The sequence below is a fragment of the Cololabis saira genome, chromosome 3 (genome assembly GCF_033807715.1).
Source record: "Cololabis saira isolate AMF1-May2022 chromosome 3, fColSai1.1, whole genome shotgun sequence".
Classification (NCBI taxonomy): domain Eukaryota; kingdom Metazoa; phylum Chordata; class Actinopteri; order Beloniformes; family Belonidae; genus Cololabis; species Cololabis saira.
The window spans coordinates 6,448,787-6,672,763 of record NC_084589.1 but is presented as its reverse complement, the minus strand read 5'-3'; the positions used below and the strand labels follow the sequence as shown (position 1 = coordinate 6,672,763).

Genomic DNA, 223,977 nt, shown 5'->3' with positions numbered 1-223,977 from the left:
AACACGTTGGTGGATCCGTGAGGTCTGCCCGGGTGCTGTACATTATATATATATATATATATACAGTATATATATATATATATATATATATATATATATATATATATATATATATATATATATATATATATATATATATATATATACAGTATATATATATATATATATATATATAATGTACAGCACTCGGGCAGACCTCACGGATCCACCAACGTGTTCGACTTATCCAGTCCTACCCCTGAATCTTACATACATTCTTACATATAACAAGAGTTTCAATAAGCTTACTTATTAAACACCCATACCTACTTTATTAACTGTTCTATACAGTGATATAATACTCAGTATGTATATATAAATATAGTCAAAATCAAAACAAATCAAGGCAAAAAAAAGAAAACAAAACAAACGCCCAGCATTTAGTTGTTACTACTATGTATGTATGTAATAATAGAAGTAATTATAATGTACATGTAGTATGTAGTATTACATTATTAGGCCTACTTTACTATAATACTACAATATAATAGAGAACAATAGACAGCAATGGTATAACAATATACTTGAATAACTATATAAGAGTAGATATGCTATATATACACTGGTTCATATATTTACCTCCAATTATATCCATAAAAATTACTATAAATCTACATATTGACATATCTACATATAACTATAAATCAATATATATTGATTTCACATCCATGACACTGAGGTGGGTGAATGTTTTTGTACCGCGTCAGGAGAGTTCTCAAGTTCTACCCGTGGTCAGACTCTGACCTCTGGAGAAGCAGGATTCTGTTTGAAGCTACGAAAAGTTCAAAACTACAAACATTTTCATGAATGCTGAAACATCGCTCTGCCAACAGTTTGCGCACAATTCTGTGAATTCAGCTCATGTTTCATGAATGAGGCCCAACGGATATAACGGGAGGTAACAATTATGGAGCATGAGTGACTTCTACGTGAGGACATAAGGAGTCAGAGCGGTGTTTGAGATCCAGACCTAAAGTCAGACATGGTTTATTTTGGTCTGATGTTTCGGCACAGAAGGACGCTGGTCTCTATGAATAGCTGTTAGAGAAGTCACCATATCAGAAGTTTCCTCTCATCAACTATCTGTCAAAGTAAAACTGTTTAGTTGTTACCTTGAATGACGGTAAATCTGCTTCTCTTTCTGCTGCTCCTTCTGTAGATCATTACCTTCTATAAAAGGATGTGATCAAATCAATTCAACGTGCTACATAGTAAAAAACAAAAACAAGTCCTATACTACATGATGCAAACAAGCAACCGACAGTAAATACAGTGACAAGGTCGCTCCTTTACTTTACAGGCTATTAATCTCCTCTTAGGCCTATTTCCATTTAACCGTTTCAAAGTGTGAATCAAGATGATTAATACTGCAGAGTGGTTAGTATCAGAGCTACGTTTGTGCTGTCAATGAAGGAATGAAATTTTGGTCCCAGTTACCTTCAGCATCAAAAGTTCGCTAACATTCAGGCTTCATTTCTCTGCAGAGGGGCAGTTGTTTCCAGGTGTAGTCTGCGTTGTTTTACCTCTGGAAAATGGACCAATATGTTGATCATTGTGGTCCCCCAGTATCGAGTGTAAGTGCTGATCAGTTCAGTGAGCCTTGTAAGAGTGCTGTTAAAGCCAAATGACCACAATTCTGATGTTTACATTAAACATCAATTCCCATTTGCATAGATGTTCCATAACTCTTCCCAGAGAAAGGACCAGATAATATATACCCTCATATTTCAGATTTGAGGGATACCTGAAGACGTCTGGAGGGTAATGCGGTCCCCCTGCACCATAGCTTTAAATGGTCACTGAAGTGTTCTCCACTTGTCCTTCTGCAGGCCTTTCCTACCTTTCCAATAAAAGAACGAGCGAAGTGATGGTCTCTGAGTCAGTCTTCTGGCTGTGGTTAGCTGGACTTCTGGAGTCTGTTGGGGGTCAGGCCCGATGTGAGTCCGCATTCCTTTCTGGCTCCAGAGTTGGTTCGTCCTTGTTGATCCGGGTGGATTTGGTTTCAAATTGGGATTGGAGGAGAGCTGCGGCCTGGTGAGAGCGAGTCAGGAGGTGTTTACTGTCTGGTGAAGGAGTAGTGTCCGTGCTGCTCCCCCTCTCCTTGTTGCCCCTCCCGTCCTTGCTGCTCCCCCACCGTACTGCTCCCCCTGTCCTTGCTGCTCCCCCCATCCTTGCTGCTCCCCCCGTCCTTGCTGCTCCCCCTGTCCTTGCTGCTCCCCCTGTCCTTGCTGCTCCCCCCGTCCTTGCTGCTCCCCCTGTCCTTGCTGCTCCCCCACCGTACTGCTCCCCCTGTCCTTGCTGCTCCCCCCGTCCTTGCTGCTCCCCCTGTCCTTGCTGCTCCCCCCGTCCTTGCTGCTCCCCGTGTCCTTGCTGCTCCCCCACCGTGCTGCTCCCCCCATCCTTGCTGCTCCCCCTGTCCTTGCCGCTCCCCCAGTGCTTGCTGTTCCCCCACCGTGCTGCTCCCCCTGTCCTTGCTGCTCCCCCCTGTCCTTGCTGCTCGCCCTGTCCTTGCTGCTCCCCCTGTCCTTGCTGCTCCCCCTGTCCTTGCTGCTCCCCCTGTCCTTGTTGTTCCCCCACTGTGCTGCTCACCCACCGTGCTGCTCCCCCTGTCCTTGCTGTTCCCCCACCGTGCTGCTCCCCCTGTCCTTGCTGTTCCCCCACCGTGCTGCTCCCCCTGTCTTTGCTGCTCCCCCTGTCCTTGCTGCTCCCCCTGTCCTTGCTGTTCCCGCACCGTGCTGCTCCCCCGCCGTGCTGCTCCCCCTGTCCTTGTTTCCCCGTGTCCTTGCTGCTCCCCCTGACCTTGCTGCTCCCCCTGTCCTTGCCGCCCCCCTTGTCCTTGCTGCTCCCCCTGTCCTTGCTGCTCCCCCACCGTGCTGCTCCGCCACCGTGCTGCTCCCCCTGTCCTTGCTGCTCCCCCTGTTCTTGCTGCTTCCCCTGTCCTTGCTGCTCCCCCACCGTGCTGCTCCCCCTGTCATTGCTGCTCCTCCTGTCCTTGCTGCTACCGCTGTCCTTGCTTCTCCCCTGTCCTTGCTGCTTCCCCTGTCCTTGCTGCTCCCCTGTCCTTGCTGTTCCCCCACCGTGCTGCTCCCCCACCGTGCTCCTCCTGTCTTTGCTGCTCCCCCTATCCTTGCTGCTCCCCCCATCCTTGCTGCTCCCCCTGTCCGTGCTGCTCCCCCCATCCTTGCTGCTCCCCCGTCCTTGCTGCTCCCCCTTTCCTTGCTGCTCCCCCGTCCTTGCTGCTCCCCCTGTCCTTGCTGCTCCCCCTTGTCCTTGCTGCCCCCCCTGTCCTTGCTGCTCCCCCACCGTGCTGATCCCCCACCGTGCTGCTCCCCCTGTCCTTGCTGCTCCCCCTGTCCCTGCTGCTCCCCCTGTCCTTGCTGTTCCCCCACTGTGCTGCTCCCCCACCGTGCTGCTCCCCCTGTCCTTGCTGTTCCCCCACTGTGCTGCTCCCCCTGTCTTTGCTGCTCCTCCCTGTCCTTGCTTCCCCTTGACCTTGCTGCTCCCCTTGTCCTTGCTGCTCCCCCTGTCCTTGCTGCTCCCCCTGTCCTTGCTGCTCCCCCTGTCCTTGTTTCCCCCTGTCCTTGCTGCTCCCCTTGTCCTTGTTTCCCCCTTTCCTTGCTGCTCCCCTTGTCCTTGCTGCTCCCCCTATCCTTGCTGCTCTCCCACCATGCTGCTCCCCCTGTCCTTGCTGCTCCCCTGACCTTGCTGCTCCCCCTGTCCTTGCTGCTCCCCTATCCTTGCTGCTCCCCTATCCTTGCTGCTCCCCCTGTCCTTGCTGACCCCCTTGTCCTTGCTGTTCCCCCACTGTGCTGCTCACCCACCGTGCTGCTCCCCCTGTCCTTGCTGTTCCCCCACCGTGCTGCTCCCCCTGTCTTTGCTGCTCCCCCTGTCCTTGCTTCCCCTTGTCCTTGCTGCTCCCCTTGTCCTTGCTACTCCCCCTGTCCTTGCTGCTCCCCCTGTCCTTGCTGTTCCCGCATCGTGCTGCTCCCCCACCGTGCTGCTCCCCCTGTCCTTGTTTCACCCTGTCTTTGCTGCTCCCCCTGACCTTGCTGCTCCCCCACCGTGCTGCTCCGCCACCGTGCCGCCCCCCTTGTCTTTGCTGCTCCCCCTGTCCTTGCTGCTCCCCCTGTCCTTGTTTCCCCGTGTCCTTGCTGCTCCCCCTGACCTTGCTGCTCCCCCTGTCCTTGCCGCCCCCCTTGTCCTTGCTGCTCCCCCTGTCCTTGCTGCTCCCCCACCGTGCTGCTCCGCCACCGTGCTGCTCCCCCTGTCCTTGCTGCTCCCCCTGTTCTTGCTGCTTCCCCTGTCCTTGCTGCTCCCCCACCGTGCTGCTCCCCCTGTCATTGCTGCTCCTCCTGTCCTTGCTGCTACCGCTGTCCTTGCTTCTCCCCTGTCCTTGCTGCTTCCCCTGTCCTTGCTGCTCCCCTGTCCTTGCTGTTCCCCCACCGTGCTGCTCCCCCACCGTGCTCCTCCTGTCTTTGCTGCTCCCCCTATCCTTGCTGCTCCCCCCATCCTTGCTGCTCCCCCTGTCCGTGCTGCTCCCCCCGTCCTTGCTGCTCCCCCGTCCTTGCTGCTCCCCCTTTCCTTGCTGCTCCCCCGTCCTTGCTGCTCCCCCTGTCCTTGCTGCTCCCCCTTGTCCTTGCTGCCCCCCCTGTCCTTGCTGCTCCCCCACCGTGCTGATCCCCCACCGTGCTGCTCCCCCTGTCCTTGCTGCTCCCCCTGTCCCTGCTGCTCCCCCTGTCCTTGCTGTTCCCCCACTGTGCTGCTCCCCCACCGTGCTGCTCCCCCTGTCCTTGCTGTTCCCCCACTGTGCTGCTCCCCCTGTCTTTGCTGCTCCTCCCTGTCCTTGCTTCCCCTTGACCTTGCTGCTCCCCTTGTCCTTGCTGCTCCCCCTGTCCTTGCTGCTCCCCCTGTCCTTGCTGCTCCCCCTGTCCTTGTTTCCCCCTGTCCTTGCTGCTCCCCTTGTCCTTGTTTCCCCCTTTCCTTGCTGCTCCCCTTGTCCTTGCTGCTCCCCCTATCCTTGCTGCTCTCCCACCATGCTGCTCCCCCTGTCCTTGCTGCTCCCCTGACCTTGCTGCTCCCCCTGTCCTTGCTGCTCCCCTATCCTTGCTGCTCCCCTATCCTTGCTGCTCCCCCTGTCCTTGCTGACCCCCTTGTCCTTGCTGTTCCCCCACTGTGCTGCTCACCCACCGTGCTGCTCCCCCTGTCCTTGCTGTTCCCCCACCGTGCTGCTCCCCCTGTCTTTGCTGCTCCCCCTGTCCTTGCTTCCCCTTGTCCTTGCTGCTCCCCTTGTCCTTGCTACTCCCCCTGTCCTTGCTGCTCCCCCTGTCCTTGCTGTTCCCGCATCGTGCTGCTCCCCCACCGTGCTGCTCCCCCTGTCCTTGTTTCACCCTGTCTTTGCTGCTCCCCCTGACCTTGCTGCTCCCCCACCGTGCTGCTCCGCCACCGTGCCGCCCCCCTTGTCTTTGCTGCTCCCCCTGTCCTTGCTGCTCCCCCTGTCCTTGGTGCTCCCCCTGTCCTTGCTGCTCCCCCACCGTGCTGCTCCGCCACCGTGCTGCTCCCCTTGTCCTTGCTGCTCCTCCTGTCCTTGCTGCTACCGCTGTCCTTGCTGCTCCCCTGTCCTTGCTGCTCCCCCTGTCCTTGCTGCTCCCCTGTTCTTGCTGTTCCCCCACCGTGCTGCTCCCCCACCGTGCTGCTCCCCCACTGTGCTCCTCCTCCTGTCTTTGCTGCTCCTCCCTGTCCTTGCTTCCCCTTGTCCTTGCTGCTCCCCCCATCCTTGCTGCTCCCCCTGTCCTTGTTGCTCCCCCTGTCCTTGCTTTCCCCTGTCCTTGCTGCTCCCCCACCGTGCTGCTCCCCCTGTCCTTGCTGCTTCCCCCTGTCCTTGCTGCTCCCCCTGTCCTTGCTGTTCCCCCACGTGCTGTTCCCCCACCATGCTCCTCCTCCTGTCTTTGCTGCTCCTCCCTGTCCTTGCTTCCCCTTGTCCTTGCTGCTCCCCCCATCCATGCTGCTCCCCCTGTCCTTGTTGCTCCCCCTGTCCTTACTTTCCCCTGTCCTTGCTGCTCCCCCACCATGCTGCTCCCCCAGTCCTTGCTGCTCTCCCCGTCCTTGCTGCTCCCCCCTGTCCTTGTTTCCCCTTCTCCTTGCTGCTCCCCCTGTCCTTGCTGCTCCCCCTATCCTTGCTGCTCCCCCACCTCGCTGCTCCCCCTGTCCTTGCTGCTCCCCCTGTCCTTGCTGCCCCCCTTGTCCTTGCTGCTCCCCCACCGTGCTGCTCCCCCTGTCCTTGCTGCTCCCCCTGTCCTTGCTGCTCCCCCTGTCCTTGCTGCTCCCCTGTCCTTGCTGCTCCCCCTGTCCTTGCTGCTCCCCCTGTCCTTGCTGCTCCCCCCCTGTCCTTGCTGCTCCCCTACCGTGCTGCTCCCCCTGTCCTTGCTGCTCCCCCTGTCCTTGCTGCTCCCCTGTCCTTGCTGCTCCCCCTGTCCTTGCTGCTCCCCCTGTCCTTGCTGTTCCCCCACCGTGCTGCTCCCCCACCGTGCTGCTCCCCCTGTCCTTGCTGTTCCTCCTGTCCTTGCTGCTCCCCCACCGTGCTGCTCCCCCACCGAGCTGCTCCCCCTCTCCTTGCTGTTCCCCCACCAATCTGCTCCCCCTGTTCTTGCTACTCCCCCTGTCCTTGCTGCTCCCCCCTGTCCTTTCTGCTCCCCCCTGTCCTTGCTGCTCCCCTTGTCCTTGCTGCTCCCCCTGTCCTTGCTGCTCCCCCACTGTGCTGCTCCCCCTGTCTTTGCTGCTCCTCCCTGTCCTTGTTCCCCCCTGTCCTTGCTGCTCCCCCTGACCTTGCTGCTCCCCCTGTCCTTGCCGCCCCCCTTGTCCTTGCTGCTCCCCCTGTCCTTGCTGCTCCCCCACCGTGCTGCTCCCCCACCGTGCTGCTCCCCCTGTCCGTGCTGCTCCCCCTGTCCTTGCTGCTCCCCCACCGTGCTGCTCCCCCACCGTGCTGCTCCCCCTGTCCGTGCTGCTCCCGCTGTCCTTGCTGCTCCCCCTGTCCTTGCTGCTCCCCCTGTCCTTGCTGCTACCCCTGTCCTTGCTGCTCCCCCCTGTCCCTGCTGCTCCCCCTGTCCTTGCTGCTCCCCCTGTCCTTGCTGCTCTCCCCTGTCCTTGCTGCTCCCCTGTCCTTGCTGCTCCCCTGTCCTTGCAGCTCCCCTGTCCTTGCTGTTCCCCCACCGTGCTGCTCCCCCACCGTGCTGCTCCCCCTGTCCGTGCTGCTCCTGCTGTCCTTGCTGCTCCCCCTGTCCTTGCTGCTCCCCCTGTCCTTGCTGCTACCCCTGTCCTTGCTGCTCCCCCCTGTCCTTGCTGCTCCCCCACCGTGCTGCTCCCCCTGTCCTTGCTGCTCCCCCCTGTCCTTGCTGCTCCCCTGTCCTTGCTGCTCCCCTGTCCTTGCTGCTCCCCCTGTCCTTGCTGCTCCCCCACCCTGCTGCTCCCTCCCATCTACCTACCCATCAATTTATCTTTTCGGCCATCCCTCTACCTACATACCTATGTACTCATCGATCTACCTATACATCTGCCCGACTACCTGCCTGCCCAGCCATCCGTCTGTCTCTTCATGCATTCACCTGCCTGCCACGCATCCGTCCGTCCACTCCCAACCATTTGCTGATGTCTTACCCTTTTACATCTTCAACTCTGGAATGTCCCATGTTCCTTCTTCTTGATGTGTTCAGGATTGTCACGTCAGTCCCCACTGCTCTCTTTTGGAGTTCCTCCACCATCCCCCCCACCACCGGTTGTTTAGCCATCACAAGTTCATCAGTCTGGATCCAAATGTCCCACAGGATCTTTGCTACTTTATCCTCCACCACTCGTGGAGGCATCTCCCACCTTGACTTTGGACCTTCTAGACTCAGTGCAACCTTCTTGGCTGGAAAAAACACTGTTACTGGTACGGCTAGTGTTTTTGTTTTCACTTGGACATGAAGATTCACTTGAATGTTTGTTGATTTTTGAGTTTTGAGAAATCTGCACTATGTTGAGAATACATATACAATTTGATGAGAAAAAAAGTGGCAATATTAATGTATAATGTTAGAAAAAATATGAGGCAAGCTCCTTTTTTAAATTGTGCTTCAGTTTAGGATTCAAATATAAGAAAAGCCTGGTGCATCAGCATGACTGTCAATTGACTTAAAAGAAAACATTTTTACTGTGCTGAATGCTGAATGGTTCATTCACACAAATTTACAACAGTAGGCCCATAAATGTAAGACTTACTTCTCATATAACTCCAACTTAATACTCAAATTGATGTGTATTTCTCCCCTCGAAGTTGCTGTTATTTTGTTAACCTGTAACAAGTATTATATGGCTATAATGGCACCTAAGGTGTTTTTATGACTTTATTAACTCTTGACTCTAACTCTATTAACTCTAAGCAACACATTATAAGTTAATAAGCCACTTATAAAGCTATTTCATCCTTAATATCTAATGATTACAACCAGGAGCTGATCAATTATTACCAAATGATGGTAGGAAGAGAGCTGGAATGAATGTGATTGGCTGTAATATCCTTCTAAAAGTCAGTTCATGCAGACACAGTGAAACCTGTACAAACTGCCATTCTTCCTGTCCACATCTGGAACTTGACATTTCACTGTATCAACACCTTTCTTTTCTCTTTTGTGTATGTTTGCAGGCCAGAGTTTCAGGAGCTGCGTGCTGACCTGCAGCCCCCCTCTGATCAGCCCACTGCTGCTTCCACCTGTCTGTGTAGATGTCTGCTATATGCTTGCTGATATCCTGGCCTGCCCCCCCTCTGACCACCTCAGTGTCTGCTGTACATCTGTTTATAAAGTCATCCCTGTAGTCGCACCAGTTAGCCATTGTGTCTGTGTCTCTCCTTTCTCTGTTATTTACTTTCTCTTTTCCTGCTCGGCCCAGCTGGTCTTCAGCAGGACCTTATTATCCAGGTCCTGGTCCAGGTTTCTCCCCCCTTATGATCCAGGTCCTGGTCCAGGTTTCTACCCCCTTATGATCCAGATCCTGGTCCAGGTTTCTACCCCCTTATGATCCAATGCCTGGTCCAGGTTTCTTCATCCCTTATGATCCAGGTCCTGGTCCAGGTTTCTACCCCTTATGATCCAGGTCCTGCCTTTTTTTTTTTTTTTTAGAAATACTGATTTTGCCCTCCGCCTGTATGTGTTCTTTTTACATAAAATAAAAAGCATTATTTTTTTGGCATTCTACGCTCTGCAAGGTTTTTTTACACCTCATCACCCAGGTCCAGTTTTGCCTTGTCCCCTTGTACGTGGGGAGGCCGCTCTGGTTCCTCACAGTAAGCGATGCTGAGAGATTCAAATGATTATAAAGTATTTGCACTTGCTGACTATTTGGAGAAAGCGTGGGGTAGGCGAAGAAAAGTTAACATATGTAAAAATATCCATTCTGATTTTTGATTTATTTATTTTGTTTTTCCGGTGTACATTGTGCAGCTCCCAATTAAGTTTGTGTGATTTCATTCATTCATTCATTCATTCATTCATTCATTCATTCATTCATTCATTCATTCATTCATTCATTCATTCATACATACAGCAGAACCTTTTACAGACTGGTCGAGAGCAAATGCATGTTTTAGAAAACTAAGGCCCAGCGACACTTTTTCTGTAGTTGACCTGAAACAGTTAGTTTGTACTGTTTGAATCGCATCTTCATCTTGAAATGAGAATATTGAAACCAACTCTGTTTCACCATAATTTCTTTACATTTGTAAATATTAAAAGACAGATGTGCTGTCACATCAGCTGTTCTGAAGCTGTTCCCAGGAAATCGGTCCCACAATGTTCCTCTGAAATCAGACAACAGTGTCTGAATGTAGATAAAGCGTGTGTGGACAGCAGCGGACCCCTGCAAGAACCAAGCAGGACCCAAACGAACCCAGTAGGACCCAGACCTTCCATTGAGGTTTCACACAGGGACGGATGTGTGCAGAGCTCTGCCTCCCTTGGCGCTTTTATACTAGAACCTACTCAGCGCGACTCGACTCGCCTCGCCCTCGTTTCTTTTCAACACCCAGATCAGAAGTAGGAGGTTGGAGTGAAGCTGCTGTGACATATTTGATTGTATGATCTAAATGAAGACGACAACACTAAAGATGTAGAACCTGGAGGAGATGATAGATGTGCTGCTGGATCTGTGTGGCTTGTGTTTGATACCAAGTTAAAAAATGCACTGCAAAAACTCAAAATCTTAACAAGAATATTTGTCTTATTTCTTAGTCAAAAACAATCTCATTACACTTAAAACAAGACTCATCACTGGAAAAAACAACAATTTTCAGATGTTTCAAGTAGATTTTCACTTGAAATAAGTAGGAAAATCTGCCAGTGGAACAAGATTTTTTTGCTTGTAATAAGAAGATAAATCTTGTCCCACTGGCAGATTTTCCTACTTATTTCAACTGAAAATTTACTTGAAACAGGTGAAAATTGTCAAATAACAAGTTATTTTTCTGGTAATGAGTCTTGTTTTAAGTGTAATGAGATTTTTTGACTAAAAATGAGACATTTTAACTAGAAATAAGACAAATATTCCTGGTATGATTTTGAGTTTTTGCAGTGTGAGAGTGAGAGAAGCTTCAAGCGGCGACGCTTTTTAATTTTTAGTTTGTCTCGGTGCTACTGAAAAGTCAGCTGGAGCCGTGAGCAGCTATGAAGAGACAGAGATCCTGGTAGATCTGGTCGTTCCTTATCTCCGTCTAGATCTTTTTAATTCTCTCCTCAGCACCAGGTTTATGAACATCTGACCCTCAGAGTTGGATCATGAAACAGACTTTTGCTGCCGTTGCTGGTGGAATAAAATGAACAAGAATCCGTCAGAGTCTCTTTCTCTGATTTCCTCCTCCTGACTCAGACGTCTGACTCCAACCCCCCGACCAATTGGTGGCCTGTAGTGTGATGATGTCAGATACAGCCGACTCAGCAGCTTACAACCTGGGCAGAATAGTACCCTAGTGGGAAAGCGCAAAACTGGGGTGAGTCGAGTCGGGCTGAGTAGGTTCTAGTGGAATAGCGTCACCTGTCACAGACACGGGTGCAGAGCTCTGCCCGTGCGTCAGTAAAGGCTCAGGTTGTGTGCACGCTGAGGCCGGCGGGGCAGCGAGGACCAGCTGGAGGTGGAGGTGGGTGCCCAGCCCCCCCCGGGGCCCGGCTGCTCTCCACACACACACGTTCAGTCCAGCTTCTCCTTCTGCACCAGTCTGGGAGCGTCCACGAAGTCCCGTCCGTTGAAAAGGATGAGTCCTCCAGTCACGGCGCTGGCGCTGCCCCAGAACAGAACGTACGGCAGAGTCTCCGTCCACGTGTCGCCTGCCAACACACCCACACATTTCACACTTTTCACCTTAAAACATTTTCACACATTTTAGTCACAACATTTTTCAGCAAATTAATATTTTTCATTAACTCCATCAAACTAATGTGTTTTTAATTTTTTTTTTATTTTTTTTGGGGGGGGGGGGGGTATTCAAATGATGCCTAAAGTCTTAATATTGGAGATGCTCCACTTGATCAATGGCTGGGATAACATTATTTTCCGGGACCGAACAGGCTCTCAGAAATCAGATTTTGTGTCCGTCGATTAAACAATTGCGTGTTTTTTGTTGGGAGGCTTTTCTCTGCAGAGAGTCAGGTTGGTAATGGGCGATAAACAATACTCGAGTTGTGAAAAACAATCAGGGAGGATGGTGGATTTGATCATATGGGGACAGATCATTTGTGCTGATTACAAATAATATAATATATTACAAATAATAGCAGTGACCAAAACACCTGCAGAAATACTGCAGGAATGACATAGCAGCAGTTAAATGCAGCCTTCTGTAAGCTTTAAATATCCACTGGGCTTACATCAAATACATCAAAACACAACAATAAAAAACACTTTTCTGAACTTATCAATATGACTCTGTCCTTCACAGGATAAGTAACATGGATCACTGCAAAAACTCTAAATCTTAACAACAATATTTGTCTTATTTCTAGTTAAAATGTCTCATTTTATTAAAAAAATCTCATTACACTTAAAACAAGAATCATCACTGGAAAAAAACAACTTTTTTGCCTATGGTGACGTTACATTAGGCGCAGATTCTGAACGGCTCGTAGAAGTCACATGACACTGGAAGTGCCCGGGCGGGGTGCACAGACCCTGCAGAATTCAGTTGCTTTTCATCTTCTCTGAGTTGGCAGGGTGAGGGGAGACCACTTTATATATGTTAAAACAAGAAAAAACGTGTTTTTCATAATAGGTCCCCTTTAAGATTAGGATTCCCAGAATATTCAAATTTTTTGAGATAGGATATTTGAGTTTTCTTAAGCTGTAAGCCATGATCAGCAATATTAAAATAATAAAAGGCTTGCAATATTTCAGTTGATTTGTAATGAATCCAGAATGTATGACATTTTTGCATTACAGAAAATAAAGGACTTTATCACAATATTCTAATTTTCTGAGACAGTCCTGTATGTATCTGTGCTTTTAAACCAGTCTTAAATGTCTGTTAAATGTAGTAGTTCTTACCAGCCATGAGCAGGCAAATGATGCACATGGAGAAAGCTACAACCATGACGATAGGCAACTGGGAAGGAGGAGAACAGAATCATGATGATTGCCTTGGAAAACAAATGCAGCTGTTTGTGTCTTTGACATTTTCTCACGGTGAAAAACTTCCAGTCCTTGGGGTCCTGCAGCGGGGTGCTCAAGTCAGCTTCGTCCACAGCGTAGTTCCCCAAGAACAGATCGATGGAGTCCTGCGTGGAGACGGAGCAACTGAGCGGTTCCAGCGTTCTACCACAATGCTGTCTGCAGTTCAGTAATCATGGCTGATGCAGGATAAGGACCAGTACACACTCACCTGTCGAAAGCCATCGGAGAAGTTGTTCTTGTAATATCGGATCATGGAGTTCCAGCCGTCCATAAGCAGTCCCACGTACGTTCTCTTTCCTGTCCTGAAAACAGCAGCAGTTGCACTCAAGACTCAGGACATGCAGCCCTGCAGAGAAGCTGGGGAGTTTTCTAAAACACAACTGAACATCTGTGAAGTTTGTGTTCACCTTAATTTTAAAAAATCCAGCTACAAATGAAATGATTGTCACTCAGCAGCCACTCGTCCATCCTTCTTCTACAATCTCTTCATCCTGTCCAGGGTCACAGAGGGTGGAGATGACCCCAGCTCACTTCTCCAGTTGGGTTAGAACTAGGGATGCCCCGATACCGATACTGGTATCGGGGCCGATACTGCTCTCATATACTCGTACTCGCAAAAACTCTCCGATACCACGCACCAATACTTCATTGTTGTTGTAGTTACTGGTTAGTGACTCTAGGGGGAGATGTGGAGCTGCAGTCAGCGTGGTGATGAGAAGAGAGTGATACATGAGTGAGAAGAGAGTGATACATGAGTGAGACTGGCAGCGCCGTTTCAGGAAAGATAGAGACAATTAATCCAGCGGGACGTCAGCAGTGTGGACATGTTTCAGAATAAGGGACGACGACAGAAGCAAGGCAGACTGAAGCTACTGCTGCTAAGGTGTCAGGAGGAGGGAAGGAGAATACGTCGTTTAATACCAGAAACTTGATAAAACCTCTCAAGACGCATCATAAAGCTGAGGATACGGAGTTTGCTAATGCTACTGCAAGAACACAACAGCAACATTAGCTCAGGTTCTGCAAAAGAGACAGACAATCAGGCAAGAGACAACGTTAAAAAACGGAGGCTCTAACCCGTTATAAAGCGCTGGATGAGCAGCCACTGAAGTTGGAGAAGACGGAGGATTTCACCGTCGTCTCGACGCACTCGAGCCGTGATATGATGTTTCATTGATATGTTATATGTTAGATATTTTCTTAAATGTGAAAACAGTGCCAGTGTGGGGACTTTTTATTTACACAGAAAGATTATTTTTTGTTTAAAATAGTTATTCTACTCATTTTATTTATTTTTATTGAATTTATCTGTTGCAAATAAAACCTGTCTTCCAATTCATTGCATTTTTCATTGCATTTTTCGCCTAGTTATTTTTGTGGTAGAAGTATCGTATCGGTACTCGGTATCGGCAAGTACACAAATTAAAATATAGTATCGGTATATATAGTATGGTATCGGGGCATCCCTAGTTAGAACCACAGATTAGTAGAACATTCATGACTCTTGACTGGTCATGGGTCCTGTGGCCGCGTCCACACATCCCATCCTGCTTGTGATCCGCTACTTAAAGGGAAAGTTCTGTTTTTTACAACCTGGACCTTATTTCTGGCATTTTTTATGGTCGTATACTCACCCAGAAAAGTTTGGTGTCATTTGGAGTTCTTCGGAAGATATTAGGAGTTTTGTGCGAGCCGCTTCTCCATATAACGGTAGTGAACGGGGCACAGCGGGACACAGACGATGCAGCGTCTAAATAACACATGATTGCCGCGAAACTCTTCATTTCTTTTATGAATCACTAGATCAGCTTCCAGGACCTGTTGTCTACATCCGGGGCTGTGTGTGTAACAAATAAATCAGTTTGTAAACAAGACCTCTGACCTGCATGACGTCATCTCTGTGCGCGCATCCCGGACAGGTACAGCTAGACTTTGCTAACGTATACTCTGGCTCAAAACGGTAAGGACGTCCATCATATTCAAAGTCGTCGTCCACAACCTCAGAATTTGACAAATATTCAGACATGTTTCAAATAACTAACAGTAAACCAACATTAGCGAACTCCAGCTGTACACAGAGCTGCGTCTACGATGCGCGCACAGAGATGACGTCATGAGTTCAGAGGTCTTGTTTACAAACTGATTTATTTGTTACACACACAGCCCCGGATGTAGACAACAGGTCCTGGAAGCAGATCTAGTGATTCATAAAAGAAATGAACGAGTTTCGCGGCAATAATGTGTTATTTAGACGCTGCATCGTCTGTGTCCCGCTGTGCCCCGTTCACTACCATTATATGGATAAGCGGCTCGCAAAAAACCCCCTAATAAAAATAATAAATAATAAAAAATAAATAAAAATCTTCCAAAGGACTCCAAATGACACCAAACTTTTCTGGGTGAGTATACGACCATAAAAAATGCCAGAAATAAGGTCCAGGTTGTAAAAAACGGAACTTTCCCTTTAAGTCGTGTAAGAGTAACGAATGGCGGGAGCATGCAACATTTTCCTTTTCAGAGTGTAACAGGTCCACCAGGATGCTGTGAGACACGGCACCACCACAACAATGTGGTGTATTTAAGACGGGCTAATTGGGAACCTTAAAACTATACAGTACTACAAGTACTGCATGTACTTTGCCTTGTTTAAAAGGAAAGCCAAAATAGAAAGCCAGGGGCGGCCCTTTAGAAAGGTACAGGAGCTAATACAAGCTAATACAAATGAACCAAATATAATACACCTACACCTTTAGGAGGCCGACTACGGATGAGTGAGAGGCCGGAGGTACCGGGGCTCACCGGACACGGACCATCTCCTCAGCTTTAAACGCTCGGCAGAGCGAGCAACGGAGAGTTAGACAGAAAATCCACAACGAGAAGATACCGCTGGATGATTCCTGTGTCCCGGGACGGATCATCACTTGGGTTCTTTCTTCTTTTCATTAAGAATATACAGGACTGTCTCAGAAAATTTGAATATTGTGATAAAGTTCTTTATTTTCTGTAATGCAATTAAAAAAACAAAAATGTCATACATTCTGGATTCATTACAAATCAACTGAAATATTGCAAGCCTTTTATTATTTTAATATTGCTGATTATGGTTTACAGTTTAAGATTAAGATTCCCAGAATATTCTAATTTTTTGAGATAGGATATTTGAGTTTTCTTAAGCTGTAAGCCATGATCAGCAATATTAAAATAATAAAAAGCTTGCAATATTTCAGTTGATTTGTAATGAATCCAGAATGTATGACATTTTTGCATTACAGAAAATAAAGAACTTTATCACAATATTCTAATTTTCTGAGACAGTCCTGTATTACTACTGGGCTGGAACTGATCTGGTGAGATCAATCCTTTTTTTCCTTCCTTTTTCCAATGTAAAGAATTGCCATGAACAGTTTTGACTGGACTATTTAAGTTGATAAATAAGGGATATTTATTTATATACAGTGTATCTTTTATGCTGGTTTGGGGTTAAGTCGGGGAAGATGTCATTCAGTGCGAGACAATATAAACGATAAAACAATCAGCAGGAGGTTGATGAGAGCTTTATTTATTAACAGACACCAAACTATACCGGGTAACGCCTGAATTATGGTTGCCGTGACGCCATCATTCATGAACCCTTCGGACTTCTCCGTCACTCCATTTCAACGCGGTGCAGTACCCCCCCCAGAGCACTAGTTGATACTTTGTTTAGCTTCCGGTTTTTCCGGTCACAGTGAATCAAAGAGATAAGGACAATGTGCAAAAAAACAACAACAACAACAACAAAAAATCACACACACACACAAAGAAAAGAGCACTGAAAGTTCACGACTGCTTCACGAACCGGAACTGGAAATGCGTTGCTACCAAGCAATCCAATCACAGCCCTCTCGGTCTGCGTTGCGTCGTAGTTACATGTTTTGGGAGGTGCAAGTCAGGCTACGGCGTAGCTACGGAGAGACTCCCGCGTAGCCGTGTACCCTACGGTACACGTCTCATCATCATCATCTCAGCAGGAGGGCTGGGGACTCGTCACAGTAGTAGAGCACATTAATGAAAAATCGTTCACTTTGTGGTACAAGCGCCAAATTTGGTACACAAGTGCTTTTGGACCTACTATCTCATAAAAGTACGTTGCCCACTTGAACAAACAAAGGGGCCACCATTTTTCAAGATGGCCGCCATTCCAAGTGGTTTGAAACAGCGTTTGAACTATATTTTGATTGAATAGTCCTATTCTGATGGTTTATACATTGAAATATGTGTTTTTGCACATGAGAAATACAACTCTGCATTTAGAAAATCAAAATTATTGAGTATTATGATGATACAATGCAAATTAAATGAAAAAAACACTCACAAACAAAGACATTAGTTTCACTTAAAGCTTTTGGACCTGTAAGCTACTTGTAGGGGAGGCCACGTAGAGGCTGTCTTTGTCTTTTTTTTGTATAGGCTATTTTTTATTTTTTTTTTTATTTTTAGATAACAGTATAAAAACACAGAAAAGGTGTCAAAGCATAGGCTGCATGTTTTACGATCCAGAACTTGAATCAACATAACTTAAAAAATAATAATACAAATATCCAACTCAAACATTCAACTTAAACTTGGTTGTTCTATTTTCTTAGCCCTCACATGCACAGGCATACAACTGTGTGCACTTCAGGCCGAAGCGATAGCATTTGCATCGTCCTTGGCATTCAGTCTTGCAGCCACATTTTGTCAACTGCTCACAAGTCTGAGCAATGTGTGGAAGGGTTGTCCAGAGAACTTGCCAGATCTGACCATCTTTTTGCCAGCCCCAGTTGGCAGGACTTTCAGTTTGCATTTTGCACACTGTTGCTTGGCCCCATATGCAGGCAGCTTGGAAAGCAGACCGTTTCACATGCTGAACGAGGGATGCGCTTGTTGGTGGAATGGCATCATAAGACCTTTGCTTCCGAGCAAACAAGTCCAGTCTTGCCTCATCAACCTTGCATGTAGTACTTTGCTTGTCATACATGGTGATGACAAACTTCTCAAGGATGTTGAGGTCTGCATCTTCTATGATAGGTGGGTATTGGCTGAGCTTTTTGAAGACAGGACTAACTTCAGGGCAAACCTCCCATGCTTGCCATGCACTATTCTTGCTTTTACCATGGAAAGCTGACACAACATCGCAGCCAGTGAAGGCATGGAAGAACAGCATGCCACTGGATTTCTCTGGGCCAAGATTCACCACCATATCATGAATTGGCAACCACCTAATGGACTGACCCTGGCCAAATTCTATCCAGATCTTTTCCAAGCCTGCATCCTGAAGAGTCGCAAAAACATTGACTGCAACCACAAGAATATCTGTGTTGCATGCCTTAATCAACACAGACTTTATCTGTTGCTTGGCTGCATGAAGAGCATGTGTGAAGATTCTGGAGTCAGCTTCTTCGTGGTTGCAAGGACTTAAACCTTCAAGGCTGATGGGTTTGTTTGAAAGAGCCTGCTCTCCTTTGGTCACAACCACGACATTGTCAGGACACAAGGTCACTATCTTCTCTGCTAGGAACCCAAAGAGTTCAGTCTTGTTTTCATTGTCTCGCAAGAAGCTTTTCCAGTTGGGCGGTAGTTTGGTTTTGTCGGTGACTCTACGTCGACCTCCCTTACCTCTGTTTGAGGTTTCAGCCTTCAGGCTTGAAGTCCAGTAGACATCAAAAATGATGTCTGTTCGCTCATACTTTGATGAGTATGCCTGGATCTTTGGAACTACATCTTGGACAGCATATTCCTCAAAGGTCTTTGAGGTCTTTGGAGACAATGAATACACAAGAGAGAAACCATCAATGATAATAGCACCACATTCTGGTTGTTTGTCAGGAGGAGAAATGGTAGCTTCCAAAATGTTTGCAAGCTGAGACTTCTGGCCGTAGTAGAGTTTCCCTGTGTCGCTCAGTGCTGCAGGGAAAGACTGATTCTCATGCTTAAAGAACTCAAGCAGGTCACACTCTCGTGATTGGCAGGATATAAAGAGCTGTGAGAACAGGCGACAGTCATCTTTGAGTACCTGCTTCTTCATGTCACTGCAAGCTGAAGCTGCTTCTTGGCGAAAGAAGTCAACTTTGTTCTTTTTAATCGGCCTATAGAAGGAAGTCTCATCACCCAGACCACTGAAAAAGTCTCTGAAGGCAACTTGACCTTTCTCAAAGCATTTGGGACACTAAAGTATACTACAACTACAGTGAGTACACCACTACAACAGTTAGTAAACTACAACTACAGTTAGTACACTACAAGCTGACACTGAACCCCATGCTGAGTCTCACAGCAGTTATGTCACCAGTGTGCCCTGGTTGTGCTTTGACATCACTCTTATAAAAAAATACTAATCAATAAATGTTGACCACAGAATTTTAATGAATTATCATTTATATTGCTAAATTAGTACTTTTATTTCAGTAAAGAACGCTTGTGTTGCTGTATGTGTGTGTGTGTGTGTGCGTGTGTGTGTGTGTGTGTGGTGAGTGACAGTCAAAAGTTTGGACACATTTTCACAAATGATTCACACAAAAAACACATCCCTCAGAATTCTGCAGATTTTCACTTACGATCATTGCAGAAAACTGAAGAAAAAACGCGAAAACGCTACTTTTTAGTCATTTAATAGCCATTATCTTGAAAATTGGTGGCCATATTGGAATTCAATTGACACATTGAGTTATTCCAGTCATAATACATTCATTTTGATGCTTGGATCATTAACATTCTTTTGTTAATTCAAGTTCTACCTCGAAAACCTTTTTTTGGCGTTTGACGAGGCGGCCATCTTGAAAACTGGCGGCCCTCTTCGATTTTCAGCTGGGCAACGTACTTTTATTAGAAGGTATGTCCTGGACATCATTTGTACCAAATTTGGTGCTTGTACCATGAAGTGAACGATTCGGCTCAAAAATGGACTTAAGCAGCCCCACTACAGTGGGTCAAATCAGAGTCGTGGACAGACGGACGGACGGATGGATGGATTAAGGGATTGGTGGTTGACTGGTTCTGGTTAATGTGTGAAGACTGGCCAGCTCTGTTTTACGTGTGAAGACTGGCCAGCTCTGTTTTACATGTGAAGACTGAGCGGTTCTGTTTTACGTGTGAAGACTCAGCGGTTCTGTTTTACGTGTGAAGACTGAGCGGTTCTGTTTTACGTGTGAAGACTGAGCGGTTCTGTTTTAGGTGTGAAGACTGAGCGGTTCTGTTTTAGGTGTGAAGACTGAGCGGTTCTGTTTTACGTGTGAAGACTGAGCGGTTCTGTTTTAGGTGTGAAGACTGAGCGGTTCTGTTTTAGGTGTGAAGACTGAGCGGTTCTGTTTTATGTGTGAAGACTGAGCGGTTCTGTTTTACGTGTAAAGACTGAGCGGTTCTGTTTTACGTGTGAAGACTGAGCGGTTCTGTTTTACGTGTGAAGACTGAGCGGTTCTGTTTTAGGTGTGAAGACTGAGCGGTTCTGTTTTAGGTGTGAAGACTGAGCGGTTCTGTTTTACGTGTGAAGACTGAGCGGTTCTGTTTTACGTGTGAAGACTGAGCGGTTCTGTTTTACGTGTGAAGACTGAGCGGTTCTGTTTTACGTGTGAAGACTGAGCGGTTCTGTTTTACGTGTGAAGACTGAGCGGTTCTGGCGTACTGACCTGGTGAAGTCGGTCTTTAAGGCGCCAGTTCCAGCGTACTGTTTGGCACAAGCATCTGCGTTGTTGGCCCAGGCTGCATGAAAAAGAAGAAACGCAGGAACACATTCATTCAGAGAGAAGAAATCGTTTCTTTCATATTTTACTAGTTAAAACTGTTTTCACATCCTACTTATAAATGATCAGATCAATAAGAGAAGCTGTGGCGCCGAGGATGGCTGCCTTGTCGCTAGCTCCCTCTCAACTTTGCTGCTCTTTATCGTATTTCACATTTTACTCTGTTTTATGCATGTTTATGCTGTTAAGCAATAGGGTGATTGTGATTATTGTATGTATGTATGTATGTATGTATGTATGTATGTATGTATGTATGTATGTATGTATGTATGTATGTATGTATGTATGTATGTATGTATGTATGTATGTATGTATGTATGTATGTATGTATGCAGTGTTTTGCTTATTCACAAACTGGGCATGGATGGTGTTGGTGTGTCTGCTTCACCACTGTCTGACCTACCACTCTTGTACATCTTCTCAAAGTCCATCTGATCTTCAACCTTCTGGCCCAGGCTGAGGACTCCCATTCTCTGCAAACACACACAAAACACATGTATGAGAAGCAAACTTTAGTCCAAGACTTTCACAAATATCATTTTGGCTTTCATAAGGAGCGTAAGGGATTTCTGGATGATGTCACGTCTTGTTGATATTTGAACAAAACCTGAAAAAACTAAAGCGATGGCTCCTCCCGCTCCCTGAAAAAATACCCCCCATTACAAGTATGAATCCTCCCCAGTCAGCGACTGAATGGAGCAGTGTTTTTAATGTGGTTTGTTTCCAGTTTGTGCAGCCAGAACTGGGAAAGAGGACTGTTTTTTTTTTTTTTTTTTACAATGTTCTGTAATTTGGATTTAATAGGTTAATGTGACTTTGTCTTCATCTGAGTCACAATACAAGACAAAAATGTCTGAAATCTCCATAAATCTGTACCTCTTCACATCCTTCACGCACAAGCTGCTCTTAAAACTCAGGTGTGATCGTCAGAACGTGTGCACATTTCTGAATGTCAATCATAACTAATCAGCAGATGTCCACCTAGAGGAGCATCCTGAACCAGATCTACCTGTCCACATGGAGCACAGTAGGAAACGAGATGGAGACGAGCTTCCAGACATGCCCTTCCACCTCATCTTCACTGGAGAGAACAAGAACAAATATTTTACTGTGGGTTTGACGGGTCTGTGACAGGCACCAGCAAGGTCCAGGTCTGTGACAGGCACCAACAAGGTCCAGGTCTGTGACAGGCACCAGCAAGGTCCGGGTCTGTGACAGGCACCAGCAAGGTCCAGGTCTGATACAGGCACCAGCAAGGTCCAGGTCTGATACAGGCACCAGCAAGGTCCGGGTCTGATACAGGCACCAGCAAGGTCCGGGTCTGTGACAGGCACCAGCAAGGTCCGGGTCTGTGACAGGCACCAGCAAGGTCCGGGTCTGTGACAGGCACCAGCAAGGTCCAGGTCTGTGACAGGCACCAGGAAGGTCCGGGTCTGATAAAGGCACCAGGAAGGTCACGGTCTGATACAGGCACCAGGAAGGTCCAGGTCTGATACAGGCACCAGCAAGGTCCAGGTCTGTGACAGGCACCAGCAAGGTCCAGGTCTGTGACAGGCACCAGCAAGGTCTGGGTCTGTGACAGGCAACAGCAAGGTCCGGGTCTGTGACAGGCAACAGCAAGGTCCAGGTCTGTGACAGGCACCAGCAAGGTCCAGGTCGGTCTTTGACAGGCACCAGGAAGGTCCAGGTCTGATACAGGCACCAGCAAGGTCCAGGTCTGTGACAGGCACCAGCAAGGTCCAGGTCTGATACAGGCACCAGCAAGGTCCAGGTCGGTCTTTGACAGGCACCAGGAAGGTCCAGGTCGGTCTTTGACAGGCACCAGGAAGGTCCGGGTCATTGACAGGCACCAGGAAGGTCCAGGTCTGTGACAGGCACCAACAAGGTCCAGGTCTGTGACAGGCACCAGCAAGGTCCAGGTCTGTGACAGGCACCAGCAAGGTCCGGGTCTGTGACAGGCACCAGGAAGGTCCGGGTCTGTGACAGGCACCAGCAAGGTCCAGGTCTGTGACAGGCACCAACAAGGTCCAGGTCTGTGACAGGCACCAGCAAGGTCCGGGTCTGTGACAGGCACCAACAAGGTCCAGGTCTGTGACAGGCACCAGCAAGGTCCGGGTCTGTGACAGGCACCAGCAAGGTCCAGGTCGGTCTTTGACAGGCACCAACAAGGTCCAGGTCTGATACAGGCACCAGCAAAGTCCAGGTCGGTCTTTGACAGGCACCAACAAGGTCCAGGTCTGATACAGGCACCAGGAAGGTCCGGGTCTGTGACAGGCACCAGCAAGGTCCAGGTCGGTCTTTGACAGGCACCAACAAGGTCCAGGTCTGATACAGGCACCAGCAAAGTCCAGGTCGGTCTTTGACAGGCACCAACAAGGTCCGGGTCTGTGACAGGCAACAACAAGGTCCAGGTCTGATACAGGCACCAGGAAGGTCCGGGTCTGTGACAGGCACCAACAAGGTCCAGGTCTGTGACAGGCACCAGGAAGGTCCAGGTCTGTGACAGGCACCAGGAAGGTCCGGGTCTGTGACAGGCACCAGCACGGTCCAGGTCGGTCTTTGACAGGCACCAGGAAGGTCCGGGTCTGTGACAGGCACCAGCAAGGTCCGGATCTGTGACAGGCACCAACAAGGTCCAGGTCTGTGACAGGCACCAGCACGGTCCAGGTCGGTCTTTGACAGGCACCAGGAAGGTCAGAGTCTGTGACAGGCACCAGCAAGGTCCGGATCTGTGACAGGCACCAGGAAGGTCCGGGTCTGTGACAGGCACCAGGAAGGTCCGGGTCTGTGACAGGCACCAGGAAGGTCCGGGTCTGTGACAGGCACCAGCAAGGTCCAGGTCTGTGACAGGCACCAGCAAGGTCCGGGTCTGATACAGGCACCAGCAAGGTCCGGGTCTGTGACAGGCACCAGCAAGGTCCAGGTCTGATACAGGCACCAGGAAGGTCCGGGTCTGATACAGGCACCAGCAAGGTCCGGGTCTGTGACAGGCACCAGCAAGGTCCAGGTCTGATACAGGCACCAGGAAGTTTCGGGTCTGTGACAGGCACCAGCAAGGTCCAGGTCTGATACAGGCACCAGGAAGGTCCGGGTCTGATACAGGCACCAGGAAGGTCCGGGTCTGTGACAGGCACCAGCAAGGTCCGGGTCTGTGACAGGCACCAGGAAGGTCCGGGTCTGTGACAGGCACCAGGAAGGTCCGGGTCTGTGACAGGCACCAGCAAGGTCCAGGTCTGTGACAGGCACCAGCAAGGTCCGGGTCTGATACAGGCAACAGCAAGGTCCGGGTCTGTGACAGGCACCAGCAAGGTCCAGGTCTGATACAGGCACCAGGAAGGTCCGGGTCTGATACAGGCACCAGCAAGGTCCGGGTCTGTGACAGGCACCAGCAAGGTCCGGGTCTGATACAGGCACCAGGAAGGTCCGGGTCTGTGACAGGCACCAGCAAGGTCCAGGTCTGATACAGGCACCAGGAAGGTCCGGGTCTGATACAGGCACCAGGAAGGTCCGGGTCTGTGACAGGCACCAGCAAGGTCCGGATCTGATACAGGCACCAGGAAGGTCCAGGTCTGATACAGGCACCAGCAAGGTCCGGATCTGTGACAGGCACCAGGAAGGTCCGGGTCTGTGACAGACACCAGGAAGGTCCAGGTCTGGAATCATTGAGAACTCCATTGCTGGAACCAGCGAGAGGTCCAGGTCTGGAACTTTGTCGACCACGTCAACATCTTAAAAATTCTATATGAGTTTGTGAATCTGTTGCAGAACAGTCTCAGTTCCATCCAAAAATCAAGCCGATCCAGAACACCAAAGTCTCCAGCCAAACCTCTGAGCAGCCTGTGGTTTGTACCCCACCATGGTACCACTGATTCTGGTATGTTTGTCTTTAAAATCAGTGCTGCTTGAGCAACCGACTGATCCACAACAGCAGGAGAGGACTTAATGTTCATGAACATGAACTCATGGGCAGCAGTTACCTGTGGTCGTCTCAGGTGTGAGTTACCTGCAGCTGTGACTGGAGAGAGCGGCGGGACAGCAGATTCTGGACAACATTAGTTCGGTCCAAACAGTCCATGCAGTTGGACCGAAAAGTCCCCTCTTGGCTCAACAGCACCTTCCCATCAACATCCACCAGGAAATACCTGCATCGGTACACAATGTCATTCAATTTCAATTCAATTTGAGACAAGTCCCACTGTAAACGTTACAGCTACCAGTACTTGAATCGCTGTATTGAGTCAGCTTTAGTTTTAATTTTGAATTGAGAGTCTGCTTAAGTGCCTATTTGAGACTCAGCCTTATTTTATTTCTGAATTTTATTTATTTAACTGTATTTGTATTGAATTTTTAAATAATGCACCTGGCCTAATTGGTTTGCTGATGTGCTTGAGCTTTTTCTTTTGAATTTCATTTATGAAACACTTCACAAATAAAAATGTGGGTTTCAAATCTTCTCTTCTTAGGGCCTGATTTACTAAAGGTTTGCGTGTGTAAAAACGTGTGCAAACTTGACATCACCCGCAAACCAAAGTGCCAGCTGATCTACTAACAGCGTGCAAAGAGGACTGCGCCTCTCAAATGAGCAAAATAGCACACGCTGTTCATTTAGTACTTTTGCCCTGATGAATAATCAATATGGGGCGTACCCGCCAGAAATCGCTAAATACTGGGAGGGGAAAATGCAAATAGGTTGATTTACCACACGCAATGAGATTTACCAAGCCCGAAAGTAATTGCGGGGATTGTGATTGCGTCTGTATTTAATACGTTCGAAAGGAAGGTGCTAATCTGCCCAGCATTACGCACCGATGGCTGCTGTTATTGTGGTGTTGTGCCGTATTCAGCACCCCTGCCGTGAAAAGCACCCCCTCATACACACTCACACAAACACATACTTAGGAGTTTATATTATATATATTTACAAATATTATGGAAGACAACACAGTAAGCAGGCTATTAATTAATGACATCAATAACCATTTACCCGATTTTTGTTATCTGTGACTGTGATTGTGGGAAAGTATGACTATTGTGGAATCCATGAGCGCATTTAAACATGAATCATTAACACAAAACTGGACGCTAAACAGAACGTGACACGGAATGAGAATATAATTTTTGTCATTGTGTGTACGTTGTCATTTGTAGTAAATTAAACATGAGCATTTAGTCCTTTTTGACATTTACTCGTGAATAAGAGATCTGTGGGTAATATATGTCGACGAGGGGGTGCTTTTCACGGCAGGGTTGCTGAATACGGCACAACAATTTTCCTCTTCCACTAATATCTCTATAACTCCAACTCGTCAAATTTCATTTTGCGCTTGCAACTATCCTGCTTTCCATCCAGACTCTCCATGGCGCAAACCGTAAGACACGCAACACCTCATTTAAATACTGCGGTTTGCACCTGTTATCAATTGCGCAAGCATTCTTAGTAGATCACCCGCAAAACACACAACAACAGCACGTGCAAACTTTTTCAGTGCACACGCAATTTAGTACTCTTTATTTAGGACCTTAGTAAATCAGGCCCTTAGTGTATTCAATTGATTAGTCATGCACTGCAATTTTACAATGTCCTAGAATTAGAATTTTTTATTTGGGGACCTTTAGCAGATATGAGATTAAAATGTGATTAATTTGATTAATTAATTTGATTAATTTTATAATATAGATTGTTTTTTTTAATTGCCTGACAGCACTAATGTTAAGTCACCCACTATGATGAATTTACACACACTAACATCTGTTGAGGAACACACTGGTGTCCAGAGCCGGATTAACGCAAAGGCAAACTAGGCATGTGCCTAGGGCCCGATTGACAGAGGGGGGACCAGACAGAGGGACAAATTTTTTTTTTTTTTTTTTTTTTTTTTTGTCTGCAGACATATTAATGGTTGATACCATGCCGGTAAAAACCTATGGCATATATATATGTGCATTATTACTATATTTAGTATACATACATAAATATACGCATACATACGCACAGGGTTGCCGCAAGGGATGTGCGAACCGTGCGACCGCACAGCCCGGCCCCAAGGGGCCTCGCGCCCCAAGGGGCCTCGCGCCGCTATGGGCCGTTTTTTTTTTTTTTTTTTTTCCTTTTTTCCCTTATAAATATCAACAGTCACGTTCCATTACAGACCTAAATGTGTACTAGTCTGTGCATATCAATAAATATATGTGCAATGATGCGCGTGTCTGTTGTTCAATACAACTGATCAGACCAAGCGCGGACACAAGCTGCTCTGATCCAGACGGTGGAGTTGGAACAAACTGTCACACAATGTCGAGAGAACGAGACAGATTCAGGAAATTTCCATCAGTTGATGAAAAAAGAAAAAAACTAAAGAAAATGGAAGAGTTTAATGCCTCTCTGAAAGGCACGTTTGATAAATTTGTTACAAAATTCACTAATCAACCGGGTCTCAAGCAGCCGTGGGGCCCCGCGTCGAGGCAAGCCCAGATGATGATGAGGCAGGGGAAGGTATCCAGTATTTTGCTAATTGGAGAGTTAAAATTGCGCATATAGACACCCGATCAGACCCGAAAAACCCCAAAAATTCACGGCCCCCCCCCGGCCATTTCGCACAGGGCCTCGCAAATCTCCCAGACGGCTCTGCATACGCATACACATACATACATACATACATACATACATACATACATACATACTACAGCACACTTTGTCTTACTGCAAATTTTATTGGTCTTTGTAGATTTGACTTCTTATTTAACTATTCAATTTAATCAACACATTTAATTAAGATTTTCTGCAAAATGCAATAGCTTAAAACATTTATCTTATTTTACTCTGTTTACATAGCAATGCTGACACCTATTGGTGATTTACTGGTACTAATACCTTAACAATGATACTCGCAATCGATAAGATAAGGATAATTTAATAGCATTTAATAGAGCGGTGTAATAACGTATAAATAATAAAAATCAAAAAATAGTCTGATAGACTGTTTAATATACAACACATGACTTATTTTGGAATACAAAGAACCAACTTGACTATGACTATGCTATGTAAAATGTGAATTAACTTTTATTAGTAACTTTGGTAAGTTTAAAATTTCAATTCATAAATAACATCGATGGAGGGGGGCCCAAAAATCACAGTCTGCCTAGTGTAGTCCATTTATTTAATCCGGCTCTGCTGGTGTCTGCTGACCACATAAAAGAAGGAAGTTCCACCAACCCAAATTCCTCCTGCATGTCAGCAACCATGTCCAGTAGGATCTGAAGGCGGTGCCACCTCATCCGACTGCACTCCTTATGGAAGTCAAAGGCAATGTACCTGCAGAGAAGCAATGAGTCAACGGGTTCAACCCCCTGGAGCATCATCACACAACCAGACCAGATCTAAAGTTTCAGGCATAACTGCTGTTGATCTTACCTGATCAAGCTGTTCGCCGAGCACGTGACCATGTTGTCAAAGGCCAGTTCCAGTGGTTTTTCTGAGCCTTTCTGGTTGATCTAGAGATTTTCAAAATCAATGTTAACTATTTCTTAAAGGAGCTTGAGGCAGGATTTATGAAAAAAATTCATATACGTTTTAAGTTTTCTAGTAATAATGTCAGATGAAGCGTTCCAAACCAAAAAGAATGAGCCCTCTAGTGTATCTCTCCGTTGCCTTGAACAGGCTGTGTGCTGCAAAATGTGCTGCAATTCGGGGGCCGAATTTCCCGCGCTGTCCTGCGGATGTGACGTCACATGACGCTGCATGCACATTGTCCCCGTTCTCCTGTGCCGGCTTCGCTGTTGGCTGCAGTATCCCCGACGGCCATCGTGGCGCTAATGAGTCTCATTTCTTATTCTTGCCTCTTGCTCCTTTAAAGCCTTCATTTGAATTGTCCAATTATATTTTACATCCTAAAGACTGAGGCGTTTTCCTTAAAATGTCTGAAATTCCTAAACAGTAAATGCAAAACCTCTGCATTTAACGATAAACATAGACACTTTGATTACATCCTCTACACCCTTTTTTTCTTCTTACCAAGTTCAAAACAACTTGTCTTCCATAGAGAATAACCTGTGAGTCAAAATGCCGCTGAAATCCATTGAGCTGAAGAGAAAACAAAGAACAGATTAAAACAGGCATGAGAGCTAGAGTCCAAACAGGCATAAGGCCTTGATGATGTGACAAATAAAACAAACTGTTGATGTGACAAGAGTAAAACAAACTAACGTGGTTGAGTGTTTTACTGATCTGAGGTCTGGGTTTGTACTTTAGATTGGGCCTCTGGGACCAGAAGATGGGGATGGAACCTCTAGTCTGTGAAGAAGAAACAAACACACCACACTTATTCTTCCGTTATGGAACTTAACTGTTAACTGGGTCAAAACTTTAAATCAAGTAAGAAGTTTGCAGTATGCAAAGTTTAACAGACAAACAAGAGCACCAACATTGACTGCAGGATAACCAAGATAATGCAGGACCGTACATATACAGTAAAATACTGTCAGCAGCCACTTTATTAGGTACACCAGTCCCAGTGCTCGTTAACGCAAATTTCTAATCCACCAATCACATGGCAGCAATAGACATGGTCAAGAGACGATCTGCTGCAGTTCAAACCAGCATCAGAACGGGGAAGAAAGGTGATTCAAGTGACTTTACACGTGGCATGGTTGGTGCCAGACGGGCTGGTCGGAGTATTTCAGAAACTGCTGATCTACTGGGATTTTCACCCACAACCATCTCTAAGGTTTACAGAGAATGGTCCAAAAAAGATAAAATATCCAATGAGCGGCAGTTCTGTGGGTGCAGATGCCTTGTTGATGCCAGAGGAGAATGGCCGGACTGGTTGGAGCTGATAGAAAGGCAACAGTAACTCAAATAACCACTCGTTACAACCGAGGTTTGCAGAAGAGCATCTCTGAACCACAACACGTCTAACCTTGAGGTGGATGGGCTACAGCAGCACAAGGCCACACCGGGTCTGAATAGAGCCAAAAACAGGCACCAAACATTTTATTTTATCATTTGTTGTTTTGTTTTTTTTAAATCAAACCTGCACATTATGACTGCACTTCATTCATCCCAACAGGGTGAACTAACTTTTGTTCATCATTTATAATCACTAAAGTATAAAAAAAACCCTGATTGAAGAGCTTCTCCTGTTTTTTTTACATAATATTTTAAGAAGTAATCATTAAAATCCACTCTACAGTGCTGTAAACAAAAAAAATGAGACTCAAATAAAGCAGTGTTTCACTACTTTTGTAGGGTCAGAGCTGTAAGCGACAGCGTCTGTCATTATTTAAATTCTAAATGTGAAAATGACCATCGTTTCACAGATTTGAATCCTGTTTGACTCACCTGAACAAAAGAAGCTTTGGCACCATTGTATTGAACGATCTGCTCTGTCTCTACAAAGTTTGCGGCATGTCCCTCCACATCGATGCCTACAAAAACATATTGATAATATTTCAGACAGAAGAAAGAATCCTGCTAAACACATTTATCGCTCTACTGATCACTAGATCTAATCACATTTTACTATCTGACAACCTAACCAATGATTATCATCTCTAATGCTGCTGTGTCGCTGATCTGAGTTAATGTTTTCAGCCGGTACTGATGTTGGAAATAAGCAGAAGAGTTCCTCTAGATCAGGGGTTGGCAACCCAAAATGTTGAAAGAGCAGTATTGGACCAAAAACACAAAAAACTAATATGTCTGGAGCCGCAAAAAATGAGAAGTCTTGTACAAGCCTTAGAATGAAGGCAACACATGCTGCATGTTTCTTTATTAGTTATAACTGGGGGAAGATTTTTTTTTCATTATGCACTTCGACAAAAAAGTCGAAATGTCGAGAAAAAAGTCGAAATGTCGAGAAAAAAGTCGAAATGACGAGAAAAAAATCGAAATGTCGAGATTAATGTTGAAGTACAATTCTGAGAAACAAGTCGAAATGTCGATAAAAAAGTCGAAATTTCGAGAAAAATATCCAAATTTCGAGAAAAAAGTCGAAATGTCGAGAAAAAAGTCAAAATTTCGTGAACAAAGTCAAAATGTTGAGAAAAAAATTCAAATTGTCGAGAAAAAAGTCGAAATGTTGAGATTAATGTTGAAGTACAATCTCGCGAAAAAAGTAAAAATATCAAGAAATAAGTCAAAATTTTTAGGAAAATGTCAAGATTAAAAAGGAAAGGAAAAAGGAAGAAAAAAAGAAAAAAAGGAAAAAAAGAGGAAAAAAGGAAAAAAGGAAGAAAAAAAAGAAAAAATGGAAAAAAAAAAAAAGGTCAAACATTTCTGAAAAAGCTCCAGGAGCCACTAGGAACCCCTGCTCTAGAGGAAACGAGGTGAGCGGATACCTCGGACATAGTAGCGGACGCCGGCTCTGAAGCAGCTCCTCCTGGAGATGATGCTCCACTCAAACAGCTTTCCGTTGATGCAGCTGGTGTTTATGCTGATGACTGTCAGCTGTGTTAAGAGACCAACGCTAAGATAGAAACAGAGCAACGACTGACTCCAAGCAGACAACCAAGCGGAAGGATACAGCCGTGGATGACGGGATACACAAACTTGTGTAACTGGAAAATAAGAGCAGAGTAGAAGATAGAAAGTTAAAGAGCTCTTCTGAAATAAACATGTCAGTCAGGCCTTGGGAGTTTATTTTTACAAACAAGTCAATAGTTTAGTTCAGCCTCGTCACTTCTGTCACCTCTACATTCTCACCTCTCTACTCGTTATGAATGAAGACAATCGATGAAGTGACTATCATTCAATGGTGGTAATCAGTTTATCAATGACAATGGTGATTAGATAATCACCACCGTTTATGAACTGATCACCATCGTTCAGTAACTTGTCATCATTGATGAAATGATCACTACCATCACCGACTTATCACCATCATTGATGAAGTGATCATCAGAGGTGTGCAGAACTCTAGAGAAGTAGACGTTTCTTCGGTTTTCCGGTCTGAAACATTCAAGTGTGTGATAAAACAATGCCAAGAGGGAAAGACAAAAGAAAACATTTACTCCAGGATCAGACCTGTAATACTCAGAGGAAAAAAAAAGATCTCCATCTCAGAGCCTACAGGCCTCAATGATCCGGTCAAATGTTGAAGTTCAGGACAACACAATTAGAAGAAACAAAGAAAATGGAAGTAAAACTGAAGTACAAGAATAAAGGTTTTGGAATGAGCTGGTCAGAGTCCAGACCTGAGACCTTCCGTGAACTGTGTAGAAGTTACTGTCAACGAACACCAATGAACTGAAGTAACGTTGGAAAGAAGAATGGACCACAATTTGTTACCACAATTTGTTATGGTAGTTCCTGTTTTATTTTGAAGCCCATGTCTTTGTGTTTGAGTTCTGGCAGAGACGTTTTATTGTAAACTCTACCCCCCACTACGGTTGTGTTTCCTGTATCTGTGTCACGTGGGTTCCCCCACTGCCCCGCCCCTTTAGGAGACTAACAGCAGGTCCTGAGTCTATTGAGTCCTATGGGAAAAGTGAACGTGAGCACAGATTATTACCAATTCCTTCGCCCCATAGTAACCTAAGTAAATACGGGAGAGACTGGCCACTCCAGGACCTTGAAATGCTTCTTACGGAGCCACTCCTTAGTTGCCCTGGCTGTGTGTTTCGGGTCGTTGTCATGCTGGAAGACCCAGCCACGACCCATCTTCAATGCTCTTACTGAGGGAAGGAGGTTGTTGGCCAAGTTCTCGCGATACATGGCCCCATCCATCCTCCCCTCAATACGGTGCAGTCGTCCTGTCCCCTTTGCAGAAAAGCATCCCAAAAGAATGATGTTTCCACCTCCATGCTTCACGGTTGGGATGGTGTTCTTGGGGTTGTACTCATCCTTCTTCTTCCTCCAAACACGGCGAATGGAGTTTAGACCAAAAAGCTCTATTTAAGTCTCATCAGACCACATGGCCTTCTCCCATTCCTCCTCTGGATCATCCAGATGGTCATTGGCAAACTTCAGACGGGCCTTGACATGCACTGGCTTGAGCAGGGGGACCTTGCGTGCGCTGCAGGATTTTAATCCATGACGGCGTAGTGTGTTACTAATCGTTTTCTTTGAGACTGTGGTCCCAGCTCTCTTCAGGTCACTGACCAGGTCCTGCCGTGTAGTTCTGGGCTGATCCCTCACCTTCCTCATGATCATTGATGCCCCACCAGGTGAGATTTTGCATGGAGCCCCAGACCGAGGGAGATTGACCGTCATCTTGAACTTCTTCCATTTTCTAATAATTGCGCCAACAGTTGTTGCCTTCTCACCAAGCTGCTTGCCTATTGTCCTGTAGCCCATCCCAGCCTTGTGCAGGTCTACAATTGTATCCCTGATGTCCTTACACTTCACACTGGTCTTGGCCATTGTGGAGAGGTTGGAGTTTGTTTGAGTGTTTGGACAGGTGTCTTTTATACAGGTAACGAGTTCAAACAGGTGCAGTTAATACAGGTAATGAGTGGAGAACAGGAGGGCTTCTTAAAGAAGAACTAACAGGTCTGTGAGAGCCGGAAGTCTTACTGGTTGACAGGTGATCAAATACTTATGTCATGCAATAAAATGCAAATTAATTACTTAAAAATCATACAATGTGATTTTCTGGATTTTTTTTTTAGATTCCATCACTCACAGTTGAAGAGTAGCTATGATAAAAATTACAGACTTCTACATGCTTTGCAAGTGGGAAAACAAAATCGGCAGTGTATCAAATACTTGTTCTCCCCACTGTATATATATATATATATATATATATATATATATATATATATATATATATATATATGTATATGTATATATATTCATACATGTCTATGGTGCTGATTCAGAGATTCAGAGTCGTCGGTCACTGCAGAACTGCCAACGTCGTTTTCCCATCGGATAAACTGAAATTTAAAATAAAAATAAAACTTGCTTTTTTGCTTAATAATACTGTTATTGTTATTATTGAAGTCTTTTTGGAAGGGAAAAAAAGAATATTAGACTGATCCAATGATCTTGTACTGGGTTGATATCAGACAAAATAAGGCGCAAATATTAAAGTTGTACTGTATCTAGTGTTGTATGTTCCAAAACGATGTGGGGAAAGGGGCGACCACGCCGGCTTAGGAGACAGGAAATGGATGCCATTTCATACCATTGGCAGAAACAGTAATGCAGGATCTTCTGTATAGAGGATCTTTGGTTCTGGATTTAACGTTCCTGTTTCCCATCGGTCCTGATAGTCTGCACCTGTGTTTCGTTAACCCTTGTGTATATCTGCTCTTGTTTTTCCCTTGCTCCCTGCTGGTCCGTACGTTTCCTCCCTCCATGTTTCCATGTCAGGTTTTGTAGTTTTGATTCATGTTCTGGGTTTTTGCCGTTCTGCTAAGCAGCGCTTTTTGTTAAGTTAAATAAATCACTGTTTTTGGGAACTCCTGCTCTCCTACATCTGGGTCCGACCAACCAACATTTCCCAACATGTTCTTCCACAACAATGAGACACTAATGAAGTTAAACAGGAAACATCTACTGAGAGTTCATGCTGAAGGAAGCTTGAAAATTGTGGCTGGAGAGGTGAAGGAAACCATAGGGACAAAAATATGTACAGAAAAAAGTTCAAACTAATACAATATTTAACTTACCTCTGGCTGGGACATAAATTCCCTCAACAGGTGACCATTCCAGACAAAACGCTGATCTGCCTGCAAAAATGACAGTTACGACAAATAACTACAAAAACAATCATCGCTAAAAGGACATTTACAGACTAACAACTATTTTAAGCTTCTGTGTCCAAAGGGTAAAAAATATCCACATAGCGTGGATTAGATCAGTGTTTCCTCGAGCCCCCCCGCCCCCTGTCCTGCATGTTTTAGATGTTTCCCTGCACCAACACACCTGATTCTAATTAATGGTCCTCATTAGCTTGTCACCAAGGTCTGCACAACTCTGGTGATGACACAGGTACTTGTATCACGTTGTACTGCAGCAAGGAAACATGCAGGATGGGGGGGCTCGAGGACCAGGGTTGGGAAACACTGGATTAGATGTAGAACTAGTGAAAATACATGGGTTAGATGTAGAATGAGTGAACATAGAAAAGGTAGATGTAGTACTATTGAACATACATAGATAGATGTAGAACTAGTGAACATACTTGTATCAGTTGTGGTACTACAGTACATGGGTTAGATGTAGCACTAGTGAACATAGATGGGTTAGATGTAGCACTAATGAACATACAGTACATGGGTTAGATGTAGTACAATGAAATGTTTGAAAATACTTTTTTAACACCAAATTCAATTTTTATACAGAAAACAATTACAGTACATCTGAAACAAATGATTATAACAAGATATTCGAGAGAAAAAGCATGTTATTTTGCCTCATTCAAATCATCATCTTGAAGTTTGCATCATAACTTCTCCTCAGCTGCCGGTTAACCTGCCGATCCTCCACCCACTTTTCTCCAGATTGTCGCTATGTTTCTCCATTTTCTGTTATCTCTCCTCTTATTTTCTTCTCTTTTCTTTTTTACTGCTATTTATTGTTTTTCTTCTTCGTGACAGGGGTTTCTTTGGCCCGGGGAGTTAAGTTCAGCATTTAAAGATATCTGGCGCCATCTAACGTTGTGAATGGGTGTAAAGTCTAGACCCCGAATGGAGGACCCCCACTGTTTCAGTCTTATTTCAATGCAAAAAACACTCTCTTATATTCGGGCCAATACGGTACATGGGTTAGATGTAACACTAGTAAACATCCATGGGTTAGATGTAGTAATAATAATTATAATAACATCCATACATTTATAATGCACTTAATATTTAGTAATCTCAAAGTGCTACACAGCAGAAAAATAAAACATGAACATTTTTTAAAAATATATCTAAAAACAGAGCATATAAAAGATATATTTAGCTACAAGGTTTCTTAAATAGGTGAGTTTTCAGGTCATGTTTAAAAGCCTCTGCAGTCTGTGGGGCCCTCAGATCGTGGGAAGGGCGTTCCACAGCCTCGAAACTGCAGAGGAAAAAAGGCCCGATCGCCTATAGTGCGGAACTTGGTTCTGGGGACTTGGAGGGTGTTTTTGGATGCAGAAGGGAGGTTGAACGAGGAGGTCTGGAGGGTGAGTAGTTCCTTTAGGTATTGGGGGGAATGTCCGTGAACGCACTGATGAGTGAGGAGGGAGAGCTTATACTCAATTCGGACTGGGATAGGGAGCCAGTGTAGTGATTTCAGAGCGGGGGGGGGTGTGGTCGTATTTGCGGACTCTTAAAGGAGCATGAGGCAGGATTAAGGCAGGATTTATGAAAAAAAATTTGTATACGTTTTAAGTTTTCTAGTAATAATGTCAGATGAAGCGTTCCAAATCAAAAAGAATGAGCCCTCTAGTGTATCTCTCCGTTGCCTTGAACAGGCTGTGTGCTGCAAAATGTGCTGCAATTGTGGGGCCGAATTTCCCGCGCTGTCCTGTGGATGTGACGTCACATGACGCTGCATGCGCGTTCTCCCCGTTCTCCCGCGCCGGCTTCACTTTTGGGTGCAGTACCCCCGACAGCCGTCGTGGCGAAGGTGGCGCTAGAGAGTCTCATTTCTTAAAAGGAGCCTCATGCTCCTTTAAGCCTGAGTTATGGTTCTGCGTCAAATCGACGCTGTGCACACGCCGTCACCGTGACGCCGTCGTGAACCCTTCGGACTTCTCCGTCACTCCATTTCTCCGCGGTGCAGTACCCCCCGCGACCGCTAATTTGCGATCTTTTCCTGAATGGTTTATCTGACTTTTTCCAGTCACAGTGGACAACTATTGTGCAAAAAACCAAAACAAAAAAAATCACACATACACGAAGAAAAAGAGCGCAGAAAGTTCACGACTGCTTCAAACCGGAAACCGGAAATGCGTTGCTTCCAAGCAAACCAATCACAGCCCTCTCCGCCTGCGTTTGGTCTGCGTCGCCTCGATGCGTAGTTACAATTTTCGGGAGGTGACGTCAGCGACGGCGTCAGTTGCGGCTTGTGGTCTGCGTCGACGCTTACCACACGCCGTAGGCACGGCGTCGTTTTGACGCAGAACCATAACTCAAGCTTTAACAGGATCCTGCCAGCCAGTGGTGGCTGGTGCCAAAAAATTTTGGGGGGGCGCAATTTACCTTGGCATACAATGGGGTGTAACAGTACACAGAAGTAACAGTTAGGAACAAGCTTGGTTCAATGGGCAAAAAAGAAAGGTAGAAAATAATATTGTGGTCCTTTCATTTGAAAATTTTAAACATCCAACAATGGCTTATTGGCCATACGTTTTAGTGAAGCAGTTCAGTTTCACTTCACCCGAGTGTCCAAGACATGTGGCCGAAGGTCAGATGAAACGACAACAAAGTCGATCATTGACCTCCGGCCTAGGGTGTCCCGGTGCCACGTGCACTGATGGACACCCTTATGTTTGAACATGGTGTTCGTTATGGACAAACTGTGACTAGCACAGAAGTTCAACAACAAAACACCGTTTGGGTTCAGATCGGGGAGGCCGTTCCTCCCAATCACGCCTCTCCAGGTATCACTGTCATTGCCCACGTTGAAGTCCCCCAGTAGAACAATGGAGTCCCCAGTTGGAGCACTATCCAGTACTCCTCCCAGGGACTCCAAGAAGGCCGGGTACTCTGCACTGCTGTTCGGCCTGTAGACACAAACAACAGTGAGAGACCTTTCCCCGACCCGAAGGCGCAGGGAAGCGACCCTCTCGTTCACCGGGGTGAACTCCAACACATGGAGACTGAGCTTGGGGGCTATAACCAAGCCCACACCAGCCCGCCGCCTCTCACCCTGGGCAACTCCAGAGTAGTGGAGGGTCCAGCCCCCTTCAAGGAGCTGGGTTCCAGAGCCCAAGCTATGTGTGGAGGTGAGCCCAACTATCTCTAGCCGGTTTCTCTCAACCTCACGCACAAGCTCCGGCTCCTTCCCCCCCAGCGAGGTGACATTCCATGTCCCCACTGTGAGGGTTTTAGTCCAGGGATTGGGTTGTCGGGGCACCCCGCCACGACTGCTACCCAGCCCACATTGCACCGGCCTGCCATGGTCCTTCCTGGGGGTGGTGGGCCTACAGGAAGGCGGGCCCACGTCGCCGTTTCGGGCTGAGCCCGGCCGGGTCCCACGGGCAAAGACCCGGCCACCAGGTGGTCGCCAGCGAGCCCCAACCCCAGGCCTGGCTCCAGGGCGGGGCCCCTAATCTCGACATTTCCACTTTTTTCTCAACATTTCGACTTTTTTCTCGAGATTGTACTTCAACATTAATCTTGACATTTTGACTTTTTTCTCAACATTTCCACCTTTTTCTCGAAATTTTGACTTTTTTCTCGACATTTCCACTTTTTTCTCAACATTTTGACTTTTTTCTCGAGATTGTACTTCAACACTAATCTTGACATTTCGACTTTTTTCTCGACATTTCGACTTTTTTCTCGACATTTCAACTTTTTTCTCGAGATTGTACTTCAACATTAAAGGAGCCGTCTGTAAGAAATGTCCAAAACTGGTACTGCAGTCACTTTCAAAATATTGTTGAGCGGCGCGTACCCTCTCCCTCCTCCCCCCGACCAGAGGTTGCCAGGTAGGCTGCAGAATGCAGCAGGAACGTAGGCTGCCATGGCTGCCATAATTAGAGCCGAGCTGGCAACCCGGATGCCGAAACAATACTGACTTGGTGATTGGGAGATAGGTGGAGGGTGGAGCTTCAGAAACAATACTGACTTGGTGATTGGGAGATAGGTGGAGGGTGGAGCTTCAGAAACAATACTGACTTGGTGATTGGGAGATAGGTGGAGGGTGGAGCTTCAGAAACAATACTGACTTGGTGATTGGGAGATAGGTGGAGGGTGGAGCTTCAGAAACAATACTGACTTGGTGATTGGGAGATAGGTGGAGGGTGGAGCTTCAGGCCAAAACAAAACATGACAACATAAACATCAGTTGAGGGCTGCAACTCCTCTTTTTAAACTGGAATATCCTGGCTTGAGTGCTGTTGTCAGTGACATAAGTATTTGAAATGAACATGATTTTTAAATGTCTGTTGACATATCGGGGTCATTTTATGATTCGTTTTATTATTGCTCTTACATACAGCTCCTTTAATCTTGACATTTCCACTTTTTTCTCAACATTTCCACTTTTTTCTCGAGATTTTACTTCAACATTAATCTTGACATTTCGACTTTTTTCTCGACATTTCGACTTTTTTATCGAGATTGTTCTTCAACATTAATCTTGACATTTCGACTTTTTTCTCGACATTTCACCTTTCGCCATTTGCCTTCATTCTAAGGCTTATACAAGACTTCATTTTTTGCGGCTCCAGACATATTTGTTTTTTGTGTTTTTGGTCCAATAAGGCTCTTTCAACATTTTGGGTTGCCGACCCCTGATCTATACCTAAGCATTCTCAGAGTTTCTGGATCTCACCCTCTCCAAGAGGCTCATGTCCTGGAACTCGGGGCTGGTGTTGGCCAGGCGCTGCAGGGTGTGGCTCAGGTCGTAGTCCGTCGAAAAGTAGAAGGCATCCGTATGAAGAACGTTGTTGATCATGGAAAGGAAGGTCTTGTTGTCTTGCATCTGAAACAAACACATCCCATAACATGAGAACATTTACTGAAGAAAGTTGGAGGTGTGGGAGCAGCAGTGGAGGTAAAACAAATGCCAATCATATGACTGCCTGCTTATGGCCAATATGGAACCATGAATCATAGCCGTTTCTCAATTATAGGGAAAGAGACTCCAGACCACTACGGTCTGGATCCAGACCTGTACTCCCACGTCAGGGGATTTTATATAAAGCCCTCCCTCCTCCACTATAGTTACAGTTAAGGTAAAAACCCTGTTTTCACTTTACACACACACAGTTACACAGACATACACACCTGCTCACTCACCTACATACTCACTCCACAGTTTTGGGGGACAGATAATCTCAGTAGCCTAGTCTGGATTCAGTCTCAGGGACCTGAAATGGTTGCTGTTTGTGTCTCTGCCTGTTCTTGTGTCTGTTTGTTTGTTTGTTTGTTTGTTTGTTTTCACTCTTGCAGATTTCAAAGGCTTGTGTGCCTGTTGTGTGTTTCCCTGTGTTTCTCTCATTTCAGACTACCAGCGGATTCCATTTTTTATTTTTCTTCTTCATTCTACCGCTATTTATTATTTTTCTTCTTCGTGACAGGGGTTGGCTTTGGCCTGAAGAGTTAAGTTCAGTATTGGCTTTAAAGATATCTGGCGCCGTCTAGCGTTGTGAATGGGTGTAATGACGACCCCCACTTTTTCAGTCTTATTTCAATGAAAAAAACACAGTCTTATAAAACACTGTCTCAGGCCAATACTGTGTGTGTGTGTGTGTGCGTGCGTGCGTGCGTGCGTGCGTGCGTGCGTGCGTGCGTGCGTGCGTGCGTGCGTGCGTGCGTGCGTGCGTGCGTGCGTGCGTGCGTGCGTGCGTGCGTGCGTGCGTGCGTGCGTGCGTGCGTCCGTCCGTCCGTCCGTGTGTGTATATATATCTATGTGGCTGTGTGTATGTATGTGTGTGGCTATGTGTATGTATGTTAAACACGCATTTATCATCCAGCGATATTAGCGGGATCCAATCCAAAAGCGCCTACAGACGTCCTGTTCCACTTATTCATGTCCAGGACCACTTTTGCATAATTTACTTCTTCAAACAACGGCACCATTCCTACATTGGCACTGTTTGGTTTGCAAAAGTCTACATCTGCTTTAGTAAACTGTTGGGAGTGGAGTGGCCACACATAACCGGCCAGCAATACAAGCAGTTCCTCCACTGACTACTAGGGTCTGGATCCAGACCGCGGCAAGTCTGGTACGTAGAACTCAGAACAGCTCCTGTCAGACTCCAAACAAAAAAGAGACACAATGTATAGAGGGAATGCACATGACGTTACAGATGCGACTTCATAGCGGGTTACGCCCACTGAGTGTCAGAAAGACTGAGTGTCAGAAAGACTGAGTGGCAGAAAGACTGAGTGGCAGAAAGAATGAGTGACAGAAAGACTGAGTGACAGAAAGACTGAGTGACAGAAAGACTGAGTGGCAGAAAGACTGAGTGGCAGAGTAAACTTTCAGTTTGAGCAACTGGAAAACATCTGAAATGGGAAAGAGCTGTTGTGCAATCGACTGTAATCATAGATTTAGCAAGAAATCGGAGTTATCGTTTTACAGACTGCTGAAAAATAAGCTTAAAGGTATTGTGACATGAAAAACAAATTTTTCTTGATTTTTTGTGTTTTGTTGGGTGTCTTGACATCAATTACACCCAAAAAACAACGAACTTTTAACATTCAGTGTATTGTGTGCTTTCTGGGATTTTCCGCATAACTATGCAAAAACGGCGCATCTGGTTTGGTGGCGGGCCGTTACGTCACGACCCGCTAAATCACCGCCCCCCTCCACCCAGCTCCCTGCCTCCTCTCCAGCGCACCATAAAGGCTGATTTATGGTTCTGCGTTACACCGACGCAGAGCCTACGGCGTAGGGTTACGCGGCGACGCGCACCGTACGCTGAACCCTACGGCGTAGGCTCTGCGTCGATTTAACGCGGAACCATAAATCAGGCTTAACACGGAGCTGTTTAGAGCCTCTTCTGTTCTAATCACCGGGAGGAGAACTGCTAAGAAGACCCGCGGCCACTGACTGGACTTAAGATAAGGGGACACTGCTGCTTGCATGCCTTTATTTTTGTGATTGTTTGCGGTGGACTACTTCGCCGTGTTGCTTTTCCGTGCATGCCTCGCCTGTCACTCGGCTGTAGTCACCCTGTCTGGGCTGTGTGTGTGGGTGTTTGTGGTTCGGTGTGCGCGCGTGTGTGTGGAGACGGCAGAAGCGTGTAGCAGTTGGGAGGAGGAGGTTTGGAGGAGGAGCGGGGCAATGATTGACAGGAAAGGGGGAGAAGGACGCGTTTTTCACGGCGCAAAAAAACACCGTCATAAAAAGCCAGGAATGGATTACTGGAGTGAAATTTTTCTTGTTACACCCTTTTAGACACATTTGAGGGATGTTGGCCAAGACTTTTAATAGTGTTAAAAGCATCGCAAAAGCACCGAAACGTGGATTTGTGGTTCCCATTTTGTATCAGGTAATGTTGGATTTTTGGGTAGCTAACGTTAAACGGTCAAATCATAAAGTTCAGTGTCCTCATCAATTTAATTTCACCAACAAATCCTGCCTTGAAGTCGGACCAAGCATCAAGACTTTTGTAAGCCTTCAAGCTTTGCTTCGTGTATTTCCCCGGTGTAGAAATTAAGTACATATAAATATCAGGAAACTGGATTCGTGGCCAAATATTAATGTCCATGGACCACTGGTTCTTGGTAACTGTACCAAATATTAATGTTCATGGACCACTGGTTCTTGGTAACTGTACCAAATATTAATGTCCATGGACCACTGGTTCTTGGTAACTGTACCAAATATTAATATCCATGGACCACTGGTTCTTGGTAACTGTACCAAATATTAATGTCCATGGACCACTGGTTCTTGGTAACTGTACCAAATATTAATGTCCATGGACCACTGGTTCTTGGTAACTGTACCAAATATTAATGTCCATGGACCACTGGTTCTTGGTAACTGTACCAAATATTAATGTCCATGCCACTCAGTGAGAGTGGCATGGTGGGGGAGTGGGGAAGTGGGGAAGTGACGTCAATGCAGACCCTCTATTCCATCACTGGTATAAAAGTTTTAAATTGCTTGAAAAACCAAAAACCAATACCAAAAAAGACTATGGACAAATGCATAAAAATATTTAGCTAGTATTGTGTGTTAAATCTGAAATATTAAATGAAACTTGAGGAGACTGTTTAAGCCTTAAATAAGGACCAACCTGGTTGTCATTGAGGTGCAGGACTGTTTTCTTATAAGAGATGACTTTGAAGTCCAGAGCCTTCCAGACAGCGTGACCCAGCAGATCTCCCACCTTGGTCTTCCTGGTGATGACTACCAGGTACATGCCTGAGACAAAGGGCTGGACATGAGTCTACAGCAGACAACAACTCACATTTATAGCATATGTGTGGCGTTAAGAGGCTGAAATGACCTGCTACCAAATGAAGAGTTCCCATAAGTCCACATATCGGTGTGGCCTCGGCAAAAACAGGGACGTCCCTCTTCGCTGAAGAGCAGAACAGGAACACAATCGTGGTTAATGATACAAACATTTAATCTGGATTAGTGTCATGCTCAATCTGTTTTACATCTTTAACACATGTACTTTTCTGACTAACTGATGACATTTTTAATAGATGAAGTTATGTCTCTAAGCTGTTTTCCTTTACACGTTACAGATTTTACAGACATTTGACTCCTGAATTCGCCGGCTCTCAGTGACGTTCATGGTTTACTCACTGACTCGCTGGTCCTTCTAACTGTGATGTCATGAACTTTAACCTTTAAGATGTTTTTTTGTTCTTCATCAAGAGTGATCTTGAATCAAAAAACTAATTCTGAATTCACTCTTGATACTCAAACTCAGAGAAATCTTCTGCACAAGATCTTCAGAGATTAACTTTAGAGTTGAAACTTTGCATCTTTGTCTTCTTTCTGAGCTGCTGTGAATGAGTAATCAAGCCACTTTCAAAAAACTGCTTTGCACTCATTTGTCTAGATACATGTGAACATCCTGTGTGTTTCTGTGGCTGTATCTTCATTTCTTTTTAAAGGTATAGTCTGTAATCGTATTCAAAAACAGAACCAATCAGATGCCTTAATTTTAAGTCCCGCCCACGCCCCCCTCCGTCCCATGCGCGCACTCATCTCTCTGCTTCCAGCCCCCGTGTCCACTTCCCACGGGTCCTCGTCGGCTCAGAGTGTCCCAGTATAACCCCCCCCAACCGCGGCCTGACATCGGAGGGCCCCCGCCGCTCCCGGCTTCACCGCCGGCTCGCGGTCGGGTGGTCACATCGAATGTAACGGCTCGCCCTGCTAAAAAAGCTAAAAAAAGAAAGCCAAAGTGCGATTCTGCGGCGCAGGTTGTCCGCTACTGGGGGTCTTCCACGGAGGCGTCTCCATCCCGGCGAGGGCGGAGAGCGTCGGTGCGGGTAGCGGTGCGGGTAGCGGTGCGCTGCGGTGCCGTGCAGGTTCTGGAGGCACGGCTACGCCCTACGGCGTAGCCTACGGCGTAGGGTGCGGCGTAGGGTGCGGCGTAGGGTGCGGCGTAGGGTGCGGCGTAGGGTGTGTAGCGTAGGGTGCGGCGTAGGGTACGGCGTAGGGTACGGCGTAGGGTACGGCGTAGGGTACGGCGTAGGGTACGGCGTACGGTACGGCGTACGGTACGGCGTAGGGTACGGTGTAGCCTATGGCGTAGGGTGCGGCGTAGGGTGCGGCGTAAGGTGCGGCGTAGGGTGCGGCGTAGGGTGCGGCGTAGGGTGCGGCGTAGGGTGCGGCGTACGGTACGGCGTACGGTACGGCGTACGGTACGGCGTACGGTACGGCGTACGGTACGGCGTACGGTACGGCGTACGGTACGGCGTACGGTACGGCGTAGGGTACGGCGTAGGGTACGGCGTAGGGTACGGCGTACGGTACGGCGTAGGGTGCGGCGTAAGGTACGGCGTAGGGTACGGCGTAGGGTACGGCGTAGGGTACGGCGTAGCCTACGCCGTAGGGTACGCGGCGACGCGCACCATTCTGCGTTGGTGTAACGCGGAACCATAAATCAGCTTCAGTGTGCGCTCTGTGTGCTGTTCTGAACTTTTCTGTTGTGCTCATTTTGCTGGGACGTCGGGTCCCTCCGCCGAGACACAACTTTTGCGGTATTCGTTCATTGTTGTGTCTAAAAATGATGCGCAGTGCCCACCCAATCAGAAACGGTACAGATATTCTGTGATATTTTTTTATATTTATAAAAAAATAAAATTATAAAAAAATAAAGGATCCCCATAACTTTGATTGGGTGGGCAGGACGCACGTTCGGGTGGGCACAGCCCACCCCTGCCCCCCCCTAAAACCGGCCTCGCTTACAGGTGAATGAGACATGGGGTAGTTTTGTTGAAAATGTGCTGTCCAAAATGTCCTGGAAAACTCGACTCCTGCAAATGCGCGTTCCCCAAAGTTTGTGGGAGCTTTGGACGGAGCGCTGACGGGAGGGGGAGGAGGGGGCGGGGCTTAGAGGAGGTGCCACTTTCAAATCTTGCTAGCTCTTCAACATCACGGACTATACCTTTAATGTTCATTCGATGAGTCTATTCCAAACTAATTTCAAATACTGCGTGATAGTGTAGAGACTGAAATATGCAGATGATGTGCCATTTTCTCTGTGAATCAGAGCTCACCGGCCAGAAACATCTCAGTAGACACCCTGTCAATCACCAGCACGTCCTCAGATCCATCATCACAGGCCTCAACGTACAACTTTTCAGGAGTGGTACTCCTGGAACAATAGAGACGGGTTCATCACGGCACCAGCAGGAAGTAAACACTAACAACAAACCACAGAAACAAGGAAAATTGGACCCAAATTGGACCCACCGGCTCTAACCGGGTTAGAAGCTGGGTACAGTCAGGTTGGAACTGGGTTAGAACCTGGGGTAAATCAGGCTAGAACCAGGTTAAAAAGCTCGGGTTGACCGAGCTGGGTTAAGCAGCAGCTCATATACTGAGACTACAGTCTTCCTGCAGGTTGCAGGTTTGAATCCCGGCCTGCACCTTTGCTGCATGTCATCCCCATTCTCTCTCTCTACCCACTTCTGGTCTGCAACTTCAATAAAGGGCCACTAGAGCCACAAAAAAATCTTTAAACAAAAAAAAAAACGGGTTCAGTCAGGTTAGAACCGGGCCAGAACCGGGTTAGAACCGGGTTAGAACCGTGTTAGAACCAGGTTAGAATCTGGGTTCAATGAGGCCAGAACCGGGTTAGAACTGGGTTAGAACCAGGCCAGAACCGGGTTAGAACTAGGCCAGAACCGGGTTAGAAGAACCGGGTTAGAACCAGGATACTGGAGCTGAGCAGCTGCTTCAGGTCCAGCTCTGCTGTCGGTCCTCCACACCACGGACCCAGCGCGTTAGTGTGTCAGTGTTGCCATGGTTTCACGTAGACAGGCGTAACTCCATGACCTTATGAGCAGTAACTAGTGAACGGCTGGTGGATCAGAACCACGGAGCTGCAGAAGTTTCCACAAGTTTCCTGTCAGCCGAGACAAACTGGAGCTGCACACAGACCCCGGCGGGCCGACACTTCACCAACACGTCTGGGACATGTTGTCCCTCGGTGTTGTGCAGGACTTACAGGGTGAATGTGGGCCATGAACCCCCCATGCTGTCAGTCCTGTCAGCTGTTCTCTCTGCTCCAGCCGTCTGCTCCCCCAACAGGCGGCGCATGCGCAGACGCGGCCGCGGCGGCTGTCGCCCCCTGCCGTCCACTCTGCGCCAACGACAGGTTTTCTGCCAATTTCTGCTCCTCTGTTCCCTGGGGGGAAGGAAGTGGTTTAGGGAGTAAAACACAGTCAAATTGAAGCTCTACAAAGGTAGAAAACCATTAAGGAGCATTTTTTGGCAAAGCAGCAGAAATGGGCAGAACACCGGGAACTGGCTCTACATGCACTGCAAACACTCAAAATCTTAACAAGAATATTTCTCTTATTTCTCGTTAAAATGTCTCATTTTTAGTCAAAATAAATCTCATTACACTTAAAGCAAGGTTCATCACTGGAAAAAACAACAATATTTACCTGTTTCAAGTAGATTTTCACTTAAAATAAGTAGAAAAATCTGCCAGTGGAACAAGATTTTTTTGCTTGTAAACTTAAACTTAAACTTTATTTATTTGTATAGCACCAAATCATACAATATAAAATGCAACACATGGTGCTTTACATGCAGAATAAAATAACAATAAAAAACACAATTTAAAACATTCCATACGACCCCACCCCCCACCCCCCACGCGTACACACACACTCACTCACACTCATATACATGTGCACACACTCACACGCCCACACCCACACACACACACACAATAAGTGGACTGGTGACATGGCTTAGCACTAACGATCCAGGTGAGGAAAACACTACCTATGGGTGGCCATCCACACTGAGAAGCTCCACCGACCACGACCACCAGGAGCATCGCCACAGAGACCCCCCCAACCCGGACAGACCAGGGCAGACCCCACACAGAGGGTGGAGCCCCCCCCCCAGCCACCCAGGCCTGAGGGATCCCCATGACGACACCCCCATGGGCGGAGCAGGCACACCTCCCAGTGTGGATGACCCCCCTGAGGAAACACTGGAGCTAAAAACTAAAAGATTAAAAGAAAGTAAGAAATGCCTAAAAGTGTAAAATTTTAGAGAAATCTATACAAAACTTAAGATGAATAATAAATAACATAAAGTAAAAAGTCACTAAAATGGATTAAAGTTTTAGAGATAATAAAAGAGCTAAAGAAGTAGACACAATACATAGCTAAAAAGACTAGGTAAATGAGATCAGATAAAAGCCAAACTAAAAAGGTGTGTCTTGAGCCTCCTTTTAAAAATAATGTAATGAGAAGATTATTTTGTATTTTTGTCTGTTTGAATGGTTGTGTTAAAAAAATTAATCTGACGTTACTTGAGTAGTTTTTTCACTCAGTACTTTTTAACTTTTACTCAAGTAATTATTTGGATGACTACTTTTTACTTGTACTTGAGTCATATTATTCTGAAGTAACAGTACTTTTACTTGAGTACAATTTTTGGCTCCTCTACCAGCTCTGATTAGTGTCATGCTCAATCTGTTTTACATCCTTAACACATATACTTTTCTGACTAACTGATGACATTTTTAATAGATGAAGTTATGTTTCTAAACTGTTTTCCTTTACACGTTACAGATTTTACAGACATTTGACTCCTGAATTCGCCGGCTCTCAGTGACGTTCATGGTTTACTTGAGTAAAATTTTTGGCTACTCTACCCACCTCTGACTATACCATACTATACTATACTATACTATACTATACTATACTATACTATACTATACTATACCATACTATACTATACTATACTATACTATACTATACTATACTATACTATACTATACCATACTATACTATACTATACTATACTTAGTACTCAAGTTGTAAATAAAATCAGGGGGACGGTGGATTTTATCATATGGGAACAGATAATTTGTGCTGATTACAAATAATATAATATATTACAAATAATAGCAGTGACCAAAACACCTGCAGAAATACTGCAGGAATGACATAGCAGCAGTTAAATGCAGCCTTCTGTAAGCTTTAAATATCCACTGGGCTTATATCAAATACATCAAAACACAACAATAAAAAACACTTTTCTGAACTTATCAATATGACCTTGTCCTTCACAGGATAAGTAACATGGATCACTGCAAAAACTCTAAATCTTAACAAGAATATTTGTCTTATTTCTAGTTAAAATGTCTCATTTTAGTAAAAAAAATCTCATTACACTTAAAACAATTTTCACCTGTTTCAAGTAGATTTTCACTTAAAATAAGTAGAAAAATCTGCTAGTGGAACTAGATTTTTTTGCTTGTAATAAGAAGATAAATCTTGTCCCACTGGTAGGTTTTTCTACTTATTTCAAGTGAAAATTTACCTGAAAAAGGTGAAAATTGTCACATTTTTCTGGTGTTATTTTTCTGGTGATGACTCTAAATGTTGAAATAGCAGTAAAACCACATTCATTGATGAAATGACATAAGGGATGGAAAGGGGGGATGACAGTTTTACAGGGGGGATGATTTGGACCGTTTTTATTTCAGGGGGGGATGCCACCCCCCCTCATCCCCCCTCAACTCGAGTACTGACTATACTATACTATACTATACTATACTATACTATACTATACTATACTATACTATACTATACAATACTACCAGACAGCTCCTCTTCCACAAAAGATGTGCTCTTCCTGTTAGAGTTCTCATAAATTACGACTTTATTCACGCAACATTATGACTTTATTCTCGTAATTTTACGACTTTATTCTCATATTATTATGACTTTATTCTCGTAATTTCCATTCTCGTAATTTCCATTTTTTATTTTTTTTTTGTCTTAGTTTGGCCCTAATACTCTGAAAGAATCTGAAAGACAGGAGCAGGAGCAGTTCCCCCCCGGACCAGCAGGCGGCGCTGCTGCTGCTGCTGCGGCAACGCAACTAGAGTACTCTCTCTAGTACTCTAAACGCAACTTCCCGTTCCCAGCAGCAGCAGCAGAAGAAGAAGAAGAAGAAGAAGACCGCGGCGACGCACTGATACAAGATCGGCGAACAAGTAAGTTTATTTCCCCGAGTTTGTGCTTGGTGGTGCGTGTTAAAGCTGCTTGTGTCGGTGCTCCGGTGCATGAACATGAGAGGTTCAGGTGTAGAATCCAGCTGGAGCTGCAGCTGCAGCTGGAACCGAGAAACACAGAGAGAAACACACGCTGAGAGAGACACAGCCGAGCTGGTTCCTGAGGTTTATGTACGATTACTGGTGCTGCTCCAGCACTAATACACTAATATCACTATCACTGATGTACTAATATCACTCTCCAGCACTGATATACTAATACACTAATAATAATAACTAATAACTCACTAATACAGCAACAGATGGTTAAAAAACCAAATAAACAAACTAAATAACAACACATGGAACTGTATCGGCGACAAACGTGATGGCACTAAACACCAGAACCAGAACCAGTCAGGACTAGAACACTGCAAAAACTCCAAATCTTAACAAGAATATTTGTCTTATTTCTAGTTAAAATGTCTCATTTTTAGTCAAATAATCTCATTACACTTAAAACAAGAGTCATTACCAGAAAAATAACTTATTTGACAATTTTCACCTGTTTCAAGTAGATTTTCACTTGAAATAAGTAGAAAAAGTAAGTAGAGTAAAGATTTATCTTGTCATTACAAGCAAAAAAAAATTGTTTCATTGGCAGATTTTTTTCTACTTTAAGTGAAAATTTACTTGAAACACGTGAAAATTGTCAAATCTCAAGTTGTTTTTCTGGTGATGACTCTTGTTTTAAGTGTAATTAGAGTTTTTGACTAAAAATGAGACATTTTAACTAGAAATAAGACAAATATTCTTGTTAAGATTTTGAGTTTTTGCAGTGATCCAGTCAGAACCAGAACCACTCAGAACTAGAACCACATAGGACTTAAATCGTAGATGGTAAATCGGATACTACAATGGTCATAGATGGTAAATCAGTTTGTGGTAGATACTACAATGTCTTTCTCCAAATGTTGTCGGCTCTGATGCAGAGTTTCCCCTGGTCCTCATGTTTAGAGGGAATGAGCATGACGTCACAGATATAACTTCACAGCGGGTTACACCACTGAGTGTCAGAAAGACTGAGGGCCAATCCCAATGTTCTCAATACCACTAGCCCTCACCCACTACCACTAGGTCCTTGTAATCTTCCCTAGGGATTGAGACACCACTTGCTACGTCCAGAGCCGACTGGGAGATTTGCGAGGCCCTGTGCGAAATGGCCGGGGGGGCCCCTCGCGCGCTCGCTACGCTCACGCGCGCGAAATTTTTGGGTTTTTCGGGTCGGATCGGGTGTCTATATGCGCAATTTTAACTCTCCAATTATCAAAATACTGGATACCTTCCCCTGCCTCATCATCATCTCTTGCCTCGACGCGGGGCCCCACGGCTGCTTGAGACCCGGTCGGATCGGTGATTTTTGTAACAAATTTATCAAACAAGCCTTTCAGAGAGGCATTAAACTCTTCCATTATCTTTATTTTTTTTTCTTTTTTCCTCCCCTGATGGAAATTTCCTGAATCTGTCTCGTTCTCTCGACATTGTGTGACAGTTTGTTCCAACTCCACCGTCTGGATCAGAGCAGCTTGTGTCTGCGCTTGGTCTGATCAGTTGTGTTGAACAACAGACACGCGCATCATTGCACATATATTTATTGATATGCACAGACTAATACACATTTAGGTCTGTAATGGAACGTGACTGTTGATATTTATAAGGGAAAAAAGGAAAGAAAAAAAAAAAAAAAATTGAATTTTTTTTTTCGTTTTTTTTTCTAACGGCCCATAGCGCGAGGCCCCTTGGGGCGCGAGGCCCCGTGCGGTCGCACGGTTCGCACACCCCTTGCGGCGGCCCTGGCTACGTCACTGCGTGGTTTACGTTCAGGTACGTAAGCGACTGCGTAGTTACGTTTGCACATACGTCACACATATCAGGAAGCTCAGAGATAAAAGCTGTTTTAATTTCAGCTGTAGCGCTGTTAATATGCCATTTTATTACGTTTTAATATTTTTTCAGGCGTAAAAGTAACCGTTAAGATCCCCAACCTGGGCTCAGTTTATCCAAATAACGCCTGTTAAGAAATTTGCTCTGATGTTTTCGGAGATGAGAAGAGCCGCCGGCTCGGGAGCTGATTTATGGTTCCGCGTTAAATCGACGCAGAGTCTACGGCGTAGGCTACGGCGTACGGCGCGCGTCGCCGCGTAACCTACACCGTAGGCTCTGCGTTGGTGTAATGCGGAACCATAAATCAGCCTTTTTTCTGGCGACATCTGAAGATAAAACGCAACAACGGGCAAGCGAGTGATTATATACATTCACTGAGTGAATATTATGAAAGTAAAATATATATTTCTCGCTTGAAATGTAATCAAAACGCATTTTTGTGCAGAAACTAACTCAAAATATTGATATTATTCACTAAAAATGAGAAATGTCCGCCATGTTTTTTTGTTTGATTCAGTCTGTAAGTGATGACGTAAAGCATTCTGGGAATTTTCTCTAGCCCTCGGTCGGCGAGTCAGTATCTGAAATCCCTTGCTCTGTAGGGCTAGATTCATACACACTAGCCCTCGTTATGTCCACTAGCCCTACATGCAAAGAGGAATTGGGACACCACTACCCTCACGGGAACGCGCACAATTTAGGGGTAGGACTGAAAAGTAGGACTAGGGGGGATTGGGACTGGGCCTAACTCCCCCTGATAGACATGGCGGTCACCCTAACAGCCTTTCACAGACCTTGATGACCTGCTGATGGCGACCGTTATTAAAATCTGGTGCGTTGAGGCAGGGAAACATCTCAAACCTGCGGGACAGTCGTGTTGGAGGACCAGGGCAGGGGAAACGCTGCTCCAGCGTCTTCATGTTGTTTATTACCGTCTGGTCACAGCTATTACGCTTTGGTTCAGACTCCATGGGCTTCAGCTCTGCTGCTCTGAAAACTGTTGAGCTGTTTTGTGGTTTTGATGACTGTTTTTCTTGCAGCATGGCGGTGAAGTCAGGAGACGAGCGTCTCAAGGAGATGGAGGCTGAGATGGCTCTGTAAGTACAACCCATATCAGTGATGACAAGCTCATTTTTACCTCACACTATGGGGCTGGGTGGTTCAGGGAGCATGAGGCCTCATGTTCACACACAGAGGGTTTGTTTCTGTTCTGAAATGTTTGTTTCTTTAGTTTTGAGCAGGAGGTTCTTGGCGGCCCAATAACGGTATCGGGAAGTCCTCCCATCATGGACCCGGCCCCCGTAGCTCTGGCAGTCCCGATCCGAGCAATCATCGGAACCAACACCTACAGACAGGTAGGTAGATCGCAGACTAGGGCTGAACGATTTTTGAAAATAATCGAATCGCGATTTTTTTCCTCAATATTGCGATTGCGATTCAATATGCGATTATTTTTTTCAAGGTCCTGTTCTCATATATTTTTCAACTACACAAGCAATAAATCAGTCTGTTTTATAATAAACAATGCTAGATTTATTTAAAGCACAGATTACAACAATAAAGAAAACAAATCTGTGCCTTTACCTCTTTAACACGTCTACACATGGGTCATTCTCTCTGAACCCAATCGCACGACACCAAACCGGGTTAAACTTTAGCCAAAACGAGGCGTAGTTTAATAGAAAAACAGAGAAAAACTCCCACAGGGAACAAAAAACCTTCCTCACAGGCAGTACTCGAGTTATAAAAAAAAAAAAAATCAGGGGGGATGGTAGATTTTATCATATGGGGACAGATAATTTGTGCTGATTCCAAATAATATAATATATTACAAATAATAGCAGTGACCAAAACACCTGCAGAAATACTGCAGGAATGACATAGCAGCAGTTAAATGCAGCCTTCTGTAAGCTTTAAATATCCACTGGACTTACATCAAATACATCAAAACACAACAAAAAAACACTTTTCTGAACTTATCAATATGACTCTGTCCTTCACAGGATAAGTAACATGGATCACTGCAAAAACTCACAATCTTAACAAGAATATTTGTCTTATTTCTAGTTAAAATGTCTCATTTTAGTAAAAAAATCTCATTACACTTAAAACAAGACTCATCACTGGAAAAAACAACAATTTTCACCTGTTTCAAGTAGATTTTCACTTGAAATAAGTAGAAAAACCTGCCAGTGGAACAAGATTTTTTTGCTTGTAATGAGAAGATAAATCTTGTCCCACTGGCAGATTTTTCTACTTATTTCAAGTGAAAATCTACATGAAACAGGTGAAAATTGTCAAATAAGTTATTTTTCTGGTGTTATTTTTCTGGTGATGACTCTAAATGTTGAAATAGCAGTAAAATAGCAGTTTTACAGGGGGGATGATTTGGACCGTTTTTATTTCAGGGGGGGATGATTTGGACCGTTTTTATTTCATCCCCTAATACGGTTCCGCGTTACACCAACGCAGGCCCTACGCCGTAGGGTACGCGGTACGCGCATCGTACGGCGCGCGTCGCCGCGTAACCTACGGCGTAAGCCCTGTGTCGATTTAACGCGGAACCATAAATCAGGCTTCACAGCGCGACTGTCCGCCCGGCTCGTGCTCGGCGCCGCGCGCAGCTCCTCGCCACGCCGCGCTCATATATTTAATACATTTATAAAGCCCATATATTTATAAAGCCCTGCCTGGCCGAGCCCAAACACTGACGCCATGGTAGATAGGTTACACGCGGACACGCGGCACTGTTGACTTTTTTTCCCTGCCGGCAACGTGACCAGATCACGTGACTGGTCAAATCGCAGCCTTTGCGGTTAGAAAATCTCGTTTTATCACATCGCGATATTATCGCAAATGCAATTAATCGTTCAGCCCTAGCGCAGACGTGCAGAACATGCATTTTCCAGCTTTGGTTCTCCGTGTTCTCAGTTTCCTTCCTTTCCCTCCGTGTGCTCAGGTCCAGCAGACGTTGGACGCTCGAGCAGCCAGTTTTGGTCCTCCTCCAGCATTCATGGGTCCAGGTAACAAACTCCCTCCTGTGCTGTTTACGTCTCCTTAAACACTGCTCCTCGCAAGTCAAAGTGTAGTATGATCATAATGTCGAAAGATTAGGGCTGGGGATCCATTCAAATGTCAAGAATCGATTCAATTTCGATTATCACGTTTTGATTTGTTCCGATTCGATTACGATATTGGTTTAGGTTTGTGTTATTAAAACAGTTTTTTGAGCTGTTGCATGAATTATATTAATGTAGTTCTGCAACATATTACTACTAGTATCATATTGAGATTCAACAGCAAGTATTGCAGCTAATGATGCTGTAAGGACCAATCAGCTCCCAGAATGCTGATAGAACTGCTTTCAGAAACATCGTGGGGCAGAATTACCAAACAGAGATGGATGAAATCAGTTTTATTTTTTCCCATTTATGAGAATTTGGTTTTTAGCATTTTATGCAAATGTAACCCCAAGATAGTATATAAAGCAAAGAAATATAGACAATTTATGAAATTATACGGTAACTGAAAACTCAAATGTTTTCATACCTTTAAACAAAAAAAAAAGGCACTAGTTATGCCCGTGTTCAATAAAACATTCCTTTTTTGGGCACAAACAAAAAAAAAACTAACGTTGTAATGTAATGATGGAAAAATCAAAAAAATCGATCTTTAGACATACAAATCGATTTTTAGGAATTAATATGAGAATCGATTTAGAATCGCAAAATCCTCTTCAAGGCAAGGTAAGTTTATTTGTACAGCACAATTCAACACAAGGTAATTCAAAGTGCTTTACATCAACATTAAAAGCAGCAAGAAACAATTAAACAGTAAATAACAAATAAAATGTATTAAAATGATAAGAAAAGAGGTAAAATAATAGAAAGCACAAGTTGTTAAAAAGTAAGGGCAGTACATTCTTGCAATGGCAAGAATTACATTTCTATACGGTCAAATTTAAATTTAGAATCAGAAAATCGATCTTTTCAACACAGGCCTAGGAAAGATGATGGTATCTTTCCATTAAATACATTAAAATGCAGGTTCCAGATGTTTCCACAGACGTTCAACAGGATGTAGATCAGGACGCTTCAGAACCGTCCACTGTTTGGTTCTGAGTCGTTCTGGGCTGGTTTTCCTTGTGAGAAATGAAGTTTGTTTTTTTAAATAAAGGATTATTTGTATAAATATTAGTTTGTATTTACTTACTAAATTAAAATATCCAAGACTTGAATCCATCCATCCATCCATCCATCCATCCATCCATCCATCCATCCATCCATCCATCCATCCATCCATCCATCCATCCATCCATCCAGTTTTTAGAATGCACCTCAAAGTGTTAGTGTTTTTTCTTGAGTCATGAGGCCGTGACAGACCAGGCTCTGTGTTCCTGTTCCGTTCTTCACCAGTTTTCTTCCTTGTGTTCCCAGTTCCACCAGTCCGTCCTCCTCCGCCCCCCGTCATGAGACCAGCCTTCGTCCCCCACATCCTGCAGAGACCTGGTAGGATCACTGCTGCTTTACTGGGCTGTTACTAAACACCTTCTCAGGGGAACATTACACTTCTGTGTGGTTCTGAATCCCACTCTGATGTCCAGTATGTACACAGGAAGATTGAGTCATAGTTTTAACTGCCCATCCTCAAACACACGGTCAGAACCATGAGAGGTTATTTTGTAGGGGTGTAACGTTTCACTAATCTCACGATCCGGTACGATTCACCATATTGAGGTCACAATAACGATACGATATTATAGCAGTATTTTTTTAACAACCTTGAATGAGGAACATATGACTGGAAAAAAAATGGTCTTTTATTTGAAAGACACAAAATACAAAACAATACTGTGCGTTTGTCCTATTGTTCCAGTTTGTAATGCTTTATAACTGTTTAAGTTTTAAAGAGAAAGCCAGGCCAACCATTTTACACAAACTGAACTTAAAGTAAATAGTTCATGGAGAAAAAAGTCAAAATGTCGAGAAAAAAGTCGAAAGGAAAAAGGAAGAAAAAAAATGAAAAAAAAAACAGGAAAAAAGAAGTGTCGAAATGTCGAGAAAAAAGTCAAAAAAGAAAAGGGGAAAAAAAAGAGGAAAGATATAAAAAAATAAGAAAAAAGAAGAAAGTGTCAAAATGACGAGAAAAAAGTGGATAGGAAAAAGGAAGAAAAAAATTGGGAAAAAAAGAGAAAAGAAGAAGAAAAGGGAAAAAAAGGTTAAACATTTTTGAAAAAGCTCCAGAAAGCCACTAGGGCGGCGCTAAAGGGTTGCCGACCCCTGGGCTAGATCAAATTGTGAAAGGGTGGTTTGCCCTATTGTTCCAGTTTGTAATGCTTTATAACTGTTTAAGTTTTAAAGAGAAAGCCAGGCCAAACATTTTCCACAAACTGAACTAAAAGTAAATGTCAGGTTTGCATTATGCATCTTCAAGTACAAATATTTTGCCACAAACTGAATAGTCAAAATGACTTGACTTTTTTCTTTTCCAGAAATTTAAATTAAATAAATAAATAAAAGAAAATAAATAAACTATGAAAAGTCCCAAACTCCAAATGCAACATGACTGTTATTTATCTTCTGCCAGAGTTAAGAGCTTCACCTGCTCCAGCCTGAGGCCGTAAGGTGAACCCTGTTATCGTTTCATCCTCACACCTTTGGGGACGACACAATCTTTACATCAGAAAAAACATTGATTCATGCACGCCTTATAAGTAAAAGTTCGGAGCTCAAAACCCCCAAGATTCCCGTGATTGGGACCACAGAACGCTACTAGTTTTGTCCGATTTTGGTCCGCGGGTCGAGATCGTCACGTGATCCCGCTGCACTAATAGGATGTTACTAGTAAACACAATATATTCATATTAATAACCCAATATCAGCTACAGTTTGTCACCTCCACGACACGTATTGTGACGTTTTTGTATGGCAAAAGTTCGTGGCACGATATATTGTTACACCCCGATTATTTTGTCCTGATAGATAAAACCTGAGAAACCAAGGTATTTTTTTCAGCAGTCCTGGTGCAGGACAGAAGCTGGTCCTGATGAGGCAGAATGTGGTGTTCAGGGTTTGAGTGATTTCCACAGGTTAAACATGTGTGTTTTCAGCTGGTCAGCGGATGCACATGATGCGTGGTCCTCCGATGGCTCCTCCAATGCCGCGGCCTCCCCCTCCTCCCCCCATGATGGTGCCTCCCCCCATGCAGGCTCAGATCCCTCAGGGTCCATCCCAGCCCCACCCACACATGGCTGCTCCTCAGGTCAGGCTCAAACTACCCAGGAAACTACTCACATTCTGAAATGTTGCTTTACTGAAGGGACAGACAGCAGTAATCGTTGCTTCTGTTGCTTCTGTTCTGCTATTGATGGATATATGAATCAACTTCTGACCCACCTTGCATCTGCTTCTGTATTTTTGTGCTCAGGTTGGTGATATGGTTTCCATGGTGTCGGGCCCAGCCCCGAGACCTGGACCCCAGCCCTCGTTCAAACCAACACCATCAATCATCCAGGCAGCTCCAACGGTTTACTCTGCTCCTCCTGCCACCATTGGACACAAAAAGGCAGACATTCGTGCTCAGAGACAAGCCAGAATGGTATTTACATTTTTAGCAGTGACGTGTATTTACGGTGGCCACATTCTGCTAATGTCCAGGTACATTTTAAAAGTTAGAAGGGTTTCTTGTGATTGCTTCAATTTTTCTGAGTGGTGGGGGGTACTGGCACATGAACAGCTATTTGCTTTATTTAGGAACTTTGTTTTATAGGATGGGTCAGTACATGAACATCCATTCAGCCATTTTCTTTACACACCTATTTAGGAACAAAGGGGTCTGCCTGGAACAAGTGGAAGGCAGGAGTAAACCTGGACTGGTCACCAGTAGTGATGCACCGATTGTTCGGTAACCGAAATTGTTCGGCCGAAAATGGCAAAAAAACACTTTCGGTGTTCGGTGGAATAAGTGGGAAAAAAAACGAACAATTAATAACGGCGTTGTAATATAAATAGACTGGCCGCTCCGTAACTGTTGCGCACCACATAAATCGTTGGCCAACCAAAAACTAACCACATAACACTCCCGTAATGGTTGCGCACCACATAAAGTGTTGGCCAACAAAAAACTAACCACATAAGAATTTTACCTAACATTCACCAGCAGGTGGAACCAAAACAACATAAATCAATCTATTACAGGTGTGTTTAGATGACGAAATCAAACAGTGAGGAGCGTGGAGTGAAGTGGTGCAAACATGTCACAGTGTGGAAGTATTTTAGAGTGACAAAGAATAATACAAGAATGGCTGTTTGCCATGAATGTTCTGCTCATATCTAGAGGAGAAACATCTGCAAAGTCTTTCAGCACTACAAGTTTAATTTATCATTTGAAATGATAAAAAACCCTGAGCGCTTTAATGCATTTGTATTGTTTTAAGGCCTAAGTTACAATGTTCAGTCAGGTAAGCCTAACGTAAGCTCAAACATGGCCAAAAAATGTATTTTGCTAATTTATTTATTTTAAGTTATTGTTCTTTGCTGGTATAATGTCTGCTGGAATATTTAAGAAATGCTGGGAAATTAAAAAATGTTCAGTTTTTTATGTTCAACAAATGTTTTCTACCTTGTAATTTTGTAAAAGATATTTTTCTTTTAAAAACATGCCTAAATCAAATTTATTTGATTTATGCAATGGTGAAAAAATTGGCAAAATAAATGAAAAACTGCGAAGAACCGTGTTCGGTATTGTTCGGTATTCGGCCAAGTGTTTATTATTATTTTCGGTTTCGGTTTCGGCCACAAATTTTCATTTCGGTGCATCACTAGTCACCAGTCCATCACAGGACCACATATAGAATAACCACACAAACTCTATGGACACTGGCCACGGTTACATGATGTTTTTTAATTCGGAATTCATTATTCCGAATTAAATAACTATTGGGGTCATTGCATACTGGGAGAGTCCTTGAGTGTGACTCTGTTTGAGCCTCTTTCTTGCGATGTGTGTTCCAGGAAGAGCTGGCAGCGCGGGTTGCAGAGCAGCAGGCTGCGGTAGCAGCAGCCGGGCTGCTGGACAAGAAGGAGAGTGAGGACAGCAACGCCGTGATTGGTCCAAGCATGCCGGAGCCTGAGCTCCACCATGCTGAGGTAATGTCGTGTACAAACTCTGGCAGAAGAGTTCAGACAATGGACAAGAAGGTGGATTGCTGGATATACCAAAATATAAAAATTAGGGATGCCCCGATACAATGTTTTCCACACCGAGCACGAGTATTTTAATTTGTGTACTTACCGATACTTACCCGTGTCTGTGTGTCTAGCCTGTGGAAAGTGTAACAGAAGAAAAAAAGAAGGCCAAATCGGACAAGGTGAAGAAGTGCATCCGCACAGCAGCAGGGACCACCTGGGAGGATGCCAGTCTACTGGACTGGGAATCCGGTAAGAACCAGTACAGAACCACAGTTAAACCAGACTGAGTGCAGAATCAGCACTCCCATGTTAGCATCACTTCATTGGTTCCTGTTTACGCGTTGATTTTTTTATTTTATTTATTTTTTATTTTTTTTAATTCTTGTTAATCCTCCCTTAAAACAGACTTTTTCACTTTGGCTTTTTACCTCATTTTTAGATATTGGTTTTAGTTTTATTTTTGTTCTAGGCTTTTATGTTTGTAATATTTTTCTCTGAATCCATGTAGTAAGTAAAATGTATTTATATTGCACCTTTCACAGACAACAGAATGTCACAAGGTGCTTCACAAAGAATAAAACATCAATAATAACACGAATAAAACTACAATAAAAGTAGAAATACGATAAAAATGATGTGAGCCTTTCTACTAGAACAGGTTTTGGACTTGCTGAAGACGAGACAGTTCTTTCTTGTTTAAGCAAGAAAACAAACTGTTGCAGTCGTCCAAACGAGATGACACAAGAGCAGGAATAATTAGCTCAAGATCATTTTTTGAAACAGCTGTTGTTAGTTTGGAGATATTCCTTAATTGGTAAAAACAGTTCCTCATCAGCTGCTTGGAGTGGTGTTGTAATGACAAGTCTTTGTCAAAGACAACACCAAGATTTCTTAGGCTTGATTAAAAGACACTCAAATCACCTAAAAACTGGCTGATAGCAGGTTTCTGTTCAGCACTTTGGTCAATGATTTTGTTAAAGGTGCTTTAAAGGTGCACTGGTGACTCCAGCACTTCAGGAGCTCCACAGCCCGTCACCAGTCAGTCTGGACTGAAGAAGCATGAAGTGTTTATTTCCCCTCAGATAAACCAGTGAGAGCCCGCGGTCGTGCTGGTCTCGGTTGTCACAATCCTGCTCTCTCTGTTGGTTTCAGATGATTTCCGTATCTTCTGTGGAGACCTGGGTAACGAGGTGAACGACGACATCCTGGCCCGAGCCTTCAGCAGATACCCGTCCTTCCTCAAGGCTAAGGTGGGTTTGTGTCTGTCAACGCTGCTTCCTGTAGCCCAGGGGTGTCCAAGGTCGGTCCTCGAGGGCCGGTGTCCTGCAGGTTTTACATGTCTCCTTGCTTCAACACACCTGATTCTAATTAACAGTCGTCACTAGCTTGCCATCAAAGTCTGGACAACTGTGTTGGTGACACAGTTACTTTTATCACGGTGTGCTGAAGCAGGGAAACATCTGAAACATGCAGGACACCGGCCCTCGAGGACTCGCTGCTGTAGCCTGTCTGATACCGTAGCTGGTAACTCCAACCGCCACCGTAACCCTCCAACTTATCTCTTTGATTCACTGTGACCGGAAGAGTCGGATAAACCGTTCAGGAAAAGATCGCACCCCCTAGCGCTCTCGGGGGGTACTGCACCACGGGGGAATGGAGTGACGGAGAAGTCTGAAGGTTCACGACGGCGTCACAGTGACGGCGAAGGCTCTGCGTTGGTTTAACGCAGAACCATAATCCAGCCTTTAGTGTGATACTGAGTGTCATCTACAGTGTAGTCTAGTAGTTTTTGTACCATAACATACCTTTGATAATGTAGGAATCATCACTCACACATAAAAAGATAATTTTATTTATTTTATGTTATTTTTTTAACTCTTGGGGGGGCCCAAGCAGCCGCTTAGTTCTCTCATGCCTTGGGCGGCTCTGCCTGTCAGGGATGAGGGTTTATATCAGTAAAGATGAGGCCGGTGCACCCGAGTGCTGCTGAACTAACGGGGTCTGTGTCCTCAGGTGGTCCGGGACAAACGGACAGGGAAGACCAAAGGCTACGGCTTCGTCAGCTTCAAAGACCCCAGCGACTACGTGAGAGCCATGAGGGAGATGAACGGTCCGTCTGGTCCCCGCCGCTCTCACTTCGGCTCCTCTGACCCCTGTCTGTCCGCTAACGTCCGTGTGTCTGTGTGTGTGCAGGGAAGTACGTGGGCAGCCGTCCCATCAAGCTGAGGAAGAGCATGTGGAGGGACCGCAACATGGACGTGGTCCGCAAGAAGCAGAAGGAGAAGAAGAAGCTCGGCCTCAGATAGAGAGAGAGAGAGTGTGTGTGTGTGTCTGTCTGTCTGTCTGTCTGTCTGTGTGTGCGTGTGTTTATTAACCAGAACTTTAGATCATTTAACACATGAACAGGTGTTTTTTCTTCTTTAAATAAAACCAAGTGTTAATAGTTTTCATGTCTTTTTTTTTTTGTGATCAAATGTTTTTATTCATCTTTCATGATTTTCTTATTATAAACTGTGGCATCCACAATGATGTCACCCAAACATTAACACATATTTTCACCCCCTTCCAAACCCACCCGTCAGACCTAAGCATTCCATGAAAATAATTAATAATTAATACGGTGATAAGGAAAACAGAAAAAAAGATAATGCAACAACAAAAGAAGGACAAATTAAAACAAAGGCAAAACATAATAATATCAGAAACTGGACAAGGATAGCTGCAACAAGGTAGTCTATATCAATTTTAAATATATCTTTCAAGTCTGGCGTTAATTTGATCTGCTGCCATAAACCAAATAAAATATTTAGTTGTTTTGCATTATGGATTGGGGCTGTAGATTTTCAATTCAATTTTATTTGTATAGCGTCTAATACAACAAAAGTTGTCTCTAGACGCTTTCCAGAGACCCAGAACATGAACCCCCGAGCAATTATATATATATATATATATATATACATACATACATACATAATCACTCCTTTTTAGTTGTCAATAAAGAGGAGAAAATATGCATATTCTTTCTCTTGTCTGTTCTAAAATGTACCCTGTGTGTATTTGGAGTCAGGGGGTCACAGGGACATTATTATCACAGGTTCAGTAACAGTTTCACTACGAGGCTGCTTTTACCAATTTTGTTTGAATCATTCTTGACTTAAAACCTCAGATAATGTTAAACCAAAACAATGAAAAACACTTGAGATGCTCAGAAAAAATAGGAACCATTTTCAGTTTCTTGTGGGCCTGTGAGGACGCTCTCACGGAGAGACGCTGCAGGCTGTTTCCATGTTTAAGAAGAAAACTAAACCTCAACTTATTCATTCTGTCAATGCAAAACAAAAACTTTAATTTATGGCTAGCTTTTTGATGAGACACCTCACCCTCTATCAGATGATGGCACAATGTACTGACATGAAATGTAATACAAATGACAACTGAGACATCAGCTGAACTGTTACTGAATATAAGATATGTTATCTAGATATGTTTGTTTTTTCATGTGCACAGTTTCCTTGTATTTATATTTTCCCAGTAAAAACAATATTTTCTACCACGGAGTATTAGGGCCAAACCAAGACAAGTCATAATAATATGAAAATATGAAAATAAAGTCATAATATTACCAGAATAAAGTCGTAATAATAAATATATTATAAATGTATAAATAATACTTCACAAGATGCTCAATATTCCTCATTTTAACACAGGGAGAAGAAGCTCTTCCTGTTAGAGTTCTCATAAATTATATTCTCATAATATTACGACTTTATTCTCATAAATTACGACTTTATTCTCTAAATTTCACGACTTTATTCTCGTAATATTACGACTTTATTCTATTACGACTTTATTTTCATAAATTACGACTTTATTCTCGTAATATTACGACTTTATTCTATTACGACTTTATTTTCATAAATTACGACTTTATTCTCGTAATATTACGACTTTATTCTATTATGACTTTATTCTCATAAATTACGACTTTATTCTCTTAATTTCACGACTTTATTCTCGTAATATTCTCGTAATATTACGACTTTATTATGACTTTATTCTCATAAATTACGACTTTATTCTCTTAATTTCACGACTTTATTCTCGTAATATTACGACTTTATTCTATTACGACTTTATTTTCATAAATTACGACTTTATTCTCGTAATATTACGACTTTATTCTATTACGACTTTATTCTCATAAATTACGACTTTATTCTCGTAATATTACGACTTTATTCTTATAATATTGTAGCAAACTGAATTGCACAAATCTACTCAAGTAAAAGTAAAAAGTATAGTGATTCAAAACTACTCCTAAAAGTACAACATTTCCCAAAACTTACTCAAGTAAATGTAACGGAGTAAATGTAACTCGTTACTACCACCTCTGATGGTACATTGTCAGTTAGTCAATCTCATGAACTGCATCCCATGATGAGAGCTGCAGAGAAACGTCCATGTGCAGCCTGTGTAACTATTTCTACTCTCTTCTTTTGAGATTATTACAGATTAGTAAATCAGTGTGTAGTCGTCCCCGTGCCTTCTATTGTCCAGTAATGTTTTTCAGGTCTGTCAGTACTGTGTGTTGCAGAGATGAACCAGAACACCATGACGACAGCAAGAAGGTGGAGAACACCTATCAGTTGGGTGAGATCATGTTGAGTTTGATGCTCAACTCAGCACCACAGATCTGGATCCAAACCTTTCTGTTTTAGTCCGGGGGCCAGAGCCCAAAACTTCACTGGTCAGCACCATCAAGGTGACCAAACTTACTTATGATTTTTGAAAAGATCCATGTCTGTAGATGATATTTTGGTCTGATAACCTTCCTGAGTGGCAGCTGGATCAGAGTTACCCACCTCCTTCAGAAAATTACATTTCAGATGCTGCTGCATATCCTGGTTTAGACTCATGTACAGGAAATCTGTCAATGTGTCACTATATTGTCTTTGGTATCATTTTAAAGGGGACATTTTAAGCATTCACTCAAGCTAAGAATTGAATCTTTCTGACCAACATAGAGGTCACTGCAGCTCTTTAAACTAGAAACAACACACATTTTTACACAATTTTCGCCTAAATGATATACTACCTTTTATCCCTGTGTCACAGAGGAACAACAGAGACACAAAATACAAAAACTGGAATACTCAGAGGACCATAAGGATTCAGGAAATGTATAATATACCCAATTTAGAATCATCAATGAACCTGAAGGAGCTGGTAACTTCATGAGCTGATAACTCTGATCCAGCTGCCACTCAGGAAGATTATCATACCAGAATATCATCTACAGACATGGATCTTTTCAAAAATCATAAGTAAGTTTGGTCACCTTGAGTGGTACTGATATCTGGTCTGGAACATGGACTATTTGTTTACCCGGTGCTGGATTGATTTATTTGTCTTTATTTCTACTACCTACCCTGCCACACTGGATGACCAGTCTTACTCATTCTTGAACTATTCTTCTTGATTTAGTTTTTTTGGGACCACAGGACCTCTTAAACGCTTCCCTGTCAGTGCTGCCACAGAGATACTGAGGGATGTTCTTACCAGTCACCTCCAAGAGGAGAAACATGAAGTTCAGCCATCTCCAGAACTGATAATAACCCTCACTGGGGGAAATAACAAAAGCACTGTCATTTTTGTAAATACGTTGGATTTTCTGCTTTAGTGATATAATTCTTCCCTTATTTTTGCAAGATAATAAAAAGCCTTGTGAAGGAGCTTGAGGTCCCCAGATATCAGATTCTGGTTGTGATGCACCTGGACCAGCTGAGTGACCAGGGCCTGCACAACATCAGCAGCTTTCTGTGGGACGCTAACTACACCTTTGCATCGTTCAGCTTCAACAACAGCTCTCTGTTTTGTGTTGCAACTGTCTATGCGGTGTACCACGAGTGACCGTGGAAACACTGATGAAAACAAGGCTTGTTTTGAGACTGTTGTTCTCACAGTGCTTTTTTTTTTTTTTAAATATTGTTACCATGGGGAGTGAACTTCACTGATACAAATATTGTGCTTGATCTACTTTAAAAAAAAAAGTCAACTTTTTGCATGAGATTATTATGTAGATCTAGAAGGACTAGTCTTTGTATAAACTACTTCATTTTTTGTATGTAAATAATACATTTTGCAAGTACAGTCAACTTTCTCCGTGCAGGAGAAAAAAATTCACTGCAAAAACTCAAAATCTTACCAGGAATATTTGTGTTATTTCTAGTTAAAATGTCTCATTTTTAGTCAAAAAATCTCATTACACTTAAAACAAGAGTCATCACCAGATAAATAACTTATTTGACAATTTTCACCTGTTTCAAGTAAATTTTCACTTGAAATAAGTAGAAAAATCTACCAGTGGGACAAGATTTATCTTCTTATTACAAGCAAAAACTTGAAACAGGTGAAAATTGTTGTTTTTTCCAGTGATGTGTCTTGTTTTAAGTGTAATGAGATTTCTTTTGACTAGAAATGAGACATTTTAACTAGAAATAAGACAAATATTCTTGTTAAGATTTTGAGTTTTTGCAGTGTATTTGAGAGGGGAAGATTTTTTTTATTGTGCACTTCCAGAAAAAAGTCGAAATGTCGAGATTAATGTTGAAACACAACCACCACTGGGGACATGTCCCCTCCAGTTTTTACCCCCCCCCCCCCTCCAAGTTTGTTTGAAGCCGAGGAAGAAAGAGAAAAACCAACAGTACCATAAGCAAAGATTAAAATCTACCACTGATCTTTGGTTTTATTTACAAGTTAAAAATAGGAAGCGTTGTCGTTACCGAGAACAGAAAACCTTCAAAGACACATCAAATGTTTGAATGTCCGTTTTTAGAAGAAGAAAAAAAGAACAGAGAGGACTTGAGCACATTTAATTTGGTTAAATTAACATTCCCATGCTGAGGTCACGTAGTTGTCCCGGCTAGCGTCTCCACGGCGCTGCGTCCAGCGAAGATCACGTCGTTCACCGACACGCCGTCGAAGGAGGAGCCCACCAGAGACAGAGAGAGGCTGTTGTCCCTGATGAAGCGCCGCATGGACTCTGGAAGACACACACACATGTGCACACACACTTTCAGAGGCTGCTCCTGCAGTGCTCAGCTAACGTGGTTTTTATATGAAGTTGGTACTGACCGACTCTGCGTCCGTGTCCCACGTGGTACTGGGGTATGCAGTCCTGGGGACAGAAGAGCGTCAGCACTGTCTCAACACGTCCTCCGTACAAACACTAGCTGGGGCCTCATTTATAAAAGAGTGCGTAGGATTCATACTAAAAGTGTACGTGTGCTCAAAAGCCTAAAATGTCGTGCGCACAAAAAATCCGGATTTATAAAACCGTGTGCACGCACACTTGCACGCAATGTTCTCTTTATAAATCACAGTCCAGCTGGAAGGTTGCGCACGTGAATTCACCTCATATCCCGCCCTCTACACGCCCACTTCATACCATAAATGGTGAATGCAAACTACTTGGTGACTGTATCTGCATATGAATGAGCCCGCTGAGCATGCGCAGCACCACCTGCAGCCTGTTAGGCGTCAGGATGAATGAGACGTGTTGAGCCACCGTGCCAGTTCCCCATATCTTCAAAATGTTTGTGCGCAAGGGTCAGGGTTGGCTTAAAGATACACACATTTTTCGGTTCGTTTTTTTTTTTAAATCCCAACCTTTGCGTAGAAGGTGGCGTGCACATCTTTCAAGCCCTGTTTTGTGCGCATGCAAGCTTTATAAATGAGGCCCCTGCTGTTTCTGGGTCTTACGTGGTGCAGAGCCACCCGGCTCCAGGAGGGGGCAGCCGTCACCCCCAGGTGGCAGCTCACCGCGTCCACCGCCCTGGCCAGGAGAGACTCGGCAGAGACGGCCCTGGGGTCCCCGAACACGTCCTGGAACCAGACCCCCCCCAGCATCACCTGGAACAGACAGACACAAGTGAGACTCACCTGCCGGGATACAAGACCCACTTCCTGCCCACCTGAACCCCACACCTACAGTCATATAATTCATGCAACAGCTCAAAAAACAGTTTTAATAACACTAACCTAAATCAATATCGGATCGAATTGAATCTTTATGATCGATTCTGAATCTTAAGAATCGTAATAGAATGGATTCTTGACATTTGAACCGATCCCAGCCCTGCATACATGAGTGATTTCCAGGTGTGGGTGTGTGTGAACGTACCGTCAGTCTGGTGGACGGGTCTCCGGCTCGGTCGTGTTCAGGGAAGGGAATGGAATCATAGACCACTCCCAGCACGCCCTGGTCCTCCCACGAGGGAACCAGGTGACCAAAACCCTGCATGGACAAGGACACGGACACGGAGACACGGAGACACACACACACTGATTTACACAACTGCAAAGACTATGGCCCAGTCCCAATCCCCCCCTAGCCCTACTTTTCAGCCTTTATGCATGTAGGGCTAGTGGCCATAATGAGGGCTAGTGTGTATGAATCTAGCCCTTCACAGTGAGGGATTTCAGATGCTGACTAGCTGACCGAGGGCCAGAGAAAATTTCCCAGAATGCTTTACGTCATCATTTACAGACTGAATCAAATAAAAAAACATGGCGGACATTTCTTATTTTTTAGTGAATAAAATCAATATTTTGAGTTAGTTTCTGCATAAAAATGCGTTTTGATTATATTTCTAGTGAGAAATATATATTTTACTTTCATAATATTCACTCAGTGAATGTATATAATCACTCGCTTGGTCGTTGTTGGAAAGTCTTTTCAGATCTCGCCAGAATAAAAGCTGATTTATGTTTCCGTGTTACACCAACGCAGAGCCTACGGCGTAGGTTACGCGGCGAAGCGCGTAACCTATGTCATAGGCTCTGAGTCGATTTAACGTGGAACCATAAATCAGCTCCCGAGCCGGCGGCTCTTCTCATCTCCGAAAACATCAGATCAAATTTCTTAACAGGCGTTATTTGGATAAACTGAGCCCAGGTTGGGAATCTTAACGGTTACTTTTATGCCTGAAAAAATATTAAAACTTAATAAAGTGGCATATTAACAGCACTACAGCTGAAATTAAAACAGCTTTTAGCTCTCAGCTTCCTGATATGGTGTGACGTATGTGCAAACGTAACTACGCAGTCGCTTACGTACCCGAACGTAAACCACGCAGTGACGGAGCAAGTGGTGTCCCAATCCCTAGGGAACATTACAAGGACCTAGTGGTAGTGGGTGAGGGCTAGTGGTAGAAAGTAGGGGGGGGATTGGGACTGGGCCAAAGACTGGCAGATGAAAACATCTACCAACCAGGTCACAGTAACCGTTTTAAGAAAGAAATCAACCTGGTTCAGGTTAACTGGGAAACTAAATGCTGCCTAATGTTACATGATTTATTGGGGGAATGTTGGAATATGGAATATTTGGACTGATAAATAAATCCATTTAATTAATGTATGTGTGTGGCAGAGTGACAGTTAGTATAGTTAGTACAGGTAAGTTAAAGTAACATAAATGTCAAAGCATAAGTATAGTCAAGGTTAGTAAAGATTGGTTATAGTTAATTTTACTAAGGTTAGTTTAGTTAACTACACTAACTGTTAACAGTATAGTAAGCTTTAGTAAAGGTTAGTTATAGTTAATATTAGTAAAGTTAGTTTATATAACTACACTAACTGTTAACAGTTTAGTTAGTGTTAGTAAAGGTTAGTTATAGTTAATATTAGTAATGTTAGTTTAGTTAACTACACTAACTGTTAACAGTATAGTTAGTGTTAGTAAAGGTTAGTTCTAGTTAGTGTTAGTAAAGGTCAGTTCTAGTGAAAGGTTTTACTGCTGAGGGATGAATGTGTGTCCAGTTATGTTGGTGGAGTCACAGAAGGTAAAGTGAATCCTGGTTCAGGTTTAGATGTAAAACAGAGTGTTTAACACAATCATTTACTCCCTTTAATAATATCAATACAGTAGTGGGGCAGCTGATTAAAGCTGGAGAACAGAGACTCCTCCAGTTCCCCTACTCCCCTGCTGAAGCTTCATCACACTCATGACTTTAACAACCAGGAAAACCAGGAACATGATTGTCTGCAGATTCAACCCTGGTTTAAGAACCTGATGCTGCAAGTGTTTGTTGGCGGAGCTGCAACGTGAGTGACAGGTTTTCTGATGTGTGGTCTCGGGTCTCACCGATACCGGCAGGACAGAACCGTCATACTCCAGATTCACCACGGCAACCGTTGCCGAGGAGATTTCCTGCAGCTGCCGGACCAGAGTGTGACAGGAGGGAGGGAGGACGGACGACAGGGCTGCAACAGAACCAACCATCAGAACCAACCATCAGAACCAACCATCAACACTTCCCACCTTCTGGATCCATCATTTATCTAAAACCTGAGATCATCTTGGTCCAGCGTGCTGAACAAGCTGTTAAACAGTGAATGATGAAGGTGTTAAACCCACTAACCTTTAGCTGGTAGAGCAGAGATGATGTGGTCGGCTGAGATCACTCCATCCTCCAAATTAATCTGGACACACAAAGTGAATGAAGTTATTCTCTGCTCTCTGATCACTCAGGAGGTGTAAATGCCATACTGAACAGTATATACTCAAAAAATATACTTAAGTTTGGCACACTTTTGAGTAAATATCAGTAGTGTGCCTTAAGTTGGACGTACTACTCAGTATTTACAAAAACGGATACTTCCCCCTCTATGTTTTGAAAAATCCCATCATTTCCAGGAACCTGCATAAATATCTGTTAAGGTGCTATGAGCAGCCAAACCTACAGGGGGCAGTGTAACGAGAAGATAAAGTCATGCTAGCCAATCAGAATCCTGGAAAAAAACATCAACAAATTACACGAGTAACTTCCAGTTACTTCCAAGATGAACGAGAGTCTTTGGTTTGGAGTGACAGAGAAGTGGAGTTACTTTTAAGTGTCACTTTAGAATATAAAACATGTAAAATACAAGAAAATATTGACGGTTACAAACAAATTGTAAACACAGGTCACACACATGACGCTGGTGACGTTTCTGTCTCATAATGTGACGTTCTGAAGCCTAAATGTCCCTTTCTCTCCGTTTACAAGCAAACGTGAAGACAGAGTTTTTGCAAATCTCCACTTTGTTTTCAGAAATGATGGTTTTTGGAGACTTTGAGCTTCATTTTCGTGTAAACGAACGGCCAAAACGCATGAAAACACCAACGTTTTTCTACTTGTAAACAGGGCTATAACAGTTGAGGTTTGTGTTCGTGTTTTGTCCAGCTCGTCACTCACCTTCCAGCCAGAGTGTGAGGGGTTGATCCCGGTGATGACGGCGTCTCTGTGCAGCTCGGCCCGGCCGCTCCGCTGCAGGAACTCTGTGAGGGACTCGGCCAGAGCTTCCACTCCCGTCTTCAGGGACCACTGGGCCCACGACTCCTTCCTGGACCTCTGAGCCAACGGTCCGGGAGACACGCTGGTAGGTGGACCTGAGGGGTTTCCATGACAACACATCAACTATTACTCTGCAGCAGAGGAATGGAAGGAACAGAAAAAACATACACCATGGAGACGACCTAAGGCTGAATTCTGGTTCTGCGTTAAACCTTGAACTGGGCGCGAGACTCCCGCGTAGCCGCGTACCGTAGGGTACGCGGCTACGCGGGAGTCTCTCCGTATCCTACGCTGTAGCCTGACCTGCACCTCCCAAAAAATGGAACTACATGTGGAGGAGACGCAGACCCAACGCAGACCGAGAGGCTGTGATTGGTTTTCTTGTTAACAACGCATTTCCAGTTCCGGTTCTCTCTCGGTCGCCGTTGTTCACTGTGACCGGAAAAGCCAGAAGCTAAATAAAGAATCAACTAGAGACGACGATAACAATAAAATTGTTGTAATTCAACATGTGTCCTGTAAATTAAAACTACATTTTATATCTTGAAATGTGCGCAGGCTGTTTTCATCATAGATATCACCAAGTAGATGAATTCCCTGGTCTCTCCATTGTGGGAATTGAATGTGTCTACCCCCAATTGGTAGACTAAAATGATTAAAGATGGGAGTGTTTAAGTGCCTCTGAGGTGTAAGGTTACATAGCTTTTCCACAGAATGTCAAGTTGAGATCAAGTGAGATATAATTGGAGGGTTTTCCAGCATGAATCGCCTTTTCTTTCCTCTGGAAAAGAACACAACCCTCTAGCGTTCTGGGGAGGTACTGCACCGCGGAGAAATGGAGTGACGGAGAAGTCTGAAGGTTCACGACGGCGTCACGGCAACGGCGTAGGCTCTGCATTAGTTTAACACAGAACCTTAAATCAGACTTTATTCAGTCGTACACCGGGTTATCCATACTTTTTTGTTTTGGGCTCTAGTGGCCCTTTATTCAGGTTGCAGACAGGAAGGAGAGATAATGGTGACGACATGCAGCAAAGGTATCAGGCCGGGATTTGAACCTGCGACCGCTAGCATTAGTATATGAGCAGCTTGTGCCCCCGAGCGGCCATCGAGGGTCATCCAAACTTTTGAGTCCTACCAAGGATGTTTGTCCACCAGGGAAGACGACGATGCACCACAACAACACACATGTATCCAGAGACTCTGGAAATAAAAGTTATGGCTCAACTCTGTAATGATTTACAGAAATAATCTGCTTGAAAAGTTTCAGTCAGGATTTAGAGCCTCATAGCACAGAAGCTGCTGGTGAAGTCACCAATGATCTCATTCATGTCATTAGTCGTACATGTTCCTCCGGGCCTCCCCTTCTTTGTTTTGTTGCCACGTCCCAACTTTTAGAGACTTGTTGCTGCCGTCCAATTAACAACGAGTCAGCTGTTGATTTATTTTCTATGTTTTACCGCAAATAAAACAGATTTACGAAGTATTACATCTGGTTTTTAATGGACATGATAGATGGGATCAGTACTGGAGTTGAGGGGGGATGAGGGGGGATGGCATCCCCCCCGAAATAAAAACGGTCCAAATCATCCCCCCTGTAAAACTGCCATCCCTCCTTTCCATCCCTTATGTCATTTCATCAATGAATGTGGTTTTACTGCTATTTCAACATTTAGAGTCATCACCAGAAAAATAACACCAGAAGAATAACTTATTTGACAATTTTCACCTGTTTCAAGTAGATTTTCACTTGAAATAAGTAGAAAAATCTGCCAGTGGGACAAGATTTATCTTCTGATTACAAGCAAAAAAATCTTGTTCCACTGGCAGATTTTTCTACTTATTTCAAGTAAAAATCTACTTGAAACAGGTGAAAATTGTTGTTTTTTCCAGTGATGAGTCTTGTTTTAAGTGTAATGAGATTTTTTTTACTAAAATGAGACATTTTAACTAGAAATAAGACAAATATTCTTGTTAAGATTGTGAGTTTTTGCAGTGATCCATGTTACTTACCCTGTGAAGGACAGAGTCATATTGATAAGTTCAGAAAAGTGTTTTTTATTGTTGTGTTTTGATGTATTTGATGTAAGCCCAGTGGATATTTAAAGCTTACAGAAGGCTGCATTTAACTGCTGCTATGTCATTCCTGCAGTATTTCTGCAGGTGTTTTGGTCACTGCGATTATTTGTAATATATTATATTATTTGTAATCAGCACAAATTATCTGTCCCCATATGATCAAATCCACCATCCCCCCTGATTTTATTTTACAACTGGAGTACTGGATGGGCCTGGTACTGGTACCTGATCCCAGCAGGAAGCCCAGCGTCAGGGATCCTCTCTGCTGCTCGGCGTTGTAGAGGACGGGGAAACAGGAGCGGACGCTCAGCGTCCTGCAGTCCCCGGCGAACACGCCCCGGCACAGAGAGTCGATGGCGATGTCTGCCAGCTGGACGGAGCAGAAGAAGAGACTCAGCAGCAGTCAGACATCAGCAGCTCACACACCTCCGTCGCTCCAACACGGAACCGCTGGCTCTGGTTCCGTCTTATCGGCTGCTAAGTTGTTTCAGTTTTGGTGGCGGTGCTGCAACCCCGTACTGGTGTCCAAACGTCAGCTATGACGTTAGACCAGGGGTCAGCAACCCGCTGCAACTTTTTCAAAAATGTTTGACCTTTTTTTTCCTTTTTTTCTTCTTTTTTTTCTTCCTTTTTCCTTTTCTTTTTAATCTCAACGTTTCGACTTTTTTCTCGACATTTCCACTTTCGCCTTCATTCTGAGGTTTATACAAGACTTTTCATTTTTTGCGGCTCCAGAAATATTTGTTTTTTGTGTTTTTGGTCCAATATGGCTCTAAAACATTTTGGGTTGCCGCCCCCTGGTTTAGACAAAGAAATAATCCTCTGATCAATGAAGCTCCCAGTGGCATATATGATCATCCACCCATCCATCATCCATCCTTCTACGATACATGCAGCCGTTGGGAAGTATAATCCAGAATCACGGCATACACTTTCATTGTTATGCTGATGATACGCAGCTCTATTTGTCTATGAAGCCGGATGAAACAGAACCGTTAGTTAAACTTCAGGTGCTCTCACCTCCGTCCCCAGCCTCCTGGAAACAAACGAGTGGATGGACTCGTCCTCCTCTTTTCCTCTTCTCCCCAGGATCTCCGTGGCGACGCTCAGCAGGAGGGGGCGGGAGAAGGGCGGGACCGTCCGCAGGAGGCCCCTGAACACAGGGGGGGGGAATCAGAGGAGGGTTAGAGTCAGGGGGAGAAGCTCCGCTGGATCACCTGCTCACACCGGCTTCCTCTCCTCACCCCATTCCTGAAGGCATCTTGTGCAGCTGTTTGTTCACGTACAGGTATCTGTTTTTGGAGGCCACGTGGCTGTAGGAGACGGGGAGGAGCTCCCCCTCCAGACCCAGGTCCTCCACCTGCAGACACACACGCACCACGTCACTCTGGTAACACAGTTAGTACACCCTGCAGGTTCCTGGTTCCTTCTGCACACAGCTCAGCAGCTCCGACAAGCTTCAGGGCCGGAGCTAGATGTTTTAGAGCCTTGTGCTCTAAAAAACAACAAGAACGTAATGAGAACACAACAATAATGTTGTGAGAACCAGTGTTGTTTTCTTCAACGATGACGAAATTATTTCGTTGACGCACCCTTTTTTCATGATGATAATGAGACGGTGACGAGCTTAACATGGCTCTTTGATGACTAAAACATTACGAGACTAGATGAAAATGTTAGTGGGTCAGACGTTTTTGCACGGGGGTCTGGGTCTCTGGAAAGCGTCTAGAGACAACATCTGTTGTATTAGACGCTATACAAATAAAATTGAATTGAATTGAATTGACGTTCAAAATGCATGACATTTCTGCCTGTCTTTGACATTTCTGTCAAAAATGTTAAAATATCAGTAATAGTGCTGCAACCTATCCTTGGCCACGGTTACGTGATGTTTCTTAATTTGGAATTAATTATTCCAGATTAAATAATTCAGAATTAAACAATTTTACGACTTTATTCTCGTAATATTACGACTTTATTCTCAAAATATTACGACTTTATTCTCTTAATATTATGAATTTACCCCTCCTTGAACCGCCACCTTACCGTGGTGGAGGGGTTTGAGCACCCGAATGATCCTAGGAGCTATGTTGTCCGGGGCTTAATGCCCCTGGTAGGGTCTCCCATGGCAAACAGGTCCTAGGTGACGGGTCAGACAAAGAGCGGTTCAAAGCCCCTTATGAAGCAAGAACCATCAAGGAAGTGTACGTCGCCCGGACTGGCGTTACCGGGGCCCCACCCTGGAGCCAGGCCTGGGGTCGGGGCTCGCAGGCGAGCGTCTGGTGGCCGGGTCTTGGCCCACGGGACCCGGCCGGGCGCAGCCCGAAGGAGCGACGTGGGCCCGCCCTCCCGTAGGCCCACCACCCGCGGGAGAGTTCATAAGGGGAAGGTGCCATGCGATTTGGGTGGCAGCCGTGGGCGGGGGCCCCGGCGACCCAATCCCCGGACGACGACTCTGGCTTTAGGGACATGGAATGTCACCTCGCTGGGGGGGAAGGAGCCTGAGCTTGTGCGGGAGGCTGAGAGGTACCGACTAGAGATAGTCGGGCTCACCTCCACGCACAGCCTGGGCTCTGGAACCCAACTCCTTGAGAGAGGTTGGACTCTCTTCCACTCTGGAGTTGCCCATGGTGAGAGGCGGCGAGCTGGTGTGGGCTTGCTAATAGCTCCCCAGCTCAGCCGCCATGTGTTGGAGTTCTCCCCACTTAGCGAGAGGGTCGCTTCCCTGCGCCTTCGGGTCGGGGATAGGTCTCTCACTGTCGTTTCGGCCTACGGGCCGAACGGCAGTGCAGAGTACCCGGCCTTCCTGGAGGCCCTGGGAGGGGTACTGGAAAGTGCCCCAACTGGGGACTCCATCGTTCTGTTGGGGGACTTCAACGCTCACGTGGGCAGCGACAGTGTTACCTGGAGAGGTGTGATTGGGAGGAACGGCCTCCCCGATCTGAACCCGAGTGGTGTTTTGCTGTTGGACTTCTGTGCTAGCCACAGTCTGTCCATCACGAACACCATGTTCGAGCATAAGGGTGTCCATCAGTGCACGTGGCACCAGGACACCCTAGGCCGGAGGTCAATGATCGACTTTGTTGTCGTTTCATCTGACCTTCGGCCGTATGTCTTGGACACTCGGGTGAAGAGAGGGGCTGAGCTGTCAACTGATCACCACCTGGTGGTGAGTTGGATCCGCTGGCAGGGGAGGAAGCTGGTCAGACCTGGAAGACCCAAGCGTATCGTGAGGGTCTGCTGGGAACGTCTGGCAGATTCCCCTGTCAGGGAGGTCTTCAACTCCCACCTCCGGGAGAGCTTTGACCGGATTCCGAGGGAGGCCGGAGACATTGAGTCCGAATGGACCATGTTCTCCACTTCCATTGTTGACGCGGCCGTCCAGAGCTGCGGCCGTAAGGTCTCCGGCGCCTGTCGCGGCGGCAATCCCCGAACCCGGTGGTGGACACCGGAAGTAAGGGATGCCGTCAAGCTGAAGAAGGAGTCCTACCGAGCCTGGCTAGCTCGGCGGACTCCCGAGGCAGCTGACGGGTACCGGCAGGCCAAGCGGACTGCGGCCCGGGCGGTCGCGGAAGCAAAAACTCAGGTCTGGGAAAAGTTCGGGGAGGCCATGGAGGAGGACTACCGGTCGGCCTCGAGGAAATTCTGGCAAACCATCCGGCGCCTCAGGAGGGGGAAGCAGTGCTCCACCAACACTGTTTACAGTGGAGGAGGGGAGCTGTTGACCTCGACTGGGGACATCGTCGGGCGGTGGAAGGAATACTTCGAGGATCTCCTCAATCCCGCTGACACGCCTTCCGTCGAGGAAGCAGAGGCTGAGGATTCAGAGGTTGATTCATTCATCACCCAAGCTGAAGTCACTGAGGTAGTTCGGAAGCTCCTCAGTGGCAAGGCACCGGGGGTGGATGAGATCCGCCCTGAGTACCTCAAGTCTCTGGATGTTGCGGGGCTGTCGTGGCTGACACGCCTCTGCAGCATCGCGTGGCAGTCGGGGACAGTGCCTCTGGACTGGCAGACTGGGGTGGTGGTCCCTCTCTTCAAAAAGGGGGACCGGAGGGTGTGTTCCAACTACCGGGGAATCACACTCCTCAGCCTCCCGGGGAAAGTCTATTCCAGGGTGCTGGAGAGGAGAATTCGGCCGATAGTCGAACCTCGGATTCAAGAGGAACAATGCGGTTTTCGTCCCGGTCGTGGAACACTGGACCAGCTCTACACCCTCCGCAGGGTGCTCGAGGGCGCATGGGAGTTTGCCCAACCAGTCCACATGTGTTTTGTGGACTTGGAGAAGGCTTTCGACCGTGTCCCACGTGGCATCCTGTGGGGGGTGCTCCGAGAGTATGGGGTCGGATGCCCTCTGCTGAGGGCTGTACGGTCCCTGTATGACCGGAGCAGGAGCTTGGTTCGCATTGCCGGCAGTAAGTCAGACCTGTTCCCGGTGCGTGTTGGACTCCGGCAGGGCTGCCCTTTGTCACCGGTTCTGTTCATTATTTTTATGGACAGAATTTCTAGGCGCAGCCAGGGGCCGGAGGGGGTACGGTTCGGGAGCCACTTGATTTCATCTCTGCTTTTTGCAGATGATGTGGTCTTGTTGGCTCCCTCGAGCCAGGACCTTCAGCATGCACTGGGGCGGTTTGCAGCCGAGTGTGAAGCAGCTGGGATGAGAATCAGCACCTCTAAGTCTGAGGCCATGGTTCTCGACCGGAAAAAGGTGGCTTGCACCCTCCAGGTCGGGGGAGAGTTCCTGCCTCAGGTGGAGGAGTTCAAGTATCTTGGGGTCTTGTTCACGAGTGAGGGGAGAACGGAGCGCGAGATCGACAGGCGGATCGGTGCGGCGGCCGCAGTAATGCGGTCATTGTATCGGTCCGTCGTGGTGAAGAGGGAGCTGAGCCGAAAGGCAAAGCTCTCAGTTTACCGGTCGATCTACGTTCCCACCCTCACCTATGGTCATGAACTCTGGGTCATGACCGAAAGAACGGGATCCCGGATACAAGCGGCCGAAATTAGTTTCCTCCGCAGGGTGGCGGGGCGCTCCCTTAGAGATAGGGTGAGGAGCTCTGTCACCCGGGAGGAGCTCGGAGTAGAGCCGCTGCTCCTCCACATCGAGAGGAGCCAGCTGAGGTGGCTCGGGCACCTGTATAGGATGCCCCCTGGACGCCTCCCTCGTGAGGTGTTCCGGGCATGTCCCACCGGGAGGAGGCCCCGAGGAAGACCCAGGACACGCTGGAGTGACTACGTCGCTCGGCTGGCCTGGGAACGCCTTGGAGTCCCCCCGGAAGAGCTGGAGGAGGTGTCCGGGGAGAGGGAAGTCTGGGGATCCCTGCTCCGACTGCTGCCCCCGCGACCCGGACTCGGATAATGCGGTGGACAATGGATGGATGGATGGATGGATTATGAATTTATTCTTGTAATTTTACGACTTTATTCTCATATTATTATGACTTTATTCTCGTAATTTCTTTTTTTTTTGTCTTAGTTTGGCCCTAATACTCGTATGAAAGCTCCCTGAGAAGACTAAATCTAAAGAGGGTGCCAGAAACAACCCTGGTGAGAACACAACAATAACATAGTGAGAACACGACATGAACACAGCCAGAACATAGTAGAAATAGAGAGAACACATTCCTCCTCCTGGTTCCGTGCTGTACCCACCATGTTGAGGGTGTTCTGTCCCACCGCCCCGGCCGGGCGGATCCCTCTGGGTCCATGTTCAAACACGGCTCCGTCCGATCTCCTGGTGGACCAGAGCCAGCCCCCGAAACGACTGCTGGACTCCACCAGAATCACCTGGTTCAGAGAGGAGCAGTCAACACGCATCAGGGACACAGACAGAGGGAACCTTTTCAGAACAGCAACATCTAGACCAGGGGCAGCAACCCAAAATGTTTTAGAGCCATATTGGACCAAAAACACAAAAAACAAATATGTCTGGAGCCGCAAAAAATGAAAAGTCTTGTATCAGCCTTAGAATGAAGGCAAATGGCGAAAGGCAAAATGCAAAGAAAAAAGTCAAAATGTTGAGATTAAAAAAGGAAAAAGGAAGAAAAAAAATAGAAAAAAAGAAAAAAAGAAGAAAAAGGAAAAATGAAAGAAAAAAAGAAGAAAAAATGGGGAAAAAGGGAAAAAAAGAGAAAGAAAGGGAAAAAAAAGAAAAAAAAAGGAAAAAAAAGGTCAAACATTTTTGAAAAAGCTCCAGGAGCCACTAGGGCACTAGGCGCTAAAGAGGGTTGCCGACCCCTGGTCCAGAACCAGAACCACTGCTGCAGGGAAGTAAGTGCTTGTAAGGAAATTAAAGAACCGATTCTACACTTCTATTATTATTGTATTGTATTGGGGATTTGGTCCAAAGGCAGCATTCATGAAACAGTCTGAGGACCAAACATGGACACAAAACAGTGGACCCAACACACATGGAGCTTTTCCACTAGTACCTACTCAGCCCAACTTTACTCACCTGGGTTTGATTCTTTTCCACCAGGGGTCTAACGTGCCGAGTAGATACTTTTTCTCTAACTATTCTGCCGAGGTTCTAAGCTGCTGAGTGGGCTGTATCTGACATCATCACACTACAGGCCACCGATTGGTCGGGGGGTTGGAGTCAGACGTCTGAGTCAGGAGGAGGAAATCAGAGAAAGAGACTCTGACGGATTCTTGTTCATTTTATTCAACCAGCAATGGCAGCAAAAGTCTGTTTCATGATCCAACTCTGAGGTGCAGATGTTCATAAACCTGGTGCTGAGGAGAGAATTAAAAAGATCTAGACGGAGATAAGGAACGACCAGATCTACCAGGAGCTCTGTCTCTTCATAGCTGCTCACGGCTCCAGCTGACTTTTCAGCAGCGCTGAGACAAACAAAAAAAAATTAAAAAGTGTTGCTGCTTGAATCTTCTCTCTCTCTCATTTTTTAACTTGATATCCAACACAAGCCACAGATCCAGCAGCACATCTATCATCTCCTCCAGGTTCTACATCTTTAGTGTTGTTGTCTTCTTCATTTAGATACACAATCTAATACGTCACAGCAGCTTCTACAACCTCCTACTTCTGATCTGGGTGTCTAAAAACAAACGAGGGCAAGTTGAGTTGAGTCGCGCTGAGTAGGTTCTAGTGGAAAAGCTCCATTAGTCCCAGTCCAGTTCAGGGCAGAGATCCAGAAGATCCTCTTGGTACCTAAACCAGCTGATGGTGCAGTCTTATCACGTTTCATCATCCGACCGTGAGCATAGAAAGTGGCGTAGGCAGGTTTTTTGTGCGCCGCCCGTTTAGTTGATGAGGCCCCGGGTGTGCGTGTGTTACCTTGGTAACCTGGGGGCTCTTGCAGAGGTAGTAGGATGCAGCCAGGCCCCCGATCCCTCCCCCGAGGACCGCTACCGTCCTCATTGGCCGACTGCAACACAAAAACATCCAGGAAGATCAGAGCTCTCACCCAGGAGCAGGAGACAACAAAACGCCTGGTGTCCACATATGAGTACACCAGGACTTAGGAGGTTCATTAGGAAGTTATAGCGAGTTAGAGAGACAAACTATCTGTGCTGAGGAGGTCATCATTCGTCGGCTCCCGTAATAAAAGATAGGCAGATTATCTGCACTCTCTTAGTGACAAAACAGTAAAAGTCACAGTGCCACAAGCCAAAGTCATATAACCAGAGAGCCAGCAGGAATAGCTCTGTTTTGATATCTAATTTATGGGGGGTGGGTGAACGGTGTGGATGAGAGAGAGAGGTTTGAAACAGATTCTTTTCAGATTATCAGAATCAGAATCAGAATCCCCCAAACTGTTGCTCTGATGAACTCTCATCACTCAGGCGCTGCGTCCTAAATGCCACACTAAACAGTTTACAGGACTGTCTCAGAAAATTAGAATATTGTGATAAAGTTCTTTATTTTCTGTAATGCAATTAAAAAAACAAAAATGTCATACATTCTGGATTCATTACAAATCAACTGAAATATTGCAAGCCTTTTATAATTTTAATATTGCTGATTATGGCTTACAGTTTAAGATTAAGATTCCCAGAATATTCTAATTTTTTGAGATAGGATATTTGAGTTTTCTTAAGCTGTAAGCCATGATCAGCAATATTAAAATAATAAAAGGCTTGCAATATTTCAGTTGATTTGTAATGAATCCAGAATGGATGACATTTTTGTTTTTTTAATTGCATTACAGAAAATCACAATATTCTAATTTTCTGAGACAGTCCTGGATACTCAAACAGTATACTTAAGTTCGGCACACTTTTGAGTAAATATCAGTAGTATGCATTAATTGGGACGTACTAGTGCCGTTGGGACGGGGGAGTTGTTACCATGGTAACAGCAGTAGCAGCACCGCTCCGCTCTTTCCTGTTTATCCTGGCCCAAACAAGATGACATTACTGTATATAATATTATTATATACCAATATTATAATATTAATATTATATAATAATATTATACTTATGACATATATGTATCACATAGCAACCAAACACCGCTGCATTGCATTGTGGGAAGTTTCTGCTTAGCTAGTGTCCATCAATCCACACTAATACATTTCTCCAGAATGAGTATGGATAGTACATACTATTGAGTACTAATGTTTCGGACGCACTAAAAAATCTCACATACTGTTTTTGCTGCTCATTAGAGTGGAAATATGGGATTTCAGACGCAGCCCAAGAGTCTCAGAGTAATCAACCACTGTGCAATAATAATAATAATAATAATTAATAATAACACAATCATATGCTGTAACAATGCACCAATAATCAGTCAATAACAATGTCTACCTCATACTGCTGCACCTTTCACTTTTTTTTAAAATTGTATCCATGTCAAACATGAGTCAAATTCCATGTCTTGTTTGACCTGACTTGGCCAAATAAACATGATTGTGATTGTGATTCTTGTGACTGTGAGCGGGTGGGTGTGGTGGAGCTGCTGGTGTGGTGGAGCTGCTGGTGGAGCTGCTGGTGGAGCTGCTGGTGGAGCTGCTGGTGGAGCTGCTGGTGGAGCTGCTGGTGTGGTGGAGCTGCTGGTGTGGTGGAGCTGCTGGTGTGGTGGAGCTGCTGGTGTGGTGGAGCTGCTGGTGGAGCTGCTGGTGGAGCTGCTGCTGGAGCTGCTGGTGGAGCTGCTGGTGGAGCTGCTGGTGGAGCTGCTGGTGGAGCTGCTGCTGGAGCTGCTGGTGGAGCTGCTGGTGGAGCTGCTGGTGTGGTGGAGCTGCTGGTGGAGCTGCTGGTGGAGCTGCTGGTGGAGCTGCTGGTGTGGTGGAGCTGCTGGTGTGGTGGAGCTGCTGGTGTGGTGGAGCTGCTGGTGGAGCTGCTGGTGGAGCTGCTGCTGGAGCTGCTGGTGGAGCTGCTGGTGGAGCTGCTGCTGGAGCTGCTGGTGTGGTGGAGCTGCTGGCGGAGCTGCTGCTGGAGCTGCTGGTGTGGTGGAGCTGCTGGCGGAGCTGCTGGTGTGGTGGAGCTGCTGGTGTGGTGGAGCTGCTGGTGGAGCTGCTGGTGCAGCTGCTGGTGTGGTGGAGCTGCTGGTGCAGCTGCTGGTGTGGTGGAGCTGCTGGTGGAGCTGCTGGTGGAGCTGTGGTCTGGGTGTTTCTGCTAGAGAGCTCTGTTAACTGGGATAGGAACAGACGGTTTGCTTATCTGAGGGTGCAGCTGTTCCCCCTGCAGCTCCACGGAGGAACCTCCACCTCCACCAACACTCATGTCTCCGGACAAAGGTGGAGCAGTTTTCACACAGACATAACATCTACAACTGTTGTCTCCAGACAAAACTCCACCAGCATCTCCTTCACATTTTGATATATTCAGAGATTTAACTGATACATCTGCAGTAACATGTTGGTGTTTCAGGTTGATCAGAAGTTGATCAGAAGTTGATCAGAAGTTGAGGAAACAGTGCAGGTGTTTGTTTTTAAAGGTGTTCAGTGTATTCAGAAACATCAAGATAGAATAGAATAGAATAGAATAGAATAGAATAGAATAGAATAGAATAGAATAGAATAGAATAGAAAGCCTTTATTGTCATTATAATAATATAATGAGATTAAGCAGCAGCTCCATAAAAGTGCACACATGTAAAAGGCTATGTAAAAACAAAATAAGAAACAGGAAATATAAATATATATACACTATAAAAATGTATGAGTGAAAGAATATTGCACATGTTTGTCATAACAACATTGTGACTCACCTTGACGACGGATATCTAGCTGTTTATGTGACGCTCTCAGGTGCTGCTCAGTCCGGTCCAGGTCTGGGTCTTGGTCCGGGTCCGGGTCCGGGTCTGGGACTGGGACTGGGACTGGGTCCTGGTCCGGGTCCAGGTCCAGACTGAGGTGAAACCTTCTAGACCACGTGACTCCGGAGTGAGAGACTTACCGGAGTGCCCGATTGAGTGACAGCTGATCTCTGATCTGATCCTCGGCTCGGGGGCGGGAACAGCGACCACCGGTTTGATAACTCTGCGCTCAGCCCGGAAGCACGTGGCCGTCATACCGGTTATGACGTATACGTATCCGCCTCATGGAGCTGCTGCGATACGTCAACGTCGCCGCCATATTGGATGTTCAAGACTGCGCTGTAAACTAATACAAGTAAATGGACTTATTTTCATAAAGCGCCTTTCTACAAAGAAATGTACGGTTTACGTCTCATTTATTCATTCACACACGCACTAATATACTTGGGAAACAGTTAGGCACCAAATATAATATATTTCATTTTCTCAGATGGCAAAAATAAGAACTTTATTGATCCCACATAGGAGTAATTTATGTTATATCAGCTATAGAGAACAAGGTAGTGCAGAAAAACAATATATATCCCCCCTCACAAAAATAAGAAAAATAGAGAAACATATTTTCTCATCAACAAAACATATTTTACATTTCAAGTAACAAAATAACATATTTGAGCCATTTCTTTTAGATTTTTTCAGTTACTTTATTGTCCTAAAAATGGTTCAAATATGTTATTTTGTTATTTGAAAATTTTTAAATTAGTTTTGTTGATGAAAAAATATGTCTCTATTTTTGTGAGGGGGGATATATATATTGTTTTTCGGCACTACCTTGTTCTCTATAGCTGATATAACATGAATTACTCCTATGTGGGATCAATAAAGTTCTTATTTTTGCCATAGATAGAAAACTGCTGCAGGTTTAGAACAATATCTCTGTATAATATATCTAATGCAATGATTCATAGCTTTATCAGTTAGTAAAGGACAAATATTAATAACATATATATATGTCATCAGGATTCAACCTTGGAATATTTCAATTTCTACCTTTAGGAGCAAAACACAGTAACTTTCTAACGTCTGGTATTGTATCAAACACAACTGAATATTCTCTAGCACTGAGAGAAATTCTTCATAAGTGAATAAGTGACCATTGTTATTCAATAGTTGACTAACCAGTAAAACATTATTATCAACCCATCTCTTAATATATAAATATTTGTTTTTGAATCTAATATCTTGATTGTTCCAAATGAAATATTTGTGGGGAGAGAAAGTGTGTACATCATGGACCAGGATAATAGAAGTTGGCTGTGAAAGTTAGATAGTTTCACAGGTAATTTGGGAATATTGTAGTTACATCCGAGCTGAAAATGTAGTCCTCCTAATAAATTAAACACATGGGCAGTAATAAAGTTCAAAATTGAGTTTGAATTTTTTAAGAAAACTTTGATCCATTGACCTTGAAGGAAGCATTTAGGGAAGTGAAATCTAAGACATTAAGGCCGTCAAAGCATAACTTGTTTATCATCATATCTTTCTTAATATAATGTATTTTCTTTTTCCAAATAAAATTGAATAAAATGTTGTCTATTTTTGTGCATATGTCTTTTGAAACATCAAGAAACATAGCTGCATATAAGTCTGGAGAGGCCTTCATCCAGTAATGGACAAATCCCTCTGAAGCCCAAGATTAAATCTGTTTTGGACTGAGGCAATTAGAGATGAAACACTTTCAGATCATTTCAGAGTTTTGGTCTTTTTCAATTATAATACCCAGATATCTAACCTTATGCTTGACGGGGATCCCTGACACGTCTGTACATCCTTTAACTGGCAGAAGCTCACAGTTTGAAATGTTCAGTTTGAGACGAGAAGTGTTTATGACTTTGATTGCATCATCAACTTGGATATATTGGAATAAATATGTAGAAAATATTAACTGGAAGAAGGTCTGGCTCTGACCCAACCAATACCTGGTGACAAACAAAGTTAAAGACATTTCATTTAATTTAATTCATAAATCAAAATATCCTACAAATGATCACATTGTAAAAAGATTCAAAAGAAATATCGATTCAAAATGTACTTTTTGTTCTGCAAATTCTAAAACAATGACTCACTTATTCTGGCTGTGCTCCATTGTTCAAACTTTTTGGAGTGATATGTGTAATTTTGTGTCAGAAAGCAAGGATGTGTTGTTTGGTGTTTTTGACCATGTAACGATTAGAACAAAGCCAAAAGAAACATGTATTATTAATTTGTGTATTATCCTCGCAAAATTCCACATCCACAAATCAAAATTCTTACAAAAAACCCTATTTTTTTACTTTTCATTGTGAATTTAATCAGTATCTGGACTCTATTAAGTTTTCTACTAATTCAAAAGCAATCAAAACCATAAATGTATGTAAATGTTTTGGCTTTCTCTTATAATTTCACCCCCCCTGAGCGGCGGTTCCCCCCCGGTCCGGCAGGGGGCGCTGTGAGCTCAGGCGCCGGAGCGGCAGCACCGGGCAGCACTCAGTACTCAAGCGGACGCTGCACGTGTGTCGGTCCACAGACGGTCTCCGGTGGTGCTGGGAGCAGCAGCAGCAGCAGAACTAGAACCAGAACTCTGAACAGCAGCCAGACAGCCATCACCATGAAGCCAGGTACAGTAACACCGCTGCAGCGGGCCGGGGCCAAGGCTCTGGGCCGGAGGGTCCAGCTTTTAACTCTGAATTATGGTTCTGCGTTAAACGACGCAGAGCCTACGCCGTAGCCTACGGCGTAGGTTACGCGGCGACGCAAACCGTACGCCGTAGGCTCTGCGTCGGTGTAACGTGGAACCATAAATCAGCCTTTAGTTTCTGCGTCACGTCGCATGCTGTTATTGGATCGAGTAAAGCCTTGAATGGTCGGTTCTTCTGAGCCGTATCAGCTAGAACCGGGCAGGGACGAGCTTAGATGTCGGTGCTGTTGTTTATATTTATATTTATATTGTTGTTTATGTGAGCGGAAGTGTCGTGAACGCGGAGCCCTCGCGGCTCCGACACGTGGTCCGGTTGTACCAAACTAATCACTTTAGAGGGTTCGGAACCGGGGGTTCTGGGCCACCGCGGGTTAAATCACGTAAACCGGGGGGTTTTAGTTCGCGCCGGCCTCGAGGGGCAACACCTGGGTAACTTTAGAGACCTCTCCACGTGGTCGGGACGGGTTATTTCTTCAAACGCTTAAAAACCACGTGGCCTGTGGCCCTAACCCGGTGCGTTCACGGAACCTCGGAAATGTGATGTTGGAACCGGGTAACGACGTCACAGGTTGCAAAGTTGAAATAAACGTGTTTATGTTTACGACATACACCCGTCCAACAGCGCCGCACCTCATCCATTGAATAAAAAGCCCACTAGCAGTTCTTGTGAGTAATAGTAAGCACAGCTTCTCCGACTGTTCCCATATGAAAGGTTGGGGAGTTCCTGCAGCGATGTTAAAATCGCTGCATTGGCTCTCCATGCGCTTCACGGTCGATTTTACTAGTTTTACTAGTATTTTAATGGTCTTTGTGCTGGCCTTTTAACGATCCCAAAAGTTGGAACCAGAGCACACATTCAGTTACTATGGGCCCCGATTGTGGACCAGCCTCCCGGAGAACCTCAGGGCCGCAGAGAATGTTTTAAAAGAGGCTCTAGACCCATCTCTTTAATCAGGTTTAATCAATACGTTATATGTTTGTGTATTGTTTTTATGTAAAGCCCTTTGTGCTGCATTTTTATGTATGAGAAGTGCCATACAAATAAAGTTTGATTTGTTCCAGTTGAAACCTCCAACTAGGAAACCTGTAAATTCCCACCTAAATTTAAACAGAACATGCCGTGAACCCAATCAGGGACAGGTGAGCAGAGTTCCAGCCCGGCGCTCTGTTTGTTTCTACCAGGGGTCAACCATGGCCCATCACCACATTCAGTCTTTGGAGCCCCCAAATCACTGCTCTAAAAGAATACTAAATGCTACTAAACTACACCAATTAAATTGAATTAATAAAAACCAATTAAATTAGTTACACCGGTACTGCAAAACTGTAACGACTCAAATAAAACAAGTTTGAAATGTAAGAACAGATTCAACATTTACTCAAACTGTATGGCTTAAACAGTGGGATAACAGTGCAAACATCAAAAGTACCTTGTCCTTCAAGTTTTCTTAGCTTATAAAATCACAAAGTAGAACCTGATAAATAAAGAAACAGGACAAATAAATAAAAGTTCACTGAAAATAAAATCCAATCAGTGATGGATATAATCTAATATAAATAAAATGTGCAAATTAACCTGTGGTTGGAACATGCCACAAATTAGATACTATTGCAATTTTTTCGTAATAGCCAAACGTTATATCAAAATGTAACACAATTTCCTTGTTTTTGCAGACTCTGCATATAATAGATGATGTTTGCTCCTCGTCACTCTTTTTAAATCCAAACCAGTTCCAGATAACGGAGCTGGAGCCTCGTTTAACAACGAGCTCCTCGCTCTCAGATCCGCCTTCCGCCATGTTTGTTACACAAAAACGTCATCAACGGAAATTTGTTGTTTTTATCGCTTAATTCTTACTGTGGGGAATTTTTTGACAATATATCGTGAACGGTAAAATATCGCCCATTCCTATCGAGGACCAGGGTTGAAGACCACTGGTTGATACGGTCCCAGAGATTCCTAACAACCTGAACCTGTCTTGTGGGTATTTGGGGCTCGAGTTCATCTCTGTCCTCTCTGTTCCAGGTTTCAGTCCTCGCGGGGACAGAGGAGGGCGCGGAGGCTTCGGCGGAGGCCGGGGAGGAGGATTCGGCGGGGGCCGCGGTGGAGGAGGAGGATTCGGGGGCCGAGGAGGAGGATTCGGGGACAGAGGCCGGGGAGGCTTCAGAGGAGGAAGAGGTGAGTGCCCACGCTTTCACCCGCTTCCTGCAACAATCATTTTAGTCCAAGTTGAGACGGACAGAGGTCTGGTTGGTACCGGTGTGGAAACAAGTGTCCTCTTTTCCAGGAGGGTTCAGTTCCCCAGACGGTGGAGGATTCCGTGGACGAGGAGGTGGAAGAGGCACCCCGAGAGGGAGGGGGGGCAGAGGAGGCTTCGGAGGAGGAGGCCGGGGGGGCCGGGGAGGCTTCGGAGCAGGGAGGAAGGTCATGATTGAACCACACAGGCATGAAGGTTGGTACAACTTTAGAACTAGAAGGTGATGAGCATTAATGGGGTAATGACATGTCCCTCCAGCTGCTGTTCCAGGGCGGAGGAGTTTCTGAGAGTCTCTGGTGTTACATGATGTTTTTTAGTTCGGAATTAATTATTCCCAATTAAATAATTCAGAATTAAACAATCTGAGTCTGGACTTGAGGGAAATGTTTCCAGTCGAGTGGAGAGACCTGGATCCCTCCTCCCCCGTAGAGTGGGTTGGTGGTCCGGTCTCGGGGAGAAGCAGGGCCAGTCCAGCGTGGTGTGTAGCGTCTGATTTGGGTCCTGGTCTGTTGCAGGCGTGTTCATCTGCCGAGGGAAGGAGGACGCGCTGGTGACCAAGAACATGGTGGTGGGGGAGTCCGTGTACGGGGAGAAGAGGATGAACGTGGAGGTGAGTAAAGCTCAGTGTCCTCTGGCCCCGCTCTGCGGTGTGGTCCGTAGTCAGACTGATCAACGCTGCCCCGCTCTCTGCAGGAGGGGGAGACCAAAATCGAGTACCGGGCCTGGAATCCGTTCCGCTCCAAGCTGGCAGCCGCCATCCTGGGAGGCATCGACCAGATCCACATCAAGCCCGGGGCCAAGGTCATGTACCTGGGAGCCGCCTCCGGCACCACCGTGTCCCACGTGTCCGACATCGTCGGCCCGGTCAGTACCACACGCTTACACCAGCCGGGTCACAACACCCAACCTTCCTAGGAGGTTCAGGAGCAGGGCTGGGGATTGTTAACAACCTCACCATTCCATATCCATTCAGTAACACGTAGAAATACACAAATACCTGTTTTTATTTTCATGCCTATAACACGTGGCATGTTACCTCACATAGAAATGAACTGAGCAATTACAGGACTGTCTCAGAAAATTAGAATATTGTGATAAAGTTCTTTATTTTCTGTAATGCAATTTAAAAAATAAAAATAAAAAAAAAATAATAATAATATGTCATACATTCTGGATTCATTACAAATCAACTGAAATATTGCAAGCCTTTTATTATTTTAATATAGCTGATTATGGCTTACAGTTTAAGATTCCCAGAATATTCTAATCTTTTGAGATAGGATATTTGGGTTTTCTTAAACTGTAAGCCATGATCAGCTATATTAAAATAATAAAAGGCTTGCAATATTTCAGTTGATTTGTAATGAATCCAGAATGTATGACATTTTTGTTTTTGTAATTGCATTACAGAAAATCACAATATTCATATTTTCTGAGACAGTCCTGTAAACTTGGCAGCACCATAATGGCTCACTTGTGCATTTGTACTGTAGTACAAAAGTTAAAATAAAAAAAGCATGACAGTTCTTTCCCCTTGGACATTGTAATAGACCTCACATCTGATATAAAACATTAGCAGCACCATAATAACACTTGTGAACAAAAGTAAAAACACAAAACAGGTCTGTATCAAAATTTAACGTAAAGATCATGTAAACTCTTTGGTGTTCCTTCTTTAAATGGGAATTCAAAATTCAGAGTTCAGAGTCCAAACGTCTGATCTGAAAGATTTTCCTTTTGCCATCATCGCCATTTTATTGTTTGGTTGCGTGCAGCCACCGTCCACAAAACACGTATCTAAGAAAATGCTGCGAACAGTGTCCCTACTGGCCTGGAGGTGAATCATTCAGTCTTTGCTTAATCCATATTGAATTAGGGCGGGGAGAATTGCGATGCATCGATTTTTCAATATTTTAACCCAGCCCTATTCAGGAGTAGCTCTGCTCCGGACCGACCAGAAATAAGTCTGTCCAAGGTTATTAATAGAGATGAAGTCAACTCCAATAATTGTGGAACTGTATTTAAAAGAAACATCCAGCATAACGTGGTATATAAGTCATAGCGCCCGGTCCTCAGGAATATGTCCTTCATTAAAACTTCAAACTATGGTAATGTTGCCCATTCAGAGTAGAATACTGATGGTGAATGTTGAGAGTAGAATACTGCTGGTAAATGTTGAGAGTAGAATACTGCTGGTAAATGTTGAGAGTAGAATACTGCTGGTAAATGTTGAGAGTAGAATACTGCTGGTAAATGTTGAAGGTAGAACTGCCGTGAGGGTGTTGTGGTTGTCGGGCTGACGGCTCTGCTGTTGCAGGACGGGCTGGTCTACGCCGTGGAGTTCTCCCACCGGTCGGGCCGAGACCTTCTCAACGTGGCCAAGAAACGCACCAACATCATCCCCATCATCGAGGACGCCCGGCACCCGCACAAGTACCGCATGCTGGTCGGTGAGTAAACAAGTACAGGGATGGAAGTATTCCAGCACCCGGCCGGATCTCCAGCAGATGGAGGTTTTTTTTCTTTCTCGGCGTGCAGAGTTTAACTGATTTAATAAAAAATGAAAAGATGAGTAACTTTGTAGCAAATTTCTTAACAGGCGTTATTTGGATAAACTGAGCCCAGGTTGGGGATCTTAACGGTTACTTTTACACCTGAAAAAATATTAAAACTTAAAGTGGCATATTAACAGCGCTACAGCTGAAATTAAAACAGCTTTTATCTCTGGGCTTCCTGATATGGTGTGACGTTTGTGCAAACATATCTACGCAGTCGCTTACGTACCCGAACGTAAACCACGCAGTGACGTAGCAAGTGGTGTCCTAATCCCTAGGGAACATTACAAGGACCCTAGTGGTAGTGGGTGAGGGCTAGTGGTAGAAAGTAGGGGGGGGATTGGGACTGGCCCTAAGCCTTGTAAGTAGCCCCGGACCTGGTCCGGCAGCAGCAGCTCATGTCCTGACCGCTGCTTCCTCTCCAGGCATGGTGGACGTCATCTTCGCTGACGTGGCCCAGCCCGACCAGACCAGGATCGTCGCTCTGAACGCTCACAACTTCCTGAAGAACGGCGGACATTTTGTCATCTCCATTAAGGTAACAAAGGTTTTTGCAGCTGACAGTCTGTGGCGTGAGGCGGCGAGCTCCTCCCCCATCTGAACTGGTCTCTTGCTTCTCGTCCAGGCCAACTGCATCGACTCGACGGCGGCGCCGGAGGCGGTGTTTGCTTCGGAGGTGAAGAAGATGAGCTCTGAGAACATGAAGCCCCAGGAGCAGCTGACCCTGGAGCCGTACGAGAGGGACCACGCCGTGGTGGTGGGCATCTACAGGTGAGCCCCGCTATAGCTCTAGCTGACACCACATCATGTGACCTGGGGGAGGCTGGACACGCCCCTAACTATTTAGAGGGGGAATGCATTGATGTCACTTCCCCACTGGACCACCCCCGTACTGCAATGAGTGGTAAAAACAAACGCAACTAGTGGAGAAGACGGGATAACAGCTGATTATCAGCTTAAATTAAAGTCAGTTGGACTTGTCAGTGACCCGTACAGTTACCCCAACAACCAGTGGTCCATGGACATTAATATTTGGTACAGTTACCAAGAACCAGTGGTCCATGGACATTAATATTTGGTACAGTTACCAAGAACCAGTGGTCCATGGACATTAATATTTGGTACAGTTACCAAGAACCAGTGGTCCATGGACATTAATATTTGGCCACGAATCCAGTTTCCTGATATTTATATGTACTTAATTTCTACGCCGGGGAAATACACAAAGCAAAGCTTGAAGATACAAAAGTCTTGACGCTTGGTCCGACTTCAAGGCAAGATTTGTTGGTGAAATTAAAGTGATGAGGACACTGAACTTTATGATTTGACCGTTTAACGTTAGCTACCCAAAAATCCAACATTACCTGATACAAAATGGGAACCACAAATCCACGTTTCGGTGTCTGGAATCTAGTTGTTTCTGTGAATTGCAGCGATCCATTTGTCTCTAAGATTATTTTTCAGCAGTCTGTAAAACGATAACTCAGATTTCTTGCTAAATCTTTGAGTACAGTCGATCACACAACAGCTCTTTCCCATTTTAGATGTTTTCCAGTTGCTCAAACTGAAAGTTTACTCTGACACTCAGTCTTTCTGTCACTCAAGTCTTTCTGACACTCAGTCTTTCTGACACTCAGTCTTTCTGACACTCAGTCTTTCTGACACTCAGTCCGTGTGCCGGCTGGGCCGAGCTTCTCTGATCAATGTGCTGAAACTACTGTTCTTTTCTCTCAGACCTCCACCCAAACAGAAGAAATGAGGCGTGGACCGGAGATCAACGTTTCATCCACCTTCTTCTCCTGGAGCTCCGCTGTACATGTCGCCCTCGCAACCAACCCTTCCTGCTGGACGTGAAGCCCCGCCCCACTTTACGTCCTCATAGTTGAAGGATCTCCCCAGCAGCCGTAGGGATCTCCCCAGCAGCCGTAGGGATCCCCCGCTCCTCCGTCAGGCCGGAGCTCACCAGTCCTGCTCCTCTAGACGGCTGCTCAGAACTTGTCCCGGAGCTGCGGCCGTCTTCCCAACGAGTCAGGTTTCACGCCGCTCAGCAGGAAGAAACCCTTTCAGCTCCAAACTTTATTTGCCACATGGAGACTCTGGGGGTGTGTCTGGGAGAGGCAGAGCTGTTTTGTTTTCATAATCTACCCCATATAACTTAGTATCAAGATGTTTATCTCTGACCCGTTTGTTCAGCTCATGTTTCTTCTGCTTGTTTTCTTTTGTCTTTTGAGTAAAAAAAAGGTTGTTTTTAAATAAAAGCTTTGTTTTTTTTGATTGGTTGTAACTTTATTGATGTAAGACATGAGAGTTGGTACCGAATGCTGTACTGGATGTGTCACCGTCCGGGCCAGGAACCGGGTGCAGGACTTTTGGTCGGAACAGAGCTGCTGCAGAGAGCTGCTGCAGCCACCAGGGGGCGCCAGCAGCATCTTAACAGCCTCATTAAGGGCTTGAATTATGTCAATATGCTTCGACTGACGGTGAGAAACGGAGTTAAAAGTCACGGCTTTTCAAATGTATTAAAGTCAAGTGCTGATTTTATTATTTTTTTAAAGCAGCATCATTCTTGACTTAAACGCCCCCAAAGCTGACGTTTCCTCGTGAAAGCGGCAGGTGAAGTTGTAAGTTAAAAACGGGCCAGAAAAGTTCTTGCGCGAGGAGCGCGCATGCGCGGGGCTTCAGTGAGCAGTACGCGGTCCCCGGTCACGTGGTTCTGGGGAGAGCTTCGGGGACTTTTTTTTTTTTTTTTCGGGTGTTTCTTTTTTTTTTTTTTTTTATTGAACATTTTGAATTTACAAACAAGGCACTTTGGGAGACTTTTTCGGGTGTTTTTTTTTTTTTTTATTGAAAATTTTGAATTTAAAAAATGTGTTTCGGGGTCTTTTTTTTTTAATTGAACATTTTTAATTTACAAACGAGGCCCATGGAGAGCTTCGGGGACTTTTTTTCGGGTGTTATTTTTTTATTTTTATTGAACTTGAAACAGAACATTTAATTCCCCCCTCATCTTCGGTTCCCGCGGTTCGGGATTGTTCGGTTTGTTTTGGCCGCCATTTTGTGGGAAGCGTCGTCTCCGAGCGCGCGCCCAACAGCTGTCCAGAGCGCGCGGGCCAGGCTCGTGCTCGCTGGTGTCGGGAGCGCGCTCTGCAGCCCCGGTGAGTGAGCGGTACCAGCACGGTACCAGCGGACTGAGCGGTACCAGCAGGAGGGGCAGGCCGACCCGGTTCCCCGGTCTGTGTGAGCGGTACCAGCACGGTACCAGCCCCCCCGTCCCCCCCGGTCCGGGCGGGTTCGGTCCTGCAGCTGGTCCGGCTCGGACCGCCGGCCCAGTTCGGCCCCGTGTCTCCATGGCGGCGCTAGCTGCCTGCTAGTTAGCTGCAGCAGAACCGGACCGGACCGTTCACTGAGCCGGTACCAGGTCGATGATCCGCGGGGACTGACCCGGACCAGGGCTCGGTTCTGACCCGGACCAGGGCTCGGTTCTGACCGAACCCCGTTACTGGAGTGTTGTGATAGCTGGGGAGGACTGGCCCGGAGGAGGGGGCTCGGTTCGGGAGAGAGGGGGTCCCAACATGGCGGCTCCGCGGGACCCGGTTCGACCCTCCGCCTGAGGTAAGAGCTGCTGCTTCTGGTTCTGGTGGGGGACGGGTTAGGGGGGGTTCGACCCGGGCCGGACCGGTTCTACCAGGGAGGATGCTTTGATTGACAGCTGTGATGGTGTCGAGCTTTCATCAGAACCGGTCCGGCCCTGCCTGGCAGGGAGGGAGGGACCGGTACCGGTACCGCAGTACCAGCCTCCCCGGAACAGGGAGGGGTTCTGGTTCTGGGGCCCGGGCACGGGCCCGGCCCAGTCATGACTAGGGTTCTGCTCCTGGTTCTGGTCCGGCCCGGCAGCAGGGAGGGGTTCTGGTTCTGATCCGGACCAGCAGTCATGACTAGGGTTCTGGTTCTGATCCAGTCATGACTCTGCAGGTTTGAGTGTTTCTGCAGAGGTGGGACTGGTTCTGGGGGTTCTGGTCCTCCAGAACCTCCGGGTCACCCAGGTCACCCCCGGGCCGAGGAGACGGATGCTCGGCTCAGCACCGATCAGAACCCATCAGAACGGATCAGAACCACGGTGTCAGAACTCTGCTGAGCCGGTTTAACCTGAGAGAGGTGAAGCCCAGGTCCAGATCAGGGGGTTCAGGCCCGTCTGGTCCAACAGTTATAGCCACTCACGGGCTGGCCGGAACCACCGGCGGGTCACCTTTTCTCAGACTGAGGTTCTGGACCAGCCCGGGCCAGAACCTGGACATGTGTTCTGGTTGTGGCTCCGCCCCTCACCAGAGGAACATGTGAAGAAGAGCAGGAGGAAGTTGGACCAGAGTGTGTCATGGTCTCATTAAGGCCCTGACACACCGAGCCGTCTGTCGGCCGTGGGGCCGTCCATGAGCGTCGGTGCGTCTGTCAAAAAAACATGGCGGACATTTATTTTTTTTTGTGAATAAAATCAATATTTTGAGTTAGTTTCTGCATAAGAATGCGTTTTGATTACATTTCTAGCGAGAAATATATATTTTACTTTCGTAATATTCACTGTGAATGTATATAATCACTCGTTTTCCCCGTTGTTGCCAAGATCACGCCAGAATAAAGGCTGATTTATGGTTCCGTGTTACACCAACGCAGAGCCTACGGCGTAGGTTACGCGGCGACGCGCACCGTACGCCATACCCTACGCCGATTTAACGCAGAACCATAAATCAGCTCCGGAGCCGGCAGGCAGAAATCCCGAAATATTCGGAGCAAATTCCTTAACAGGCGTAGCTACAACTGTTAGATTTCATCTATTAAACCAACATTTATCTTCCTAAATGATTTATTTCAGCCAGCAGTAATTCTCCACAGAGCTGCAGGTTTCTCCCCGGGACGACGGCAGGTCGACCTGGCGATCACGTCTGTACGTGAGCTCCTGCTGCGCCCCGGACCGGCGGCTCTTCTCCGAAAACATCGGATCAAATTGAAACGCAGACTGCGCAGAACGTACGTGCTAGTTGCCGTTGGGTGTCGTCTTTGCGGTGTGTCTAGTGCTTCTTTTTTAGCCGACCCAGCCCGACACAGGCGACGCCAGGCGACACAGCAGTCGGCCGACAGCGGGCGACGTCGGGTTGGTGTGTCCTCGACTTAAGACCGTCACTAAAAGGTGTAGAAATGTTCCACCTTGAAACGTAGCGAGAACGAGTGACCTTTCACTCGCTAGAGTGACCCGTCTCATAGTCCATGGGCCAGACCAGATATCAGTACCACTCAAGGTGACCAAACCTTCCTGAGTGGCAGCTGGATCAGAGTTATTTAGCTCATGAAGTTCAGAAAATTACATTTTAGATGCTCCTGCATATCCTGGTTTAGACTCATGGACAGGAAATCCGTCAATGTGTCACTATATTGTCTTTGGTATCATTTTAAAGGGGACCTTTTAAGCATTCATTCAAGCTAAGATGTGAATCTTTCTGACCAACATAGAGGTCACTGCAGCTCTTTAAACTAGAAACAACACACATTTTTACACCATTTTCACCTAAATGATATACTATCTTTTATCCCTGTGTCATCTAGGAACCACAGAGACACAAAATACAAAAACTGGAATACTCACAGGACCATAAGGATTCAGGAAATGTATCACATCTTAGCTTGAATGAATGCTTTAAAGGTCCCCTTTAAAATGATACCAAAGACAATATAGTGAAACATTGACAGATTTCCTGTACATGAGTCTAAACCAGGATATGCAGCAGCATCTGAAATGTAATTTTCTGAAGGAGGTGGTAACTCTGATCCAGCTGCCACTCAGGAAGGTTATCATACCAGAATATCATCTACAGACATGGATCTTTTCAAAAATTATAAGCAAGTTTGGTCACCTTGAGTGGTGCTGACCAGTGAAATGTTGGGCTCTGGCCCGTGGACTATCACTCCTGCAGCTCCTGAGCCGGTCCTGGACCGGCGCTGGTACTCCCCATCTTCATGTTAGACAAGTGCCACCTCAGGTGAACGACGGCACATAACGCTATTCACCTTCTTATTTATCTAACATTAAAATGAAAACTGAAAAGGGGAATACAATCAAGTGGGTAATCCTAAGTACCCCAATGAGCCACCAGTTTGTAGCTCCAGCTCCAGCAGGAGATGGTTCCTCCGGGTCACAGCTCCCCGGAGGTCCCACCGCCACATCCCAGTCCGGTTCAGGTTCAGGGCTGGATCTGGACCAGGCCCCGGAAATTAAGAAGTTCATAAGAAAGTTCTTAAGTGCAATTCCTCAATATTTTCTTAAGAACTGTCATTTCTTACGAATTTCTTATTTTTTATTTTATTTTTCCTACTTAAGAACTTCTTAAAATATGTCATTGCATTGCATGCGCCAACAAACAACATTTATACAGGTAGTTTGGGTCTTAACCATCAGTCACTCACTAAACATGGAGAAGGAGAAAAAGAGATGCAGGAACTTTTCAAGGTTATGGTGGATGAGATTAATGTGCAAAAAAAAATAATATTGGGGAAAATTAATAATAATTAACTACCACGCTAACTAACATGCTAACAAACAGTTAACAGGCTCTTTGTGTAATTAATTACAAAGTATATCCTCAAACTATGACCTACTAGTCTAAACTTGTCTAAAATGTGTTGAAAAAGGGGATATTAGAGGCTGACCTTTTCACACAAGACATTTTAAGACGGGTCAAGGTTGTCTTTAAGTTAAGAAAAAAGTCAAGAACAAATTTGAGAACTTTTATTTCAAGAACACCATTTATTCTTAAGTTTTTTTCTTAAGAAACTCAAGAAGAAAGTTGAGAAAATACTTAAGAACGTTTTTGGAGAATATGACTTCTTCTCTTTTTTCTTCTTAAGACTGAAAAAAAAAATGACACTTAAAAAGATTTTTTTCTTAAAGGGGACATATGGCATTTAATGTATATTTTAAACAGGCCTTGAATGTCTTAAAAACAATCTAAAGCTTGTTTTTTCTACATAAATCAGAAATTCAGCCTGTGGGCCCTGTCTCTAGTTTTACAGCTTCTAAAGCCTTTTTCTGTTCTTCATTCTAAGGGGAGGCGAGGCTATGATAATGAGGCTCTGTGCTGATTGGCTGCTTGAATGACGTATAGGAGGGGAGGGAACAAAGCCTCGCTCCGGGGAGAAGAGCCAGCTGCGTACACAAAACGTGTCCCATGCGAGGGAGCTTCTGCGACAAAATCAATTCCATTACTTAATTTTTTTTGTATTGGACTGTCCTAACTGGCCGTGAGTTTAACGGTTTCAGTGTGGACAGAGAGCGTCCGATGTCACACAGCTCGACGTGATAGTCGGACGCTCGCATTCAGTTACACGGTTTAAACGGATCTTAAAGCCTGATTTACGGTTCTTCGTTAAATCGACGCGTACCCTACGCCGTAGGCTCTGCGTTGGTGAAACGCAGAACCATAAATCAACCTTTAGTCACCTCGTCTTCACACAGGAAGATTTCTCATCATTTCTTATGTTACAAGACAAATGAATCATGTTAACTGTAAAGAAATCACAACACTGAATTTTCACAAATGGCAACTTTATTGTTAAAAAAATAAAAGAACATAAGTTGTATATAAATAACATGTATGCACTATTGCTGGCTCAAGGAAGGACCGTGCGTTTTCTGAAGGTGTCGTTGAACAGCTTCAGGTGCTTGGAAGATCTGAAACCATAAAGAGAAAAAAAATGTATTACTAATTTACCTAACGAGTGAGTGGCTCCGTTAGGGGAACACTGGAGCCGCCGGGGCCCGGGGCTCCTCACCGGTCCGGTCCGTGAGCAGCTCCGGCAGCTCCGTGAGGAGCCCCGGTGCACCGGAGCTCAGCTAAATACTTAGCCCATGCAAAAACAAACTTGTAGACAAGTATAAATAACATAAAAAAATAACGTCACTTACCGCTGACTCTTGTGCAGATGCCGGGTCCGTACTGTGGGAACTGATACTTTTATGAGGGTAAATGTCGATGCAAAACCTCATTTTAACTGTCCCTTGCTGTTAAAACAGCCACCGCTGCTGAACAATGGCTGGAGCTCCAGCCGGCGGAGCTGGTTGTGGGCGTGGTTTCAGCAGCGGAGGACGACCTATGGAAATCTGCTCCCGTCGTTACGTACGGGAGCAGATTCTGAACGGCTCAAAAAAGTCACATGACACTGGAAAATTCATTCGGGTGGGGGATACAGACCCTGCAGATTTTCATGGGATTTCATCTTCCCTGTGTTGGCAGGGTGAGGGGAGACCACTTTATATATGTTAAAACAAGAAAAAACGTGTTTTTCATAATAGGTCCCCTTTAAGAATGTTTTGTGAATCCGGCCCCTGGCCAGCCAATCTTCAGCTCTCAGACAGACGTCCTCACATTTCTCTGGAGGACTCTGGTCTGCAGAGGACACTGGTCTGCAGGCGTCCACGTCCAGACCACCCGGCCTCACACTGGCTCGGAGGTTTGGTTCCCTCACAAACGTGGTTCTGGACATTTAGACCAAACGTGTCCAGGGCAGTGGTCTTCAACCCTGGTCCTCGGGGCCTACAGTCCTGCATTTCTTACATGTTTCAGCACACCTTGATACGAGTGAGCGGGAACGTCACAGACCTTGGTGGCGTGATGATGACGAGCGTTTCTCAGACTCAGGTGTGTTGCTGCGAGCAAACATCCAGAACATGCAGGATAGTGGGCCGTGGACCAGGATCAGGAAACACTGCTCTACGCTAGGTTACCCTCAGGTGTAGGGCTGAAACGATTCCTTGAATAATTCGAGTAATTCGATTACAAAAAATGATGGAGGAATTTTCTCTGCCTCGAGGAATTGTTTAATTTTGCAGCTCAAAGCAGGTATTTCACCCGGACTACGTTTAATGTGGCACAACGCGCTGACGCCGCGCACGTAAAGGAATAAGAAAGAGGCAGCGGATATGTTTGGTTTTTGTAACATGCCATGCTCAGGCGGGAGACACGTGTGCTTAACTTTTATTTTCAATCCACGCTATATTGTTCTGGTCCGTTCTCCTATATGTTCCCCCTCTAACCCGGTACATACACAGGTTCCTCTAAACATCTGTTCCCGCTACAGTTTTAACTAAAAGAAAAGGCAGAAAATGTCAGAAAAATAAAAACGTAATAAAGCATACTGGGTAGTTTTCAATTTTATCTCTGTAGTCATTGATGGATAAAATAAGCAGCGCTGGTGCCTAATGTGCTCCAATTCAGCAGGGCTCAGAATTTTATTTTGAACACTGCCAAAACTCGAAATCTTATCAAGACTTTAACTTAAAACTTAACTATAACTTAAAATGTGCTTGACACAAATGAAAGTTCAATTGAAACACGTGGGGAAAACAGCTGTTTTTTTAAGTGATGTGTGTTATCAGGTGTAATGCCATTTTTAGGTTAGAAATAAGAACATTTCTTGGTAAGATCCTTAGTTTTTTGAGTGAAGGCAGTGAATTTGGTCGACTGGTGTAAGTTCAGGGTTTTTAAATGCACATGAACCTACTGTATTATATAATTTAGTCTTAGTAATGTCAGTTAACATCTAACATCGTATGTATATCTATAATTGCTCTTTAACTAAACAAAAATATGTTTTATCCGATTACTAAAATATTCGATAGCTGCAGCCCTAGTCCCATGGAAGCTGCAAGGGGGTACTTAGTATTGCCCAGAAGAGTCTAATATGTGTCTATTAAGAAGCCACTTTAAACAAATGATTTATTTTTTGTTTTACACAAAAAAGTACAGAAAGGGCAACTGATATTTCAACATGACTGGCATTTTGTGGATATTCAGAACATGGGTACAAAACCTGACGGTAACTTTTAAGATTGTGCAGAGGAGTGTTTGAAGTTGAGGTTTGCTGAGGACCTGCTGAAGATCGAAGCATCACTGAACTCAGAAACCCACGTGGACGTTTCAGTTCTCCTGTCGGCAGACCTTCAGCCTGCTCTCGGGGACTGCCTTCATTCAGAAGGAACGGAGGGTTTCATGGCCTCCAACGGAGAAGTCCATGTGCACAGGTGTCACATACCCATGAGCCAGACACATGTCCTTCTGTACCAGTTTTCCCTCCGAGCTCAGACAGGAAGAGCCACTGCTGCCACCGCTCAGGTTCTGGAAAGACCAGGTGTAGTTTTATAGACGGAGCTCTGGGTTTTCGGTCGTGGCGCCATTTGTCAGCCCAGTGGTGGATTCTGGGTAGGAATGTATGTAAGGCTGTGTGTTGCCGTGGTGATGCTGCGAGCTGTGAGCCGAATGTGGACGGGCTGAAAGTGGTCTTGAACTGGAGCAGAGGCGACAATACCAGGGCAGGTCTTAATGATGGCTGGGTTGGGGGGGGGGGTCTCCCTGCTGAGACCTCACACTGGCCGGCTCTCAGATAGGAACTTGGCGTTGGGTTGGATGCTGACAGAAAGACTCCTGCTGGGATTCAAACCAGGGACCTTCTAGCTATGTAGTTTGTGTATGTGGAGGCTAATAGAAATCCCCTGGGGAGCTTTCCATGACTCAGAACCCACTGGACCCTGTAGTCCACCGTGGTTTAGGGTCCGGGCTGATGTCAGGTCAGACCGAGTGCTGGCCATCTCACTTCCAGGTGGAGTCTCCTGCAGAACTGAGATTGGCTGCAGCTCCTCAACTGACCACATGAGGCGCACCTCCACTGACCTGCATGTTGAAACGTCTAACTTCAGAGCAGAAACAAACATATTCTGGCACAAAAACTTCTTGGTCTCAGTCATTTCATTTCACATCCATGACAACTCTGATTTAATCATCATGACGATGCACTGACTAAAGCCTGAATTATGGTTTTGCGTTAAACCAACGCAGAGCCTACGCCGTTGCCGTGACGCCGTCATGAATCCTTCGGACTTCTCCATCACTCCATTTTGTGCGGTGCAAAACCCCCCCAGAACGCTAGTTGACACTTGGTTTAGTTTCCGGCTTTTCCGGTCACAGTGAATCAAAGAGATAAGGACAACTATTGTACAAAAAAACAAAAATACCTATCTGATACGTTTTCCGTCTTTTAGCTGCCTCCGAAGAGCTTTTATGGGGTTCAGGTCTGGAGACTTGCTAGGCCACCCCAGGACCTTGAAACGCTTCTTACAGAGCCAGTCCCTGCTTTGTCTGGTTTCCTTAACTCTGTGTTTCGGGTCAATGTCATAATGGAAGACCCAACAATGACCCATCTTCAATGCTCTTACCAAGGGGAGAAGGTTGTTACCCAAGATCTCGCCCTACATGGCCCTCAATACTGGTCCCCTTTGCAGGAATATTTTGCCGTTCACGATATACCGTCGGTAAGAATTTGTCATCTTGCGGTAAAAACGACAAATTCCCGTTGATGACGTTTTTGTGTAACAAACATGGCGGAAGGCGGATCTGAGAGCCAGGAGCTCGTTGTTAAACGAGGCTCCAGCTCCGTTATCTGGAACTGGTTTGGATTTAAAAAGAGTGACGAGGAGCAAACATCATCTATTATATGCAGAGTCTGCAAAAACCAGGAAATGGTTGTTACATTTTGATATAACGTTTGACTATTACGAAAAAAAATTGCAATAGTATCTAATTTGTGGCATGTTCCAACCACAGGTTAATTTGCACATTTTATTTATATTAGAAGTCATCACTGATTGGATTTTATTTTCAGTGAACTTTTATTTATTTGTCCTGTTTCTTTATTTATCAGGTTGTATTTTTTTCTACTTTGTGATTTTATAAGCTAAGAAAACTTGAAGGGCAATGGTACTTTTGATGTTTGCACTGTTATCCCACTGTTTAAGCCATACAGTTTGAATAAATGTTGAATCTGTTCTTACATTTCAAACTTGTTTCATTTGAGTCGTTACAGTTTTGCAGTACCGGTGTAACTAATTTAATTGGTTTTTATTAATTCAATGTAATTGGTGTAGTTTAGTAGTATTTAGTATCTTTTAGAGCAGTGATTTGGGGGCTCCAAAGACTGAATGTGGTGATAGATTTATAGTTACAAAGGTGGAGTTGAATTGGTATTTTTTTATCATCATTTTTATCATTATCAGGATAAATGCCAGAAATTATCGTGATACATTTTTTAGTCCATACCGCCCATCCCTACCGTTCACTATTGTCTCGGACAATGGATCCGGTCTAACCCTAACCCTAACCTCTCAGGAGGATGTACACTTTCTGTGGTGGGGCTTCTACCCTAAAGGCTGGTCCCCGGGACGATTTAGCCACCTCATGCCGACTTAGGAAAAACTTCAAATAAGTTATGGGTAGTTGTTGAATAAGTTAAGAGCACCATAAAGCGTGCTGGCATATGTCATAGTACAGCGAGGTCCTGCATGCACCGAATCTGCTGATCTATGCTGGTGAGCGGCTCGTGCGTCGCACATGGGCGAGCCATAAGTTCACACGTTCACACACGTCACCTCAGTACTCCGCTGTAAACAGTCGTCTTTCTGAGAGTCCCATACACGGACATGAACTATGGAGAAGTTAAACTACCTTTGGGCGTCAGTTGTGAACACGGGCATCGTTGGTATGAGGACTTTATAAGTTGTGTATATGTCATGTTTGCGTACAACCCGTTAAGAATGTTTGTATAGGCCCGAAATAAAAATAAAAAACCTGTGACAGGGCCTCAAAATAACTCTGTGGCTATGGATGGTGGACAGACATTAATACTCCCCAGTACCCTGAGTTCCTTCAGTATCAATACTTCTGCTGGTGTCGGCCCTGAACAACCACACTCTCACGGTTCAGTGGAGGTGTCAATCATCTGTTCCCTAGACAACACACTTGTTAATTGACCCTTTGTCAGCCTTCTGATTGGTCCCTGACTGACCAATCAGAAACATCATCCTCCGTCGCTGCATGCGGGTCAGAATATCCGGTTGGACGGAACAGCCGTCTCTCTCCTTCACATGAATAGAAAAAGTGTAGTTTTTACTTCCCTTGTATCCAAATTTAAATCACTGGACTTTGTATTAAACTTTGTATTAGTAAAAGTAACACTTGTAGTGCAGTGAGGGTGCAGCGTATTTTTATCCCCAAACTGGCAGAAATATGGTCCGTACTTCCAAAACAAAGTGGGCTCGGCAGCAGCTACAACCCATAGCTACAACCGCAAAGGCCTTTATTTATCAATCTTAAAATGGGTAAGCGGTTGTAAAAGTGACACCTGCTACCGAGAGAATCCCAGGAATACATTTCATCATCCCAAAAACTACTGTACATTACGATAAAGCTATGTGGACGGCCAGACTCGCAGTTCAACCTTTCCACCATGCTATCAGCTAAACTCATCAAAACAGTTTTTTTAACTCACTACATGGCACCCTTTCCTTTTTATTTATATGTAGTTGCTATTGATTTTCTTTTGTCCAATAATTAGAAAATAAATTGATGTGAAACCCCATTTTTACCCCATGAAAGTGGACGGGAGAGATGACAGTTTTGTCCTACCTAGCAATGGGGGCGGGGCTTGACAAAGGGTCAATTGAAGAGTGTGAACGGCGGGTCAAACTGATCTGAAAACATCAGACGGTCGGTCTGTCAGTCTGTCACATCTCCACATTTTCCATTTGTTTTATTTTTGTTTTTTGTGAAAAGTGCAAAGCAAACAAGAGCTCTCTCTTCAGGAAGTGTTGGGTATGTATGTCGTTTCCCACAGATGTATTCGCAAGTTTATGTCATGTTCTATGTTATTTTATTGCGAGAAATTACACAATAATACAACCTGACCCTGCTGTTGCTATATAAACTTTATTTCTAAGTTAATTAATTAATTCTGAATGATTTAATTCGGAATAATTAATTCTAAACATCATGTAACCATGGCCACTGTTGCTGCTGATCTGCTGGCTTTCAGGCATCACATTAGAGAAGATCTCCAGGTGACCCTCGTACACCCAATCAGCACCTGCATCCCAGAAACCTGGACGACTCGCTTCCCTGCTCATACCTGTCCAAGGTGTTCTGGCTTTGCTGCGTCTGGTGCTGGTGTTGGGTCTGGTGCTGGGTCTGGTGTTGGGTCTGGTGTTGGGTCTGGTGTTGGGTCTGGTGTTGGGTCTGGTGTTGGGTCTGGTGTTGGGTCTGGTGTTGGGTCTGGTGTTGGGTCTGGTTCTAGGTCTGGTGTTGGGTCTGGTGTTGGGTCTGGTTCTGGGTCTGGTGTTGGGTCTGGGTCTGGTGTTGGGTCTGGTGTTGGGTCTGGTGTTGTGTCTGGTGCTGGGTCTGGTTCTGGGTCTGGTGTTGGGTCTGGGTCTGGTGTTGGGTCTGGTGTTGGGTCTGGTGTTGTGTCTGGTGCTGGGTCTGGTGCTGGGTCTGGTGTTGGGTCTGGGTCTGGTGTTGGTGTTGGGTCTGGTGTTGGTGTTGGGTCTGGTGCTGGTGTTGGGTCTGGTGTTGGGTCTGGTGCTGGGTCTGGTGCTGGGTCTGGTGTTGGGTCTGGTGTTGGGTCTGGTGTTGGTGCTGGGTCTGGTGTTGGGTCTGGTGTTGGGTCTGGTGTTGGTGCTGGGTCTGGTGTTGGGTCTGGTTCTAGGTCTGGTGTTGGGTCTGGTGTTGGGTCTGGGTCTGGTGCTGGTGTTGGGTCTAGGTCTGGTGTTGGGTCTGGTTCTAGGTCTGGTGTTGGGTCTGGTGTTGGGTCTGGTGCTGGTGTTGGGTCTAGGTCTGGTGTTGGGTCTGGTTCTAGGTCTGGTGTTGGGTCTGGTTCTAGGTCTGGTGTTGGGTCTGGTGTTGGGTCTGGTTCTAGGTCTGGTGTTGGGTCTGGTTCTAGGTCTAGTGTTGGGTCTGGTGTTGGTGTTGGGTCTGGTGTTGGGTCTGGGTCTGGGTCTGGTGTTGGGTCTGGTTCTAGGTCTAGTGTTGGGTCTGGTGTTGGTGTTGGGTCTGGTGTTGGGTCTGGGTCTGGGTCTGGTGTTGGGTCTGGTGTTGGTGTTGGGTCTGGTGTTGGGTCTGGTTCTAGGTCTGGTGTTGGGTCTGGTTCTAGGTCTAGTGTTGGGTCTGGTGTTGGTGTTGGGTCTGGTGTTGGGTCTGGGTCTGGGTCTGGTGTTGGGTCTGGTGTTGGTGTTGGGTCTGGTGTTGGGTCTGGGTCTGGTGCTGGGTCTGGTGTTGGGTCTGGTGTTGGTGTTGGGTCTGGGTCTGGTGCTGGGTCTGGTTCTGGGTCTGGTGTTGGGTCTGGTGTTGGTGTTGGGTCTGGTGCTGGGTCTGGTGTTGGGTCTGGTTCTAGGTCTGGTTCTAGGTCTGGTGTTGGGTCTGGTTCTAGGTCTAGTGTTGGGTCTGGTGTTGGGTCTGGTGTTGGGTCTGGTGCTGGGTCTGGTGTTGGGTCTGGTGTTGGGTCTGGTTCTAGGTCTGGTTCTAGGTCTGGTGTTGGGTCTGGTGTTGGGTCTGGTTCTAGGTCTGGTGTTGGGTCTGGTTCTAGGTCTGGTTCTAGGTCTGGTGTTGGGTCTGGTGCTGGGTCTGGTGTTGGGTCTGGTTCTAGGTCTAGTGTTGGGTCTGGTTCTAGGTCTGGTGTTGGGTCTGGTTCTAGGTCTGGTGTTGGGTCTGGTGTTGGGTCTGGTTCTAGGTCTGGTGTTGGGTCTGGTTCTAGGTCTGGTTCTAGGTCTGGTGTTGGGTCTGGTGCTGGGTCTGGTGTTGGGTCTGGTTCTAGGTCTAGTGTTGGGTCTGGTTCTAGGTCTGGTGTTGGGTCTGGTTCTAGGTCTGGTGTTGGGTCTGGTGTTGGGTCTGGTGCTGGGTCTGGTGTTGGGTCTGGTTCTAGGTCTAGTGTTGGGTCTGGTTCTAGGTCTAGTGTTGGGTCTGGTTCAGTGCCGATCCTGGCTCCCAGGGGGCCCTAAGCAGGAAGCGGCGATTTGGGCCAATTTGGGCACGATTTGGGCCGATTTGGACTGATTTTGGCCAGTGTTTTTGCAGGGTTTCTTTCACCTTAAAAACAGTTAAAATCCATATTCAGAGTAGGTAGACAAACACATCAGAATGAGGTAGAAACATTTATTGAATATTACACCAAAACTCCAGAGAATGTGGTGCAAATCTTTCTCAGCAAACTTTCTTTTTTTTTTTTTTTGCTTCTGGGGAGGTTCCTCGAACAACATATTCTGAGATTGGAGTATGTGGCCAAATACAGATATATGCAGTACTCGAGTTGAGGGGGGATGGCATCCCCCCCTGAAATAAAAACGGTCCAAATCATCCCCCCTGTAAAACTGCCATCCCTCCTTTCCATCCCTTATGTCATTTCATCAATGAATGTGGTTTTACTGCTATTTCAACATTTAGAGTCATCACAATAAAAATAACTTATTTGACAATTTTCACCTGTTTCAAGTACATTTTCACTTGAAATAAGTAGAAAAATCTGCCAGTGGGACAAGATTTATCTTCTTATTACAAGCAAAAAAATCTTGTTCCACTAGCAGATTTTTCTACTTATTTTAAGTGAAAATCTACTTGAAACAGGTGAAAATTGTTGTTTTTTCCAGTGATGAGTCTTGTTTTAAGTGTAATTAAATTTTTTTACTAAAATGAGACATTTTAACTAGAAATAAGACAAATATTCTTGTTAAGATTTTGAGTTTTTGCAGTGATCCATTTTACTTATCCTGTGAAGGACAGAGTCATATTGATAAGTTCAGAAAAGTGTTTTTTATTGTTGTGTTTTGATGTATTTGATGTAAGCCCAGTGGATATTTAAAGCTTACAGAAGGCTGCATTTAACTGCTGCTATGTCATTCCTGCAGGATTTCTGCAGGTGTTTTGGTCACTGCTATTATTTGTAATATATTATATTATTTGTAATCAGCACAAATTATCTGTCCCCATATGATAAAATCCACCATCCTCCCTGATTCTTTTTTACAACTCAAGTACTGGATATATGTAATACTGAGGCTCTTGGTCATAGTTTGAGAACCACTGACACTGACATAAATAATAAACTGTTGGCTGGTTACCTGACTGTTGTTGACGCAGCTCATCATTCCGTTGCTTCTTTTTCTTTTTTTCGCACCCTGAAGGATATATCCTTTTCATTTTGCAGTCTGCAGTGTTGGTGTTACTGTTACTACTGTAACTCTGAACTAGGTTTTCTTTCTAGCGCCGGCTCGGTCGCCGGCTCGTAAACGTAAACAAACAGCTGCTGGCTGCTGCACCGTGCACGCATGAGATTGAACGTCAAGTTACGTTTTTGGATTCACAACGCACCACTGCGCAAATACCGTAGCAGCAGCTGTGGCGAGGGGTCTGTCTGTAGTACTCAGATAGTGGGAGGGGATCCGTACGTTCTTTGCCTAAACTCCGCAAATTCGCTCAGGCAATTGGGGGCCCCTGGCCGTCGGGGGCCTTACGCAATGTGCGTACTCTGCGTATAGGAAGGGGCGGGGCTGGTCTGGTTCTAGGTCTAGTGTTGGGTCTGGTTCTAGGTCTGGTGTTGGGTCTGGTGCTGGGTCTGGTGTTGGGTCTGGTTCTAGGTCTGGTGTTGGGTCTGGTTCTAGGTCTGGTGTTGGGTCTGGTTCTAGGTCTGGTGTTGGGTCTGGTGTTGGGTCTGGTTCTAGGTCTGGTGCTGGGTCTGGTGTTGGGTCTGGTTCTAGGTCTGGTGTTGGGTCTGGTGTTGGGTCTGGTGTTGGGTCTGGTTCTAGGTCTGGTGTTGGGTCTGGTTCTAGGTCTGGTGTTGGGTCTGGTTCTAGGTCTGGTGTTGGGTCTGGTTCTAGGTCTGGATCTGGTGTTGGGTCTGGTGTTGGGTCTGGTTCTAGGTCTGGTGTTGGGTCTGGTGTTGGGTCTAGGTCTGGTTCTAGGTCTGGTGTTGGGTCTGGTTCTAGGTCTGGTGTTGGGTCTGGTGTTGGGTCTGGTTCTAGGTCTGGATCTGGTGTTGGGTCTGGTGTTGGGTCTGGTTCTAGGTCTGGTGTTGGGTCTGGTGTTGGGTCTAGGTCTGGTTCTAGGTCTGGTGTTGGGTCTAGGTCTGGTTCTAGGTCTGGTGCTGGGTCTGGTGTTGGGTCTAGGTCTGGTTCTAGGTCTGGTGTTGGGTCTGGTTCTAGGTCTGGTGTTGGGTCTAGGTCTGGTGTTGGGTCTAGGTCTGGTTCTAGGTCTGGTGTTGGGTCTAGGTTAGGGCTGAACGATATGGACAAAATTTCATATCTCGATATTCATGCCAGATATCTCGATATCGATACGATACGATATGACTTTGGTTCAGTGAAAACCAAGGATTTTTCAGAAAAATAAAAACATCAGAAATCAAAAGAGTGCAGTTTTATTGATTAGAACTCACTGCCAGTCATCAACATTAACATAAAGTCACTCAATAATAAATAATAATCAAAATATTTTACTGTAGCTCCGCTTTAACGATAAATAACCAATGCAGTTAGGGTTAGAGTTCAGTACATGTTATTGATTATTGATTGGACGCTGCAGCTGAACGGACTGTCACAACATCAGTGCAGTTTCATGACGGAGTGAAGACAGATTACAGATTAAACTCATGTTTCACTCCCAGGTTTCATATTTGATTTATTTTCTGTTTCAACAATTAAATATCTAAAAATGTTAACTTTCAATCTGATGAACAAAAGAACCAGAAACAACTTTCTTAATTTATTACTGCGCATGTGCAATCCCCCCATTTGTCCAATCCTTGTTTTCAGTAAACGAATAGGAAATAGAGAAAAGAGTTTTCCACTCGCTGTTTTAATTCCCAATTTCGATTTTCAAACACATCAATGAATTTTTTATTATCAAAACAAAAGATGGGGAACGGATTATTTTGGTTTATTTCTCTATTTTTATTTTGTAATTTCAAAACTAAAAAGGGATGGCCGACGTCGCAATTTTCACCAAGCACGACTTGCACAACACCTCGCTCTGGTCGACATCATCCTTTCTAAATCCAAAATACCTCCAAGTAATGGAGGATTATTTATGTTTTGGCACAAAATTAGATTCAGCACCGCCACCGGCCGCATTATACTCCGCAATAATGTCTCTTTTCTTCCGTTTGGATTTCTCCGCTCTTCTCCGCTCTCCTGTGTGTGGCTGTGTGCGTCTCAGTCACGTGTCCCTCCCGCCCACCCTCCTATGTTTGTCATTGGTTGGCTTCAGCTGTCGATCAACAGCAAGCATGAAATAAGCTTTGTGGTTGGCTGGCCGTAGTGGTGCGTTCAAGAGCAATCTTAAAAGTAATGTTTATGGAGACTGCTCGCGCTGTACAAGCAGGGCGAGCGGAAATATATCGTTTATATCGTTGCTTTTCCGTTATTAATGTCTTGAATGTTCATATCTCGATATAGATACGATAACGGTATATCGTTCAGCCCTAGTCTAGGTCTGGTTCTAGGTCTGGTGTTGGGTCTAGGTCTGGTTCTAGGTCTGGTGTTGGGTCTGGTGTTGGGTCTAGGTCTGGTTCTAGGTCTGGTGTTAGGTCTAGGTCTGGTTCTAGGTCTGGTGTTGGGTCTGGTGTTGGAACTGGGTCTGGTTCTAGGTCTGGTGTTGGAACTGGTGCTGGTTCTAGGTCTGGTTCTAGGTCTGGTGTTGGGTCTGGTGCTGGTTCTAGGTCTGGTTCTAGGTCTGGTGTTGGAACTGGTGCTGGTTCTAGGTCTGGTTCTAGGTCTGGTGTTGGAACTGGTGCTGGTTCTAGGTCTGGTTCTAGGTCTGGTGTTGGAACTGGTGCTGGTTCTAGGTCTGGTTCTAGGTCTGGTGTTGGAACTGGTGCTGGTTCTAGGTCTGGTTCTAGGTCTGGTGTTGGAACTGGTGCTGGTGCTAGGTCTGGTTCTAGGTCTGGTGTTAGGCTAGGGGGAGATGTTGAGCCGCACCGCGGCTCCCTGGCTGAGCAGCTACAGCCACAGAGCTGCTGCTCAGCCAGCTGTTCCATGTTTCAGTAAATTCTATCTTCCTTAATTATACAAACTGGACGGTTGAGTATTACCCTTACTCACAGGGAACTTTATTAAACACTCCACGTAACTCACAGTACAACATAAACAATCCCATTGTTACATTCCGGTTAGCCGCGTTAGCCGGTTAGCCGCGCTGACAGCCCGCAGTCTGTCTTGCTTCTGTCGCCGTCCCTTATTTTGAAATATGTCCACCCTGCTGACATCCCGCTGGCTTTAATTGTTGATTTATTGTTAATCTTTCCTGAAACGGCACTGCCAGTCTCACCCATGGGCACCACTCTCCTCCCACCACCACACACCACGCCGTTTAGCCGCCTAGCGGCTAACCGGACTGTAAGAATGGGATTGTTTATGTTGTTGTTCTTCTTCTTCTACTCTGTTTTATTGGCGGATCGCAACCAACTTTAAGGTGCATACCGCCACCTACTGTACAAGACTGTGTAACATAATTTCATTTAGCTTGTTTTTTAAATTCTATTTGATTGTTTATGTTGTTTCACACCGATGGCTTCAGGTGAAGCACCGCACATGCTCAGTTGATGTTCCTGCGACGAGACTAATGCGTGGAGGAAAGCCCCGCCGGCTGAGTTTGTTTAAAATTGAATTTCTGTTGCAAATAAAACCTGTCTTCTAATTCATTGTATTTTTCATTGCATTTTTATCCTAGTTACTTTTGTGGTAGAAGTATCGGATCGGTACTCGGTATCGGCGAGTACACAAATTAAAATACTTGTACCCGTACTCGGTGTGAAAAAAATGGTATCGGGACATCCCTAGTCCTCATTTCCTCCTTCCCTCACTTCCTCCTTCCCTGATTTCCTCCCTCCCTCACTTCCTCCCTCATTTCCTCCCTCACTTCCTCCCTCCCTGATTTCCTCCCTCCCTCACTTCCTCCCTCCCTCATTTGCTCCGTCCCTCACTTCCTCCCTCACTTCCTCCCTCCCTCACTTTCTCCCTCCCTCACTTCCTCCCTCCCTCATTTCCTCCCTTCCTAATTTCTTCCCTCCCTCACTTCCTCCCTCCCTCACTTCCTCCCTCCCTCATTTCCTCCCTCATTCACTTCCTCCCTCCCTCATTTCCTCCCTTCCTAATTTCTTCCCTCCCTCACTTCCTCCCTCATTTCCTCCCTCCCTCACTTCCTCCCTCACTTCCTCACTTCCTCCCTCCCTCATTTCCTCCCTTCCTAATTTCTTCCCTCCCTCACTTCCTCCCTCCCTCACTTCCTCCCTCCCTCATTTCCTCCCTCATTCACTTCCTCCCTCCCTCATTTCCTCCCTTCCTAATTTCTTCCCTCCCTCACTTCCTCCCTCATTTCCTCCCTCCCTCACTTCCTCCCTCACTTCCTCACTTCCTCCCTCCCTCATTTCCTCCCTTCCTAATTTCTTCCCTCCCTCACTTCCTCCCTCCCTCACTTCCTCCCTCCCTCATTTCCTCCCTCATTCACTTCCTCCCTCCCTCATTTCCTCCCTTCCTAATTTCTTCCCTCCCTCACTTCCTCCCTCATTTCTTCCCTCCCTCACTTCCTCCCTCATTTCCTCCCTCCCTACCTTCCTCCCTCCCTCCCTCATTTCCTCCCTCCCTAGAGCTGGAAGGACAGATCCTCCTGAACTGTTGAATGCTTCTGTCATGAGCAGTTTGGAGAACTTTTCCGGGACTTTCCCTGTTTCTTGGTGGTTGCTGAGTCTGGAAGAGTCTTTATCCTGGCGTGTTTTTACTAATGTGTGTTTTTGATTTTACTAGTGTGTGTGTTTGATTCTATGTCGGGGGCTGGATTGAGATGGTCCAGGTGTATTTTGGACTCATGTGGTGTCGTGTTCCACTCCAGGGTGTGTGGCGTCACCACGGTGAGGGCAGTCCAGAGCACCATGTCAGCTTCCATTAAGTCACTAGTCGTTTTCACTCTTCTGTCCATCTATTCGTCTGTTCATCCAAAGAAGATGAGACCTCCTGTCTTTCTTTATCTAGGTGAAACCTTTTATGGCCTTTCATCAGCACCGTTTTACAGGAACATGTAAGCGACAGGTTTGTCAGGAGTCTTAGTCCAGGATTGACGCTCCTGACAACGAACCATCACGTAGAAATCAACTCTGGTTGCTGCCTTCACTTGTTGGACCGGACGGCCCGGGTCCAGATCTGCAACACGCTAGCTCTGCAGAACTGTGAACGCTGCACGTCGTTGTTTGTGGGACAGGACCAGCACAACAAACTACAAGAACAATGGAGGTCAATGATGGTGATGAGATACTTCTAATTAATAAGTGAGAAAGGAAAGAGAAGGAGTGGTGATGGGCACCGCTCAGTGGATCATGTAGGTGTCCCCCTGCAGCAGAGGCCTATAGCAGCATATCTACCACCAAGCTGGTTTGAAACTACTTATTCTAGTCTTGTTCTATAAGTGCAGCTATAACTACTGACTCTAACACACTAGAGTTTACACTAACTAGAGGTTTACTAAACACTAACTAGAGGTTTACTAAACAGAAAGTTTTAAAGGTTTGGATCAGCTGGAGCTTATTCAGCAAATTACTTGGACATCCTGCTAACAACACATTACAGTAATCTAGTCTAGAAGATACAAACACATTAACTAGTTTTTCTGCATCACTCTGCGAGAGGATTTTCCTAATCTTTGCAATATTACGGAGATGGAAAAACGCTATTTTACAAACCTGATTAACATATGGTTTAAACGACAAATCCCGATTGAATCCGGGCAACACGGTGGCTTAGTGGTTAGCACTGTTGCCTCACAGCAAGAAGGTCCCCGGTTCGACTCCCAGCAGGGTCTTTCTGTGTGGAGTTTGCATGTTCTCCCCGTGCTTGCTTGGGTTCCCTCCGCGTACTCCGGTTTCCTAAAACATGCCTGAAGTTTAACTAACGGTTTTGTTTCATCTGACTTCATAGACAAATAGAGCTGCGTATCATCAGCATAACAATGAAAGTGTATGCCGTGGTTCTGGATTATACTTCACTAAATCACAGGCACTGAAATTTAGGGAGTTGGTTGAGTTCAAAACCACTCAAATTTTGTATAAAGCACAAAATAATTTACTTCCTGGTAATATACAAAAAATGTTTAGTGATAGAGAAGGAGGATATGAGCTAAGAGGGAGATGGAATTTCATACAACCGATTGTACATACTACTGGGAAAAGCATGTGTGTATCTGTGCATGATGAAGCTGTGGAATAAGTTACCTGACAACATCAAAGAAAGTAAAAATATTGCGCAATTCAAAAAATAATTTAAAAACAATACTCTGGATATGTATAGAAATGATGGTATATAATCACGATTTTTGGGGGAAATTGAACTGAATCTCTGGTATTATGTTTGGTATTAGCTGTGTATGTGTATTTATATGTATAGGTGGTAGGTATGTGTGTACGTATGAAAATCCATGTGTATAAGAGTATGTGCACTGCATATGGGTGTAGATGCAGGCATGAATGTATCAATGTGTATGTGTGTGTACTGTATATACCAGGGTTGCCCAATCCTGGTCCTCGAGAGCCCCTATCCAGCATGTTTTAGATGTTTCCCTGCTTCCTCACACCTGATTCTAATTACTCGTCATCATTTGCTTGTCATAAAGGTCTGGGCAGTTCTGTTGTTGAAACAGCTACTTTTATCACGGTGTGCTTAAGCAGGGAAACAACTAAAACATGCTGGATAGGGGCCCTCGAGGACCAGGATTGGGCACCCCTGGTATATACATATGCTATGATTTGATGGTATAAAGGTTAGGGCATCTATAAGCTCGTTAGCTTCAGCCCTAACCCTTTCCGTCAGACTTATGTGCCCTTTCTTGTTTTGTTGGAAGGACATTTTTTTGGACTGCAGAACACCATAACAGACCCTTGACTGTTCTGAAGAAACCTCATGTACATGAACAAACTGGAATCTGTCAGATAGATATGATTTAAACCAACGTAGAGCTGTCCCTTTAATCCCAACAACATGCTCTAACCTGTGCAGTAAAATGCCATGATCTATAGTGTCAAAAGCAGCACTGAGGTCCAGTAGAACCAGTATGGACACTAATCCCTTATCTGAGGCCCAGTAGAACCAGTATGAACACTAATCCCTTATCTGAGGTCCAGTAGAACCAGTATGGACACTAATCCCTTATCTGAGGCCCAGTAGAACCAGTATGAACACTAATCCCTTATCTGAGGCCCAGTAGAACCAGTATGGACACTAATCCCTTATCTGAGGCCCAGTAGAACCAGTATGAACACTAATCCCTTATCTGAGGCCCAGTAGAACCAGTATGAACACTAATCCCTTATCTGAGGTCCAGTAGAACCAGTATGGACACTAATCCCTTATCTGAGGTCCAGTAGAACCAGTATGGACACTAATCCCTTATCTGAGGTCCAGTAGAACCAGTATGAACACTAATCCTTATATGAGGTCCAGTAGAACCAGTATGGACACTAATCCCTTATCTGAGGTCCAGTAGAACCAGTATGGACACTAATCCCTTATCTGAGGTCCAGTAGAACCAGTATGGACACTAGTCCCTTATCTGAGGTCCAGTAGAACCAGTATGGACACTAATCCCTTATCTGAGGTCCAGTAGAACCAGTATGAGGTCCAGTAGAACCAGTATGGACACTAGTCCCTTATCTGAGGTCCAGTAGAACCAGTATGGACACTAGTCCCTTATCTGAGGTCCAGTAGAACCAGTATGAGGTCCAGTAGAACCAGTATGGACACTAGTCCCTTATCTGAGGTCCAGTAGAACCAGTATGGACACTAATCCCTTATCTGAGGTCCAGTAGAACCAGTATGGACACTAGTCCCTTATCTGAGGTCCAGTAGAACCAGTATGGACACTAATCCCTTATCTGAGGTCCAGTAGAACCAGTATGAGGTCCAGTAGAACCAGTATGGACACTAGTCCCTTATCTGAGGTCCAGTAGAACCAGTATGGACACTAGTCCCTTATCTGAGGTCCAGTAGAACCAGTATGGACACTAGTCCCTTATCTGAGGTCCAGTAGAACCAGTATGGACACTAGTCCCTTATCTGAGGTCCAGTAGAACCAGTATGGACACTAGTCCCTTATCTGAGGTCCAGTAGAACCAGTATGGACACTAGTCCCTTATCTGAGGTCCAGTAGAACCAGTATGGACACTAGTCCCTTATCTGAGGTCCAGTAGAACCAGTATGGACACTAGTCCCTTATCCTCACGCTGCCTCCTTAATAGTGTCCTCCTGGTCTCCTCGTTATTGTTCTGGTCTGGACCCTAGCGTAGCACACGTCAGGGCTCTTCCTTCAATGGTCTTCTGGACTGGACTGGACCGGACTGGACTGTTCTGGACTGTACTGGTGTGTAAACAGCGTGAGATGACTAGTCGTGAGCTGGTGGTTTGAAGTTGGATCAAATGTGACTGAGGAGCAGACAGGTGAGCTGAGGAGGAGCCACTGCTCGTGACAGCCAGAGGAGTAAAGTAACCAAGTACAAATACTTTGTTACCTTACTTATGTAGAAATTTTGGTTATCTATACTTCACTGGAGTAATTATTTTTCAGACGACTTTTTACTTTTACTCCTTACATTTTCACGCAATTATCTGTACTTTTTACTCCTTACATTTTAAAAACAGCCTCGTTACTCTATTTCATTTCAGCCTTTAAAATAAAAACTATCCAGTTAAATTGCTCCATCCGGATAGAGTGAATTTGGTTGTGGTTGTTTCAGATGTTCTTGTCCAGTTTTGTTCTTACATCCGTTCCCTCAGATTCCTGCAACTAAACTTGGATGTACATTCCAATAAAGGTTAGGATAAATGATAACATGCCTCTGAAGTTTGACTTTTTGCACCATTACAATACTTATAGGCAACTAGTCATCATATCTGCTGCTCTCTGAAACACATGTTAATGCTCAATAGTACACATATATGGCTCTTTAATATATTTGCATTATACTAAGATACATTCATTTTCAATGGCTTTTGTCCTTAATGGCTTTTTTCCCCTTACATTACTTTTACTTTTATACTTTAAGTAGTTTTGAAACCAGTACTTTTATACTTGAGTAAAAAACTTGAGTTGATACTTCAACTTCTCCAGGAGTATTTTTAAACTCTAGTATGTATACTTCTACCTGAGTAATGAATGGTAATACTTTGGACACCTCTGGTGACAGCAGTGTGACTGGCTCTGCTCCAGCGGTGCTGGCCAGGGTTCAGCCCGGAGATGGGGGGGTTCACCAGGTCCCTGGAGGAGTGGCAGTAGGTCAGAGGTGGAGCGTACGTACGTCCACACCAGAAACGGGGCGGGACGCTGCACAGAGCTGCTCCAGGACGGTTCAGGATGAAGCAGAAGTTCCAGCTGGACAGGAGCCGCTTCTCTGACCCGTGTTTGGACGTCCTGGTGGACTCCGGGCCGTGTTATTGTATGTGTGAAAGGTTTCTTCCAGCCATTAATCAAAACATTTAGTACTCGTGTGTCTCCGGGCTCAGCCGTTAAACTGAAAACACCTCTCCAGTTCGGGCAGGTGGCTGACTTCCTGGTGGTTGTTAATCCCGTCTTATTCCAGCCTTTTTTCCTGTGTCATTCCTGGCTCTTGTTTTGGCTCTATGACACCACCAAGTGCTGAGAAAGAGGAGGGTATTTTTGAGCGTGAAGAGCTCCTCCACTCCTGCTGAAAGCTCCCTACAGGAGCTGCATGGTAATTCTGCTGCTCTATCTTCCTCTGCATCATGTTTACCTAGCAACAAGCATCACCCGCGGCTGGCCCTTCTATTGGTCACTTGAAAACGCACCGGGGACCAATGGCAGGGCTGTTGCCATGGTACAGCGTGTAGTTGCCGGGTGGAATTTTGCTGCAAGGCACATGAGTCTCAGAGTCTGCTTTCCTCCTCGCACTGCCGCTGTAATCTCTGCTGTCTGGCCGTTAGTACGGCTGAACGTGATTTAGAGCCAGCCAATCAGGGAGTCCGTGAAGGAAACACTGAACTTTACTTCTACATTCACTAAGAATATCACAGCAGCGTGTTCCTGGGGTTGGAGCAGGGAGGACTCCTCTGCAGCTGCTGGCCCGGCCCGGCCCGGCCCGGCCCGGCCCGGCCATGACACCCCCCACACATGCAGCCCACACCATTTACATAGAGAATGAACGGTGGAGGGAAACAAATAAAGAACAAGCCTGATCCCCCTCCTTTCATCAGAGCACCAGCAGTGCAGGTGGAGCAGCCACTTCCTGGTCCTGGAGGCCGGAGCTGGACCTGTCCAGCTGTGGACCGGTCCAGCTGTGGACCGGTCCAGCTGTGGACCGGTCCAGCCGGAACCGGAAACACTGAACTTTACTTCTACATTCACTAAGAATATCACAGCTGGACCGGTGTTCTGACATTTTTTGCTGCTTTGCCAAAAATGCTCCCTAATGGTTTTCTACCTTTGTAGAGCTACAATTGTACTGTTTTACTCCCTAAACCACTTCCTTTCCTCCCAAGTGGTCCTTGTCTCTTGCCAGGCCGTCATTGTAAATAAGAATGTTCTTAATGACCTGCCTGGTTAAATAAAGGCCAATGACTGAATGAATATCAAATAAAGCCATAGAATTGTTGTTTTTTTCACTTTATCGTATAATGTTCACAAAGTGTAATGCAATTCATGTCATGGGTAGTGTATTTTGAAGGATCAAATACTCAACATCCCATATTATCAATTAAGTGTGGCAATCAAACTTTGAAAATAGACTGTGCGCATGTGCAGAACCACAAAGTAGCATTTCTCGGCAGGGAGCAGAAATTGGCAGAACACCGGTTCACAGCTGGACCGGTTCACAGCTGGACCGGAGCTGGACCGGTTCACATCTGCACCCGTCCTGTTGGTAATTCTTTTTAATCCAGTTACTGATCCAAATTGTGTCCTGCTGTAAGACAGGCCTGCTACTAACAACTGCTCTCATAGGTTATGGACCTATCGATCATGGAGACGATCAATCACCTGATGGGATTACAGTTGCAGAACAACCGTAGAGCGTAGTTGCAGGAGCCTTTTTTCCAGCTGGTAGACGTTAAAGCTGTACTAATTTGAGGCATGTGCCACCTCAGGAGAAAACACTGCAGTCATGATGATGGGACTTTAACTTGGGCCATAAACAAACGTTGCTGCTCATGAAAGGGAAAGAAATAAAAGTGACAAAAAAGTGAGTTAGTCAAGTTACAGCCCCTTTAAGAGCGTCCCGTCGTCACCAACAGAGCACAGGAAGTCAGTCAGAGGACCAGCTCAGGTGTGGGTGGAGGAGTCGCCGTGGCGACCCCTGAAGGGGCAGCTGAGAGGACAGGAAGTCAGTCAGAGGACCGGCTCAGGTGTGGGTGGAGGAGTCGCCGTGGCGACCCCTGAAGGGGCAGCTGAGAGGACAGGAAGTCAGTCAGAGGACCAGCTCAGGTCGGGGTGGAGGAGTCGCCGTGGCGACCCCTGAAGGGGCAGCTGAGAGGACAGGAAGTCAGTCAGAGGACCGGCTCAGGTGTGGGTGGAGGAGTCGCCGTGGCGACCCCTGAAGGGGCAGCTGAGAGGACAGGAAGTCAGTCAGAGGACCGGCTCAGGTGTGGGTGGAGGAGTCGCCGTGGCGACCCCTGAAGGGGCAGCTGAGAGGACAGGAAGTCAGTCAGAGGACCGGCTCAGGTCGGGGTGGAGGAGTCGCCGTGGCGACCCCTGAAGGGGCAGCTGAGAGGACAGGAAGCTAAGGGGAAGCGACCATCACAGACGAGCTTGGGCTACGCGTCACACGTGTTTCCATCTGTAATGCCGGCTTCCCACCGCCGTCACTCCTGAATGTTGGTGCAAAGTAAAACTTTACATGTTTCCTGAAAGTAGGAAAGGAGAACTGTCCACAGCTCCATCTTGTGGCCTGATGCGCTAGGCCTCCCGGTACACGGTAAACGCACACTGAGCAGCGGCAGCTTGGCGTCACCGAGACTTTTACCAGCCTTGGAGAGTTTCTCAGATATGTGGGTCTTAGTCTCAGAAAAGCGAGGCAGTCGTGTTTATGCTCCCCCTTCCAGTTTCCTGTTCTCTGTAGCGCTGTCGGCGGGCGTCTGCCCCATGACCTCACGGGAAACACGCCCACCAGACTAGTGCTCCCTCACTTTGACTGAAGGTCCGCAGGGGGCCAGCGGTACAAAGTTCTGGTTCCAGTTCTGGTTCAGCTCAGCTGTGGAACAGTAAAGTCTCCTGACAGCCCTACATCCCTGCCCAGGCTGCATCTGTCATTGCTTCAGCCGGCTGGCTGAGCTGACAGACCCTCATTGTCTCGGTACAGTCCAAACCGGCATCGGCCCCCTGTAGTTACTGGACTGGCGTCCACTTTGAGCTCAACTTGGGTTTTTCTGCTCCGGTTCCGTGTTTGTGGCGTCTGGGGTCAGACTCCCAGACGGGGATCGGTGTCTCTTTAGATCTGGTGAGGCTGGTGTCCTGCACTAAGCATGTTACCATGGTGATCCTCAACTGAACTGGGTCCAGTTGCCCAGTGGGACCAGCACTAGTAAAGTTGTTGGTGGTCGATCATCTGGAGCGTGAGCACGTGTTCACGCTCCACACTTCCCACTGAGAAGACGCAGCATCTTAAAGATGGAAATAGAGGCTTCATTTGGACACAAGTGTGTTTTGTGAGCGTTAAGCCTGATTTAAGGTTAAGTTAAACCAGTGTTTCTCAATCCTGGTCCTCGTGAGCCCCTCTCCTGCATGTTTTAGATGTTTCCCTGCACCAACACAGCTGATTCTAATTAATAGTCCTCATTAACTTGTCACCAAGGTCTGCACAACTCGGTTGATGACACAGGTACTTGTATCACGGTGTGCTGAAGCAGGATAGCATCTAAAACATGCAGGACAGGGGCCCACGAGGACCAGGATTGAAAAACACTGAGTTAAACCAACGCAGAGCCTAAGCAGTTGCCGTGGCGCCGTCATGAACCCTTCGGACTTCTCCGTCACTCCATTTCGCCGCGGTGCAATACCCCCCCAGAGCACTAGGGGGGTTGCGTTCTTTCCCTGAATGGTTTATCGTTGTTTTATTATTATTATTACTATTATATTTTTTTTTTTACGGACTTCCTCAATGAGTTGCTCCTCGACTTGGTCCATGTTGATAATGTTCTGTCCGTGTACAACAACAAGATGTTGGCGGGGATGGCGCAGTCTGGAACTGGAAATGCGTTGCTACCAAGCAAACCAATCACAGCCCTTTCGGTCTGCGTTGGGTCTGCGTCACCTCAACACATAGTTAAATTTTTTGGGAGGTGCACGTCAGGCTACGGCGTAGGCTACGGAGAGACTCCCGCGTAGCCTACGGCGTAGGCTCTGCGTTGATTTGATTTAACGCAGAACCATAAACCAGCCTTTAGTCTCCCTCTGACCCGGACCTGGGTGGCGTTTAGCTCGGAGCCAGGTGAGCCGCTGCAGCCTCTGCTAGCAGTGACACCATGTGCTCCAGTTCCCCTCCAGGTCACGGTTCCTGCTCTTGCAACTCTTCCCAGCAGTGACGGGGAATCCACTCATGGATTCAGAACTCATGAGTGAGAGTCAGTACCTCCTCTGGTGGACCTGCTGCATCATCACCAAGGAGGCAGTTCCTCCAGAGGAGACGGGGAGACTGTTTGGGACATGGTGTGACTTGGAGATGCCAAAAGGGTGTTTCCATTGCAGCGTCAGGAACTACTTGCTTTGTCAACTCACCAGTAAAGCCATCTGCTGTGAGCTTGAAGACGTTTTAGCTTTGTACGGGAGTGTTTGTGAAGCTGGCATGTAGGAATGGGTGATATTTTACCGTTCACGATAAACCGTCCAAAAAATTCCTCACGGTAAGAATTTGTCATCTCACGGTAAAAACGATAAATTCCTGTTGATGACGTTTTTGTGTAAAACTGATTTATGGTTCTGCGTTAAATCCACGCACAACGTACGTGAAGGAAGGAAGGAAGGAAGGAAGGAAGGAAGGAAGGAAGGAAGGAAGGAAGGAAGGAAGGAAGGAAGGAAGGAAGGAAGGAAGGAAGGAAGGAAGGAAGGAAGGAAGGAAGGAAGGAAGGAAGGAAAGAAAGAAAGAAAGAAAGAAAGAAAGAAAGAAAGAAAGAAAGAAAGAAAGAAAGAAAGAAAGAAAGAAAGAAAGAAAGAAAGAAAGAAAGAAAGAAAGAAAGAAAGAAAGAAAGAAAGAAAGGAGGAAGGAAGGAAATGAGCCTGAAAGAAAGAAAGAAAGAAAGAAAGAAAGAAAGCGAGATAGATTTATAGTTACAAAGGTGGAGTTGAATTGGTATTTTTTTTATCGTCATTTTAATCGTTATAGGGATAAATGACAGAAATTATCGTGATACATTTTTTAGTCCATACCGCCCATCCCTACTGGCATGCTCCTCTAGTTTCCCTTCACAGCTCCATCTTGTGAAGCTTCAAGGGTGACGGTCGTCTTCAACATGGACAGAAGTGGCAACTCCAACCAAGCGCTTGACTGGGTTTGGTTGGTAGGGGCCGTTGTGGTCATGTGACCTGCGTTAGTGGAGGCCGTGGCTCTGTGAGGGCTTTGGTGATGAGTAAACCAGTGTAGGGTGCAGTCTCTGGTGCCGGTGGCTGTGAGGAGCTGGAACAAAGACTCGCAGGTCGTCATGCCTGAACTGTGGAGACCTCCTCCAGGTCAGAACCGGTCCCATGTGGACCTCCTGATCACTAACACCAACGACGGAGAGGAGTTTCTCTTGTTGCTTTTACATGGTAGATGACATGAACAAACATGCATTACAGTTAAATGTACCCTAAAGAAATTCAGTTGAGTTGAACAGGTAACAGTCATGTGGTTGTAAAGTTGAATACCTGAAATGAATGTGCCAGTAAAAAGGTCTTTAATATTGAAAAAGGGTGCAAATGTAGCCCGAGAAGAGCTGGGATCAACTCCAGCAGACCCGTGGGACCCTGAACACCAGTATGCAGGTGAACTGGATTGATTCCAGATCTGATTTACATTTCAGAATAGTGCCATCATTGTGACATGTGTAATCATTTGGGTGCCAGGCCGGATGCTGGTGTTGAATCAGACGGGTCCCATCTCCGCTGAGTTCCTCCTCAGAGAATGATCACATGGCTGAACTTTTTCTGCTGGATCAGGTGTGTTAGCAGCGTGGCACATCACTGACTACGTTTACGTGCAGTCAATAACCTTTTTCTAACCAGAATATTAGCAATAACCCGGTTGCGCACGGCCATGTAAAACGGCCATGTAAAAACCCCAATATGACTAGTGATGCACCGATTGTTCGGTAACCGAAATTGTTTGGCCGAAAATGGCAAAAAAAACACTTTCGGTGTTCGGTGGAATAAGTGGGAAAAAAACCGAACAATTAATAACGGCGTTGTAATATAAATAGACTGGCCGCTCCGTAACTGTTGCGCACCACATAAATCGTTGGCCAACCAAAAACTAACCACATAACACTCCCGTAATGGTTGCGCACCACATAAAGTGTTGGCCAACAAAAAACTAACCACATAAGAATTTTACCTAACATTCACTAGCAGGTGGAACCAAAACAACATAAATCAATCTATTACAGGTGGGTTTAGATGACGAAATCAAACAGCGAAGAGCGTGGAGTGAAGTGGTGCGGTGCAAACATGTCACAGTGTGGAAGTATTTTAGAGTGGCAAAGAATAATACAAGAATGGCTGTTTGCAATGAATGTTCTGCTCAAATATCTAGAGGGGGCACATCTGCAAAGTCTTTCAGCTACAAGTTTGATTTATCATTTGAAATGATAAAAAACCCTGAGCGCTTTAATGCATTTTTATTGTTTTAAGGCCTATGTTACAATGTTCAGTCAGTTAAGCCTAACGTAAGCTCAAAGATGGCCAAAAAATGTATTTTGCTAATTTATTTATTTCAAGTTATTGTTCTTTGCTGGTATAATGTCTGCTGGAATATTTAAGAAATGCTGGGAAATTTAAAAAATTTCAGTTTTTTATGTTCAACAAATGTTTTCTACCTTGTAATTTTGTAAAAGATATTTTTCTTTTAAAAGCATGCCTAAATCAAATTTATTTGATTTCGGTGCATCACTAAATATGACCCCTGGGTTACTCCTTTTAAAACCTGAATATTGGGTCATGTAAACGCCTAACGGAATATCCCCATCAAAAGGAACTGGAATTTGTTTTCTGCTCATGTTCTTTTCGCAAGGAATCCTGGTCTTTTGAGTCCAGGAAGTTCTTGTTAACACGGAGAAACACAAGACCAGGAGGAGACTAATCACTTCATATATGTAATGAAAGATTTTGGCATTTCTAGACGGTAGAAAGTACCGGGATAGCGAGATTTACAAAAAGGTGAGCGAAAAGTTGCACGAAGCAGGACCTGTACGAACGCCAGACCAGATCCAGCTCCGCTGGAAGACGCTGAAAAAGGAGAACTACAGGGACAAGAAACAAAACGGTACCAGCAGGTCCGATTATCCGCCGTGCTGCTGTTATTGTGGTTGTTCTGGAAGTGGAAATGACGAGAATTGCGTCATGACGTTCTCCGTGCGTCGCTGGTTTGATCCAGATATCCCAAATGATTAATTACCATGTATACAGGGATAACCCTGTTTGATCACGCATGGAAACAGATTCTTCCCAATGTTTCAGTAACCGGAATATTGACCTTAACCCCAATTTTGACTGCATGTAAACGTAGTCACAGTAATGAGCTGAGCCTGGACTGTTGTAGAAAACGTTGGTCCTGACAGCAGAGCGGGATGTTGTTGAGGGGAAAACTGGTTGAGCTGGACCTGAGACCTGGACCTGAGACCTGGACCTGAGACCTGGACCTGAGACCTGGACCTGAGACCTGGACCTGAGAGCCGCTCATTCCCCCTGAAAACACCCTGCTGTGTGTGGGGACGTGCGTGTGAGCAGGGCCTCCTCTCCTCCATGTCCAGCTCCTTTAAGGAGCGGCAGCTGCGTCTCTGCTGTTCCCAGGCAGCATTGTGCCTGATTTAGAAGCAGCGCGTGGATAGCAACAGTACCAACGTTTCTGGAGACGGGTGACCCGGCTCAGCTGCACGGAGTCGGCCTGGCCGGGGGTCGGAGGCCGCCCCTACCCCTCCTCTGCCCCCGCCCCCCGGCTCAGCTGCACGGCCTCGGCCTGCCCCCCCGATCCTCCCCCCGACCACGTCCTTCTCTCCGTTTCTACCTGACATCTTCAAACTATTTCCGCGTCACTCCGGACTCGCGCCACTCCAGCAGTCACAGGGAGAGCGGCCCCGCCCACCGGCCTCCCTCTCAGCCAATCACAGGCGGGGCAGGGACTGGCCGCAGCCAATCAACGCACAGCTGCCTTGGCGTCGGGTAGCAACAGTAGAGCGAGGGAAGGGGCCGATGAAACACGCTCCAAACACGGCGCTGTGTGCCGGAGACGGGGCAGAAAAACAAATAAAACCACCATTATGACAACTGCAGGATGTTTTTCTGTGTCTCCGTTGTTGTTTAAGTGCAATTCAACCCTCCCCATGTATGCCTGTGTATAAAGTTCTAGTATATATATCCTGCTGTTACTATAAATGGACAGGACGGGAGAGGTTTGCTGGGAGAGACCATTCCGTTCAGAGGGGGGGGCGCGGATTCCCCGCACCGCAGTCGGCTTAGCAATAACTCCTCAAGAAGCTCGGAGTGGTCGCCTTGAGCTTTTGTGGGGATTTGCACCGGTGTTATGTTTCATTTCCACCGTATCTGTGTTTGTTTGACCGTTGTTAAGCCGGGCGGCTGGGGTCGGGGAGGCCGGGGCCTCCCCCCGCCGGTGGTACGGTCCTCCCCGGAGGGGAGGAGCCGCGCGGCGGCGGCGGGGGCTGAGTCTCCGGAGGAGCAGGGAACGGACGGGGAACGGGACCAACTCACACCAAAGTCGTCCTGCTGGGGCTTTCTACCGCCACGGACCGCAGGAGCCGAGGAGCCGAGCCCCGAGGAACCCCCGGGAAAACCGCGGAGGAGCAGGCCGGCCGGGAGCAGCCGTCGGCGGGGACCGGAGTCCCGGAACCCCGCGCTTCTTTTGTCTGGGCGGGCGGAGCTCCGGGTGTGTTGTGGTCGTGGAGCTGAGAACCGGACCGATGGTTCGCTGAGTTCGTCCTTCAACCCGGACACCCACACCCTCTCTGGATCTAAACTTTGTAGCCCGGATCTCTTCACCTTCACCCCCCCGAGCTCGTGATCGGGGAAGTTTCTGCTGCGGATTGTTTACATTTTCCCGTGACGTCAACATCCGATTCTGTTCCGGTTCGGTTCTTGGGGAACAGTTCCCACAACCCCCCCCCCCCTGTTGAGTGGGGAGTGACACCCGAACCCCTGCTCTCTCGGATTAATCCCAGCCCCCCCCTCTCAGAGCTGCGGTAATTGGAGCTATTTGTGGAGAGAGGGATGGGGTAAAAGCGGCAGCTGGAAACCGGACCCCCCCCACCCATTCCTCCCCCTGGGCCCAGCTGGCAGCATGCTGCGTGAACCCGGGTAGCCCGGACCGCCCTCACCCCCCAGGCCCAGCTGGATCCCACCTGACCCGAGCCGAGCAGCTGACCATGTAGCCCCCACCCCCCTGGACTCCGGTTCTGGACCACCGTACGGATACATGGTCACATGACTCACACCTTTATCCATTTGGGACATTTCACTGACACTGTCATCACAGCGGACGCTTAGATTAGATTAGAGAGCTGTGTCAGACACCAGCGGCCCCCCCAGCCCACACACAGAATGCATGAAACTGCCAAATCCAACACAAAACTAACCTGAAAAACCAAATATTGTATCTCCCTTCAGCCCCCCGTCCCCGCCCCCCTCTAGCGTTCAGAGTCTATATGTAGAGAGAGGTCTATATCTATACTGTAACTCACACAGAGATTATATTTTTACTTCAGACAAACGCTGCCTGAACACCAGTTGGTTGCCTTAGAAACCGTCACAGAGGAAGAAGGGAGGAACGGAAAACAAAGTCAGAGAAGAAGAAGGTGCCTTTTGATTGGTCGGTCAAGTTTCCCACCATTTCAAGCTACGTTTGTTTAGCTGGATGTAAACGTTTGACCTGAACTCTGGGATTGAAAACACCCTTTTGACAGATACTGGTCTACTTCACTCCTCCAACACACGCACACACATTTCCCCGCTGGAGCGAACAGTTTACGAGCGTTTCCATGGTTGTCACGTCATCATCCGTGGACGAGAAGCCGGCCCCCCCCTGCAGGATGGTCCAGTCAGAGCCGTGGATCGCCTCAGCCCTGCTTCGTAAAAACAAGAGTCAGTAAACACGGGAACACACACACACACACACACACACACACACACACACACACACACACACACACACACACACACACACACACTGTTAGCTGAGCTTACTCCTCTTCCCTGTTTCATACGACAGCCACAGATGTGTGGCAGCGGTCGCCGTGACAACGCATGTGTGTGTATGGTTGTGCTTCAGTGGGGGAACATATGATGAGCATATTTAGTGGCATAACTCAGCGGTGACATGTGTGTCCTCTGTGGACGGACCATAGTGGTGGACGGTTGATGCCCCTTCCTCCAATCTGTTGATCTGTGTAAAAACACAATAGAGGGTCTGCATTGACGTCACTTCCCCACTGGACCAGCCCCCTTACTCACACTGAGTGGAAAAAACAGCTGCAACTAGTGGAGAAGACGGGATAACAGCTGATTATCAGCTTAAATTAAAGTCAGTTGGACTTGACAGTGACCCGTACAGTTACCAAGAACCAGTGGTCGCTTGACGCTTGGTCCGACTTCAAGGCAGGATTTGTTGTAGAAATTAAAGTGATGAGGACACGAACTAGGGCTGCACGATTCTGGACAAAATGAGAATCACGATTTTTTTGCTTAGAATTGAGATCACGATTCTCTCACGATTTTTTTCCAATATAAAATTTATTGCACTTATTACTTTAACTTTGCAACAGCTGAACAAAAATATAATAACAATAAACATCTCTTGTCTTCTTTACACAAACCTTTGAATAATTTAAAGAATAATAACAATTTTGAACAATATTTGTTCCTCCCCGAGTTGAACACCCTTTCAGAAAGGGGACTTGTAACAGATCCTGTAGTTCTGAGGCAACAAATTATTCCTCTGGCTGCTTTTCGCTGTAACAGCTGACATTGAACATAAAAACAATAAACATCTCTCTTGTCTTTAAATAATTTTAACAATAACAATTTTAACAATATTTATGTGTCAGGTGATGAGAAAGGTAGATGTTTCTCCAAATGTAATCCACAATCATTAACAAAATACAACAAACATGACAACATGATAGTTGACCATGACAGGACTACAACAACCTAGAACATAGGCCTAGTCCTTTTTTTATGCAGCCATCTTTAAAAAAAAAAAAAAAAAAAAATTTTTTTTTTTTTTTTTTTTAAATCGTCGTCATTTGGAAATGAGATCGCGTTCAAGCATGAATCGAGATCGCGATTTTTTAACGATTAATCGTGCAGCCCTAACACGAACTTTATGATTTGACCGTTTAACGTTAACTACCCAAAAATCCAACATTACCTGATACAAAATGGGAACCACAAATCCACGTTTCGGTGTCTGGAATCCAGTTGTTTCTGTGAATTGCAGCGATCCATTTGTCTCTCTTAAGCTTATTTTTCAGCAGTCTGTAAAACGATAACTCTGATTTCTTGCTAAATCTATGAGTACAGTCGATCGCACAACAGCTCTTTCCCATTTTAGATGTTTTCCAGTTGCTCAAACTGAAAGTTTACACTGACACTCAGTCTTTCTGCCACTCAGTCTTTCTGACACTCAGTCTTTCTGTCACTCAGTCTTTCTGCCACTCAGTCTTTCTGACACTCAGTCTTTCTGACACTCAGTCTTTCTGTCACTCAGTCTTTCTGTCACTCAGTCTTTCTGACACTCAGTCTTTCTGACACTCAGTCTTTCTGCCACTCAGTCTTTCTGACACTCAGTCTTTCTACCTCTCAGTCTTTCTGCCACTCAGTCTTTCTGACACTCAGTCTTTCTGTCACTCAGTCTTTCTGTCACTCAGTCTTTCTGTCACTCAGTCTTTCTGACACTCAGTCTTTCTGACACTCAGTCTTTCTACCTCTCAGTCTTTCTGTCACTCAGTCTTTCTGTCACTCAGTCTTTCTGACACTCAGTCTTTCTGACACTCAGTCTTTCTGACACTCAGTCTTTCTGTCACTCAGTCTTTCTGACACTCAGTCTTTCTGACACTCAGTCTTTCTGTCACTCAGTCTTTCTGCCACTCAGAGGGCGTAACCCGCTGTGAAGTCGCATCTGTAACGTCATGCACATTCCCTCTATACACATCATTTGGTTGTAGTGGTTGCTAGGAGACCAATGCATCTAGATCCGCCTCCAGCAGCAGGAACTCAGTAGATGGTTCCTGTCTGACTTCATCAGTGCCTCGTGGTTCTGGAGGAGTTCTGGTGTGTTCTTCTTTCCAACGTTGCTTGAGTTCAGTGAGGTTTTTGGACCTGGACCTCTACGCAGCTCTCTGGTCCCACCACAGCATTTCAGTCAGGTTCAGGTCTGGACTTTGATCTGGTCCTTCCAGAACCTTGACTCTTTTATTTGCCTTCATTCTGATGTAGGTCTGCTGCTCTGTGATCATTTCCTGTCACATGACCCAGTTTCAGTCCAACCTTTCAACCGTTTTCGTCCATCAATGTGTAATGTGAATGTGAATAATCTTTCTCACTGTTAGAAACTCAACAGCTGCTAGTTTAAATGGTTTATTATTCTTCACAGTTGTGTGTGCAGCAACAGTTGCTTCTCTAAGACCACTGCTGACATCTTTCCCTCTTGGCACTGTAATAACCCACACTTGGCCTGGGTTTACTGTGGTCTTCGCCTGAACGTTTGTCAGGTTAAGCCTGATTTAAGGTTCTGCATTACACCAACGCAGAGCCTACGCCGTTGCCGTGACGTTGCCGTGACGTTGCCGTGACGTTGCCGTGACGCTGTCGTGAACCCTTCGGACTTGTCCGTCACTCCATTTGGCCGCGGCTCGGCGGCTGCTCACTCACCCGGGGAACATCTCCCCCTAGAGTCACTAACCAGTAACTACAACAACAATGAAGTCTCGGTGCGTGGTATGGGAGTATGAGTATCTGAGAGCAGTATGGGCCCTGATACCACCTAAGTTGGAGCAGTTTCAGGCTGGTTCTTGTCCAGGTGCTGCTGTCTCTGCTGGACTGGCCGTGCTGGCGTGGTTTCTAGTCTGACCCCAGATCAGACTGACCCCCCTGTCCTCCACCTGGGCCTCTGATTGGCTGGAGAACACGGGGCAGCAGTGAGTGGGGGGTCGGGGCTGTGATCCAGTGATCCAGTGATCCAGTGATCCAGTGATCCCCGTCCCGGCAGCAGCACTGACGAGGCATCGGGAGAATCTACTCATCAAATGATAAGAAGATCCCCACAAAATGGTCTTAAAAACATTCAAATCCAGAACTAGAACCAACCAAACACAGACACCTGCTCAGAACAACCTGAATGAAAGCTGGTTGTTACGGTTCCGTCGTTCTTCATGTTCACGTTTCAGGATAAACGATTGCGGGTCACTTGATCATTTCCTGTTGCTGAGATGAATCTTTGAATGAGTTCAGTCTGAGCTGGTTGTCAGTGACCACGGTTACATGATGTTTTTTAATTTGGAATTAATTATTCCCAATTAAATAATTCAGAATTAAACTATTTTCCTTGAGTTTACATGGAAATAGTAATTCTGAATTGAGGTTTACATGGAAAACATGTTTGATGGTCTTTCTCCAATTCCTCTCCAGGTCTGGGGGTTGGGAAGGTTCTGATTGGATAGGGGGGGGACCGGAAGTTACACTACCGGAACACACAGATAGGGTTTGTGATGCTGCAGGAACGCTGCACTGATGTGTCGCTGTGATGACGGGGCTTCCAATCCACGTGTTTCCACCGTGGTTTGGCTTTCTCGTACCTCTGTGCCGACACGGCGTCACGGTTTCATCCACCAGCCTCTTTCCTTCATCATTATATTCATGTGTGCTGATCACGGATCAATGACGATACGCTGCACCTCTAATCAAAACTCACTTTTGAGCATCGTTGTTATCTGTGTGGACTCATTTTCCCACGTCCCACGTCAAGCTGAGATATTTGAAAAACTGAAGAAATAACAGGGCTTGCTTTTAAAATACTTTAAAATCAGTGGTCTGAAATATTTGACATCCTGGATGAATAAAAATCCTGGATGATTGTAGTAGCCGGGGCAGCACAGGTGTGTAGTAACCAAGTACATGTACTTCCTTACATTACTTAAGTAGTTTTTTGAGGATTTGTACTTTACTTGCGTTTTTTCTTTGCCACCTCGTTACTGGTTACAAATTAAAATAATCAAAGAATTATATTTAGCAAGAAAGACAGTTTATTTTTGGTGTTGTATTCTATACCACATTTCATTCACCTGAAAGTAAAATAAAAAAAAAACAAGAGAAGGATCATTTTTGGTTGTGTTGCTTCTTTTCATGCGTACTATAAAATACTTGTACTTGATATTGATATTTGAGTATATTTTTTCACAAGATACTTTTGATACTTAAGTACATTTAATGTGAGCTAATTTAAGACTTTTACTCAAGTAATTTTCTTATGGGTGACTAACTTTTACCAAAGTCTTTTTCAGTTATACTTTTACTTAGTTCCTTTTTTCAAGTACTTTATACAGCTCTGCGGGGCAGACAGCAACCGTGTAGCCGGCGTCGGCGGGAGCTCTCACCACCAGGACATGTACACAGATATATTGTGCTGTAGACGCCGGGCTGTTCCTGAGTAACAGAACAGCAGAAAGCAGCGGCTCACGTGACCTGATGCTGTTCCAGTCTGAAGTTGCTCAGAGCTGCACGTCCTGCTGCTGCTGCTGCTCAGAGCTGCACACCTGTGGAAACATTCAGCGCTCAGGGAAACGCTCACCATCGTCCAGTGTACGCCATTTCTGGAGGCGCTGGTTCTCCTGTTCACATTAGGGGTCTCGCCCCAACTGTGATGGACCACGTGTGTGTCTGTGGTTCTCCAGAACCGTCATCCCGTCTACCTCTCAGCTGACAATGACTATGTTTACATGCAGTCAAAATTGGGGTTAAGGTCAATATTCCGGTTACTGAAACATTGGGAAGAATCTGTTTCCATGCGTGAGCTAACAGGGTTATCCCTGTTTACATGGTGATTCATCATTTGGGATATCTGGATCAAACCAGCGACGCACGGAGAACATCATGACGCAATTACTGTCATTTCCACTTCTTCTTCCTGTATCCAAATCCAAAACAACAACAATAACAGCAGCACGGTGGATATCGGACCCACTGGTATCGTTTTGTTTCTCCACCCTGTAGTTCTCCTTTTCCAGCGTCTTCCAGCGGAGCTGGATCTGGTCTGGCGTTCCTACAAATCCTGCTTCACCCAACTTTTCGCTCACCTTCTTGTAAATCTGTTTATCCCGGTACTTTCTACCATCTACAAATGCAGAAATGTTCATATCCTTCATTACATTTATGAAGTGATTAGTCTCCTCCTGGTCTTGTGTTTCTCCGTGTTTATAAGAACTTCCTGGACTCAAAAGACCAGGATTCCTTGTGAACAGAACATGTGCAGAAAACAGATTCCTGTTCCTTTTGATGGGGAAATCCCGTTAAAAAAAGGAGTAACCCAGGGGTCATATTTGGGTTTTTAGAATAGAATAGAAGAATAGAATAGAATAGAATAGAATAATTCCGGTTAGAAAAGGTTATTGATGCATGGATACGCAGTCTGTGTTTGTTTACACACAGATGTGGTCATGTGAGCTGTGATTGGCCGAGCCGGGGCTGTGATTGGCCGAGCCGGGGCCGTGATTGGCCGAGCCGGGGCCGTGATTGGCCGAGCCGGGGCCGTGATTGGCCGAGCCGGGGCTACTGTCTGCTGCAGGTTGGCTGTGCATTTCCTAGCTTTTGAAGGCCAGGGGGGTCAGGTGAGCTCATTTGTGTTAAACTCAGCGGCTCCACCATCAGGGTTTGTCTTCTACAGTCACACGAGGATCTGACCTCTTGATCAGTTTCAGCTTTACAGGCCAGTCATTTTAACTTCCAGATTTGTAAATTAGTTCCACAATATAGACTCTCTGTAAAAGTCCCATCATCATCCTCTGGTTAGACTTTGTTCTTGGACTGATCCTGACATGTGTGCAGTTCTGACTCGTCTCTCACGTCCCGTCCAGCTGGACCGGTGCGTCCACAGGGCCGGAGCTGGGAGGGCTGGGGATCAGTTGGATTCAACATCCCACAGATGGATTTCAGTTCCAAAACTGGTTTTGATATAATACATGATTTGTTATAAAAGTGGAGGATAAACCTTTTTTGGACACTAAATTCTGCAGACTGGTTAAGCTGTTTCTGAGCTGGTTTGTTGATTGAACCCATTAGGACCAGTGGCGACGCAGGTGTCCCACAGGTGATTCTAAATCGATTCTCATATTAATTCCTAAGTATCGATTCGTATGTCTAAAGATCGTTTTTTTTTTAATTTTATTTTATTTTATTTCCATCATCATTTATTTTCCATCATTACATTTTTGCCCGGTGAACTTTAATCCCAGTAGTCATTTAATTCACACATCCGTGGTGTGAAACTATCAAACACTGAACATGGCGTTGAAGAATAGTGGTAGCGTTAACAAAGCGCTGGTTTTGAAAACTCCTGAACTAAATGAACTTTTCTTTAGAGAAAATGCTGGATATTTCAGCTTACATTTCTAAATGTTATATTAGTTCAATGAAGTTCCTATTATCTATATTTACTATAGCTTGTTTGGTTTCTCTGTTACCGGACAGTTTGTCATGAAATACCTGAAAATTGTCTGGTGCTTCATGGCCAGCTGTGTCTGGTGACAGAATAAATCAGACAAGCTAAAATGATGTTTACTGCATGAGCTGTTGCAATTACCTTTTTGCACTTTAAATGGATATTTATTTCTTAGTTATTTCACTAGTTATTTTACAATCATATCATTCATGCAACAGCTCAAAAAACATTTTTAATAACACTAACCCAAATCAATATCGAATCGATTTGGATCGAATCAAATTGTGATAATCGATTCTGAATTTTAAGAATCGGAATCAAATCGGTTCTTGACATTTGAATGGATCCCCAGCCCTAGTGCTGACACATCCTGTGTCTCCTGGACTGTATCATAGTCCACTCCGTCCATGTTAAGCACCACATACTTTTTCATCAAGTAGAAAGTGGTCCGGGTTCCTATGGGTCAACAACACGTATAAATACTAGTATAAAAATGTTGTGACTGCATGTGCCTTTCAAAAATGACACCTAAATACCTGACCCTGCTCCAGAAAGGCCAACTGACCAATGGAATAACAGCAAACAAAAACTGGTGGAGATTTTGAAGAACTTGCCCTCTTTGATCCAAAGGTGACGTGTTAAGCTTGAGTTATGGTTCTGCGTCAAAACGACGCCGTGCCTACGGCGTGTGGTACGCGTCGACGCAGACCACACGCCGTCACTGACGCCGTCACTGACGCCGTCAATGACGTCACCTCCCAAAAATTGTAACTACGCGTCGAGGAGACGCAGACCAACGCAGACGAGAGGGCTGTGATTGGTTCGCTTGGTAGCAACGCATTTCCGGTTTCCGGTTTGAAGCAGTCGTGAACTTTCAGCGCTCTTTTCTTGTGTATGTGTGATTTTTTTTTTGTTGTTTTTTTTTGTTTTTTTGCACAATAGTTGTCTTTATCTCTTTGATTCAATGTGACCGGAAAAAGTCGGATAAACCATTCAGGAAAAAATCGCGAACTAGCGGTCACGGGGGGAACTGCACCGCGGAGAAATGGAGTGACGGAGAAGTCCGAAGGTTCACGGCAGCGTCACGGTGACGGCGTAGGCTCTGCGTTGGTTTGACGCAGAACCTTAATTCAGGCTTTAGTCCTGACACGTCCAGATGGCTCAGAACTCACCTTTACTGTCCCCTCTACTGTCCCCTCTACTCCCCCCTCTACTCCCACAACCTCGTTCTCTTCCTCAGCAACCAATTGCAGAGTTTGGCATATCATGTTTGGATTGGTTTGGATTGTGCTGCATTTTTTCCACCAATAGAAACGGTCTTTTTATTTAATTTTTTTGCCCTCTAGTTCTTTTCCTTGGAATGTTTCCTCCTGCACCAAACATCGTGACAAATTTTAGAACAAAACTCTGTGTTTGTGATTAGTCATAACTCTGATTTAACAAAGACTAGCGTATGAACACGGTGTAAAACTCTTGAAAGCTCAGGTCAAACCCATAACTCGGCACAGCTGCGTCTCGCGGCTGCTTCACTGCTCATGTGATTTGGACATGCTGGCCAGTTTGTTGGACTCCGGACAAGTGCCAAGCATCTAACCTTCCAGGTTGAGTGTCATCTGGAACTGAGACATGTTGCAGTTCCTGCGCCGGCCGCTAGAGGCTCCAAAAGCCAGTCCATCTCCACTGACCTCCGGGTTAAAATGTCCAACTCTAGAGCAGAAATAAACACATTTACAGTCTGCTTCAAAGAACCGTTTTGGTCTCAATCGTTTGATTTCACATCCATGACAACTCTGTTTATGTAAAGCAATACATTTCTTTCTGATATGATTGATTGAGTCAGCTCAGCTGTTCTGACTTCCTCATCCATAATCATCATTTCTCCACGCTTAGCCAAACAACCAGCCGTTTGTAAAGACCCAGTGTCGGGTAAATGCAACGGTTATTTTTAATTTTGTTGTTGAGTCGACGTGTGAGATGCCTTCTCCCATCTACTGCAAAACAAATCTACCTACGGGCACTAATAAAGTCAACTTGAACTTGATGTTGAACGCTGGTGTACAGTAATCCCTGGTTTTTGGCGGGCGTGACGTTCCAACAATAGCCCATGATTGGTGAAATCCGCAAAGTAGCAACCTTTATTTTTTACAATTATTATACAAGGCTTCAAATTGCGGAGCCCACCGCGACCCGAGTTATTGGATTTGAACGAGAAAAAATGAAAAATGATACAAATATACAATAAGTACAATAAGTACAGTAAGACAAATTGTGACTCACTGCTCTTCTGAGCTGCTGCATCCTGACTCGCTCTGTAGTGTCTTTTTCTTCTAAAGCCACGGTACAGGAGTGTTTTTTCCAGAGAAGAACATAGTTATGGGTCGTTGTTGTCGCTCTTTTTTCTTCTGGGCAAAAAGATTGTTATAAACCAACATGCCACTAGGGATGGGAATTGATAAGATTTTTTCGATTCCGATTCCATTTTCGATTGTGCTTAACGATTCGATTCTTTATCGATTCTCTTATCGATTCTCATTTGGAAAAAAGGAGAAGAAACAATTTTAGTATCAACTTTGTTTTATATCTTTGAACAAAAAAAAGTGAGGTCTTAAGACGCCCCCAGCCTTAGGCTCCTCCATGGTGCCAGGGGGTCCCCACAAAATTATTTGTAATATAAAATATGTATGTAATATAAAATAATAATAATAAAATAAATATTCTTCTGTAGAAATTAACTAAAAACAACAAATTATTTTGTCGCAATTACACAAGAATGTCCAGTAACACGTTCAACACCACAAACTTAGTCACTGCTGGTAACATTCATCTATTCTGGCCTGATACTCATCCCTGCCTTGATGAAAGGAGAATCTAGCGGTAGATGCTCTTTAACTTCTCCATAGATGAGCTGACGAGCTGCAGCTGTGTCAGGAGCTCTGCTGTCCGCCGGAGGGCCCGGCACGTCCTCGTGGCCGAGAGCGCAGCTCTTCTAAAGCATGAATTATGGTTCCGCGTTAAATCGACGCAGAGCCTACGGTGTAGGGGACGCGGGGACGCGCGCCGTACAGTGCGTGTCGCCGCGTACCCTACGCCGTGGGCTCTACGTTGGTGTAACGCGGAACCATAAACCAGCCTTACCTCACGCCGGCTGACTCCGCGCTCCCAGCGCATCAGCCGGCCGAGTCCTGACAGTTTCCCCCCTTTGTTGAAATGTCCACATTGCAAGTATTGTCGCCCTATTGTCATCCTTTTTGGTAAAATGTAACCAAACTTCCGAGCGTTTATGCCGCTTTGTCCCCGTGTTTTCCTGCTGGGCGCGAATGCGCACGTTGCTCAACGTGCTTGGTGACGTCATTCGTGCCCACTGGAATCGATAAGGGAATTGTTTGCGAAAAAGGCAAACGATTCCAAGGAATTGAAACCCTGGGAACCGGTTCTCAACAAGAACCGGTTCTCGATTCCCATCCCTACATGCCACCATGGATTATATCTGAGAACTGTAATGAACGATTCATCAAAGGGTCCCATTCTTGAGCTGCTGCTGAAGCTCATTGGCCAACTCTGTTTGGATGCTTTCAAACTTTTTGAACATTTGTCGTCCTTTAGCTTTGGTGATGGTGTTCCAGGATAATGTTTGGGACTTGTTTCTCCTCACTACCAAAAAATCCAATCCCCGAGCTGAAGCATGCATGACAACATGCTGTGGGGAAGTAGTAGCTCTGTGGATATGCAAAATAAACTCTTTAATCCAGGGGTCTTCAACCTTTTTTAGCCAAGGGATCCTTGGATGAGAAAAAACAGAGCAGGGACCTCCGCTTGGAATTCTTATTTTTTTCCCTTTTTTTTTTTTTAATGTGTCAAGTTTTAAGCCTGGCTTATAATAACTTTTGAATGTCTTTATTCTGCTTATATCACCTTATTTACCAATTCGTGACTGGGTCATTAGCTACATGTGTTTACGGTTGATGAAACTTTGGCCTTGTCAGACGTGGAAGGAGTAACGTTAGGCCGAGCTGTAACGTTACAATCTCCAGCTTTAGGCTTCGTTATTGTCACTAATTTATCCTTCAGGTCTAACTAGCATTAAATATGAAATAGTCAAGTCAATTTCACAACAAATTTTATTTTCTTAAACAGCTAGCTAGCTCGTTTTTCTGCTCTAAAGTTGACATTAGTCACATGACTCACGTCATGGGAATCATTTATGTAGAGTTGTAGACTAAATAGTTATTGTCAAAAGTAGATTATTATCGCCTGTTAATTGAGCTTTCTCAATCATCCTGCTTCATGATGGTTCTCTCACAGCATGTTGCTTTGTCATACAAGTTCATGAGAGACTAAGCTTTTAATACAAAAACTGGTTAGATCAGAGAATGTAAGCTGCAAATTCAGCTAGCTAAAAAAAGCTGGCTGAGCTAGCATAGTGGTATGTGGGGGACATTTGGGAGGGGGATCGGGTGTCCTCCAGTCCCCCGGTCCCCTAGTCCCCCAGTGATCCCTGGTCCTGGTCCTGGTCCCTGGAAAGAGTATTTGTGTAGTCATATTTTGTTATCTATAACTTCTTTAAATGATTGCTATGGTAGTAACAATAGAGGGTCTGCATTGACGTCACTTCCCCACTGGACCAGACCCCTTACTGCACTGAGTGAAAAAAACAGCTGCAACTAGTGGAGAAGAAGGGATAACAACTGATTATCAGCTTAGATTAAAGGCAGTTGGACTTGACAGTGACCCGTACAGTTACCCCAAGAACCAGTGGTCCATGGACATTAATATTTGGTACAGTTACCAAGAACCAGTGGTCCATGGACATTAATATTTGGTACAGTTACCAAGAACCAGTGGTCCATGGACATTAATATTTGGTAGTTACCAAGAACCAGTGGTCCATGGACATTAATATTTGGTACAGTTACCAAGAACCAGTGGTCCATGGACATTAATGTTTGGTACAGTTACCCCAAGAACCAGTGGTCCATGGACATTAATATTTGGTAGTTACCAAGAACCAGTGGTCCATGGACATTAATATTTGGTACAGTTACCAAGAACCAGTGGTCCATGGACATTAATATTTGGTACAGTTACCCCAAGAAACAGTGGTCCATGGACATTAATATTTGGTAGTTACCAAGAACTAGTGGTCCATGGACATTAATATTTGGTACAGTTACCAAGAACCAGTGGTCCATGGACATAAATATTTGGTACAGTTACCAAGAACCAGTGGTCCATGGACATTAATATTTGGTACAGTTACCAAGAACCAGTGGTCCATGGACATTAATATTTGGTACAGTTACCAAGAACCAGTGGTCCATGGACATTAATATTTGGTACAGTTACCAAGAACCAGTGGTCCATGGACATTAATATTTGGTACAGTTACCAAGAACCAGTGGTCCATGGACATTAATATTTGGTACAGTTACCAAGAACCAGTGGTCCATTGACATTAATTTGACCACGAATCCAGTTTCCTGATATTTATATGTACTTAATTTCTACGCCGGGGAAATACACGAAGCAAAGCTTTAAGGCTTACAAAAGTCTTGATGCTTGGTCCGACTTCAAGGCAGGATTTGTTGTAGACATTAAAGTGATGAGGACACCGAACTTTATGATTTGATTCATTAACGTTAGCTACCCAAAAATCCAACATTACCTGATACAAAATGGGAACCACAAATCCACGTTTCGGTGTCTGGAATCCAGTTGTTTCTGTGAATTGCAGCGATCCATTTGTCTCTCTTAAGATTATTTTTCGTCAGTCTGTAAAACGATAACTCTGATTTCTTGCAAAATCTATGAGTACAGTCGATCGCACAACAGCTCTTTCCCATTTTAGATGTTTTCCAGTTGCTCAAACTGAAAGTTTACGCTGACACTCAGTCTTTCTGACACTCAGTCTTTCTGTCACTCAGTCTTTCTGTCACTCAGTCTTTCTGTCACTCAGTGGGCGTAACCCGCTGTGAAGTTCCATCTGTGACGTCATGCACATTCCCTCTATTTGTGTAGTCATTTGTTGTTATCTATAACTTCTTAAATGATTGCTATGGTAGTAAGAGAAGGCTATAAACCTTGCCTTCAGAACTTGTGTGAGATCAATAAGTGGCCTCCTCCGGCAGTGGGCCTTTATACGCTCAACAGTTGAACTGGAGAAGACATTTAATCAGTTGTTCTCGAACAAGTATGGATAGTGTTAAAGATTCCTGCATAACGTGTGTTTTTGATGCACTTCCAATGTTGACGACTGTATATTTTCATCTTGTAACTTTATTGCTTTTTATAAATTCCCGTCTGTTGAATGCTGTGTTGAAATGTTAAAGTGTGCATGAGAGATGAACAGTTCTGGTCTCCATGACGTCACATCCATGAACACTCTGGCTCCACGTCCAGTTCCACGTCCAGCCAGTTCAGATAGAGCAGGACATGGTTTGGAGGCCCGGGCATGGCCTTTGAGCGGCAGCCAGCTCATCCAATGGCTGCCCATCATCAGTTCTCCATCAGCCGTTGTTATCCAATCAGCAGTCTGACTCCCCGGTACCAACCCGGGTCGCCTCAGCAAGTTGCTGGTATTAAACAACGTATTCTCCTTTTTGCCTTGCTTCTGTCGTCGTCCCTTATTTTGAAATATGTCCAATTGCTGACGTCCCGCTGCATTAATTGTTGCTATCTTGCCTGAAACGGCGCTGCCAGTCTCACTCATGGGTATCACTCTCTTCTCATCACCACGCTAAGCTTAGCCGCCTAGCAGCGGCGGCTCGGCGGCTGCTCACTCACCCGGGGAACATCTCCCCCTAGAGTCACTAACCAGTAACTACAACAACAATGAAGTGGTATGAGAGTATGAGTATCTGAGAGCAGTATGGGCCCCGATACCACCTAGTTTGGAGCAGTTTCAGGCTGGTTCTTGTCCAGGTGTCTCCGCTGGACTGGCCGTGCTGGCGTGGTCTCTAGTCTGACCCCAGATCAGGGTCAGGGACAGACCAGGCTCCCACTGGATCTGAGTTTACTGTAAATGTCCCGTTTTCCGAAGTGTGACTGATCAGTGTGAATCCTGACCCCCCTGTCCTCTACCTGGGCTCTGATTGGCTGGAGAACACAGCCATTTTCATTCGGAATTAGCTGTTTACGTGGTAATTTTTACTCATTTAAAATCAGATTTAATTTTAATTCTGAATGAATTCTGAATGAAACTTCCCATGTAACGGCACTGAGTGTGAGTGTAACCCAGCGGTGTAAAGGATCTGGTTGTGCTGTGGTGTACTAGGTTAGTGACGTGTGCAGGTCTGTGGATCCCAACTTGTAAGAGCAGTTTTTACTGCAGAATCCCGGGTTTGACCCGGCTGTGGAGCACACCGTCACCCCACTGACCCCCGGCAGCCACACACCTCAGAGGACATGTTTACCATTTACCCAATTGATGTGATTTAATTACCTAATTAAAAAAGAAAATGTATCGCCTCAAAAAGTAAAAAAAGTTGGGAGTCTGTAGACATACTGGAGCAGGATCGTGCATGTGTGCAGATGCTGCTGCTGCTGCAGATTCTGCTGCTGCTGCAGATTCTGCTGCTGTAGATGCTGCTCCTGCAGATTTAGATGCTGCAGATGCTGCTCCTGCAGATGCTGCTGCTGCTGCTGCTGCTAGGGATGCAAATTATCGATTATTTCATTAATTGATAGTTGATAACCTTATCGATCGATCAACGATTAGTTGATAAGCGGCGTTTTTCCCCCATCTAAGATACAAACATAATTTTTTTTGCTTATATAAAATACAAAGGACATTTTAATGTATTCCTTAATCAAATATTTATTTGATACAAAAGTAACAAAAAGACATTTTTGTACCACAAGGAATATAATATAAAGTGCACTTCAAGGCTATTATAGTAGCAGCAGCCATAATAGTGTCATTTGTGTCAAGCAAATTTTAAGTTCTAGTTACATTTTAAGTTAGAGTTTTGGCAGTGTTCAAAATAAAATGATGAGACCTGCTGTATTGGAGCACATTTTCTTTTAGTTAAAACTGTAGCGGGGACAGATGTTTAGAGAAACCTATGTATGAAGGCTGATTTATGGTTCCGCGTTACAACAACGCAGAGCCAAGAAGGTCCTGGGTTTGATTCCCGCCGGGGACGCTGTGGGCGCTGAAGTGCGTGTTAGTTCTGTTAGTTCTCTTTCTGTGTGGAGTTTGTATGTTCTCCCCGTGTTCCCCTGGGTAGCTAATGGGAGCTACCCTCACAAAAACATGCACACAGTCCTGGGCTATACATGCCCCCTCTGGCCAACCGGGGCGCCAGATGGGGTGGGGAGGATCCGGCCGGAATAACGTGATCCTTCCACGCGCTACGTCCGGCCGGAGAAACCCCACCCTGTCTGGTGAAAAGATGCGGCCTGCTCACTCCTCAGGTTAAGGAGGAGACCTGAGCTCAGTGCAGGGCCCTCCCAGGGTTGGTAGAGGATGGCAATGCACAGGACTGTTAGGTAGGAGCACTGGGTGATAAAATGGGGACAAAACCGGGATAAAAAAAAAAAAAAAAAAAAATTAAAAAAAAAAAATTTAAAAAAAAAAAAAAAAAAAAAAAAGATTAATTGTAATCGTTAATTTTAATCGGGTAATTTCATAACGGCAATTAATCGAAAATCGATTAATTATTAACATCCCTAGCTGCTGCTGCTGCTACTGCAGATGCTGCTGCTGCTGCTGCTGCACTCCTGCAGATGCAGATGCTGCAGATGCTGCTCCTGCAGATGCTGCTGCTGCAGATGCTGCTGCTGCACTCCTGCAGATGCTGCTGCTGCAAATTCTGCTCCTGTAGATGCTGCTCCTGCAGATGCAGATGCTGCAGATGCTGCAGATGCTGCTCCTGCAGATGCTGCTGCAGATGCTGCTGCTGCTGCAGATGCTGCTCCTGCAGATGCTGCTGCTGCAGATGCTGGCGTTGCTGGTGCAGATGCTGCAGATGCTGCTGCTGCAGATGCTGCCCCTGCAGATGCTGCTCCTGCAGATGCTGCTACTGCTGCTGCAGATGCTGCTGCTGCAGATGAACTGTCATCAGCTGGTTCTGATCCGACCTGAATGCTCTCTAAGTTGCTGCTCCATCATGAGTGCTGGAGGAAGGTTCTCCAACGGTTTGTCTATTTACATAGAACATCCATCTTTGTTTAGTTGGAGAAACCTCTTGTAAACTGGTAAATGTGCATGTTCATGAAATCAGCATCTTTACCTTTTAAAAAGTCCAACAAAGTCCCACATTTAAAACATTTATTGTAAATGGACCCCACTTTTCTGCTGTTCGTCCCTGAATCAGGCCTAATCTCAGCATAGAGGACTGCACATGGTGGATGTACTTCCTGTTTGATGAGGTCATCCCTCATGTTTGATGAGGTCATAATTGCTGTTTGATGAGGTCATGTTTTAAGTTTAATGAGGTAATCATTTGTGTTTTGATGAGGTCATCATTTAATTTTGATGAGGTCATTTCAGTGTAATTAGGTCATCATTCCTGCTTGATGAGATCATGGTTTTTGTCTGATGTCACCATTCCTTTTTGAGGTCACTAATTCTTTGTGACGAGGTCCTAATTTCTCTTTGAGGTCATTGTTTCTGTTTGCCGAGGTGGCCCTGCGGGGCTCGTTGTGGGGTCCAGGACCCGTGTTCCCGTGTGATCAGACATGGGTGTCGGAGGTGAAGCAGAAGGGTTCGTGCACTCATTAGGGGCATTCTGGGAGCACTGGCGTCTGAGCCGCGTGCCAACAACAACGCCACTGACGAGGAGGTGAAGGGGTGAGGAAGAGGAGAAGCTGCTCCTCACTGCGACACAGCCAATGTGACGGAGGAAACGTAGGAGTGGAGGATGATGGATGGATGGAGGAGAGCTGTGCGAGGAGAGGAGAGCGGGAGGATGGGGGAGGAGGACGGGGCTGGGTTGCTATGGGAGAGGATGTCAGAGTGCTGAGAGGCCGGCCTGCGATTGGAGGCCTCCTGCTTCAGTGGAGAACAGAGAAGGAGCTAATGAGAGCTGTGGCCTGGTTGCTGAGACAGCAGCGGTTTATTTATAGAGCATGGGCAGTCAGCCCTTAGATACCAGCAGCCAATCCGCTCACGGAGCAGCAGCCGGCCTCAGCCAATGGCGGCGCAGCGCTGGGAATGCCAGATTGAGGAAGTGCTGTGAGTGCCTCTCAGTCTCTTAAAGGGCCGGCACACATTTTTCAGCACTAGGCAGATATCACCTCTGTCCCCGGCAGCCTGGGATCTGTGAGCAGAGGGTTTTCACCCACATGAAAACACTTCTGCTTCTGTGGTATCACACGTCTGCAGCGGTGGGTAAAGAGCCAGAGCTCCAGGAATGAAAGTGTTGAGAAGGACACCTGTTGGGTTTGGTGGTTCCAGGTGATCCAGGTCCATGACGGCCCCTGGAGCTGGTGGTGAACTCCAGTGATGTCAGACAGCTCTCACATACACACATGTGCCGCGCTTACAGGATGTTTTTTAATTTGGAATTCATTATTCTGAATTGAATCATTCAGAATTAAACTATTTTCCTTCCTGTTTACATGGAAATAGTAATTCTGAATTGAGGTTTACATGGAAAACACGTTTGATGGTCTTTCTCCAATTCCTCTCCAGGTCTGGGGGTTGGGAAGGTTCTGATTGGATAGGGGGGGGACCGGAAGTTAAACTACCGGAAGAAAAACTAACTTAGCCGCTACAACTTTGAAAAGCTCACAATTTTGAAGTTTCCTGCCATCTGTTCTCCAAGCTATTTATTAAATAAATGGTCTCTGCTCTTGACCAGCGTTTACTGCTGCTGCCATCTTGAAACTTGTTTGGAACTGTTTGGAAAACAAGCCCGGCGCGGAATATTAGTGTCATGGAGACAGACGGATGAGGGAATGAGCAGAAAGAAAGACCAGAATTAATTTAAAGAGGAATGAGCGTAAACATGATTAATTCGGAATGGCCATTTTCAATCGGAATTAGGTTTTCACATGGTAATTTTTACTCATTTTAAATCGTATTTAATTTTAATTCTGAATTAAAGAGGAATTAAACTTCCCATGTAAACGCACTGATGGTCACAAATTGCAGGTTTATAAAAGTAGGGTTTCTGATGTCATTTTGTAGATGGACTCTTAAGTGAACGTTCCCAAACCTGCATATGAGTAACTCGAGCGTTAAACCTGACTTGATTACAGTTAAATCTTCTGTCCACAGCACAGTCATCCACAACTCACTGCTGTTGTTTTAGTTGGAAGATGGAACTTTTCCTTTGAATGTTATTTTCTTGCTGACAGTATGAACCCCTTAATGTTGACATGTCAGAGTAGCAGCACAAACCAAGACCATTGCTACAAGTTCAGGTGGTTTGTTTTTAAAGGTTTTTGTGGCACCAGGGATGTCATTCCTTCTCACGACACCTAAAGAAGAGTTTAAGGTGGTGTTTGGAATGGTATAAGGTTATGGTTGTTAATCTGTCTCTCAGGTCTGCTGGTTCAGGGCCACTAAGGAGTGGAGTCCCCGGTACAGAGCCGTGTGGTACTCCTCCGTTAGAACAACTAGTACTGGGTTAACATGAGGCTTCTTTACTCCACAGTAAAGTTTCATTAGAGAATGTAACTCCGTATTGTTGTGTTGACAAAGGTCTCCACGGTAACCCTCGTCCACCTGGTCATATTATTTTAGATTCAGTGTGGTCTGAAGGGTCAGAGGTCACAGGTGGAATTCCTCCACCATATTCTGCTCTGTGGAAGTACAAATATACACATCTTTTCCACTCAGCTGTCTGCTGTGTGTGTGTGTGTGTGTGTGTGTGTGTGTGTGTGTGTGTGTGTGGGTGTGTGTGGGTGTGCGTGTAATCTTGTTGTTTTACGTGTCTATTTATTCTGCACTTTAAGGGTTTGTACTGCCAATTTAGTTGTACTGGTACAATGACGATAAAGACAATTCTGATTCTTCTCTTTCTCTCATGGACATTGTTTTTAAACACTTCAGGGATTTCTCTGGAGATGGATACAGATTTAGGACCAAGTCACCATTATAATCACCTGATTAAATCCCATCAGTATTTATCTTTCACTTTGTACTGAGTTGCAGAACGATGCAGAAAAGACCTTACACCTAGTGAATGACATCACAGAAGCACACACATTCACAAACTACATTGTAAGTTGTTCCAGATGGACAAGCATCTGAGGAAATGTCCTGCGTCCACGATCTCCATGGTAACGTCTCCATCAAACCATGTCCTGTTGAGCGGCGTGACCAGAAACTGGACAAAGTCCGTAGCCGGTGTTGTTGTATGAGAAGTGGTCTGGTCATGTTCCATGTTGCTGGAAGGAAACAATGACTACGTTTACATGCAGTAAAAATTCAGGTTATTGCTAATATTCCGGTTACTGAAACATTCAGAATATTTACATGGTTATTAATCATTCAGGATATCTGGATCAAACCAGCGATGCACGGAGAACATCATGACGCAATTCCCGTCATTTCTGCTTCTTCTTCCTGTATCCAAATTCAAAACAAATGCTGCTTCACGCAACTTTTCTCTCACCTTCTTGTAAATCTTCTATCCCGGTACTTTCTACCGTCTACAAATGCAGAAATGTTCATATCCTTCATTACATTTATGAAGTGATTAGTCTCCTCCTGGTCTTGGTTTCTCCGTGTTTAGAAGAACTTCCTGGACTCAAAAGACCAGGATTCCTTGTGAACAGAGCATGTGCAGAAAACAAATTCATGTTCCGTTTGATGGGGATATTCTGTTAGGCGTTTACATGACCCAATATTCAGGTTTTAAAGGGAGTAACCCAGAGGTCATATTCAGGTTTTTAAAAACCTGAATATGAGTAAATTCGGGTTATTCAAAGGGGTTATTAGTGTTTACATGGCCGTGCAAATTCGGGTTATTGCCAATATTCGGGTTTTAAAATGGTTATTGATGCATGGAAACACAGTCATTTTATTGGTGGATGTTTGGTAACATTGTTATGTAACCAAATATCAGTGTCGGTCTGGACGTTTCCGTATTGGTTGGGTTGTAATGTGGATAATAATAAAATAATGTGGATAAAGCTTCATCAGCTGAACGTCCAGCTGTAAATGTAGATGTCACATGGCTGGCCGGGTACAGACCTGGTGCTGGTTCTGGTGAACGTCTGGGCCACTACTGGTGCTGTTTGCTCACGTTGACTGAGCCGTCTCTACTCATTCATCACCAACGCCGGGCAGCAAACATAACCTCTCTAGTGATGATCTGCTCATTGGTCTTGTTGTTTGTCTTCATAGTTGCTGTCTTTTTTTGTTTTTCTTAGCTGTTGTCACAGGGTGAAAGTTAGGGCTGCAGCTATCCAATATTTTAGTAATCAAGTATTCTACTGAAAAACTCCATCGATTAATCGGATAAAACATATTTTTGTTTAGTTAAAGAGCAATTATAAATATACATAAGATGTTAGATGTTAATTGACATCACTAAGACTAAATTATATAATCCAGTAGGTTCATGTGCATTTGAAAACCCTGAACTTACACCAAGTCGACCAAATTCACTGCCTTCACTCAAAAATCTAAGGATCTTACCAAGAAATGTTCTTATTTCTAACCTAAAAATGCCATTACACCTGATAACACACATCACTTAAAAGGTTAGCTGTTTTTCATTTGTGTCAAGCAAATTTTAAGTTCTAGTTAAGTTTTAAGTTACAGGACTGTCTCAGAAAATTAGAATATTGTGATTTTCTGTAATGCAATTACAAAAACAAAAATATCCTATCTCAAAAAATTTGAATATTCTGGGAATCTTAATCTTAAACTGTAAACCATAATCAGCAATATTGAAATAATAAAAGACTTGCAATATTTCAGTTGATTTGTAATGAATTCAGAATGTACAGTATGACAATTTAGTTTTTTTAATTGCATTACAGAAACTAAAGAACTTTATCACAATATTCAAATTTTCTGAGACAGTCCTGTAAAGTCTTGATAAGATTTTGAGTTTTGTCAGTGTTCAAAATAAAATGATGAGACCTGCTGTATTGGAGCACATTAGGCACCAGTGCTATCCATCAACGGCACGTTGTGCCGCATTAAACATAGTCCGGGCGAAATACCTGCTTTGAGCTGGCGAAATGAAACGATTCCTCGAGGCAGAGAAAATTCCTGGATCATTTTTTGTAATGGAATCACTGGAATGATTGTAGGAATGGTTTGAGCCCTGGTGAAAGTGGAGCACTACCACCTCCAGGTGGTGTGGCCAGGCAGCTGGCCGGGCGCGTCGGTGTTCTGCTGGAGCTCTGATCTACAGAAATACGACAGGTGTGATGCTGAGAACTCATTGAAACGTCCGTTTTTGTGTCTCCACAGGTGCAAGCAGCTCAGGATGTCCGCCCACCTCCTCCTCCTCCTCCTCCTCCTCCTCCTCCTCCTCCACTGCCCAGGGCTTCTCCCTCGCTGAGCCAGCCATGACCAGCCAGCACACTCATACACACCCCTCCTTCAGCTCCATCCACTCCATGGCCGAGCAGCAGCAGGTAACACCCGTCCCAGCGCTGCTCACCCGTCACACCTGCACATGTTCTCACCTCATTCATCCACACGGCTTTCAAATGGAAATCAACTGGAATACATGGGAATTCATGGGAGAATACTGGATATTAACCTGATTGAAAGTTAGTCCTTTAACATGGAGCATAAATGTAGTTGGAACAAAAACACACAAATCATTTTTCAGCATAACATTGGTTACAACAGGGGTCTTCAAATCTTTTTAGCCCAGGGATCCTTGGATGAGAGAAAAACAGAGTAGGGTTCCCCGCTTGGAATTCTTATTATTTCCTTTTTTTTTTTAATATGTCAAGTTTTAAGCCTGGCTTATAATAACTTTTGAATGTGTTTTATTCTGCTTATATCACCTTATTAACCAATTCGTGACTGGGTCATTAGCTACATGTGTTTATGGTTGATGAAACTTTGGCCTTGTCAGACGTGGAAGGAGTAACGTTAGGCCGAGCTGGAACGTTACAATCTCCAGCTTTAGGCTTCGTTATTGTCACTAATTTATCCATCAGGTCTAACTAACGTTAAATATGAAATAGACAAGTCAATTTCCCAACAAATTTTCTTTTCTTAAACAGCTAGCTAGCTGGTTTTCCGCTCTAAAGTTGACATTAGTCACATGACTCACGTCATGGGAATCATTTATGTAGAGTTGTAGACTAAATAGTTATTGTCAAAAGTAGATTATTATTGCCTATACACATAAACATTTAATGTAAATTCCAATGAATCTGGTAAAACCTCATCAGGTAAAACGTAACCAGGGGTTTATGGGTAATTAAGGGTGTGGCCTTTCCATAGATGACAGGACAGCCAACCTGTCATCCTTTCAGACAGCTGTGGTTGAGGGTTAGTCCAGTTCCTCTGATGCGGTCTGTGGCCTGAGTCTGTGATGTTGCCTTAGGTGTCATTCAGATGTCATTTTAGAATCAAAACCAAGAATATTTCTACACATTTGTTTTTGTTGTATGAAATGTGGCCTTTAAATCCCCCATGAGGCCAGGAGCAGTAGTGTTGCTGTGATGACTGACCCCTGGGTGTGTGTGTTCCTCCTGCAGGTGCTGTCTGACATGACCATACTTCAGCGGAGGATCCCCCCCAGTTTCAGAGACCCTGCCAGCGCTCCCCTGAGGAAACTCTCAGTCGACCTCATCAAAACTTACAAGCACATCAATGAGGTACGTGAAGAAGACTCAACACCTTCAGGAGACCACACCCAGTCGCACATGTGTGCCCGACGTGACTCTGTAGGAGCAGAACTGCCTCCACTGACTAGTAACACATTCTCAGTAATATTACCATCTTTACAAGGGGAAATAAGTTGGTCAACAAATGCTGCTAAATGTATAATGGAGGATATAGACCGAGCTGGTGTCATACTCTGGTTTGAAATGTGACTTCAATGAGGCACCGCGACTAGCTGCTATGTAGAAGTATAAACATAAGATGACGTAAGCACAGCGACTAGCTGCTATGTAGAAGTATAAACATAAGATGACGTAGGCACAGCGACTAGCTGCTATATAGAAGTATAAACATAAGATGACGTAAGCGCCGCGACTAGCTGCTATGTAGAAGTATAAACATAAGATGACGTAAGCGCCGCGACTAGCTGCTATGTAGAAGTATAAACATAAGATGACGTAGGCACCGCGACTAGCTGCTATGTAGAAGTATAAACATAAGATGACGTAGGCACAGCGACTAGGTGCTATGTAGAAGTATAAACATAAGATGACGTAGGCACAGCGACTAGCTGCTATGTAGAAGTATACACATAAGATGACGTAGGCACAGCGACTAGCTGCTATGTAGAAGTATAAACATAAGATGACGTAGGCACCGCGACTAGCTGCTATGTAGAAGTATAAACATAAGATGACGTAGGCACAGCGACTAGCTGCTATGTAGAAGTATAAACATAAAATGACGTAGGCGCCTCGAGTAGCTGCTACGCAGAAGTATAAAGGAGAGACGGCGTAGCCGCCGCGAGTAGCTGCTATGCAGAAGTATAAAGGAGAGACGGCAGGGCCGCCGCGAGTAGCTGCTACGCAGAAGTATAAAGGAGAGACGGCGTAGCCGCCGCGAGTAGCTGCTACGCAGAAGTATAAAGGAGAGACGGCGTAGGTGCAGAAACTAAAGGCTAGGATTAAGGCGGCGCTTCAGAAGATGCAGCTGAGGCCTCCAGGTCCTGCTTCAGTTTGGTAGCGTTGCCACCAGGAGGATGTTTACGGGGAGTTTGGTTACGTAGCCAAACACGTGTGGAAGAAGGACCCGGAGCTGGATTTAGGTGGACACTCTGCTTGCGTAAGAGCAGCCTGAACCGGAGCAGGTGTTGATCCGGAGCTGCTGCCGTTTGCATTGATGATCTGTGGTTTTACAGATAAATGTCATACGGCAACAAGAGCGCCTGGTCAAGAGTACATGCTTTCAGGTGGAGCCTCGCTCACCTGGGACCAGTCGTAAAGAGTCATGAGGAATATAGATAGTTTTCTTTTGTTTTTGTTTGTTTTCTGAGCAGTGACCTCACCCCTGGTCCTGACATCACTGTCTCCTGTTTGGTCTGGGTTCTTCTGTTCTGAGCAGCACGGTGAACTGCACCTTCACTTCATGTCAGAGTACCGTGAACTTTCAATCAGAGGCAGCTGGAAATTTCTACCTTTCACACAAATGTAAACCCACCTGGTTCTCTTATGGTGCTTTTCCACTAGTACCTACTCAGCCTGGATCGAGTCAGTTTGGTTCTTTTCCACTAGGGGTCTAACGTGCCGAGTTGATATTTTTCTGTAACTATTCTGCCGAGGTTCTAAGCTGCTGAGTCAGCTGTATCTGACATCAACACACTACAGGCCACCGATTGGTCGGGGGGTTGGAGTCAGACGTCTGAGTCAGGATGTGACATGGTGCAGGTTCTGCAGATACAGACAGAACTGTTCAGTGTTCAGGTGATACGAGGATAGAAACCTGAAGACGATAGAGACGTTTCCCTGTTAGTGAAGTAACACCCGACTCTGAAAGTTCTGGGTACTAATGTCCCTGTGCTGTCAGGAGGTCTAGGGACGTCTAGGGAAGTCTGGGGAGGTCTGGGGAGGTCTAGAGAGGGTTAGGGAGGGTTAGGGAGGTCTAGGGACGTCTAGAGAGGGTTAGGGAGGTCTAGGCAGGTCTAGGGAGGGTTAGGAAGGTCTAGGGATGTCTAGAGAGGGTTAGGGAGGTCTAGGGAACTCTCGGGAGGGTTAGGGAGGTCTAGGCAGGCCTAGGAAACTCTAGGGAGGTTTAGGGAGGGCTAGGGAGATCTGGGGAGGGTTAGGGAGGGTTAGGGAGGTCTAGGGAGGGTTAGGGAGGTCTAGGGAGATCTGGGGAGGGTTAGGGAGGTCTAGGGTGGTCTAGGGAGATCTGGGGAGGGTTAGGGAGTTCTAGGGAGGATTAGGGAGGTCTAGGGAGATCTGGGGAGGGTTAGGGAGGGTTAGGGAGGTGTAGGGAGGGTTAGGGAGGTCTAGGGCGGTCTAGGGAGATCTGGGGAGGGTTAGGGAGGTCTAGGGAGGGTTAGGGAGGTCTAGGGAGGGTTAGGGAGGTCTAGGGAGATCTGGGGAGGGTTAGGGAGGGTTAGGAAGGTCTAGGGAGGGTTAGGGAGGTCTAGGGTGGTCTAGGGATCTCTGGGGAGGGTTAGGGAGGGTTAGGGAGGTCTAGGGAGATCTGGGGAGGGTTAGGGAGGTCTAGGGTGGTCTAGGGAGATCTGGGGAGGGTTAGGGAGGTCTAGGGCGGCCTAGGGAGATCTGGGGAGGGTTAGGGAGGTCTAGGGAGGGTTAGGGAGGTCTAGGGAGGGTTAGGAAGGTCTAGGGAGGGTTAGGGAGGTCTAGGGAGGTCTAGGGAGGGTTAGGGAGGTCTAGGGTGGTCTAGGGATCTCTGGGGAGGGTTAGGGAGGTCTAGGGAGTGTTAGGGAGGGTTAGGGAGCTCTAGGGAGCTCTAGGGAGGGGTTCTAGGGGCGGCTCTGCTGCTCCGGTGCAGGTACCGGAGCTCCCACCTCACCTGTGCTGTCCCCTCCAGGTGTACTACACGAAGAAGAAGCGGCGGGCCCAGCAGGTCCCTCCTGAGGACAGCAGCACCAAGAAGGAGAGAAAAGTTTACAATGACGGTTACGACGACGACAACTACGACTACATTGTCAAAAACGGAGAAAAGTGGCTGGACCGCTACGAGATAGACTCTCTGATCGGGAAGGGCTCTTTCGGACAGGTGAGGTCACCAGGGGCCGGAGTTTCTAGTTACTCATACCCAATCTCTGCTTTGGAAGACTCTCTGTAGCTGCATGAGTCCGACGGCACGCAGCCACAATAACCTCCCAGTCTCTGATAGGGAAATAAAATGTTTTTCTACCTCTTTCTATCGTTGACATTTTCTGCATTCTACTATAATAGTCTATGAACAATGGCCCCTACCCGAGGTAGAACCAACCACAACAATGATTTTTATTAACTTTAGGGTCTCCTATTAGTGAAATTGGATGTTGTGATTTTTGAATTTGGGGGGAAATTATTTTTTTTGCCTCTTTAGAACTACTCCAAACCCTGAAAAGGGGCCAAATTGGGCCAGTTCGAATAGGGGAAAAGTGAGAAAAAAAGCCCATAACTTGAGAATGCTCACTCTTTTCTGCATCAAACTAGCTGAGGTTTGAACCAGGTGGCTGTCCACCATCACCAAACAGTCAGAACATGATTTACCTGAGAAAATAGTGGAATATAGCACTGTAATCATACCTTTAGTTCAGGCGGAAATGATACTTTTTGGTAATAAGAACATATAGGACTCCTTCACTTTTCTCTCATTTATCAGAAAAACATAAATCTCTATAAAAAATACTATTACTTAGTTGTATTGAATGCTATTGAATACCAACCAGTGGTTTTATGAAGATATCTGGTACAGTTCTCTTGAAAATGAGATTTCAACTGTTTTAGAACAGTACATGTGGTTGTTTTGTTTCCAGATTAGTTATTAGTTAGTTAGTTAGTTAGTTATTATTATTAGTTATTTTCGCGTTAGATTTCTTAAACAGATGATAGTTAGCAGAGCTGGCTAACCATGACATGAAGCACTGCTTCCCCTCTGTAACATCTGATCAAACACTCACACTGAAGAAATAAATCAACCCAATTCAAAAATATTCAGGACCATGAGGAAATTCAAACAAAGTCAAAGAGACAGTGCTTCTTGAACTTCTTTTTCTTTATACACAGCAGGTGGGTGAAGAAGATAAAAGACACAAATACTGATGTTATTTCAGCCAGAAGGTTATAATGAGGATTTGTCCTCAACCAGAATTCACAAAAGTCTTTAAGGAGCGAGATAATTTCTCTGCTTTGTCAACAAAGCTGAGAGAAATCCCTGAAGTGTTTAAGACAATGTCCACGAGAGAAAGAGAAGAATCTGAATTGTCTTCATTGTCATTGTACCAGTACAACTAAATTGGCAGTACAAACCCTTAAAGTGCAGAATAAATCGACACATGTAAAACAACAAGATCACGCACACACACACACACACACACACACACACACACACACACACACAGCAGACAGCTGAGTGGAAAAGACTGGTATATTTGTACTTCCACAGAGCAGAATTCCAGCGTGTAGAGGACTAGGGAGCAGGTGTAAACCGGACACCTGTGACCTCTGACCCTTCAGACCACACTGAATCTAAAATAATATGACCAGGTGGACGAGGGTTACCGTGGAGACTTTTGTCAACACAACAATACGGAGTTACATTCTCTAATGAAACTTTACTGTGGAGTAAAGAAGCCTCATGTTTAACCCAGTACTAGTTGTTCTAACGGAGGAGTACCACACGGCTCTGTACCAGGGACTCCACTCCTTATCTCACCAACATCTGGTGGTAATTCGTATGGATTTGAGTTCATATGTAAATGATACATGATTTACGTTCCCATTCAGTATTCCAGATCTCTTTTGATGTCATATAATCCAGACCATAGAACTTTAAAAACAATGTGAGCAACAAGCCCACCGTGTGTTCCCAGCAACAACAACTGCTGATTGTCTTCATCACTGAAACTCAATTTCAATTTCAATTTCAATTTTATTTATATAGCGTCTAATACAACAGATGTTATCTCTAGACGCTTTCCAGAGATCCAGAACATGAACATAAACATAAACATAGAACATAAACATAAACACAGGCCAGAACGCAGCTCCCGAGGCTCCAGCCTGCAAACATGCACAAAAGAGAAAAAAGGGGGGCCGGCACAAGAAACTACAGGAACGATAACTCGACAGAACCACAGACAGAAAACCTTTTAAATGCTGACGACAGGAATAAATTGTTAGGTTACATGTGAATATCCGCTCCGGAACTCTTTTTGTTTAGTTTTTTGTACAATCCGCATCATTTCAGCCTCTTAAGCTGGGCATACACTGTGCAATATTTTAAATCGTATGAGACTGCCCCATCTCACACTGCACGACTAGATCGCGGAGTTCAAAAGTTTAGAGCCCACGATTTATGTTCTCACACTGTACGAGCCGATGCTCTGATGCGACCCGTCTGCTCACACTATACGATCATAATCCTCCCGTCGGACCTCTGTGTACTGGAACTCGAGGCCGGTTTTGGGGCAGGGGTGGGCTGTTCCAACCCAAACGTGCGTCCTGCCCACCCGATCAAAGGTTATGGGATCCTTTATTTTTTTATAATTATATTATATATTATATTATTATATTAAAAAAATGCCAAAATATCTGTACCGTTTCTGATTGGGTCGGCACTGCGCATCATTTTTAGACACAACAAAGAACGCATACCTCAAAAGTTGTGTCTCGGCGGAGGAACCCGGCGTCCCAGCAAAATGAGAAGAGAAAAAAAGAGTTGTTCCGAACAGCAGACAGCGCACACACTAAAGGCTGATTTATGGTTCCGTGTTACACCAATGCAGAGCCTACGGCATAGAATACGCCGTAAGGCTGATTTATGGTTCCGCGTTAAACCAACGCAGAGCCTACGGCGTAGGCTACGCGGCGACCCGCACCATATGTGGAAATGCGGTCTTTTTTTTGCTATTAAAACATGATTTGTAATGTGAATTTGCAACACTTAAACTACAAATAATAGTTTTTGACGTGACATCAGAGATTACGCATGCTCTCTGTGAAAGGATGAGTCCAATCGGGTCGTAGCTGCTTCAACTGTGCGATTCCTTCACGAGGAGCGACCAGGATTTCAAACACGCTTGATTTTCTTGCGACCTCACGATTTGTGATCGGGAGCTCGTCGTGAGGTGTTAATCTCTCGTCGTTACCCCACGTACACTGCACGAGGCACGAGCAACAATTGGGTCAAAATCGGGCCCGATCAAAAAAAAGTCGCACGACTGGAAAATCGGCTCAAAACGAGCCGACAATCGCACAGTGTCTGCCCGGCTTTAGATTTGGGCAAACTAAATCAAAAGAGTTTTGGGAAGTAAGTGGGAAATGACAAGGCCTGGAAAAATAAATATACAAATAAATAGACGAGAACTAAAAGTAAGGTGAATATAGTTGAGGATTAAAACAGAAATATTGAGGATATGAGATTCCCAAATCTTGTAAGATACTTTATTTGGAAAATTTTGACAAAAGATATAATACAAAAAGAGGATGAATATCTTGTTAAAGTTCTGCTATGGGCAAGTAAAAGAGAAATAACAAGGTTATGGTATAAAGCAGAACCAGCGACGCGGTTCTGCGGAAGAAATATTTGTAATGGAAAAAATGACATATAAACTACGATTACAAGAGACACAATTTCAGGAAAAATGGGAAAAATGGACAGATTATAGAGCACAGCAAGAGGACACCACCATCCCCACTGGACAATAAGGACATTGATATGAGAATAATTGCTTTGTGAAGTTTGTAAAACCTGACACTGTAATTGTTGACGGAATTTTCATTTTTTTTTAACCCAGAAATGTGTAAATGTGTTTGGTATCCAGTTTAAACCTGTCCTGAGCCCCGGCTGCTCGTTGACCTGCTGCTGTGTGTGTGTGCAGGTGGTGAAGGCCTACGACCACCATGAGCAGGAGTGGGTGGCCATCAAGATCATCAAGAACAAAAAGGCTTTTTTAAACCAGGCTCAGATTGAACTACGCCTGCTGGAGCTCATGAACAAGCACGACACTGAGATGAAATATTACATAGGTGAGAGCGTCTGACGTGCATCTACCCACACCTGTGACACTTTCTGAATGTACCTGGAGATCAGCAGCACAGAGGAGATTCTAGTCAGTCTGAATACATGGAACCAGGGCTGGGGATCCATTCTAATGCCAAGAATCGACTCTATTATGATTCTTAAGATTCAGAATCAAGATTTGATTTGATTCAATTCGATTCCGATATTGATTTGGGTTAGTGTTATTAAAACTGTTTTTTCAGCTGTTGCATGAATTATATGACTGTAGTTATGTAAAATATTAATACTAGTATTATATTGAGATTCAACAGCAAGTATTGGCAGCTAATGAAGCTGTAAGGACCAATCAGCTCCCAGAATGCTAATAGAACTGCTTTAGGAAACATCGTGGGGCAGAATTACCAAACTGATCCAGGGCAGCAAATAGTATGAAATCGGTTTTATTTTTTCCCACATTCCGTTTAAATTTTTTCAATTTTTGGTTTATTTCGGTCTTTAATTTTTGAGAATTTGGTTTTTAGCATTTTATGCAAATGTAACCACAAGAGAGTATATAAAGTAATGAAATATAGACCATTTATGCAATTATAGCTGAAAACTTCAATGTTTTCATACCAGGCAAAAACATTGTGTCCAACAAAACATTCCTTTTTTGGGCATAAACAAAAAAAATCCAAAAGTTTTAATGTAATGATGAAAATAAATCGATCTTTAGACATACTAATCTATTTTTAGGAATTAATATGAGAATCGATTTAGAATCTGAAAATGGATTTTTCCAACACCGGCCGACATGTTAGCCAGTTAGAGAGATGATGTTTGTTCCTAGCCTGACTGTGGTTTCTGTGCATCTCTTAACCTTGGTCCCTGTCTCCCATTTGTCTGTCTGTCTGTCCACCTGCCTCTGTGCAGTCCACCTGAAGCGTCACTTTATGTTTAGGAACCATCTCTGTTTGGTCTTTGAGCTGTTGAGCTACAACCTGTATGACCTGCTGAGGAACACCAACTTCAGAGGGGTTTCCCTCAACCTCACCAGGAAATTTGCACAGCAGCTCTGTACAGGTGGGTGCACACACACACACACACACACACACACACACACACACACACACACACACACACACACGCGCGCCACACGCTCCCATGTCCTTCACTTCACCCTTTTCTGGTTGGTAACCATGGAAACAGGCTTGTCACCGTGGAGGTTAGTGGTCTCCGGCCCACAAACTTAGGGCTGTCACATTCCTGGTCCGTGTTTGTCCAGGCAGCAGGTGGAGTGGACGTCCCAGGCCTCCACCTTTCACTGCCACCACATTCCCCATGCTTCACAATGTCACCTTGGGGTGCCAGGCCCAGAGGACGGCAGCTTTATGTTGATCTTTCTCAGATCCGGCCCAAGGCAGAAGAGAGCTAAGCAGCTGCTTAGAGCCCCATGACCACTAGGGGGCCCCCAAGAGTTAAAAAATACAATTCTTTTATGTGCGAGTGATTATTCATACATTATCAAAGGTATGTTATGGTACAAAAACACAATAATTAATAATAATTAATATTATTAAGATTAAGATTTTAATTATAGTTCTAGTTTTTGTAGTACTTTGTTGTTGCACTTAATTGTTGTTGTTCCACTTCAAATTGTTGTTGCACATTGCTGTTGTAGTTTATTTAAAACCAAAAATAAAGTAGATAACGTGTTCACAGTAAATGGTTTATAAATTATCTATTTGATTATTTTGTCTTTTAGTAGGCCTACACTGTAGATGACGCTCAGTATCACACTTAGTACTATATCACTTTAAATATTAAGTGTAAATCAACCCCAGGCTGCTCTTGTAGCTGAATTTGCTCCATTTCAGATTAAAAACCATAGATGGTAAAAACCTGCCAGGCTGACAGTAGGAGGATGAAACAACTCTGCTGCAACTGTGCAGCTCTCTGACCTTTGACCTGTTGCTTCTCTGTGTGGCCAGTAGGGGCAGTTGCTGACTCTGATAAATATTAATTGAAAGATGTTTCTGCAAGTTTGTTAATCTGTTGTAGCTTCCATGATCTTAATCCCTGTGGATTACAATATAACTACAACAAAAAGTTCTTCCATCTAGTTTTACAATTGTATTTGTAATGACAGGGAAGAACATGAAATAAGTTTATAGTGGGTGTGTGAATGATCAATAATCAGTATTATTGGCAGTAATAGAGGGCCCCAAAATCACATTTTGTTCAGGGCCCCATTGAGGCTTGGGCCGGCCCTGATCTTTGTGGCCGAGCAAAGCAGAACCCCACAGATAAACCTCAAGCTGCAGGCCTGGCGGCAAGCTCCGCCCACATGCACCTGCTAATCCCTCCCACAGGCCTTTGCTTCAGGTGGTTCCGCCAGAACATTCATTCCTCATGTTACCAGTATGTTATAGGTTATATATACCGTATGTAGTATAGGCAAAAACAACGACTATACAAATTATAATAAAACATGTTATTTCATGACATTCAGAGCCATGAAATAACATATCAGAGGCAGATAAGAGGCAGATAAGAGCGGAATGCACAATAAATGACAATAAAATACTAGGGAAGAGTATTAGGGCCATGCAGGAGAAAAAATATTTTGGAAATTTCGTGAATAAAGTCGAAATTTCAAGAATAAAGTCGAAATTTCAACATTTCAACTTTTTTCTCATCATTTCGACTTTTTTCTCGAAATTGTACTTCAACATTAATCTTGCCATTTTGAGTTTTTACTCGACATTGACTTTTTTCTCAAAGTGCATAATGAAAAAAAAATCTTCCTCCTTTAAAATATTATTTTTATTTTTCTCCTGCCTGGCCCGATACTTTTCCGTAATTAAAAATGTTATTTCATGACAGTCAGACTCACCGTGCAGATAAGAGCGGAATGCACAATAAATGACAATAAAATACAGATACCACAGCAGTAAAAATTATAAGCAATATATGGATTAAGAAGCGATTTTTGACGTTGTGAAAGAGTAACACACTTTTAAAGCAGCTATTAAATCTAGAACTGTTTCAAACTTGTATGAATTTCTTTCTATGCTGTATTTCCTAGATTCATGTGAAATATGAATATTGAGTTTGCAGTGTCCTGACTCTTTGCTTTGGTTTGCAGCGTTATTATTCCTGGCCACACCAGAGCTGTCAATCATCCACTGCGACCTGAAACCAGAGAACATCCTGCTGTGTAATCCCAAAAGGTCTGCCATTAAAATAGTGGACTTTGGATCATCCTGCCAGCTCGGTCAGAGGGTGAGCATCATCTGGTCCTCTCATGAACCCCCCCCTGACGGTTTAAACACTAGCCCACTGAAACAAGGCTGCAGTGAATTAGAAAGACAACGTAGAAGTGAAAGTGGTCCTTGAATACGCAGCAGAGGAGGAGGGGGTGACGACAATAACAGCTGCACTGCAGGTGAACTGGGGACAGACTTGCTGGTCCTGATTTTCTGCTCTGGTCCTCTTGCAGATCTATCAGTACATCCAGAGCAGGTTTTACCGCTCTCCTGAGGTCCTGCTGGGGATGCCGTACGACCTGGCCATCGACATGTGGTCTCTGGGATGCATCCTGGTGGAGATGCACACGGGAGAACCTCTCTTCAGCGGCTCCAACGAGGTAAAAACCTCCACAATCAGACGCTTCACCGTGGTCAACGCTGACGTCTCACTGCAGCGCTGGATCATCTCCGTCGTCTTCACATCTTACTTCCCCCGGACCAGATGAGAACTGAACATAAGAGCCACGGTTACATGATGTTTTTTAATTCAGAATTAATTATTCTGAATTAAATAATTCAAAATTAAACTATTTTCCTTCAAGTTTACATGGAAATAGTAATTCTGAATTGAGGTTTACATGGAAAACACGTCTTTCTCCAATTCCTCTCCAGGTCTGGGGGTTGGGAAGGTTCTGATTGGATAGGGGGGGGACCGGAAGTTAAACTACCGGAAGAAAAACTAACTTAGAACACAACTTACAACTTTGAAAAGCTCACAATTTTGATGTTTCCTGTTTCCATCTGTTTTTTTAATTATTTCTATTTATTAAATAAATGGTCTCTGCTCTTGACCAGCGTTTACTGCTGCTGCATCTTGAAACTTTGTTTGGAAAACCAGCCCAGTGGAATATAAGCGTCATGGAGACAGACGGGAGAGGGAACGAGCAGAAAGAAAGACCGGAATTAATTTAAAGAGGAATGAGTTTATACATGATCACGGAATTATTCTATTCGGATTTAAAATCGGAATAAACAAGCCACTTACTTCGGAATTAAAGGGGACCTATTATGGCATTTAATGTATATTTTAAACAGGCCTTGAATGTCTTAAAAACAATCTAAAGCTTGTTTTTTCTACATAAAACAGAAAGTCAGCCTGTGGGCCATGTCTCTAGTTTTACCGCTTCTAAGCTCCTTCTCTATGAGGGATTCTGAGGGGCGGGGCTATGATAATGAGACTCTGTGCTGATTGGCTGCTTGAATGACGTGTAGCAGGGGAGGGAACAAAGCCTCTCCGGGCTGAAGAGCAGCGGCTCCGTACACAAAGCGTCTCCCATGCGAGAAGCTTCTGCGACAAAATCAATTCCATTACTTGTATTGGACTGTCCTAACTGGCTGCTAGTTTAACAGTTTCAGTGTGGACAGAGAGAGTTTAACAGTTTCAGTGTGGACAGAGAGAGTTTAAGGGTTTCAGTGTGGACAGAGAGAGTTTAACAGTTTCAGTGTGGACAGAGAGAGTTTAACGGTTTCAGTGTGGACAGAGAGAGTTTAACAGTTTCAGTGTGGACAGAGAGAGTTTAACAGTTTCAGTGTGGACAGAGAGAGTTTAACAGTTTCAGTGTGGACAGAGAGAGTTTAACAGTTTCAGTGTGGACAGAGAGAGTTTAACAGTTTCAGTGTGGACAGAGAGAGTTTAATGGTTTCAGTGTGGACAGAGAGCGTCCGATGTCACTCAGCTCGACGCGATAGTCGGACGCTCGCATGCAGTTATGACACGGTGAAAACGGATCTTAAAGCCTGATTTACGGTTCTGCGTAAAATCGACGCGTACCCTACGCCGTAGGCTCTGCGTTGGTGTAACGCGGAACCATAAATCAGCCTTTAGTTCCCTGAAGAGGGAACGGGTCACCTCGTCTTCACACTAATTCACACAGGAAGATTTAATTGAATTCTAAACAGGTACAACACAGTTATTTACTCCGATTCCTCATCATTTCATTTCTTATGTTACAAGACAAATGAATCATGTTAACTGTAAAGAAATCACAACACTGAAAGTTCACAAATGGCAACTTTATTGTTAAAAAATAAAACATAAGTTGTATATAAATAACATTTATGCACTATTGCTGGCTCAAGGAAGGGCCGTGCCTTTTCTGAAGGTGTCGTTGAAGCTTCAGGTGCTTTGCTTGGAAGATCTGAAAACATAAAGAGAAAAAAAATGTATTACGGTACTAATAGAGCCCCCAGGGCTGCTCACCGGTCCGGTGTGTGGCCTCCGGTGCTCCGGAGCTAAGCTAAATACTTGTAGACAAATATAAATAACATAAAAAAATAACGTCACTTACCGCTGACTCGTGTGCAGTTGCCGGGTCCGTACTGTGGGAACTGATACTTTATGAGGGTAAATGTCGATGCAAAACTTCATCTTAACTCTCCCTCGCTGTGGAAACAGCCACCGCTGCTGAACAATGGCTGGAGCTCCAGCCGGCGGAGAGAGTTGTGGGCGTGGTTTCAGCAGCGGAGGAGACCTATGGAAATGAGCTCCTATGGTTACGTAACCATAGGCGCAGATCCTGAACGGCTCGTAGAAGTCACGTGACACTGGAAGATTCATCCGGGCGGGGGATACAGACACTGCAGAAATTCATGGGATTTCCTCCTTCCCTGTGTTGGCAGGCTGTGGGAAGACCACTTTATATATGTTAAAACAAGAAAAAACGTGTTTTTCATAATAGGTCCCCTTTAAGTCTAATTCGGAATGGCCATTTTCATTTGGAATTAGGTGTTTACATGGTAATTTTTTACTCATTTTAAATGGGATTTAATGTGTGTGTGTGCAGGTGGACCAGATGAACAAGATTGTGGAGGTTCTGGGGGTCCCACCCGGCCACATGCTGGACACAGCCCCGAAAGCCCGGAAGTATTTTGACAAAATGTCGGATGGTTTGTGGACGGTGAAGAAGAACAAGGATGTCAAGAAGGTAAAGCTTCAGTGTGGTGGAAAAACTATTCTTTGATACATCGCCATTTGGCCGTGGATGATCCTGAATCGATTGTTAAAACTTTTTAAGGCATCGCTAATCTAAATGTGAAATAACGTAACATAGATGGAGCGGAACTTAAATGTGCAGCCGGCCATCAGCAGCTTGGTAAGAGTTCCTTGATGAAAGGTAGAAAGTCTGCTAGCAGTGTTGTAAGGTGTGGAACTGGAGATGCATCCATGATTCACCTGAACTGAAATGAGCTTCCAAACATTTCCAGGTCTTCTTGAAGATAAGCTTGTAGTCTGTCCAACTGGTTAGTGTCCCCCGGTTTCATGGACAGGTATAGCTGAGTATCATCAGCATAGAAATGGACGTTAATGACATTAATATTAGGCTCCGTTTACACGGAGCAGAAACGGTGATGTTTTCATGTGTTTTGGCCGTTCGTTTACAAGAAAACAAAGCTCAAAGTCACCAAAAACCATCATTCCTGAAAACTCCGGCCAAGGTGGAGATTTGCAAAAACTCCGTCTTCACGTTTGCTTGTAAACAGAGAGAAACGGACATTTAGGCTTCAGAACATCACATTATGAGACAGAAACGTCACCAGCGTCATGAGTGACACTTGTATTTACAATTAGTTTGGCCACCGTCAATATTTTCTTGTATTTTACCTGTTTTATATTCTAAAGTCACACTTAAAAGTAACTCCACTTCTCTTACACTCCAAACGAAAGACTCTCGTTCATCTTGGAAGTAAAGCCTGATTTATGGTTCCGCGTTACACCAACGAAGAGCCTACGGCGTAGGCTGGAAGTTAACTCGTTACTCGTTAACTGGAAGTTACTCGTGTCGTTTGTTGATGTTTTTTTCCAGGATTCTGATTGGCTAGCATGACTTTATCTTCTCGTTACACTGCCCCCTGTAGGTTTGGCTGCTCATAGCACCTTAATAGCTATTTATGCGGGTTTGTGTAAATGAAGAGATTTTGAAAACGATCTTGTGTAAATGATGGTATTTTTCAAAACATAGAGGGGGAAATATCCGTTTTTGTAAATACCCGGCTACGTGGAAACGGGGCCTTAGTTAATGGAGGCAAATATAAGGAGGAAAGAACCGATCCAAACGCTGAACCCTGTGGTGGATGGATAGGTGGATGATGGAAGGATGGTCTTCAGAAAATGGCGACACGTGTCCACAGCAGCTTTGGCTTCTCTACTTTGAATCTTTTATTTAATATATATGTTCCGGTCATCTGATTCCGGTCACAGCAGTATTTTACAGTCGGCGTAAACTGCTAGAGTTTGGTGAAAATGCACACATCAAGTAGCTTTTGAAGCAGGATTTTATTCCAGCAGAGATTCATCATCCCCCCTATGTGGACAAAAAGACAGAGGAGACAGCGTTAACTGAAGTGCTGATCCACGTAGACCGGTGCTTCCCGGTCTCTTTCCGGCCTCTTCCCGCTCTCTTCCCGCTCTCATCCCGCTCTCTTCCCGCACTCATCCCGCTCTCATCCCGCTCTCTTCCCGCTCTCTTCCCGGCCTCTTCCCGCTCTCTTCCCGGCCTCTTCCCGGTCTCTTCCCGGCCTCTTCCCGGTCTCTTCCCGGCCTCTTCCCGGCCTCTTCCCGGCCTCTTCCCGGCCTCTTCCCGCTCTCTTCCCGCTCTCTTCCCGCTCTCTTCCCGCTCTCTTCCCGCTCTCTTCCCGGCCTCTTCCCGCTCTCTTCCCGCTCTCTTCCCGCTCTCTTCCCGGCCTCTTCCCGCTCTCTTCCCGCTCTCTTCCCGGCCTCTTCCCGCTCTCTTCCCGCTCTCTTCCTGCTCTCATCCCGGCCTCTTCCCGCTCTCTTCCCGCTCTCATCCCGCTCTCTTCCCGCTCTCTTCCCGGCCTCTTCCCGCTCTCTTCCCGCTCTCTTCCCGGCCTCTTCCCGCTCTCTTCCCGCTCTCTTCCTGCTCTCATCCCGGCCTCTTCCCGCTCTCTTCCCGCTCTCATCCCGCTCTCTTCCCGCTCTCTTCCCGGCCTCTTCCCGCTCTCTTCCCGCTCTCTTCCCGGTCTCATCCCGCTCTCTTCCCGCTCTCGTCCCGCTCTCTTCCCGCTCTCTTCCCGCTCTCTTCCCGCTCTCTTCCCGGCCTCTTCCCTGTCTCTTCCCGCTCTCTTCCCGCTCTCTTCCCGGTCTCTTCCCTACACATGCCAGGTCACTGGCCCACAAGATGAAGCTGAGGATTGTCTCCAGACAGATGGACGGCTGTGTGGTGATGGATTCTGAGAGCTGGCTGGATAATCACATCCCAGACGTAGCAGTGGCCGTATCAGGGTGCTCTTTTCTCCGGGCAGACAGAACAGCAGCGTCTGCTTTGCTCTGTACGTTCACAGTGCCTGGTGTACAGCCATGAAGGTCATTGGTTGGCAAACCTGAAGGACCAGTCAAGGTGTTGGGTTGCAAAATCTGTGCAGACCAACTGGCAAGAGTTTTTCTGGACATTTTCAAGCCGCCCCTGCTGCTTGCTGTAGTCCCTGTCAGCCTAGATCATCTATCATTGTGCCTGGGCCTAAAACATCAGCTGCCTCTTACTCTTAATCCAGTGATGACGAAGAGCTTTGAGAAGATAGTCATAAGGCACATGAAAGACACCGTCCCAGCTGGTCTAGATCATTATCAGTTCACCCACTTATGACACTCGTACCTACTCAGCCCGACTCAACTTGCCTCGCCCTCGTTTCTTTTCAACATCCAGATCAGATGTAGGAGGTTGGAGTGAAGCTGTTGTGATGTATTTGATTGTGTGATCTAAAGGAAGAAGACAACAACACTAAAGATGTAGAACCTGGAGGAGATGATAGATGTGCTGCTGGATCTGTGGCTTGTGTTTGATATCAAGTTAAAAAATGAGAGTGAGAGAAGATTCAAGCGGCAACGCTTTTTTTTGTTTGTTTGTCTCTGCTGCTGAAAAGTCAGCTGGAGCCGTGAGCAGCTATGAAGTGACAGAGCTCCTGGTAGATCTGGTCATTCCTTATCGCCCGTCTAGATCCCTTTTTAATTCTCTCCTCAGCACCAGGTTTATGAATGTGGCAGGGTGGAGGAGCTGCAGCCACTCAGGCTGACGGGACACAGGTGTGTCCCATCAGCCTCTCCACCCTGCCAGCCTTGATAAGGAGGACTGGGAGACAGCTGGGCAGCTGGGTCGGACTGAGAAGCTGCTGCAGAGAAGCAGAAACTGCTGGTCTTGGTGCTTGTGTATGTGTGGTGGTGTCGTGTGTGACAATAAAAGGGTTCTGCACAAAGCTCTGTGTCCTCTCTGTCCTGTCGGTCGGGCCCCGTAGCACTCGCCGTGCTACATTGGCGCCCAACGTGGGGCCCGACAGGATGGAGGAGGGGGGCACGGAGCGGGCCCTGGAAGCGCTGGCCCATGCCCTGGCGGACCTAGCAGCCGTGCTTCAGGGCCAGGGTGAGCAGCAGCTCACCCTGGGTTCATCCCTGCCGTGTGGAGCTTCTCCCCGAGCCGCTCCTTGGTTGGTTTGGTCCCATGTTTGTGGCATTGACTACGTTTACATGCAGTCAAAATTCCGGTTATTGCTAATATTCTGGTTACTGAAACATTCAGAATATTCTGTTTACATGGTAATTAATCATTCGGGATATCTGGATCAAACCAGCGATGCACGGAGAACATCATGACGCAATTCCCGTCATTTCTGCTTCTTCTTCCTGTATCCAAATTCAAAACAAATGCTGCTTCACGCAACTTTTCTCTCACCTTCTTGTAAATCTTCTATCCCGGTACTTTCTACCGTCTACAAATGCAGAAATGTTCATATCCTTCATTACATTTATGAAGTGATTAGTCTCCTCCTGGTCTTGTGTTTCTCCGTGTTTATAAGAACTTCCTGGACTCAAAAGACCAGGATTCCTTGTGAACAGAGCATGTGCAGAAAACAAATTCCTGTTCCGTTTGATGGAGATATTCCGTTTGGCGTTTACATGACCCAATATTCAGGTTTAAAAGGAGTAACAGGGGTCATATTGGGGTTTTTAAAAACCGGAATATGAGCAAATTCGGGTTATTCAAAGGGGTTATTGGTGTTTACATGGCCGTGCAAATTCTGGTTATTGCCAATATTGGGGTTTTAAAAGGGTTATTGATGCATGGAAACACAGTCATTGGTGCGCTGGAACCCCCGTCTTCAGTGTTCCTCTTGAGGGGCAGAGGTCATCACGGTAAATGTTCCTGTCCATCACCCTCTTATGTAGAGAAGTTGTTCTACCACCTGTTTACAGTGGCTGTGGATTTTTTGGGTCATAGTAAACGTTTTTCTAGCAACGCTTTCTGATGTCCAGACTGCTGCTGACCTGACTCTCCATATGTGTGTGTTTGTTCTGCAGGAGTACAAGCCTCCGGCCACTCGACGCCTTCACGAGATCCTGGGTGTGGAGACGGGAGGCCCCGGGGGCCGGAGGGCAGGAGAGCCAGGACACGCCCCCTGTGACTACCTGAAGTTCAAAGGTATGAATCACTCTGCAGCCCCCCTCCCACCACAAACACCCGGGATCTTGAGTTTTTCTTGGTGGAGGAGAGTTTTTCTTGGTTGGGGAGAATTTTTCTTGGTTGGGGAGAGTTTTTCTTGATTGGGGAGAGTTTTTCTTGGTTGGGGAGAGTTTTTCTTGGTTGGGGAGAGTTTTTCTTGGTTGAGGAGAGTTTTTCTTGGTTGGGGAGAGTTTTTCTTGGTTGAGGAGAGTTTTTCTTGGTTGGGGACTGTTTTTCTTGGTTGGGGAGAGTTTTTCTTGGTTGGGGACTGTTTTTCTTGGTTGGGGAGAGTTTTTCTTGGTTGAGGAGAGTTTTTCTTGGTTGGGGACTGTTTTTCTTGGTTGGGGAGAGTTTTTCTTGGTTGGGGACTGTTTTTCTTGGTTGGGGACTGTTTTTCTTGGTTGGGGAGAGTTTTTCTTGGTTGGGGAGAGTTTTTCTTGGTTGGGGACTGTTTTTCTTGGTTGGGGAGAGTTTTTCTTGGTTGAGGAGAGTTTTTCTTGGTTGGGGACTGTTTTTCTTGGTTGAGGAGAGTTTTTCTTGGTTGGGGACTGTTTTTCTTGGTTGAGGAGAGTTTTTCTTGGTTGAGGAGAGTTTTTCTTGGTTGGGGAGAGTTTTTCTTGGTTGGGGAGAGTTTTTCTCGGTTGAGGAGAGTTTTTCTTGGTTGGGGAGAGTTTTTCTTGGTTGGGGAGAGTTTTTCTTGGTTGGGGAGAGTTTTTCTTGGTTGGGGAGAGTTTTTCTTGGTAGAGGAGAGTTTTTCTTGGTAGAGGAGAGTTTTTCTTGGTTGGTGAGAGTTTTTCTTGGTTGGGGAGAGTTTTTCTTGGTTGGTGAGAGTTTTTCTTGGTTGGTGAGAGTTTTTCTTGGTTGGGGAGAGTTTTTCTTGGTTGGGGAGAGTTTTTCTTGGTTGGGGAGAGTTTTTCTTGGTTCAGGAGAGTTTTTCTTGGTTGAGGAGAGTTTTTCTTGGTTGGTGAGAGTTTTTCTTGGTTGGGGAGAGTTTTTCTTGGTTGGGGAGAGTTTTTCTTGGTTCAGGAGAGTTTTTCTTGGTTGGTGAGAGTTTTTCTTGGTTGGGGAGAGTTTTTCTTGGTTGGGGAGAGTTTTTCTTGGTTGGGGAGAGTTTTTCTTGGTTGGTGAGAGTTTTTCTTGGTTGGGGAGAGTTTTTCTTGGTTGGGGAGAGTTTTTCTTGGTAGAGGAGAGTTTTTCTTGGTTGGGGAGAGAGTTTTTCTTGGTTGGGGAGAGTTTTTCTTGGTTGGGGAGAGTTTTTCTTGGTTGAGGAGAGTTTTTCTTGGTTGAGGAGAGTTTTTCTTGGTTGGGGAGAGTTTTTCTTGGTTGAGGAGAGTTTTTCTTGGTTGAGGAGAGTTTTTCTTGGTTGAGGAGAGTTTTTCTTGGTTGAGGAGAGTTTTTCTTGGTTGGGGACTGTTTTTCTTGGTTGGGGAGAGTTTTTCTTGGTTGGGAAAATTTTTTATTGGTTGAGGAGAGTTTTTCTTGGTAGAGGAGAGTTTTTCTTGGTTGGGGAGAGAGTTTTTCTTGGTTGGGGAGAGAGTTTTTCTTGGTTGGGGAGAGTTTTTCTTGGTTGGGGAGAGTTTTTCTTGGTTGAGGAGAGTTTTTCTTGGTTGGGGAGAGTTTTTCTTGGTTGAGGAGAGTTTTTCTTGGTTGGGGAGAATTTTTCTTGGTAGAGGAGAGTTTTTCTTGGTTGGGGAGAGAGTTTTTCTTGGTTGGGGAGAGTTTTTCTTGGTTTGGGAGAGTTTTTCTTGGTTGGGGACTGTTTTTCTTGGTTGGGGAGAGTTTTTCTTGGTTGAGGAGAGTTTTTCTTGGTTGGGGACTGTTTTTCTTGGTTGGGGAGAGTTTTTCTTGGTTGAGGAGAGTTTTTCTTGGTTGGGGAGAGTTTTTCTTGGTTGGGGAGAGTTTTTCTTGGTTGAGGAGAGTTTTTCTTGGTTGGGGAGAGTTTTTCTTGGTTGAGGAGAGTTTTTCTTGGTTGGGGAGAGTTTTTCTTGGTAGAGGAGAGTTTTTCTTGGTTGGGGAGAGAGTTTTTCTTGGTTGGGGAGAGTTTTTCTTGGTTGGGGAGAGAGTTTTTCTTGGTTGGGGAGAGTTTTTCTTGGTTGGGGAGAGAGTTTGTCTTGGTTGGGGAGAGTTTTTCTTGGTTGGGGAGAGAGTTTTTCTTGGTTGGGGAGAGTTTTTCTTGGTTGGGGAGAGTTTTTCTTGGTTGAGGAGAGTTTTTCTTGGTTGGGGAGAGTTTTTCTTGGTTGGGGAGAGAGTTTTTCTTGGTTGGGGAGAGAGTTTTTCTTGGTTGGGGAGAGTTTTTCTTGGTTGGGGAGAGTTTTTCTTGGTTGAGGAGAGTTTTTCTTGGTTGGGGACTGTTTTTCTTGGTTGGGGAGAGTTTTTCTTGGTTGAGGAGAGTTTTTCTTGGTTGGGGAGAGTTTTTCTTGGTTGGGGAGAGTTTTTCTTGGTTGGGGAGAGTTTTTCTTGGTTGGGAAGAGTTTTTCTTGGTTGGGGAGAGTTTTTCTTGGTTGAGGAGAGTTTTTCTTGGTTGGGGAGAGTTTTTCTTGGTTGGGGAGAGTTTTTCTTGGTTGGGGAGAGTTTTTCTTGGTTGAGGAGAGTTTTTCTTGGTTGGGGAGAGTTTTTCTTGGTTGGGGACTGTTTGTCCTGGTTGGGGAGAGTTTTTCTTGGTTGAGGAGAGTTTTTCTTGGTTGGGGAGAGTTTTTCTTGGTTGGGGAGAGTTTTTCTTGGTTGGGGACTGTTTGTCCTGGTTGGGGACTGTTTGTTCTGGTTGAGGAGAGTTTTTCTTGGTTGAGGAGAGTTTTTCTTGGTTGGGGAGAGTTTTTCTTGGTTGGGGAGAGTTTTTCTTGGTTGGGGAGAGTTTTTCTTGGTTGAGGAGAGTTTTTCTTGGTTGGGGAGAGTTTTTCTTGGTTGAGGAGAGTTTTTCTTGGTTGAGGAGAGTTTTTCTTGGTTGGGGAGAGTTTTTCTTGGTTGGGGAGAGTTTTTCTTGGTTGGGGACTGTTTGTCCTGGTTGGGGACTGTTTGTTCTGGTTGAGGAGAGTTTTTCTTGGTTGAGGAGAGTTTTTCTTGGTTGGGGAGAGTTTTTCTTGGTTGGGGAGAGTTTTTCTTGGTTGGGGAGAGTTTTTCTTGGTTGAGGAGAGTTTTTCTTGGTTGGGGAGAGTTTTTCTTGGTTGAGGAGAGTTTTTCTTGGTTGGGGAGAGTTTTTCTTGGTTGAGGAGAGTTTTTCTTGGTTGGGGAGAGTTTTTCTTGGTTGGGGAGAGTTTTTCTTGGTTGAGGAGAGTTTTTCTTGGTTGGGGAGAGTTTTTCTTGGTTGGGGAGAGTTTTTCTTGGTTGAGGATAGTTTTTCTTGGTTGGGGAGAGTTTTTCTTGGTTGGGGAGAGTTTTTCTTGGTTGGGGAGAGTTTTTCTTGGTTGGGGACTGTTTGTCCTGGTTGGGGACTGTTTGTTCTGGTTGAGGAGAGTTTTTCTTGGTTGAGGAGAGTTTTTCTTGGTTGGGGAGAGTTTTTCTTGGTTGGGGAGAGTTTTTCTTGGTTGGGGAGAGTTTTTCTTGGTTGAGGAGAGTTTTTCTTGGTTGGGGAGAGTTTTTCTTGGTAGAGGAGAGTTTTTCTTGGTTGGGGAGAGTTTTTCTTGGTTGAGGAGAGTTTTTCTTGGTTGGGGAGAGTTTTTCTTGGTTGGGGAGAGTTTTTCTTGGTTGAGGAGAGTTTTTCTTGGTTGAGGAGAGTTTTTCTTGGTTGGGGAGAGTTTTTCTTGGTTGGGGACTGTTTTTCTTGGTTGGGGAGAGTTTTTCGTGGTTGGGGAGAGTTTGTCTTGCCGTCTCCTCCCACCAACCCTGGGTGTCCAGGCTGAGCCTGGACGCCCCCTAGTGGCTGCAGAGTCTGCAGGGTCTGTGTGGACAGAACCATGTCCCGGTCCCAGTGCTCCAGAACCTCACCAGTCCTCTCTCCCCCACAGACCTGATCCTGCGCATGCTGGACTACGACCCCAAAAGCCGAATCACGCCATTCTACGCCCTGCAGCACAATTTCTTCAAGAAGACGACAGATGAAGGAACCAACACCAGTTCATCCACATCCACCTCTCCTGCCATGGACCACTCCCACTCCACCTCCACCACCAGCTCTGTCTCCAGCTCTGGTGAGGACCGCACCGTCACCCTGAGGCCTCAGAGAGGCAGCAGCTCCATCACACACACTACCTTTACATGCAGTCAACATTCAGGTTAAGGTCAATATTCCACTTACTGAAACATTGGGAATAATCTGTTTCCATGCGTGAGCAAACAGGGTTATCTACGGTGGCCAAGAGCCGCCGTTGCTGAAAATAAAAGAACGCTGTAAACAGAAACAAACGCTGCTGCAAATAAAATAAACACTTTGCAAATAAAATAAACGCTGCAAACAGAAACAAACGCCGCCGCAAATAAAATAAACACTTTGCAAATAAAATAAACGCTGCAAACAGAAACAAACGCCGCCGCAAATAAAATAAAAAAACGACGCAAATAAAAAAGCCACAACAGAAGTGAATTACCGGGGACTATTTTTGCTGATGCACCGGTGTTGCACATTAGAAATTACACGTAGCGACGTTGAACACTAACCTTTTCACTTATTTTCTCGTTCGTTGTTCTTCTTATTCCTCGCTCTTCTTATTTCTTCCTTTTCACTTACATCCTCTTCGTCTTCTTCTTCTCCTCTCACGTAAAAAACACCGGTGCATCAGCAAAAATAGTCCCCGGTAATTCACTTCCGTTGTGGCTTTTTTATTTGCGTCGTTTCTTTTTATTTGCAATGGCGGGTCTCGGCCACCGTAGTTATCCCTGTTTACATGGTAATTAATCATTTGGGATATCTGGATCAAACCAGCGACGCACGGAGAACATCATGACGCAATTCCCGTCATTTCTGCTTCTCCTTCCTGTATCCAAATCCAAAACAATAACAGTAACAGCAGCACGGAGGATAATCGGACCCACGGGTAGCGTTTTGTTTCTTGGTCCTGTAGTTCTCCTTTTTCAGCGTCTTCCAGCGGAGCTGGATCTGGTCTGGCGTTCCTACAAATGCTGCTTCACGCAACTTTCACTCACCTTCTTGTAAATCTTCTATCCCGGTACTTTGTACCGTCTACAAATGCAGAAATGTTCATATCCTTCATTACATTTATGAAGTGATTAGTCTCCTCCTGGTCTTGTGTTTCTCCGTGTTTATAAGAACTTCCTGGACTCAAAAGACCAGGATTCCTTGTGGAAAGAACATGAGCAGAAAACAAATTCATATTCCGTTTGGCGTTTACATGACCCAATATTCGGGTTTTCAAATGAGTAACAGGGGTCATATTCTGGTTTTTAAAAACCAGAATATGAGCAAATTCCAGTTATTCAAAGGGGTTATTGGTGTTTACGTTGCCGTGCGAATTCGGGTTATTGCTAATATTCCGGTTAGAAAAGGCTTATTGATGCATGGAAACGTAGTCACAGACATCATGAGGAAAGTGTTGTGTCATGGCGTTAACCTGAGCTTCCTTCCTTCCAGGTGGCTCCAGTGGTTCTTCCAACGACAACCGTAACTACCGTTACAGTAACCGCTACTACAACTCTGCTGTTACCCTGTCAGACTACGAGATGACCAGTCCTCAGGTAAACACCTCAGCCGTCTGATGCACAAGCCCAAATCTAAACACCAGAACAAGCTGCTGGTGTAGACAAACCTAACCAAATCATCTGATCGGGGTCTGAATATAGGGGTATACAACCTCACGCACCATGACACCTTTATTCATGGGACTGAGATCATGAAGGCAATACTAATAGAGGAAATGAACATGACATCACAGATGCGACTTCACGGCAGGTTACACCAACTGAGTGTCAGAAAGACTGAGTGTCAGAAAGACTGAGTGGCAGAAAGACTGAGTGACAGAAAGACTGAGTGACAGAAAGACTGAGTGACAGAAAGACTGAGTGACAGAAAGACTGAGTGACAGAAAGACTGAGTGGCAGAAAGACTGAGTGGCAGCGTAAACTTTCAGTTTGAGCAACTGGAAAACATCTAAAATGGGAAAGAGCTGTTGTGCGATCGACTGTACTCATAGATTTAGCAAGAAATCGGAGTTATCGTTTTACAGACTGCTGAAAAATAAGCTTAAGAGAGACAAATGGATCGCTGCAATTAGCAGAAACAACTGGATTCCAGGCACCGAAACGTGGATTTGTGGTTCCCATTTTGTATCAGGTAATGTTGGATTTTTGGGTAGCTAACGTTAAACGGTCCAATCATAAAGTTCGTGTCCTCATCACTTTAATTTCTACACCAAATCCTGCCTTGAAGGAGGACCAAGCGTCAAGACTTTTGTAAGCCTTCAAGCTTTGCTTCGTGTATTTCCCCGGCGTAGAAATTAAGTACATATAAATATCAGGAAACTGGATTCGTGGCCAAATATTAATGTTCATGGACCACTGGTTCTTGGTAACTGTACCAAATATTAATGTCCATGGACCACTGGTTCTTGGTAACTGTACCAAATATTAATGTTCATGGACCACTGGTTCTTGGTAACTGTACCAAATATTAATGTCCATGGACCACTGGTTCTTGGTAACTGTACCAAATATTAATGTCCATGGACCACTGGTTCTTGGTAACTGTACCAAATATTAATGTCCATGGACCACTGGTTCTTGGTAACAACACACCTTCACACTGAGTATAATACGCAGTGTCAAGGTGCAAAAAACACCTCGGCACACAAAGCAACAAACATCATCACAAGACTTGCATGTGGGTGTGTGGGGGGGATTGGGGGGGGGGGGGGGGGGGGGGATTCCGGCACAGAACATCCAAGTGATCGGCGCGGCTTTGTGGCGCTCGAAACCCGGAGATTGTGTTGGGGGTCTGATAAGAGGGGGGGCCGGGAAGGCGTTGAGAATGAGGGAGGTGTGGTTATCAGCAAGTGTGTGTAGCGGTAAGTCTGTGAAACTTCGCTCGGAGCTGCTCCTCAGCCAATGTCCTTGATGTTATCAGACGGCTCGGTACAGTTCTGAAACAGGTCCACAGTTGTCCTGGGAGAGGGGAGGGTTAGTGGGGGCAGAGTCCCTTGTTTTCATTCCACCAGGGAGATTGTGACCAAAGCGGTCGGCCAAACCGCTCTGTCAAGGCCAGATTATAGAATCAACAATTATATTGCAAAGAACAGACAGACTCAGTAATTTTCTGTCTGCCTTTAGTCTCTGGTTCATCAATGGCGACTCCAAACAGACAAATTTGTGATCAATTCCTGCCAAGCCGAGAACCAGCAGAACAAGCTCAGAGCCACGGGCAAGCACGGGGGAGGAGGGATGCTGGTCTGGACCTGGACACCTAGCAGTCCCATGACTGGACCAGGGGGTCCTCCGTAGACCAGAGGCTTTTAGAGTAATGAAAACTAAGATCAGATGATTTCTAGGGCTGGGGATCCATTCAAATGTCAAGAATCGATTGGATTCCGATTCTTAAGATTCTGAATTGATTATCAGGATTTGATTTGATCGGATTTGATTCCGATATTGATTTGGGTTAGTGTTAATACAAATTTTTCAGCTGTTGCATGAATTATATGACTGTAGTTCTGCAACATATTAATACTAGTATTATATAGAGATTCAACAGCAAGTATTGGCAGCTAATGATGCTGTAAGGACCAATCAGCTCCCAGAATGCTGATAGAACTGCTTTCTGAAACATCGTGGGGCAGAATTACCAAACAGATCCAGGCAGCAAACAGAGACGGATGAAATCGGTTTTATTTTTTCCATTTTCAGTCTATTTCGGTTTTTAATTTTTGAGAATTTGGTTTTTAGCATTTTATGCAAATGTAACCCCAAGACAGTATATAAAGTAATGAAATATAGATAATTTATGCAATTATAACTGAAAACTTTAATGTTTTCATACCTTTAATCATATTTAAAGGCAAAAACATGGCACTAGTTATTCTTGTGCCCAACATCCTTTTTTGGGCATAAACAAAAAAATATCAAAGACATCTGTATCTCTGTTGCACCATATTGATAAAATCATCAATAATTACCAGGGGCCCCATTTATAAAGCTTGCTTGGGCACAAAACAGGGCTTGAAAGATGAGCAAGCCACCGTCTACGCAAAGGTTGGGATTTAAAAAAAAAAAACTAACCGAAAAATGTGCGTATCTCTACGCCAACCCTGACCCTCCCGTAGGAACTTACTTAAGATATGGGGAACTGGCGACGCAGGCGGTGAGGTGGTGAAATGAAGCCAGATTCATGTAATGCTTTTAATGTCATCGCATATCAGACTTATAATATAATAGCGCTGATCGTGTCCCTCTGTGTTTGAAGCTCAGCGTCAGTCAGGACTCTGGTGCTGCTGGTACTGGTGCTGGTACTGGTGCTGGTACTGGTACTGGTGCTGGTACTGGTGCTGGTACTGGTACTGGTACTGGTGCTGGTACTGGTGCTGGTGCTGCTGCTGCTGCTGCAGCCGCAGTGCAGGACACGTCGAGCCGGTGTCGTGCCAAAACGTGATTGCCTGCCAGAATCTGATTTTTCCCCTTAAAATGGGTCTTTTCACCTGCCAAAAATTGATTGAAGGCCAAAGACAGTTAATGAAAAGTTGTTTCTGCCTAAATATGACTTGGTCTCATTCTTGAGCTTCATAATCTGAAAATCTGACGTTTTAGTGCTATCGCTCAACGGGCTGCTGTGCACGTTCCCGCGGCCAGAAATCAGAAGAAATCAGATTCTGGCAGGCAATCACTTTTTGGCACGACACCGGGCCACTCTACGGAGCCCCTTAAGGGACTCAGATTTTTTATATATATATATATATATATATATATAATGAGTTTTACGCTCGTGTGAAACTTTTACGCTTGCGTGAAACCTTTACGCTCGCGCGTAAGCCTAAATTATGGTTCCGCGTTAAAACGACGCAGAGCCTATGGCGTAGGGTACGCGGCGACGCGTACCTACGCCGTAGGCTCTGCGTCGGTGTAACGCGGAACCATAAATCAGCCATAAAGGTTTCACGCGCACACGTAAAACTCATTATATATATAAAAAAAATCTGTGTCCCTTTTAGGGGCTCCGTATCTCTTGGCCTCCACCTTCAGATCGCACCACTTCTTCTTTTTTCTGCACCATCTGTCCGTGGCACTCACGACGTTTAGCGCAGCAACGGCGTGCTGCCACTCACTCGCTTTATTTTATACTATTTATATACTATTTATACTTTTATTGTGACCACCAAATAATGTGGTTTTTCTGCCTCCACCTCATCCACAACATCTCCATCTCAGTCTCTGTGAAATTTAGTGGCACGGTGGCTCGACACGTCTCATTCATCCTGATGCCCAAACAGACTGCAGGAAGCCGCTGCGCATGATCGATCAGCAGGCTCATTTATATGCAAATACAGTCATGAACTAGTTTGCATTCACCATTTATGGTATGAAGTGGGCATGTGGAGGGCGGGATATGAGGAGAATTCACCTTCCAGCTGGACTGTGATTTATAAAGCGAACATTGCGTGCAAGTGTGCGTGCACACGATTTTTTTTTGCGCCGCTTTTTTCGGCTTTTGGGTTTACGTGCACTTTTAGTATGAATCCTACACACTCTTTTATAAATGAGGCCCCTGATACTGATGAGTTCATATTTGAATGAGGACCAGGTCCACATAAACCCGCTGAGCAGAACTAAAGTCCAGTCCTGTTTTGTTCATCTTTAAGGTGTTTAGTTTGTGCAGATGTTTCTGTGTGTTGTGTGCTAACACCCTGTCCCCCTCCCTGTCCCCCCCCCAGGCTCCCTCCCAGCAGCAGATGAGGATGTGGCCCGGCAGTGATGGGGGAGGCGGGGGTCAGGACCCAGCGTACACCCAGTTGCTGCTCCACAAGCCAGCTGCCACCCAGCAACACCAGCGCCACTTTTTAGACCCGCCCCACCACCCCCACCCCACCTACTCCCACCACGGGAACAGCGGGCGTGGCCTGCGGCAGGCCGGACAGCCGGGCCTGGGCGTGGGCGGGGGCCCGCAGGGCTCCCCGCCGCAGCTGGGCGACAGCATGGATGTGGGCGTGTCGCTGGGGCTGCACCACCTGGGGGCCGTGTCTTCCATGGAGGCCTCCCAGTTCGGCTCGGCGTCGCTGCCCCTCGCGCTGCCAATGGGACTGTCCGCCTTCCGGACTCGGACGGCCCCCGCCGTGGCCCCGGGGCCCCAGGCCCCGCCCCCCGAGGACTACTACCCCGCCTCCAACAACAATAACCCCGCCGGGGGGGGCCGGGGGAGGCCGGACTCAGACGAGGGGCCCGCCAACTCTTGATAAAACCTGAACCACGCCCTAAAGCCATACGATTTTAACTACAACTACACACAGCCAGAGGCCAGAGACACACGGGGGCTCGTCCTCGGGGGGGGGACCAGGGGGACGAGGGGACGAGGAGGACCAGGAGGCAGCAGGGACATCGCTTATTTTAGTTTGTTGTCGCGACTGAACGGAATGATTGACGAGTTTGTTTTTATTGATATTGTTGATTAATCTTATTTGGTTTTCTGGGGTTTGAGTAGCTGTGTGTTCTGTTTTCTTGTTCTGGAAGAAGAGGACGACGAGGACGAACACGTCCACACCGCCGAGCCGCCTGTAGCGCGTTCACGTGTGCGTGAGCAGCGGTGTAGCTCTGGGAGTGTGTGTGGGTGTGTGTGTGTCAGGACAGAACCCTCACGTGAGCCAGGACTGACAGACGGGTGGAGGTGACGGGCCCCCGCCCTCCTCCGCCCACCGCTCCTCCTTCCTCCTCCTGCTCTCCTCTCCTCCTCCTCCCCCCGGCGTGTCTCTCCTCCAGACAGCTCCGCCTCTCTGTGCTGCTAATCACCATGACAACTGGTCCGGATTGCTGCTAAAGATCCAACACAGATCAATAAAGAAATAAAAACAAATAGAAACAGAAATTAAAAAAAAACTTTTTAACCCTTGTGCTTAAGAGAAAAAGGATAAATAAGAACCACTGCATCTCAATGTATTTATTACTATTTAACAAGAAAAACAAACTGAAAGTAACAATTGTTTTTTTTTGTTTGTTTGTTTTTTGTTTTTTTTTTGCTCTTCTTTGTTTGGTTGCCTTCTTTCTGCAGGTGAGCTCTGATTGGCTATTGTAACAGTGCGGGTAACTGGTGACATGGTAATGCCACTGGTTACAGGGGCAGGGTGGAGGGACGGGGTGGGGCAAAATAAAGTTGGATATATAATAAGAATAAAGAGTATACTTTTGCACACCAAAGTGAAGCCAACACCAGATCTCTGCCTTTCTTCTACCGCTGATGCCCCTGGAACCTTTCATACCTCCAGGAACCTTTACACATGCTGCTGGAGCTCTGAATACGGGCCGAGTTTCACCCCGGACATGTGGGCACAGCCACATTCTACACTTTAAATGTGGGTGGGGCTATGGTTTAAATGTGGGTGGGGCTATGGTTTAAATGTGGGCGGGGCTATGGTTACATGGTTTAAATGTGGGTGGGGCTATGGTTACACCATTTAAATGTGGGTGGGGCTATGGTTTAAATGTGGGTGGGGCTATGGTTACACCATTTAAATGTGGGTGGGGCTATGGTTTAAATGTGGGTGGGGCTATGGTTACACCATTTAAATGTGGGCGGGGCTATGGTTACACCATTTAAATGTGGGTGGGACTATGGTTACACCATTTAAATGTGGGTGGGGCTATGGTTTAAATGTGGGCGGGGCTATGGTTACACCATTTAAATGTGGGTGGGGCTATGGTTTAAATGTGGGCGGGGCTATGGTCACATGTTTAAATGTGGGCGGGGCTATGGTTACATCATTTAAATGTGGGTGGGGCTATGGTTTAAATGTGGGTGGGGCTATGGTCACATGTTTAAATGTGGGTGGGGCTATGGTTACACCATTTAAATGTGGGCGGGGCTATGGTCACATGTTTAAATGTGGGTGGGGCTATGGTCACATGTTTAAATGTGGGTGGGGCTATGGTTACACCATTTAAATGTGGGCGGGGCTATGGTCACATGTTTAAATGTGGGCGGGGCTATGGTTACATCATTTAAATGTGGGTGGGGCTATGGTTTAAATGTGGGTGGGGCTATGGTTACATCATTCAAATGTGGGTGGGGCTATGGTTTAAATGTGGGTGGGGCTATGGTTACACCATTTAAATGTGGGTGGGGCTATGGTTTAAACGTGGGTGGGGCTATGGTTTAAATGTGGGTGGGGCTATGGTCACATGTTTAAATGTGGGCGGGGCTATGGTTACACCATTTAAATGTGGGCGGGGCTATGGTTACACCATTTAAATGTGGGCGGGGCTATGGTTAAATCATTTAAATGTGGGCGGGGCTATGGTTACATCATTTAAATGTGGGTGGGGCTATGGTTACACCATTTAAATGTGGGCGGGGCTATGGTTAAATCATTTAAATGTGGGCGGGGCTATGGTTACATCATTTAAATGTGGGCGGGGCTATGGTTACATCATTTAAATGTGGGCGGGGCTATGGTTAAATCATTTAAATGTGGGCGGGGCTATGGTTACATCATTTAAATGTGGGTGGGGCTATGGTTTAAATGTGGGTGGGGCTATGGTTACATCATTTAAATGTGGGCGGGGCTATGGTTAAATCATTTAAATGTGGGCGGGGCTATGGTTACATCATTTAAATGTGGGCGGGGCTATGGTTAAATCATTTAAATGTGGGCGGGGCTATGGTTACATCATTTAAATGTGGGTGGGGCTATGGTTTAAATGTGGGTGGGGCTATGGTTAAATCATTAAAATGTGGGCGGGGCTATGGTTTAAATGTGGGTGGGGCTATGGTTTAAATGTGGGTGGGACTATGGTTAAATCATTAAAATGTGGGCGGGGCTATGGTTTAAATGTGGGGCTATGTGACACAAAGTTTGGAGCTGTGAGTCATTATGGGTGGAGCTGATGTCTTTATGGGTGGAGCTGATGTCTTTATGGGTGGAGCTGATGTCTTTATGGGTGGAGCTGATGTCTTTATGGGTGGAGCTGATGTCATTATGGGTGGAGCTGATGTCTTTATGGGTGGAGCTGATGTCATTATGGGTGGAGCTGATGTCTTTATGGGTGGAGCTGATGTCATTATGGGTGGAGCTGATGTCTTTATGGGTGGAGCTGATGTCATTATGGGTGGAGCTGATGTCTTTATGGGTGGAGCTGATGTCTATGGGTGGAGCTGATGTCTTTATGGGTGGAGCTGATGTCTATGGGTGGAGCTGATGTCTTTATGGGTGGAGCTGATGTGATTGAGCGGTGTTGCGAGTCACTGTGTGTGTGATGTCCAGGTTTCTGCAGAGGTCACGGTCTTGGATCAGACAACGTGGCAGTATCTAGTCAGTACTGTACAGTACTACAGTATCCAGTCAGTACTGTACAGTACTACAGTATACAGTCAGTACTATACAGTATCCAGTCAGTACTGTACAGTACAATACTACTAGCTGGTGGAGCAGCTGGTGGAGCAGCTGGTGGAGCATCTGGTGGTGCAGCTGGTGGTGCAGCTGGTGGAGCAGCTGGTGGAGCAGCTGGTGGTGCAGCTGGTGGAGCTGCTGGTGGAGCAGCTGGTGGTGCAGCTGGTGGTGCAGCTGGTGGAGCAGCTGGTGGAGCAGCTGGTGGTGCAGCTGGTGGAGCAGCTGGTGGAGCAGTGGGTGGAGCAGCTGGTGGAGCAGACCCTCCCAGCTAGAAGGTCCTGGGTTCAATCACGCTGTGGGTGCTGAGGGCGTGTTAGTTCCCCCACCCACACCCTGGGTGGGGTTGGAAAGGCCCTGCTCCGCCCACTGGGGGGGGGGTCTGGTTGGAATAACGTGATCCTTTCACGCTACGTCAGCCAGAGAAACCCCACCCTCTCTGGTGAAAAGAAGGAGAAAAAAACACAAGAGCCAATATGTAAAAACCTGACAGGACACAGTCCGGACCAGCAGGAGCTGGGGGGGAAAGACCAGACCAGATCACAGAAGGGTGGATGAAACAGGTGAGGACGATCAGGGCAGATGGAAACAAGGGACGTCCAGACAGAAACACAGACACGGCTTTCAGAATAAAACAGGAACATGTGTATTTGTATGCTGAGGATACTCAGCTGTACCTGTCCATGGAGCTGCTGACTCAGGTAAGGAGGAGAGTGGAGCTCAGTGTGGCCCCCCGGGGAGCAACGCCCAGGGCCCACTCAGGTACCACCACTGGGGGGGGGGGAGAATTCATGGATAAAAAAAAAAAAAACAAATCAGAGCGACTGAGTGAAAAACCTGAAGAAAACCTCCCAGTGAAAACGTTATATTGCTCTGCTGACCCTTCAGGTTCTGAGTGAAATTGGTAATGTTTTTATTTAAAGTGTGAAGTGAATTGAATAATGACAAGAGAATGGAAGAATGGAAAGTACTTATCAAACAGTTATGAGTCAGAACAGGAATAAAAACCAAGAAAAGATAGAAAGTATGAACAATTTAACCATGTTGAATCTTGCAAGCGTGAAGTAATGAGTGAAGGTGCAAAAGAGGTCTGGAAATGATTCTGAGCTGATTCTCTGGAGAAGATGCTGCTGGTCTGATCAGGGAGGAGTCCTCCGGTACCAGGAAGTCCTGCTCCACCTCTCCGGTACCAGGAAGTCCTGCTCCACCTCTCCGGTACCAGGAGGTCCTGCTCCTCCTCTCCGGTACCAGGAAGTCCTGCTCCACCTCTCCAGCCTCCTGCTGCTGCTGCTGCTCCAACATCTGCTTCCACATGTTTGTAATTCTGAAACACCGGCTCAGTGCACGATGAAGTCCATACCAGCATCGCAAAGTCCACAGTGACATAATAATCCTCACTTTATTGGTCAGTATACATGGAAACACTGAAATGTGTCCTCTGCTTTTTAACCCATCACCAGTTACACCAGGGCTGCCTTGATTCTGGCGCCCGGGGAGCAGTTAGGGTTAAGGGCCTTGCTCAGGGGCCTAAGGTGGGTAGAACTTTTGGTTGCCATCTTTGGGGCCCAAACCTGGATCCTCCAGACCAGGAATCGGCAACCCAAAATGTTTTAGAGCCATATTGGACCCAAAACACAAAAAACAAATATGTCTGGAGCCGCAAAAAATGAAAAGTCTTGTATAAACAGAAGATAGAATGAAGGCGAAATGTCGAGAAAAAAGCCAAAATGTCGAGGAAATATTCAAAATTTCAAGAAAAAAGTCAAAATGTCGAGATTAATGTTCAATGTACAATCTTGAGGAAAAAGTTGAAATATTGAGAAAAAAATCTAAATTTCGAGAAAAAAAGTCAAAATGTCGAGAAAAAAGTCGAAATGTTGAGATTAAACAGGAAAGGAAAAAGGAAGAAAAAAAGGGAAAAAAAGAAGAAAAAAGAAAAGAAGGAAAAAAAGGTGAAACATTTTTGAAAAAGCTCCAGGAGCCACTAGGGCGGCGCTAAAGAGCCGCATGTGGCTCTAGAGCCGCGGGTTGCCGACCCGTGTTCCAGACCCAAGCCCACCTCTGTAACCTCTGTAACCCATAGACGACAACCACAGAGACACAGAGACTAAAACTAATACAGATGAGAGGAAATGAGTGTGAGAAGTTAAAGATGAAAAGTGGTGGACCACAAGGGCGTGTACTGGGCACCTTACCATCTTCTATAATGATAAACGGTGTGTTGAGGACACAGGTGGAGGGATGGGATTTCCCCGCTCACAAATGAAGGGACGTGGAGGGAAGATGATCTAGAAAAAATACAAGCATTTTCTATTTTCAATTTCTGGTCTGATTAAATGTTTATACATGTTTTAAACTAATAAATAAGTTAAAGAACGCGTGAAACACAAAGTGTTTGGTTAGTTTGGGGATGAGACAGGAAGTCTGAGTTAACTGGGTTAACTGTGTTCAGTCTGAGGAGCTAAGAGGTCCAGCTTCACCCTCACAGGTAGAGATGAAGAAACACCAGTGAAGAAGAGGAAGGAACAGCAGGAATGAACCTGCTGAACAAACTCCTGGATCACGAGTCAGTAATTCAGCTGAGAGTCAGGAGTTTGGCTTAAACAGAACTAGAGTTTCACACCTGTCCATTCTACCTGATGACGCTTCCAGGCAATCAAAGCCCACGTTTGAGTGTCAGACCACTGCAAATCTACCAAGGGAGACACAAACATGTGGAAGAAGCTGCTCTGGTCAGATCAGACCAAAATCAAACTTTTTGGCAACAATGCAAGACGTTATGTTTGGCGTAAAAGCAACACAGCTCATCACCCTCAACACACCATCCCCACTGTCAAACATGGTGGTGGCAGCATCATGGTTTGGGCCTGCTTTTCTTCAGCAGGGACAGGGAAGATGTTTAAAATTGATGGGAAGATGGATGGAGCCAAATACAGGACCATTCTGGAAGAAAACCTGATGGAGTCTGCAAAAGACCTGAGACTGGGACGGAGATTTGTCTTCCAACAAGACAATGATCCAAAACATAAAGCAAAATCTACAATGGAATGGTTCACAAAAAATATATCCAGGGGTTAGAATGGCCAAGTCAAAGTCCAGACCTGAATCCAATGGAGAATTTGTGGAAAGAACTGAAAACTGCTGTTCACAAACGCTCTCCATCCAACCTCACTGAGCTCCAGCTGTTTTGCAAGGAGGAATGGGCAAAAAGTCTCTCGATGTGAAAAACTGATAGAGACAAACCCCAAGAGACTTACAGCTGTAATCACAGCAAAAGGTGGTGCTACAAAGTATTAACTTAAGGGGGGTGAATCATTTTGCACGCCCAATTTTTCAGTTTTTTATTTATTAAAGTTTGAAATATCCAATACATTTCGTTCCACTTCATGATTGTGTCCCACTTGTTGTTGATTCTTCACAAAAAATTACAGTTTTATATCTTTATGTTTGAAGCCTGAAATGTGGCAAAAGGTCACAAAGTTCAAGGGGGGCAAATACTTTCGCAAGGCACTGTACATGGACATATATACATGGACATATATACATGGACGTATATACATGGACATATATACATGGACATATATACATGGACGTATACCTAGATCAGGGGTCGGCAACCCACGGCTCTAGAGCCGCGCCGCCCTAGTGGCTCCTGGAGCTTTTAAAAAATGTTTGACCTTTTTTCCCTTTTTTTCCCTTTTTTCTTCTTTTTTCTCTTTTTTCCTTTTCTTTCTTTTTTTCTATTTTTTTCTTCTTTTTTCCTTTTTTTTCTCTTTTTCTTACTTTTTCCTTTCCTTTTTAATCTCAATATTTCGACTTTTTTCTCAAAATTTCGACTTTTTTCTCGACATTTCAACTTTTGTCTCAAGATTGTACTTCAACATTAATCTTGACATATCGACTTTTTTCTCGAAATATCGACTTTTTTCTCGACATTTCGACTTTTTTCTCGACATTTCGACTTTTTTCTCAAAGTGCATAATGAAAAAAAATCTTCCCCCAGTTGTAACTAATATAGATACATGCAGCATGTGTTGCCTTAATTGTAAGGCTGATACAAGACTTTTAATTTTTTGCGTCTCCAGACATATTTGTTTTTTGTGTTTTTGGTCCAATATGGATCTAAAACATTTTGGGTTGCAGACCCCTGATCTAGACCCTCATGGACCGCTGGGGCGCGAGAAACCCGGCCTCCATCTTGGCCCGGTCATCATACCCATACGACAGCATAGGACAGATCAGTAGTGAAGATGCCAGACACTGTGCTGCGTATTCCTGCACAAATCAGCAAACAATTGTGACCAGGGATCGGGGAATAACTTTCCACAAGTGAGATTCTACATTATTATCAGTTGTGTTTTGTGAATAGAATATTATCTTACTGTATTTATGTCCGTTCTCTGTTTTCCAGCTTGGGGAACACATTGAGGAGACACAGTTTGGCATCGACAACCACTTTTCCAACTTCTTGTCATTGGTTGTGTCAGTGTTTCTAAAAATAAGGCCACACCACATTGACAAACTCACCTCTCTTGACCTGCAGGAAGGGAGCAGGAGAAAGAAGCTCTGCAGAGCAGTCCTCTTTCAGGGCTTTTAGCATGTGTGTACATATGGTTTGTGAGATATACATATATTTATATATATAAATACACATATACATACATGTATGGTATGCCACATGCCAGAATATACTATTACTGCTACCTACCTACCTACTAAGAATATTAAAATACGCCGTATCATGTGTCCAGTATCATGCCTAGATGTATGACGTAAGTGTCCTAAAAGTAACTTTAACGATGCAAAACCTCAGCTCTCATTGATTATACTTTTAACATCAGGGATGCAAACTTGTCAGCTTTAGGTTATATATATATATATATATATATATATATATATACACATGTTATAAGGTAATAATATATATGTATATATGTTATAATGTAAATATAAATATTACTAAGAATACTATGGAAATATTGATTCAATATAAATACCATGTCATAGCTATCTGTTTCTTGTTATTTTCATATAAAAGTACGTTTGTCAATGTTTATAATTATTCACAAGTATGCAGTGTCATAACTACATCTCTGACGTTCATAACAAACCAAACTGTTTGAAAATCTGTTGAGAATTGAGCAAGTTAAGGTTGTTTAAGCAGTACAGGCACCATTAAACACAATGTTATGAGTGAGCGAGCTCTCCTGTGGCAAGATGGCCGCCGTGTGACGACGTCGCTCTGCATTGGCAGAGCGGGTGCCCGCTCCAAGATGGCGGCTCCACTGAGTGGAGCGGCCGGCTCCAACGCCTCGGCTCATAGCGCCCCCTGCCGTACCGGGGCGGAACTGCCGGCTCCTGCGCCCCCTGCCGTACTGGGGGGAAATGCGGTCCGGTGACGTCACGGCCGCTGGCCCTGAACGGAGACGGGGGTGTGGGAGCTTACATCACATCACATTCCAACATACCAATTAATTTAAATGCCAAAGATATACTGTTATACTATAATAATAAAGATAGGAAAATGCAACACTTAATTAATCTGATTATTCTAATTGCAAAATTCCACATACATAAAACCAAATTTTCCAAAGGTCGACCTTTCTTTCCTGCTTTTGAAATTGATTTCAATAACTACCTTGAATGTATTAAAAGAATTGATAATAAAAAATGTATACACACTGCTAACATAATTGAAGAAATATTTGGAGAAATTTAATATATGCCCTGCCATTTTCTTTCTTTTTATTTAATTTCATTTATTTTATTATATTTATGTTACTTATGCACGTCATCCACTTTACGTCTCATACTGTATGTTTATTTAATTCCTTGATGCCTGACTGTTCTGTATTGCCCACTGTCAATGTTCTGACTGTGATTGAAACTTTTAAATAAAGTTTGAAAAAAAAAAACAAAAAAAAAAACGGGGGTGTGGGAGCTGAGATATAATGTACCAATAACACCTCATTTTCAGTCGTAGTTGATGCTATTCCTTCTGGTCTGTGCATGTTATTCAGGTTTCCTTCAGTTCTCCTCCTCTATCATCAACCCTCCGGATGTGTCACAGTCTTCTCTGGGTAGTGTTTGCTTCTCATCTGCTAAACTTCCCAATGCCAGAGTAAGAGCCGTGTTTCAGGTTTAACTTCCATCCCACTGGCCACATTTTATTGGGTCAATTTCGTGACAGATATTGAGTGGACAAAAGTTTGGTCGTTACCACAAAGATTCTTTCCAAGAAATAAAGTCAAAGACATTTCTTTTAAATTCATACACACATTCTACCCTGCAAAACAATATTTATCAAAATTTAAGAAGGATATAGATGTTAATTGTTCTTTTTACCTTCAAGGCATCCTGAAACATATTCTCACTTATTCTGGTCATGTGAATTCACTTATAAATTCTGGAGGGACTTCCACAAGTATATTGCTGATTCTGTCTTTTCTGATTTTCATCTTTATTTCAAGAATGTTATTTTTGGTTTTCATAATTTTAATCACAAAGATAGTGATGCTTTCTTTTTTATTAATCTGTCTTTATTTTTAGCAAAGTTTCACATACATAAGTGCAAATTCATCCGCAGAAAACCTGAACTCTTTATACTCAAAAAAGAACTTGATCAATTTATGAGGACGATCTACTCATCAAAAAACACTAAAGACCATCGGCATCTGTAAATCGCTCCATTTGTTACATGAAACCTACTCTCGCACATTATGTTGTTTTTATTTATCGTTTTAATTTACATTCAACTGTCTTGTCCTTTATATATTCTTTTGTTTATTTCTTTTCAATATGCTGTTGGAATCTCTGTATGTGTATGTTACCTTTGTTCTTAATTTTTCATTGTGTTTAAAGATTTAAATTTTAAAAAAAAACGGGGGTGTTGGAGCTTCATTGACCTGCAGTACAAATCAAGACAATCATGCAAATTCAGGCATATTCTCAATATTTTATTTAACAGACATTCAATTCAATTCAATTCAATTCAATTTTATTTATATAGCGTCTAATACAACAAAAGTTGTCTCTAAGCGCTTTCCAGAGACCAGAACATGAACCCCCGAGCAGTTATTACATAAACAATGGCAGGTAAAAACTCCCCTAGTGGGAGAAAACCTTAAACCAAACAGTGGTAAGAAAAACTCCCCTTTAGGAGGAAGAAACCTGGACCAGGACCTGGATCATAAGGGGGGACCCTCCTGCCGAGGGCCAGACTGGGGGGGTCAGGGACGGCAACAGCACAACAGGCAGGTGGAAGCAGCAGCGGGATGACCGGGGGCGGGGACCGCAGGCCAGCACGCAGCTCCCGAAGCTCCGGCCCAATCAGTCCCAGGTTAGGTTCAGGGTCGGGGAAAGGTTGAGAAGGGGCAGGGCCAGGGAGAGGAGTCTTGACGGACAAATCTCTCCCCCGCCCAAAAGGGGCCGTTACCCTGCCCCCCTCACTCCCACACTGCAGGATCCGGTGTTGTGCATTCAGAGATGCTCTTCGCCACCGGCAGAGAATGCTGCACCAAGAAAAAAGAGAAGAGAAAGGGGGGGGGGGGGGGGGCAGCACAAGAAACTACAGGAGCGACTCTTTACGATTCAAGTGTCTTTAGTGTCTTTTATGTGCTCCGAGAGTTTGATTCAGTGTTTGAAGCGTCGGCAAAGCCCCGGTTCTGGGGGCCACAGAGATATATAATATATACAGTATATATAATATATATATAATAACCTTTACAGTTCTGGTTTCTGAACATATCATTATACTTTGTCGCTGTGGTTCATTCATATCTGGATGTCTACTTAATTTGACCTTAATCAAGTTTAATTAACGTTGAGTTCACTTTAGTTTTGATTTACAAACATAGAAGTAGAATTGGTGATGGACGTGTTATTTCAGCTCTCCTTTTCCTCCCTGAGTTCTCTATGCTCAGACCGGGGTCTCAGGTTCACCTGTAGAAGAAGATGTTATTGTGAGAACTGGATGTTATTTTGTCTAAAAGCACCTGGCAACATGGTGCTGTTGGTTTTTCCGTGTCATCTCTTCATCAAACCTCACATCCAACAAACTCTAGCCATTTGTCAAGCCTTCATTACTTTAGTTATTTTTTCCAGTCTTACTCAACACTCGCCTATCAGTTAAACGTATACAGGACTGTCTCAGAAAATTTGAATATTGTGATAAAGTCCTTTATTTTCTGTAATGCAAAAATGTCATACATTCTGGATTCATTACAAATCAACTGAAATATTGCAAGCCTTTTATTATTTTAATATTGCTGATCATGGCTTACAGTTTAAGAAAACTCAAATATCCTATCTCAAAAAATTAGAATATTCTGGGAATCTTAATCTTAAACTGTAACCCATAATCAGCAATATTAAAATAATAAAAGGCTTGCAATATTTCAGTTGATTTGTAATGAATCCAGAATGACATTTTTGTTTTTTTAATTGCATTACAGAAAATAAAGAACTTTATCACAATATTCTAATTTTCTGAGACAGTCCTGTATATAAAGAGGAAGTAGATGTTTTTTTCCACGACAGTCTTGCTCAGCTGAAACCATCAAGGGTGAACGCTCTGTTAGCACAGAACAGACATAAGTCACCTTTTAAAAATGCAAACAAGTCCAAATAGTTTTGTCAATATTTTCAGATAAGCAACTGTGCAGATGGCAAATTATAGTGTAAAGAAAATAATTCTACCCATTTGTTGAATCCATTTGACTCCAAACCTCCACTGAGCTCATAAACCAACAACTCCTCCGTCCTGCAGCAGTTCTGGAAACTAAAGAATAATGCAAAAGATCACAAAACCGCAGTCTAACTTTCACCTCATGTTCTGCTTCAGGTCATCTAGTAATCAAGCAATTTAACCCATGACCAAAAAAAGGTAAAAGCCCCCACAGACCCCATCAATCCAGCTGGCTGGTCCTGGACTAGAGTCCAGTGAATCCCAGGATGCAGCAGCTTGGTGCAACACAAATCAAATGGAAGATTTTTTTTTTTTTTTTTAATTTTCTCATTGAATTTACAAAAAAAACAAGGCACATTGTACATTCCAAAAAAACATTTTCATCATAGAGCACTGAGCGACCAATGAGTAAAACAAAACAAAGAAGATACACAGCAAAAAGAAAAAAAGGAATATAAAAACAAACCAAAAGAAAGAAAAAACGCAAGTGATCAGTCAGGAATTAGGGAACAAAGATAACTCTGAAGATCCTGGGCTTTTTGAATCATGCAAGATTTTAAATATTTTAGAGGTAACTGGTTCTCATCTTAAATACAAAACTAATAGTATAATGTTGAAACATAAGTTTCCTCTTGAAAGGTGAAGAGAAACACACCAAAGTAAAATTAGTTCTCAAGAATTTATTATTACATTTTTTATCTAAAAAAATACAACCATCGATAACTAAAGAAGGCATTTGTGGACTAACCACAGAATAAATCATCAGGGCTTTAAGTTGGAGAATCATTGCTTGTGGAACTGCCTTCATTACTGTGTTATATTGTCTATTTGTACAAACAAGGTTATATTTTGCAATGAAAGCATTATATGTTAAAAAAATCACCTCCAGTATCCAACAGATGCATAATGGACCAGATACCTTTCTCCATCCATTCTTTGTAAAAGAAGGATTTTCTCTTGATTAATATACACGTATTATTCCATATTGGGACTGTGTGTGGAGTAAAGTTATGTTTATAAACTAGAAATCAAATGGAAGATAATCTGGTGGGCAGGGGGGGTGGTGTCTGGCTGGTGGGCGTCCCCACATCTCTCTGCCCAGCGGTCTTCCCTGGGCTCTTCAGGTGCTAGTCTGCAGCCGGGGGGTGTCTGGGCCAATAGAGGGCGCTAGGGCGCTGCCCCACCACTCTGCAAGAAAAAAGAAAGAAATAAAATACTTCAAATATGTGTTCATCATTATTTTAGATGAGGATAAATAGTATATCGTTTGTGAGTAAAGCTTTCTAAGTTCATCTATGTCTAAAGTTACTGATTGGTCACATGTTTCCTCCCTGGAGCGCAAGAATCTTTGTACTCTCTTTCTAAAGGCTGAGTTATGGTTCTGCGTCAAAACGACGCCGTGCCTACGGCGTGTGCTACGCGTCGACGCAGACCACACGCCGTCACTGACGCCGTCACTGACCTGCACCTCCTTAAAAGAGCATGAGGCTCCTTTTAAGAAATGAGACTCTCTAGCGCCACCCTTCACCACGACGGCTGTTGGGGGTACTGCAGCCAACAGTGAAGCCGGCACGGGAGAACGGGGAGAACGTGCATGCAGCGTCATGTGACGTCACATCCGCAGCCCAGCGCGGGAAATTCCGGCCCAGAATTGCAGCACATTTTGCAGCACACAGCCTGTTCAAGGCAACGGAGAGATACACTAGAGGAAACATTCTTTTTGGTTTGGAACGCTTCATCTGACATTATTACTAGAAAACTTAAAACGTATACAATTTTTTTTCATAAATCCTGCCTCAAGCTCCTTTAAAATGGTAACTACGCGTGGAGGCGACGCAGACCACACGCAGACGGAGAGGGCTGTGATTGGTTCGCTTGGTAGCAACGCATTTCCGGTTTCTGGTTTGAAGCAGTCGTGAACTTTCAGCGCTCTTTTTTGTTCGTGTATGTGTGATTGTTTTTGGTTTTGTTTTTTTGCACAATAGTTGTCTTTATCTCTTTGATTCACTGTGACTGGAAAAAGTCTGATAAACCATTCAGGAAAAGATCGCGAACTAGCGGTCACGGGGGGAACTGCACCGCGGAGAAATGGAGTGACGGAGAAGTCCGAATGTTCACGACGGCGTCACGGTGACGGCGTAGACAAGGCGTCGATCTAACGCGGAACAATAATTCAGGCTTAAGTTGCCATGCGCAGTTGCCTCTCTCAAGGATAGAGAGCTGCAGTGATTCTGTACCAGCTCTGCATGGGGAATAGTCTCCAGGAACCTTCTCAGAGACTGTGGCTCTGCTTCCTTCATCATCACAACTCCTATGACTACAGCTGAATCTGAGAGGAGCTTCTGAAGAGAATCAGGACCTTCCTTAGGAACAGTGGCGGCTGCGATGAAACATTTTGGGGGGCGCACTGGCGAGTGGGGATTACAACACAACTATAAACTCTACTTGAACATAAATCTTTTTATTTTTTATTACATATCACTACATATACTACATATACATGTAGCATATTTTACATAAACATATTTTAAACAAAATAACATATAACATATTTGAACCATTTTATTGTCTGGAAAATGGTTCAAATATGTTATTTTGTTATTTGAAAAATTTTAAATTTGTTTTGTTGATGAGAAAATATATTTCTCTATTTTTCTTATTTTTGTGAGGGGGGATATATATTGTTTTTCGGCACTACCTTGTTCTCTATAGCTGATATAACATGAATTACTCCTATGTGGGATCAATAAAGTTCTTATTTTTGCCATCTGAGAAAATTAAATAATTTATATTTGGTGCCTAACTGTTTCCCATGTATATTAGTCCCAAGAGTTGTCTGGCCCTCGGCAGGAGGGTCCCCCCTTATGATCCAGGTCCTGCTCAAGGTTTCTTCCCTCCTAAAGGGGAGTTTTTCTTGCCACTGTTTGGCTTAAGGTTTTTCTCCCACTAGGGGAGTTTTTACCTGCCATTGTTTATGTAATAATTGCTCGGGGGTTTATGTTCATGTTCTGGTCTCTGGAAAGCGTCTAGAGACAACTTTTGTTGTATTAGACGCTATATAAATAAAATTGAATTGAATTGAAAAAATTGAATTAGTGCGTGTGTGAATGAATAAATGAGACGTAAAACATACGTTTCTTTGTAGAAAGGCGCTTTATGAAAATAAGTCCATTTACTTGTATTAGTTTACAGCGCAGTCTTGAACATCCAATATGGCAGCGACGTTGATGTATCACAGCAGCTGCATGGAAGGAGGAGGAGACATGGATATGGCATGGATCTATAATAATAACTGGATGGGGGATTGAAAATGGCTGCCCATTCATTTCAATGCATTCTGCTCAGCCAGCGCATACGCCGAAAAAATCTCTGACTTCCGGGTTTACTTCCGTGTACACGGGCCCATAGAGCATGCTCAGTTGAGTCACCTCCCATGATGCTCTGGGGCCTCCCATCATGCCCCGGGCAATGACGCGAGTATTCATATAATATATATTAATATAATATCTTAATTAATGTATATTATTACATGTATAGTATTACATATATTATTAATGTATTAATATAATATAATTACATAATATATATTAATATAAAACATCCATGGAGTGCACGGACACGGCTGTGACGTCAGCCGTGACGTCACGCCCAGAAAGAGACTTTTCTTTGACTTTTCTGGCCGTTATAAAACATTTTTGACGGATATAAAGTCCATGACTTAAAAATATAGAATACAAAGATTAGTAATTGCCGGTGATTACAGCTGGGAACAGTCCTGTGAACAGTTTTAGAGGCTTCTCTTTTACTATTGCGGTCTATGGGAAAAAAGCTTTCTGGGCCCCATGGGATTTTTTGTTGCAGTACCGCGGCTGGACACTGGAAAAAATCGGCGCGCCTTCTGAGTGCGAGACCCGGGGGCTGGTCTATGGCTGTGACTCCGATTGTAGCGAGTGACAGATACAGTCGCGAGTGACAGAAAACACACTGATTGGCCACGGGTGCAGAGAGCTGCGTCCGGAGGAGAATCTTTGAGTAACCAATTAGAGACCAGCATGAAGTCACATGGAAGAAAAGTTTAGGAACTTACAATACACACTCATTTGGCCGGCGCCCCTAGCCATTGAAACCTATGTATTTGGGTTTGCACAAAAAACAACTCTGAATAAACCCAGTATGGGATGGGAAGGCTTGAAAAATTAAGTCAGGCACATTTTATGAGTGCACAGATGTCATAATTACTTTTTACTATGTCATTTATGTGTACTGTGTCTATATATTGTTTTCCCCCGTGTAATTTTAATGGGGGCGGCGCCCTAGCGCCCCCTATTGACAAGCCGCCACTGCTTAGGAACACAATAACACTGTCGTCTTCATGCATTGGCCATGCTCTGTATGGAGAATAAACTTATCAAAAACATCCCTGACTTTAACCAAAGTCATTGAGAAATTAGCTTCTCTCAAGGATAGAAGGACAAAATGTATGCACAAAAGATAAAACACTGTAGTGCACATCATTATAATGTTGCTATTGTTAATTTCATTTATTCAAATAGGCTGATGTGATACTTTAGTACATTATTTGCGAGAAAACTACACCCTTATTGTCCATGATGGAGGACAGCTTAGCCACCATCCTCCTCTCCCCCACCATCTCCACAGGATGGAGACTGCAGCCCAGGACAGAGCTAGTACTACTACTACAGTACAGGATGTTTATGTTTATGGTCCAGTCCAGTTTTTTGTTCAGGTGAACACCAGGTACTTGTAAGAGTCCACTATCTCTGTCCGTTCCCTGGATCTTAACCGGAGACGGGAGGACTTTGCACCAGCGAAAGTCTGCTACCAGCTCCTTCGTTTTCCCAGTATTTATTTATTTAAAAAAAAACATTTTTCCCGGTTTTTTCCCCATTTTATCACCCAGTGCTCCTACCTAAGTGACAGTCCTGGGCATTGGTCCCTCTACAAACCCCGGGAGTTCCTGGGGTTTCCTCAGGTCTCCTCCTTAACCTGAGGAGTGAGCAGGCCGCATCTTTTCACCAGACAGGGTGGGGCTCCTCCCCTCCCCGGATCCTGTGAGACGGCTGCACTACCAGCTGCGCCACCCTTCCCCCTGTAGTTTTCCCAGCATTAATCTGGAGGCGGATCCGCTGGCACCAGTCTACAAATCTGTGGTTCAGTTCTCGGTACTCCCTCTCGTCTCCGTTGTTGATGATGTGGTGGAGAGGTTAACAGTTTTATATAATCATTTTTGTTGAATATTATCAAAGTGTAAGAAGTCAAAAGTCTTAAGATACTGAAAGCTTTGGTGACCGTAAAAATCTCTGCAACTCGGCTCAATACAAAGGAATGCTGTATGCTGTAAAACCTGCCTGTCTTGGGCCCAAAATTGGAGGAAAGCGCACGAGGTCTCTCTCTCTCTCCTTTGAGAGCGGAGTAATCCGCTCCCGTTGTGCAAATTCCCCCCCCTTTTTCTGTGTACAGAGGGCATCATTTCTAAGAACAGGTGTCCTCTGAGGCTTCTCTGTTTGGGTACAGATTGCTCCTTTTTTTTGAGCAATTTACACCAAAATTCGTAGAAACAGGTGTCATTTGGGGGCTCCTCCCCTTGTGTGCACAAATTTCCCAAGATACTGAGGAAAAACACGAGATTCTGGGAAAACGCACAAATTCTGAGAAAAAGACACCCGTTTCTGAGAAAAGGTGTAGGAGAGGGTGGTTAAAGTTTAAAAAAATGAAAGGTTGTTTCTTTTTCCTCCGATAAAATATAAGTGAGAGAAATAATGGAAGAAAATGAGTTGTAATCATGATAATAAATAAAAACTGAGGGGTGTGGCCTCCAGGCCCTTTGAGAGTATATAAGGAGGAAGACCCGATGAAAGATTTTAAAGTTGTCCATTCGAATGGTTAATTCTCCTGTGGTTGGTACAATTGTATTCATATAATAAAAACCTCCGCAGAATTGAACGGAACACCAGACGATCTGACTCTTCGCATTTTTTCTTCAGTCCAATTGGAAAAGGTACCTATAGAAACTTAGTTTATGTAGGTGTTTATGTAAGTGTATTTGTCCCTCAGAAGTTCTGGCTGGATGGTGTTGAAGGCACTGGAGAAATCAGCCCCAGAGTCCCCAAGGGCAAGGGCCCCAACGACAACTGGGTATCACTTAGAAAAGATCCTTTATTTTTGGTAAAACTATCATTTTGATGAGCAGTTTGTTCTGATCTACAGCGGTTTGTTCTGCTGTGAATGTCTGCTGGCAGCTCCGCAGGTATCTGGGTAGGGATTGGCTGAAGGAGCTGGTAGCAGAAGCTAACGTTGATTGACAGGCAGTGGACATGTTCCAGTCCACTTCCTGTGCAGTGTGAGGAAAAGAGGGCTTGAAAACTACTCTTCAGAAAAGCCGTGGTCACATGACCGATGCTCTGTCCATTCCCTCCTACACACGCCTCTGGTGGTCAGTGGAGGAGCTGCAGCGTTTCTCAGCTTCTGCTGGACAGAAGTTCCAGAGTCTGGTTCCATTGTGTAAATTGTTGGGCGACAGTCCTATGTGAACATGGGAAGCCTTAATTTGAACTTTTAGGCCCAGCTCTGAGGCCTTGATTTTCTTACAGCCGACCACATGGTTGAAACAAAGGAACCTCCATAATGACCCAACGCCCGAGCAGGATTTGCATTTAAGGCCCCTTGGTGATAAGTAATAGCCCCCTCATTGGGTATGGACCCCAAACTTAAGGGGGGCCGCAGTCGCAGCCTGGACCCAGCTATAAAGAGCAGGCTCCCACCTTTCTCACTTTCTTCTTTTCCTCCTCTCTTGTTCCCAAGATCTCTTCTACCTCGGACCTGTCCACGGTCTCATGGAGTTCTCTTTGAGCTATGAAAAGGCCACAGCTCCTATTTTAGCATGAAGAGCTGCTAGCTATGGGCCGGCCTTCTCCATTATCATGCCTGAAGAAGCGTCTGGTTGCCTGGAAATGGCAACCATAGTCTGCAGCGTTGCAACGAGTGACCTGCGAACGTTCCGAGCCCCAGATGAGCCGAACAAGGGACCCTTGCTGCCTCGACGTGAACACCTTTGGACCGACCTGGAGCTGAAGGAGGACCAGCTGCTATGCTAATGCTGCATCCCCTCATCCACACGGAGATGAGGAGAGCAGGAGACAGAGAGCTGATCTTTATCAGGATCACCTGCGGAGTAACCACCCAGCTGTTCACCAAGGAACGCTGACCGGCCAGACCAAACCACCTTTTTATTCACTTACAAAGATCCACATAAGAGGCTGTTTTGTGTCTGGGCAGAGAAACGTAATAAACATGTTTAACAAGTTTAGTTTAAGTGTGTTTGTTTATTTTATCATTTGTGTACTGCTGCATCCACATTGCTGGATCTTGATGAAATGCTCTTCCACAACAGAAAACAAACTTCCTAATTTTCCAAGTTAAATGACCAGAGTGGACCAGTAGTTTTTATTTTCCTGATGAGTCAGTTGGTGCCCCGTTTTGATTAAAGGGGGCCTATTATGAAAAACAGGTTTTTTCTTGCTTTAACATATATAAAGTGGTCTCCCCTCAGCCTGCCAACTCAGAGAAGGAGGAAAGCAACCAAATTCTGCAGTGTCTGTACAGCCGCCCGGATGAGCCGTCCAGTGTGACGTGAACTTTACGAGTCGTTCAGAAGATTTCCGTAGGTCGGCCTCCGCTGCTGAAACCACAGTGTATCGTGTGGCTGTTTCAACAACGAGGGACAGTAAAAATGAGGTTTTGCATGGACACTTACCCTCATAAAAGGATCAGTACCAACAGTACGGACCCGGTGTCGTGCCAAAAAGTGATTGCCTGCCAGAATCTGATTTCTCCCCTGAAAATGGGTCTTTTTACCTGCCAAAAATTGATTGAAGGCCAAATACAGTTAATGAAAAGTTGTTTCTGCCTAAAAATGACTTGATCTCATTCTTGAGCTTCATAATCTGAGAATCTGACGTTTTAGTGCTATCGCTCAACGGGCTGCTGTGCGCGCTCCCGCGGCCACAAATCAGAAGAAATCAGATTCTGGCAGGCAATCACTTTTTGGCATAACACCGGCAACCACACATGAGTCAGCTTTAATAGTATACGCAGCCGCTGCTCTTCTCCCCGGAGAGGCTTTGTTCCTCCCCTGCTACACGTCATTCAGGCAGCCAATCAGCACAGAGTCTCATTATCATAGCCCCGCCCCCTCAGAATCCACCAGCCAATCAGCACAGAGCCTCATTATCATAGCCCCGCCCCCTCAGAATCCCTCATAGAGAAGGAGGTTAGAAGCGGTAAAACTAGAGACATGGCCCACAGGCTGAATTTCTAATTTCTGTAGAAAAAACAAGCTTTTGATTGTTTTTAAGACATTCAAGGCCTGTTTAAAATATACATTAAATGACATAATAGGTCCCCTTTAATTCATTTTGATAATTCATTTAGATAAGTAATCTACTTTAATAATTATTAATAATTGTCGATGGACCATTATTAATAACTCTTTAATAAGTGAAACAGCACCCCCTTTGTGGCACAACAAAATGCAGTTAATGTACTGAAAGCACTCCGTCCGTCTGATTGACAGGTGTGTGTTGTTCAGCTCTCACATAAACTATGTTTGGTATTGTTTACTGCAGAATCAGCTGACCATGTGTCACCAAAATTCCACTCAGGGCTTCCAAGGTTTCACTTTCATTTCAGCTGTCAGCTCCAGCAAATGTGAAGAGGGTGGGGTTAGGATCATCTACGTTCCTACCCTCATCTATGCTCACCAACTCCAGCAGGTGGACGGTGAGGAGGAAATGAGGTTCCTCCGCAGGGTAGCTGGATCCTCCCTGAAAGATGAGAGGAGTTCAGTCATCCAGGAGAGACTCCTGTTGAGGTGCTTCATCCGGTTAGGAGGTCTCCTGGATGTCTTCTTGGGGAGGAGGCCCCAAGCCACACCCTCCCCTGGAGGAGGCGGGATGACGGAGATCCCAGTTCAGACCCATTGTCAAGCACGGTGGTGGAACGATGCTGGTCTGGACCTGGACACCTGTCAGTCACATGTGATGGATGAAGCTTTACTGAAACTGGGTCATGTGACATGAAATGGTCCCAAACACAGCAGCAGATCCACATCAAAACCATGACGAATGAAAGAATCCGGGTTTTAAAACGACCTTCAGAAAGTTGTTGATAACTAAACACCTTCAAATCCCAACAAAGTGCAGGAATGTTGTCAAGACTTGCCTCTGCAGTGTCAATCAAAAGTGTGACACACTTCCTAACTTCAGAATGACGTCATAAATGAGTGATTATCTATCATACTTGCAGTTTGTTTTCCATCTGTGCCCCTCCCCCCCGACCATCAGCGCACGTCTTCTAACGCTGTACTTGAGACCAAAACCAGCACCATTCCGGTTCCGCCCTCCTCCTGACTATTGTAAAGTGACGTCAGGAAACTGAAACTTCAAGAAATAGATAAAGAGCGCGCCCGGTGTCGCGGAGATGCGTGCAACACAGATGAGAGATGGGGATTAATGGTCTCACCAGGCTCCTGGAGACCTACAGGGAGGTTTACCGGCACGCCCGGCTCCGGGGGACCCGGCTGGTGATCGACGGCAACAACCTGATGTGCAACCTGTACTGCACCTCAGGTGAGACGCGCGTCACTAAAACTCCTCCGTCACTGACATAGAGGGGCCGCATAAGTTATCAAGAGTAGATTATGAAAACAAAACAACCTGGTCGTTAGAAAGGACGGTAGGCAGGTGATGGAGGTGCTCTTTGAAACGAGGGATGGCGAGGGAAAGAGCATCAGGCTGGGATCAAACCTGCGCTGCCTGCAGGAGGGCCGTGGTTGGATGCACTGATCTGATCAGGATAGGTGGAGGTTAAGATAGCAGATAAACCAGCTGACAGGCGAGTCAGTTACTGGACCTGTTTGCTCCGCTCGTCCGTGCGGTATTTAGACTAACCGGTAAAGCCAGTATTAGCTCAGTACTTCTATGCTTCAAATGGACTCTTCACAAACCTCTGGGTCGCATCACTGATGTATTTGTGCAGGAACCGGCTGCCACACTGGTCTAAAGACGAAGAGTTCTGGTCATATGGGCCTTTTCCACTAGTATCTACTCAGCGCGCTTCTACCCGCCACACCCCCGTCTTGCGCTTTTCCACAACGGTCCAAGGCGGGTGGAGCCGTGCCAAGCAGATACTTTTTCTGTAACCATTCTGTCGAGGTTCTAACCGGGCTGAGCCGGGACTATTTCTGACGTCACCACCCTCCGCGCCACTGATTGGTCGGGGGGCCGTCAGACGTTTGAATCAGGAAGCGGGAGTCAGCGCGAGAGCGACTCGCGGCGATTTTATTATAAAGTGCAAACGTCTGTTTGGTGATCCAACTCTGAGGTGCAGATGTTCATAAACCTGGTGGCTGTCGAGAGAATTAAAAAAGGGATGTAGGCGGGCTGTTTTACTCTCAGCCGCTCGCGGCTCCAGCTGATTTCTCATCTGCGCCGACACAAACAAAGGGGTTGCGCGATCGATTACGTCACAGCAGCTTCACCTCAACCCGCCCACTTCTCACCTGGCTGTGGAAAAACAAACGGGGACAAAACGGGTGGAGCCGGGATGAGGCGGGGGGAGCCGTGTCGGGCTGAGTAGGTACTAGTGGAAAAGCGCCATTAGAGAGTCCGCATGTCCACAGCTGCTGGATGACTGCTTGTGTTGTTGCCAGGTTTGGACCAGAATTGTGGTGGGGAGTATGCATCGTTTGAAGACCTCATCGAGAGGTTCATCTCAGCGCTCAGGACCTGCGAAGTCATGGCGTACGTGGTTCTGGACGGAGGTTTGGACCCCACAGACAGGAAGCTGGAAACGATGAAAATGAGAGCTGAGCAACGCATCCAGGAGGCCCACCAGGCAGCGGAGACTGGTGAGAGAAAGGGAATCATCCCACAGATGGCCAAGATGGTCTTCAAACAGACTCTGACTCGACTGCAGGTTCCAGTGGCCCACTGCTTCGGGGAGGCCGACCAGGAGGTAGCTGCCCTCGCTGCTGAATGGAACTGCCCTGTGCTTTCCAACGATGGGGACTTCTTCATCTTTGACCTCCCTGCAGGGTTTCTGCCCATCACTCACTTCCGCTGGAGGGAGGTGAAGGGCAACTTGCGGAGCTACATCCCTTGTAAGAGCTACACAGCCTCTCGCTTCTGCGACGTCTTCCGGATCCAGCGCCAGCTCCTGCCCGCCTTCGCCGCCTTGGCCGGTAATGACTATGTGAAGCTGAAGACGGTCAGCTGGACTCAGTTTGCCCCATGGGGAAGCAGGACCTCGCGTCACCTGGAGGGGCTGCTCTGCTGGCTGAGGGACTTCCAGCATCCTTGGGAGGCCGTGGTGGCGGCGCTGGGGCTGATGGGAGAGCTGGACACGAAGAGGAGAGAAGAGGTCGAGAGAGGACTGGCTGAGGGGATGACGGAGTACCAACTTCATCGGAGTTGCCTAAAACAGTTCTTCGACCACCAGGTGCCACCCCCGTTCCAGGTAATGAGCCAAAACTGCTAGGGATATGAGTACACGTCATTTTGTGAAATCATATTTTTATTAATACATTTTAATTATTAGTATTTCTCACATATAATTTCATTAAAGTTGTCTATTAAGGTGCAACAACTCACAGATTAAAGCCACGTTAGGGCGTTTCCACTTCTGACCACCGGGGGGCGTTCAGAACTGAGCTACTGACGATACCGCACCAACGAGGGGGGATGGCCCCGAACCTCTTCACTCGGCCCTACTAGAGATGGACACAGTTGTGTGAGGCTGATGCATGAACGGTCCTACTATGAGCTGCCCCCGTGTGGCCAGAAGTGGTACTGCTTCCTTTGAATGTGCTTCCCTTGTAGGAAGGCTGGTGATCCATCTGTCGTCTTTGTCTGACAACTACCGACTACATGGGGGTGTTATGAACTGTTGTCTCCCGCAGGGTTCCGGTCTTGTCCCAGACTGGGCCCGTCTGGCTCTGACGCAGACCCGGCTCACCCCGAACATCTTGGACGTGCTGCAGCTGCGGAGGATGTTACTGGGCATGGCTGTGGAGCCCCGGGACCGGCCCAGCGTGTATGTGATCTCCAGGCCAATCCGGCAGATGATGTACGGGCTGCTGTTGGGCAGAGGGACGTCGCTGCAGGTGATGGAGCGAGACCGGGCCGGTTCGCAGCTGATATACGTACCGGTCCGACCAGCCTTCGGTAAAACCAACACGGGACTCAGACTCAGCTCGCTGCATGAGGTGACGCTTCTTTGTTCCAGGTTACGGGACACAATAACAACGTTGCACATGAAAAAGCAAATGTCAGAGATTCATTTTAGCTCCTTGGAGGTTATTCTTTTCACATTTTATGATAAACGATTGATTCCCTGAAGTTTTACCATCCCATTATCTCTCCTGCATCTTGGCGGCGTCAGGCGGAGCATTCTGAGCGTCTGCTGGTCCTACTGGAAGCTCTGGGTGTCACTGAGGACTCTTTGAGCCTCCTTCCCACTCAGCTGAAGCTCCCGGTGGCCGTCACCTGCTTTTGGCTGCAGATGGCTCAGCCTCCTCCAGACCCTACCCTGCTGAAGGCGCTGCTGCTGGGAATGAGCATCAGAGTCGTATCCAGACCCAAAGCAGGTAAACAGGGCCGGATTAGGCAGCAAAACTGCAGTAGAACTTAATGAGATAGCAGGATAAACATTCAACCCATATCCAAGCAGCCCCTCCTTGAACCACCACCTTATTGTGGTGGAGGGGTTTGTGTTGCCTGAATGATCCTAGGAGCTATGTTGTCTGGGGCATTTTGCCCCTGGTAGGGTCTCCGATGGCAACCAGGTCCTATGTGACGGGCCAGACTAAAGTGCAGTTCACGAGCCAAACAGAAAGGCTAAGAAAAGTTAAGTCGCCCAGATTGGCATCAGCGAACCCCTCCCTGGAGCCAGGCGTGGGATTGGGGGTTGAAGGCAAGTGCCTTGTGGCCGGGTCTTTGCCCATGGGAGAGCTTGTGCGTGAGGTTGAGAGATACCGGCTACAGATAATCAGGCTCACCTCCACACATACCTTGGGCTCTGGAACCCAGCTCCTTGAAAGGGGCTGGACCCTCCACTACTCTGGAGTTGCCCAGGGTGAGAGGCGGCGGGCTGGTGTGGGCTTGGTTATAGCCCCTCAGCTCAGTCGCCATGTGTTGGAGTTCACCCCGGTGAACGAGAGGGTCGCTTCCCTGCACCTTCGGGTCGGGAAAAGGTCTCTCACTGTTGTTTGTGCCTACGGGCCGAACAGCAGTGCGGAGTACACGGCCTTCTTGGAGTCCCTGGGAGGAGTACTTGATAGTGCTCCAACTGGGGACTCCATTGTTCTACTGGGGGACTTCAACGCTCACGTGGGCAATGACAGTGATACCTGGAGAGGCGTGTTTAGGCGGAACAGCCTCCCTGATCTGAACCCAAGTGGTGCTCTGTTATTGGACTTCTGTGCCAGTCCCGGTTTGTCCATAACAAACACCATGTTCAGGCATAAGGGTGTCCATCAGTGCACGTGGCACCAGGACACCCTAGGCCGAAGGTCAATGATCGACTTTGTTGTTGTTTCATCTGACCTTCGGCCGTATGTCTTGGACACTCGGGTGAAGAGAGGGGCTGAGCTGTCAACTGATCACCCCCTGGTGGTGAGTTGGATAGGCTGGCGGAAGATGAAGTTGGACAGACCGGGCAGACCCAAATGTATTGTGAGGGTCTGTTGGGAACGTCTGGCCGAGTCCTCTGTCAGAGAAGTCTTCAACTCTCATCTCCGAGAGAACTCACAGATACCGAGGGAGGCTGGGGACATTGAGTCCAGGTGGACCATGTTCTCTGCCTCGGTTGTCGAAGCGGAAGCTCGAAGCTGTGGCGCAAGGTGAAGAAGCAGCCCAAACACACTCCGCTGCATATCAACAACTCAGCAGTGGAGGTGGTGGAGAGCACAAAGTTCCTGGGAGTGCACATCACCAACTCCCTAACCTGGACAGAAAACACAGGATCTCTGGTGAAGAGAGCACAGCAGCGTTTGCACTTCCTGTGCAGGATGAAGAGATGCCGTCTCCCCCCTCCCATCCTCACCACCTTCTACAGGAGCACAATCGAGTCCATCATGACCATCTGTATCTGTGTGGTGTGGCAACTGCACAGCAGCGGACTGGAAATGCCTCCGGAGAGTGGTGAGGACGACAGAGAAGATCATCGGGACCTCTCTGCCCTCCATCCAGGACATCGTAAACATGCGCTGTCTGACGAGAGCCAACAGCATCATCAGAGACTCCACACATCCACACCATGGACTGTTCACACTGCTCAACTCTGGCAGGAGGTTTTGCAGTGCGAGATGCAGAACAGCCAGATTCTGCAACAGCTTCATCCCCCAGGCCATAAGAATGTTGAACTAAAAAATGAAAGGATTATATTAACCAATTAAAATGACCAAACTGTTTTTTTTTTAAATGTAAAGCTGCATATTTTATTTATTTTCATATTTTTAAGCACTCAAGCACTGTGACAGGGTCCAGGATTGGGGCATGGTCTGCAGGGGAGAGAGGGAGTGCGGGGGAGTGGCGCACAGGTGACGCGGCTGGAACAGCTGATGGTACACAGGTGTGTCTAATCACTCTCTGTGTATATCAGTAGTGTGCGGGCCCTGGAGACGAGAGAGGAAGGAAGCAGAGTGGAGCTCGACTGCAGCTCTGCTGAAGGTGCTGGTGCACATGTGTCTCTGCGGAACGAGAATAAAAACGTTTTCTGCACAAATCCCTGTGTCTGCTGTCCTGTCTGGTGACCCCGTAGCAGCGAGTCTTGTTACAAGCACCTTTTTAAGTTAAGTTAAAATTTAGTTTTAGTTAAGTTGAGTTAGGACGTTTTTAAACTGTATCATTATTTGCTTTTCTGAGCCAGAGGCAACAAAATTTCATTCCCAGTGCACTGTGTGTTACATGTGTCCTGAAAATGACAAATAAAAACTATCGTATCATAGGTGCTTATTGTGTCGGCAATCCCTGAACACGGTGGTGGACACCGGAAGTAAGGGATGCTGTTAGCTTGATGAAGGAGTCCTACCAGGCCATGTTGGCCAGTGAGACTCCTGACGCAGTAGATAGGTACTGGCAGGCCAAACAAGCCGCAGCTTGGGCAGTCCTGGAGGCAAAAACTTGGGTCTGGAAAGAGTTGGGTGAGGCAATGGAAGAAGACTTTCGCTCGACCTTGATGAAATTCTGGCAAACCATCTGGCGCCTCAAAAAGGGGAAGAGATATTCTGCCAACACCATTTACAGTGTGGGTGGGGAACGGTTGACCTTGATTGGGGACACTGTCGGGCGATGGAAGGATTATTTCGAGGATCGCCTCAATCCAACTGACATGCCTTCCATTGAGGGAGCATAAACTGTTGACTTTGGGATATACTCATCCATCACCCAAGTCGAGGTCACTGAGGTGGTTCGTAAGCTCCTCAGTGGCACAGAGGGTGGATGAGATCCGACCTGAGTACCTCAAGTCTCTGGATGTTGTAGGACTGTCTTGGTTGACACGCCTCTGCGACATTGCATGGAAGAAGGGGACAGTACAGGTGCGGTGGTCCATCTTTTTAAAAGGGGGGACCGGAGAATGACTTCCAACTATAGGGGGATCACACTTCTCAGCCTCCCCGGGAAAGTCTACTCCAGGGTACTGGAGAGGAGAATACGGCCGATAGTCAAACCTCGGACTCAAAGGAATAATGCGGTTTTCGTTCCGGTCGTGGAACACTGGACCAGCTCTATACCCTCCGCAGGGTGCTCGAGGGTTCATGGGAATTTGCCCAGCCAGTCCATATTTGCTTTGTGGATCTGGAGAAGGCATTTGACCGTGTTCCTGTGCTGGGGCGGTTTGAAGTTTGAAGTTTGAAGCCGAGTGAGAAGCGGCAGTTTTAAGAATCAGCACTTCCAAATCCAAGGCCATGGCCAGCATCCGCAGTTATGCGGTTTGTGTAACGGACCGTCGTGGTGAAGAAGGAGCTGAGTCAAAAGGAGAAGTTCTCGATTTACCAGTCAATCCCACCCTCACCTATGGTCATAAACTTTGAGTAATGACCCAAAGATTGCGGATACAAGACTTATTTCTGCTGGACGCTCCCTTAGAGATAGGGTGAGAAGCTCAGTCACTCGGAGGAGCTCGGAGTCGCCGTTCTTTCACATTGAGAGGAGTCAGCTGAAGTGGCTTGGGCATCTGTACCGGATCCTCCTGGACGCCTCCCTAGTGAGGTGTTCCAGGCATGTCCCTCCTCCCTAGGGAGGTGTTCCAGGCATGTCCCAGTGACCCAGTAACGGATGAGAAGAAGTTGGATGGATGGATCAAGGACTGGATGTCCAGAAATTTCTTGCTTCTAAATTCAGATAAAACAGAGGTTATCATTCTTGGTCCAGAGCATCTTAGGAAGGGACTAGATGGTGTTGCGATGGCTTCCAGTGCAACTGTGAGAAACCTTGGTGTTGTTTTCGATCAGGATTTGTCGTTTAAACCATATGTTAATCAGGTTTGTAAAATAGCGTTTTTCCATCTCCGTAATATTGCAAAGATTAGGAAAATCCTCTCGCAGAGTGATGCAGAAAAACTAGTTCATGCATTTGTATCTTCTAGACTGGATTACTGTAATGTGTTGTTAGCAGGATGTCCAAGTAATTTGCTGAATAGGCTCCAGCTGATCCAAAATGCAGCAGCACGAGTGCTGACAGGAATCAGCAGGAGAGACCACGTCTCTCCAGTGTTAGCGTCGCTCCATTGGCTACCTGTAAAATTCAGAATTCAATTTAAAATTTTATTACTTGCATATAAAGCCCAAAACGGCTTAGCTCCGCAGTATTTACAAGATTTGATAGTGCCTTATGTTCCTGGCAGAGCTTTCCGCTCCCAGGGTGCAGGTTTACTCGTAGTTCCTAGAGTATCTAAATGTAGATTTGGAGGGCGGGCATTCTGCTATCAGGCACCACTACTTTGGAACCAACTTCCAATCTGGGTTAAGGAGGCTGACACCACCTCCACCTTTAAAACTAAACTTAAAACCTTTCTGTTCTTGTTTTTTTTTCTTTTTTCTCTTTTTCTTTTTTTCTCTTCTTTTTTTCCTTTTTTCTTCCTTTTTCCTTTCCTTTTTAATCTCGACATTCTGACTTTTTTCTCAAAATGTTGACTTTATCTGGACATTCCGACTTTTTCTCTACATTTCAACTTTTTTCTCAACATTTCGACTTTTTTTTCTCGACATTTCGACTTTTTTCTCGAGATTGTGACTTTTTTCTTGAAGTACATAATGAAAAAAAAAATCTTCCCCCAGTTATAGCTAATATAGAAACATGCAGCATGTGTTGTCTTCATTCTAAGGCTTATACAAGACTTTTCATTTTTTGCGGCTCCAGACATATTTGTTTTTTGTGTTTTTGGTCCAATATGGCTCTTTCAACATTTTGGGTTGCCGACCTCTGGCTTAGTGGAAATGGGGATTAAAGTGTTGAGACGATCTGGAACAGACTTCTAGAGAGGTGGGGTTCACTGCATGAAGCTGAAGCGGTATGAGCTCGTGCCCGTGCGGATCAGCAGCTACATGTCCAAGCAGCACCGGCCGGTTAACGTGCCCCGGCGGACCTCCATGTTTCTGGGTTGATGCATCAGTGGGCGAGGTTCTTCAGCGCAACGTGAGCTCAGGTTGGTGACGGGTGTCTCTGTGCTGCAGTGTACCAGACGGGAAATCACCGCGGAGCAAAGAAGCCCGACGTGGGCGTAGTCTACGCTTTCAACCAATGGCAGGCGTGCCTGAAGGACAGCGTCCACCTCAACCAGCTGCTGGGCTTCCCTCTGCCGGAGCCGGAGATAGCACGGTGAGACTTTGGGCCAATCCCAATACACCCCCTACTTTCTACCACTAGCCCTAAAAATAGGTAGGGCCCTTATAATCTTCCCTAGGGATTGGGACACCACTTGCTACGTCACTGCGTGGTTTACGTTCGGGTACGTAAGCGACTGCGTAGTTACGTTTGCACAAACGTCACACCATATCAGGAAGCCCAGAGATAAAAGCTGTTTTAATTTCTGCTGTAGCGCTGTTAATATGCCACTTTATTAAGTTTTAATATTTTTTCAGGCGTAAAAGTAACCGTTAAGATCCCCAACTTGGGCTCAGTTTATCCAAATAACGCCTGTTAAGAAATTTGATCCTAAGTTTTCGGGGGATGAGAAGAGCCGCCAGCTCGGGAGCTGATTTATGGTTCAGCGTTAAATCGACGCAGAGCCTACGGCGTAGATTACGCAGAGACGCGCACCTTACGGCGCGCGTCGCCGTGTAACCTACGCCGTAGGCTCTGCGTTGGTGTAACGCAGAACCATAAATCAGCTTTTATTCTGGCGAGATCTGAAAAAACGAGCAAGCGAGTGATTATGTACATTCACTGAGTGAATATTATGAAAGTAAAATATATATTTCTTGCTAGAAATGTAATCAAAACACATTTTTATGCAGAAACTAACTCAAAATTTTGATTTTATTCACTAAAAAATAAGAAACGTCCGCCATGTTTTTTTATTTGATTCAGTCTGCAAATGATGACGTAAAGCATTCTGGGAAATTTTCTCAGGCCCTCGGTCGCGAAGTCAGCATCTGAAATCCCTCGCTCTGTAGGGTTAGATTCATACACACTAGTCCTCGTTATGTCCACTAGCCCTACATGCAAAGAGGAATTGGGACACCACTACCCTCACGGGAACGTGCAAAATTTAGGGATAGGACTGAAAAGTAGGGGTAGGGGGGGAATGGGACTGGCCCTTTCACCAATTCCTTCTAAAGCTTAGGCCGCCTTGGTCCGTCTGACGTGATGGTGCTGCGTCATCACGTCAGACGGACCGGCGGCCTGAAGATGAGACGTTGTTGTTGTCCAGGTTGTATCAGGGGACAACGGTCCACCAGCTGGTGGACAGGATGAGGAGCAGAGGGAAGCTGAGGGCCTTCCTGAAGAGCCTGACCAGCGGAGAGCAGTACCACAGGATGCTGTCCGTGGTCCAGTTACACACTCGCGGAGCTCCGGCGGGCCGCCGGCAGGAGCCGGGGCTGCCGCCAGACCTCGGCGCGGACCTGAAGAAGCTGTTCCTGCAGGACGGCGATGAAGAGGCTGAAACCGAAGCGTAGAGCGTGATCAAAGTGGAGGAGGAGCTGCGACTGGTGGACCGGCTGTCAGTCAGAACCACTGTTGGTTTTGGCAGCCATTTTACAGGACTGTCTCAGAAAATTAGAATATTGTGATTTTCTGTAATGCAATTACAAAAACAAAAATGTTATACATTCTGGATTCATTACAAATCAACTGAAATATTGCAAGCCTTTTATTATTTTAATATTGCTGATCATGGCTTACAGTTTAAGAAAACTCAAATATCCTATCTCAAAAAATTTGAATATTCTGGGAATCTTAATCTTAAACTGGGTAACTTCATGTGCTGATAACTATGATCCAGCTGCCACTCAGGAAGGTTATCATACCAGAATATCATCTATAGTCATGGATCTTTTCAAAAATCATAGGTAAGTTTGGTCACCTTGAGTGGTTACTGGTATCTGGTCTGGAACATGGACTAAATAGTGCTCACAGAGAACTCTCTGTTGTGGTACTTTGGTAGCATATATACTACAATTGGAATGATACAGAGAAGATTAGCATGGCCCTGCAGTCCTCACAGCAGGAGACCCTCTGCGTGCATTTACGCACATGGCAGAGGTTCAGTGATGACATAAAGGTGCATTAACAAACTCCAACGAGCCTCACGGTTTTACAGGGGGGTGTTTTATTGATTTTGTATGTTGCTAATAGACACCTGAAACAGGCAGCGTTTTGTCTTCATTTGTTAAGTTTTTAAATAAAACATGAAGATTGTAATTTTTTACACTTTAAAACGACATAGTTTCACAATAAATGTACTTTTGGTGTAAATATTCAGACACTGGAGAAGCATTCCCCCTAATGATAAAGAGAGTCAACAGGATGACTAAAATAATCTGACTGTACTTTCCAGAAAACTCAGAAAACCAGCAGGTTTCACTAAAACAACAGACTTTAAAGGTTCTGTTTCATAAAGAGAGTTTCTGATCATCCACAAAGTGTCAGCTACGGAGATATAACAAGAATAAAACAAGAAAAAAGCAGCATAAATTGATGGTGGGAAGATAATTCTGAAAGACTTGTCTCTTCAATAATCTTGGCTTTAAATATTTACTTGGAATTTAAATGTTTTTGTACATGGAAAAATATCAAAAAGAGAGAAAGAAACAAAAAACCTTTCACCCATTAAAAAGCAAAGCAGGTTCAAATGCCTTCAGACTAAACTACTGTTTTCTACAGAAAATATGTTATTTTCATATGACACCTGACTTATGTTTGTAAATATATTTAATTTGTGTATTGTAGATAATTATAATAAAAGATAATTAAAAAAATATATAATAAAAAATGATAAACTGATAAACTTCAGATGACTGACATCTACTGGTACATTTGTGAACTGCACACTAATAACTGGGATATTTTCCATGTCACGTTAGAATACCAATATAAAAAGTAATCGTGATTAAAATGTGATCAATTTATTATAATTTGGTTAAATTTAGATATTTTTTTCAGTTGAGGAGGAACATCTGCTGGAGATGTACATATCTTAATCATTAAGGTGGATTTCTCTGTAAATACCCCCCACTAGTGAAGATCCACTTTTACACTTCTCTCAAGTCATTGTGAGCTTTCAGAAAACTGTCGTTGTACAGTGAAAATCTGGAACCTGGGTGAATGTAAAGGTTGGAGAGAAGATGGAGGACTTGAGAGCAGATTGTAAACAGCAGGGGCCTCATTTATAAAGCTCGCTTGCGCACAAAACAGGGCTTGAAAGATGCGCACGCCACCTTCTACGCAAAGGTTGGGATTTAAAAAGAAAAAACTAACCGAAAAATGTGCGTATCTCTACGGCAACCCTGACCCTCCCGTAGGAACTTACTTAAGATATGGGGAACTGGCGACGCAGGCGGTGAGGTGGTGAAATGAAGCCAGATTCATGTCATACTCTTAATAATGTCATCACATATCAGACTTATAATATAATAGCGCTGATCGTGTCCCTCTGTGTGTGAAGCGTCAGTCAGGACTCTGGGGCTGCAGCCGCGGTGCAGGACACGCCGGGAACCTTCTCTTCACCCACCGTGACAACCGGTGGGTGAAGAGACCCTGCCTTAACCTTATCCTGTTAAGGCTGTTTTAAGGGCCTTAACAGCCCTTAAAAAGAGAGGATTCAATTACACGAGGACTGATGAAAATGTATCACCTGAATAAGCCTGACAGACAAGTTAATGGCTCTAGAGCCATTAACTTGTCTGTCTCTAGAGCCGCATGTCTCTAGTGGCTCCCTTTTTTTCCTTTTTTTTTCTCTTTCTTTTTTTCTTTTTTTTCTTCTGCTTTTTTCCTCTTTTTTTCCCTTTTTTTCTCTTTTCTTCTTTTTTTTTCTTTTTTTCCTTTTCTTCTTCTTTTTTTCTTTTTTTCTTCCTTTTTCCTTTCCTTTTTAATCTTGACATTTCGACATTTTTCTCAACATTTCGACTGTTTTCTCAACATTTCAACTTTTTTCTCGACATTTCTACTTTTTTCTTGAAGTGCATAATGAGAAAATGCAGCATGTGTTGCCTTCATTCTAAGCCTTAGAATCTAAGGCTTATACAAGACTTTTCATTTTTTGCGGCTCCAGACATATTTGTTTTTTGTGTTTTTGGTCCAATATGGCTCTAAAACATGTTGGGCTAAAAGAATGAAAACAATACGCTCGGCTCCAGCCACAATCTCCCTAGAAGAAGAAAACAAGACAGTTGGCAGTTGGACATGTGAGCTGTCATTGGTTCTGTTGGCTGTGGAGACTCCTCTTTAGCACCGCCGTAGTGGTTCCCTAGAGCTTTTTCAAAAATGTTTGACCTTTTTTTTCTTACTTTTTTTCTTCTTTTTCTTCTTTTTTTCCTTCTTTTCTCTTTTTCTTTCCTTTTTTCTTCTTTTTTCTCTTTTTTTTGTTGTTTTTTTTCTTTTTTATCTTTTTCTTTTTTTCTCTTCTTTTTTTCCTTTTTTCTTCCTTTTTCCTTTCCTTTTTAATCTCGACATTCTGACTTTTTTCTCAAAATTTTGACTTTATCTGGACATTCCGACTTTTTTCTCTACATTTCGACTTTTTTCTCAACATTTCGACTTTTTTTTTGACATTTCGACTTTTTTCTCGAGATTGTACTTCAAAATTAATCTCAACATTCCGACTTTTTTCTCTACATTTCGACTTTTTTCTCAACATTTTGACTTTTTTCTCGAAGTGCATAATGAAAAAAAAAATCTTCCCCCAGTTATAGCTAATATAGAAACATGCAGCATGTGTTGCCTTCATTCTAAGGCTTATACAAGACTTTTCATTTTTTGCGGCTCCAGACATGTTTGTTTTTTGTGTTTTTGGTCCAATACGACTCTTTCAACATTTTGGGTTGTCGACCTCTGCCCTAAAAGAATGAAAACAATACGCTCGGCTCCAGCCACAATCTCCCTAGAATAAGAAAACAAGACAGTTGGCTCCAACTAGCCCTCCCCTTCAATCTCAGGATATCTGCAGACCTGGTGCCAAGTGTAGTGGGTCATCTGACAACAAAGAGGACAGGGCTCGGAGTAGGCTGAGGTTCACATGACATCAAAAGTATGGAGTAAAGGTACAAAAGAAATCAAACTGGCCTGTACAAGTAAGATTATAATGAATATAAATAAGGCCCTTGTATGAGTATATATTTTCCCTCTAACAACGTCATAGAGACTGGATCAACACGTTGAATATTTAGCTTTTCCAGCCTGTGCAGTTTATGTTTAGTGTTATGTGTGTCCAGGTATGGGTTGCTCCACTCCTGCAGCTGTAGGTGTGTGTGTTAATGCTGCTGTCTTCTCCCCCTCTCCTTCCTCTTGGTTCCTCCTCCACAGGCTGCAGTCAGTTAGCAATCAGGAGGTTGGGGATAAAGAGGAGGAAGAGGAAGTCCTCTCTCTCTCACTCTGGGGCAGCAGTAGCAGGGGAAGGTTTGGTTTGTTTCCCTTTTTGGGAGAAGTTAACCCTTTTTCCTCTGTCCATAATGGCAGAGTTTTCTTATTTTAGTTTGAGTTGGAGATTGCCGGTAGTCCTGTTTTGTCGGTTTGTTTTAGGTTACAGGTTTACCTGGTTTTTCTTATTTAGTGGGGAAAGTGCATGGTCCGACGGCCCATCGCGTGGCTGGCCCTGTGCTTACCCATCTTTTGTTCTTTTTGGCCGGGATCTCCATCTCCTTTTGGTTCATTACTTTTAGGTTAACCTTTTTCCTTGTTTTTCTCCCCAACAATACAATAACATTTGATTTCAACCCTTGAAATCTTTGTGTGGAGTCCTTAATATGTTGTGGTCTCATTGAGCCTAATTTCTTTACTTTTATGAGGCCGTAACATACAGGTATATGGAGGCTCGTCCACTTTCAATGCGCTCTGTAGGCTACTGCTGATTATTTGATGCTCTGCTGCTGATGGTTTTTTGTTCATGTGGTACTGCAGTTAAGTTGTATCTTAGGTAAAACACAAAGAGGCTATTGTGTCGCAAACAGTGTCAAGAGTTACATTGTGTGCTCGACACTTTCTTTTGTTTGCTTTATTGCGTGTTGTGTCTTTGAGCACGATTAGGCTCCTAGGCTGGAAAAGTTATCAATGGTCATTTTTACGCTCCATCAACTGTTTTCCATAGCGCAGGGGTTCTTAATCTTTCTGACCTTGGGGCCCAATTTTTTCAGTACAGAGTGACCCGGGGCCCATTAAATATTAACACTGTATAGCAGGGGTATTCAACTAAAACTTTAAGAGGTCCATTTAGAGAAAATGTACTCAAGCGAAGGTCCAGAACATCATAAAATATATATATATATATATATTCATATTCAAGTAGCCTCATAGTTGTATCAACATCTGCATCCGACTGTTACATTAAAAAAAGTACATATTTGCCACTTAACATGTGTAACTTGAATTACACATTTTTTTCTCTTAAAAATAAAATGTATTTTATTTTTCAAATGCTATCTTATTTTATTTCTCTACCAGCGCTTTGAATTTCCGGCTTCGGGGACGCGTCAGGATAAATGATCACGCCGCGCTCGCTCGCTCTGGGCGCAGACCCAAGTAATCGATCCCTGATCCTGGCGGATCTAAACGTACTCTGTGCAAAATGAAGGATTTTCTCTGTAAATGCACACCATTTCTCGTACTATTACACGTACAGCTAGCTGAGTGTCTTCTTCTCCTCATTTGGTTGGGAGTTGCTATGCAGTCCCGCGGCCCCCGCGGCCCACACGTACAAAACTGAATTTTTTTTGCGACCCACTAGGTGGCGCTCGCGGCCAGAGTGTGGGCCGCGGCCCTATGGTTAAGAATCACTGCGATAGCGTATGGTGTCCTTGATACTTATTTTCTCTGTTGTCTTGCCTAGTATTGAGTGTGTCGGTACACTCTCACGTGGATGCTGCTGCTGTTTGCAGGGCTCTGAAGTTTTGAAGACAGGCAAGAGTGACATATCCCCCCACCACCCCTGTCCCACCCCTGCTGTATGCCCACGGACCAGCCCCAGCCACCAGCCTCCTGAACCTTGGTTGTTTCTCGTCTGCAAAAAGACAGGTGGTTAGTATTGGATGTCTCCTACAACTATCTCGAACTAATATAATATAATGTGTGGCTTACTCAAAGATTTGAAATAGCTGGTGAGTGGGCCATACTGCTGCAGGATTCGGGTGATGCACATTTCCAAGCTGAGCCACCTCACCGAAATGTGCAGCAGCATTTCCATGTAGTCACTCCCATGGAGTTCACAAAATTCTGGCAAAATATGTCAGGAAAAACTAAGTTAACCCAATTGTTCCTCAGTTTGGGTGCATAACACTGAAGATAATTGAATTACAAACCTCAAGTAACCTTTTACGGTTTGTGCTGCCCTTAAACCAGTATCCAACATCAACCACAAGGTCCTCAGCGTCAAATCCAGATATCTGCACAACATAACATGAGCACAGAGATATATAAATGTTTTCATTATACAGCAACTTATTTACTTCACCTTCACTGAACATTTAATGGAAAGCAAACATGTTGAAACTTACTTCTAAAAACCTCTTCCCTGCGTGTTTAGCAGTGTTGTGAATTATATGGCAGGGGTATCCTTGAATGTAAATGCTGGGGTTTTCCTTAAGCGTTTTTTGAAGCAATTGAATTTGTGGTTCCAATATTAACTGGGGCATTGTCAACTGACAGGCCAACACAATTTGTCCATGGTATCTTGTGTTCTACCAGGACATCGTTGATTTTTTTTTTATAGATGACATCAGCTGTGCCACAGCTTCTTCCACTTGTGGTGCATGTCAAGAAATCTGTGCACAACTTTGTTGGTACCATCAAATACCCTTACGGTTAAGGGGTTCATCTTCTCTAGTCCTGTAACAATAATATTGTACATAACTAACTCTGCATGCATGTGAAAGTTCAGTGTGTGTAACATTAACATAACATGAGGTAATGGAAACAGGCAATTTAGCTGTCCAGGTATACCGTGTCACTTGAGCCATCCATAACTAGTGTAAAGGGATTTTCCCTCATCTTCATCACCAGCTCGTTCCTAAAATGTGGTGCAACTGCATGATTAATGATGCACGTAGTTTTTGTGCTGGCACTCTTATTCTCTAACTGCAGGCAACTTGTCAAACCTTGCATTCATTTGTTGTAACATTAAAATAGGAGACGACTTGCCCTTACTTTGCATCGGAGTTCCAGCAGTTTCCTCAGCGGAATGGATTAGGCGGCAATTCCAGGATGCTTTATTTTCATTGGTTGCTGGATTGCATTTTACCCAGATACAAAAGATACGTTTTTCTGATTGGCTATTGTAGCCCATTTCTTTTTTTTTTGATTGGCTGATAAGTGGCGCCTCACGGCAGAACTGCAGGGGTTGCGGGGGAGACGTGCTTGATTTCATGGCGAGGGCAGCGACCAGCTCATGTTTGCGCGCTGCGGCCATGGCGCCAAGTGACTTTTCTTTAAGTTGCGACATGATACAGGTGTGTAGCGATTTTCGTGCATGTGGGGCTTGAGGCACAAAGTTTTTTAGGGGGCGCTGTTGAGCCATTAGGCCACGCCCATTAATGCAAACCATGAAATATCACATTTTTTGCCAGGCCTGGCTTGGTGCAAAATTTGGTGACTTTTGGGGCACGTTTAGGGGGGAAAAAAGGCCCTCCTTTCGTCAGGGGTGGGGGGGGGGAATTCCTACAGATACAATAAGGCCTTCGCACTGTCGGTGCTCGGGCCCTAATAAAAGGGAGAGGAGTAGGGGGAGCAACAACGATAGGAACCACAAACACACAAACATTTAAACATATAAAAGAGCATGGTATTTTATCTTGAGGCAAACATCAATGCGAGCGGTGTTTATAGGTCACGTTAATGAGAGTAGCGGTTGTGATCAGAAGAGCCATGGAGTGGTTTTAGAGTCTCTATATAACTGTCCTTCAATGTAAAGTTTGTCCACAACCAGATTAGCGCGTTTATCGTTTTGTCTGTTTGTAGATTGGGTACAGTACTTTGCGCCGTTCGTTTATTTCACGTGGGAATTGGTCGTTGAGTCCGTAGTGTGTTCCTTGAGTTCCTTTCCTCTGCTTTTGATCAGTTCCTTGTGTTTGGAGTGTTCCAGTTTGACAATGATGGGTCGGGGTGACTTGTTTGTGTGGGAGCCAAGACGGTGGAAAGTGATGTGGTTTACAGTGTCCGGGGGGAGTTTGAGTTCAGTTTTCTGAAGTCCTTAACCAGTGTTTCTGGGTTGTCGGATGGATGTTCGGTAGTGATGGGACGATGATACCTCAAGGAGTGTATTGACACACTAAACAAACTGTATTGATACTGTGTTGGTCACCCAATAGTGACCCCTGCAGTAGTTATTAGATCATTGCAGGTAAAGAAAGTCCTTGTTCGTGTAAATGCTAAAATGAGTTGATATGTAAAATATAGCAAATTAGAGTAAAAATTCAGAGTTACAATTTTTTAACTTATGTGCACATTTGTCAACTTAACTGTTAAATCATATAAAATAAAAGACAAAAAAGTGATTAGTTCATGAATTTTTATTGAGAAACAAAAGTTCTTGGAGTGTCTTTGCTCCAAGGTGATTTCTCCTCTTACACACCAGCTCCCCAGCCTTGGAAAATACTCTTTTGCATGGTACAGACGATGATGGTGAGCAGAGAGTTTTAAGTGCAAGTTGATGAAGATGTGGGTATGTTTTCTGGTTCCATTTCCAATATTGCAAAGGATCTTGGTTTCTGGGTGTGTTTGTTTCTGCCAGGTAGCGTTGGACTTCAATAATGGAGTCAGCTGTTGAGTTCCTCGTCTTATGGGTCTCTGCAACCTCCATATCTAGAGTTTTCCAGAGATTGTGCCCTAAAAAAATAGTTAATCATTACTTTATTATCACATGTTATATCACAAAGTGCCACAGAAATGTATTTTCATACCTGAACTGGGTTCTGACCCATGTGAAGAGCTAGGCTCTTCTTCTCTTGGGTCAGGATCTTGGCTCCTCATTTCTTCTGCACATTCTGACTGCAGTCTCTTCACCGCTTCACTTGCCTTTTGCTGACTAACAAATCCATTCTTTTTAAATCTGGGATCTAACAGAGTTGCCAGAGTCATCACACTGAGAGATTCCATGCCGCAAATAGCGCCAGGTAGCCGCTTCCTCAGGTTTTCAGCCAGTTGCTGAGCAGCTGTTTTTGTCACTGTGGTGGTCTGATGTTGAGGCTCAATGTGGAGCATTCTCATCATGGGAATGACCTTCGACCCAGAGACCCTTTTTTCTTCAGACAGTTCTCTTGTAGCTTGGTCAAAAGGAGCAAGAACCCTGAGCATCTCTTCAATGATCTGACATTCTTCTGGAGTCAGTGAAGTGATGTCAGGTTTTGATGAAGCCAGTGACGCCCAGACTGCTCCTTCTGCTCAGTCATTCTTTCAAACATTTGGTAGGTACTGTTCCATCGTGTTGGCACCTCGTTTATTAATTTATGGCCCGGTGTTCCCAGCTGTTGCTGTATTTGAGTGAGCTTCTCTTTAGCAGTCACGCTCGATCGAAAGTATGTCACAATGTGTCGTGTTTTGTTGCGTATTTCAGTTATTGTTGGGATTTGATCACATGATTTTTCTCACAATTAAATTCAGGGAATGGGCTATACAAATGGTATGCCGTATTTGCAGCATTCAAACACATGCAGTCATGTTTGCTGCTGCATCAGTGACAAGACACCTGACCTTTCCTGCTATGCCCCACTCCTCCATGAGGCTCCTTTTAACCGTGGCAATGTTTTCTGCAGTGTTTCTGAGGAAAATGCTGCACTGCCAAGACTGATGAATGGAGTTCATGGCTTTCTTTGTCCACATAGTGGCCAGTAACAGCTAGATATGCCTCCATGTTCATAGACGTCCACATATCAGTTGTTAAAGTAACAGCAACGGCACTCTGGAGGTCCTTTTTTGGTTTTCTCCTTTTCCTCCTCATATCTCTGGCTCACCAAGTCCTTGATGGTCTGAAAATAACCATACAAATACCGTTACACCAATAAAATATAGTTAGTACAAACATATAATAAAAATTCTTAAACATACCTTCCTGCTTGGTAGAGCATACGAGGGTACAATAAGCTTCAGGAGCTCCCTGAATCCCTCATTCTCAACAATGCTGAGTGGCTGACAGTCTTTGATCATATTGACCACTGCCTCATCCACTGCTTGCTTGTTAGGAACTGCAAGCCAACTATTTTGTCAAAAGCTTAATTCACTAGCAAGGACCACGCCATCAACGAGATACGTTTAATTGATTTATTGAGAGATGATGGCGATCGTGATGATGGCAATGATGATCCGAGGTTCGGTCGATGCGTTGTGGGGAAGCTGGTAGGGGATCCGCCGCAGCGCCCGGGCAACGACGGACCCCCAAAACCGATTACTTAAGGAGATGAGACTGAGCGGATCTGAGCGAATGTAGCGATGATAGGTTTGGGAGGACCAACGGCCCATGAGCTGCAGGGAGGAAGGACCTTCTGTAGCTCTTTCACACATTTAGGGTGAAGGAGCCTGTCGCTGAAGGAGCTCTCCAGCGCTCTGAAGGTCCTTCATGGGGTGGGAGTCCTTCTCCATCGTGGATGACAGCTTAGCCATCATCCTCCTCTCTCCCACCACCAGCAGACCACTCTATTAAAAAATGGCTGATGCCACCACAGTGTCATAAAAAGTTTTCAGGAGTGTTTACTGCACACCAAAAGCCCTCAGTCTCCTGAGCAGATAGTCTGCTCTGGCCTTTTTTGTAGAGTGCAGAGGAATTAGTAGTCCAGTTTATTGTTGAGGTGAACACCCAGGTACTTATAAGATGTCACCTTATAAGACATCTTATAAGGTGACCAATCACCACCTTATTCAGTGGTGATTGGTCTTTGAAGTAGAAGACTGGTGTTGGTGAACCTGATTGATTAGTCTTGGTTTGCTTCAGGTAGAAGACTATGATGTCGTCAGAGAAAAAAAGACAGGTCGGAGATGCATGCGTAGTGGCGTGGGTTGAAGTGGATGGTGGGCGCAGTGAATTCGGAGCATCTAAGGAAGCCACAAAAGGCAAGAGCATGTTAGGGCTGTGCGGGCAGCGAAGATCCACTGTCCGCTAGGGCTGTTCGATTAATCGATTTTTAAATCGTAATCGTGATTATGTAATTAGAACGATGTTAAAATGTGAAAATCGTAAAATCGATTTTTCAAAAAAAAAAAAAAAAAATTTTTTTTTTTTTTTTTTTTAACCTTGTCTGCACACATATTAATGATTGATACCATATTAATGATTGATGGAAATACCTCTCAATACCTGCGACAAGTGCCCCATCGGAGAGGCTCTTTAGTGTAGGAGGGGGCGTTGTAACATGCCACCGGGCATCCCTCAAGCCAGATGCGGTAGACCGGCTCGTGTTCCTTGCAAAAAACTTGCAAATATGAATTAGCAAATGTAATGACTGACATTACACTCCTCTGTCCTTCATGGGTTGCATTATTATTTAGCATGCAAAGACCCAGTTTAGTTTAATTAGAAAATGTCTTGTTTTATTTAATTGGAAATATAACTTACTGTATGTTTGCAAGTGCTGATTTGCTGATTTTTTTTTTTTTTTCCCAGAGATAAAACTTATTTTAGAGTTTTGCACTTTATTCGTTCATTTTTGGTTTAATAAGAGCAAAGTTTGCACTTAAAGCCCAATGGGGCAAATGTTCAATAAAAAACAGCATATTTGAAATCATTTCTTTGCCTTTTGTCAATTCACAAAATAATCGTAATCGGATTTTGAGAGAAAAAAATCGAGATTTTATTTTTAGGCAAAATCGAACAGCCCTACTGTCCGCTGAGAAAACGGAGGGCCCCTCCACTTCCCTCGAATTCCTCGGAATCACTCTCGATACAGTTCTCTTTCAGGCTTCTCTTCTGACCGAAAAGCTCAACCGAATCAGTCTTTTCATTTCCAATTTCCTCTTAGCCCCAATACCGTTGGGTGTCCAGTGTGCCCCAGTATGTGGCTTCGTTGAACTGATGAAGGCGAGCTGCAGCTTCGGAAGCGAAGTGGATGTGGTAAAGGTAAAAGCCGTTGCCTCCGAAGCGGAGGGCCAGATTGAGGATACTGGATAAATAGTCATCCAGTTCCTGGCGACGTGAAGGAAAGGTGGAGCACATGATGTCTCTGTAAAGAGAGAACGCGTATGCAAACTCGGTCGGTGTGAGCTCTTTGGAACGGGTGGATGACTTTCCTCTCGGGTGGAGGCATGAGGAGGAGTGCGAGATTAATGTAGTTACCCTCTATTATTTGTTTGCGCAGGTTGGCCGGAACTGAAGAAGGGCGGGAAGCAAAAGCATTTTGATGACTGACGGCGGGATTAGCTGTGGACAGGGTGAAATGAGTAGTTGCCTGTGGGGCCGGAACGGGTTGAGGAAGGAAACTGGGTTCAAATGCGGTGGGAGGGAGGCCGGGTACCAACATCCCGATGCCGGTGGCTCCAACCGAGGGAACCTGCTGGAACTGATGGAGCTGGGAGGCAGGGGATCCTGGCAATCCAGTGCCGAGAGCCCCTTCACCCGCTGGCAGTTGAGGCTGCTGGAAGGGCTTGGCGGGGGGTGCTAGCATCCCGGTGCTAGTAACCCCGGCTGAAGTTAGCTGTTGGAGGTGTGCTGGGGGGGGGCGCGGGCATCCCGGTGCCAGTAACCCCGGCTGAAGTTAGCTGTTGTAGGTGCTGGAGGTGGGCTAGGTGCTGGAGGTGGGCTGAGGGGGGCGCTGGCATCCCGGTGCCAGGGACCTTGGGGAAGGAGAGAGGAGACTGCTGGTGTGGGTGGAAATCCGGATGGGAGGTGGAAGGTCCAGGAATGATGAGGCTGTGTGCTCCTGCTGAAGTAGGTGATTTACCTGTATTTCTTGTTCCGATGGCTATTTTTTGACCTTGCTTCCGTTTATTGGTTTTTTGCTTTTGAACCAGAGAGTTTAGTTGGACTCCACCTTTAATGGAGGCGTTAACGTCACGGCGCGCCGTCGGAGTTGGTGTGGTGACGTCATCCAGAAGTGAACTTGTGTCCGTAGGGCTGTTGGCATGGCAGGCTGACATGAGATGGTTGAAAAGTTTAGCTTTGTTATCCGTGCGGTGAAAAGGGATTATTTTATCCCGGAGTGTTTTCTGGAGGGTGGCGACGGTCAAGTCCGAGATGTTTGCAGAAGGCCGGCTGTCGAAGTTTCTCGCTGGAGCGTGGTGACGCTGGGACCTCTGGCGTGTTGCGCAGCCTGTGTCGTCGGGACGACGGCACGGAGCTTGAGTTAACCTCGTGGGAGAAGGAGTTGGGGACCTGCGACGACGGCTATGGGCTGATCCGGATTGTCCGCGTCCTCTTCCCTCCGATGGCGGAGGTGGGCTGGAAAGGCTGGAAGACGGTGAGCTGCAGTAATGCCGGATGTTCAGAAGGGATGAACCGGGTGGAATGTGGACGGCTGAAGAGACAGAATTTGGCCGGCTTGCCGGCTTTCTGGTCTGCTGTCGAGCTCGGGAGAGCGGTGTTTCGGGCACGGCGGCGGCTGAGGAGTTTTCCTCCTCCGAAACTTGTTGGAGATCACCTGAAAACAGGTCGTCGTCTGATGGCGACAGCGAGACGAGATCCATGTCTGAAAGGTAAGAAGTTTTCGAAATACAAGTAATAATTAATAATAATAATTCATTTTATTTAACGGCGCCTTTCATGTCACCCAAGGTCACCTTACAGAATAAAAACAAAACAATACAATAAAGGAAATACAATAATAATACAGTAGAAATTATAATACATACACACATACACAATACATACAATTAGACAATCAAGGAGCAACAGTACAGATAACAGAACAGTATGGTGGGAGGTAGTGTGTGGTGACCGGTCAAAGTGAGTGGGCAAGTTTAAACAGGTGAGTCTTGAGTTGCGTTTTGAAGGTGGTGATGGAGTCTATTTGTCTTATGTGTGGGGGGAGGGAGTTCCAGAGTCTGGGTGCCGTACAACTGAAAGCTCGGGCACCCATGCTGCTAAGGTGTGGGGTGGGAGTGAAAAGAAGTCCAGCAGAGGTTGAGCGGAGGGTACGGGAGGGGGTGTATTCTTTCAGTAGGTCACAGAGGTAGGTGGGGGCTAGGTTGTGAAGGGCTTTGTGGGTGAGGAGGAGGTTTTTATAAATGATACGGTATTGGACTGGGAGCCAGTGGAGTTGGATAAGAACGGGGGTGATGTGGTCAGATGACTTGATGCGGGTGATGATCCGGGCGGCCGAGTTCTGAATGAGTTGTAGTTTGTTGGTGAGTTTGGTTGGGAGGCCAGTGAGGAGAGCATTACAGTAATCGATACGGGATGTGACGAATGAGTGGACCAGAATTTCGGTGCTGGATTGGGACAGTGCTGGACGAAGTCTGGAGATGTTGCGGAGGTGGAAGAATGCAGTCCGGGTGATGTTGTGGATGTGAGGTGCAAATGAGAGTGTATTGTCCAGAATGACGCCGAGGCTCTTGACGTGGGGGGAAAAGGGTACCGGGAAGCCGTCGATGATGATGGGAGGGGCGGGAGAGGGTTGTGACTTGGTGAGGGTGGATTTGGAGCCGATGAGAAGAGCCTCAGTTTTATTGCCGTTGAGTTTTAGGAAGTTATTGCTCATCCAGGTATTGATGTCGTGTAGGCAGGTGGTGAGGGAAGCGGGAGGAATGGCAGCGGTGGGGTTGGAGGAGATATATATCTGAGTGTCATCGGCGTAAGTGTGAAAATGGACCCCATGGTGACGGAGAATTGAACCTAGGGGTAAGAGATAGATGGTGAAGAGAAGTGGACCCAGTACTGACCCCTGGGGGACACCCATTGTGACACCCGTGCATCCGGATTTATGGTTCTGTAGTTGGACAAACTGTTGACGGTCAGTGAGGTAAGATGAAAGCCAGGAGAGTGCAACACCAGTGATCCCAATGCCAGCCAGGCGGTCCAGGAGTATTGGGTGAGAAATGGTGTCGAAAGCTGCGCTGAGGTCGAGGAGGATGAGGATGGTGAGTAGGCCAGAGTCAGCTGCACGGAGGAGGTCGTTAGTGATTTTAACCAGGGCTGTTTCAGTGCTGTGATTGGGGCGGAAACCAAGTGTTAGTTTTGACGTTGAGGCGTGGTCCTGCTCCTGAAACTCGCTGGTTAAGCTCCAATAAAAGGACTGTAATTTTTACAAACAATATCAAATAGACATAAGACGACATGGTGGTGTAGTGGTTAGCACTGTCGCCTCACAGCAAGAGGGTTGGTGGTTCGATACCAGGCCTGGAGCCTGTCTGTTTGCATGCATGTTTTTTTTTTTTAGCACAATTTTTAGAGAGAATTTCAACATACCTGGGGTACTCTCACGAGTATCTGCCAATTCTTCATTGCCATGCCAAGCTCTATAATGCCTCAGCATTGATGAAGTGCTCTTATTGATATGAGATAGCTCTGTGGAGCAGAGCCGACACTTCACCTGCAATAACATAAAAAGTTAATTTATCTGAAAACAATTCAAACCTCTTACCAGAACATTGCATACACTTGTTAAAAAAAATAGACACCCTATCTCATGATTACGAGATCAGGATCTCATAATTACATGATAACATGAATAAAGCAACTGTAAGGCTCTTTAACTGACTGTCATATGTATCACAGGTCATTCACTTGATAAACTGATAAAGTGAGTGCAATGCGCCACCGTAAAAAATAGTATATAAAGGAGAAAAAGATTTACCTTGTTTGGCGTCACCAGATCAAAATTATTCCACACTGGGGAAAACTTCCTAGAACGATCCATGATCAAGCAAAACTCCATCCGACAAACCCACGACATGTTGATACAGTTTGTTTCCTGATAAACACACTTTGGCGCGGCACATCGAAACGATACAGTTCCTGTATCGGTCACGTGATTCTTTCTTAAAGCAATACACGCACCGATACGAGGTTTCCCTCTTGAGCTCTCGGCACAGTGCTGATGCACCAGTGTCACTCGTCCCATCACTAATCAGAAGAGCCATGGAGTGGTTTTAGAGTCTCTATACAACTGTCCTTCAATGTAAAGTTTGTCCACAACCAGATTGATGATTGATTGATATGTTTATTTGGTCACGTTGTTGAAGTTAGTTGTTGATACAAAGTTTTTTTCATGTAGCTCAAGCAAGGACCAAAAGGTGTAGACTGAAGCTAAAGCTTATTTTGTCTACCCTTTTAACATAATATAACCACTACAGTGCAAGATTTGAAAAAAACGAAACAAAATAACTACGTGAGAGAGAAAATATATATATATATATATATATATATATATATATATATATATATATATATACACATACATACATATGAGATAAAGAAAGAAAAAAGTAAATAAATAGGAAAAAGAAATAATGTTGCTCAAACTGGCCTATCTCGGCTCAACAGCATCAGGATGTGCATACATTCATCCACATGCACCAAACCCACTTATATATACATTACTGTGCATACATACATACATATATATGCACTTGTTTATACCTGTATACATGTGCACTCATCTACACATACATGCATTCATATACATAACATCCACATACGTGCATCCTTCCATAGACATAATACACACATCATTCTGTCCATAATTTTTCAATAAATGTACATAATGTGGCTATGCCAATGATTTATAATTATTTATGATCTTATCTTTATACATATTTTTGAAATATTTTAGTGTATTACAGTTTCATTTCGGTATCAAGGTTATTCCACAGATTGACTCCTTTTACTGAGATGCATCTCTGTTTCACGGTCGTTCTTATCTTGTTTTTCAT

The 223,977-nt window shown here is 45.2% G+C and overlaps 6 protein-coding genes and 2 pseudogenes across 8 annotated transcripts; 6 read left to right on the top strand and 2 right to left on the bottom strand.

Moving 5' to 3' along the window:
• Positions 1–10,968: 10,968 nt before the first annotated feature.
• On the bottom strand, positions 10,969–45,795 carry LOC133440833 (phosphatidylinositol-3-phosphatase SAC1-B-like). Its single transcript, XM_061718154.1, has 20 exons — positions 45,728–45,795; positions 44,775–44,872; positions 42,542–42,616; positions 42,329–42,456; positions 38,908–39,057; positions 34,098–34,157; positions 31,007–31,040; positions 30,822–30,923; positions 29,824–29,909; positions 28,690–28,776; positions 28,498–28,566; positions 27,898–27,977; positions 27,700–27,798; positions 24,487–24,625; positions 20,887–20,956; positions 20,370–20,442; positions 12,935–13,028; positions 12,738–12,830; positions 12,601–12,658; positions 10,969–11,387 (listed from the first exon to the last, which is right to left on the bottom strand). Exons 1-20 carry the CDS (start codon positions 45,754–45,756, stop codon positions 11,251–11,253), a joined length of 1,761 nt encoding a protein of 586 aa, XP_061574138.1. The 5' UTR covers positions 45,757–45,795; the 3' UTR covers positions 10,969–11,250.
• Positions 45,796–48,687: 2,892 nt separating this feature from the next.
• On the top strand, positions 48,688–61,228 carry LOC133440831 (RNA-binding protein 42-like). The gene is made up of 12 exons (XM_061718153.1): positions 48,688–48,748; positions 51,730–51,786; positions 51,921–52,044; positions 53,649–53,712; positions 55,126–55,197; positions 56,799–56,950; positions 57,116–57,286; positions 58,702–58,836; positions 59,010–59,127; positions 60,031–60,128; positions 60,892–60,988; positions 61,072–61,228. The coding sequence occupies exons 2-12, from the start codon at positions 51,731–51,733 to the stop codon at positions 61,182–61,184; spliced, it is 1,200 nt and encodes a 399-aa protein (XP_061574137.1). The 5' UTR covers positions 48,688–48,748; position 51,730; the 3' UTR covers positions 61,185–61,228.
• A 2,209-nt stretch (positions 61,229–63,437) lies between these two features.
• LOC133424247 (dynein light chain Tctex-type 5-B-like) lies at positions 63,438–64,788 on the top strand. The gene is made up of 3 exons (XM_061714740.1): positions 63,438–63,528; positions 64,380–64,522; positions 64,588–64,788. Exons 1-3 carry the CDS (start codon positions 63,438–63,440, stop codon positions 64,786–64,788), a joined length of 435 nt encoding a protein of 144 aa, XP_061570724.1.
• Positions 64,789–65,595: 807 nt separating this feature from the next.
• On the bottom strand, positions 65,596–79,677 carry LOC133424916 (protoporphyrinogen oxidase-like). 2 transcript variants are annotated; one of them, XM_061715502.1, is made up of 12 exons: positions 79,591–79,677; positions 77,946–78,080; positions 73,541–73,656; positions 73,317–73,449; positions 72,522–72,666; positions 70,119–70,312; positions 69,303–69,363; positions 69,026–69,144; positions 67,064–67,177; positions 66,643–66,792; positions 66,016–66,058; positions 65,596–65,923 (listed from the first exon to the last, which is right to left on the bottom strand). In XM_061715502.1, exons 1-12 carry the CDS (start codon positions 79,672–79,674, stop codon positions 65,787–65,789), a joined length of 1,431 nt encoding a protein of 476 aa, XP_061571486.1. In that variant the 5' UTR covers positions 79,675–79,677; the 3' UTR covers positions 65,596–65,786. The 2 variants fall into 2 exon arrangements, with proteins under 2 accessions (XP_061571486.1, XP_061571493.1); XM_061715509.1 differs by having other exon boundaries at positions 66,703–66,792.
• A 5,405-nt stretch (positions 79,678–85,082) lies between these two features.
• Positions 85,083–92,337, top strand: LOC133440830 (rRNA 2'-O-methyltransferase fibrillarin-like). Its single transcript, XM_061718152.1, has 9 exons — positions 85,083–85,172; positions 87,279–87,431; positions 87,541–87,705; positions 88,026–88,120; positions 88,204–88,374; positions 89,828–89,960; positions 90,491–90,603; positions 90,691–90,836; positions 91,800–92,337. The coding sequence occupies exons 1-9, from the start codon at positions 85,163–85,165 to the stop codon at positions 91,822–91,824; spliced, it is 1,011 nt and encodes a 336-aa protein (XP_061574136.1). The 5' UTR covers positions 85,083–85,162; the 3' UTR covers positions 91,825–92,337.
• An 838-nt stretch (positions 92,338–93,175) lies between these two features.
• LOC133424937 (dual specificity tyrosine-phosphorylation-regulated kinase 1B-like) lies at positions 93,176–177,531 on the top strand. Of its 2 annotated transcripts, none has more exons than XM_061715544.1 (13): positions 93,176–93,677; positions 147,187–147,353; positions 148,437–148,556; positions 151,423–151,611; positions 155,429–155,576; positions 156,484–156,633; positions 158,699–158,835; positions 159,053–159,199; positions 161,645–161,785; positions 166,168–166,288; positions 170,251–170,433; positions 171,831–171,934; positions 176,113–177,531. In XM_061715544.1, the coding sequence occupies exons 2-13, from the start codon at positions 147,285–147,287 to the stop codon at positions 176,629–176,631; spliced, it is 2,028 nt and encodes a 675-aa protein (XP_061571528.1). In that variant the 5' UTR covers positions 93,176–93,677; positions 147,187–147,284; the 3' UTR covers positions 176,632–177,531. The 2 variants fall into 2 exon arrangements, with proteins under 2 accessions (XP_061571528.1, XP_061571520.1); XM_061715536.1 differs by lacking the exon at positions 93,176–93,677 and adding an exon at positions 124,918–126,241.
• A 20,447-nt stretch (positions 177,532–197,978) lies between these two features.
• Positions 197,979–215,950, top strand: LOC133424238 (protein asteroid homolog 1-like; annotated as a pseudogene).
• LOC133441210 (U6 spliceosomal RNA) lies at positions 208,133–208,227 on the top strand (annotated as a pseudogene).
• Positions 215,951–223,977: the final 8,027 nt, after the last annotated feature.

Excerpts from the sequence above, each read along its gene's own strand:
- LOC133424247 (XM_061714740.1), top strand. The coding sequence starts at position 63,438 with ATGTTTTTCAGGTCTGTCAGTACTGTGTGTTGCAGAGATGAACCAGAA. Across the intron at positions 63,529-64,379 it reads GGAGAACACCTATCAGTTGG|GACCTCTTAAACGCTTCCCT; the intron begins GTGAGATCATGT and ends TTGGGACCACAG. Across the intron at positions 64,523-64,587 it reads GGGGAAATAACAAAAGCACT|ATAATAAAAAGCCTTGTGAA; the intron begins GTCATTTTTGTA and ends TATTTTTGCAAG.
- LOC133424937 (XM_061715536.1), top strand. The coding sequence starts at position 126,139 with ATGGTTGTCACGTCATCATCCGTGGACGAGAAGCCGGCCCCCCCCTGC. Across the intron at positions 166,289-170,250 it reads TGACTACCTGAAGTTCAAAG|ACCTGATCCTGCGCATGCTG; the intron begins GTATGAATCACT and ends TCTCCCCCACAG. Across the intron at positions 171,935-176,112 it reads ACGAGATGACCAGTCCTCAG|GCTCCCTCCCAGCAGCAGAT; the intron begins GTAAACACCTCA and ends TCCCCCCCCCAG.
- LOC133440831 (XM_061718153.1), top strand. The coding sequence starts at position 51,731 with ATGGCGGTGAAGTCAGGAGACGAGCGTCTCAAGGAGATGGAGGCTGAG. Across the intron at positions 53,713-55,125 it reads TCCAGCATTCATGGGTCCAG|TTCCACCAGTCCGTCCTCCT; the intron begins GTAACAAACTCC and ends TTGTGTTCCCAG. Across the intron at positions 58,837-59,009 it reads CTGAGCTCCACCATGCTGAG|CCTGTGGAAAGTGTAACAGA; the intron begins GTAATGTCGTGT and ends CTGTGTGTCTAG.
- LOC133440830 (XM_061718152.1), top strand. Across the intron at positions 89,961-90,490 it reads CAAGTACCGCATGCTGGTCG|GCATGGTGGACGTCATCTTC; the intron begins GTGAGTAAACAA and ends CTTCCTCTCCAG. Across the intron at positions 90,837-91,799 it reads GTGGTGGTGGGCATCTACAG|ACCTCCACCCAAACAGAAGA; the intron begins GTGAGCCCCGCT and ends CTTTTCTCTCAG.
- LOC133424916 (XM_061715502.1), bottom strand. The coding sequence starts at position 79,674 with ATGAGGACGGTAGCGGTCCTCGGGGGAGGGATCGGGGGCCTGGCTGCA. Across the intron at positions 73,450-73,540 it reads AAGATGCCTTCAGGAATGGG|GGGCCTCCTGCGGACGGTCC; the intron begins GTGAGGAGAGGA and ends CCCTGTGTTCAG. Across the intron at positions 66,793-67,063 it reads ACCCGTCCACCAGACTGACG|GTGATGCTGGGGGGGGTCTG; the intron begins GTACGTTCACAC and ends TGTCTGTTCCAG.
- LOC133440833 (XM_061718154.1), bottom strand. The coding sequence starts at position 45,756 with ATGGGGGGTTCATGGCCCACATTCACCCT. Across the intron at positions 42,457-42,541 it reads AACTCTTCATTTGGTAGCAG|GCATGTACCTGGTAGTCATC; the intron begins GTCATTTCAGCC and ends CCTTTGTCTCAG. Across the intron at positions 20,443-20,886 it reads TGAGAAGATGTACAAGAGTG|CCTGGGCCAACAACGCAGAT; the intron begins GTAGGTCAGACA and ends TTTTTCATGCAG.